General features: G+C 40.9%; 1 protein-coding gene across 2 annotated transcripts; it reads right to left on the bottom strand.

Annotated features, from left to right (window-relative positions):
• Positions 1-3,208: 3,208 nt before the first annotated feature.
• On the bottom strand, positions 3,209-135,532 carry SPTLC3 (serine palmitoyltransferase long chain base subunit 3). Of its 2 annotated transcripts, XM_081257868.1 has the most exons (13): positions 135,465-135,532; positions 135,162-135,335; positions 110,938-111,120; positions 100,860-101,014; positions 100,070-100,218; positions 80,617-80,741; positions 78,051-78,144; positions 54,920-55,025; positions 46,113-46,332; positions 37,667-37,793; positions 14,978-15,113; positions 9,702-9,831; positions 3,209-4,342 (listed from the first exon to the last, which is right to left on the bottom strand). In XM_081257868.1, the coding sequence occupies exons 2-13, from the start codon at positions 135,267-135,269 to the stop codon at positions 4,229-4,231; spliced, it is 1,647 nt and encodes a 548-aa protein (XP_081113994.1). In that variant the 5' UTR covers positions 135,270-135,335; positions 135,465-135,532; the 3' UTR covers positions 3,209-4,228. The 2 variants fall into 2 exon arrangements, with proteins under 2 accessions (XP_081113994.1, XP_081113995.1); XM_081257869.1 differs by lacking the exons at positions 135,162-135,335; positions 135,465-135,532 and adding an exon at positions 134,331-134,467.
• Positions 135,533-245,620: the final 110,088 nt, after the last annotated feature.

Raw genomic sequence — 245,620 nt, 5'->3', positions numbered from 1 at the left:
AACTGCTTTTGCTGCATCCCATAGGTTTTGGATCATTGTGTTTTCATTGTCATTTGTCTCTAGGTATTTTTTAATTTCCTCTTTGATTTCTCTTGGTTATTTAGTAACATATTGTTTAGTCTCCATGTGTTTGTGCTTTTACGTTTTCTTCCCCTGTAATTGATTTCTAATCTCATAGCATTTTGGTTGGAAAAGATGCTTGATATGATTTTAATTTTCTTAAATTTACTGAGGTTTGATTTGTGACCCATGATGTGATCTATCCTGGAGAATTTTCCATGTGCACTTGAGAAGAAGGTGTAATCTGCTGTTTTCAGATGGAATGTCCTATAAATATCAATTGAGTCTATCTTGCCTATTGTGTCATTTAAAGCTTGAGTTTCCTTATTAATTTTCTGTCTGGATGATCTGTCCTTTGGTGTAAGTAAGGTGTTAAAGTCCTCCACTATAATTGTGTTACTGTCGGTCTCCTCTTTTATAGCTGTTAACAGTTGCCTTATGTATTGAGGTGCTCCTATGTTGGGTGCATATATATTTATAAGTGTTTTATCATCTTCTTGGACTGATCCCTTGATCATTATGTAGTGTCCTTCCTTGTCTCTTGGAACATTCTTTATTTTAAAGTTTATTTTATCTGATATGAGTATTACTCCTCCAGCTTTCTTTTGATTTCCGTTTGCATGGAATAACTTTTTCCATCCCTTCACTTTCAGTCTGTATGTGTCTGTAGGTCTGAAGTGGGTCTTTAGTAGACAGCATATATATGGTCTTGTTTTTGTATCCGTTCAGTGAGTCTATGTCTTTTGGTTGGAGCATTTAATCCATTCACATTTAAGGTAATTATCGATATGTATGTTCCTATTACCATTTTCTTAACTGTTTTGGGTATGTTTTTGTAGGTCCTTTTCTTCTCTTGTGTTTGCCACTTAGAGAAGTTCCTTTAGCATTTGTTGTAGAGCTGGTTTGGTGGTGGTGAATTCTCTTAGCTTTTGCTTGTCTGTAAACCTTTTCATTTCTCCATCGAACCTGAATGAGATCCTTGCTGGGTAGAGTAATCTTGGTTGTAGCTTCTTCCCTTTTATCTTTTTAAATATATTGTGCCACTCCCTTCTGGCTTGTAGAGTTTCTGCTGTTAACCTTATGGGAGGTCCCTTGTATGTTACTTATCATTTTTCCCTTGTTGATTTTAATAATTTTTCTTTGTCTTTATTTTTGTCACATTGATTACTATGTGTCTCAGCATATTTCTCCTTGGGTTTATCCTGCCTGGGACTCTGTGCTTCCTGGACTTTGGTGGCTATTTCCTTTCCCATGTTAGGGAAGCTTTTGACTATAATCTCTTCAAATATTTTCTCGGTATCTTTCTCTCTCTCTTCTCCTTCTGGGACCCCTATAATGCAAATGTCAGTGTGTCTAATGTTGTCCCAGAGGTCTCTTAGGCCGTCTTCATTTCTTTTCATTCTTTTTTCTTTATTCTGATCTGTGGCAGTCAATTCCACCATTTTGTCTTCCAGGTCACTTATCTGTTCTTCTGCCTCAGTTATTCTGCTATTGATTCCTTCTAGTGTATTTTTCATTTCAATTACTGTATTGTTCATTTCTTTTTGTTTGTTCTTTAATTCTTCTAGGTGTTTTTTCTTTCATTCTTCTAGGTCTTTGTTAAACATTTCTTCCTTCTTCTTGATCTTTGCCTCCATTCTCTTTCTGGGGCTCTGGATCATCTTCACTATCATTATTCTAAATTCTTTTTCTGGAAGGTTCCCTATCTCCACTTCATTTAGTTGTTTTTCTGGGATTTTGTCTTGTTCCTTCATGTGGTACATAGTCCTCTGCCTTTTCATTTTGTCTTTCTTTCTGTGAATGTGGTTTTCGTTCCACAGCCTGCACAATTGTAGTTTTTCTTGCTTCTGCTGTCTGCCCTCTGGTGGATGAGGCTATCTAAGAGGCTTGTGCAAGCTTCCTGATGGGAGGGACTGGTGGTGGGTAGAGCTGGGTGTTGCTCTGGGTGTAGAGCTCAGTAAAACTTTAATCTGCTTCCCTGCTGATGGGTGGGGCTGAGTTCCATCCCTGTTGGTTGTTTGGCCTGAAGCGACCCAACACTGGAAGCTACAGGTTCTTTGGTGGGGCTATTGGTGGACTCTGGGAGGGCTCATGCCAAGGAGAACTTCCTAGAACTTCTGCTGCCAATGTCCTTGTCTTCACAGTGAGCCACAGCCACCCCCCCACACTTCTGCAGGAGACCTCCTACACTAGCAGGTAGGTCTGGTTTAGTCCCCTATAGAGTCACTGCTCCTTCCCCCTGGGTCCTGATGCATATACACTACTTTGTGTGTGCTCTCCAAGAGTGTAGTCTCTGTTTCCCCCAGTCCTGTCAAAGTCCTACAATCAAATCCCGCTAGCCTTCAAAGTCTGATTCTCTGGGAATTCCTCCTCCTGCTGCCGGACCCCCAGGTTGGGAAGCCTGACATGGGGCTCAGAACCTTCACTCCAGTGGGTTGACTTCTGTGGTATACGTGTTCTCCAGTTTGTGAGTCACCCACCCAACAGTTATGGGATTTGATTTTATTGTGATTGCTCCCCTCCTACCATCTCATTGCAGCTTCTCCTTTGTCTTTGGATGTGAGGTATCTTTTTATGGTGAGTTCCAGTGTCTTCCTGTTGATGATTGTTCAGGAGTTAGTTGTGATTCCAGTGCTCTCACAAGAGGCAGCGAGTGCACGTCCTTCTATTCCACCATCTTGAACCAATCTCCATGCTTCTTCATCCAACACAGGAGCTGTGGGTGGAGTTTCTATCCCAACTCACAGCATGAAAGCCTTGGTCCATCTGTGTCATGCAAAGTCAAACCTCTCTTGAAGTGATTTGTTTATAGTGTCATTTGATGGAGTGGAATGTTCTGTAACTCATTCGAACTATTACAGAAGCTTTGCTAAAAGGTCACCACTGCTTTTTAGCGTTTCCCAATCTGGGCACCATCTGGAAGCTTGATAAAGATAAGGTTTTCCCCTGGCTTCTTCCATACCAACTAGATCCAATTAGCAAAGTGCTACTTTTGCAGAGAAGTTTGTGTTCACATTTGGAGAGAGAGAGACAGACAGGCAGACATACAGAGACAGACAGAGAGATAAAGAGAGACAGAGACAACTCAAGTAAATTTCAGTTAGTTGCCCCATAGTGTGCAAGCCCACTTAGCACCAAATTGGAGTGCTTATGCGAGAGGAGAGTAGTATTTAATAGGCCTGAATGGGGAAGGGGGTCAGAATTGAAAAGTGGAATAGCATTTACTTTTAAATGTCATTTTTGAATCAATATGTTCTTCAAGTGTAGTCTTGAGAGGCAACTCTAAAGGAAATTGAATTTCCCCATGTACTCCAAATTTAATAGAAAAATGACCACTCAGTCATTAAAGTAGTAAAAGCGATGCTAAACATTCAGTCTGCATGGCACCAGCAACATTCAAGTTGTTATAACTTTACAGTTTTAGTCTAGGCCTACTATTGGCTTGCTTGCTTTCTGCCCTCTTCCTGATGAAACAAAAGTCTTGCATTTTCCAAACCTCAAAACTCAGCTGTAAAACTGCAGGAGACCAGCAAGCGGAAAAGGAAAATTTCCTTTAAAGATGTTTGGTCGCTGCTGGCCAGGCCTGCACTCTCCCTTGAAACATTAACTATGGCTTTTGACACTTGTCCTTGGAAAAAGTCCAAATGTGGCAAATGGTAAAGGCAACATTTCTTTACCCTCCTGCCTGGAACTCTCTGTGATACGGATGAGTTCTAGCTGGTGTTTCATGGGTAACAAGGAGTCCAGCTACTGCCCACCACCCTTGCCCCCATCTGCAGATGAAATTAGCAAACACGTAATAAGATCTACTGAACTGAAAAATCAAAACCCTCTTATTTGGTTGGAACTCCTGAAAGGGTCTGGACGAAAGAGGCTGCACAATAGCAACTAAAATACAGGCTCTTTGTTATTAAAAATATTCTAAGAAGTGCGTGTGTGTATCTGCAGCAGGATACTTAGGGGAAGAGAAAATTAAACTCTGGAACCATAGTTTTGTCTCTGCAGAGATATTAAAAGCACAACAATCGTGTCTCCCTTGGCTCAATGAAATTGGTTTGGAAACCAAAACTGTCCTTAGAAAGGAGAAGAAATCTATTCATATTTCTTTGGAGGCAAGGAGGGAAGTCTTTCTGGCAAAGTCTTTAGGCTCCATTCAGGTCCAGGAAACTCAATCCTCAAGTTCAAAGCTCGTCTCGTCGTAGAGTTCGGGGCGTGCTGACTTCCTGTTCCGGGAATATTTCACATGCAGGAGGTCACCCATCTCATCCAGGGCTTCCAAAACCTGCAAAGAGATTCCTTCCATCAGTCGTCTTTAAACCCCCAAGTGGCCTTGCTCTCTGGGGGGTTTACAGAGAACCACACTCTTCTTTTGCCAGCTTATTCGATTTTAAAGAAAAAGAGAAAGATCCAAATCATTAAGCTGTGGTACATAAGCCAGCCCTAGAGGAATGTTAGAGGCTAATGCATTTTATTTTCATATTCTTTAATAGTCTAACTCCACATTATGAATCTTTAGTTTATTTTGGGGGTGAGAGGAGAGGAATAAAATCATCTGATCCATGCTTACCCTTGAAGGATTTATTTTAAAGTTTAATGACATATATAAACTTGTGGAAGAAAAAGAAAACTTTGCAGATTACATTTGTGTTAATTCTTCATGACACAGCAAACCAACCTGGCCAGGAAGAAAATGGAACATTATGGGAGCTAATTAGGTTCCTCCTCTCTCTCCCATTCTTCTGCTGCCCCCCTCCTCCCACACCCAACTTTTAAATACTCATCTCTATGCTCCATAGAATAACAGAATTTAAAACCACAAGAGACCAAGAACTCATCTATTTCAATTCTCTCAATCCAGGCAGGTAAATGTATCCCCAATTTTACAAATGAAACAACTGAGATCCAGAATATACAAAATGTAAGTTTTTCCTTCCAGTCTATCACTAATCCTACTGAATTGGGTATGCCTTTTCAACCTTTTGGGCCTGTTTTTCTCAACAAGTCAAAAGAAAAGGGAAATGATATTAGAGTCCAATGTTTTGAAAAAGGTAAAGTGAGAATCGTTACCATCAGAATGAATGACTCATGGGGCATATGGATTTTCTCCATTGGGAAATCTTGCAAACTGACATTAGTTAAGATCCCTACCAAGATGTTAAGAATAGTTTATTTCTGGGTGGTAGGATTATGGGTAATTAAAATTTTCTTTTTACTTCAATTTATTTTCTTAATTTTTATACCAAATATAAGCCCTAGGAAAAAGTATCAGGCTTTACATTTTAAGTGGCATCAATCTGGGATAGTTTCTGTTGCTTTTCCTGAAGGTGGGGGATGGAGTAGCTCTGTGACTTTGAAAGTGAAGGACCCACACACCTGGGGGAGAAGTACCACAATTCATGAAGGATGTGGGAGGAAATCATAGGATTTTGATTCATTTTAATCTCAACTTTAAAAAAATTTTTTTATACAATTTTAAAGGTTACTTTCCATTTACAGTTATTACAATGTATCAACTATATTCCCTGTGTTGTATACAATACATCCTTGAGCCTATCTTATACCCAATAGTTTGTGTCTCTTGCTGCCCAACCCTTATGTTACCCCTCCCACTCTCCCCACTGGTAACAAGTAGTTTGCTCTCTATGTATGTGTCTGCTTCTTTTTTTATTATATTCACTAGTTTGTTGTATTTTTTATATTCTACACATAAGCAATGTCATACAGTACATGTCTTTCTCTGTCTGACTTATTTTACTTAGCATAATGCCCTCCAAGTCCATCCATGTTGCTGCAAATGGCAAAATTTCATTCTTTTTTATGGTTGAGTTACATTCCATTGCAAATACATACCACATCTTCTTTATCCATTCATCTATTGATGGACACTTAAGTTGCTTCCATATCTTGGCTATGGTAAGTAACACTACTATGAACATTGGGGTGCATGTATCTTTTTGAATTCGTGTTTTTGTTTTTTTCATATGTATACCCAGGAATGGAATTGCTGGATCATATGGCAGTTCTATTTTTAGTTTTTTGAGAAACCTCCATACTGTTTTCCACAGTGGCTGCACCAATATACATTCCCACCCACAGTGTACGAGGGTTCCCTTTTCTCCACATCCTTGCCAACATTTGTAATTTGTGTTCTTTTTGATGATAGCCATTCTGACAGGTGTGAGGTGGTATATCAACATTTTTAACTTCTTTTTTTGTGTCTGTTGTAAAATGTACATAATATATTGGTAATGCATGTATTATTTCTAAATGGATTTATGTTGAGGCCCACTAATCAACTACCTGAAACACACCAGTACTCAAACAAGGTCGGGTTTATTCAGCTTGCTGCAGCAGGGAATATGCACTCCAGAAGAGCCATCTTCGTAACAGGGAGTTGAGAAGGGCTACGTATCACATCTGGACTTATGCACGAGATGATTCTAAGGAAGCAGGGACCAGTTCTGGCTTGGATGCTGTCAAGAAGCTGGAGCAGTTCAGTGTTGTTTATATTTAGACTTCTTATCTGGAAGGCGGGAGGATTATAACAAAGCTAGAGCTGTCCTTGGTAACAGAGCAGCTGCCACTCATGTTAGAAGAGGGACCTTTTAAGTCATTTTGTGTTTGTAAAGTGTCCTCCTTTTTGACTTGTTCCAAACATGGTCACTGAATAGACTTCTCTAATATTGTATATTTTCTGCGACTGTCATTTATGTTCAGTTGCTACCGACTGTTCAAGGGGTCATTTTTCACTTCTCTTAGAGTAAGAAACTTGCTCAAATTTTTGTATTGATTTGATGATCTCAAAAGTTTAGAGGCATTTGTCTAGATGAGGTTTCCGTGCTCCTTCCAAACCAAGTAATCCACAGGAATTAACTCATGAAAACAATCACAAGGTATGATATCTATTGAACTGGGTATTCATGAGTGCCTCCATGCCCTTTGGATCAGAAAAAAGGTGCAAATCGACCCAAGCTGTCCATCCCCTCCTGCCGTCTCTGGAGCGTGTTTCTGGGCACATCCTCTTCTCCCCATGCCTGCAGTGTCCCTCTCTTCACTCCCTTTTCCCTTGATGTGTAAACATGCTCAAGTCTTCCCCCACTTTCAAGGGCTTTTTCTAAACTTAATTTTTGCCTTTACACACTTCTCAAAAGACTTGCCTACCATTTCTTACCACCCACTCATTATATTTAGAAGAAACAATTTGTTAAAATTAATATTCTCTAAAATATACTCATTTTAGAGAATCTGGACAATATATAGAACAAAAACAGCAAAGTTCTCCCATCATCTCAAAATCTAGAGTTAGCTCAGTTATTAACATGTTATCTAATAAATTGTTATTGGGTACCTACTATGTTCTATACATTGGTTTAAGTCCTAGAATATAATGGTGATGCAGAAAGATATGGACCCGTGTGTGTGTGTCTGTGTGTGTGTGTAATTTGAGCTCAAAGTATCCCTTTCATTTTTAAATTCTTTGTATTCTTATTTCTGTTCCCTGCACTTCCCTAAAACTCTCTCTTCTGAGCAACAGCAAGATCCTACTAACTAACTGCTAAGCCAATGGTTTCTTCTCATCTCTCACCCCACTTGGATGTTCTGCTGTTTTGTAGAGACATTTTTAAAAATTAATTTTTATCGGAGTATAGTTGATTTACAATGTTATGTTTGTTTCAGGTGTACAGCAAAGTGAATCAGTTATACATGTACATATATCCACTTTTTATTAGATTCTATTCTCATATAGGTCATTACAGAGTATTGAGTAAAGTTCCCTGTCCTATACAGTAGGTTATTATTAGTTATATATTTTATATATAGTAGTGTGTATATGTCAATCCCAATCTCCCAATTTATCTCTCCCCCCACTTTCCCCCTTGGTAACCATAACTTTGTTTTCTACATCTGTGACTCTATTTCTGTTTTGTAAATAGGTTCATCAATAGAATATTACTTAGCCATAAAAAAGAACAAAATAATGCCATCTGCAGTGACATGGATGGACCTAGAGATTGCCATACTGAGTGAAGTAAGTCAGACAAGAAAGACAAATATCATATGATATTGCTTACACGTGGAATCTAAAAAAATCGCAGGGACATTTGATCCTCCCCCTCCTTGAAGCTTTTTCCTTTTTACTCTGTTGAGCACTACACTAGCTTATGACTTTTCCAATTGATCTAGCTCCATCTAAGCCCAGTTCCTCATCTGTGATTCCTATATCCAACCAGGGATGTAAGGGGAGTCTGCGCTTGGCCCGTTCACTTATATTTGGACAATTATATCTTCTACCATTGACTTTAATGACCCCTTAGTTCCTCAGATTACAGCAGCTCCAGGCTTGCATACTCTCCTAAGCTCCAGAATTGGATTTTATTTTCTTTAAATTTTATCGAAGTATAAATGACTCAGTTACACACACACACATACACACACACACACATATTCTTTTTCATATTCTTTTCCATTATGGTTTGTCACAGGATATTGAATATAGTTCCCTGTGCTATACAGTAGGACCTTGATGTTTATCCATCCTATATATAATAGTTTGCTTTTTCACAGATGGCCCGTAGATTTGTAAACCCAACATGTCTAGAAGTGAGCTCGTTTTATTCCCCCAGTCCTGTTGATGTTATCTTCTTCCTTGCCATATACCTTATCTCATATACGTGCTTAGTTTTGCTGTTCTTTATTTGCTAGAGGGCTAGAGACCTCGGATTATTCTTGATTCCCTCACCCCATATGTGCTCTGCATCCAATATTTGCCAAGTCTTGGCAGCTTCATGCATGCATAACGTCTATTCCTAGATCCATTTCTTTTGTTTCTGTTGCCCTTGACCTTGTCATCTCTTGTTTTGTTCAAATAGCTCCATAATAACCCACTCCACCTTCATGCAGTTGTCTATATTTCTTTTTCGAGATGAATTTATTCTGTCTGATATTATTATGAAGTGCTTATTTATAGTATGTTCTCTTAGACTTTTTGCCCCAGGGTTTTGCATAGAGAAGACACCTGATAGTGTTTGCTAAACTGCATTGATTTTATAAGACAGTTTCATCAATGCTAAACTGACTGACCTGGCTTGGTTCTCTGATATTATTCATTCACACAGAGATCGAAATCCAAGGACAATGAAATGTGGTTTTGAAATCCTTTACACCTCACGTAGGATGAGCTTATATGATAGATCTGTCTTTGTTGTTGGTTTTCCAACATGTGGCTTATTTGGGCCATATTTTCTTATGAGGGACATGGTGGCTGTGAGCAGTGCCAGAATGCAGGCAGTTACTGCTGAAATAGCACGTGAGATCAGCGTCTGCATTTAAGAACAAGCAAAGAGCAGGATGTCTGGCTACTCAGTGGGTCTTTGCTATGAAACCAAAACACCGACTTGACTCAAGTCTTCACTGAGCTGATTTTCTTTTCTATCTGCTGAGTTGATCACATTGTTGGGCATTGTTAGGATACCCTTATTATTATTATTATTATTATTATTTTTAGCAGTGAGTGTTATTAGTGTTGTTTTCTCAAACCATCCAAGAGAAACCCAGGGAAACCCAAGCGAGCTCAGTAAAAGAACGTGCTCGGAATCCGAGGACCCCATCCTGTCGCTTCTGCTGGGCTGTGGAGTACTTACTGCGTCTAACATCTCCCGGGTATGTGCTGCTGAAACACAGAACCGAGCCCGGGCTTCTGCAAGGGGAGTAGCTGGAAATCCAACGACCACCACGCCGATTTTTCTCTTTAATAGATGCCTTGCAAAAGCCCTAAGGGAAATGTTAAAAAGGAGGTTAACTGAGAGATGACAAAATTACACTGCAAAAGAAAAAAGAAAAAAAAAGGAATGTGGCTAATTGACTTTTTTAAAAAATTTATATTTATTTTGGCTGCACTGGGTCTTAGTTGCGGCATGCGGGATCTTTAGTTGCAGCATGCAGCCTTCTTAATTGTGGCATGCGGGATCTATTGGGTTGGCCAAAAAGTTCTTTAGGGTTTTTCCATAAGATGTAATGGAGAAACGTGAACGAATTTTTTGGCCAACCCAATAATTCCCCGACCAGGGCTGAACCCTGGCCCCCTGCATTGGGAGCACAGAGCCTTACCCACTGGACCAACAGGGAAGTCCCTACTTTTTTTTTCTTTTGCGGTATGCGGGCTTCTCACTGTTGTGGCCTCTCGCGTTGCGGAGCACAGGCTCCGGACATGCAGGCTCAGCGACCGTGGCTCACAGGCCCAGCCGCTCCATGGCATGTGGGATCTTCCCGGACTGGGGCACGAACATGTGTCCCCTGATTCGGCAGGCGGACTCTCAACCACTGCACCACCAGGGAAGCCTGTCCCTACTTTTTTAAAGTAAGTAGAAGCTGACTGAAGTAATGAAACTTCCCTCAGATACAACCGATAAGGAAATGTGACAGCCAGTCACTTGATGGTACACATAACTGAGTGTGTATACTGTGGGGTATGGCGCACTCATTAGATAGTTACATGTACAGAGCCTTTGACATTGAGCAGAAAATCCTGGTGCATGTGACCCTGGTTTAACAAGTCTGCACATATGTAAAATCTTCTGTCTGCAGGGTTCCTAAGGAATAAAAACCATTACTCAATAAAATTACCTGAAGAAAGAATATGTTAGATGCATACTTATATGCTTTAAAAACTTAGTACTGATAATACAGTGTGGAAATTTTAAGAAGCCTCTACTTCGTGACTATAATTTCAGGATCCAGATCAGAGGGTCTGCAGGAGCCAGTCCCAAGCCATGTTATCTTTCCAGCGACAAAGATTTTATTTTCCATCAAGCCAAAGATAGGAAATAGCAAGGGTCTCCTCAGTTGTTATGTGTATGTTCAGGGATAATAAACCCATTGGCTGGATTAAGGGGGGATGGGGAAGGAGGGAGAGAGAGAAATGCACGCACACAGAGGTTGGTCGGTAGAAGCAGCCTGGAAGCTGTAGGTCATAGAATTACAAAGGTCTTTGATACTGAGTAAAACTTTTTAAAGCTATGATTCCTTCCCCTTAACTGTTTCTAGCCTCTTTTTATTTCAGAGCTAATTTCAGTAACGATTCTAGAATACCCAGCTCTCAAATTCTGTAAACTTCTTACTCTAAGATCCAATGTCAGACACAGGCATGTGCACCCCAAGTGAGCCTTTTCCCCTTTGTGCTCCGTCGCTCCCCGCAGGAATCCTTAATCACTAAGATGCTTTGCCCTCAAGTGGGGTAAACGTCTCAGATCTGTTCTTAGCATTAAGAGGTTGCTGGTGTCTTATTTTAGGCTGGAAGCTGACAGCACCACAGAAACCTTGAGTCGTAACTCAGGAAGAATCCGCGACGCAGGGGTCTTTCATTCTCTTCCCGTTTAGCTGTCTGCCTTTTGGTTTCCTCGTGCAGAATGCAGGTTATCAAAGAAAGCGGTGGAGATTGCAAGAACTACCAAACACACAGCCTCTCTGGCCCCCTGGCTTGGCCATGGCAAGATATAGCCTTTGATTTGGATTGGGAAGTTTACAAGGGGATGGAGCTTTCTAACTGAGGAAGCTTGAAAACAGCCATTCTTTCTTTTTCTTGATCACCCTATGGAAGGCTGCCCACGGAACTGCACAGGATGAGAGCTCGTAATTGTCTGAGAAACAAGTCAAGTGCTTTTATTGCTAGAGTACAAACCACCTGACCAAAATCGGGCTGGTTTTCGGGACTCCCCAAAGACCATTTTCACTGTCTGCACTCTTCTCTTTGTACCAGAGGAAGTAAGTTTTGCCAAAGAATGTAGAGCGAAATATATGACTGTTGATTCATTAGGCTAACCTGAGGCCTCCCCGGAGCAGTTCTAAGTTTAAAACTTACACTACTAAACCTAGCCTCTTTCAGCTAATGTATACGATTGCCTCTGGGTTTGTATTCCCCAAAGCAAATTAGAGCTGGCATAGGCTGAAAGAAACTAAACTATGGGAATAATAATAATAATAATAATACATTAGCATTGCATTGCATGCAGCATCACTGCATTTTCTGCACCACCATCCTCCAAGTGTATGATGAGGCCTGAGGATGGAAAATGTCAACCCTGTACCAAATAGTAAATACAACATATTCTTGATTATTTAAGTGAATGTTTTATGAGTGAAATCGCATTATACTAAACTCCATAGAAGATTCCAGTGGTAGAATTGCAACAGGACTTTATCCAAAAGGATACCTGGCTGGAGATAATGTCTCCATTCTGTGGTAGGTGGAAATGTGGAGAAATCACAGTTCTTTGAGAAAAATCAAAAGTTTTTAAATAAGCAAATGAAACAAGTGCTCATACACTGGCTTAGCCAATTAACTCCGTTTCAAAAGGTTCTCTGCCTTCAGCTTTCCATTGAAGAAATATCAGCACAGGAAGCAAGATTGGGCAGCAGTAACTCCTGCCAACATTAGATAATATTACCTTTTGTAACTAACCTGTTCTAAGTTTTCTTAACAACCCAAATAATTAGATTTTTTTCCCATTGTCATAATGGATGCCTTTTGATTCACCAATGATGACATTAAAGAGGGTTAAATTATACTCTGCATTGCTTTAAAGAGATGTGTATTTTTCCCCTATGGGCTGTCCTGTGCGTTGAAAAGAACACTGGTTTCGGAGGCAAATGCAACTGGTTTGAATTCTGGCCTCCAGTGCCTACAATGTGAGTGACTTTGTGGTGTCTAGGTGTCTTCATTTGTAAACCAGGGCTAAGCATCCCACCTTCAATGGGTGATCACTGGTTTTAAGAGCCTTCCTTAGCATATAAGTAACATCCAGCAATGTTAGCGCCTCCTTAGCCATGCAACCACGATGACTCAATCTTACACTCTGTTGAAACTAACACTTATCATCATTGTAGCTATAGTAAAAGTAGTAGTAATAATGATGTCTACCACTGAATGAGTGCTTCCTCAATTACTATATGAAGTGCTTTATATACATTATTAATACTATTAATGATAACAGCAACACTGAGTAGCTTCTATGTAAGACACGACATGCCAAATGCTGATAGACTTCATCTTGTTTAATCTTCAAATGATCTTAGGAAATAGGTCCTATTCTATCCCATTTTCAATATGAGAAAAGTGGGGCTTCAGAAGGTTGGTTAACTTGTCCTAGATCCCCCAGCTAGGACGAGGCAGAGTCCAGTTTCTTTTTCACTCCAAACATCTCATTATGCCTTAGAACATCACTTTTCCAGGAAACTCCCTCTCCGTTTAATTTTCCTTTTTCACATTAGCTTTGTCTAGTCGGGACTCCTGGCATATAAAGGAGGAGGGGAACTCCCTCTTTCATTCTGTCACCGTGCACTTGAATTCTTGCATTGAAATGCATTTGCTTTTATTCTTCATGGACTCTTCTCATTGGATGGATTCATGTTCCCAGCCTGTTGAGGTTCTAATTCTAGCTTCCATCATCAAAGTCAAAAGTATCCAGCACGCTCCCTACCGCCACCCTCTGGTGTTGACACTCTCTAAAATGAAACAAGTTTACTTTTGGCGTCTTCATTTGAGCTAATCATAAAATATTAGATAGGCATGGGCTACGTGTGGGGTCAGAATGTACGGTTTCCCCAACCACTCAGAGTAAACGTGGGTTTTCTTTCCTGTCATCTAAGATCAGATGGTAAAGGGTTTTGGGTTATCTGCCAGTTGGACTCACCATTGTCACTCCTTCCTGCCATTAGCACAGAGCAGTATCCTATGACATTTCTGAAGCACACTGTCTTCTTGGCTACTCCAGGAATTATTTCCTGATCCAGATCCATGAACAAAGGTTTGAGTGTTGGATGGCTGTGTTGCATGAGGCAATTCATGTGTGTGCTTTAACTGCTTATTATTTTGCTGTGGTGAAATGACACAAAAGTGTACTCCCCAAAATCCATCTTTTTGGAGCATATAACTCAGTCCTATCCATCATGAGTTTTCAACTAATAGCTCCAGAACTTCTTTTCTATACTACATCTAATACTCTGCCAATCTACTTCGACTGTTAAGAGAATCAAATGGAAAGTTCCAACAATGGGGTTGTGTTAAAGGAGTGTCAGGTTGTCTAGAATCTGATAAACATTTGTTGAGAATTACTTTCTACCATGTGCTTCATCAGATACACAGACATTTTATATTAAAAGGAGTTTAATTAACTTCCTTTTAACAACAGAGTTAATTATTCTCTAGCAGATTGGAGATGGCTCATGTATAAATTCATCTGTGCCATACTGAGAAAAAGTCATTTTTCCTCTTTATACAGTTTTTACTAACGCTCAACCTCAGAGTTGCAATCGAGGGAAAACAACCCCAAATAAGCTTACAGGAGTGGTGTTAACATTTTTTGTTAAGAGCAAGAGCTTTGGAGTAAGCCTAGGTTTGGGTTTGCCTCTTGGTTTTACTACTGCTTGACTGGTATGGCTTTGAGAAGCTATTTAACTGCTCTCAGCCTCAGTTTCCCCACACATGAGGGTGCCTTCTTTTGAGGATGGCCATGAGAGTGCAATGGGAGAAAGCACAGAGCCTGGTAATGTTGCTTTTGAATGTTGGGAGAGACGGTTTTTTGAGGTTCTCCCTGAGAAAGATCTTGGGGGAGGAGGAAGTGCAAGATCATCATCAATTTACAGCTGAGGCTTGAGATAAGTGACTCCACCCAATTCACAGAGCTTGGAAATGATGGGCCGCAGTACCTGGCTCCCTTCCCACAAGATCTGTGAAAAGGTCTTGCTGATGGGCAAGGCAGGTAGCTTCTGAGAAGCTGGACAAGTGAATTCTGAACTCGGCGTCCCGCTCAAAGTGCAAAGCAATACCTATGCTGAAAGAGCCCCCTGGTGTCAAAAGCACCATCTCTGTCCGATCACCTTGGAGCTTAGGTGTTATTCTGGGAGTCCGCTGGATACTCACGCTACTTTAGCAGGCATGTAAAGGAGCAGGGGAACAACGGGAGATTCCTCATTGCCATAGATAATGAATCCCATTTCACTCAGTCTCTGTCTGAAGTATCTTGTGTTTTCTGCAAGTTGCTGTACTCTCTGCAACCCTGAAAGGAAACAGGCATGAAATCCATCAATTTCCACATGGCAGAGGGAAGCAAAGGTCAGACTGTCTTGGCGAGTGTTCCTAAGTCTTTCTGCAGTCCTGCATTAAGAGTTGGAAGGGGGTCAAAGTAGGGTAGGGAAATATCTCCTGGTGAGCAGGTGTGAGCACTGATGCCTGGGATCTGCCCTGAGCGTAGAAGGCAGGATCCTGGGGAATGGTGCTGCTGGGTACTGCTGGCAACCAAAGCCAGGCTAGGCTGCAGGGCAGTAGGGGAGCAGGAAGGGTGTCTAGCAAGAAGGAAAGAGATGAACTATCATTTACTAGACACCTACTGGGTGTGGATTCTGCTAAATACTATAGGCACATTAGTTCAGGGGAAGAGAGTGTGACAGGAAGTCACACATACACACACACACACACTCCACCCCATACCAGTTGTTGGTTGTGGCATTTTAGCCAAGCTGAGCTGACCCATTAAGTAACCCTTCATCTAGGTCTCTAATCAAAGAACACTTCATCCAATCTGAATTAGAAGGGGTAGCATATCCTTGGACAGATAGATCCATTGGAGACGGGGACTATTTTGTGAGGCACCCAGTGGTGATAGAGTAACAGAGGAAAGGGAAGAGGGGGCCCTCTGCTTTCTCCAGACAGAAAAAATGACAGGGTTGGCCCCCAACAGAAGGTCAAGCAAGGTACACGTGCCCATTTCAAGGTTATTGGTACTTCAGCTCAAAAGCTTATCTTCTGTCTTAAGTGCGTATCCCAGTGGGAAGGTCACACACATTATGAGATGACCAAAGGGAACTGAAGAGTAGAAAGAGTTCTGGAGATATCTGTCTACTCACTTCTGCCTCTAATCAGGTAAGTGAGTAAACTAGCCAAAGCCAGAGAGTGTTTGCTCAATAAGGAAGATTGAATAGGATTGGACATTAAAGTCCCTGAGAAATCAGTCCAATGCTTGCATTTGATGCAGTGTTGCCATTCATCAGGAATTTGCTGATACAGCTGACCTCCATTCTGATTGGTCAGGCATCCATTCAAACTGATCAACTCTTACTTTACCAGTTATTCAATTTTTTTTTTTTTTTTTTTTTTTTTTGCGGTATGGGGGCCTCTCACTGTTGTGGCCTCTCCCGTTGTGGAGCACAGGCTCCGGACACGCAGGCTCAGTGGCCATGGCTCATGGGCCTAGCCGCTCCGCGGCATGTGGGATCTTACTGGACCGGGGCACGAACCCGTGTCCCCTGCATCGGCAGGCAGACTCTCAACCACTACGCCACCAGGGAAGCCCTTATTCAATATTTTGAACATCACTCCTGAGTGTGTTTGTAACTCTTTAGATGGAAAATGGATAAAAATGTCAATAAACATGTCATCACGGTCTTCTAGTTTCTTCTTGGAGACATGGCCCCAGACCGTACTTTGACAAAGGGTTGAGCAGTGGGTATATCCTGCTCAGCATCCTTCCTCCAGGGGACCATGATGTTCAGGTAGAGTTGGCTCCACCTTTCCTCTTGGCTACAGGGGTATTGTGTGACCCAGGCCTGGCCTATTGGAATACTCCACCCCCCTGATAATTGGGTCATTGATGGAACACAACCAGGGCCTACCAGTCTTTCAGATCTACTGAGGAAGAAGTGTAAAAACAAGGTCAACTTCAAGCTACATCCTTGCCACCATGGAGGAAACCTGCTTGAGAATGATGCTGATTCAGAAAAAAGCCAAGGCACAAGACAGCAAGAGTCTTGATGGGATCATTGGAACTCTTGGGTCTAGCAGTGCCTAAGTGAGTCCATCCTTTGGACTGTCCCTGTTGTGTGAACCATTACATTTCTTTTTCTTACTGAAGCTACTTTGAGCTGAATTTCTACTACCTACAACCTGATATGTCCTGATTAATACAGGTGGCCAATAATTGGATGAGTGGACTTCTTAAGGACAATAGTAATATCAACAGCAATAATTATTGTAGCTTACAGATATGTAATGTCAACTTTGTTATAAGCACTTGGCATTTAATGATTTATTTAGTCCTCACAACAACTCTATTGAGGTAGATGCTATAATCTCATGTCATACACGAGGAGGAGACAAGTAACTTACCCAAGTTCACATAGTTGGTAGGTAGCAGGGCCAGAATTTGAACCCAGGCAGTTCATCCCACCCCCCAACCTCCCATTTGCATAAATTTTGTTGCATAGACACAGCCTCTTTTGTGCTTAAAAAAAAAAGAACAGTTTTGTAACATGCTGAAGTGTCCCTTGGAAACTTGTATTTGTACAGAGAGCAACCTATTTGAAGGACAGAACTAACAATGAGGAAGGAAAATATTTGTCATTACTTAAAAATAAAAATATCATCCATACACTTTGAAACTGTGTGTGTTTAGGAAGATGAGAACATAAGGAGTAGGGAGAGATTGGGGACCAGAGAAGGAAAAGAAAAGAGGGGATGTGTGTAGGCATAAGGCTGATTCACTTCGCTGTGCAGCAGAAACTAACACAGCATTGCAAAGCAATTATACTCCAATTAAAAAAAACCCCCCAAAAACAGAAGAGGGGCTAGAGTATGACTTATTTTAAAGAAGGTGATTCAGATAAAAATGAACGAATTTACAAAACAGAAACAGACATACAGATATTGAAAACAGACTTAGGGTTACCAAAGAGGAAATGTGGGGAGGGGGGATAAGTCAGGAGCTTGGGATGAACATGCACACACCACGATATATAAGAAAAATAACCAACCAGGGCCTACTGGATAGCACGGGAAACTCTACTCAGTATTCTGTGATAACCTATACGAGAACAAAATCTAAAAAGAATGAATATATGTAGAACGGAATCACTTTGCTGTACACCTGAAACTAGCACAACACTGCAAATCAACTATACTCCAATAAAATTAAAAACAAACAAACAAAAGTAAAGAAGGTGATTCAAATGAAGGCACAGATATACATCCCAGCTACCAAAATGTATTCCATATGGCTTGTCCCCTTGTGTGTTCAGCTCTTCTGTTGATTGTTAGTTGCACAATGAATAGATGAGTTCATCAGGCTGAGTCTGATGATTCCTAAATGATCCCCCTCACAGACTAGAAGGATTTCCTGGCCTGGAAGTGCATGAGTGACTTAAATTGCTTTTCCCAATGGCATTATCTTTGCACTTGCCCATAATGACTCATCCATCATTGGGCTGTGCAGCTACTTAATTGGCCCCGTCTGTCCTCTCTGCCTTGATTAACCCAAGTAACTGGATCATGAACTAATGTCATCATTTTACTGCTTCTAGATCCCTTGGAGAGTTGACCAAACAGATCAGAATATCGATTGCAGGGGCAGCTGACTCTTGAGAACTGAATGTTTTATTCTTGCCCTGTCTTCTCCCTCTTTGAACCATTTAGCACAGCATGGCTGACAAGCCATTATGACACACTTCGTGGTCACCATGTTTTCTCACATAGGGTCACTATAAATGCCTTGAGGTCTTTTGAGTTGGCCAAGACACAGCTCCTTTCAATTACTCTATTGCTCACTCTGGAAAATTGGAAACATTCTCCTCCTCTTGGAGGGCCTGGGGGCAGAGAGAAATTTGTACATATAAAACGCTACTCACCTACAGGATGTGGGTGATTTTATTAATTATGTTGTGCTTTGAGATCCTTGTTTGAAGAGGGCTTTATAAAAGTAGAAGGAATTTTTAGCACTTGTTCTTTCGTACAGGGATGGCCATGCCAGGATGGCATGGGGACTGGGCATGGCAGTGACCTTCCCTTTGCAATACACAAAGTCCCTAATTAAATAGTTCCTGATTCTTCTTCCACTTATTATAATACGTAGAAGTCAGGGAAGGCTCCACACAGATAAATAAGTGAAGGATCAGATCTCTTATGTAGAGTGCTGGAGAGTTTATACGAGTGTCTTATTTTGCTGTATTCTGGGTTCTCTGGAAAAGGAATAACCTTTGGAGTTAAATGGACTAGGAACCAAACTCCACCTGGACAATGTAAGGCTTTGAAACCTCAGTTTCACCTAGCGATACATAAGCTTATCTCACAAGAAGATTGGGAGAAATAAAGGGTTAATGCAGGAACATGCTTAATACTGTGTCTGGGAAAAAGGTACTTGAAAGGTTAGTTACATTTTTCTGTTAGCAATAGTTCTGGGTAGCCTCAGTGGCACCTCGAAATCATTTGGAGAGCTTGGCAAAATCCCATGCCCGGACTGTACCCCAGACCAATGAAATCAGCATCTCTGGTAATGAGATCAAGCATGAGTTTCGGATTTCACCAGGTGCAGCCAAGGAGACTCAGATGTCTCAGAAACAATGGGCATTACCAGTTCACCCCCGAGGCCATGCATGGCTGTGTTAGGCGCCTGACTGTGTCTTGGCTGAGTCATGCTCCTTGGTTGGACATGGAAAGTAAAAGATGGGCGTATGTCTTAGCCTCTTGTTTGGCAAGATGACATCCCAGCATTTACTGAATGCTCGAGGTCTCTAATGGTATGTTTGTGGGATCACTTGCTCCCCTGACAGTTATTGGCTCCAAAGTGCTCACTCGACTTGAGACCAACCTCACTGTCAACCTTGCCCCTCTCATGAGGCTGGATAAAATCAGGGATGGACCCAGCTGGGCAGATGACCTGTAGGTTGCCATTCTACCCACTTGGATTTCTAGCTCTGCCAATTTGAGAGATGGACTAGGTTTAACCTTCTCTCCAATGTTATTAAAACAAAAACAGCTGGGGCAGGGGAAGGAAAACAAATAAAACCCAAAGTGTCACCACTACAAAGCCATGCCATCCCCAAATAAAAACAATCGTCTGTGGCATTTCCAAAAATATGCTCAGGTCAACTCAATCTCCAGAGGGCCAGAAGGAATTGTGGACAGTAGACACTCCCAGAATGACCTGTCAAAAGCTAAAGAAGGAAAATATCTTCTCTGTCGAACCATCGAACCATCATCTGCTGGCAAAAGAGGACAAAGGCATTTCCCCCTGTAAGACTGAGTGAAAGAGGCGGATTTGATGAGTTTGCAAGACAATACCAACGACACTATTTTCTGCAGACTTTGCAAGCTTGCTCTCTAACAGAGGAAACGTGCATAGACCCAGATGGCACGGGGGGACTTATTTTATTATTCCCCAGGCTGAAAAAGGCACATACAGAAATACACACCGCCCTCCTTTCACCAGTGCGGAATACAGGCTGGGCAACCTCGAACATGCTCCTAGGCAGTGACGCTTGGGAAATGCGGTTCTCTTCTTTAGAGATAGGAAGAATCTTTCCCTAAAACATGTCTCACAACTTAAGAAGTCGATCTTTCTGAACAACCAGTTTGATCCTCAAGAGTGCCCGCAGTGGTCTGAGAAGGGTTCCCTCCCCCCAACCCCTGCCGCCTTGCCTCCTTCCCCTTCTTTGTCTGATGCTCACACTAGGCTTCTGCTCTGGGCATGGGGAGGGGGCGGGAGCAGGGGTGCCGGGGAGAGACCTTGGAGTAGTTTCATTGTGGCAGCAGGAACCCAGCATCTGTTATTTTAAGCTCTGGACAGCAGACAGGACATTTTGTTTCCTACACACTCGGGGCAGAGAGATCTCAGGAAAGATCAAGAGGCTACCGAGCAGCAAGAATCATAAGAATCACATTAGCAGTGACAAGCTTCCCAGTGGGATGGAGAAGACAGCGTTTGGAGTGGTTTGCTGAGAGGAACACATATTTTTATCAGGCACTGAAGCTCTCCCTTTTGATGTCTGGATTCCAAGGTTACGGCATGCTTTATAGTCACATACTCGTGTGCCAAGGACGGTCCAGGCTGCTCAGTCCTGCCCCTATGGAATGCACACAGGAGCGGAGTGGGCAGGCTGGACATCAGGGTGGACGGCTGTCTACAGGACAGGATTTCATGCCCCTGTTTCCACCTCCCCACCCACTGCTCAGATACACCGTCAGGGGCTTAATCCACAAGGAGAGGTGACAATGGACATGTCTTGTGCACCTACTATGAGCCAGGAGCTGTGCTTTTGGGCCCCCTTCACAGATGAGGAAACCAAGGCTGGGAGACTGTTCATGCATTGCACAGCTGACCTGGAAATCGGCGGTGCCTAAGAGTCTATCAAAGTCTGCTCCTTGTAAGAAGCTCGTAAGCTCATTTCTGATGAGGTGTGAGTCCCATGATTCATGGATTCATACATTTCACAAATGAAAAGCACTCACTATGTACAAGAGCCAGCTGCTAAGATGGAGGAGAAGATGAAAAATTCTGGGGCTATTTGGCAAGAAATAACCTAACAGTAGAGAGAGCAGATATCAGATAATATACACATGAGACGAGCCATAAGACGGATATAGACAGAGTCAGCTGGCCTGTCACATAATAGTGCTTCTTGAATCCTTACAGAATGAGTGATAAGATTTCACATTAACTTGTATTTAAGTAGAGAGCAGTATCTTAGCAAGTCTCGAATGATGGAGTTTTACACATCCAATGGGGTAATTTGGGAGGCTGGGGCCTTTGGGAGCCTCGCGAATTGGTGATTCTTAAACAGGGGAACACACCAGAGTCTTCAGGGAATAATTTTTTTTCTGGAATACTCACAGGTAAGCCTCTTCTGCAGAGATTCTGCTCCAGAAGGACTGGTGTAGACCTTTTACAAAACCTCCCCCTGGGTAACTGTGGTGTGCACCCCAGTTCTGAACCCTCACTCGTAGTCATAAACTGTTGTGGTTGTTGATTCTATGCAGATAATAAGGCTGATTCTAACTGAAGCCTCCAGAGAGCAATTTGTCTCCAAGTATTTTTGCATTTTTCCCCTCCATCAACAGGTCCGTGTGTCAGCTCCCATCTGCCCTTTTCTTTTTTCTATGGAGATGAGGAAGACACTCGTATCTGAGCCTTAATTTACTGATCTGTTAAATGGGGATGATAACAATCTATTTCCCAGGACTTTGGGGAGAATGTTATTTCATACTTTTCTGTGTGAGTGGCTGTTGTGTTCAGGGGAGAATTAAAAGATGAATATGTCTATTATTTTCAAGGAGCTTATAGCCTAGAAAAGGTATGTAATAATCACAGACGGTAGAAAATTGAATGCCCCGTGGAAGAAATGCTCTGGGAGTTTGGAGCCAAGACCTAGAGGTGGTAAGTGAACACCTTGTGTGCCAGGAGGGATGGTTAGCTCACTTGCCTAGAACATTTGGTTTACAGTCATGAGAAACATCAGTGGAATCAGACCCAGACGGCTGCAGATGCCAACCTAAGAGGCGGTGGACACTAGGGAGCCAAGGCAGCATCACGAGCAGGATATGCCATGTCCTGAGGGGGTTTAGGAAGAGAGAGTTATAGTGTATAGTACGTGGAGTAGGATAAGGAGAAAACCAGAGGTGGCCAGACACGTAAGGAGGCCAGAGTGGCAGCAGAAGTGGGTGAGATGTGCTTCAGCAAAGATTGTGGCAAGAAGGCAAAGGAGAGTTCCTGGCTGAGGAATTGGGTTAATGGGGGTCCTCTGAAAGCGCTCTGAGAAACCGTGCAAATGAAAGTAGCCTCTAGGAAGCCCCATCGAGGCAGCGTGTGCATGATTCAAACCTCTGGTTTTCAAAGTGTCTGCTGGGCGGGGTGTGCACTGAGGAAGCCTCAGGGAGGGGGTGCGGGGAAAAACTGAGGGAGGGGCTCAGCGGCTAGGAGATCGGACCACTCCACCCTCCAAGCTGTCTCCATGACAACAGCATCTCTGCCAAGTGCTCAAGGACCGTGAGCCTAATTTTCCTGGGTTCAAAATCCTCTCTGCCATCTTGGGCAAGGCATTTCATCTTTCTGCAGCTCAAGTTTTTCACCTGTAAAATGTGAATAATGACAATGACAATAATAATAAGAAGGATTGGGGCTTCCCTGGTGGTGCAGTGGTTGAGAGTCCGCCTGCCAATGCAGGGGACACGGGTTTGTGCCCTGGTCCAGGAAGATCCCACGTGCCACGGAGCGGCTGGGCTCGTGAGCCATGGCCGCTGAGCCTGCGCGTCCGGAGCCTGTGCTCCGCAACGGGAGAGGCCACAACAGTGAGAGGCCCACGTACCACAAAAAAAAAGAAGGATGCCCATTTCATACTGTTATGAGGATTTGATTTTAAGCACTTTGGACAGTGTCTGGCACACAATAAGTCTTATAAGAGTGTTGTAAGATTTAAAAAATTTGTATAAAATGGACTTTCATGTACATTTCATTTGAAAAAAAAATTCTGTGGTTCAAAAAAATATTGAAAACTATTCATTTCCACTGTTCACCAAAGACTGAACTTACTTGCTTGGATTTGTCCTCTAAGGCTGGGCCTCTGTGATCAATGGAAGTGACCTGTGGTGTCTACAGCCAATCTGGTTGTTCCTGTACCCTCCTCAGTTTCTTTGGTTTTTTTGTTTTGGTGCCTAGGACATACCTTTTGATATTTTCTTAACCCCCAGAATTAAATATTCACCAGAATAATGTTCATTCTCAGTATTCAAGTTGAAGCATATGACCACTGGAAATCTAACTACATAAAGTCCTATTTACAAAAATGAAATACATTTTAGCGACATTAACCAGTACTTAAGACGTAATCACATGAGCTCTTAGAAAGGACTGGGCTCTTTCTGAAGAAAGAGATTCTCCACTGCTGGCTTTGAAGATGGAGGGGGTCACACGGTGAGAAATTCAAGTCTCCAGGAGCTGAGAGGGGCCCCAGCTGACAGCTGACAAGCAAACAGGGACTTCAGTCCTGCAACCCCCAGAAACTGAGTTCTGCCACCACCACATGGGAGCCTGGGAGAGGAGTGTGAACTGCAGAAAAAAGCTGCTGACACCTTGATTTCTGCCTTGCCAGGGCCTGAGCAGAGAAGAAACTTCCCAGACTCCCGACCCCAGGAGACTGTGAGATAATAAACGGATGTCATTTGAAGTCCGAAGTCTGTCGTCATCTGTGATGTAGAAATAGAGAACTAATACATTCTGTCTAGCCTAGAGCACACGCGGGCCTTCTCCAGCCACAAATCCACCTGCTTAATCCTCCCTGGCTGTGGCTGACCTGATTTTCTCCCCAAACTTCTCCAGACAAGAGCTGGGCTGGGGTACGGCCCTCTGCCGCTTTTGGGGTTTTTGCTGCTGAGCTGAAAATGAACCCGTGATGGAGAAAACAAAGATCAACGTGGAACAGGAACTCCCCTTCCCCCTCAAAGATCCTGCAGCTGGAATCACGTTCTTCTCCAGTTGGACTGAACCAGCAGAGAATTCCATGTGTGCTACATCACAACTCCCCCAGCTCCGACTCCATCCACCCAGAGGAAACAAGAGGGAAGAGGTAACTTCTGTAGGACTCAGGGTGTAAAAGGATATCTTGTTTGTAGGACGGGAGGAAGGAAGTGGCCATGTTATCCTTTTGCCCCAGTGCCATCTAAAAGACAAACAGATTCTCCTTACACTCTTGCTGGGGAAATCTTTTAAGGCCTCAAAGCAAGTGCAGAATTTACTGAACTGCGATAAAATTCTGCGCTTGGCTAAGTCTTAAGGCGAAGTATATGAAGGGATAGAACGTTGTGGAACATTTTTCAAGCCATTTCTGCACAACCAGACAAACATCCCCTCCTAGCTGGGGCTCCACAGGTTGGCTAATTCTGCGTTTATTGGATGCCCACCCCCTTCCCCGCAGCGTGGTCCTACAAGCACGTGAGCAGCAATAGGGCAGAGAGGCAACACCTGTCACTTTGCTTGCTGACCCCAACCTTAGGTCCCCCCCCCAAACAAAAACCAGGTAGAACTTTCTTACCCCCCAGCACAGGTGATTAATCATGGACAGAGGCAGCCCCTCAGTTGAAAGCCAGCCGAGCGTAGCACCGCCATCTGTTCTGCGTTAGCTCTTGTTGAAAGGCCAGTGGCTTGAAACCATTTAGAAAACGCAGCCCTCCGTGCCTTCTGTCTCTTTCTCTGCCTCTCTTTGCATCTCCAGCTGGTAACCAAGTGGCAAATATATTTAGGAAGCAGTGGCTGGGTCCCCCCTCAACAATGCCATGGGCCTTGGATGCCAGGGGCCTCAGACGGCCCATTATGGGTGGGATTCTCTATGGGCTCTTCTGCATTCATGGAGGGACTTCAGAGGGAGAGAACCAACGATGTGTGGCTGGGTTTAGGGGGAGAAAAGAACTTGGAGGAAGTCAATTTTGTATTCGCTGAACTCTATGCCAAGGTAGATGCTGAGATGACCTTTCAAAACGCCGTGTCTAATTATCACAGAATCACCTCCCTAATCACAGTCCTTTCTGGTTCTCACTGTCTCTTCCTCACAGAGATTCTGGGTGAAGAGTAAGTCAGTAAGAACAGCCACGAGATGAGCTTGATAGTTCGGATGGATAAGTGTCATTTGCAGCCCCCAAAGAGCTTGCCCTGCAGGGAAGCAACATCTTCCGAGAGATGTTTGTGAATGGATCTCGTGTCAAATATAAACAGTAGGAAAGTGAGGAAATTCCACTCTGGAGAGTGAGCTGCTACCACCCAGTGCACTCCCTTCCTTCCCCCTTCAAAGCGTTAAATCTTCCCAGTTAGTCACTCCCGTTTTTAAACCTATCAAACTCAAGTGTAAAAATATGTGTGCCCTGTTCCAGGGACCAGAGCAGAGGTCCAAGGTCACAGCTGGAAGGCGCGGGGGCCACTTTCTCCAAGTCCACGTCGGGTTAGAAGCAGGGTCAGTACCTCACCTGCCAATCTCATAATAAGATTTCACAAATGATCAGGATGAATGAAATAATCCAGACAAAATAATTTAAAAATGAGGCATGGTTGTATTTTCCAGTGCCAATGCATTATATTTTAAGTCTCACTCTTTTTTCTTTTATCTTCAGTTTCCTCTCCAGAGGGTAAAGAAAAGAAAAATGATTGAGGTTCATAAATTAATGAACTTATTTGAAAGACCTTGCCATTTTATTCAATTCCTTCTCCTAAGAACTGAATACAAAACAGAAATGTAAGCCTTTGGAAAACATTTTTATAAAATCCCAGATATGGTACAGAATGAATTATGTGGAGTGCATTTGCCCACATGTACATAACAGAAGCACACAGCTTTTAGTGCTTCCTAAAGTAGATGGAATGCTTAAGGCAATGTTGAGTAGAATCATATTTTCATATAAATTCAATCTCGATATGAAGTTGCTAGTTTTATTTTTCTACCTGGGCTTAGAATTCAGTTTTCCCTTGTGACTAGTTTACCTTGATTAGTCACATGCTGGGTGCTGATGTGATGAACATCAGAAGGTTGATACTTTTTAAAGCCTCTTAGCCTCCTTTTAGTCCATGGTCTTAAAAGAACCGAAGTGTGGCTGAATAAGAGAGTTGGGGTGGGGGCTTCCCTGGTGACGCAGTGGTTGAGAGTCCACCTGCCGATGCAGGGGACACGGGTTCATGCCCCGGTCCGGGAGGGTCCCGCATGTCGCGGAGCGGCTGGGCCCGTGAGCCATGGCCGCTGAGCCTGCGCGTCCGGAGCCTGTGCTCCGCAATGGGAGAGGCCACAGCAAAAGAGAGTTGGGGTGACTCAAAATAAACCCATCTGATTCAAATAATTAACCTAAATGTCCATGTGTTTAAATTGTATGTTTTCAATTGCAATTTATAATTTTCTGATAATGATGCAATTTATAATTTTCTGCCTCATCACATCCTCTCTTTCAGAAAAATGGCCTGATTTTCTGAGAGTGTGTTACTACTTCCAAAATATACATTCTCTCCTGTTCTGGCCTGACTTCCAGAGCTGTTCCAATTTCATGTCTTTTTAGCTTCTTTGGGGAAAGCACTATGCCCAGGGTCCATTTGCTGCCTCCAAAAAGTACACAGCATTGGGGAATTGAGCACCATCATAATGATAATGATCTCAATACCTGCCATGGCCTGGGACTCTGTTCTACGAGAAAGAAGCAGAAGTGGTTACGTAAAAGCCAGACTAGAAGCCCCGAGAGTCCCTATAAAAGGAAGAGATTTGTCTTCAGTCTTTTGGACTTTGTTTTTCTTTTTCCTTGAGCTACTTTTATTCCACTCCAGGTCAAGAGTTTATTTTTTAAGTCAATAGAGAAAGATTGGGAAACTGTCTAAAATATACAATGTCTTCCCACAGTATACGTCCATCAGAAAGACTGGGGAAAGAATGTCCTGGGCTGAGGTTAGGTCCTGTGGCAAAGACTGGCTGGCTATTCACCAATCCCATTTCCCCCTCCTAGGCAGGCGGTTAACTTCATTTCCCAGGATGCTTTGTGGTTAGGCAAGGTCCTGTGACTGAGTCCCAGCAATAGGATGTAGGCAGAAATGAAACATACCATTCCAGTTATGGCCCCTGAAAGCTTCACACACACAATCCTCTTGGCTCCTCACCCCTTTGATGGCAACCTTGGAAGCCCTAAGTTGGAGGAGCCACAAGATGGAAGGAGGCTGTGTTGACACCCATTTTGGGCTCTATATGAGCAACAAAAAAATGTCTATTGTATTATATGTTGGAGTTTGTTACAACAACTAATTAACCTTAACTAATACTGACCTTGTAAGAAAGATACCATGAAAAATTTTCAAGCATTCAAAATCCTAATGCTCTTTTACTTTTCATTGGCTAAATGGTGCCCTGGTAAAGGGAAACTCTAATTTTTCAGTGTTAATTTTATTTTTTTCAACCTCTCATTACTAGTCACCAAACAATGTCATGAAAACCTGAAGTCTCTTGATTGAAAAAGACCCTAAGTGCAAATCATCATTAAGATGGAGAAGAGGAGGGGAGGAGGTCCCTCCAACATACTCAGTGGAAACTGCCATTTTGGATGCTTAAGAACACCTGCGCGCCTCTGTTTTGGACATGTACTTCAACTCGGACAGAGAGGATTAGCTGGTGCCCAGTCTTTGCTGATGACTGTGTGAGTCAAATGCATTTATGAGATTGGGATGGTGTCTCCCTAGGAAACCTTAAGTGAGGGATTCAGCTAACTGCTTGGATAATTAAAGGAAAACCTCCATTTTTGCTTCTGCTATTTGGTAGTAATGGCTTGAATTATCTGACTTACCTCTATATTAGATGGTGTCTAGACAAAACCTTAGCATAGATAATCATGTAAAACCATTCAGTTCTCAAAAGAATAGGAAAGGAACTCTACATTTTGGCTTATGCATGTATCTACCAAGGAAGTGATTATAACTCCAGTATTTGAACCAAAATAATTCCATAAGTAACCTCTAAAGAAATGATATTGTAGTTGTTTATAGAGAGTGATTAGAATTCAAGCCTTGTCCAGGAAATCTGCTTAGCCCCAAATTCAGTCATTCCATTTTCATTCATTCACATATTTGATGCTTAAGGCACAATTAATTAATTAATCACTACCCATTTGGAGGACTAGGATTAGGGTATGTGTGACTAACATAAGAGCCAAAGATTTCAAGAGACAGAGGAAGGAAGGATTATTTCTTGACTGTGGCCACTGTGAGAGGACTTAGAAGGCTGAACAGAGATCCAGGAGATAAAGAATGGGTGTAATGGGCTTGTGGAGAGAGATGAGAATCTTCTAGATAGAGGGAATACCAATTGGTGGTACCAATGCCTTATGAATAGTTGCTGGGATACAGCCAAACCTTACATTGAATGGGATCATTCATTCAGCCAACATATACTGTTTGAAGTTGGGGACAGTGTCCCTGCCCTCATGTCACTTGTATTCTCCTGGGGAGACAGAAAATAACCAAGGAAACAAGTACATAATTCCAGGTGGTGGTAAGTGCTATGAAGGAAAATGGTCCAGAATAAGGGAGTAGATAGAGTCACCAGCAAGGGAGGGGGTGATATTTTAGAAAGGGTGGTTAGGGGTGGTCTCTCTGGGTTGGTGGCAGGTGCTAGAAGGGTCACTCCAGCAGGAACCCCCATTCCAAGCTGTCCTGAGTCCAGATTTCACCTGGTCTCCAAGTTTGGGTCTGAGCCTGTTCTGAGAGGTGAGCTGGAGTAGCAGAAAATACAAGGGCATCTGTGTCCGGGGTCGGGAACAAAGAAGGTCTGGATGGTGGTCAAGGGGTGAAAAATGCGGGAAGGTGGAAGCTGCAGGAAATCAGAGAGGACTCCAATTGTTTTCTTTGATTTTGACTTATCTGTGTTTTTGAACATGATCTGAATTTCATCCACTAACAGAATGCATCCCCCCCTTTCCACTGCTGTTCCTTTTTGCACAGAAACCACAGTGGTCTTTAACCCCTCAGATATTCTCAGGGACTAGAACCAGGGGTTTTGCAGTGAAGCGACAGAATACTCAGTTTTAACTTTAGAATGGGCAGAGTGTCGCCATAAAGTAGTGACACCGTAATATACCCAAATGCACACTTAAAAGACATCACCTCCCCAGTTCAGGAATGGAGAGCCTCGCTACCCCAGAGGACGGTACTCAGAAGAAGAAAGAACAATCCCATTAGCTGAGGGCCTTCACTCCTCAGTCTCGCCAAAGGCAGCATGAGATGTGCAAGCAGAATTCTAGGGCCAAAGTGACAGCTTCTTCACAGATGGAACGTTTTGAATACCTCTCAAGTCATGCAAGAAATAAAAAAACCTCACAAAGTTAGTGTGAGGAGGCCCTCTGTTGGGGAGCATGTCTATTTAATACTTCCCCCTCAGATCTTGGGCTCATCACAATTCTGATTTTCTAAAGGGCAAAGGAAGCTCAGCTTGAGGCAAAATGCCTGTACTGGCACAATGGCTGGGGTACTTAGCTCTAATTTTCGAGTCAGTTTCCCCATCCTTCTCTTATTAGCCTTCCTGCTATAGTTCACCAAAGCCTGTGTCTCCATACTGAAATATTGAAAGTGGAGAATTGAGGAAATTATTTGGATAATATCTAATATGACTGAGGAAGGATGATGGTAATACTATTTGTCTCATCTTTTTGTACCAATAACCCCAGAATACTATATTCAGAAAATATATTAAATTAAAAAGGAAAAACAGCCTATTGCATTCCATCCTGTCAACTTCCTACATTTTTTTGAGGATCCTGTATAGCTAATTCCTTTATTTTCAGGAAGAACACAATTCATTATTCCATCTTGATTTTACCTTTAGTTTTTCTCTACCTATACAACATCCAGACATGTCCCCCACGCTGCCACCCAGAAACTCCTTCTGTTTACAGGCAAAGAGGGACAAGTGTGACTTTGAAAAAAAATAGAAAATTCTATTTTTCTTAACTTTATTGTTTAAGCATAGGAGATTTTATTAACAATGATGAAGGTGTGTTCAACTGAAGTTGGATATTATATGTTAGGAATTGGAACTCTGTATTTGTTTTCACTTGTAAGTAAATTTCCACTACTCTTTTCCCCTCTAGGGAAACACTACTGACCACTCAATTATAAACAAATCAAATATTTCCATGTATATGATAGCAAAAAACGGTTCTGTGATTCACAGCATTGGTGATTATCCCATCAGCCTAGCACTGAAGTAACAGTAGGAAAAACTGATGAAATCACAGAGATTCTTTTTCCTAGAGCCATTTTGGTCAGATAAGGAATGCCTTAGCCAATGGAGTGATCTATTGTCTGTTCTGAAGTGGAGAAGTTTTCATCACCTTTTCATGAGACACTGATACAGGCTCAAGTTTGAGAAGCACGTTTCTACATCACAGAAAAGAAAAAGGGGGGCATACATGTGCAGAGGGGAATGTAAAGAGAGCAGAGGATGGAATTCTGGCAAATGCAAATGGGGAAGAAGAAGTAGCGGAGAAAGGGAGGAAGAACAGACAAATAAATAAAAGAGAACCAGAAAAGAACAGCATCTTCCACAACCAAGGGAAGACTGTTCTCAAGGAGAGAGGATGAGGTGGAAAGGTCAGTCAAGTTCAGCTGGAGAGGGACTAACAGGGTCGGTGGGCAGCGGCGGCCTCTGAGGGAACAGAGTCCATGGAAATGTGCAGAGGATGAGGGCTGATGGCTGAGGGGGATGAGTGGGGGGGCAGGCAGACGGCCATTCTTCTGAGAAGATCTGCAGCAATGGAAGGTGTGCGACTTGACAGCTATTGAAACAGAAGGGGTGAGGGGAGGCTTTTTACGATGAAGGAGATGAACAGGTTCCTGGTTGAGAAAAGGGGCGGGTGCCTTTAGAAGGTAGGAAGGGAAAGAATCAAGCACAGAGATATGGAAGAGATAAGGGTCGTTTATTTGCTGAGCTAAGAGGGAAAGAGAGAAGGATTCAACAAATATTTGTTGAGAACTTGTCATTGCCAGGCACTGTTCTCGGTGTCAGGAACAAGACAGCAAAATGCTTGTTCTCCTGGAGTTTACATCCTAGTGGGAAACCAGAAAATAAGCAGATACGTGTGTAATTTGTCAGGTGCTCATAAATGCTACTAAGAATGAAGCAAGGTGAGGAGAATTAGAGGGACAAGAAGGGGTGTGCAGGGCTTCCCTGGTGGTGCAGTGGTTGAGAGTCCACCTGCCAATGCAGGGGACACGGGTTCGTGCCCCAGTCCAGGAAGATCCTACATGCCGCAGAGCGTCTGGGCCCATGAGCCACGGCCGCTGAGCCTGCGCGTCCGGAGCCTGTGCTCCACAACGGGAGAGGCCACAAGAGTGAGAGGCCTGTGTACCACCAAAAAAAAAAAAAAAAAAAAGAAGGGGTGTGCAATTAAGGATACAGCTGCTCCTCTCATAAGGCTGATTTTGAGCAAAGATGTGAAGAAAGTGAGGGAACGGGCTATGCATGTGTTAGCTGGACATGATGTTCTAGAAAGGCCAGCAAGTGCAAAGACCCTTTGTGAGAGCTGTTCCCTGCGTTCTAGGAAAAACAAGTATGCCACCTACTTGGAGTGGACCAAGCAAGGGAAAGTGTGGTGGGAAATATGGAAGACCACATCAGGAGAAGCCCGGAAGGCCAAAGTTTGGACTTTACACTGAGAAAGATGGAAAACAATGAAAAGTTCTGAGGGAAGGGGTGATATGATCTGGGTTACATTTTTTTAAAAGATAATTTTGGCTTCTGTGTGGAGAACAAGTCATAAAAAGGCAAGAGTGGGGAGTGGAGATCATTCCAGTGATCCAGGTGAGAGGTGATGGAGGCGACGGTGGAGGGGGTGAGAAGGTACCTAATTCCTGGGATATGTCAAAGGAAGTGCTGCAGGATGTGCTGATGGAGTAGGTGTAAGGCCTGAGAGACAGGAAGATTCCAGGGTGCATAAAAACGATTGGAAAAATTAGAGAAGGAAAGGGAGAAAGCAGATGAGTTAAAAATAATAGTAACTTTCACCTTTATTGGGTGCTTACTATGCATCAAGTATCATGCTAAGTTCATTATCTACATTACATCCCTTAATCCTCCCTACAACCCCAGTTTACAATGAAGGAACTGAAGCTAAAAGAGGGTAAGCAACTTGCCATTCATGGAGCAAGTGGTGGGTCGAGGATCGGGCCCCATGCAGTCTGGCTGCAAAGCACGCACCCTAACCCCTCCACGCGATACAACTTCTATTTTCTCTGAGAAGTGAAAGGGTACCCAGAGTTGGGGGACAGAGAGCCCCAACTGGGGGTTCAAAAAGAATGTGGACTGATTAATTGAAAAATATATCAAAGATTTAAATAAATAATAAGACAATTGTTGACGATGCTTTCTTTAGGGGAGTGGTTGTTGTCTCTTGGGCCTCACCCTCCGGCCTGGGCCATGTCTTGATGAAGAATATGACAGAGTGCCATCTTTCTGGACCTCTTCAAAAGTGGTGTTCATCACTGAGGTATCCCCATCACTGAGTCATCCCTTCAGCTGCCACAACTGGTGTGGGACTGACTCCCAGCTCCCAGTCCTATGAGATAAACATTCCCTCCATCTTGGAGCCTTTCAAGGCTCCTTGCTTAGCATAAACGCTGACCTGAAATCGAGTGGGTCTGCAAGATGGAAATTGAGTCATGGCATATTTATTAAGCTGAGCACTGGGCTTGGCACTCAGAGGGACACCAAACTAATTCATGACACAGCTCTTGCCCTTGAAGGGCTTACAGCATTGGTTTGGCTGGGGGACCACCCAACATCCATTAGGATGGAGAAACCAAATCTCCACTTTGGGTTCATGGTGCTGCACGAGGTGACAGGACAGGAGACGAGAAGGGCCTCGGTGCCTGTGGAAGGCCTGGGTGGCTTGCAGCCCCTCAGCTTGTGGTGCATTAACTCCACGAGCAGCCTGGCTGCAGAGTCAAGGTGGCTGTTTGTTCATAAACATTGTCATTTCACTGGGACTCCTATTTCATCTTTGAACCTTGGCTTCAAAGAACACTGACCTTATCCCTGTAGTCTGCCTTTCTTTGAAGCGTATGGCTTTGCCTTGCAGATTAAAGTGAAGACATTCATCAAGCAACAGATCTGGCCAACCGCTCCCCAAACTCAACCCAAAACAAAGCCTTGAAAGGCTCCAATCACAGCGGCAGGGGAGCAGCCGAAGATCAAGGCTCGGAGCAGGGTGCTTTCTCAGATCCTGTAAGAGCTTTGGGCAACTTTACCCTGAGAGTTGGTCTATCTCTGCAGAAAGGGGTGAGTTACTGCAACATTCCCAACCAGACTTGTTTATCTTATTTAAAGCAGGCATTGTTGTCAATGAGGCCACCGTGATGATTCACTGTGTGCTTTTGAATTCTTCAAAAGCCATGTCAGGCTGAACCATCTGAAACTTGGCTGATGATTCAGTCAGTTTTCTTTTTTATCACTTTCTTTTGTTAGTTCCTTTGAAAAGAAACTGTCCGATCTTTCTCCCTGATTCCCCTTAACTTGACTCTGAGAACAGAGACTGAACACATATCCTTTTCTCGTTTCTTTCTTTTTTCCTCTTAAGATGGCAAAAAGAGTGAAGTGAGGTCCTTTAACTGGGAGGTTAAAAACAATGACCAGGCAATTCTTTAATTATAAGGCAAGAGAGAGAACCAAGGGAAATACCTCTCCCCTCAGAGGAAGAAAAACTGACAATAGATAGCTATCAAAGTTCTTATGATCATGTCTATAAGTGTAAATTTTCTGCAGATCTTTTTGGTCAGATAAACAGAGTGAGTTCTGTCTGTGATGAAGTGGTAAAGCCTTCCAGAGGTGGGAAGGAAAAGATTGTCAAGTTGGGGACATGTTAATCACCAGATGCTGATAATATATACACTACAGGGCTTAAGAAATTAGTGATCTTTATTAAGACGTAGGTTAATTTTCAGGGTAACTTTTTTCTAGTTATTCATCTTGAAAACATGACCAATGGATAATTCTGGTCATCATAGGACAAATCATTTAACTGGCATTTTAGCTTTAGTCTCAAATAATTGTTTTCCATTAAGAAATGCACATAGTCAAGAAGATCATTAAGATGACTTTGAGAGAGTTCCAGTGATTCTGGACCAGTTTTTTCACACAACCGGACAGCTCATGTGGGAATGGAGACAGGTCTATTTCGAGTTTCATCTTTAGAAGGTTTAAAGATATCTGCTTATTCATATCTATATCCATATCTCTTAGTTTACCACCACCATTTCCCTAAATTCAGGTGGGCGATGTGACTAGTTTTGGCCAATGCATGGTAAGCAAGGTGATGTGTCACTTCCAGGCTGATGTTCTTTCTCTCTACCATGGCGATTGTGGAGGCCAGTTGCTGAGATGGCCAAGCCTCAAGCTCGCAGAAGCCTGAGTCACTTCCTACGGAGACGAAGTGGGCAGGGAGGTGTCTGATTTGTATTAGATCTGGTATTAGATCTGTGAGCAAGAAATAAACCTTGATTCAGTTAAGTCACTGAGATTCTCAAGGTTTATTTGTTACACTGGCATAATTTAGCTTATCCTGACTAATCCAGGACTTTGAAGGAAATCTAGTCTTACCTCACTTGCATCACAAGAATCCTTCCTACAAGACATAGTCCAAATACTTCTTGAACACCTCAGGAATAATACCAAGTAATGTAGCAAGCAATTATACAATGCTTACTATAGATGGAATTGTTTTCAGTCATAATGAAGCATTTTATATGTCTTATTTTACCTAATTCTCACAAAAACCTTAGTTCATCAATATCCCTTTCCTTATTTTACAGCTGGAAGAACTGAAGCACAGACAAGTAACTTGCTCAGGGTTGAGCAGATCAGTGAAATCACTTGCCTAAGACCACACAGCATGTTAAGTAGTATCCCAGGAGTCAAGTCCAGGCAGCTGCTTTCAGTTTATGCCCTTAAGCATTGCACCATGGATGGACTGGATTCGCATTTCCTTTTTTTTTTTTCATAGATCTTTATTGGAGTATAATTGCTTCACAATACTGTGTTAGCTTCTGTTGTACAAAAGTGAATCAGCCATATGCATACATATATCCCCATATCCCCTCACTCTTGAGCCTCCCTCACACCCTCCCTATCCCACCCCTCTAGGTCGTAGCAAAGTAAAAAAGAAAAACAAATACCACATGCTAATGCATATATATGGAATCTAAAAAAAAAAAAAAGGTACTGGTGAACCTAGTGGCAGGGCAGGAATAAAGATGTAGACATAGAGAATGGACTTAAGGACACGGGGAAGGGGAGGGGGAAGTTGAGGCAAAGTGAGAGTAGCATCGACATATATATACTACCGAATGTAAAATAGTTAGCTAGTGGGAAGCAGCAGCATAGCACAGGGAGATCAGCTCAGTGTTTTGAGACGAATTTCTTTTTCACATGGACTATTCAATAAGACACAGAATCATAAAACCCAAAAGATATGGCTGGAAATGACCTGAGAGGTCAGTCAATCATTGCATTTTACATAGAGGAACAAAGTCACCCTCCAAGCCATTTTCTTGCTTTAGCGAAAAAGAAAAGTCTATCCTTTTCAACCCAGTGACTGAGGAGCATGGGGGCTCAGTGGAAGGGCTTCAGGGACCATTGGCTTGGAGGTACATAGAGACACTACATTATCTGCACCAGCCCAGTTTTAATCTGTTTTATATATAGTAGGCTTCTGGGTAAAATGTGTATATGAATAAAGTATTCTGCTGTTTTAATAAAATTGAAAAATGATGGATCTCTCCATATTTCTACTGAAAGAGTAGGCTTGGAACATTGCACTAGACAGTATAGGGTTTCACATCAGCTGAGAGGTGGGTCAGGGCACACGGATTGTATAGTCCAGTGAGCAGGTCTGAGGCCAGGGTAATTTGCTTCTTCTACAAACACACTCACTAGATTGCCTGACAGCAAGAACTGTCCTAGTCATCACTGTCCCCCATTGTGATAAATAGTAGAAGCTCTATAAACTGTATATGAAAGATGGAGAGTTCCAAGAGCCTCTGATGAAACCATTTTTCAAAAAAAAGGTTAAGCTCATTTGAGCTGAACAAAGTAGCACACCGTGGCTGTGGTGATCCAACACCAAAGAAATGGCTGGTAAGTTATCGTTGTGAGTGTTTTGTCCATATATTCTTAAATGGACAGTGGTGAATTTCTTCTCCCCAGCTCCTGGCTGGTAATGAATGAATGAATGAATGAATGATGAGATAGATGGGTGGGTGGATGAAAAAAAACGAATATTAAATTGACTAGTTTGTTCCCAGGGAAACACAAGTGACAGTTCCAAGAAAGCACAGGCAAACACACACCAAGTTTGGCTTCATAAAAAAAATTATCGACATTTGCTGATCACATTGAGAGGTGAATTAGAAAGTTTTCATTGCTTTAAAAGAGCATCCTCTGGGGCTTCCCTGGTGGCGCAGTGGTTGAGAATCTGCCTGCCAGTGCAGGGGACACGGGTTCGAGCCCTGGTCTGGGAAGATCCCACATGCCGCAGAGCGACTGGGCCCGTGAGCCACAATTACTGAGCCTGCGCGTCTGGAGCCTGTGCTCCGCAACAAGAGAGGCCGCGACAGTGAGAGGCCCGCGCACCGCGATGAAGAGTGGCCCCCGCTCGCCGCAACTAGAGAAAGCCCTCGCACAGAAATGAAGACCCAGCACAGCCATAAATAAATAAATAAAATAAAAGAGGATCCTCTGCTTTTTTGTGTGCTGATGGCAGTTCTAGTACATTTATGTACTGTGTACTCTTATGTATTATGTACTATTGATGTGCATATGGCTTGATTTACAAATTGGTTAAGACAAAGGTGTATAGGGACTTCCCTGGCGATCCAGTGGTTAAGGCTCTGCACTTCCACTGCAGGGGCAGTGGGTTCAGTCCCTGGTCTGGGAACTAAGATCCCACATGGCACGTGATGCGGCCAAAAAAAAAAAAAAGAAAAAAAAAGTATATTTGAAAAATATAAAAAAATATAAAAAAATAAATATAATTAAATATATAATATAATAAAAATAAATAATAATAATAAAAATAGTAAAAATAATATAATATAATAATAATATTTAAAATATTAAATAATAATAAAAATAAATAATATAATAAAAATATACATATAATTTTATAAAAAATATAAAAATATATTAAAAAATGTATATTTGAAAAGGGGGGAGGTTGATGGGGCAGAAGGGAGACAGGGAGAGGTCTAGGGAAGGAATTCCCGGGAGACGTGCTTGCTGCAGACCCTCTTACCTTGCGTGGTCCCATCTAGTCCCATGATGAGTTTCATTGCTCTGATGATTTGCTCTGCTATCGGGGGGCTCATGGAGGTGGCATAAGCAGCGCTATGTGAGTGAGCCCGTAAATAATCCACAAGGTCCTTTAATACAGGAGGGAAATCCAAAAAGAAGGCAAATAAATCTCAGTGTTAGTGGCCCCATCTCCACCCATCATAGCACAAGACATTTGATTCTCGAATGTGGTCTGATTTTCAATGGGCATCACCAAACTTATCCCTCCTTCTTAGTCTCTCCCTAAACAATCTAGAAGGTATACAAAAATGGGATGCTGCAAATGTGGAGTTGAGTTCTGTAAGGCAAAACCAGATATGTAAAGGAAAAGTGGTTTCCTAGACATTTGTTTGGGTACCTAGCCCACACGAGCACTGGTTTAGTATTCAGGAGGGTCCAAAGAAAAATCCGGGACGTGTTTTTTGCCCTTGAGCATATTACATTAGCTTGTGCCCATGGAGGAGTAATGGCAGGAAAAATAACAAGACATGCAGAGTAGTTTATGCAGCGGGGCTCCCAGATGGCCGAGGAAGGAGAGGGGATATTACCAGCGGGAGTAGATAAGGGAGGCTCCAGTGAGGAAGTAGAATTGTCTTGAAGAAAGAAGACAGACAAAGATAAAAAGAAAACTTTCAGGGGAAGGGAGCAGCAGAAAGGAGAGGAGAGAAATTAAACCAGTGTGGAGGTGAGGACCAGATAAACTCTAGTTGTGCCTTGAGCAGGAGACAACTATTGGGATTTTTGTGTAACCCTATTTGGAGCGCTGACCCACTGCAGGATGCTGGTCCATACAGTGGTAGGAATGATTCTCCACCTGCATGTCTGACCCTTGAGGCCAAACCTGAGGTCCCAGGTAAGCATGCTGAGAGCCTGAAGAAGCTCCAATCACCTCATTCTACAGTGATGGTGGGGGACTCAGAGCTGGTACCTGGAGGCACTCAGCCCTGGCCGGGCAGACCATCCATTGGCCCACCTGTCCTGACTCATAGTCCAGGACCCTCGGGGTTGTCCTGCAGAAAAGCTAGTGGGCCCATAGTAGCTCTGCATTAGCAGTGGGGTCTGTAAAGCATCAGCCACCTTCTCTTCCAGGATAACGAGACAGCTTAGGATCTCACTTAGGATCTACTCTGATCGTTCCCTGGAAGATGACCTGGGGAGAGCTCTGCTTTGGGCAGGCCCATCTCATCCTAACTCACCTTCACCGGCCACATCCACTCCCACCTCCACACCTGGGACTGTGCCCGCCTGTCACTTTTCTCCCTCGGGTTATGGGTGTCGTGTTTGCTCCCAACCATGGGTCGTTACCCAAGCATTTTAAATGTACATAGTTTATCTTCCTATGAACTAGTAACTAAAGTTAATAGGTAAGTAAGTAGAGAGTACTTAAAGTTACTATGAACTTTCCTAAACGTTCACAGTAAAGTGAGTGGCCTGCCTTACAGGTGGTTGGTGACGTGATGCCTCTACCTGGCCCACAGGGGGCACAGGTAACTCCATCCTGTCCTTCCTGCTTCCTTCAATATGTCCTTCATCCTAAATCCCCTCTTCCAAGCTCCTGCTTCCTTGACTTCCTTTCTCCTTCATTTCACACTCTTCATTCCTTTTTGTTGGTTTGTTTCTTCTTTTCCTTCCCCATCGCTTCTGCTCTGGTTCCCTCTCTCTCTCTCTCTTTTTAAACATCTTTATTGGAGTATAATTGCTTTACAATGGTGTGTTAGTTTCTGCTTTATAACAAAGTGAATCAGTTATACATATACATATGTTCCCATATCTCTTCCCTCTTGTGTCTCCCTCCCTCCCACCCTCCGTATCCCACCCCTCTAGGTGGTCACAAAGCACCGAGCTGATCTCCCTGTGCTATGTGGCTGCTTCCCACTAGCTATCTATTTTACATTTGGTAGTGTATATATGTCCATGCCACTCTCTCACTTTGTCACAGCTTACCCTTCCCCCTCCCCATATCCTCAAGTCCATTCTCTAGTAGGTCTTCATCTTTAGTTCCCTCTCTTTAGTTATTTTAATTTTAAATTCTCCATTCAAATCCTTTTTCTTTCCATTTCTAAGTATTTCTTTCCTTCCTTTCTCTCTCCTTTCTTCCCTCCCTCCCTTTCTCCCTCCCTTCCTTCCCTCCCTCCTTCCTTCCTTCCCTCCTTCCTTCTTTCCCTCCTTCCTTCCTTCCCTTCCCCTCCTTCTCTCCCTATCCCCCACCTCTTCCCTCCTTCCATCTTTCCATTCAGCAAGGTTGTACAAGGATGTGCTTGGGGTATGTTCTGAATGCCGGAGCCCAAGAAGGGGAGGAGGATAGAAAGCCTAGTCCCTGGCAGCCATTCTCCACTTACATTAAAATCAAAATTAAGTTTCTGTCCATTATTTTGTTTAGTGAATCTCATAAAAACAGTGTTTTCACTGTATCTGAAGAGGATGTGTGTGATGTTGGCCTGACTGAAGGCACTGGCCACATGGTATCCAGGAAGTTCACTTTGACAATGGAGGATGTGGCGGGAGGGTCAGACAGAGAGAGACGGTCATTTTCCAGAGTAGCTGCACCCAAGCTGCTCTTCACAATCCTCCGTGAGCAGAAGTAGGTGTTTTCTTTCTCTGCTGAGAGCTGGTGCCTTCCAGCAGGATGATGGGGAAGCCAGTGGAGAGGGAGCGGGTGGGATGCAGGAAATGGGATGATGGGGCTCATGTGGTCAGGAAAGGTCTGTTTTGAGGAGATGATCTGACCTTGAAGGATGGGTAGATTTGGATAGAGGAGGGGAGAGGCATGGACACGTGCTAAAATTAGTAATAAAGATAGCATCCTAATCAGCACAGGATGGAGGAGTCAAATGGGGGCAGAGGGAGAAGCTAGCGCCTCCAAGAAAAGGTGATGAGGGGTTGTTCCCTCAAGGGGAGTTCTGACCACAGAGTTACAAGACAGGCTGTGGAGACTAGATCACTTGGGTTCAAATCCTGGCTCTGCCACTTAGTGATACGTGACCATGGGCAAGTTACTAAGCCTCTCTGTGCCTTAGTCTTCTTCTCTGAAAAATGAGATAAGGGTAATACTTACCTCAGGGTCCTTGTGAGGATTCAATGAGTTAATACATACACAGTGCTTAAAAAGCATCTGGTACATAGTGAATACCTGATGCTGTTGGCAATTATTGTGAATGGATTGCCATCTCAGAGATTCTTAACACTGGGAGCATGGGTTGGGAGGAGGGGACCAAAATATAAAAACTTCTTACAGTGTCTTTATTCCAGCTCCCTTGTAATGCTATAAGGTTACATAACTGCGTGTTGGTAGACCCGGGCATCAAACCAAAGATTTTCAGCCCAGCACTTCCTCCATCCTTATTGGGTGGTTAACAGTAGGAGTGAAAAGAAAGGAAAAGAGAGGCATTCTAAAGAAAGGAGAACCCAGACTTGATGGCAGATTGCATGACTGCAAAGATGGTAGAGCTTACAGTTCATTGATAGATCCAGAGCTGATATTCACTGGCTGCTTGAAGCTCCATTTTAAGAATTTTACATGTATTTTACATGTATATTTGCAAGTATTAACTAAGCTTCACAATAATGTTATGAGATAGGTATTATTTTTATCTCCATTTTACAGGTGGGATCACTGAGTCATGGAACAGATCAGAAAATTATCCAACCGAAAAGTGCAAAAAGTGGCTGGATAATAAGGATTTGGACCCAAACAATCTGTCCCGAGATTACCGTCCCCCTGCACCCCCCTTAGCTCTGCACTGTATTACTTCTTCAGACTAGAGGAGCTGTCTTGGCACAGGGTGGGGGATGGCCCAAGGAGCACAGAGAAGACCACCTTCACTGCTGCTTATTATTTCCCTAATCCACAGAGATTGCACCTCTGGAGGAGGAGGGGAAGAGGAGAATTCCTAATATACTCAAGTGTTCATAGTTCTAAACCACAGATTGAATTGTATCAGTCTCAGAATGTTTCCTGTCTATTACATTTATTTCTCCAAAGAAACTGGAACCTCCTTGAGAGTAGGGAACTGAGTCATATACTTTATTATACACTCTCTTATAATCCATAGTGGTGGGTACTTAGTGGGGCTCTTGTAAATACTGATGATCTAATGGAAAGCAGAAGGGTTTAGGGGCTAAGAAAGGATGGTGAGGGTCCCTGAAGTATAGAGGGAGGTATTAAGCTGCATTCTTAGGAATAGGTATAGCAATATTCTCGTAGCCTTGGGACATCGCTGACAAAGATCAAAGAAACAAAACAAAGCTGGCTTTGATCCCTAAAGGGGTCTTTATGTCCCCAACCCCCAATTTTCCTATCAAATTGAGAAATTTAACAAAGCCAAGGTCACATGCATCCTTAGTTTGAATAGATGCCTCATCAGCACAGTATCACTTCCTTTTAACAGTAAGACTGTCTTGCCCATAATTTATTTCTTTCAGACTGAGTCCACTTTCTCTCAGAATCTGAGTGTGTGGATAGGAGGTAATTTACCTGTGTGGTTCAGAAAATGGGACTCTTGGAGTCCCCTCAGCAGAACATCAAGGAAGCCTTGGTTCCTGGTTTTCCTATTTCCTCCTATCGCTTGCCCACTGGATGCCATGAGCCATGAATTAAGAGCCACCTTTGGTCTTAAGGAGAGACCATGTTGTGTTTTCCTTCAGGCTGGGTTAGAGGTCTCTTCAGACTGAGGTTTCCAAGGCCATTAGTAAATGCAAGACCCTGAGCCTGGAGTTCAAGGACAAGGGTGGCTTTTCTGAGAAAGTTAGACAGGAGGCTCTTAGGGTAAACATCTTGGTGTTCATTCCATGACCCCCATTTACTTCAAAGGGCTGTTAACTACAGCCAGGGCTGAGCACGCAGGGCAGAGCTGGCTTCTGCCTTTGTCTGGCACCCAGGCTTCTGGGCTAACACTCACTCCCAGCTTGGCTGCCCAGTCCCCTCCTCCAGAATCTCAGCCCTGCAACTATCAGTCAGGAGTGTCACCTTGGCTTCATTCATTTGCAAACCTCTGGTCAGCCAGTGGAGGCTGTGAAAGCCAGTGCTCAACCCCAGGCATGCAAGAGGACTCAGGATCCTTGCCTGAGAAAAACCGGGATCCTAGAAGCTGGGGTCTGTAGTGTTGACCCCATCTCCTCAGCAACTGAATTAATGCAAATTAAAAAATAAAACTAAGGAAACTAGCCCCATCAGCTCAGGCTTTCTTCCAAGAAGCCATTCATGGCATGGAGCTCTGATAGGTGGAGAGAAGTAAGTACCTGATATTTCACCTGAAGGTCTTGAAAGGAGAGAAAGATTCACTGTGGGTTGTTCATGGATCAGCTACAGCAGCTCCGAACTCACAGTGGGCAAAACGGTAAAACCTTGCTGGCTCTTGAGAGACTGTTTTAGCAGTTTCCCTGAGGTTGGGAGAGTAGGTCAGGCCAAGGCAGTCAACTCCAAGAGTGGAGATGCATTTGTAGGACATTTTGTTACAGGAAGGCTGAAGTGAGGACCAAGACCTCTACTCTCTGTAGTTGCGTCTTAGCACCAAACCAATTTTTCTTTTGTGTGTTTCCAAATATTTTTTCTTACGTGACGCATCTGCCTTGACCTGCTCCATAAAGATTTCTAGAGCCTCCTAGAAACTATTATTAGGAATATAGTCCCTGTGCCACTAACACTGACCTTGACATTTAAAAAGAGAGTTAAGAGCTAGGCAGTTTTATAGTTTTCTAGATTTTGGGACTCAAGTATTTATTTTCAAATCTCAAGATTTACTAGGAAGTCCATGAGCAGAGTGAACTTGAAATTATTAAGATTTCAGAAAAATATAAAGTCCTACTGTGTGCACGTTAACGTTTTTTATGGTTAATTTTGTTGCTTTTGCAGTATTTCGTATCTAGGATGCTGGATATTTTGCAGTACTCCCCCAAATTGAGATATATACTTTAAAATATCCAGAAAAAATATGTACGATGAAACTCTGAAAACTGAACTCAAATTATTTAAACAGGTACTAGAAAGATTTTTTTTTCAAGCAAATCTGTAGCATTTGCCCAATCCTATGTCCTATCAATTAAAAAGCATAGTTAAAAAAAAAACTGAAAGTGAAAATTCTTCAAAGTCCAGGGGGATAAAAATTATGATTTAAATGGAAACTATACATAATATAAAATTAACTTAATTTAACAAATTAAATGCACAGAGGAGCAGATGCATAAGTTCCATTAACTCATGGGCTCATTAGGTTAGAAAGAAACCACAGTTTATCTGGGTGTATCACAGTCTCACCAAAACGATTCCAGACAGGTGTTTATCTGACTGATTTTTAAATCATCAGGGAACGGCTCATGCAGACACTTTCTCAAGTGACCTCCTATCTCCTGCTCACCCTCCACATCTTGAAAACTACCCTGTGTTTTCTAGGTTTTGCATCTTGCTGTTTCAGGACAGTAGGTCTCTGCATGGGTCAGCCAAACACTCTCTAATTCTTGCTGCCACCTAGTGGTAAAATCAGAGACTGCAGCGTATTTGTGGAGGGAGTGGGGGAAGGGGAGGGGGAGGGCGGGGAGGGGGAGAGGGGAAAGGGGGAAATGATGAAGCCCTCTGGGTCTAAGTATGAACAAAATGAGTTTTTTTAAAGAGCAAAAAAATGATCTACATACTTTTATCTTCCTCTTGATTAATGTAAATACTAAATAATTTTCACAATTCTTTAGTATCTAGCCCAAATCAATAGAAGTTACACAGACAAGAGCAAATACACTTTTAAAATAGTCCACCTGACTTCAGGATGGAGAGTATGTGAGAGAACCATACTGAGCTGGTCCTAAACGGGCCGTCAGGAGCCTTTATTTAAAGCAGGTATCACTTGAAGGAACTCTAAGGGCGACATGATGACAGCTACCAAATTTGACAACATTTCAAGGATCCACTTGCTTCAGTTTATTCAGGTGCCTTTGGTTCAGGAAACAGAGTTACGCTTGGTTAAAAATTTTGTAGCTCAGAACTTCTGCTAAAGTAATCACAAAGCCAAGTAGCCTGGGTCGGGGGCGTGCCTACTTGGAGACCCTCTGATCCCATTGCTTTGACAGTCGAGGAAGGGAAAGTTTAACCTCTCACCAGATTTAGCTGAGTTTTGTAAGATCCTGGGCATTCCCTATGTCTTTAGCATCACCCAGCGAATTCCCACAGACCAGTGGAAGGACGCTGAACAGCAATGCTTTGAGATCGGAAGAAAGTGATGCTTCCTGAAGGGTAAAGACCACTAAAAGCTCTGGACGTTTTAAGCATTTGCGCATTTCATGGCAGGGTCAGTGGCCGTAATAAAATCTGTTGTTTTAAATCATGGGCTTTCCACAACCAGACTGTTTTTGGCCGTACTCCCTGGTTTTGTCTAACTGGTTTACCAGGAGTCCGAACTCCTGTTCCTGCTGGGGACAGTGAGTGAGGAATCAGGAATTTTAGAGAAGCCATCGAGCCACCTGCATGCACTGCTTTTGGGCCTTCTTTGCCCTCCTGGGTGGAGCCAGCTACACTGTCACAGTCTCGCTGGGACAGGTGTAGGCCTGGGGGAGACAGCTATCAGGATTTGGATTAGACTGTCCTATAAAGGAGCAGATTAACTGGTTCTCTGAGCCCTGAAACCCAGGTTTTAATATTTCATTTTCTTTCTCTCCGCCCCTTCCCTCTTCTTTTAAAATCCTTGCAAGCATTTGTTTTATTTTAGCAAACCCCTTGGTGACATTGGCAGTAGAATGACAGGGATAACACTTAACAGTCTGATTCCTTCAGATCAGAATCTTAAGTCACCTAGATAAGGTATCAGAGGATGACAAGATTTGACCCATGGCTTACCCAAAATTGTGGAAGAGAATTATTTTGCAGAGACAATCTCTAAAAAAGACATTTCCGATCTTGCTACTAATTTGATTAAAACTCTGAAAACCCACAACTTGTAGCACAGGGTCAGTGTCTTTAACATCTGACCTCTGTTCACTGTTTCTACCACCCACCTTGCGTTTTTCACGCCACAAAACCCAAACGACTTACAGTTCTGCAGCATCACTTCTGTGGCTTGTTAGACATCATTCCCTCTTTCTGAAATATGAACCCCGCCGCCCCATCCTTTGTCTATAAGACTGACATTCATTCTAAGACTTCCTAGGTACTGCCCTTTCCTTTGTACTGTCTTTGCCTGTGTGCACAGCCGGTGTTGTCTTTTCATGATCATGTGATTACTCATCACATGCTCCTCTGCGTTATCAGAGGATGAGCTCCTTGACCTTCTGGGCCTGCCATGGCTGTGAACACACGGTGGCAAGGCTGCCCTCATCAGTTAAGTGTGCTGAACTGAACTGGAGCTCTCAGGGAAATCAGAAGACCCCGCAGACTACCTTCCGAGGACGTTCAGGTTTTAAACAGACACCAGGGATCTGTCTCTTACCTTCCTTCCAGCTATGTAACCTCCCGAGGCGCCAAAGCTTTTGGTGAATGTGCCCATAAATACATCAATATCTCTGGGGTCCATTGCAAAGAACTCCATCACACCCCGGCCGGTCGGGCCCACGGATCCAATACTGTGAGCTTCATCTACATAGAGGTAAGCCTTGTATTTCTTCTTTAGAGCCACGATCTGGGACAGACGCACGATGGAACCTTCCATGCTAGGGCATAAGAAGAAATGCTTGTCACCCATGTGTACCCTCTGGGGAAGCTCTGTGTCACTCTCCCTTTCAGTACTTCTCAGACAGCCTGTCCTGACACCAGACGGGGATGACAGGGACATGCCATTCCTTTCTTCTGAAGGCATATTTTATTTGGTGGAGACAACCCTCTCAATCTTGTAAGGCTCCTCTGGCATTATTTCACTTGGGGAAAAAAATAATTTACATTCAGTGGATTTAAGTGCTTTGAGTTGTTATAGCTAATTCCCAAGTAAACAGCTCACTGCATTGTTGATCAATTTATCAATATTAGTAAAGCCGACTAGCATAACTAGACTGACCATGTTGGATTCTAGGTATTTTGCTAGTTTTAATTAAATTGCTCTATGTTGATGTATCTTCATCCGCCTGCTACTGTCTACTTGGTCAGTTCTGTCTGACCTAAACTCAGTGCTTGAATTGCCAAAGATTAAAAGAAGGAATTAAAAACGCACAAAAGAACTTTAAGACATCATAAATTTATTAAAGCATGGGAGAAAGTCCTTAGGGTCTCCTGTCCAGTCCTCACTGAACTCAAAGGCTTATTCGAGGCTCCTGGTGGTGTCCCTTCTTGTCCTTTAGGGCAATGGTTCTCAATCTTGAGTGAGCATCAGAATCCCTTGAATGGTTTGTTACAACACAGGTTGCTGGGTCCCACCCACAGAGTTTCTGATTTAGTAGGTCTGGGATGGGCTTCGAATTTGTATTCCTACCAAGCTCCTGGGAGATTCCCCTACTGCTAGTTGGAGACAGCACTCTGAGAACCACTGCTATAGATCAACTTTTGTTTTAGCCCTAAGTGCTTAATTTTTCATGGTATTGTTGTAATTTGGTCAATTTACATGGTATTTTAAATTGCAAAAACACTTCTAGTCCTCCAGCAAAGGGAAAGACAGGAAGAAAATAAGCAAGTGAAATGAACATTGGTATTTACATGGCACCTCTTGGAACCCAATGGATTTAGAAGAACTCTTGCCTTTAATCAGTTCTCAGAACACTTCGTAAGCTGTGTCCACAGCTCACAGAGTTTTGACTGCACTGACAGGCGAGTTCTATGAAAACACACAGACTCACACCCTCACCCCCATGAAGGAGCTTGTCAAACAGTTCAAGCAACCCATCAATTTAGTTCAAGAACTAGTCAATTGACACAAACAGAGTTGAACTTCTCCCTTCTTCTTAATTAGTTTATGTATTTAGTTAATGTATTAAAAAATAATTTAAGTGTTAGGACGATTCAGTCAAAACAGTCCAGCTGTTATGTAGTTACCCAGACCAACAGGCGTTGGATGCTTTTTCTTTTTTTTAAAGGACTTTATTTTTCAGAGCAGTTTTAGGTTCACAGCAAAATTGAGTAGAGGGTACAGAGATTTCCCATATACCCCCGCCTGACATATGCATACCCTCCCCCATTATCAACATCACCCACCAAAGTGGTACATTTGTTTCAACTGATTAACCTACATTGGTGCATCAGCATCTAAAGCCCATAGTTTATATTAGGGTTCACTCTTGGCATTGTATGTGAAACCAAGCAGGACCCTGTGGGGCTCCTGGGCACAAAAGCCTTCTGGCCCCTGTTTCTTATTTGTAGGAAATAGGTTTCAGCTTTCATGACCTACCCTGAGTCCCAAAGGGCAGGTTCAAACAGCTACTATTCAGGGAAGAGAGGGGACGCAGAGACAAGGGAAGATCAGTCAAGAAACAATAGTGTGGCCTTGGGTCAGGGTCCTGGTTCTGCCTCAAGGGATACACAAAGCAATATTTTTGAGCTCTTCTCATATTTATCCATTTGCCAACTGAAGGACATTTTGGTTGCTTCCAAGTTTTGGCAGAACGAAACAAATGGAAGATGTTAACTACTTGATGAAACACTCTTCATTCCAGAGAGGTCAGTTTGATAACCTCCAGAACCACGGAAGCTCATCAAAAGACCACCAAAGGCCGGATTAAAGGAATGCAGGCCCTGCATACACCCTGATCCTTATCAGCAACTCCATCCTTGAACCATTGTTATAAAACTCCTCACCAAATCTCCCCAGGTTGGGACACACAGTTTTGAGGGCATTAGCCCCTGTGTCCCCCTTTGTCTGGCAAAGCAATAAAGTTATTCTTTTCTACTTCACCCAAAACACTGCCTCCAAGATTTGGTTTGGTATTGGTGCAGAGGCTGAGTTTTGGCATCATACATTCTATGGGTTTGGACGAATGCGTAATGACACGTATCCATCATTATAATATCACACAAACTACTTTCACTGCCCTAAAAATCCACTGTGCTTAGCTACTTATCCCTCTCCACACCCAACCCATGGTAACCTGGGATCTTTCTGCTGTTTCCATAGTAATGCCTTTCCCAGAACATTGTGTAGCTGTAATCATACACTATGTAACGTTTTCAGATTGGGTTCTTTCACTCAGTAATATGCATTTAAGTTTCCTCCACATCTTTTCATTGGCTCCGCAGATCATTTCTTTTTAGTGCTGAATAAAATTCCATTGTCTGGATGGACCACAGTTTATTTAGCCATTTGCCAACTGAAGGACATTTTGGTGGCTTCCAAGTTTGGGCAATTATAAATAAAGATGTTATAAACATCTGTGCAGGGTTTTGAGTAGACACAAGTTTTCAACTCCCTTGGGTAAATACCAAGGAGCATGATTACTGGATTGTATGGTAAGAGCATGCTTGTAAGAAACCACCAACCCGTCATCCAAAGTGGCTGGACCAGTTTGCATTCCCACCAGCACTGAATGAGAGCTCTTGGTTACTGCCCATTCTCGCCAGCATTTACTGTTGTCAGTGTCCCAGACTGAACTTCTAACAGGTGTGTAGTGGTATCTCATTGTTTTAATTTGTATTTTCCCTGATGACATATGATGCGGAGCATCTTTTCACATGCTTATTTCCATCTGTAAATCTTTGGTGAGATATCTGTTAAGGTCTTTGGCCCATTTTTTAACCCAGTTGATTGTTTTCTTATTGTTGAGTTCTAAGAGTTTTTTGTGTCTTTTAGATAATGATGCTTTATCAAATGTATCTTTTGCAAATATTTTCTCCCAGTCTGTGGCATGTCTTTCTAATGCTCTTGGCATTGTCTTGCAGAGCAAAAGTTCTTAATTTTAATGAAGTCCAGCTTATTACATTGTGCTTTTTACAAGGTCATTCTGAAAGGCTGTTTTCAGATTTTAATGACATGAAGACCAATAAGAGTCATCTTCTCTTATAGAAGTTTGCAAGTTAATTCCAGTATTTTCTTAGAGTAATTGCTTGTTAAAGTTGTTTCCATTGAAGGGAAGGAGGTCCAGCAGGCTGACTGCCTAAGCTGAGATGGTAGCCACACCACTTACTAACTGAGGACTTGGCAACTTATTTGATGCTCTCTGCCTCAGTTTCCTCGGATATAAAAATAAGCATGATGATGGCACACTGCTCATAAGGCCTTTATTAGAATGACTAGAAATAATACTTGTAAAGTGTCTGACGTATAACGAGCACCCATTGGGTTGTTCTTGTTCTCAGGTGGAGCTTAGGAGGAAATGGTAGCAAAGAGGCCTAATTTGAGAAATTGGGAACTCTTGACAATGCTCTGTGTTGAATTTTCCAGGAAGAAAGCATATGGGTGTCATACATAATAAATGGCTGTATGCCCTCAAAATTCTAGAATCTTCTCATCTTTTAAAATGTTCTAAATTGGTAACACAAACATGCTAAAAGCCTGACATGTCACAAATAGCCATTCTTTGTTCTGGAACTGAGTTTGACAAGAACCGGAGTTAATGTTGAACAGTTTGCAGACACTCTGGGCAGCTAATTAGCCATTTTTGCTTGGTCCGATCTAGCTGATGTTAGGAGACTGCTCACCTGGTTTATATTTCTTCTTCGAAGATTAATGACTCCACAATACTGCTGATTTCAGGAGTTAATGTAGGGCACACATGAGTCCTAGAGGGAATTCAGTTTTCATAAAGAGCTATATTTACCCACACTAAGTTTCAATTCTCTCAATGTGACCAAATTTGAATTGAACCTTTCCCTGTAGTGGGATATTGAGTTTGGTGTTTACATGAAAAGGCTATCTATGTTATTGCTGCAAATTGCTGTCAAAGAACACTGTGCCAGAAACTATTTTTAAAAAGCCCCAAACAAACCCAAGAACAGTGTTTTACTCTTTCTTCCTGAGTGGAAGGTTGTGTTTTCTTTTGACTTGAATAGAAAAAAAACCAACTAAAATACAACTGTAGGTAAAGATAATTCCACCAGTTAATTTGAAGTTCTGTGCAGGGACTTGAGTGATTCTTAAACCAGCAAGCCAGTGAATAATTTCTTTATATCTTTTCTATTACATAATGTATTAGCTAAGTGACAAGACTCGTTTTTGAAATCTCCCTCTCACCACCTTCTCCTCCACCTATAAACCATATTACCCACTGGCAGGATTGGGATTTAAACCACTGGTTTGCCAACTTACATGGTGGAAAAATCTCCTTGGTGGGCCCTGAGTACAATCCAAGGGGAGAAAGGAAGGTGGAAAGAAAGGGGAAAAAGGAACTAAGCTTAATTAAAAATAAAGTAACTACTGTTTTCTTTTTCTTTGTCTTTGTTTAAACCACAGAGATATAGGTGAGAGTTTACCACTGAAGATCTCAGTCCTTAAACTTACATTATTTTGGACAGGAGAATGGCTTACATTCTTAGAGAAAATCGCATTCTGAGATTTCAACATTTGTTTATATGTGTATTTTTGGAAAAGGTTGGATAGTATTTCCTGATTAAGTTTATTTTGAAAGTTTGGGCTCCAGCTATGCTAGTTTATATCCCCATTTATTTGGGACCTCTCTGCCCATCTCTAGTGTATTTTTGAATAATTTTGAGATTTTTCGACCACCATGAATCAACCACTAGGCTTCTCAGAGACACAAAACTAGAAGACTGTGACTTTAAAACAATACTTAAAAGAAAATGCAGGTGAGAACACTAAAATAATACAATTGTACTTCTAAACCCCAAATCATGGAATCATGGAACTCTATATTTCAAGTTTCAATCTCCCGATTTTACCGATGAAGAAACGGAGCTCTAGACAGGTTGATGGTGAAAGTCAAATGGATGACTTGCACTTTCCACATTTACTTCATTGGATGTGGACACATGGGCTGATTCTTCTGTTTACATTGGGTCTCTGTCCCAGCAGGGCCACCTGGTTTGAATCCCAGCTCTGATTTATCTCAGATATCTGCCCAGGGGCAGGTCTTGGAACCTGAGTGAATTCATCCTCACAATAAACTTAGGAGAACTGGAGGCACTTACTCAAGATAGCACATGTGAAATGTTTAGCAATAACACATGATAAATGTGAACCCTGTCCTCTGACACCCATCCTTCAGGAGTCAAACAGCTTCACCATGCAGATGGCTTATTGTTTTCTGAGTTGCAACTTCCTCAACTGAAAATAAATTGGATGATGAAGACAGCTACCCTTGGTTGTGGGTTTACTATGCGCTGGATTTCTCGAAGCACTAGCTTACGTGATCTCATTTAATTCTTACAAAAGAACCCTATGAAGGGCACATAGTTATAGGCAGCAACACAGGATCTACACCCATGTCCCAGGCCTTCCTCCAAATCCTGACTCCCCTATAGTCTATATATAAATATTAATACATACTTGATCTATGGATGATGATATTATTATTGCTACTATTATTATTATTATCATAACTGCTTTTGTGGAGTTTACTGACTTCTTGGATTTGGTATCTAGCCTTTTCTACCTTGATACCTACCTGAAACTGTCTGATTTGGCTGACTGCTCTTTTTTGGAGTTTTGAAGAAATTGATCTATGTGAGCTGTCTGTGGTAGGCAGACTTTGCCCATGGGGGCAAACCACAGCCAGAGATAAGAAAGATCTGGGAGTGAAACTCTAAGGAGGTTTTGTGTGGATTCTAACAAGGTATACATCCATAATACATCTCTGGAAAGTAAAAGTACATTTGTGAACTACTGGTTTCACATTCGTAACCCTGGCCCTTTGGAAAATCTTGTGGGAAATAATTTCATTTTCTGGTGAGAGCAGCAAATGAGAACATCCATATGTTCCAGAACTCTACTCTAGGCTAGTCTTATTTTACGGACGAGGAAACTGAGGTCCCAGGAGGTACTGAGGCCTGTTTAAGAAGGGTCCTGTTTCCTATCTATGAATGAGTGCCTTTAGGTCACAGTCTCATTTAAAGACAAGATTCCTGTGCAGGTGAGAGAAAAGGAACATGTCTGAGAAGGCACGTCCATGGACAGTGGAGACTTCTCCCCGTATACGTGTCGGGTTGATGGAGCTGCTGTGGTAGATTGCCTCCAAAGATGGTTTCCTGTAAGTCTTCCCCTCCCTGTATACACAAGCCAATCCTCCCATCAAGAGGTGGGGTCTGTTTCTCCTCCCCTTGAATCTGGACTAGACTCGTGTAATGCTTTGACCAATAGAATATGGCATAGTCATGTTGTACCAGTTCTGGGCCCAGCCCTTAAAAGGCTGGCAACTTCTGCTTTCATTCTCTTGGAAGCCAGCCACCATGTTGTAAGGAAGCTCTAGCTAGACTGCTGAACAAGAAAAACCTACATATAGAGAAAGCACCCCAGAGAAGAGGAGAGAATAAGGCACCTCAGTCAACAGCCAGTACCAAGAGCCCACAGGTGTGAGTGAGGTCATTTTGGATGTTCCAGCCTCAGCCAAACACCCCATTGAAAGCAGCTGCATGAATGACCCCAACGAATGTCACATGGAGCAGAACTGCCCAGTTGGTCCAGACAACCCACAGTAGTGTGGGAAATAATAACTCATTGCTGTGTAAGCCACTGTGCTTTGAGGTGGCTCGTTTCACAGCAGTAGGTCACTGGGTAGTCACCATTGCTAATGAACCCAAGGCTGTGGTTTGTTGCCACCCTGTTTTGGAGCCGAAGTCCACACCTGGCTCCCCTATCCTCCTGATATCATGGTAGGACCCAGGCCCAACACAGCCATTAGCAGAGGGGTTTCTTTGTGTAACTGATGGGAATATTTGACAGTGAAACGCTGGTGGTCGACTTAATTTCAGCCATGATCAAAGTACTTAGAACACAACTTCTCTTTAGTGAAGCCAAGTTCTGTTTATTTGCAGTTGGGTTCTGTTTACTCTGGTTAAAGGAGATGCCCGTCTGCTCTCCCTCTGCTGATCTGTGCTCCCACCAGTCCAGGCTTGATTGACAGGTGTTTAGATAAGGTCTCCCCTCCCAGGCTGGCATCTGGCACAAATCACACAGGGAGAAAGACCCGTGCTTGAGGCTATGACAGCCCAGAGTCAAGATGAGATTATTTCCTAAAAGTAGCAAGTTCAGGGCCAGTGAGTGGTTACATTATTCTACAGCAGGCTTTCCCAAACTCGGCACTGTTGACATTTTGAGCCGGATAATTCTCCGTTGTAGGGGACTATCCTGTGCATTGTAGGAGGTTTAGCAGCATCCCTGGCCTCTGCCCACCAGATGCCAGCAGTACTTTACTGCAGTTGTGACAACTGAAAATTGCCAGATGTGCTTGTGTGGTGCCCCCAGGGACGGATTCCATTAGCTGTGGAACAAAAGGCTGCTCCTTATCTCAAGCCTCCTTTGCAGCCACACTTCCCCTTGTTGGGAAGTTAAGCCCTCATTCCCTTCCTTTTAATCTTGTTCACTCTCCCATAATTAACCCACAGGAAACATTGCCCTTGCTTCTTCTAACATTAAGATTGAGAATTGATTTAGGAGTGAGTAACTCTGAAGTCATGTTTCCTTGACTCATGGACTAGGACATCCAACAGAAGACAAACTTGGGAGCAGTTTCTACCTTAGTAACAATCATCAATTCAGACATAGAATGAAGCAAATTCAATCACAACCAGCAATATAAAAGTGCAGCTCTGACTGGCTTAGTGGATGTTTTGTCTGCTCAGCCTAAAAGCTGTGGGAAGACTGACCATGCCTTCAGATGCTAAGACCATCTCCCCCTCTTCCCAGCTCTGCATCAAGAATTGTACTCCAGGTTAGTCTTACCTTGAAGAAAATGTGCCGGCTTTTTGTAGTCTGATGCTAACAATTGGCCAAGTTCAGCAAGCCTGGAGCTTGGGTGCACTATTGAGTTAGGGGCAGCTGGGTGCCCATCAGCAGTATCTACTTTCCTGCCTTCGTCATAAAGGCAAAGAGTATTCTGAGGTTGAATAACCCATCCCCTAAAAGCCTTTGAAACTGTGGGGCAGCCAAAGGTAGCGGAATCAATACAAGTGAGCAATGCTCTGTCAGGATGTTTCTGAAGACACCTTCTTAAGTCCGCCAGCCTCCAGGGTGCTCCGCCATATGTATCGTCATTGAAAAGACAGGTGACCCAAGAACTGATGGTTCACATTGATAGCTCTAACTCAGGTCCCTTAATAACATCTATATCTAACTCATTTTTCCATTTAACTAGGAGAGGTCAGCCTTGCCCCATCTGTCAGCTTGCTGTGGGTCTCAGTGTGTGAATAGGTCTCTGGTTATTTACATACCTGTAGATGCCCTCCACTAGGATTAGAATCTTTTTCCAAGCTCTGCGGGTTCGAGGCTGGCCGTAGATTACAGCATCTCTCAGGAGCTTCTCTAGGCTTTGCATGTCTTTAAATAATACACACAAAAAAATTGAGTCATGAGAGGGCTTTTCTTTTCCTCCTTCATTTTCTTTTTGGAGAAGGCAGCAGATATTTTAGGCTTAGGCTCGGACCCAAACTTTCAGAGAGCAAAGTCGAAGTCAGAGAACACCTTGGGGGAGAGACAAGTCTAGTTTTTAGTAGAAGTTAACTCTGACAAGCTGAGTAGTCAGGTTTGTAAAGCCAGCAGAATAAACCTCTAGTGGAAGCATATAGTTTCACAGGCTCTTCAAAGGCTGTCCTCACCTGCCTTAGCAGAGATTGCAGCTTTACATTAAATGCATTTCTTAAACTTAAGCTTTGTTGCCAGGTGAAAATTAGCCCTGAGGGATATCATTAACTAACACTCACCAATCGGTGGTTTAGCCACCAGCTTGGTAGAGTTTAGCTGGGTTTGCACAGAACGGCAGCATTTTGGGCTGGCAGGGGTCTCACTGCCTAAGTTTTGGGAGGTGGCTAAATGGATGTGGTGTGGAGGCCATGTTCTGGTACAAAACAGTCCTGGTTTCTTTCAAAACTTTAAGAAAGTTTTGAAAGAATCATCATTTGGGGAATCATCACTTGGGGAATTATCATTTGGGGAACCAGTAAAAATGTAGATTCCTTGTCTCACTCCTAGAGATTCTGTACCAGTTCATGTGGGATGGGGTCCACAGGGGTTCATGTTTGGGGTCTTGGCACTCCTGGGTCCATCACTCAAAGCCAGACCTATATTTTGAGCTACATAACTGTTTTCCAACCACATTTTAGACAAAACCACGGGTACCTAAAACTCAGCATTTCCAAGATAGAACTTGTGGCAGATGGCATCATTGGCCCCAATTCCTACACTCCCCCAATTTGAGTCCTTTGACATGTGACCTCAGAGCCCTCCCACTAAAGGAATGGAAGATGTTTCCCTGTCTCTGGCTTGGGTTCAGCCAAGTGACATGCTTTGGCTAATAGAATCCAGGGAAGAGAGAGCAGGTTAGTTCCGCACCTCGGCCTTAAGAGGCCTTACACGTTTTTGCTTTTCCTCTTGTGCTTCTACCAGTAACATGAAAGGAACACTCCCAGGCTAGTCCACAGGTCCTGGGAGGATCCCAGGAGAGGCTGAGAGACAAGTAGGGCACAGTTAGCCCAGCCCACTTGCAGTCATGAGTAAGAAATAAGTGATATTTGTTGGATGCTACTGGGGTTTTGAGGTTGTTTGTTACGGGACTAGCTAAAGAATGCAGTCTCCAGATGGAAACAACCTAAGTGTCCATCATCGGATGAATGGATAAAGAAGATGTGGCACATACATACAATGGAATATTACTCAGCCATAAAAAGAAACGAAATTGAACTATTTGTAATGAGATGGATGGACCTAGAGTCTGTCATACAGAGAGAAGTAAGTCAGAAAGAGAAAGACAAATACCGTATGCTAACACATATATATGGAATTTAAGAAAAAAATGTCATGAAGAACCTAGGGGTAAGACAGGAATAAAGACACAGACCTACTAGAGAATGGACTTGAGGATATGGGGAGGGGGAAGGGTAAGCTGTGACAAAGCGAGAGAGAGGCATGGACATATATACGCTACCAAACGTAAAATAGATGGCTAGTGGGAAGCAGCCGCATAGCACAGGGAGATCAGCTCGGTGGTTTGTGACCACCTAGAGGGGTGGGATAGGGAGAGTGGGAGGGAAGGAGACGCAAGAGGGAAGAGATATGGGAACATATGTATATGTATAACTGATTCACTTTGTTATAAAGCAGAAACTAACACACCATTGTAAAGCAATTATACTCCAATAAAGATGTAAAAAAAAGAAAAAAAAAAAGAATGCTGTCTCCAAAGGCCGTTCCTGATCTAGTCCCTGGCTATCTTCCTCATATGGTTTCTCAATATTCCCCAGCACACAGCCTCCCATCTCTCTTACATGCTTCCCCGCTCTTGTCTGTCTGGAGAACCTCCACCCACCACGCAAGCGTCCACTCAAACTCTTTTGGCCAATAGAACAGATTTTCTTTCTTCTTTGTGTCCTTGATGACTCATCTATCCTGGATTTAAGCACTCATCACACTGCTCATTATTTGAGTTCATGTCTCTCCTCCAGGGAAGGCAGGGACCTTATCTTATTCATCCTTTTAGCCCTAGTCCTAACGCAGAGTGCTAGAGCTAAAGTGATATATGATAGTTGAATCACTTGTCTTTTCATGGAAAAGATTGTAGACCAGGAAACGGGAAAGGGAATGACACTTTGGGATCGAAATAGGAATTATGAGAAAGGATAATTGCCTCATGCCTGCAGTAATATTTCTTTAATTAACTGTGTTTTTAGCTTTTTTAAAAAAACACCTTTATTGGGTATAATTGCTTTACAAAGGTGTGTTAGTTTCTGCTGTATAACAAAGTGAATCAGCTATACGTATACATATATCCCCATATCTCCTCCTTCTTGAGTCTTCCTCCCACACTCCCTATCCCATCCCTCTAGGTTAAAGACAGGCAGATATATCCTCTGAGTCTTCACGTAAGATGGAGTGTTGTTTTAGTGTCACTACATCACTGACCACTAGATGGCAGCCAAGGAAACAGAAAGCAGCTTTCTTATTTTGAGAATTTCAGGGATAACAAACGTTCATCTTTAGACATTTTGCTTTCCGCTGGGTTCCTAAAGTGTTGAAGTAACCCATGTGATTGGGGGAAGCAGCTCCCTTTTCTATACTCCACCACAGGCCTGTTAGTCTCTGAAAGGAATAAAGAGCTGATGAATATAAGTATACCCGCTTACAGAGTTTTTCCTTCTGGGACTTGGAATTTACAAGTTTTTATACAGAAATGACACATGGTGAGTGTGGCTCCGGTGTCATAGTAATAAAAGCAAACCCAGACTCCAGAGAGTGGGCACAGAGGGAGCCGACCTCCACATAACAAAGGCCGCATACGACAAAGCCACAGCAGCCAACATCGTTCTCAATGGTGAAAAACTGAAAACATTTCCTCTAAGATCAGGAACAAGACAAGGATGTCCGCACTCACCACTATTATGCAACATAGTTTTGGAAGTCCTAGCCGCGGCAATCAGAGAAGAAAAAGAAATAAAAGGAATACAAATTGGAAAAGAAGTAAAACTGTCACTGTTTGCAGATGACATGATACTATACATACAGAATCCTAAAGATGCCACCAGAAAACTACCAGAGCTAAGCAATGAATGTGGTAAAGTTGCAGGATACAAAATCAATGCACAGAAATCTCTTGCATTTCTATACACTAATGGTGAAAAATCTGAAAGAGAAATTAAGGAAACACTACCATTTACCATTGCAACAAAAAGAATACAATACCTAGGAATAAACCTACCTAAGGAGACAAAAGACCTGTATTCAGAAAACTATAAGACACTGATGAAAGAAATCAAAGATGACACAAACAGATGGAGAGATACACCATGTTCTTGGATTAGAAGAATCGTTATTGTGAAAATGACTATACTACCCAAAGCAATCTACAGATTCATGCAATCCCTATCAAATTACCAATGGCATTTTTTACAGAACTAGAACAAAAAATCTTAAATTTGTATGGAGACACAAAAGACCTCGAATAGCCAAAGCAGTCTTGAGGGAAAAAAACGGAGCTGGAGGGTTTCCCTGGTGGCGCAGTGGTTGAGAGTCCACCTGCCGATGCAGGGGACATGGGTTCGTGCCCCGGTCCAGGAAGATCCCACATGTCATGGAGCAGCTAGGCCCGTGAGCCATGGCCGCTGAGCCTGCGCGTCCGGAGCCTGTGCTCTGCAACGCGAGAGGCCACAACGGTGAGAGGCCCGCGTACCGCACAAACAAACAAACAAACAAACACCCAAAAAACAGAGCTGGAGGAATCAGCCTCCCTGACTTCAGGCTATACTACAAAGCTACAGTTATCAAGACAATATGGTACTGGCACAAAAACAGAAATATAGATCAGTGGAACAGGAAGCCCAGAGATAAACCCACGTACCTGTGGTCAACTAATCTATGACAAAGGAGGCAAGGATATACAATGGACAAAAGGCAGTCTCTTCAATAAGTGGTGTTGGGAAAACTGGACAGCTGCATGTAAAAGAATGAAATTAGAACACTCCCTAACACCATACACAAAAATAAACTCAAAAGCAAACCCAAGTGAACTAAATTAGCAGTCACTTAAAAGTGAATATTCTAAGATTTTCGAAAATGTATACACACAGAGATTACAGTACTGTTTATGCAATCAAGAGGGTCACATACATGTTAGAGCCTGAGTTTGGGAGTTTAAATGAACCCCACTAAAGAAGAGAAATTTCTCTCCATTCTTTTAATATCAGGCAGGACAGAAAACAAGCCTGCAAAAGACCTTGATGTGTTTTTTGCATTTCGCAGATGGCAGGGACTCATCGTGTTTGTCATGAATGGAGAGTTCGATGAGGAGAAGCTTTTAGCGGAGCTTCTGAAAACGCTGTGTCCACACACTGGGATCCTTGAGCAAAGGGAAGATCAATCAGCCACTGTTCTGCCATGGGGGACAAACTCACTAACCTCTTAGAATCACAGAAGCTAGACAGAGAAAGATATGACTTCACTCACTGTGGGATTCTGGACCCATGTTAACATCTGGTAGTTTCTGATTTTTAGGTCCTTGCTCTATAATTCTACAGTGTGTGGGTCACAGACCTATAGGATTCAGAGGATTGTGGTTTATGTTCTTGCAGGCCTTATGAGGTTCTACTGTTTCAGCAAATCACATGCTAACATCTGCAAGGGATTTTCAAATAATGATGCTTATTAAAGCACTTATACCCGCATTATGTTAATCCTCATGACACCTCTGAACGATTAGGTTTTGGGTTTTATTTTCAGATAAGCAAACTCATGCCAGAAGGTTTGTAAAACCAATAACAACCAAAAAAAAAAAAAGACCCTAAGCGCAAACACACCAGCTTCTTGTCAGAGTATAGAGAAAATCCTGAGCTTCAGAAATTAAAAGATTACAGTTGACGCCATCAAGGTTCACCCGCACAGTGGTACTGTACCATCATGTTACAAAGTTATAATGACACACTGTGGACTTGTAATCACCACAAATTTGAGTACCAACAACGCCTTAGGCATTATTCACCACCAAGTCTGGCTCATCAAGGTGGGGTCCTTTGGTTTGTGACGGGCTGAGAGGAGGGAGCAGGCATGGTGGGTGATGAGACGTGGCCTGGGGTCCATGTTGTGGTGCAAAGCAGCCCTGGTTTGTCACAGGTTAGGGAATTCCTAAATCCCAGGGAGAGCCCAGCTATGTGCCCAAAGCTCCAATCAGGCTTAGGTGACAATGATGCTCTGCGAGCCTGTTCCTGCACCTGTCCTTCAATTCAAAACCCTCATAATATCAGCGAGCCTCTGGGATCTGCGGAAACTACACATACAGTCCTGTGAGAAGAGAGCCCAAGTCAACAAAGAAGCCGTAACCTTCTCAGAAGGGAGGTTGGTGTAGTTCAAAAAGTGTCTTCCTAAAGATGAGAACTAGGTCTCTGGCTTCTTTCTTACTTTGCTGTACAGCAAAAACACGTTTCTCCTGCCTCTTTCCTCATCTCTTGTGCAACTGAGCTTTTGTTGAGACACGAGAACTTGGCCGTCTCTCCGTGCCCTGCCCTGCTCTCCATCTAGGGCCTGTGCTCAGGGCTGAAGGACAGCCTCCACTTTCCTTGTGCTGCCCAGTGTGTTTGCTGGTTCACCCTCATCACTTGAAGCCCCAGGAAACCTGCCTCCACCTGCATTTAGATATGTCCTCTTGTTCCCTGCTCCGTGGGCCTCTTGCCAAAAGCTTTTCATGCCTACACAGGATAGACACTTGACAGCTATTTCTTAAGTGAAAAGGTGGTTGGGTGATGAAGAAATACTACTTGTTACTCTAATTCCTTGCCCTCCCCTCATCTTTTTCCTGTTCCTCGTGTTCCTTCAGGGATAATTCGTTTCATCCTTCAGTGTTGAGCCCAAATGTGAACTCTTAAGCAGTAGGTACTTAAACAACTGTGAATGATGATAAACTATTCTTATTTTTAAGATGGTTTGTGGGGAACTGCCCCCTTGTGTAGTCTTTGGGGGAAAACATAATCATAATGTCCAGTTCTGGCCAGCAAAGCAAATATTTCTCTCAAAGTGACATTTATAGAGTCTCCTCCATGAGATCAATGAGGGCATTTCTGATGCCTTGAAAAATGGGTGCGGGACTTCCCTGGTGGTGCAGTGGATAAGACTCTGCACTCCCAATGCAGGGGGCATGGGTTCGATCCCTGCTCAGGGAACTAAATCCCACATGCATGTCACAACTAAGAGTTCGCATGCCACAACTAAGGAGCCCGCCTGATGCAACTAAGACCCGGCACAACCAAATAAATAAATAAATATAAAAAAAAGTTTTAAAAAAGAAAGAAAAATGGGTGCCTTCCGTTTTGCAAGGCAGTTTGGATACATACTTTGGTTCAGGTCTTCCGAATGGGTCTGCAAATCTGTTTGCAGGTGTCACGTGGCCTTTTGTAGGTCAAAGAAGCAAAGTGAGCTGCCTGGAAGTAGGCAAAGGCAGCTGGGATCAGAGGAGCTGGGCTGGGCAGAGGGTGAGGTAGGTGCTAGGGGCAGGGCCTACTTACCCAGGGGAGAGGGTCACCCCAGAAACTTCTGGCCTTGGGCACCTGAGGTGAAGAATGGGTAGAACCTAATGCACGGGGACAGAGTGTCCCACGCACTTGGGCTCTGGGCCTGATGAAGCATGGAGGGCTCTGATCCTTAGAGAAGGGCCTGTGGGACTAGACACAATGCTGAAGAGGATCCCTGGGGAGTGGGGTCAGTGCAGGAAGGTGAGCCTTGATTCAGGGAGCACTGTGGGAGCCCAGGGGTCAGCACCTGGATCCTGTGTCTCAGGTCAGGGTGCAGTCAAGGGCGCCCAGTGAATGCTGGCTGCGTCCGCCTAACCCAACTGCCCTGACCCGGGACAGTTGCATGGGAGATGGAGGCTATGGAGTATTTCATACATCGCTCTACCGTCTGGGGGAGGCAGGGAGTGGGAAGGAGGTCAAAGTTCATTGTGTTTCGAAATGGGAACTCTGAAGTCAGACCTCCTCAATGTAAATCCCAGCTCTGGGGGCTTCCCTGGTGGCGCAGTGGTTGAGAGTCCGCCTGCCGATGCAGGGGACACGGGTTCGTGTCCCGGTCCGGGAAGGTCCCACATGCCGCGGAGCGGCTGGACCCGTGAGCCATGGCCGCTGAGCCTGCGCGTCCGGAGCCTGTGCTCCGCAACGGGAGAGGCCACAACAGGGAGAGGCCCACGTACCACACACACACACACAAAAATCCCAGCTCTGCCTTTTTCCAGCTGTCTCTAAACAAGTCACCTCACCACTTTGTGCCTCTTTCTTCATCTGTAGAAAGGGGATAATCGGTAGGTGACTTGTTGTGAAGTTGGAGCTAAGAGGAGTGAGTGCATGTGAAAGTTTCATTACAACAAGGGTTGAATACTCTTACTGTTAAAAGATATAGGGGCCATTGCTTCATTTGTTAAACAACCTAGTTCAGGAGTCTTGAGTTTGAAAATGTCGTGGCTTGTAAAGTAATCTAAGTGATGTTTATAGGTTTGACCTTCCACTCAAATGACACTCATGAGCCCTCACTCCGCAGAAGAGGTAAGGCTCAGAGTTTTCCCACAAACACTGCATCCTTTGTTCTTCTTCCTCTTGGCCCTTAAATGCCTCTAGATAGAATCCTGGTTCTTCCTCTCCACTTTTTTTCCCCCTAAACCACTCCAAATTCTTGGCCTGCTCATTCCTCTGACCTCATGGCAACTCTCCTAGCTCAAAAGACTGCTTCTCCTCTTCAAGACCAGCTCAAGAAGCCCTTTGTGACTCACTTGAGTACAGAGATTACCTACAGCCTTGCTGCTCCAAGTACAGTCCTGCACCAGCAGCATCAGTATCGCCTGGGAGTTTCTCAGACATGCAGGTGCTCAGGCCCCCACCCAGAATTACCGAATCCAAGTCTGCATTTCAACAAGAACTCCCACGGTGACTCCTTGTACCTTAAAGACTGGGAAACATTGTTCTAGGATCTACATCCTATGCATTTACCAGTAAAGTGAGCAGATACAGGAAAAAAAATAACTCAGTTCTGATGTCCCCAAATTTCTGAAAGAAGTGGTTGACCTTTCCAGAGAGTTAAAATTCACCCAGGGTTTGAGGTCCTGGAATTCTCAGGGTGCTAATATACTCAGCCCAGAGGACATGTTTACCAAAGGCCTCCGGGTACCCCACGGTGCTTGGACCCGTTTCCTCAATGCACCAGAATCATGAAGGAGACCAAGCCTGTGGGTCCCTGGTTGGAGTTGATGCCTCGGCTTGTGCTGTAAAATGGCTGGAGAGTCTGTTTTGTGGTACCAATGAGTCACAAAGGCAAACTAAGGGTTGGCTATTTCCTGAAGCTGCCCAAAGTAGAAAGTGCAAGGAGATATTCTCAGCATGTAGCCAGAGGGATTCAGAGGCCAAACTTCAGCTTCTGAGTTAAGGTTCATGTTACTAACAGGATAAGGCATCACGCTAGATTGATTTTCACATAAGAACCCACCGCTCTCTGTGTTCTACATGTGGTCTGGAAGTAGCTGGACTTAGCGAGTGGGTAAGAATGCCATCTAGAGCTGTTCATGTACCTGCAGCCTCTCAGTCCAGCTCCTTATTGCAGACACAGGATATTCTTTGTCCAAGACATATTTTTCTGGCTGTGGGAGCATACTCAGCCTGAGTCAGGACCAACCACTAGCGGGGACTGGTGCATAAATATCCCATTTCCCACCCCTCAGGTGGGATAACACTGAGGCATGTCTATACTGGCACCCAGAGTTTCCTAGTAGGCTTGAGCTCCAGGTGTTTACTGTGCTAACATGCTTGACAACACGCCCTTTATTGGCCGCCTCCCCTGCTCTGTCTTCATCCCCTGCTTCTCTGCCTGCGTCCTGGGATCACTTCCTAAATAAAAGACTTGCCTTCACATCCATGTCTCAGGTCTGCTCCTAGGGGAAATGAACCAAGACAAGAGCAACAGACTTGGGTTTGAATTTTGACTCTCACCACCATATGTCATGCGTGTGTCCTTGGGCAGGTCATTCAATCACTTTGAGCGTTGTTTTCTCTTAATAAGTAGGAATAATGAAGAGAAACAGGAACCTGGATTTTTGTTAAATTTAAATGGGTGATTATATAAAGGGCTTAATGTAGTGCTTGGCAGCAGTGAATGCTGAATAAATGGGAGTTAGGATCTCAGTACAGTCGTCCCTTGGTATCCAGCGGGGATTGGTTTAAGGAGCCCCTGTGGACACACGAATCTGCAGATGCTCAAGTCCTTTTTATAAAATGGCATAGTGTTTGCATATAACTTGTGCACAACCTCCCATATACTTTAAATCATCTCTAGGTTATTTATATAATACCTAATACAATGTAAATGCTGTATAAATAGTTGCCAGCATGCAATAAAGTTTTGCTTTTTGTAACTTTCTGGAATTTTTTTCCCAAATATTTTCCATCTGTAGTTGGTTGAATCTGGTGGATGTGGAACATGCAGAAATGGAGGGCTGACTGTAATTGTAACATTTGCAATCCAGGAAGAAATAATCCCTGGTGATAAATTCTGCTAAAACTGCACTTCTGAGTTGTCTACTTTTCCTTAGAGAGTATAGCTTTTGTGTGTTCTGAATTTGTTCAGTTCCTCATTCTGATTTTGTGGGAAATAAAGAAATGATGAATAACTTGAAGTTATTGGTCAATCCAGGTCACATAGGATTCAAAGTTTATTACGATGGTCTTCAATGGTTTGACTACACTTCAGATATATTTTTCACATACAGAATGCAAAAATTCAAGGGCCCAGAATCCTGATTTATGTACTATGGCTCTAAATAACAAGTGGGTATCCTCCAGTATTGATCTACATAAAAATAGGACCTCTTCTCCCCCCAAAGTCAGGAGAGTATCCTTAAGATATAAGCAGAGGACACAGGTGGAGCAAAGTCCAGGAAAGCAGAGCAAGTGTAGTTGTATGAAATCCCATAATCCTGATGTTTAAGAACATTCCAGTTTAGGAGGCCATTCTTAAACTCCGTCTCATAAGTTATTAGCTCCTATCTGGGCTGGTTGCATGCCTCCTGCACACATAGGAAGGCAACTTTCATCTTCTGCAGATCCTTCAAAAAATCTCCACGTTATCATTTCAGTCTGCATGGATACGTATTAAGGATTAAGGCATCATTGTTCACTGAGGTGTTTAGTATTATCCTGGGAATAGTAAAGCAAGAAAGAGCACCAGCAGCAACTGATGCCTTACCTATTAGGACTCCATTTAATTATTTTCCCCTCCATATGCCATCTCACCTCCAGGACCTCTCAAGTGAGAAGTCGTTTCAAGGACCCTGGAGGTAGCCTTGCTCTCAAAGGTGGCTGTTTCTGTGGTGTGAATACAACAGCAGGGACAGTTGTTCATGGGTAAAAGTCCTGTTGAGCACATTAGTGAGTGAGAACAAGGGATCTGTGTACCTGAGAATGAAAGTGTATTAGTGTCTTACAGCTGCTGGAAAAAATTAACACAAACGTAGGGATTTATGAAACACAAATTATCTTACAGTTCTGGAGGCCAAAACTCTGAAATGGGTCTTACTGGGCTAAAACCAAGTCGAGGTGCTTTCCTTTCTGGAAGCTGGGTCGGGGGGGACCCATTTCCTTGCTTCTTGCTGCTTCTCGAGGCTTCTGGCATTCATTGGCTGTGGTTTCTTTGATCTCCAAAGCCAGCAATGGCTTGAAGTTTTTCTCACATGGCATCACTCTGACACTCACTCTTCTGTTTCCCTTTTCCACATTTAAGGACCCTGTGATTACCCTGGACCCCGTGCAATCTCTTTACTTTAAGATTATCTGAGTAGCAACCTGAATTCCATCTGGATCCTTCATTCTCCTTTATCACAAAATATAATATGGTCACAGGCTCTGGGGATTAAGACACAGGCATGTTGGGGGACCATTATTCTACCTCCCACAGAGAACTAAAGAGCCACAGCAGTTCATACATAACAGAATGTTATGGATTAAATGATGGACTCTGACCCTCACCGCATGCGATTCTTAATTGGGAAAAGCAGGATTTGTACAGACAGTGCTAGGCTTCACCACTGAGGGGCTCTATGATCTTGGACAGGTATTCAACAACCTATTTAGGCCTGAATCTCCTCACCTGTAAATGAGGACCATCCACAGGGTTAAATAAATACATAAGAGAATGTTATTAGCTCAGCATCTGACACAGAGTAAATTCTCAATAAGTGCTATTTGCTGGTATAAAATAACCACAGAGAACATGTATTATAAAGATATAGATAGGGCTTCCCTGGTGGCGCAGTGGTTGAGAGTCCGCCTGCCGATGCAGGGGACACGGGTTCGTGCCCTGGTCTGGGAAGATCCCACATGCCGCGGAGCGGCTGGGCCCGTGAGCCATGGCCGTTGAGCCTGCGCGTCCGGAGCCTGTGCTCCACAACGGGAGAGGCCACAACGGTGAGAGGCCCGTGTACCGCAGGAAAAAAAAAAAAAAAAAAAAGATATAGATAAAAACTGATCTATTATCTGGGGGTGTAAAGAGAGAGCGCGAGGATTAAGTTACTGAATGTTTTAAGAGCTGTGTAAAATTGGAAGATAAAATGAAATCCCTGAATTATAATTTTGGCAAAAGATTAAGGAATTACAATTTTGTCTGAAAATAATTTCAAACTTAACAAAAATATTTGCAAGAATAAGAATACTACAAAGAACACCTAGGTACATTTTATCCAGATTCATCTATTAACACTGAATCCCATTTACTTTATCATTCTATCATCTATCTATTATCTATCTATCTATCTATTTACCTATCTACCTATCTATCATCTATCTATCTATCTATCATCATCACCTCTATAGAATTTCCAAGGGAAGACTGGTGAATGATACAATTTGGGCTGAATTCCAAATGATAAATCCAGATAGAGAAGGTGAGATATTGCAATTTGTAATAAGAAATGATGTATTTGGTCTTCATCCACTACACTGTTCCTGGCACATAGCTCCTAAAACACTTAGAATTTCCTAAGTGCTAAAAGCTATATTGGTGTCTTTTGTTATGTTAATGAGATGACTTTTGGAAAGCACCTAAGGATGGAGGCTGGTTGCCAGGGGAACTGACCAATGATTAGAGGGTTGGAATTTTCAGTCTTTCCTTCTAAACTCTGGGGAGCGTTAGGGACTGGAGATTGAGTTCAATCACCATTGGCCAATGGCCAATGATTTAATCAATTTTGCCAATGAGACCTCCATAAACCCCCAGAAGGATGGGGTTCAGAGAGCTTCTGGGTTGCTGAAACAAACTTGGAGATTCAGGGAGAGGTTGTGGAAGCTCCTGCATGCTTTCCCACCCACCTTGCCCTGTGCATCTCTTCTATCTGGCTGTTACTGAGTTATAACCTTTTATAGTTAGATGATAATCTAGTAAGTAATCTGGCTTCCTGAGTTTTGTGAGCTGCTCTAGCAAATTAGTTGAACCTAAAGGAGAGGGTGATGGGAACTTCTGATTTTTAGCTGGTCACTCAGAAGTACAGGTGACAACCTGGAGGTGAGATTGGCATCTGAAATGGGGACAGACCTGTGGAGTCTGATGCTGTCACCAGGTAGAGAGTATCAGAATTAAGTTGAATTGTTGGATGCCCAGCTGGTGTTGCAGAATTTCTTGGTGGTGTAGAGAACTCCACACACATTGGAATTGGTTCCTGAATCATTAAAGGGATAAGAGAACTGCTTTGAGGAGAGCTGATATTTACAATCCATAAAGACAAATCTTTTCCATCTGATGCTGTTCAAAGTTTTAACTCAAAGTTGCTTGTATCTCTGTTTTCATCTCCCCTGGACACCTGGGAGGGCTATGAGCAAAGCTCATCCCTCCAAGGGACAGCATGGCACACAGCAGAACAGGCACATTTCCTTGCTTCTTGAAGTACATACATCTTGGCTTATATACATGTCTTTGTGGCTCTACATTAACGGCCAAGGCCTTAATTTTAAGGTTCTTCTCCAGTAGTTCAGCCCCACACTCAGGACACACTTGGGGGTCTTGCTGTCTTTGCACACTGCAGATTAGTCTTCTGTTTGAAACGTCCTTTCCCTCACCCCTGATTAGAATTCTCCTAATCCTTCAAAGTCTATGGCAAATGCTATGCATTTCATGCAATCCCTTTAATGAGATGACCTCTGCATTCTTCTGGGTCACCATAATGTTCTCCACTATCCCTTAGTGGCGCTGGTGATGACAATGACGAGGATAATAATAATCATAATAACACAGCAGGTACAAACAATTCAGTAGTTTCTATTACCAGGTATTGTGCTAAGCACTTTATATTCCTTCTCCAGCATACCATGAATCAAGCATCATAAAAGAGATTATTTTTGGAATTAGTAAATAGAGATCCAAGAAGGTTAAGTAATTTTCCTAGGACCATATGATAATAGGCTACAGAACAAGGACACTAATGTTTGGATCAAGGCCTATACATTTTTGAAAAAATACCAAATTGATGGTTTTAAATTTATATATGCTGTATGATAATTAACAATTTAGGAAAATTTATTTACAAGGAAATGTATAGATCTTAAGTACACAATGCAATGAATTTTAATAAGAACGTGAGCATCACCCCACTCAAAATAACAACATTTCTATCACCCCAGAAAGTTGTTCATGCCTCTTCTTACCAATTTTCCTCCCCTACAAGGAGAGGCAAGTATTGTTGTGATTTATATCACCATAGAGTTGCTTTATCTGGTTTGAGTTTTCTATAAACAAATTTATACTGTATGTACCCTTTTGTATGTGGTTTATTTAATTAAAAATTATGTTTCTTGAGAGTCATCTACTTTGTATCCGTAGTTTATTCCTTTTTCATTGTAGAATTGTCTTCTATTATATGAATAAGGTATTTTTTTTCTATTGTCCTATTGATAGATATTTGGGTTGTTTCCAGTTTTGAGCTATTATGAATAAAGTTCCTATGAACAGTCTTGCACAAACGTTTAGTGGACATATGCTTTCATTTTCCTGGGAATTCTGAGCTGTGGGATTTCTGGGTCATAGCATAGGGATGTGTTTAGCTTTACAAGATTTGCCGAAGGGTTTTCTAAACGAATTGTTCCACTTACACTTCAGTTATGGGATGGGTGAGTGTTCTAATTGCTCTATACCTCTGACAACACTTGATGTTGTCATCTTTTGAATTTTAACTATTCCAGTGGGTGTGAAAAGGTACATTTGTCAAAGTCTTTACTCTTAACCACTGCCCGATACCACGTGGCCCTTTTTCACTGCAACCCATGATAATTACTTTTGTATATATCTGCTCCTCCTAATAGATTGTAAGCTCTCATTAGCTAAGATATTACCTTATCGTTTTTATAGTTCTCCAAAGCCCTAACATAGTGCCTGAATCAGAAAAGTTGTTCGATAAATGCTTAGTGAGTTTTGGCTTAGAACACATTTTCTGCATTTTGTGTGACTCCCTTTACCAACTTTAGACCAGGAGTGTAAAACAGTGCTCATCACGGTGAGAGGAAGCCTGAGGATAGATAATGTGACAATGTGTGTCTGGTGATATATCTCCGGGTATACTGGCAAGATCCAGGGTCAGCTTAGAGTAAATGAGGTTAGAAAATAACATTGTATTAGGGCTTATATCCCTAACTGTGCATCAGAATCACGTGGGGAGCTCTGAAGAAATGCAACTGCCTTGGTCCCAACCTGAATATTTGGATTCACTTGGTCTGTAGGTAGACCGAGTCATTGACCTTTCATAGATATTCCTAGATGTTTCTATTGTGCAACTAAGACTGTGACATTCCATTGCCCTCAGTAGAATTGAGTGAAGAAATGAGAGGCTGCCATTGATAGATGGTTCTCTCCAAGAGTGAGATCATCACGTTTAATCATATCCATGGATGCAACTACAGTTGAATAATTATCCACTATTTCCTTTATCCTTCCTCAAGAAGACAGATTTTTTGATCACCAATTACCTGTCTTGCCAAAGAATCAAAAAGCCATAGCACATAGCTAATGTCAAAAGCATTTTCCTTCATCTCCTAATAAATTCATTTTTTGAACCCCTGAAAGATGTCTACTCCAAATATGAATTCCCAACACTGTGAAGATAACTTGAATCTGGATGTGACAATTGATGATAAATGAAGAAAAAGAAACAGAACTGGAGGAACTAAACTTGGCTTATCAGAGATGAAAGCAAAGACTGAGTGGTTGATGTAACATTAAGAAATGGAGTCAACATATTTTGAATTAGCATTGAGCTAATGGTCAGGGTTGAGCTGTAGGTCTGAGGGGCCTCAAGTCTGGTTCTTGCAGAGTTCCTGGCCCTGAACTTCACTCCAGAGTGTTCTTCTCACACAGCCGCTGAAGGGGGTTCAGTAAAGGCATAGCCAGAACTCACCCCACTCAGTGAGAGGAAATTTTTCATCAGAATAACTCTACAAGTTGGAAAAGGGGGGTCAATTTGGAATGCTCCCATGCATTGGCTTTCTTCTCCTGTGGGATAATTGTTTTACAGTTTGAGGTTTCTTTGAGGTGGGCACAACAGAACTGGAACAATTCTTCCTCACTTCTTTGCTTTCTTCTTCTCACTTCAATCTTTGTTACTTCCTTGGAGAATGAAGGGAGAGTGCCAAGGAAGAGGAACAGGGAAAAGTAGAGGGGGAGGGAAAGCAGGAGAGAATAGCAGTGAGAAAGAAGAGAGAGAAAACAAGTGTGTGTGTGTGTGTGTGTGTGTGTGTGTGTGGACACATGCATGCACACAGTAAGAAAGGAGAGTTCTGATGGCAGTAATAAAGAATTAGGATCAGGAACTTTGAACTAGGAGGATCCTTACACATCATATAGTTGAACACCTTCATTTTGCAGTTGGAAAACTGAGTACAAGAAAGAGGAAAGGATCTACACAAGGTGATGCAGAAAATCCAGGGCAGAACTGGACGAGAGAACTCAGGTGTCCACCACCACCTCCTTCTAAGTATTTCCTAATACTTCCCATGTTGCCTTGACCTCATCACAAAACCTCACACCCAGGAGCCTGAAAGGGCACTGCAATGACACTGACTAGATGGTTTATGTGTGTGTTTGTGGGGGGGGGGCGTTGGGATAGTGAAAGAAGGCATTTAGGCTAAGGAACAAGATCACTTTTTACCTGACAATAACATAAAACTTAAGTCTTCACATGGAAACAACCTAAATGTCCATTTACAGATGAATGGATAAAGAAGATATAGTGCGACTACCAGTGGCTTCTGCATAGAAAGAGTTCCCAAACGTGGCTGCCGTTGGTGCCTGGTCCCCAGGGAACTACGCCTCTTTGGGGGACTCTCTAACACCAGCAGCTGTGTAGATGACAGGCTCTTGGTGCTCCATCCAGGCTTCAGGGCTGTGCCTCTGAGGTGGGAGAGCCAAGTTCAGGACATTGGTCCACCAGAGACCTCCCAGCTCCATGTAATATCAAATGGCGAAAATCACCCAGAGATTTCCATCTCAGTGCCAAGACCCAACTCCACTCAAAGACCAGCTTGCTACAGTGCTGGACACCGTATGCCAAACAACTAGCAAGACAGGAACACAACCCCACCCATTAGCAGAGAGGCTGCTTAAAATCATAATAAGGTCACAGACACACCAAAACACACCACCAGACGTGGACCTGCCCACCAGAAAGACAAGATCCAGCCTCGTCCACCAGAACACAGGCACTAGTCCCCTCAACCAGGAAGCCTACACAACACACTGAACCAACCTCAGCCACTGGGGGCAGACACCAAAAACAACGGGAACTACGAATCTGCAGCCTGTGAAAAGGAAACCCCAAATACCATAAGTTAAGCAAAATGAGAGCAAAGAAACACACAGCAGATGAAGGAGCAAGGTAAAAACCCACCAGACCAACCAAATGAAGAGGAAATAGGCAGTCTACCTGAAAAAGAATTCAGAATAATGATAGTAAAGATGATCCAAAATCTTAGAAGTAGAATGGAGAAAATACAAGAAACGTTTAACAAGGACCTAGAAGAACTAAAGAGCAAACAAACAATCATGAAAAACAAAATAAATGGAATTAAAAATTCTCCAGAAGGAATCAATAGCAGAATAACTGAAGCAGAAGAATGGATAAGTAACTTGGAAGATAAAATAGTGGAAATAACTACTGCAGAGCAGAATAAAGATAAAAGAATGAAAAGAATTGAGGACAGTCTCAGAGACTTCTGGAACAACATTAATTGCACCAACATTTGAATTATAGGGGTCCCAGAAGAAGAAAAGAAGAAGAAAGGGACTGAGAAAATATTTGAAGAGATTATAGTTGAAAACTTCCCTAATATGGGTAAGGAAATAGTTAATCAAGTCCAGGAAGCACAGAGAGTCCCATATAGGGTAAATTCAAGGAGAAACATGCCAAGACACATGTAAATCAAACTATCAAAAATTAAATACAAAGAAAAAATATTAAAAGCAGCAAGGGGAAAACAATAAATAATATACAAGGGAATCCCCATAAAGTTAACAGCTGATTTTTCAGCAGAAACTCTGCAAGCCAGAAGGGAGAGGCAGGACATATTTAAAGTGATGAAAGGGAAAAACCTACAAGCAAGATTTCTCTATCCAGCAAGGACCTCATTCAGATTTGACGGAGAAATTAAAACCTTTACAGACAAACAAAAGCTAATAGAATTCAGCATCACCAAACCAGCTTTACAACAAATGCTAAAGGAACTTCTTTAGGCAGGAGACACAAGAGAAGGAAAAGACCTACAATAAGAAACCCAAAACAATTAAGAAAATGGTAATAGGAACATACATATCAATAATTACATTAAAAGTAAATGGAGTAAAGGCTCCAAACAAAAGACATAGACTGGCTGAATGGATACAAAAACAAGACCCATATATATGCTGTCTACAAGAGACCCACTTCAGACCTAGGGACACATACAGACTGAAAGTGAGGGGATGGAAAAAGATAGTCAATGCAAATGGAAATCAAAAGAAAGCTGGAGTAGCAATTTTCATATCAGACAAAATAGACTTTAAAACAAAGACTATTACAAGAGACAAAGAAGGACACTACATAAAGATCAAGGGATCAATCCAAGAAGAAGATATAACAATTGTAAATATTTATGCACCCAAAATAGGAGCACCTCAGTACATAAGGCAAATGCTAACAGCCATAAAAGGGGGAAATTGACAGTAACACAATCATAGTGGGGACTTTAACACCCCACTTTCACCAAAGGACAGATCATACAAAATGAAAATAAATAAGGAAACACAAGCTTTAAAAGATACATTAAACAAGATGGACTTAATTGAGATTTCTAGGACATTCCATCCAAAAACAACAGAATACACTTTCTTCTCAAGTGCTCATGGAACATTCTCCAGAATAGATCATGTCTTGGGTCACAAGTCAAGCCTTGGTAAATTTAAGAAAATTGAAATCATATCAAGTATCTTTTCTGACCACAACGCTATGAGACTAGATATCAATTACAGGGAAAAAATCTGTAAAAAATACAAACACATGGAGGCTAAACAATACACTACTTAATAACCAAGAGATGACTGAAGAAATCAAAGAGGAAATCAAAAAATACCTAGAAACAAATGACAATGTAAACATGACAGCTCAAAACCTATGGGATACAGCAAAAGCAGTTCTAAGAGATAAGTTTATAGCAATTCAATCCTACCTTAAGAAACAAGAAACATCTCAAATAAACAACCTAACCTTACACCTAGAGCAATTTAGAGAAATAAGAACAACGAAACCCCAAAGTTAGCAGAAGGAAAGAAATCATAAAGATCAGATCAGAAATAAATGAAAAAGAAATGAAGGAAACAATAGCAAAGATCAATAAAACTAAAAGCTAGTTCTTTGAGAAGATAAACAAAAGTGATAAACCATTACCAGACTCATCAAGAAAAAAAGGGAGAAGACTCAAATCAATAGAATTAGAAATGAAAAAGGAGAAGTAACAACTGACACTGCAGAAATACAAAGGATCATGAGAGATTACTAGAAGCAACTATATGCCAATAAAATGGACAGCCTGGAAGAAATGGACAAATTCTTAGAAATGCACAACATTCTGAGACTGAATGAGGAAGAAAGAGAAAATATGAACAGACCAGTCACAAGCACTGAAATTGAAACTGTGACTTAAAATCTTCCAACAAACAAAAGCCCAGGACCAGATGGCTTCACAGGTTAATTCTATCAAACATTTAGAGAAGAGCTAACACCTATCCTTCTCAAACTTTTCCAAAATATAGCAGAGGGAGGAACACTTCCAAACTCATTCTATGAGGCCACCATCACCCTGATACCAAAAGCAGACAAAGATTTCACAAACAAAGAAAACTACAGACCAATATCACTGATGAAAAATCAGTGATGCAAAAATAGATGCAAAAATCCTCAATAGATGCAAAAATCCTCAACAAAATACTAGCAAACAGAATCCAACAGCACATTAAAAGGATCATACACCATGACCAAGTGAGGCTTATCCCAGGAATGCAAGGATTCTTTGATATACACAAATCAATCAATGTGATACACCATATTGACAAATTGAGGGTGAAAACCATATGATCATCTCAATAGATACAGAGAAAGCTTTTGACAAAATTCAACACCCATTTATGATAAAAACTCTCCAGCAAGTAGGCATAGAGGGAACTTACCTCACCATAATAAAGGCCATATATGACAAACCCACCACCAACATTGTCCTCAATGGTGAAAAACTGAAACCTTTTCCATTAAGATCAGGAACAAGACAAAGTTGCCCACCCTCACCACTATTATTCAACATAGTTTTGGAAGTTTTAACCACAGCAATCGGAGAAGAAAAAGAAATAAAAGGAATCCAAACCAGCAAAGAAGAAGTAAAGCTGTCACTGTTTGCAGATGACATGATACTATACATAGAGAATCCTAAAGATGCTACCAGAAAACTACTAGAACTGATTAATGAATTTGGTAAAGTAGCTGGATACAAAATTAACGCACAGAAGTCTTTTGCATTCCTATACGCTAATAATGAAAAATCTGAAAGAGGAATTAAGGAAACACTCCCATTTACCATTGCAACAAAAAGAATAAAATACCTAGGAATAAACCTACCTAAGGAGATGAAAGACCTGTATGCAGAAAATTATAAGACACTGATGAAAGAAATTAAAGATGATACAAATAGATTGAGAGATATACCATGCTTTTTGGATAGGAAGAGTCAACATTGTGAAAATGACTATACTACCCAAGGCACTCTACAGATTCAATGCAATCCCTATCAAACTACCACTGGCATTTTTCACAGAACTAGAACAAAAAATTTCACAATATGTATGGAAACACAAAAGACCCCGAATAGCCAATGCAATCTTGAGAAAGAAAAAGGGAGCTGGAGGAGTCAGCCTCCCTGACTTCAGACTATACTACAAAGCTACAGTAATCAAGACAATATGGTACTGGCACAAAAACAGAAATATAGATCAATGGAACAGGATAGAAAGCCCAGAGATAAATCCACACACATATGGTCACCTTATCTTTGATAAAGGAGGCAAGAATATACAGTGGAGGAAAGACAGCCTCTTCAGTAAGTGGAGGTGGGAAAACTGGACAGCTGCATGTATAAGAATGAAATTAGAACACTCCCTAACACCATACACAAAAATAAACTTAAAATGGTTTAGAGACCTAAATATAAGGCCAGACACTATCAAACTCTTAGAGGAAAACATTGGCAGAACACTCTATGACATAAATCACAGCAAGATCCTTTTTGACCCACCTCCTAGAGAAATGGAAATAAAAACAAAAAGAAACAAATGGCACCTAATGAAACTTAAAAGCTTTTGCACAGCAAAGACGCCATAAACAAGATGAAAAGACAACCCTCAGAATGGGAGAAAATATTTGCAAATGAAGCAACTGATAAAGGATTAGTCTCCAAAATTTACAAGCAGCTCATGCAGCTCAATATCAAAAAAACAAAAAACCCAATCCAAAAAAAAGGGAGAAGACCTAAATATACACTTCTAAGAAGATATACAGATTTCCAACAAACACATGAAAGAATGTTTAACATCATTAATCACTGGAGAAATGCAATTCAAAACTACAATGAGATCTCATCTCACACTGGTCAGAATAGCCATCACAAAAAAATCTACAAACAATAAATGCTGGAGAGGGTGTGGAGAAAAGGGAACCCTCATACACTGTTGGTGGGAATGTAAATTGACATAGCCACTATGGACAACAGTATGGAGGTTCCTTAAAAAACTAAAAATAGAACTACCATACGACCCAGCAATCCCACTACTGGGCATATACCCTGAGAAAACCATAATTCAAAAAGAGTCATGTTCCACAATGTTCATTGCAGCTCTATTTACAGTAGCCAGGATATGGAAGCAACCTAAGTGTCCATTAACAGTTGAATGGATAAAGAAGATGTGGCACATATATACAATAGAATATATCTCAGCCATGAAAGGAAACGAAATTGAGTTATTTGTAGTGTGGTGGATGGACCTAGAGTCTGTCCTACAGAGTGAAGTAAGTCAGAAAGAGAAAAACTAATACTGTGTGCTAACACATATATATGGAATCTAAAAAAAAAAAAAGTCATGAAGAACCTAGGGGCAAGATGAGAATAAAGACACAGACCTACTAGAGAATGGACTTGAGGACACTGGGAGGGGGAAGGGTAAGCTGGGACAAAGTGAGAGAGAGTTAGTGTATATATGGACATATAAACACTACCAAATGTAAAATAGATAGGTAGTGGGAAGCAGTCGAATAGCACAGGGAGATAAGCTCCTTGCTTTGTGACCAGCTTGAAGGGTGGGATAGGGAGGGTGGGAGGGTGGGAGATGCAAGAGGGAAGAGATATGGGGATATATGTATATGTATAACTGATTCACTTTGTTATAAAGCAGAAACTAACACACCATTGTAAAGCAATTATACTCCAATAAAAACGTTAAAAAAAAAGAAGATATGGTGCATGTACACAATGGAATACAACTCAACCATAAAAAAGAATGAAATAATACCATTTGCAGCAATATGGATGCAACTAGAGATTATCATACTAAGTGAAGTAAGTCAAAAGAGAAAGACAAATACCGTATAATATCATTTATATGTGGAATCTAAAATATGACACAGATGAACCTATCTACAAAACAGAGACAGACTCACAGACAGAGAGAACAGACTTGTGGCCCTCCAAGGGGGAGGGGGAGGGGGGGAGAGGTGGACTGGGAGTTTGGGGTTAGTAGATGCAAACTATTATGTATAGAATGGATAAACAACAAGGTACTACTGTACAGCACAGAGAACTACATCCAACATCCCAAGATAAACCATAATGGAAAAGAATATTAAAAAGAATGCATATATAAGCGAGTCACTTTGCTCTACAGCAGAAATTATCACAACACTGTAAATCGACTGTGCTTCAATGAAAAAAAAAACTTAAGTCTTTAAACTTTCTCAAGGCAGAGTTACAAAAGAGGAGGCATTATCACACTTCTGATAGTTAACGTGCAGTCTAAGAGCTCAGTCATGGCTTCAGAGGCCGCACTGGAAGACCACTAATGACAGAGACACTAACATGTTTGGGTTACACTTAGCAATCTGTGTGTTTAATGCAGTTCAACCATTTGTTCCAGGTCACCGGAGGTTAACAAGCCAGTAGTGAGTATAAACATGACTGTGTTTCATTAGCTAAGCTCGCAGGTCGAAGAGCAAGGACTAAGCCCCATCAATAATCTTTACTTTTGTCTAGAAGCAAGAGGTATCTATTGGATAAAAACACAGATACTCACTGTTGTGTTTGAAAATCCTTATGGTTGCACCCGAGAGTCGGGCCCCAAGCACAAGAGATGCATGGTTTAACTCATCGCTTAAAATGAGGCATCCCTGGTAGAAAACAAGCACATGAAACATAGGCCAATAAATAAAATGAAGGGAAAACAACATGTGGGAACAGGAACTCACTTTAAGATCTATAACACAGATTCTCCAAAACCCTCTTTAATTTTAAAAGTCCAAGAGTTTAAACTGGTGTCTACGTGGATAAAATCCTCTAGAGCAATTTGCTGATGGGGTTGGGGATCTGTTAAGGGTTAACACTTTTTGAAACATCTGCATATAGTTTTCAGCAGAGGAGGTCATCCAAGATCTTAGTTAAGCACCGGGTAGAGTCTAAAGGATTGATGGTTGGGAGGAAAACTAATATGATTTTGGGTGGGTTGTGGATTTGCTGGGGCTTTTCAATCCCATGCTGGATTATTTGGAATGGTTTAGGGGCACTTTTACTGGAAGGCAGGGATAATTTCTGCAAAACATTTCAAGCTCTTGTTTTCTGATTCTCATTCCCTACTATATTAACATCCACGTAGACAGAGGCATCACTGCTTTACAGTTAAAAACTTTGCATCTGGAAAAGTATGGATGGCAATTCAGTCTGAGGCAAGGAGAGAAGGTCACTCTAATTTACTGCTTATATAAATTACTGTTTGTAAAATTATTTTTCTTTATTAATTTAAAGATTTCTAAATTATGAAATTGCTCAAGTAGACTCAAAATGCAGAGACATGCAAAAAAATTAAAAATAAAGACCTTTTTTTTATGGTCACCCAGAATCTTAGAGTTCTCCCTTATATTTTAGAAATCTCACACATGATACATTTTTAAGTTTTTGAGGCCAAAGCCAGCAAAATTCTCACATCTCCATACCCCAGACATTGTGTGTGTATTTATAATTTTTTTTGGTGGACATTTGAGTTACTTGTAAACCTCATGATACCTCACCCTGAAATTCTTTAGCACGTGTCTCCTAGGAAAAAGGACACTCTCCTACATGATCACAATGCAATTATCACACCTTTGAAATTAAACATTAATACAATGCTATCATCTAATATACAGTTCAAATTCAAATTTTTCCAACTGTCCTAAAAATGTCTTGATGCCTTTTACAGATGTTACCTTTCCTTCTATTTTTTTCAATGCAGAATCCAATCAAAGATCATATACTGCTTTATATTAGTTGTCATGAGTCAGATTTTTAAAAACATAAATCTGATTATGGCACTTGCTTACTTAAAATGAACAAACCAACTCTTCATTTTTCTCCAGGAGAATTCCCAACACTCTAGCATGATTTACACTATAAGGCTCTTTACAATTTGGTAACTGCCTTCACCTCTGGTCTCTTCTTCATCCACTCTCCTATGTTCTAATTCTTCCAAATCTCAGTGCTTCACACATGCTGCTCACTCTTCCTTGTCTTAAGAAAATAACTTACTTATCTAAACAGATAAGTAACAGATTCTGTTCTCATGTCACCTACTTTGCACAAGCATCTCAGCCTTTCTCGAGAAGAGTTAGGGGACAACTCTTTTGTCCTTCCCCATTTATGGACACTCCTTTTCTGGGGTATTTATCCTATGTTATTTGGTGTGTTATTACCCCCATTAGAAACTACATGAATTTACAGGGCAAAGGTCTTGTTCATCTCTGTATGCTCTGTAACTTGCCTCATATGAGAACACAGTAGATTCTCAATAAGCGACTTATTGAATGAATAAAGGGACAAATAACACAAGAAAAATGTTTTGTTAAAATAAATGCTTAATAAGCATTTGTTATGCTGAACATGGTGACTCGGGGACCTAAAAATTTAATTGATTTTGCAAAATGGTCACTGAAGAGGAAGTTTGACTCCCATCTAGGGCTGCAATTCTATAACCAGATATCATGATGAAGAGATTTGCTGGACTCAGCTGGTACTTAGACAGGCTGGGACCTGGAACCTGGGACTCTTTGCTGCAATGCTTGCACCTGGACAAACCTCTTCATCTCCTTGTGCAACAAAATACAAAGAAACTATATGGGACTAAAAATAACTGTGTGCTTGTGCAGCTGGGGCAAGTTATGGACAACAAGATACAAAAAGACCAAAAAACCCAGCTGCCACTTCGGAAGAGCCGGAAGCAAAAGCAGGGTACCACATATGCCTCTTGCACACAACACCACCAAAGCAGTGGGCAAACCTCCTAAGCCACCCCTCTGGCCTTACCCTGGGACCTGCCCCTATCCTCACCCCATATGAAGAACTAGCTCGACCCCTCCTTGGGGACGAGCTCCCCCGCTGCTGCAGCAGGGGCCCCAGTAAAGCCTTGCCTGAATCTCTTGTCTGGCCTCTTATCAATTTCTATTGATTAAGGAGGCCAGGCATCTTGGTCGGTAACAGTACATGTATTCAAAAAGCTGAACATCCAAGCCTAAGAAAAGAAACTTCTCAGCCATATGTCTAACAAAGGACCTGCTCAGAGTTATGTCTTAGGAATAACACAGCATAAGACAATTATGTTAACAAATTCTCACCTTTCCAACGAGTGCAGGGATATTCATTGAGTTCGTTGCAAATCCCATCCCAAAGACCATAGCAGCCTCTACATTCAGGAACTTAGCCACAAGGTCCTCCAACTCTTTATGTTTATCCAAGGTTCCTGCTCATGAAATGATAGGATGGGTGAATCTCCCGTTCTCAACAAGTCCAAGATTGAAAACTCAAATTCCAATGCTTACCCATTACCAAAAGACACATACAGGAGTGCACATAGCAGGTCTACTTGCCATAGGCCGAATCTAGAATCAACCCAAATAACCACACACTGTAGAATGGATCAATACATATACTGTAGAATTCAACACAGCAGTGAGAAAAAACAAACTAATGTCCCACACAACGACATGGAAAATCTCAGAAATACGTGGTCGAGAGAAAAATGTCAGACATGTATACACTCATATTGTATGAATCCATTTATAAGAAATTTACAAACAGACAAAACTAACCTGTAGTGTTAGAAGTCAGCAAAGTGGTTTCTTTTGTTGAGAGTGTGGAGAGAACTTTGAGATGCTCTGTTTTGTTTCTAGATCTGGGTGCTGGTTACGTGGGTATGTTTGTTTTGTGAAAATCCATTTTATACTTACGATTGGTGCACTTTTCTATATATATACTTTATAATGCAATAAAATTTATAAAAAATGCCACAGTTCCTCTTTCCACTTTACATCCCACGAATAATTAATTAAATTCTAATTCCCTCAGAGGGTTCCCGACACTCAAATGCAAACAGAGCTCATTCATGACTTCCATACATGCATTAAGCTATAATTTATTGAACCTTTGGAATGTGCTAGATTTCAAAGCCCACTATTTAGGTTATCTCATTTAAGTTTAAGGGCCCAATAATGCAGGTATTATTACTTTACAGATAAGAAAACTGGAGTGGGAAGAGGTCACAGATAAAAAGCAACAGAGATACTCAAGTCTAACTCCAAAGTTCATATTTTTAAGCCTCTGCTACCTTTAAATGCTTACTCTCTGACCCCTTCTTATAAATAATCCCTCGTGCCTTACTGAGAGTAAATACTAATGCTTCCCATAGTCTTGTTTGCCATCACTCTAACTTCTAGATCTATACTGTCCAATATGGTAGCCGCCAACTACATATGGTTAGTGCAATAGAGGAACTGAGTTTTAAATTTTATTTAATTTTAGTTATTTTTTTCCACTAAACACAACTTCACTGTTTTGGTAGGATTATTTCTCACTTATTTCACTTTAACCAGTGAAAATTTGGTGTCTGAATTGACATGTACTGTAAGGGTAAAATATCCACTACTTTTTGAAGAGAGAACAAAAACAATAAAAATAATATAGTATAGTTCATTAATCTTTTACTTATTGATTACATGTTTAAATGACAATACTTGGGATATATTGGATCAAATAAAATGTATTATGAAATTGTTTACCTAATTTTTAAAAACTTTAAAAAATGTGGCTATGAGAAAATTTTAAATTACACGTGTCTTGCATTATATTTTTATTGGTCTAGATGATACACTTAACAGAATAGAAAAAATGTACAAGTGGACAGGAATTTGCATCCATCCATATGCAGATTTCACTCAGATTTAAGTTAGAGGAATGTTGTTAGCATATTCAGGACTATTATAAACAAGCTTCTATTAATCTAAAGATTAACATACATTACTACAGAGTGTGATATCAGAATTTTATTTAAATTGGTAAATTAGCTTGCTTATTGAGCTAAAATGGCGAGGAGTTGAACTTTAGAAGGCATTGCATGGTGAGCTGAAGTTTTATTTTGCAGTTAACATAAAAGAGAACATGAGATGGCCCATCTTTGCCCTTCCCCTCTCCTCGCGCTTCTGGCTGGTGGCCTTTTTCTCAAATCAGAATTCATTTATGCTCCAAACTGTCAGAAAACATAGTAAAACAAACATTCTAGCAGAGTCAATGGGATTCAAGATTTGGGGGTGGGGAATAGTTAGAAATTTAAATTGTAATTTAAAACTTTATTATCCAAGATGCACTATAGTGTGAAAAGAGAAACTGAAATTTAAAGATAAAACGTGGGCACATAATCTTTTGTCAGATTTGTTTTTACCCAGCAGAGACTGCATTCCAAAGGGAACGGCTCCAAGAACAGGTAATGAAAAGTCCACTGACCTGGCCATGAGGAGAGCTGGTTCTGACCCCAGCTCTTCCATTAAACAGCTGGGTGGCCTCTGGCCGCCCCTCCTGGCAGTTTCTGGAGAGATTGGGAGAGGTGCTGTTTTAGGTATCTTTGATCTTGGGAGTGGTCTTTCCTCCACCTAGAATGGTCTTCTGGCAGCTCCTAGTCACTCTTTGAAATCCACCTAACATGGCCTCTTTTCTTGGATGCAGTCTCAGCTTCCCCAGGCAAACTTGGTCATTTTCTCCTCTGAGGTCATATGAGCCTCATCACATAATTATTACAGCACTTAGTAAGTTTTACTGGGGATGTTCATGGGGCCATCTTCTTTATTACAGAAAGAGCCCTTGGAGTGCAGATACTGGGTATGCAGATACTGGCACTCCTATTGCAGTACTGACACGTAGTAGGTGCTTGCTGAGTTGCATTCTGTCTTTTGATGGAGAAGGAGGCCAAGACTGAGGCTAGAGGAGGGGATGGCACAGGGAAAAACATCAAGAAGTCATGTGATTCCAGGGCAACAAGGTGACCAGGCAGTGAGCACCAGCTTGGAAACACCAATACCTGAAGTTCTCCAGCAAGGATGGAGGGTGCCCAAACTTTGTTAACTTGGTAACTTTCCCCATGAGCCTTTCCTGCTCAGATGTCAGGGGACAACTGTGTCCTGGTCCAGTCACCCAGAAGTGCATGAGTAGACGTTTACGATGAATCTGCGTAATGTCTTCCTCCACCTACATCTTCCCCAAATCTGCCATTCCAAGGCCTTATCTATAATAGTTACATCACTAAAAGTCCTTAGGATAATACAGGATGTCTTGTAAATGATTAAACAGCCAACCAACATGGGTGTGTCTAAGAACACCCTGAGAAATCCCCCCCCCACCGCTATGAGGTCTCTTTCATTATCTTGACTTAAAGAGAGAGAGAAGGGGTGGGGGGGGAGGGGGAAGCAGGTGACCAGATTAGGTCTCCAGAAACCAGCCTTCTTCTGGATTTCCAGTGGTCAGGTGGTTAGTAAAGTAATTTTCAAATATATCAGTTTCTACAAATGGATGTCTCACAGCTGGGTTACGAGTTGTGAGTGGTTTTGCATCTAGGGGCTTACCTTCAATTTGTAGAAAATAATAGTTCCCACTCCCAAACCCCACGATCATGGAGTTTTTCGTTTAGTGTTCATAGCTCAGATTTCATCAACAGATCTGAGAGATTCCCAGGATGGCTGGACATTTTCTACTCTAAGAAGCCATGCCTTGCAACGTTAGACTGGGCTGGTCTGGGATGGGGTGGATTTTTTAAGGAAAAATAGATAATATGTCTCTTTCATATTAATGGACTGCTGCTTTCTGCCTCCTGTTCCTCAAATTCAAGAAATAGAAATGTAGGAATTAACACAACATTGTAAATCAACTATACTTCAATAAAAAATATTAAAACTGAAGAAAAAAGAAATGAAAATGTAGGAGGACCTTGGGGAAACAAAACTGTCACTAGAAACTTAACTAGCTTGTTTCCACCAACATTCAAGCCATACCCTGATTGAATGGAGATGCCTGAGTCCTGTCAAGTTTGCCCTTGGTGGTCTGAGTACCTGAGGAATTCTAGAAATCATATTCAACATTTTGTTGCTGACATATAACTATGGGCCTTTTTTTTTAAATCTCAAGAAAGCAGAGCTATAGCCCTAACTGAAGGTACAGATATATCCACAATAACCTTTATTTGTCTATGACCTTTGTTTTTTTTCTTTAGTCTCTGAAAGTCACATATAGGCTGGTGAGAATGGATCTCCAAATTTCAGTGCTGTTCATATATTGACACTTGTTCTTATCCTGAAGGTTTATTTATCTAGTGGATACTGAAAATCTGCTTTGTGAATAAAAGAATAAATACAAGCTGGGTGTATCCTCTAGCCAGATCTCTCAGCAGTATTTTCACATGCCAAGCACAGGGTGTGCCACCATCAGTCAAATCAATAAAAATCAGACTCAGGAAAAAGTAGCAACATTATGTTTATGAGCTCTACATTTCAGCTGATTTTTTAATGATATCGGCCTTCATATTGACACTGATTATAGTAAAGAGTGTAGGTGTTATCAACAAGCCTGTTTCACAACCACCTCTTCTTCCTGCGCAGCACCTGTGAAGACTAATTTCCAAACCGTGACAGTAGTCTCTTTTCGTCTAGAATATCCTGTTTGTTGATTGTTCCTTAGATGTGACCTAGGAGTAGGTGGTCATTTATTGTGGCAACCTGCCAGCCATCTCATCTGGCTGTTCCTACTGTGCTATGGCTCTCAGCCCACTTCTGAGCCACTTTGCTTGAACTGGTGATTCCTGCATTAAAATCAGCATCAACCCTTCTGCCTGAAGGAGTCCACCTTTCAGCTCTTCACCCAAAAGCACTTAGAATACCCTGTTCTTCTTCTTATTCCACTTGTGTACAGTCTGGTAGCGGTTACACAGCTACTAAGCCTCTTGAGTACCTTTGTTTTCCTATGAAACATTCAGAGAAAAGTCTTGAAGCCAGATGGATTGTCTGAAATGGGTCTAGAACACACTGTCACACTGAGCAGAGGCCACCACTCCTGGGTCAAGAGACCACCCATCCTGATGAAGTTCAGTAAAACAGCAGAAACAATTTTTATCTGCCCAACTTTCCAGGCCTTTATTTTTAGCAAACCACTTGCCATCTCTTGGCAGGTTAAAACATTAATAGATAATTAGAATCTGATGCAAACAAAAACCTTGAGGCGTGGATATGTAATTATGATGAGGTTTCCTGTCACAAATCATCTTGATAAGAGAAGAATTTTTAAGTGGACCAAATGATGACCTCTACCTCACCTCTGACCACATACTCAATAGAGTCATGTTTCACCCTTCTCTTTTTTCTTTAACATTTAGTTTTGATGTAATTTTTGACCTACCGAAAAGTTGCAAGAATAGTACCAAGAATCTCCAAATACTTTTCACCCAGATTCCCCATATGTTATCATTTTAGTATGTTTCTTTAAATATCATTCTCTCTCTCTCTCTATGTGTGTATATATATATATATATATATATATATACACACACACACGTGTGTGTATATAATTATATGTAATATATACAATTATATGAATTTTTTTGCTGAACTATTTAAAAAATTGTGATCATGATGTCTCCTCTTAAATATTTCACTCTGTATTTCCTAAAAACAGGGCACTCTCTTATGTAACGCCAGTACTATTATCATTGATATAATACTATTATCTACTGTACAGAGCTAATTCACGTTTGATTCTCTCACTTTAAAAGCCCACCTCTGGGGCTTCCCTGGTGGCACAGTGGTTGAGAATCTGCCTGCTAATGCAGGGCACACGGGTTCGAGCCCTGGTCTGGTAAGATCCCACATGCCATGGAGCAACTAGGCCCGTGAGCCAGAACTACTGAGCCTGCGCATCTGGAGCCTGTGCTCCGCAGCAAGAGAGGCTGCGATAGTGAGAGGCCCGCGCACCGTGATGAAGAATGGCCCTGCTTGCCACAACTAGAGAAAGCCCTCGCACAGAAACGAAGACCCAATACAGCCATAAATAAATAAATAAATAAATAAATAAATAAAGTAACAAATATTCAAGTACATAAAACCCACCACTGAAAACAAAGATAGAAGAAGGAGGGGGAATGAAGCAACTTATAATGAGGGTCCATTATCGAACCCATGTCTCCTGAATTGGCAGGCAGGCAGCCCAGTAACTAAGGTCCATGCACCCCAGAGCCTGCACTCTGCAACAAGAGAAGCCACTACAATGAGAAGCCCGTGCACCGCAATGAAGAGGAGCCCTTGCTCGCCACAACTAGAGAAAGCCCGGACGCAGCAACGAAGACCCAACACAGCCAAAAATAAATAAATAAATAAATAAATAAATAAATAAATAAATTTATTTTTTAAAAATAAATGAAGTAAAGGAGACTATAGTTTGATGTACACTGATGTACACTGGATTTGGAAATGTGGACAATTGTTATTCAATCTAGGGGATTCTTCTTCCCAAGTTGCTGTGATGGCCGGTACTTACCTATATCAGCAAACTTTTTATAGAGAGGCAGAGAGAAAATATTTTGGCTTTGTGGATTGTGTGGTCTCTCTTGCAACTAGTCAACTCTGCCATTATAAAGTAAAAGCAGCCACAGACAATACACAAAATATTGGGTGTGGCTGTGTGTCAATGAAACTTTATGGGTACTGAAATTGGAATTCAATATATTTCATGTCACAATATATTATTTTTATTTTTTCAGTTAATTAAAACTGTAAAAATGACTTGTAACTTGCAGGCAGTACCAAAACAGGGGCAGCTGGATTAGTTTGGTAACGCCTGATGTAGCTGGTCTCTGGTTTAACTTTGAACAGTATGGGGCAGTGCAAAGAGCTCTTCAGTGGGACTCAGGAGAACTGGTATCTAGTCTTCTCAGCCTACTGACTGCATGAACATTGATTGGCAAGTCATTAAAAATCTCTAGTCTCGGGCTTCCCTGGTGGCGCACTGGTTGAGAATCTGCCTGCCGATGCAGGGGACACAGGTTCTTGCCTCGGTCTGGGAGGATCCCACATGCCACGGAGCGGCTGGGCCCGTGAGCCATGAGCCATGAGCCATGAGCCATGAGCCATGGCCGCTGAGACTGTGCATCCGGAGCCTGTGCTCTGCAACGGGATAGGCCACAACAGTGAGAGGTCCGCGTACCACACACACACACACAAAATCTCTAGTCTTCCTGTATCTTATGGTATTTTTCTAGGTGAAGGGAAATGGTAGATGATGTACGTATTCTGAAAGTCTGTGAGTTTCAATTTTTTTCGATCAACCCAGGTGTTACCCTTCTGGCAAGTATTATACTTATGTAAAATCACTGGCATATCTTGTTAAGCTGTTATGTTTGCTTGGCTTTGTTGAACTTACAGGGCCAAATTCTTCACTTGCAGAAATATCTCTGCTAGTTGAAATTTGGCTGTGCTGTAATTTCTATCACTCTCAAGAGAGGGGCAATTACCTTGTCAGAATTATAACAGGTATCAGGAAATTGCCAGAAGGCTTTCAGAAACCAAGATACACTTTCACTTTCCTCCTCCCGAACTATTCCCCTGAGGGTCCACCTTCCTTTACAAATATTCTTAAAGGAAAATAAAAAGGCTTGAGAGAAATGCAATGAAATCTCATTGATCAGAATTTACAACAATTTAGTCTGAAAGGAGCTGGCACTGTCTATGAATAAAGGTTTTGCTGTGTAAATTAAGAAGGTAATACTAATTGAGATGGAGGCCTTTATAGCCTATTTAACTGAATCCACTGCTTTAAAGCTTTTAAAGCATATTTAAAGCATATTTATAGCATTGATTTGCATAAAATCCTGTTAATTAAAGTTGCTTTTTTAAAGAAAGAAAGCAAGATCTCTACTTGGTAGCAATTTCTTAGAAACTGCGATTTCCGTAGGAATTTGAAGCTGATATTTATTTGAAATGTGCTTTAAGTTACACATTTTGCAAATTGAGGCTGGCCCCTTCTTCAATATTTAGGTCAGCAAGATTGCACATTCCTGGAATCTAGGTACAAAGGTTTGAGAAAGAAACCCAAGAAGAGCCTAAGTACTCTGAATGAAACAATAGCAGAGAACTTGTCAGGTAGAGAAAGAGGGAGACACACTGTCTAACGGCTAAGGCTAAGAACAATGTTCTCAAAGTGAGAAATAGAAATTTCAGGAAATTTGTACATAACTAACATGAAAATCATATCCAAAACCTGAGAATGGAAAATAATATCCTATTATATCCAGTTTCATTGATTCCTAAGTCAATGTGTTCTTTCTGATTTTTTTTTTTTTTTAAGAAGATGTTGGGGGTAGGAGTTTATTAATTAATTAATTTCTGGCTGTGTTGGGTCTTCGTTTCTGTGCGAGGGCTTTCTCTAGTTGTGGTGAGCGGGGGCCACTCTTCATCGCGGTGCGCGGGTCTCTCACTGTCGCGGCCTCTCTTGTTGCGGAGCACAGGCTCCAGACGCGCAGGCTCAGTCGTTGTGGCTCACGGGCCTAGTTGCTCCGCGGCATGTGGGATCCTCCCAGACCAGGGCGCGAACCCGTGTCCCCTGCATTAGCAGGCAGATTCCCAACCACTGCGCCACCAGGGAAGCCTGATGTTTTTAAGATGAAAATATTTCAAGCCTACTTCTTGAAATTGCAACTATAATTTGAAAGAAGGTTCTCAACTAGGCAGTTTTTAGGTAGACATACTAATCAGGTTTTCCTGATGTGACGAATCAAGCACAAGGCTTTCCTTCTCAAAGGAAAAAAGTTTCCACGTAGAAATGATCTTTCATTGGCACAGAATTAGTCTTCTGGCATTCCATGAGTTTGTTTTCTTAGAAGTGAACTTCTGACTAACAGTTGCTAGGTGAGACTCTGGCAGCACTTATAGAGCATATAGATTTAGATAATGTACTGTTACTACACATCTACTTTTAACCATCCAGTGCTTAGGGAAAGAAAGACCAAGAAGCTACACTTCCTTGTTGACCAAAAGCAGAGAAGAGGGGAGAAAGTGAAGGAAGAAATTTCTACATATTGAGGTATAGAGAAATCATTCTGGCTTATACATAATTTAACAAACTTTCTGCTAACTAGAACAATCGGTCTATGGCCTGTCAGACATGCATTGTACATCTAATTTAACCATTTAGAAAAAGAATGCATTAAAAAAAAATGGAGTAACTGTAGTTCAGGCATCTAAAATGGAGCCAGGCAGCTATTGTGGATGTGGTTTCAGACATTTTCCTGCATCACTGAGACTTAAATTTTCTGAACTTTATCAAATTCAAGGACACCACCAGCCATCCTCAAAACAATATCAGCTAAGAGCTGCCAGCTGCGAACTTATGGTCTCATGGTCTGCCCTTGTAACTATGCAACCACTTCAGACCTCAGTCAATCCTTACTTAAAAACACCCTTACCTCTTGCCAGTTCTAGTTATAATTCTTGATAAAAAACTCATGTAACTAACTGGAACCTTGCAGTTTTTGCCTTTATAAGCCTCCCACATTTCATAGTCTGGTGGGATACAATTCTAGTGCTTCTTGAATTTGTGTTTCCCAGGCTGGCTATAGTCCTCAGTTGGGCTGGAATAAAACTTTTTTCTATTCCTGCTATAGATTGTTTATGGATTCTTCTAACAACAAACAGAAACAAAAGCTTCTCTCTAGTTTGCCTGAGTTTATCCTTTCCTAAATTTGGAAATCTGGACCAGTAATGTGTGTCAGAATAGACTCAGAGATAAAAATCAAATTGCTTCACTGATTTCTGGGTGTGTCTTACCTACTTTCCAGTTTTTATTTATAGGCTCCATCCCCCACGTATATGTGATATTCATTCCACACAAGGTGAAAGACCATTGCATTTTGGAAAAGTTTTGAAAATTTGGTCAAGAAAGTCAGCCATGCTAGATAGTTTCCAGTGGTTCCCAAAGTGTGGTCCCCAGAGCAGCAGCATCAATATCACCTTGGAATTTGTTAGAAACGCAAAATCTCGGGTCCTATTCCAGACTGACTGCATCAGGAACTCTGTAGGTGGGACCAACAATCTGTGTTTTTCCAAGCCCTGCAGGTGATTCTAATGTGAGCTAAAGTTTGAAAATCACTGGTTGAAGGTAAAAAATCCACATAACCTGCAGCAGAAACCCTCCAGTACACTGAAAAAATCTGGTCAGTCTGATTCAGTGGTAAAGTCTTAGAAGTACTATAACTATTTTCATAAGACTGTGCCTTCACCTTAGGCTCCTGGTGACTTTTAAGGAAATAATTAAACCAAAAAATATGAGGTCATTGTGGAAAAAATAGAAAATACTACACAATAAAATATAACCATGTTTATCAATATAGATATTCATGTAAAATATATTTTAAAAAGTGGACTCATAATATACATACTGCTCTTGTTTTAGTCTCTTAACAATGTATTTTTTTTATTGAAGTATAGTTGATTTACAATGTTGTGTTAATTTCTGCTGTACAGCAAAATGATTCAGTTATACATATATATATATATACATTCTTTTTCATATTCTTTTCCATTATGGTTTATCACAGGCTATTGAATATAGTTCCCTGTGCTATACAGTAAGACCCTATTGTTTATCCATTCTATATATAATAGTTTGCATCTTCTAATCCCAAACTCCCGCTCCTTCCCTCCCCCACCTCCCGTCCCCCTTGGCAACCACAAGTCTGTTCTCTATGTCTGTGAGTCTGTTTTTGTTTCGTATATAAGTTCATTAACAATGTATTTTCCATTTTACAGAAGAGAAAATTGAAGACCAGGAAGGTGTATATAATAGTTTATCAGGCCCTAGCTAGTTAAAAGTAAGGACTAGGATTTGAATCCCAGCAGCCTCATCCCAGAGCCTTTGCTCTAAATCATGGTGCTGAGCAACTACATTATAACTTTGTATGGCTAAATAATATTATGTTAAACAGATCTACCAAGTATATTCAATCACTTTCCTTGCTGGAAATGCCTCATTTCCCCAATTTTTCTATTATCAAATACAATGCAATGATTATTCTCGATCATACATCATTGAATACTTACTCAAAATTTTCAAAGCAAAATTTCTCAAAATGGAATTGCTGAGTTAAATGGCTTGCAGTTGATACATTTTCAAATTGCCCTGCAATTTACTCTGTCAATAGTATATAAGGGTGCCCTTTTTCTCACTCCTTTGAAACTTTGGGATATTATTTTCCGTCTTTTGCCAATTAGGTGAAAATGGTAACTCTGTGTCTTAATAACTTTTTGATTATTTAAGGGGCAGACTATTTTCCACAAGCTCATTGCCCATTTATATTTATTTATTTTTCTTAATTGTCCATTAATGTACTGGATCTACTTTTAAAAGTAAAATTTTCATTTAAACTAGAACATACATAGAAAATGGGAAACAAATTGTACATATGGAGCTCTATGAAGTTTCATAAAGTGCACTCACATAACTGTATCAAGGTTAAAAAAAACCCAATATGAACAGCTTCCAGGAAGTCCCTTTTTACCCTCTTTGGTCACCATCCACCTCCCCCAAAGGTAACGTATGCATTCTAAACAGGGGTGATATTGCTCTCAAAGAGGTGAAAATTGGTTTTTGGAGGGGGAATATCTTACTCTATTTATGTGTAAAGCAGAGATATCCATGTACTACATAAACAAATATATAGTGTATCTGTGGTATTAAAGTATCATGAGAGGAAGTGATAATGAAAAAAAAAGGTTGAGGGACATCACACTATCCTACTCTGTAGCTTTGCCTGTTTTGAACTTTGTCAAAATCTTGGCCCACTTCTTAAACTGGGATGTTCTTTTCCTTTTGATTTGTAAGTGTCTTTACACGTTAAGAATATTAACAATTTGTTAAATATAAGTGAATAATTTTTTCTAATTTTGTTCTTTGACTTTTAACTTTGTTGACATTGTTGTTGGTTTTTGTTTGTTTGTTTTGTTTTGTACAGCAGTTTAAATTTTTCATTTTGTTGGATCTTTTCCCTCCATGTTTATGGGAGAGCTTTCTCTGGTTCCCTGGAGTGTGAATACACAGTAGACTACTGTCTGAGTTAGGCTTGTGAAATCTGAAGGGCAAACAGCTGTGGCTACTGGTTGGGTTGGGAGCAAGCTGTCTCTCCTAACAGGGAGAGTGCCTGTTTTCCATGGACATGAGTGGCCTGTGTTGCTAGGAGTGAGCCTGGGCATCATTTAAAATGCATCCCTGCTGTGTAAGAGGGCATCTTGCCAGGTGAGGTGAGTTTTGCTGGAGAGACTGGAGGTCATTATGGGTTGTAGAATGGAGGGGTGATCAGGAGTGACAAGTTAGAGAAGAGGCTGCTGTGGTCTGAATGTTTGTGTCCCCCCAAATTCATATATTGAAAACCTAATGTCCTAAACGATGGCATTTGGAGGTGGGGTTTTTGGGAGGTGATTAGGTCTTGAGGATGGAGCCCTCATAAATAGGATTAGCACCCTTACAAAAGAGGCCCAAAGAGCTAGCCCACCCCTTCTGCCATGTGAGGACACATACAAGGAGAAGTCTGTAACACAGAAGAGGCCCTGCTTGACCATGCTAGCTCCCTGATCTTGGACTTTCAGCCTCCAGAAAGGTGAGGAATACACTCTGTTGTTTATAAGTCACTCAGTCTGTGGTATTTTGTTATATCAGCCCAAATGGACTAAGACACAAGCATTGCTCACATCAAGGAAGCTGCAGTCTGACATTTCTAGCAGGGCCCTTACCAAGGAACACACACAAGTGAATCTTGTATTTGAATTGTCTGAGTAGTTTTATTCTGTTCATTTGTTCATTCATTCATCCATTTAGTCATTCACACAGTTTCAATTTTATTTATATAGTTATTTCTGGTGGTGATTGCTTTTGTTTTTGCATTGCAATTGCAAATGCATTTGCAATTTACCTAAGTGTAACTTACCTAGATACAATGTGTGAGATACGAATCTGGCTTATTTCCTTATATGATCAGCCAGTTATCACAAAAGTAATTGTGATATAATTGATCCTCTTCTAGCTGATTTGAAATGTTGCTCTTTTTATATACAGATGAGTGGACAAAACTGTGTTTGTCTCTAGACTTTCGGTTGAGACCTCCCACCACCTGTCTTGTCTATTAATGTCACTGGATTGTGTTCAATTTACATATTCATTTTAAGGAAAATTTGATCGAATTGTAATACTGAGCCATTCCCTTCTAGGATATTGGTGTCTCTCTCTGTTTCTTTCAAGTATTATTTTTGGTCTTTTATAAAAATCTTATAGTTTTCTTCAAATAGGTTCTAAACATTTTCAAAATAAGCTTATTCCCTAGGTCTGTGCCATTTTTCCTCATATTTACTAATAATATTATTTTCCCCAGTATATCCTCTTATTGATTGTTGATTATAGACTTCCTGAATTTTAAAAATTAGTGGTTTTTGAATGTAGCTCTTTATTGAATTCTTTATTAAATGTTTATTATTTCTAATAAATTCTTGATAGTTTAATATGTAAAATGGAAGAAAGTGGACTAAAACTCTGTCCCTCCTGTTCAGCAGCCCCTCATCTCTACAGTGGCCTCAAGAACAGCCCCTTCTGAGGATCATTTTACTACTCACAGATCATGTTTTAAAAAATAGAGAAGGGAACAACCAGATCGTCTGCAAATAATGGTGAGTTCACCTATTCTTTTATTGCACATATGTTTCTTATTTTGTCACATGGTAGTTATTCAATAAATATTGATGTAAGGAGTAAAAAATAAATGAATAATTATATTGCCTAGTACTTCCAAAGGATATTAAAATGGTGGTAAAAACACATCTTCATATTTTCCCTGACTCAAAGTGAAAGCTTCTAGTAACTAGAAGTTTCATCACAAAGTGTAGTACAAGTCTCATTGTTTGAAGTAGATATTTTTTACTCCATTCAAGAAGCTCCTATTTTTATTCTATTAAAAGTTTTATAAGGAATGGATACTGAATTTTATAAATGTTTTAGTGACATCTATCAAGATAATCATATGTTTTCCTTCTTGGATTTTTCAAGGTTACAAATTTTTTTATTGAACTCACTATCCTTATAGTCCCTGCATAGAACTACTTGATCATGGTATCATGTTGTTTGACTACACTGTTGAATTTGCAATGTCAATTTCTTGTATAATTTTTTTCCCAAGTAATATTGTCTTAGAATTTTCCTTTTATTAAATGCTCATTTGTCAACTTTTGGGATCAGGGTTATGCTAGCTTAGTGGTTGTCAACTCTGGCTGGTCATCAGAATCACCTCTAGTGACTTATTAAAATTTAGGTGACTCAGCCCAATAGAAATTACTCTTCTCTAATTTATAAGTTCCTGTTTATATCTTTAATAGTACAATATTTTTGCTTTCCTTTTATTCCTTACTCCATTCGTTGTTAGTTTACTAGTTTCAATCTTACTTCTTTAGTAAAGTAAGAATACACCTTTTCCTCTGAGTACACAACTAGTTGGATCCTATGGTGTTCTCATAATTGTTAGTTTCTAAACATGATGTAACTGTAACTTCATTTCCCTGTTGATTCAAGAGTTACTTATGAGAGAGCTTTAAAAGTTTCAAGTGATTTTTAAAAAGGGTTCATTTATAATTTTGGTATTAATTTTTAGCTTTATTTCACAGTGGTCCAAGAACGTGACCTATGTAGATTTCACTTTTTGGAATTCAGTGAGGTTTTCTTTGTGCATAATATATAGTAAATTTATATGAAAATTCAATAAATATTTAAAAACATATTGTCTACTGGTAATATGTTTTAAGGTTCAGCATTCAATATATAAATATTAAACTAAGCTCAACAATTACATTGTTAATGTCTTCTGTGTCTTTATTTGCTTATTTTTTTGTCTTCTTCATTTTTCAAGGCCTGGGAGGAACTTAGGGTTTCCTATCACTATTTCACTTTTTATTTTTCTCACTTTTGTTTTTAATCAAGTATGTTAAGTTGACCCATATAATTTTTAAAGCCTCCCATAATTCATTGTCCTACTAATTTCCAGTTTGTATAGAAAAATAAAGAGCCATATGTGTCTCTGCTGTGTTACTTAATGCACAGAGGCTATAAGAGTTGCATCAATCTTCATTATGGGCTCTCCACATAATTTTTATAAGGTGAATCTCTCCTTATGTTCAATAATTCATACATTAAGCTTAACTTCTGCTTTCTTTCTGTTTACATTTGCACCACACCTTTAGGTTGTTTGTTTATTTATGTTTAAATTTCAGTTTATTCTTCACTTGAAGCTAATTCATATGAAGGAAAAACAAGCAATTCTGCATTGACTTTGTGTTAGGGGTGGCTGCATGAATGTCTTCCATTGTTAAATCAATATATTCAAACAAACACCTTCCATATACAGCAAAATTAAATAGTTCTTTCAAGTAATGAAACTCAAAGATCATATATAGAAGTACCTTGCATAATGAAGTTTTACTGATTGTTTTTTTCATTTTATTTACTTATTTATCTAGGCCAGGCTAAGCAGCTTGTGGGATCTTAGTTCCCTGACCAGGGATCAGACTCGGGTCTTGGCAGTGAAAGTGCTGAGTCCTAACCACTGGACCACCAGGGAATTCCTGAAGATACTACTGATTGTTTGATGTTACTATTCAGACATTATGAACAATTTTTACACAATTCTCAATCCTAGTGCTAAAAATCTAAACATCCGTGTAGTTTTAGAATCTGTTTCTAAACAAATTACAGTAGTTATTCTAGCATTTTTCAGCTAAGACAGTTAACCTACAGACTTTGCAGCTAAAAATTTGAAGGCAAACCAGCTTAAAGAGTACCAGTTTCAACACTTGATAGGCTGTTCACTCCAGAGGTCCCTAATTCACAATGTAATGTCACACACACCTAAACTAAAAAATTTCTAATCTTTCACAACACAGTAACAACATTATTTAAAAAAAAAAAAAACTAAGTTGTAATTACCAAAGATGTCACATAAGGCATGCAGTTTCAGGGAGACAGCCTGGATCAAGGAGCATTCTAACAAAAACCCACACGAGTATAGAAGATAGGAATTTAAAATGTGTCAGATATTTAAAATGCTTGATGATGACTCCGATTTGCCATTTCACTCTGTCTCATATTTAGGATGTATGAAAAGGACAATCATCCCACCCATATCAGCATGTGAAATGTTAAATCCACCCACAAGAGGGTCAAAGCCTCCCCTAATTCCATATTCTGCTATCTTTTAGTTGTACAGGAAAATAAACAGCAGCACATCATTTTACATCTTAAAATATCACTTAAAGTTCTGTACATATCTGTCTGGAAATGTGTCATTTCCAGCTCTATTTTGGGCCTAGTTTTAACATTTGCAGGTGTAGATTTGGCAAACAACCTTACTCTAGGGCACTTTTTGCTGCTCCTTCCACTGAATTGACCTCCCTCTTGGGCACTGAGGGTACTTTGTTGTTGGTTACAATGGGGAGGTGGAACCAGGTGCCTGGCTTGGACCTATCTTTCTTCTTTTCATCCTTTGGAATAACTTTAATTTAGTTGTATTTATTTTTGATTAAAGCACATAACTGAGTTTAGTTTTTGGCCAAATCTCAGTCTTTTGCTTCTAGTAGGCAAATATGTTCTAGTTATATATTTTTGGTAAAAATAAAACATGATCTTTTATCTTTTTACTATATTTTATTTTTATTTATTTATTTTTTACTTGTTACTTTTTGTGTTGGGCCATGTTGTGCAGCATGTGGGACCTTAGTTCTCTGACCAGGGATCGAATGCTCGCCCACCCTGCATCGGAAGTGCAGAGTCTTAACCACTGGACTGCCAGGGAAGTCCCTTTTACTATATTTTATGTGTTTCTTCTTGATTTCTTTTTCACTGATTTTTCCTGTTTTGGAATATGATTTCTGTGTTCTTTTCCCCCTGGAACATTGGAAACTACTTTTAAAAGCTCTAGGAAGTATTTTAAGTGATTAAACGTCCCTAAACATTTACTTTGGGTTCCTCAAGAAGCTATTTTGGTTACTAAAAATTCTTAAGCCTCTATATTACCAAAGTTTCACTGTTAGTCCATTGACCCTGTTAAATATTTTCTTAAGACTATGTAGTATACATTTTCCAAAAGTTACTTGTATATCTTGAAGTAAATGGCATTCAAAACTATACAGCAGAAACTAACACACCATTGTAAAGCAATTATACTCCAATAAAGACGTTAAAATGAACAACAACTATATTACCAATTCTTGACTGCTATGTTCAGGTTACTATTTATCTTGCAGAAGACTTTCAGATGTACCCTGTTTATTCATTTATTTTTGGACTGCTTATATTCTTGTTTTCAGTTCTTCTATTTGCCTAAAATTACTGTGGGTGGTTTTTACCTTGCTGTCTCACTGTTTCCTTGGAAGCTGTTAAAATCTTCCTAGAGCTTGAGCTGGAGAGCTCACAATGAAGCAAGTAAATATTAAAAGCCCAGTGATTCAGAAGGATGAGTAGGTGGAGAAAGCATGTAGGCTGTAGGCAGTCCAAACAGGGATCTTCATCTCTGCCTGGTTTCTCTGGGTTTGTTGAGTCTGCAGAATCAGGGACCCTTATTCCGTATCTGTCTTTACTGGGAGCAAACCATCGCCTGTGTCAGGCTGCCTCTCTTTAGTTTCTGGTGCTGTGACTGGGGACTGTTCTGTCTCAGTGAGTTGGGGGTCCTCACCTTCAGGAGTGTGTTTCCTGATGAACAACGCTTGTATTTGGTGTCACCAGCACCAGAGGCAACATCCCCAAAGGTTGCTGCCTCTGTGTCTCTTTTGAGGGGTGTGTCCTTCCAGTCTCGGTCCCACCTCCAAGTGGGGTCCTGTGGGTGACCCAGCTCTTCTAAAGGAGTAGAAACTTTCTTTCACTCCCTTCTTATTTCTCCAGCCCTCATGCATCAAAATAAAGATACCGTGTCTTTCCTAAGAAATCTGGGCAACTACTTATACACTCTGGAGTTTTAATTAAGTATTTACTGGCTATGTGGATAAGAAGCTGATTTTGTTCAATCTGAATGGCTATTTATTGCACAGGTCTGAATAATTACATGTTTTTAAAGGCCTTCTGCCAAGGGGTTATCTGAGAGAGGCATGCGGCTCATTTTTCATGAATGGAAAATCCATTTTTAACAGATTTACCTCTGATTCTTAGGCCTGAAACTGACCTAGTGAGCTCTGCATACATTATCCTGGATGGGAAACTGCTTAGTAGGAAAGCTGAGCAACCCCGGGAGTTAGGATGGGTCACTGGCCACCATGGGCACATCACTGAGTCACTGTGGTCCTCAGTTTCCTCCTCTGGAAGATGGGAGTAACACCACCTGTGCTGCCCTGCACAGCACGGGGCTTTGTGAGGAACACATGAGATAATATAGGAGAAGACAGTGGGCCAGGAAGAGCGAAGCAGGCCACAGGAACAAGCTTGCTCCGCTCATCCTCCCGGAAGTGAGGTGAGCAGAAGTTTCCTTCCCAAAGATCTTACTCCTCTACGAGAAAAATGTTTCAGCTAAAAAAAGAAATAAATAGGCAGTCCTGGGCTTCCCTGGTGGCACAGTGGTTGAGAGTCCACCTGCCGATGCAGGGGACACGGGTTCGTGCCCTGGTCTGGGAAGATCCCACATGCCGCGGAGCGGCTAGGCCCATGAGCCATGGCTGCTGGGCCTGCGCGTCCAGAGCCTGTGCTCCGCAACGAGAGAGGCCACAACAGTGAGAGGCCCGCGTACCGCAAAAAAAAAAAAAAAAAAAAAAAAAAAGCAGTCAATTTCATCTTTCCCATTCATTAATTCATTCATCATTCATTCATTCAACACAAGACAATAAGACCCATTCCTCCCTTCATGGAGCTTATGTTGCAGGAGCAGAGATGGGCAATATACAAGTACAAAAGCAAGATCAGTGATAGGCATCATTAAGAAAAGTGGGAGAAAGAGCCAAATCCAAAGGAGAAGTTGTTGTTCAATGGGTACGAAGCTTCTGTGATACAGGACGAGTAAGTTCTAGAGACCTGCTCTATCACACAGTTCCTGGAACAATTCTGTACTGTGCCCTTGAACATTTGTTAAAAGGGTAGATCTCTAAATACAGAATTACTAGGGTTTCCCCTGAAACTAATATAATATTATAAGTCAACTTTACTTCAATAAGTAAAAATAAAATAAAATTTTATTTAGGGGAAAAAATAGAAAAAAGGATCGATCTCATTTAAGCATTCTTACCATTAAAAGGAGGGCGATATGACACTTTCTGAGGTAATGGATATGTTTATCACCTTGATTGTGGTGATGGTTTCACAGGTATATGCATATGTCCAAATTCATTAAATTATATATACTAAATAAGTACAATGGTTTTCTTTGAATAGCAATTATAACTCAAAAAAGCTGTTAAAAAGAAACGTGGAAGAAAAAAAGACCCAGAAAAGGACCAGATGGAAGAAGCATTATAGCTGCTTTTTTAGATAATGTGGTCAGGAAAGAACAATTTTTTTTTTTACTCTGGAGAATTAAAATCTTTAATAACTGCCTAGTAAGAGCATAATGTGTGAAATTTCCAAAAAGACCGTTATATACCTTTTCCTTTTTATAACAGCATTTTGAGGCACACAGTCTAGATATGATCTAGATTTGAGAAGTAGCCACAAGGAATCTGAGACCCAACTGGAAAAATATTTCAAAATAGTGAATGTACATACCCATTTCATGTCTGGTGCTGCCCACGCCCAGGCCATACGTCTCTAAAACATCCTTTACTGTTTTCATAGATTCATCGTACTTGGCTGCCAGGCCAAGGAAGTTATAGGAACCCATATTGATGACATCTTTGATGATCCTTCCAGTAAATCTGCAGAGAGAAGGGAAGGTGAACACAAAGGGCTTTCTCATTTAATATCATCCTAGCGCCCCAGAAAAGACTCTCACAAAGAGACCTTGAGTTTGGCCCAAGTCACATCTTTTCTTTTTGATTTGCCTTGTTGTCACCAGAAAATGATTTGTCCTTAGAGGAGAGTCACCTCATAATGAAGCTGGGCAGAGAATTAGGAAAAGGTTTCCAGGCCATGGAGTATTACTCAGCCCTGATTTGTCTTGGGTGCTTGCTTTCGTGACATCTGTGCTCTGGTTTAAATTTCAGCAAGGACTTTCTAAATCAGGAAGAGCCATGGTCATCACTGGCTCCCTCAGCAGGAAGTAGGAGGGTACACAATTTGTCAATAAAGCCAAAAAGGACTCTCCCCAGCTGGCTCTGTGTATCCTGAAACTTCTGCCACTGATTCCTCTTTAAGCGCAATACAGGTAAGCTGCGCTTGGCAACTTAATTGCTGTGACTTCTCCCGTTGGCATCATGAGGGCTTGCAAAGGGCTGAATGATGGAAGAGCAGCTGTTCTATTGCTTTGTGTTTTTTTCAGATTTGTAATCTGGTGCCCATGCTAGAATTTCCTTGAAAGGATTTCTTTTAACCAAGCCCCTCCAGGTGGCTGCCTCACCTAAACGTCCAGTTGTAGTCATCTGACACCCTCTCCATCACATCGAACAGAGGCCCCGGGGCACTGCAGATGGGCCGGTTCCAGTTGTCTCTGATTCTCATGTAAAGGTTCCGTGTATAAAAATTCTCAAAGCTTTGATACAGCGGCACAAAATCCTGTTATAACAGAGGCAGAAGTTTACCTTTGGTCTCTTGCTTTTTGTAGTTCTTTTGCAATTGACACTAAAAGACATGGAGGAGCCATGAAAATATTCCATCAAATATTCCATCAAATATTTTGAGCAAGGTTCTTGGGTAAGGGGTTGGGTGGGGTCCACAAATAACTCTGTGAGTCCTCCACCTCCAAAGAACTTACCTTTTAGGGGGGGAAGTAAAACCTGTGACAAATAAAAGTAACAAAAATGACAGCAAAATACAAGTCCCCAAATGAGTGTTGGAGACAACGAATCCCAGTGTTCCCGAGAGGGAGAATTGAACTTGGGAACCTTCTTAAAATTCAAGAATATGCCATTAGCCGCAACGGGGATGGACCTGGAGATGATCATACTAAGTGAAGTAAGGCAGACAGAGAAAGACAAATATCACATGATATTGCTTATATGCTGAATCTAAAGAAAAAAACCACACAAATGAACGTATTTACAAAACAGAAACAGACTCACAGACTTAGAGAACTAACGTACGGTTACCAGGGGGGAACGGTTGAGGGGAGGGATAGATTGGGAGTTTGGGATTGACATGTACTCTCTGCTATATTTAAAATAGATAACCAACAAGGACCCACTGTATTGCACAGGGAACTCTGCTCAATACTCTGTAATAAGCTAAGTGGAAAAAGAATTTGAAAAACAACAGATACATGTATATGTATAAAACTGAATCACTTTGCTGTATACCCAAAACTAACACTACATTGTTAATCAACCATACTCCAGTATGAAATAAAATAAAAAAAAGATCTGGTCCAGAGAAGAAGGCCTGCTTTGAGGGTACAGTTCTCCTATTCCTCTGCACCAGTGAGCTTCCTGCCTCTGTGTGGGTGTATTTTCACCCCAACCCATTCTTTTGAGCACCAGTGAGGTTTCTTCAGGAGCAGTCAATGCCTTCCAAAGGTCACTGTCTTCTAGTCTCAGGTAAGCCTCCCACAGTTTTGTTATTATACCAAAAAATGAAACTGGAGTAGATATTGAAAAAACAGAAGCACTGCAATGGGATGTATCCTTATCTAGCTGAAGATTTAACTCGTCACATGGCCTACTCACTATATTTTTCTTCCTGACGCAAAAGGCTAAATGTGAGAGTGAACCCCAGGCCACAAGGACATAGTCATTTTTGGGAGCAGGATATAGGAAGGTTGAACAAAACCTAATAAGGCAGCCACAAAAGTGCCTTTGTTTCTCCTACAATATGACATTCTTCCTTTTTCCACTGTTAAGCTTGTAGCGTACCTTATCATTTTCCAAGTGTTATAGATATATCAATCTTACTTTTATAGACAATTCAACAGAAAGTCAGAAAATCTGAGTGGACAGATTGGGATTTGTACCCAGTTCTATAACCAATGCTCTTTTGAATAAATCATGCTGCAGGGATAGGTATTTAAAAGGGATTGAAGAGAACATATCCATGGCACATTGTAAAAAATACTACAAATTTGGAAGCATATCCCTTCTTTTTTTGATTTAACTACTTGCCCATTCAGTAGCAAATAGAATCATGGATTTGTAGAGAGAGAAAGAATCATTATCAAACATAGTTTTTCATTTGTGCCTACATTGATGCTTCTGTTCTCACCTAATATTTCATTTTTTATCATTATTTCCTCTTGAGAAACAGCTGTTTCTCCTACCAGGGTTGAGCTCAGAATAATAATAAAATATGTTTGTGTTTTCCTTTTTGTTGGGAAGGGTAACTGTATTATAGACAGTTCTTTGAAGTATGAGAAACACAAAGTAAGGATGGCTAAATTTAATTTTTCTTATTAAGAAATTAGAGGAAGGTTGAATAAAGATGGCAGATTCAGTGCTTGTATGTATTCTACCAATCATCTAAAAGCTCTGTGAAATGACAAAAAGTAGATACTTAAAAACCAGAATAAATTTATAAATTTATAAATCATCAATGAATCAGAAATATTGAAGGACGGGCTTCCCCGGTGGTGCAGTGGTTGAGAGTCCGCCTGCCAATGCAGGGGATACGGGTTCATGCCCCGGTCTGGGAAGATCCCACATGCTGTGGAGCAGCTAGGCCCGTGAGCCATGGCCGGTGAGCCTGAGCATCCGGAGCCTGTGCTCCACAACGGGAGAGGCCACAACAGTGAGAGGCCCACGTACCGCAAAAAAAAAAAAAAAAAAAGTTAAAAAATAAAAAAAAGAAATATTGAAGGATCACAAAGGATAGAACATAAATAAGATCTGCTCAATGCAGAAATAAGACCACAGGAAACCATAGCTCTAAAATATTTACAGAGAAGACTGATATGGACATACACTAACTGTAGGGATCCTTAAAGCCAAGAGTCGATAACTACAAGAAGTTGATACCCTGGGTGATTTATGAAGCAATATCTCTTTGTTCTTCTTTTATTGGGTTAATAAGTAAGAAGCAGTTGCATTGTCCACAGCACAAAGCACTGTGATGGGCAGCAAGAACTGACTGGAAGAACAAGACCCCACTGTAGAGAGGTGGGGAGACCACATGGCAAGAACACAAGCCCCTGGTCCAGGCAGCACATTCCATTTTCTTTCTACAATCACTCAAGACAGGTGAATGTGTAAGCAAATAAGAATTCCTAAATTAAAAAATGAGTGTAAAACAAAATGTCATCAGTATTACAGGAAAACTAGCACAATAAGAGGCACCAAATTCAATAAACAGAGCTGACATTTAGTGAAAAGACTTCATAGAGCAAACAGAAAAAGAATTTAAAAATATGTAAGTAACGTGTTTAGAAAGACACAACAAAACAATGGATCTTTTTAAAAAATTAAATGTTCAAAAGTACAATGAACACAGCTGAGAAGTAAATTAATAAACTAGCATAGTAAGTTGACTGATCATTCCAGGACACAGAAAAGAAAATATGAAGGAAAAGTCAAGAGATATGAAGGACAGATTCAGAAGGTCCAATATCTTCCTAGAAGGATTTGCAAGATTGAAGGAAGGAGGAGATGAGGTGAAAGATGAGGAAAAGGAAGTTAAAAAAAAAGGAGGAGGAGGAGGGGCAAGTTCCAGAGAGGAAGGAAGTTTTGAATCCTACGACGTAAATAGTCTATCAGGTCCTGAATAGAGCAAATAAGGAAAACCCATGCCAAGCTACATCCTGGTTAAATTTCAGAAGTCAAAGGGAAGAATCTCAAAAGGCTTCAGAGAAGGGGGAAAGGCAGTTTATAGATAAGGGAATATGAATTAGACTGCTTTGGACTTTTCTTAGGTGACAATGGTGGAAGAGAGTATGAGGGAAAATTATTTTGAACTTAAGATCCTATAATCAGCCAAGCCAGCAAACAAATGTGAAAATCCAAGTAAAAACTTTCCAATATATGTAAGGAGTCTTGAGTTTAACTCTATTTTCTATAATAATTGAGCATGTACTTCAATAATACAATGAAATAACTATGTAGGAAGACAGATGCCAGAAAAAATAGTGAGTGAAGAAACTGATGGAATATGGTTTAGCCCAAGTAGTGTTATATTTGTAGTATAAAGAAACAGAAACTAAAAATTCACAAATAAATGACAACATGGAGAATGGGTATGTGGGAGAAAGAAAGTGAAACTTTATTAAATTCTTCTCCTGGTCAGGGGAAGACTCTAGTTACTAAATAATGGTAACTAAAATCTAAATATATGTGTTAAATATTCTAAGAGAACCATAAAAAACCAGTGAGGGATATATTATATATAACTTCCTAACAGGGACAAGGAGAAAAAAAATGCAGAACAAAGAAAACTCTATCAAATGTACCAAAAATATGAAAGGAGAAATATTAAAATTTTAAAATTAAAAATAAACAACAGAAAATGTGAATGTAAAATATAAAGATGGCAGGAATAATTTTAAGCAAATGAGTAATTAAAATATTAGGTTCAACCATATGGAATTGCTGAAGTTTGACTCTTTTTGACCTATAAAAATAGCAATTTCATATGGTTCAAGTAAGTAATTGCTCATAGGTTATATTATTAAAATACGGAAGCTTTCACATTTGTTTTAAAAATAAATCTATATGCTTCTCATAAGAGACATACATTTCTGAAATTGATGAAGACTGAAAATAGATGACTCTTGAAGAAAAAGCAGATATATACATATTAATATCAGGCAAAATAGAGTACAAGGTGAAAGCATGATAAAAGGAAAAAAATCCACCAAGAACTATAAGAGCCATGGTCTTTTGTGTACCTGACAGTTACGTTGAAACACATAAGAAAAAAAAAAAAGACTAAGAAATCCACAATCACAGTGAAAGGCATTAATATACATTTCTCTGAAATTATAAGTTTGAGTAGACAAAAAATAAATCTAGGGGATTCGAGTAACATAACAAGTTTATTGTAATAGACCAAAAGACAATGCACAGTTTTTCATGGCACATGTGGGAAATTACAAGAAATTCCAGTACGACTATCTGAGAAGCTGTGACAACTAAGGTGACAGCATTTGACTTAAAATATGAAAATATAAAGAGCTTTCCTATATGCCATCAATAACTAATTAGAATATGGGCTAGGGAAAAAAGATAGTATTCAAATATCACCATCATCAAAAAATTGTACCCAAATAATAATCATAAGAGGAAATGGTAAAGATCTCCAGCGTATAGTTAGGTGAAAAAAGAGGCAGTCACACAACATTATGTATGATATGAACCCATTTATGTTAAGGAAAGGACAGGGTAAGTGCAAGTGAGCATATGTGTAAATAAGTGCATGAAAAAGAAAGGAAGGATGAACAAAGAGATCGCTTTTGCTGGCTATTTCCACAATAAAAAGGAAAGGGAAAAAAAGACATGAGAAGGGGCTTGTCATAAACCGTTCATTTCACACATTGGATTAGCACTAGTTGATAGACATTAGCAAAGCTCTACCTTAACGAGATCTATTCTTGCTACAAATCTACTTTTGCAGATTCCTTCTTGCTAAGGGAAGCAGAGAGGTCTATATTGTAAAAAAAACTATAAAAATGATTTGACTAACGTTTTAATGACACATCAGAAATTGTGTGTGTGTGTTTGGATATTTGTATATTTATACATATCCAAAGAAATGTTGACCTGAGGACTCACTCCAGGAGGCTGTAATCTGATTTTACTGATGGTTTTATTTTAAAAAGTATTTCTCAAACTTTGCTTTTGGAGATTTTTCCTGACCTATGACACACACTCTAATGCTAGATGCACTCATGGAAAATATTCATTCCTTGTGAGGGTGCATTTGCTTTTTAGAAGCAGCCAGAAGGTATCTGGAACCAAGCCTGGTTGGGGAGATTGGGGATACCACTGCTAGTGATTCCTGCTGCATTTAAAGCTGTTGATTTCTTGGTGTACTTAATCAAGGAAGTGAGGGAGTGAGTCGTGCTGATACCTGAGGGAGGACCACTCCGGGCAGAGGGAAAGGCAAGTGAGAAATCCAAGAGGTAGGTGTGGGTGGGCTGTGTTTCAAAAAGAGCAAGGAGGCACTAGTGTTTGAAGAAGAGTGACAAGGCTCATAGAGGGGGCTTCATTCTATAACACCTTGGCTAGTTCTGGCTCTTACTCTGAGTGAGAAGGGAAGGCATTAAGGGGTTTTGGCCAGAGATACCATGGGAACCCACTTGGGTTTAAAAAGATTATGTTGGCTGTTAGTTGAGAAGAGACTGAAGGTATTGAAGTATTCCCATCCTACAAGCTGCTGGATAATGGGAAACCACAGAGAAACTCTTTCATTTTGGACCCACCCAGATCCAAACAGGAAGCCCAGTGCTTGGGCGGTCTGTTTTCTTTGGACAAAACCATATCTCATACCCAGTGACCTTCATGGACCCCATCCTTCAAAACACTCGGAAGAAAGTCCCTCTGGGTGAATCCTGCTGTTGTTTCAGAATGCCAAGTGTGGATGCAAAAGAGCAAGTTTTACTTCATGCAAACATTTGGAGATTTACAGTTTAATCTACAGTTACAACTTGCTGAACCCCCTTTGTTTCATGTGTGAGTAAAAATCTCTGGGAATGGGCCAGAAATGTCTGGGATTTACTTGTAGGGGTGCTGGGACTAACTGGATCTAATATGAATGTGAAATTGCAACTGATATGTTTTATACCAGCCGGGACTACATGGAGTGGGTCTTGCTGAACCTACTATCAAGCCATCAGGATTGAGACATGTGGCTGTGCTTGAAGTTTTTAACATCTCTGACGATGCTTGATATTCCTTTGATTATATTTGCTGACATCCTTTTCTGGATTTAGCAAAGGTGGGCCATGACATCATTGAGAAAGTAACGTATCTAGAGATCTTTAATAAATTGCAGTTCAACCCTAAAGTTGCCTTTGAAGGGTTAAAGGAAGAATTTAAGCAAAATGTTGAACCGTTGTATCTGTCTGGGTTGTCTTTTTCCTTGTTAGTGTCTTCTGATTATTAATGAAGTCTATTGAGGTAGCAGGTGCTCTGGGTCTGTGATTTTTTAGTGCTCTCTTGGAGGGAGATTTTTCTTTTTTTCTTCATTTCACTTAGTATTACTGATTCAGTAATCAAGTGACAGGTATGCCACTACCATTCTCATTTCTGACCAAAGTAGAAATTGGGATTATCCTGGTTTCCTCCTCTGTCTTATTTTCCATACACTCAACCACCAAGACTTGTTGATTCTACCTCCTAAATGTCTTTATAATTAGTTCCTTTTTCTACATTCCATCTGCCTCCTCCTCAACTCAAGCACAAATTATCTCTTCCCTAACTATTACAAGGCTTTTTATTGTCACATTGTTTCTAGTCTTGAATTGGAATTCCATCTCTAACGTCTATTATTTTCTCTAAAGTTCTCTGTCCTCTTCTCAGCCTTTCTTTTTTTTCTTCCATGGACTTTCCCTGGGAGATCACATCCACTCCACTTCTATGGCTTTGATTAATTTAATAACACTCCAGATATACCAAAGATGTCACAATATGCATCCAAAGCTTTTCTCTGGAGGTCTAGACCTCTATAGCTGCCAGTTCTTTAAACTCAACTTGTCAAAAAGTGAACTGACCACTTTCTCCCTCCAACTGGATCTTCCTTCTCTATTTTTCATCTCAATAAATGATACCTCCTTCTTTGTACCCAGTTGTCCAAGTCATAAACCTAGTGTGGGCTTTGATTTGTACATCTCCCTAATTTCCTAAGTCTAATCAATCATCCCTAACTCCATCTCTTTTCTTTTTTTATTGAAGTATAGTTGATTTATAAAGTTGTACTAGTTTCAGGCTTACAGCAAAGTGATTCAGTTATACATATATATATATATATATATATATATATATATATATATATATATATATATATTCTTTTCAGATTACAGGTTATTACAAGATATTGAATATAGTTCCCTGTGCTACACAATAGGTCATTATTGTTTATCTATTTTGTATATAGTAGTGTGTATCTGTTAATCCCAACCTCCTAATTTATCCCTCACCGGCTCTTTCCTCTTTGGTAACCATAAGTTTGTTTCTGTCTGTGAGTCTATTTCTATTTTGTAAATAAGTTCATTTGTATCATTTGTTTAGATGCCACATATAAGTGATATCGTATATTTGTTTTTCTCTGTCTGACTTACTTCACTTAGTATGATAATCTCTAGGCCCATCCATGCTGCTGCAAAGGGCATGGTTTCCTTCTTTCTTATAGCTGAGTAATCCTAACTCCATCTCTTAAACCTCTCTTGGCCTTGTCTATTATCACCATCCCTATTATCACTACCCTGGTCCCAGCCCAAGGGCTCATCTAGATATTTTTTTTGAAACTGGACTTCTGCCTCAGCCTCTTAACTGTTTTTTTTGGCCCCTATATTGTCGTTCTGTAAATCCATTTTTTATAAGGCAGCGAACATGATCTTTCTGATCTGCAAATCTGCATTCCTCTGCCTGAAATCCTTCAATGCCTCCCCATTGTTCTAATAAATGTCCATGGCTTATAAAAACCCATTATAGTATGGTGCCTGCTTGCCTCTCAAGCAATCTTTCTCCCCACATGCTCCCACTCTCACTCGCAACACTCTGGTCATTAGAATTCATTGGTTCCTTAAACGTACAATGCTTTCTCTGACCTCTGGGCCATTTTGCACCATATTTCCTCTCCCTGAAGACTCCTTCCAGCTCATCTTGCCTCACCCTTTGCCTTACTACTTACTCTTCAGCCCTTAGATGTCAATTTACCTTTCTCTTCCTCCCAAAAGTCTTCCCTGAACACCAAGTTCAGGTTAAATGTTTCTCTTCTTTGCTTCCTTGATGTCATCTACTTACCACTATGGTACCTCTTATCAAATTCCACTGCAACTGCTTTTTTTAATGGTTAGCTCTCTGAAGGCAAGAACCACTACCTGCCTTAGTTATTCCTATATTCCAAGACTGTAATACAGTGCCTGGCACAAGATACATGCTCCAAATGAACCTGACCTGATTAGTGAGTTAATGAATGCTTTGACACAAGCAGTGCCCTCTTCAGAGAGTGTCTTCCTTCTCACCCTTGCTCACTAGGCAAACTCCTGCTCCCCATGCAAGCCCCAATATCATGCCTTCCTGACTTCTTAAGAGAATCACAGGGCACAGATCCCTGTTTCCTTTGTCACCTTCCACCCCATCATCACTTTTTATCATTTGTTTTGCTGGTGAGTCTGTTTTGCACACCAGACTTCAAATTCTCTCATGGAAGGACCTATAGTTTCTTCTCTATTAGCCTCCATTACTTGGTAGAGAGCATATACTCAAATACTTGCTAAAGGTAGGAAAGAGTACAATAATAAAGCTGGGCCTGATTTTCTTCTGAAGGTGATAGGCTTGACTTAAGGTAATTGCAAAATAAGTGTTCTACATGATTTGTTCATGGTTATGTTACTGTAACAAGAGTTTAGCTTACCATGGGTACTAGTCACTAAGTTACAAGATTTGAAGTTCTCTCATTATATTGAAGTTCATGCCTTACCTATGTTCTTTGCTTTGATGTGTTCAAGGTTCCATCATGTGGAATAATCTATGGCCACAATCGTGTATTCCAAAGCAAGTTTTAGGAAAAAGAGATTCATGGCATCATAAATCATTTGAACCAATTTTGGAAAACATGTTAAAAGGAAGCAGGCTGCTCACAGGTCTCTTAATATTTTCCAGGTTGTCCTGTTAGCTCTATGTGAAAAGGGGATGATGTAGATTTTTATAGGTTAATTATTGAAAGTATCTAGATCAGTGGTTCTACACAGGGTGATTTTGCACTCTGTGAGGAATTTGGCAATGTCTGGAGGCATTTTTCATTGTCACAAGTATGTGGGGGAGTGCTAATTGCATCTAGTGGGTAAAGGTCAGGGATGCTGTTAAAAATTCTACAATGCACAGGGCAGCCTCCCATATCAAAGAATTATCCAGTCTGAAATGTCAGTAGTGCCAAAGTTGAGAAACTCTCACCTAGATGAAATAAAAGTCCCACATTTCACTCAAACACACTTTCCTCTTCCAGGATAGAATGTAAATAATACTCAACTGACAGCTAGAAGACCAGAGTACAGTTCCACTCCCGTGTCCTCACTCTTATATTTTGATTTTTCACCTTTAAAATGCTATTCTAATGTCTATATCATGGGATTGTTATAAAAATTAAATATGATAATGTATAAGAAAACCTTTAGTTCAGTCTGGCAAATAGTAGTTGCTCAATAAATGTTTGTAAAAAAACAAGTGCGTGAATACACAGGAAATGTTTTGGGGTTTATGGGGTGCAGGGGAACAGAATTTACCCTGGATAGTTCCTGAGTGTATCACTCTTTTTAGGATCTGTACACACATCACCACTCGTGAAAACACTTTACAGAAGAATTGGCATTGACATAGACCCAGGGAGGTGTTCATACGTACTTTTTGCTCTTCTCTCTCTATGGCTGCATTGCATTTTTCTATTCCCCAGTTTCTCAAAAAATCTCTGAGATAGCCAAACAGCGTTCCAATTCCATATCCCAAGTAAGTGAAAACCATAACATGTAGAGGTGCTTCCTCAAAGGATTCAACAATTGGCCTATAAAAATTTGAATTTCCATTTTGCTGAAAAGACAAAAGAAAGTGGAAAATTACTACTCTTCCATTACAATAAACTATGATATTAAAAATTTTGGACTTTTGACCTTTTACATTTCAAAGAACATATCTAAGATTGGAAAAACTGCTTGGAGAAAATTGGAAATTGATCATTGAAGAGGGTAATCAGCAATGTACATTTTATTTCACAAATCCTAATGAAATAATTAATTCAGGCAAAAATTCTCAACAGATTCTAAATCCATTAAGTGAAAAATTAATAAGCAATAGGGCTTTTGCAAGATGCCAAAGTATAACCCTATTAATTACTCCCCAAACACAAACTTGGGGTTACACCTTAGCCAGGTGATCAAATTACATCACAGATGTTAGAACAACTCACCACTCTATGCTTTTGTCATGATGTAATATTTAATACACTGATGACATATTTAACCTGAATTTAGTCAAGCTCTAATATCTGACTTCCATTTTACAAGAAATATCAGGTAAATGACTTCATGAGGAAAGAGATAATCCACAATGTGGGACGTTTTATATGACAACTGGCTTGGTCTTTAAAAGCAAAACATAAACAAGTGGGACTACATCAAACCAAAAAAGCTTTTGCACAGCAAAAGAAATAATCAATGAAATGAAAATGCAACCTACAGAATGAAAGAAAATATTTGAAAACCACATATCTGATAATAGGTTAACACCCAAAATATATAAGGAACTCATACAAGTAAAAACCAAACAAACAAATAATCCAATTAAAAATGGGCAGAGGACCTGAATAGACATTTTCCCAAAGAAGACATCCAAGTGGCTAACAGTTATATGAAAAGGTGCTCAACATCACTAATCATCAGGGAATGCAAATCAAAATCACAATTAGATATCACCTGACACCTGCTAGCCTGGCTGTTACCAAAAAAAAGAGAGATAACAAATGTTGGTGAGGATGTGGAGAATATGGAGCCCTTGTGGACTGCTAGTGGGAATGTAAATTGGTACAATCATTATGGAAAACAGTATGAAGTTTCCTCCAAAAATTAAAACAATTACCATATGACCCAGCAATCCCACTTCTGGACATATATTCATAGGAAATGAAATCAGTATCTTGAAGAGATATTTGCACTTCCATGTTCACTGCAGCATTACTCACAACAGCTAAGATACAGAAATGATCTAAGTGTGTATTGATGGATGAATGGATAAAGAAAATGTGGGTTTTGTACACACACACATGAATATTATTCAGCCACACACACAAAAGAAAATTCAGTCATTTGTAAAACATAGATGAACCTAGAGTACGTTATGCTAAGTGAAACAAGCCAGACTCAAGAAGCCAAATACTGCCTTATCTCACTTATATGTGAAATCTAAAAAAGCTGAACTCACAGAAACAGAGAGTAGACTGGTGATTACCAGACAGTGGGTGGGGAAAACAGGGAGGTGTTGGTCAAAGGGTACATGCCTTCAGTTATAAGATGAAGAAGTTCTGGGGAGCTAATGTACAGCATGGTACCTATAGGTAGTAATATTGTATAGTATACTTGAAATTTGCTAAAACAGTCGATCTAAAGTGTTCTCATCACACACAGACACACACACAGACACACACACACACAGGTAGTGAGGTGAAGTAATAGATGTGTTAATTAGCTTGATTGCAGTAATAGTTTCATAACGTATACATATATCAAGTCATGTACACCTCAAGTACATACAATTATTAGTTATTAACTATACCTCAATCAAGCTGGAAAAAAAAGAGTAAAGAGTGGGGGAGGGAACTTAACAGACACCCAAGTGCACTGTGTGTTCTTTCATTAGATACTCTTTTTTTGTTTTTTGTAAAAAAAAACTGGTAAAAAATACATATTTTGAACAACTGTGGAAACCCAAATGTGGACTCGAAATATATATTATTGAGGAGTTAATTTTGTTAGGAGTGAGAGTAGTAGTATAGTTATGTGGGAAGATGCTTTAATCTTTGTCAATACATGCTGAAGGATTAAGGAGGGTGAAGTGTTATAACAGCTCTAATTTTCTTTCAAATGGTTCATCAAAAATTAAACACATACATAAAGCAATTTTGGGAAAATGTTGAATCTAGATGGAGGTTATACGGGTGGGTGATTGTTATATTATTTTTTCATTTTTCTGCATGTTTTAAAATTTTCATAATAAAAAGTCAAAGTAAATATTTCTCTCATTTATTTTAGGTGTCACCATGTCGGTGGAAAGTAGAATTTTAATATCAAACCATTCTTATTCCTGCTTAATTGATTTTCACATGGTAGCTCAATGTTTGCTCAATGCATTAGTGAATAAATTATTCTTAACACTACTAATTAAGTTTTTGTCTTTAATAAATATTTATACATTTATTCATTTTTTAATTCAACAAATATAATACAATCCTTGGATTCCCCATTTCCCAATGAGATGATCCATAAGAAGTGTTTTGACCATTTTTAGTGATTTATAGGAAACTGTCAAATGTCTACTAATAATTTATTAATTTAGCTTACACATATATATTTAAAATGATGTATTATATAAAAATTATGTTAATTAGAAATAATGTTTTTGTTACTCATACTATAAGCACCATTAGATTCCACAAACACAGTTTTCTAGACTCTATTGCCTTTATTTCCTCTATTCTGTTTGAGATGCAGTATTTTTGGAATCTGTGTGACAGTCCCTGGAAGTTTTATCCCAAGCCACAAAATATGTGACAATCAAAAAAAAAATCTATCTGATAGATGAATATTTTTTATTTATATTACTTGTTTTTAAAGTAATTTTTAAAAAGCCCTTTTATAATGAGATTTTACACTTGAATTGCTCAGTCAAAAGCTCACAAAATATCATTAAATCTTATTAAAATTCCTTAACTCCTTATTATCCATTATATCAGTGTTGTAACTGAGCAGGGCCCTATGAGGCCTTCCCAGAATAGACCCACCCCATGTCATCCACCTGCTGTTTTTCTGTAGGAAAACTTTAGTCAAAGAATAAGTTTAATCAGAGAAGTGAGAAAATGCAGAAAGAAAGGAAAACAGTCAAGCAAGACAAAATAATAATACTTTAGCCATTAAACAAACTCAAGGACCTTTAGTTCTTCCTCAAGGACTATAGATAATATTCTGAGCCATGTCCTTTGAGCTGTTTTGCAGATACTGAAGCCCCCAGCAGGTGGGAGCTGTTAACTCTATGCTGCCCGCAAGCACGTAGACCCCAGACCAGTTGGAACCAGGAGGTCGATGATGCTGATTCCTCATTACCTCACCACCGACCAGTCAGAAGAACGCCCATGAGCTGACCATGCCCTGCTTTTTGAGCACTGTAAGACTCCTCACTACCCCTTCCAGGGTGGGACACACAGTTTGGCGGGCATTAGCCCGCTGTGACCCCCTTTGCCTGGCAAAGCAATAAAGCTATTCTTTTCTACTTCACCCAAAAGTCTGTCTCCACGTTTCTATTCAGCACCAGAGTACAGAGGCTGAGTTTTGGCAACAGTGTCTTCTCCAGACAAACCAAGTTAACATTAATGGACGTTGCTTTTGTCTAATATCTTCCCCAAATGCTACCGGCTGGTTTAAAATAATTAAAGTGAGAGAGCATTGCATAATATGAGGTCTTGAATGGAAGGTGGAGGAAAGAATATAACAAATACCTTGTATTTGGGAACATAGGGCACTAATTGGATGTCTTGCATGAACCGGCAACACGCTAGGTTCTGGGAATTCCAAGATGAATGAGACAGACCCCGTCCCTGCTCCTGAGTTCTTGACCTCTCTCTATGCCCTCACACCAGTCGTAGGTCTGATGGATGGCCAATCTTCCTAGTCTAGTGTGAACCTTTGGCTCCCTTCCTGGGTTCTGTTCTGTCTGTGACCTTTGAACTGCATCCATCTCTAGCATGCCTGGTGACTTCCTGGCCCAGTTAAGATCCACCTTTTGGTCCTTTCCACATCATGAGGATACCCAGGGGGCTTCCCTCTTTCCTGGAGTTGTCCAGACTCTAGCAAAAGGGGCTGAGAGCCTCATGAAAAAGGTTTGACGAACTTTTGTGACTGGTTTGGTATGAAGTCAAAGAAGAGGTCATGACAGTATCTGCGAGGAGTGTTATAGGAATGTGGATAAGAAGAAAGCAGAGATTAGAAGGAGGACTGCTTGTGGGGGAAGACAATGAGTATGCATGGGACCTGCTGAGTTGGGGTGGTGTCTGCTTGCATAAGTGGGGGTATTTGGGGGCAGTTAGAGATGCAGGAAAAGAGAAAAGCCTGGCTGAAGTATACGATCTAGGACTCAACTACTCTGAGGCTCAGCGTGAGCCACGGTTCAAGGCAAACGTAATAAAGCACCAAATAAAAAGAAGAGCAGGAAGCTTGGGACCAACATTTGGGACCCCCTGATTTTAAGGGCACCGTAGACAAAGAAGGGTGGGTGAAGGACATCCAGTGTGGGTGACTTCAGAACCTGGATTTAATGTGCTCACAGATGAATCCCTTGGGCTGACTTAGAGGATGACTAAGTCACATAGGCACATATAAAAAGAGAAACTTCCAGGACATTCAACGCCATCCTGTGAGGATCAGTGGGTTTTCCCCTTTTCCTTACCTGGCCCTGTAGCCATTTCTGAGCTCCATATATGGCCAAATCAATGGGAACTTTCTGCTTGAATTGGGTCTCAGGCAAAGCTGCACTGTATATAACAGACTGTCTACCTAGATGCAAATAGAACCCTCAGCTGGGTGCACAGACTGGGCTTGTGTAACTCTTTCTTTCTTTCTTTCTTTCTTTTTTTTTTTCCCCTGTGACTCGTTCTGGGAGATAGTTATATCACAAAGGAGAAGTTTCCAACAATGCCTGTCGGTGGCTGCTGCTACCTACTTTACTCTCTCACATATAAGTTTATTTATTTTTAATTTAATTTAATGTAATTTTGTTTGGCAGAGAGAAAAAGAGATACCTTCATGGAGAGCAACATTATTTGGAAATGTATAGGTCTTTCTTAACAGATGAAAATTGACGCATTTACCGAAATTCTTTATTTAAAATTGAAATAGGTCACACCTCTTGGAAAGGGTTTCTCAGTCTGGGATTGGATAGTTCTTTTGAAATATGAGAATCAGTCCCATCAAAGTAAACGAAGCCTAAAATCTTGCTTAATACATTTGCTAGCCAAGGTCAACATGGCATGGGAATCTGTAATGCACTCCCTTTGTTCTACCTGCTGGAAATACAGCTTTGATGTTCTACTTTTTCTTTCATAGTTTGAAAATAAATAGATCCTGAGCCACCTTTCCCAGAGCTCCCGGTCATCTGGGACTCTGTGACACCCTGGAGGTTGTTTACATTTTGTAATACTGTCACGTCTAGAAATAAACAGTGTTGGGATGTCCTGGAAGGATGATTACTTTTCCATTTAAATTAGCAGGTCTTTTACTGGCTGCCTGTTTAACACTGTCCTAGGCTAATATTAGAGGGGATAGGAAATCAATGAATATAGTCTCTTTCTCCCAGAATTGGCAGCATAATTGTGTATGTGGTGCGGGGAAGGGAGCGAGCATAATCATAACATAGAGCAAAAAGTAAACGTCATAAGAGTGACACAAATGGAGGGACCGTATCACATTGGGCAATCAGGAATGGCTTCCTGAAGGAGGGGGCATTTGAGCCCAGTGTTGGTGGGAGGCAGAGCATGATGGTGGAGAGAGCTTAGGCAGGAGGGAGACTGCCTGGGTTCAAATCCTGGCACTTTCACTTGCTGACTGTAAGATATTGTGCAAGTCAGCTAATTTCCCTCGGTCTCAAATGCCTCCAGTGGAAAATGGACTCGTAAAGTTTGTTTTGAAAATGGAATGAGATAATATATGCAAAGTACCTGCCCCAGGGTAAACACTTAGTAAATGTTCAGATTTTCGTCAACTCTTCTGAGTAGAGAAGTTAAAAGAAACTGTTAGAATGGATGATACTGTTTTTAGAGAAATATTTGGGAAAGAAGAGAAAGAATAGGTATAGAGCCTTGGCCAGTACCCACACACAGGGAGAAGCGGGAAAGTGAGGATCCACTGGAGGCAGTAAGTGTGAGGGGGAAGAAGGGGTGGGGATTAGAGGCGTGGGGGGCTGAGATACTGAACTTGAGAGAGACCATGATGCTTGGGTCATCTGGAATTGCAGCAACCATTTGTGGCCACAAGATGAAGATATTTAGTCACACACAAAAGATGGTATTGATAGAAAGAAGAGATGGAAAGCCCTGAGGTCCTTAGTGACATTGTTAAGGGACCAAAACAATTGACCCAGGGACCACCCAAATATAGACTCTTCCCAACTCTAGACTCTTCCCAACTCTAGACTCTTATTATGTGAGAATAACAAAATCTTATTTTTAATCTATTTATATTTGAGTCTTCCACTACTGGCAGCTGCAGGGATCCCGTCAGATCAGTTCTCATCCCCAGTCAAGGGAGCAACAAGATTGTAGACTAGAAGAGAGGCTGGTGGAGAGGGATGGGACTGATGCTCATCTTGTACACATGATATACTCATTTCAGTTGTTATACCAAGCATCCTTTCTGATTGGTTAATGAATGCCCTGTTCTGACTGGTAAGTATACATTCCTTACTCTGTGTGTGTGTGTGTGTGTGTGTGTGTGTGTGTGTGTGTATATGTATGTATATATATGCATGTATGTATGTGTGTATATATATATATATTTAATTTTCATCCCTAATGGCAGGTAAAATTCAAAGCAGCTCTTTCCTCAGTGGAATCCTCTACTTTTACTCTAAAACGTTTGAGAGTCTTATTGGTTTCAAAGTTACCATTTATTTCTCTTCTAAAATACTTTGGAATGTCAATTAGATCTGGCTGAAGTTATACAAAATGATGCAGCACCAAAACTCGTGAAAGTGGAATGATACATGAATGATGAGAATACACAGTTCTACCTTAGTAGGAAGGGTACCGAAGCTCATGAAAGTGCAATGACAAATGAATGATGAGAATACACAGCTCTACATTAGTAGAAAGGGTACATAATGTCTTCAAGTTGTCTGGAATTTTAAGAAATAAGTACTTTAACCACAGCATTCTGTCATGTATTTTGTAGATGTAAATGTTTAGAAATGCTTTATGAAGTTCATATGCCTCAGTCTAGTCTAACTCATATCATCTTGTCACAAATAGGTGAGTTTTGCTTTCATTCCAAACCTTGATTTTTATCCCCTCCAAATCCTTCTTTCGTGCTGCCACTTTCCTGTAATTTCTTCAGTTTCTACTCCTTTTCCTAACTGTCCTCTGCTGCCCCCCCTCCCTCACCTCCACTCCACACACATAGACACCTTAGCTTGCCTAATATCCACTGTTTAAGACCCAGTTCTGGCTTCACTTCTTAAAAAGATACAGGTTAGGTGTTCTCACTACATAATACCATTATAACACTCACCACATTGTATTACAATAATATTTTTAGGAAGACAAGTTATTTAATAAAAGGACAGAAAATAAAGGATCACTTGCAAAAAATAATAGCTTTTATTATCTCTCACTCAGGTCTTTTGAATATTTCAAATATTCTCACACTATTGTCCATTGTGGTGGAGACTGGCTGTGCATCAGACCATTTCCCTCTCCTCTTTCTCATGGCCAGGCTACATGCCCCACGTCCCTTGCAGACACGTGTGGCCGTACGACTGACCAATGTGAAGTTGGTAGAAGTGAAATGTGCCATTTCTGTGCCTGGCCCACAAGAGCTTCTCTCATGATCCATCTCTTTCTCTCTTTCCCCTATTGTCATCTGAATTCTGATGGCCAAGGTGACCTTGGAAGCCACACAGTGTCGTCTGCAGAGCTTTGTCAGCCTGGTGCCCTGGATTACCGTGTGGAACAGAGTCTTCACCTCCTCCTCCTCCAGCTTCCTGCCACTGCCCATAAGACTTAATATGAGTGAGAAATAAACTTCTATTGGATTATGTCACTAAGATGTGGTGGCTCATTTTTCATGTCATCTAGTCTTACCTTAATGAATAGATACTATAAGAATTGTGTTAATATTCTTTCATGTCTAAACCTTGTTTAGAAGTGTTTGGAAGAAGTCCGAGAACTGAGTTACCTCCCCAAGCAAAAGGGTGCATCAGGACCTGTCTGCACTGGCCAACATTCAAATTTAAATCTGGGGAATGTAAACTGGTGCAGCCACTATGGAAAACAGTATGGAGGTTCCTCAAAAAGCTAAAAATAGAACAACAATATGATCCAGCAGTCCCACTCCTGGGTAATTATCCAAAGAAAATGAAAACATTGATTTGAAAAGATATATGTACCCCAATGTATGAATGTTTATATATATATATTATATATATATTGTATATATAATATATAAATATATATATATATAATGGAATATTACTCAGCTATAAAAAAGAATGAAATTTTGCCATTTGCAACAACATGGGTAGACCTGGAGGATATTACACTTAGTGAAGTAAGTCAGACAGAGAAAGACAAATACTGTATATTCTCATGTATAAGTGGAATCTAAAAAAATAAAACAAATGAATATAACAAAACAGAAGTAGACTAATAGATACAGAGAACAAACTAGTGGTTACCAGTGCAGTGGGGAGGGGCAAGATAGGGGAAGGTGATTAAGATGTATAAACTACTATGTATGAAATGAATAAGATACAAGGATGTAATGTATAGCACAGGGAATATAACTGATATTTTATAATAACTTTAACTGGAGTATAATTTATAAAAATATCAAATCATTATGTTGTACACCTGAACCTAGTATAACATTGTAAACCAACTGTACTTTAATTTTAAAAAAAGATAGAATGAGATAATCAATCAGTCAATCAATAAATCTGGTGAAGTTGTCAAAGATTCAATTCTTGAGTTACTGAGCATCTCTGAGTGTTAGGTGGTGCATTACAGAAAGAAGTACATTATAAGACTTAGGCTTCAGGGACCACAGAAGTCAGCGAGAGACAGACAGACAGATTATAAACATGGAACTTTTTGAGGGGACAATTTCTTTATGTATTAACTACTCCAAACTTTCTTTGTAGTGATGCCCAAGTTCAGTCGTTGAGAGGCTCAGTTGCTTTCCCATCATCTTGATTTTTCCATCCACCACCAGAGAAGTTAGCGAAGAAGTCAGGGAAGCCCATGAAGAGTCCCACCTTCCGCACTTCCAGATTGGGAAGTCAGGGACTCACAGAAAAGGCAGGATGGCTTGGAGAGGACTAAATGGAGTCCCTAGCAGTGTGCCCCATGAACATCTGCTGTAGGATTGAGTGAATGAGAGAGAAAAAGAGAGCCAAGACTGGAAAATGTTGAGGAAGGAGGTGAGGGCCTTCCAGGACAGGAGAACCGGAATGGGCACTTGTTAGTGAGTAGAAACTAGAGGAACGGGACCTTGCAAGGACTTCTGGCTGGGCCTCATGTGTTGCCTGCTTGGAGATGTGGTGTGTAGTGCCTGCTGAAATTGAACAGGCTTTCTCTGCAGGGTAAGCCAGACTTTCTGTTTCAAAGAGCAGTGAAAAAGAAATGCAGGGAAGAAAGATTTGTAGCATCCCAGGATCCTACCTGGGATGACAGCTGGGGTGGAGGCCCTAAAGTCAGTTGGACATAATTGAACTTTGGAACAAAGTGGCTGTCCTTCACCACCCTGCAATGACTGCAATCTTCGAATTTTACTCACAACCAGCTGGATCACTTGAGAGGCACAGAGCTTTCCTGAAGTTATCCTGATAAACCAGAGAAAACAATGCATTGTTGTTTTGATATCATTGAAATTAACTACTACCTACTATCTTGTTCAGTTATGCTGTTCTCAGTCCAGGTGAGAACAGTGCTTATCTATGAGGTGCTCAAAACTTTTGTGGCCATGATTTTATTTACTTGCATGATATTCCTAAGAGGTAGGTTGTGGATAACTGTAATAGAATTAGAATTATCTTCACTTAATAAGACAATCACAGGGCATTAAGCAATTTCCCCAAGGTTATAAAGCAGGCAAAGTCAGGATGAAGTTGAATTTCTCAAGTCCACAGCACCAGGGTTGAATCAGAAAGAAGCTTTAAGTTAGACCTTTGAGATGTGATAGGTTGGAACATGTTTCAGAAACAGCCATGGGGCTGACTCTTTTTCCTTCCCAGGTGGGTACTGGCAGCTGTCAACACTCATGGGATGGCTGACTACCACGTGCATGTACCTGTGCTAGGCACTGGGTCATTCAGGTAGTTCCTCTTATGGCTTCCATCCCCATGGAACTCATGGACTAAGGCGGAGATAAAAAGTGTGTACAGAAATACAACACTTCAGGATTAGAGAGCAAGAAGTCTCCAGTGGCAACGTCCCAGAAGTCTAATGTCATTCCATATTTATACATTTGTTCATTTCTTTCCTTCCTTTATTTATTTACATTTTTAATTGCAGTATAGTTGATTTACAGTGTTGTGTTAGTTTCAGCAAAGTGCTTCAGTTATACACACACACACACACACACACACACACATATATATATATATTCTTTTTCACACTCTTTTCCATTTTAGGTTATTACAGATATTGAATATAGTTCCCTGTGCCATACAGTAGGTCCTTGTTGGTTATCTATTTTATATATAGTAGTGTATATCTGTTAATTCCAAACTCCTAATTTATCCCTCACCCCCACGTTTCCCCTTTGGTGACCAAGTTTGTCTTTTATATCTGTGAGTCTATTTCTGTTTTGTAAATGAGTTCATTTGTATCCTTTTTTGAGATTCCACATATAAGTGATATCATATGATATTTGTCTTTCTCTGTCTTACTTCACTTAGTATGATCATCTCTAGGCATATTTGTTCGTTCATTCAACCAACAAATACATATCGAGTACCTACTCTGTGCTAGCTGCTGTGCTCTGTCCAGGTGACACAGTAGTGACCAGGAAGGACAGAACCCCTGACTGACCTCATGACACTCATGGTCTGTATGTGAACCGTCCAATACAATAATCATTAGCCACATGTGGCTCCTTACATTCAAACTTAAATCATTCAAGTTAAATACATTTAGAGATTTAGGTTCTCAGTTGCATGAGCCACATTTCAAATGTTGGACAACCACACGTGGCTGGTGGCTACCTTACTGGGTGGGACAGTCACACAGTATTTCCATCATCACAGCAGGTTCTGTTGTTCTGAGGTCTGCAAATTATGGCCCACAAGCCAGATCTGGCCTACCCCTTGCTTTTGCTATTTTCTTTCAAAATAAAGTTTTATTGGAACACAGTGACACCCATTTGTTTATTGTTGTCCATGGCTGCTTTCACACTGCAAAGGCAGAGTTGAGTAACTGTGACAGGGACTTCGTGTCCCAAAGAACTGAAAATATTTACTGTCTGGCCCATTACAGAGAAAGTTTGCCAGCCCCTGGTCTAGATGGAAATACAGACCAGAGCAAATACTTACAAAAAGGGAAATGAAGAATAAGTCAGGGACCTATGGAGTGGATAGGATGGGGTGTGACCTAGTCCAGGAAAAGAGAAAGGCCTCCCTAAAGAAGATGATGCTTAAAATAAGATCTGAATAGTCAGTAGGAGTTGATGAGGTGCAGTGTTCCCAGCAGGAGGAAGACCCCGAAGAACTGTGGGGAGGGAAGGGGGTAGGGTGGTGGGCTGGCAGGGGTAGTGAGGGGGCAGGCATGGCTGTAGGTCAGTTCTAAAAGGGGAACTCCATCCACTTTGTCCATCATTAGTACTCCAGGGCTTAGAAGGGCATCTGATACAAAGTAGGTATCCAATAAATCTTTGATGAATCAATGGATGAATCAGCGGGGAGGTTGTGCCAAGCTCGTAAACTGAGCTTAGGACCACAGCCTTGATCCTGACAAGGGAAGCCATTGACGAGCTGTAAGCAAATGCCGGCCTAAAAACCTGATCTGATACGTGTTTTCAAAAGGCCCCCTGCAAAGCCATGCATGTGAATGGGTCTTCGGGGAGCCCCGACATACCAATGATTCACAGTGATTCATGGTTGTATGGTCGGTAATTTTGAGAAAGATAAATATCATATGATATCTCTTATATGAAGAATCTTAAGAAAGATTATACAAATGAACTTATTTGCAAAACAGAGACTCACAGACTTAGAGAATGAACTTATGGTTACCGGGGGAAAAGGATAGGAGGTAGAGGGATAGATTGGGAGTTTGGATTGACATATACACACTGCTATATTTAAAATAGATAACCAACAAGGACCTACTGTATAGCACAGGGAACTCTGCTCAGTATTCTGTAATAACCTAAGTGGGAATAGAATTTGAAAAAGAATAGATACAAGTATATGTATAACTGAATCACTTTGCTGTACACCTGAAACTAATACCATTTTAATCAACTATACTCCAATATAAAATAAAGTTTCTCTTGTATCCCTTGCAGAAGAATATTTGATGAAACATACTCATTCCATTGATCCTGAACTTTTGAACCTATGACCAAAAATGAAAAGGAAAGTGTTTCCTGAGCTGCATGAGAATGAACCAACACCAGAGACGTGCCATGGAAGTGAGGTGTGTACTGTAGCATTTCCTTCCCGTGCCAGGCAGCTGATGACTCATAGGTGAGTTAAAAAAAAGGGTGGGGCTCTGGAAGCACACAAAATGTGGTTGGCTGAGCTCAGGGGACTGAACTTGGATTAGAAACAATGGTTTTTCTCTTTGAATCAAATTGAAACAATTTCTTCTTGCACCTTGATGATGCTGAACTACCATCTCTGGACCCCAACCAAACTTCTCATTCCCTGAACATGGACCAAGGAGTGCCTGCCATTCAACAACCTGAAGAAGCAGAAAACCCCCCGACCCAGAAAGGGAGAAAGTTGCCGAAGATTCCATTTTTCTTCCTTCCCTGTGTGTTTATCAGGGTTTGGCTCATGGCTGTACAGACCTATTCTCCTTGCCTCCTTCTCTCCTCTGCCTGTCACCCAATAAAACCACTCACAACTTATGCACATCAAGAGCAGCCTAGGTTCATCTTCAACCTATAACCTGGCTCATCTTTTGCCTTTGAAGACAGAATGTCCTTAATGAGATGATGCTTAGCTGAATGTATACAGTTTTTTTGGCTGGAATCTTTGGTGTTCATGGAAGGCAGAGCATACTTGATTTTCCATGAAAACGTTTTGCTTCTTGGGAAAGTAAGCATAATGTCTCCAAACAACCAATTCCCCAAGAGTATGACAACATAACAATTTGCTTCCTTGCTTCCAAAAAATCTGATAACATCCATGGTCACAGCTATAATTATCTGATTAACTTTTCTTATGTGGCATATAATGTTGAAAAAAAAGTAACTTCTCCCAGAGCAGTGCTAGCCTTGACTAATTTTTACCTGTACTGCTGAATCAACCATTTAAAAATTCCAGGCATTATTTTTTAGCCATCATAATTTATGAGCCCTAAGTAATGGCTGGGTGCAAGGCATGAGTCATCTGATTGGTATAAAGATTGATATTACACTTAAAGAAGAAAACTGACATTCGTGACTTATTTATTTCAGCCATTGTATCATTTTCCCAGGTCACTATGTGGAGAACTTATGTATCTTAGTCTGTAGACACCTGATTCAGTGGTTTTGCAAAGAACTGACCGATGGGAGGCACAGCCTCATAGACAAAATGCCGGCCCCTTTTGCATAACCTTACAAACCAATCCGTTAAAACTTACGTCGGTTGTGAGATTTTCCCAAGTACCCCTAAGTTATTTTCATGGTTTGGCAAAAGCTGTTATTGCCAAGGGCTCCTTCGGGGTTTGTTTTGGATTCTGTAATATGAAAAGCAGTATTGTGTAGAGGCTCTAGAAACTGGCAGTGGACAGGTGTGAGTCTTGCCCTGGATTGGCCATTTTGAGATATGGGCAAGTGTGCCTCAGTTCTGTTCTCTATTCTATTAAGTGAGAAATGTGTCACTAAGATCTAGAAAATGAGATAACATGCTTCTCTGAGATCTGAGATCATTTCTGCCATGATTATTCCAGTGTTTGAGACGACCTGGAACCTAGTTTCTTTCAGACTATCAGAGTAGGTGACTGGGAAACATGCCATGTTGCAAGACCTAAGAATCCTTAACGCATCATCAATGTCATTGCCTCGGGGAGGCTCAGCAAAGGAACCAAGAAATTAATTGACATGTGCTCCCTTGCTGGGTCTGGAAGCAAACCTTCATGATGGCATGTGTTTGAAAATGAAGTTGAGGCTGTACAAAGGCTCAGAAGAAGGTAATTCTGGGGAGTACACATGCTACATGCCATAAGGATGTAAAGACAAGGTCAATGATTTTTAAAGAAAGATTTATAGGAAGTTGTGCTGTCCGGTGTGCCATGTAAAATCACTTTGCTGCCTGGCTATGGAAATCTAAGGTAGAAACGACCATTTTGCAAGACTTTTAGAATCTTATAGATTTTAAAAAATTACTAAAACTGACTCCCAAATCTGCTCTTCTGAGTAAGTGTAATAACCAAAATAGCACTTTTTCTCTTGCTGTGAGTTAATCTGCTGAAGAATAGAGGTGCTGATTTTTTTTTTACTTCCTACCTGTTCTTGTAAAGGAACAGTTGACAGAGTTGTATGCACTGAGTAAGGGCTTGAAAAATATCTGTGTCCAGTCCTTTGAGACATTCCTGAACTTAGAGTTAAAAATGTCTGGGATTCTTGTCCAGCTCTGTCTCCATCATCCATGTGTCTTTGGTCTCATTATTTTTCTTAGCTCTGTTTTTTTCATCCCTAAAATTGGTCAGTAGCACTCAAAACTTCACAGCATTGCTGTGAGAGTCCAACAAGACATTGGATATAAGGATCATTATAGTTGATGCTGAAGGTTAAAGGGGCAAAACATTGGTTGCTTTTTAAAGAAATCATTCTAAGCCGTGCATGCGCCACCATATTTACTTCTTACAGCGACTCTATTGGGCAGGCACTACTATTATCCTCATCGTCCAGATAAGGAAACTGAGGCACAGAGATTAAGCCGCTTGTCCAAGGTCATAGAGCGACCGATGTGAAGTTGAAATTCAAACCTAGGCAGTGCGAAAGGGATGTCCTGCTCCCAACCTCTATATGATGGTTCAGTTTACTAGGACAGAGCAGGAGGTGGCAACAATTTATGTGATATTAGGGGTCAGAAAATCCTCCTATTACTGGCCACCTGTGTGGGTGATTATCTAACCTCTTTGAACCTTGGGTCCCTATTCGTGAAATTTGAAAGCAATAGGTGAGAATTAACAATACTTCAAAAAGCGTAAATACGTGGTGGGCAGCAATCATTAACTGTAATTAATACTGATTTCTCTGACATGCTTTTCTAAGATAGGCAAAGAAGGAAGCTTTCTCCACATGGCTCTTATTTTGGGAAATAGGAGAGGTCTTTACATCTTCCATGAGACAAATGCAACTTTGCATCATCAATTTTGAAATTGAAGCTAAAGAATTTGCAATAGCAGATACCACTCTGAGCCATCAAATACTGTAGTCCTTGGCTGTTTGCCTTCATAGGTTGGAGGTTTCAGAAACAAATGCACCTTTCCAGAAAGGGCCTTGGTCTGGGTATCAAGAGACCAAAGTGGGGGAGGGTGCCTCACACTGGTGTGACCTCTGAGACAGTCACTTAGTTTTGTTGAGCCTCATTCCTCCATGTGTAAGAAGACAAGGCATGGTATGGAATTTTAAGAATTTCTACAGTGAGTTCCCTTCCTGTCAGTTGGATTATACTCCAGACAAAAAGGGAAAATGGCTCTTGAACCCGTCAGAATTATAGGTGTACAACAAGGGAGTTTCTCAAGTGAGGTAGCCTCCTACTGAGTCTTTCATCTAATAGATGAATTTACACTCGATTCAGCTCACGGTTTTATAAAATCTTTGCCCAGTCAAAACTATATAATGAAACCTTTTCCAGCAAGAAAAATCGAAGGGTAGTGTAGGTCAAAATTCACTGAGTGGAATTATCTGCACATTTTGTCTCAAAAGAAGAAAAAAGAAAGAAGGATGGACAAATATTGAAATCTGGTTAATAATTTGCATGTGGAAGAGTTTAGGGGTGAAGCCTATTGATTCTCCAACTTTCTTTGAAATGCACCAAACATATGGTTTGATGGATGGATAGAGGGACGGATAGACAGACAAACATGTGATGAAACAAATATAGTAAAATGTTAATTGCAGTTTCTAAGTGGTACGTATATGAGTATTCAGTGTAGAACTCTTTAATTTTTCTGTAAGTTTGCAAATATTCACAATAACATGTTTGAGGAAAAGGCTTTTTTTTTTTTTTCTAGTGATAAAGACAGACCCTGGGGTCAGTCTGCACTAACTAGAGGTTTAATCTTAGACAAACTTACTTAACTTTTCTATGACCAGTTGCCTCATATAAAAAATAGGGATAGTAATAGTATTAAAGTCATAAGGTTGTGGGAATCAAATAAGTTTGTATTTAGAAAGTTCCTAGCATATAGTGTGGTGGAAAAATTTGTTAAATGAAATTTAAAAAATCATTTCATATACAGGGTCATGAATGGGAAAGCAGATTATTCTGATTTTTCTTGGACATTCAACCCTGAGAATGCAGAATTTTATTAAAACCAGATGACAGGTCTATATACCTTGAGGTATTAGTCATTTTCCTTCTAATCCAGGCATATTTCATCTCTTATTAAGAGGTAGTAGAAGCATCAGGATAAATCAATAATATTTAATTTCTATTTTCATCTCCTTCAAAAAGTTCCACCTCCTTAAAGCATGTTCCCTGACCCCAAACTTAGAGTATACATAATATCTGGATATTGATATAAAAGCACGTAGCTACCTGGTCACACAAAAATCTAGTGATTTAGTGATTTTTAAAAAGAAGGCAGTGAATAGTAGTCATGTTCTCCAACAAAGGATGGGAAACCTTTAATTAATATTAGGTAAATTACTAATAAATTAGTAATTAATTAGTGTATTAATTATTAAGAGGTTATACACCTTGAAATCTGCAAGAAGCTTGTGTAACATATGAGTGGGGCCTTTTCAGTCTTTTAAAGAACCAGGCCTGTGGACAGCAAATGGCAATTGAAATAAACAAACTGAAATCCGAGTTCTTACAAACACTAGATTAGTAAAAACAGGTGGTCTAACCATTGCACAACTATTATTGAGTATCTATTGTGTACAGGCTCCGGTCTATGTTCTGGGGATTTGGCAGTGAGATAGAAATCTCTGCCTGGGTGGAGTTCCCATTCTAGAGCCAGAGGCAGACAATAGATAGGAAATAAATTCAAGTGTGTGTGTGTGTGTGTGTGTAGGTGGTGTTAAGCACTAAAGAACCAAGCAGGATCAGGAAAGGGAGTCAGGAAGAAAGCATGTTGCAATTTTAATAGGATTGTGAGTAACATTTGACTTGAAAGGAGGGAGGTGTGGGCACCTGGATTTCTGGGAAGCGCAAATGGGAGAGGATGTGGGAATGTCCTGAGGTGGGAGGGTGCAGGACTGCTGGAATACACTGAGCCCTGGGAAAAAGGGGATGAGTCAGTGAGGACCAAGCCATGGCTCCTTGTGGCCACTGTAAGAATTTCAGCTTTTACTCTGAGTGGAATGGGAGCCAGGGGAAGGATTTAGGCAGAAGAGTGAGATCTTGATATGATTTCAACAGGATCATTCTGGCTGCTGTGTTGAGAATAGTCTTGCTGGTGGCAGTGGATGGGATGGCAGGGGTGGAAGCAGCTTATGGCAATTTAAAAATATGACCATGAGTTCTTTAATAATCTTCCCATTAAGAGTTGGGAGGGTCCTATCCCCTTGAACCTGGTGGGCTTGTTTGTGACTGCTTCAACAGGGTGGATGTGAAGCTGACCTCTGAGGCTAGGGTACAAAAGGCCGTGAGACTTCTTCACTTACTAGAAAACTCTCTAGAGCCCTCCCTGCTGTAGAAGCTGTCTGAGGCAATCCTGCCCACAGTCCTTTTTTTCAGCCGACCCAGCTTGGATGTGGTAGTGAGGACACCATCTTGCAGGCAAATCCTCCTGGCTCAGCTGTTCTAGGTCCAGCCAATTGTGGTCCCAGATATCATGCAACAGGGAAGAGCTGTCTCCACTGAGTCTTTTCTGGATTCCTACCCAGTGGAATCCATGAGCATAACAAAATGTTTGTTGTTTAATATCATTCTGTTTTGGGATGGGTTGTCATTCTGTAATGAATAACTGGGACACAGGGAAAAGGCATGAGGCTCCTGTAACAATCAGGGTGAGAGATAGTGGTGGCTGAGACCAGAGTGGGTGCTGTGGGGAGGTGAGGAGTGGTCAGGTTCTGGATATCCTGTGAAGGTAGGATCATGAATTTGCTGACTCATTGAATACAGAAGGAAAAAGTCATGAACGATACCCAGGTTTTTGGTTTGAGCCACTGGAAGGATTGAGTTGTCATTTACTGAGATGGGAAAGACTATAAAGGAAACACGCTAGGGACAGAGGGAGGGAGTATCAGGGACTCAGTTTTGGACATGTTAAGTTGGAGAGGCCTTTGGTCATCCAAGCGAAAGATCAAGGAAGCAGTTGGAAATGACATATATATATATATATATATATATATATATATATATATACATACACACACACATACACACAGCTGCACATATATACATGTACATATAGTAATGAGACAAGGTCAGATCATCGGGAGAAATCTGCAGTTAGAAAAGAGAACAGGTACAAGGACTGAGCCTTGAGTCACTCTATTGTTCAAAGATCAAGGAGTTGAGGAAAACCAGGAATAGACACTGTAAAGGAACAGCTGGTGATATAGGAGGGTCATAACCTGGAAGCCAAGAGAGAAAAATGCTTGAAGGAGGAGGAGTAATTATTTGTGTCAAGTGCTGCTGACAGACCAAGTAAAATGAAGCCACCATTGGATGTGGGAATTCAAGGATTTACGACTATCATTTATTGAGCACCTATTACGTGCCAGGCATTGTACTGAACAATACAGTAGCAGTAGAGGGGTAAGAGATGCAGGCAGATTTTAATAGATAATAGTCACTATTTATCAAGTATCTACTACACATGTGATAGTTACTGGGAGCCTTACATACACTCTCTCATCTAATCTTCACCGTTGCCTTGTGAGGTATGGATCAGAGCCGTGACGCTACTTCCCCAATGTGGCACAGTTAGTAGGGAGCAAAGCTAGTACTCATACCCAATTCTGCTGATGTCAAAGCTTGTCTTCCTGCTATCATTCTTCCTTAAGTGGTTCCCTGGGAAATCCTGAGGGGTGCTGGGGTATGAAAAGCCACCAGGAAAGAAATATCTTCCTGGGGAGTTCATTTATACTCAAGGTTTTCAAGGAGGATATAAAAGTAGTTTTATAGTAAAATAAATATTATTAACATAGTATTATAAAGTGGGGTACAAAATTCTAATGTAAATTTTTAAATAAATTAATACCACATGTGGGCTTGTGGTCTGAGTCACTTTGGCTTATGTTTGGTTTTCTTTCCTTGGTAGATCAATTTATGAATCCCTTTACCCTGTCTTCTCTGGAAAGGCTGATTTGTTGGTTTTTCTGAGCAGGGTGTGAGAGCTGGGGTTCTTAACCTGGGGATCTGAGAAAGTCAGGGAACACATGAATCCTCTACATGGAAAATTCTGTAATACAGAAAGTATCTATCAGCTTCTCAAAGGATTTTTGACTTCCAAAAGGATTAGCTCCACATGGCAGAGAAAGAACAGTCAGGTATAAGTTGTAGTTGACAGGATAATCATAATTTACACATAGCCTTTTCCTGGGCAACTTCTGAAGACCCAGTTATACCACATCTAGAGAATAATAATGGTGACCAAGCTATATGAGCACATTGTCTAACAAAAGGTTTGTGGATCACTTCCTACAAAGTCTGAGAGATGAAGTTTGAGCAGTGAAATGGTATCAGTTCTATGACATTTTGTCATCTAATATTTGGAATCAGGGTTAGTCAGAGAAATCTAGTACAACTGGTTGGGTCATAATTGTTCCTAAAACTTGCATATTCCAGGATCAAGTATTAATATAACAACTCAGGAAAATTAAGATGTAAGACACATCTATTGCTTTTAAAAAATATAAAGTAAGCCTAAATTAAGAAGATCCAAGTTCCCTGAATCACTCTATTTATGACCTCTTATTTTTCTCATCCTATTTGCCTATAGTTCAGAGATTACAGATTTGTGGCTGGTAGCAATGTCTCATTGAACTCTACACTATTGGAAATTTGAAGGATTAGATGCCAATACTTAAAAATCAGATATTCTCTCTCCCTCCCACTCCATCTGGATTTCCAGTTTCTTTTGAAAATCATAAGATCTGTCAACATAGGACCTGCTTTCTCTCATGGTGACAATGAGCTTTGTTCAGGTAAACCCATGCTTACCACTTCCTGTTGTCCACACCAGGCCTTACCAGCCTGCTGGGCATTTGTAATCTTAACCTCTGCTGTAATCAAATGATCTTCAATGTGGCAAAACTTTTGGTTGGAGCAGGATTTAGAGGGGACTGTGATGGATGAAGTACACTGTGGAGAACAATTCTGCATACTTCTCTGAGCTATGTTCATAGTGTTTGTTTGTTTGTTTTCAAAGGTTTAATCTAAATTGTGAATTACTGGGCCAATGACTTTCTTTCTAATATGGTGGCAACAACGTCTTCTCACATGAATTTGCAGGTTGATATACTTTAGAATTCCAGTAAAACTACATTAGTTCAGGCCAATTGAGACAAGGTGACAATACTTAGTAGAAAGATTAAATCAAGTGTATTTCAAAATAAATGTAGTGGATTTCTTGAGAGTAATTAAGTTAATGTCAATCTACCTCTACTTGTGTTTCTAAAGAGAATCATTCTCTAGGAAGCTTTAACCAATGGATAAAATTAATTTATAATTAGCAGATATTAAATATACTTTAAAACATATTCATTTAATTAACAAAACATCTGAAGCAGAACACATACATGCTTCTTTGCCTGCTCTTTCTTCATAGATAAGGCAACAAGTTACAGACCTCCTCAGATTGAATAATTACACTTCAGATTTGGCAACATTCAAATGATTGTGCTTTTGTATAGTTGATATTTGAGTTCATTGTATTTGGTTTTACCAGCCAGACACTCATCTTAAGCATACAATCCTTATGCAAAACACAAAATAAAACACAACAAAAGTGTAAAGCTTAGGGAAAGTCATCTTTGCCAAAGATTGATGGCCAAGACAAACTCTTTCCTCAAAATGAAAGCACTGAAAATGGTTGCAATGAGACTGTACAATGATTTTTCTAGGCATTTTAAAGAAATAGAATATACATGTGTTTACATGTTTATTGTTGCTTAGCAAACCACCACCATACTTAAAACAACAATCATTTGTTTGCTTGGGACTTCCCTGGTGGCACAGTGGTTAAGAATCCACCTGCCAATGCAGGGGACACGGGTTCAAGCCCTGGTCTGGGAAGATCCCACATGTCACGGAGCAACAAAGCCCGTGCACCACAACTACTGAGCCTGCGCTCTAGAGCCCATGAGCCACAACTACTGAGCCTGCATGACACAACTACTGAAGCCCGCGTGCCTAGAACCCATGCTCTGCAACAAAGAGCAGCCACCTCAATGAGAGGCCTGTGCACCCCAGCGAAGTGTTGTTCCCACTTGCCGCAGCTCGGGAAAGCCCGTGCACCGCAATGAAGACCCAACGCAGCCATAAATAAATAAAGGTATTAAAAATAAAAAGTCTGATAACAAACCCAGCTTTAAAAAAAAAAACCAAATCATTTGTTTGCTTAAGAATCTGTAATTTGGGCAGAGCCCAGTGGGGACAAGTCATGTATACTCCATGAAGTATAACTGGAACAGATAGACTCCAGGGATGGAGGATCCACTTCTAAGATAGCAGACTCACACAGTTTACAAGCTGGTGCTGCATCTTGCCTAGGCTCACAGCAAGGATACTTGGTTTCTCTCTACTTGGGCTTCTCTTGAGCTGCTTGGGCTTCCTTCAAGTGTGGTGGCTGGGTTCCAAGAGTGAGTGTTCTACGAAGACTGGGTTCAAGCTTCAAGGTTTTTGGTAAAGATTCAGTTTGTTTAAAGTCCTCAAAGCAAAATGGACTAAAACCAGTGACTAAGGATCATGATAGTAAAGACAACTTCATCCATATCACAGAGGGGAAAACAGGCCTTTGTCTGCCCTACTGCACTAAGAACTCAGCAGGGTTTCTTCTTTCTGGAACATACTTTTTAAGCCATAATTGAGGCTCTCAGTGGGAGCCAATTTCAACTTAGTAACACCTAAATATATCTCAGCAAATAGGTTCTGGATGATCCTTCCTTCAGAAAGAGCTATTGGAAAAGGCAGTAGCCTCCCTGATATTTCCTGCCACTCTTAGGGAAGCTTCAGTGTCCAAAGATATTCACAGTCTTGTAGGAGCACTTAGTAATGAACCTTTAGGATCCTGGCTCTTGTCTTTAGGAATGGTTGTAACCATTTAGCTAAGTCTCTAACCTCAGACGCTAGAAGGTGGTTACAAAACCAAGATAAAGTAGAGGGAGAGAGAGAATGGCTTTGAGGGCATCTCTACCCAAATGAGAGCCTTCAGGGTCAGAATGGTCCAGAGGGTGAGAAGACCAGTGGCCAGTGTTACAGCCATTTTAGGGGCAAAGAGTGTCTTGAGTCGTAGTGGTCTGATTCGATACAGCGACGAATAGATGGTGGGTATTAGTATGATTGCCCTCGTGCAAAGAATGAGAGTTGAGTATTTTCTCTTCACATTATACTCATCTGGGAGAGGCCAGACATGAGGTTTTAGGTAGACAATTCCAAGGCTAGGGCAATGCCTTTTGTTAAGAGGGGAACCTATCTGGGGGACCACAGCCTATTCACACACAACCCGGGCTCCAGAGTTGCGCCCCCCCCCCCCCCGCCCCGCCACACACCTCTTTCATTCCACTGGACACACAAACTTCCTTCACTGAATGCTGGGCTGGCCCCCAGCCAGCCCCACCTGTCCTGTGATCTTAGAACAATCTCACTGCCCAACCTCCCCACCCCCGACCCCGCTTCTCCCGCACAGGGTCCTTGCCCAGCTTCTCATTTTGCAACAGTGAAGCTGCCTGTTCGGTTATGCTAATCTGCTCCCAAGCAGGTGAACTCACCCCTGCTGCTCAGAGCAGAGCGCCTGGGCATCCAATAGGAAGCTGGCGATGGCCTGCCTGTTCGTAAGCAGCTTGCAGACCCGGCTCCCTCTTTGAATGAGCTGACATTTCTTGGGTTCCTCCTCCTCCTCAGTACATTCCCCTCAAACATTCTGTCAGAGCAGGAGCCAAAAATTTTACAAAAAAGTATCGCATGGGAAAACAATTCAAAGTCTGTTTGGTTCCTGTGTGCAGCCTGTAACAATAAGCCGCACTTTCTGAAGCGTCTTAAAAAGGAATGCTTGTGATGTCAAGTTTCAAAGAAAGACTTTGGCCCCGAATCAAGCTGTAAGCTATGACAAGGCCCCACCAAACACCAAAAAGAAGTCCCCTTTTAATCAGAGAGGCATTCCTCACGTACCAGGGGAAAATGCCACCTACTCCACGTAATCTCAGCAGCGGTTACTTTCACTTCCTCTTTTTTTCCCCTATGAAGTATGATGCATGGAGTCTGTTGTGATTTCCTGATAGACTGAAATTTAGCTGGAGAGTTTTAGCCTTCACAACTGTTTTCTCCAAAGTGCTTGCGAGAAAACAAAAGTCTAGCAGGGATATTTTTTATGTTAAGGGTTTACGGCTCTTGTATCTACGTGTGTCCTCTCTTGTACAGAGAAGAAATTCCCTCCTTAACCCACATCCAAACTTTTCAGTAGCCAAGCATTTGAAATTAGCTGAAGTGAGAGTCAAAACACAGAAAACACTTCCTGCCAAGACCTTTCAGCTAGGACAGCTTTACAACAAATATTGAAATGCTCAGGTCATTCAGAGTAAGGGGGAGGGATCTCCTCTTACCTGGGCTTCTTTCACCATCCCGTTCCTTGTGCAGTTTTTTCTGTGACAGTGGTCACTCTGATTGTGAAGTGTTCCATTGCAAACAGCACCACCTCCAGGATCAACCATTTGTGTGAAATTGATGGAAGCGGCAGGTTTTCCTCCAGAGGCTCTTGGCAAGCTTGACTTTTGAAGCTGGTGAGGGAATGGGATAAAGCACTTCAGACTGAGTGCTTGAAGGAATCCTACCAATCAGGCTTTTCCAGAAGAAGAGCGACAGCCTATCTTTTGGGAAGATCTTTGAAACTAAAAACAAATGATTACCTTTACACTCTTCAAATCAGAATGTGGCCTCCATGGTAACGGAACTGCTCCTGAAACTACAAAGGAGATTGCCAGCTCCTTGCCTGGACTGAGGCAACCAGGAGGCTGCAAAGCCAGTGGCAAACTGCGAGGAGGCCAGCAGGGAGGTGGAGAATCTTTTAAAGACACACACACACACACACACACACACACGCCACTGTACACTCCCCACGTGTCTCCTACGGAGGACAGTCAGTGCCAAACTGACGTCTATCCCCTTCTCACCTCCCTCCTGCATCTAATTACATTTTTGTTTGTAAACCAAGGTCAAAGTCAACACTTCTTTTTGCGGGTTAAATAACATTCAGAAGTGGTTGCCAGGGGCCACAGGGAGGAGAGATAGGAAGCTACTGTTTAATGGGTAAAAGTTTCTGTTGGAGAAGATGGAAAAAGTTGGGGTGATGGATGGTGGTGATGATTGCCATGTGAATGCCACTGAACTATACAATTCAAAATGGTTAAAATTGTAAATTTTATGTAATGTATATTTTACCATAATACAGAAATGGCAAAAAAACAATTCAGAACCCACCTTATGTTAAAACCAGTGACATCGGGACTTCCCTGGTGGCTCAGTGGTTAGGAATCCACTTGCCAATGCAGGGGACATAGGTTTGAGCCTCGGTCTGGGAAGATCCCACATGCCGTGGAGCAACTAAGCCCGTGCACCACAACTACTGAGCCCGCGTGCCACAACTACTGAAGCCTGCGTGCCTAGAGCCCGTGCTCTGCAACAAGAAGCCACCGCAATAAGAAGCCCGTGTACTGCAACAAAGACCCAATGCAGCCAAAAATAAAATAAATTAATAAATAAATAAATTAAAAAATAAGTTCTTGGTGAAAATGAAAACAAACAAACAAAGAAAACCCCATGACATCAATGAGAGGTACTGACTCATCCAGAATTCCGGTAAGACAGACGTCTGGGAGACAGGATATTTGGTTTCTCATTATAGCTGCATCACCTTGATCATGTGACCTTGGGAAAGCGATTTTTCTCTTTTTGCCTCAGTTTCTCCAGCTGTAAGTTGAGATAAACTATTTTTTTGTGGGCTAACGTCTGATGAAGTAGTTTGTTACAGACACAGGTGTTCTGGGGCAGCATCCCAGTCCTGACGCCTCTGGTTTACTTATCAACTCTTATTCTTTCAATGCACCAGTCACAAGAGAGGTCTGTTTTCTCCTCTCACCATCTGAAGGCATTGTGGTGACATGGTTGGTTGGACAGTGTCAATCATTTACAGCCTGTTGAGTCCTCCCAAGCTCACCCGCATGGTTCTCCTGAATGGAGCCTTCTTTAACATCAGACACTCAGAAAAAAACCCCATTTATTGGGTCAGTAGGCACAAACAAACAAGAAACACAACAAAAAGACAGACATAGTCCTGTTGCCAGAGCCTCATTTCCTGGTTCTCGGTTCTCTTGGGCAGGGTTTGTTTCCCCTCTAGGAAGATGTAGCAAACAGAGGAAGTGATCATAATGCCTCTCCCAAGCATGATTAGCCTGTGAAGATGTCCTTTTCCTCCATCCCACAGAGACTTAGAGGAATCAAAGAAGGTCTTGGGCCAAATGATGGAATAAATACCAAGTGTGCCCTCCCTTTCATGTCTCAAGATGAGAGTTTTTATTGCATTTCTCCCAACCTTTGTCATCAGAGCAGAACTTGTCTCTTAAGTGGCTGTTACAGTAGGATTTGGGAGTGAACCTGTGTTGGCTTATTTCCTTCTGGACTTAACACAAAAAAGAGAAGAAAAGGGAAGAGGGGGCACTGATAACTGCCGGCGTGACTGCCTCAGTTTAGAAAGACACACTGAAGACATGGTGTTGTTTTGACTGAGCTCTACTGACCCGTACAAAGTTATTTTTTGAATAAGGATTTTGAGATAAAACTTATGAATCTTTTTTTTTTTTTTTTTTTTTTTTGCGGTACGCGGGCCTCTCACTGTTGTGGCCTCTCCCGTTGCGGAGCACAGGCTCCGGACGTGCAGGCTCAGCGGCCATGGCTCACGGGCCAAGCCGCTCCGTGGCATGTGGGATCTTCCCAGACCGGGGCACGAACCCGCGTCCCCTGCATCGGCAGGCGGACTCTCAACCACTGCGCCACCAGGGAAGCCCAAACTTATGAACCTTATACGCGTCCTCCCCTCCTCCTTTTTTCCCCCTCTTCTTCCCTCATCACTGTCCTCTTCTGAATTTCCTCTCAGCCTTCCTCCTCCTCTTCATCTTATTCTTCTCATTTTTCTTTATCTTTTTTTTTTTTTACAAGGGGGCAAAAACCAAAAATAAAGAAAACATGTCAAGGGGAAGGGAGAGGGATAAATTAGGAGTTTGGGATTAAAATATACACACTACTCTATGCAAAATAGTTAATCAACAAGGACCTACTCTATAGCACAGGGAACTATAGTCAATCTCTTGTAATGACCTATAATGGAAGATAATGTAAAAAAGAATATGTATATTTATATATACATGTATAACGGAATGATTTTGCTGTACACCTAAAACTAACACAACATTGTAAATCAACTGTATTTTGATAAATTTTTTTAAAGAGAGAAATGAAAACATGTCATAATGCTGAAATCTTCTTCTTTTTTTCCCCTTCCTAATCTCAATGGCCAAATTTAGGTAACCATACATTAACCTTCAGGGAGTATCTACTACATGTTCTCACTTTTGAAACTTGTCTACTTGCCATATTGGAATATGTGACTTTCTGTGTGCACAGAATCTTCCTAACACTCCAACCATCTGGCATCAGGTGCCGTGGATGTGTACAATCAGTGTGCCTATTGTTTCATATCACCTCCAGTCAAAATAAGTGTGGAGGTCTGTTTGAGTGAGTGGTGGCTTTCAGTTTTAAGATATCAATTGCTATTGGTCTGAATGTTTGTATCCCCCCAACATTCACATGTTGAAATCCTGACTCCCAAAGGTAAAGCTATTAGGTGGTGAGGCTTTTGGGCGGCCCCTTATAAGAGGCCCAAGAAGCTCCCTTGGTCCTTCAGCCATGTGGGGTTACCTCGGAAAGGTGGCTGCTTAGGATGCAAACCCTCACCAGACACCAAATTTTCTAGTGCCTTGATCTTGGACTTCTCAGCCTCCAGAACTGTGAGCAATAAATTTCTGTTTTTCAACAGCTGCTTAGTTTATGGTATTTTGTTACAGCAGCCCAAGTAGGCTAAGTACTCAATCAACACTAATACACAAACTAAATATCGAGTATGATTCTGTGTCTCTGAATAACTAAATGTATTTCAGATCAACCAGTAAACTCAACAGATGTTTGAATAGCTACTATATATTGGGCTATTTGCTCAGCCCTTTTACACAACAATGAAGAAGACTGTTGCAATCTCCACCCTCACAGGACCAAGAGCAGCGCCTGCATATCTTCTATTTGAGAGATATCTTAATTGAAGCAGCACTATTTACAATAGACAGGACATGGAAGCAACCTAAGTGTCCATCGACAGATGAATGGATAAAGAAGATGTGGCACATATATACAATGGAATATTACTCAGCCATAAAAAGAAATGAAATTGAGTTATTTATATAGAGGTGGATGGACCTAGAGTCTGTCATACAGAGTGAAGTAAGTCAGAAAGAGAAAAACAAATAACGTATGCTAACACATATATATGGAATCTAAAAAAAAAAAAGTTTCTGAAGAACCTAGGGGTAGGACAGGAATAAAGATGCAGATGTAGAGAATGGACTTGAGGGCACGGGAACGGGGAAGGGTAAGCTGGGACGAAGTGAGAGAGTAGCATGGACATATATACACTACCAAAGGTAAAATAGATATAGCTAGTGGGAAGCAGTTGCATTGCACAGGGAGATCAGCTTGGTGCTTTGTGACCACGTAGAAGGGTGGGATAGGGAGGGTGGGAGGGAAGCTCAAGAGGGAGGGGATATGGGGATATATGTATACATATAGCTGATTCACTTTGTTATACAGCAGAAACTAACACAACATTGTAAAGCAAGTATACGCCAATGAAGATGTAAAAAATACATAAACCTGCCCATTAGTGTATTAGAGGCAAAGATCTAATTAGTTAATGATGACCTTGTGGTATTTCCTGAAGGGATGTTTCTTCTTGCCTAGATACCAGCTTCTAGGGGTAGACAAGAAAGGGGTGCTCAGAGGCTTGAAAATGTGTTCTGAAAAAGTTCTGGGAACAACTTAGAGATGGAAAGTTAGCAGAAAATGGAGGAAACAAACAAAACAAATGGTCAGAATTATACAATGTATAGTAATCCATTAATTCTCAGTGATTCAATCTTTACTCATATAATAGAGGATGATGCTGATGAAAAAACTAAAGTTCCAACAAGTTAGGTGACTTTTCCAAAGCCACATGATTATGTGACAGAAGTATGTTTTGAATCTAGAATTTCTGGGTTCAGAGCAAGTCCCAGATATGATATCTCTCTTTCAACTGTTATCTTGAAAATCATCAACCACCAAGAAGAAAAAAAAAACAGAAACTGTTATGATTTGGGAAATTTCATTGAATTGGCCAAATAATAAAAAAATATTTTATTTTGCGTTCCTGATCCATTAAAATCCTGTGATTTATTAAAAAGGTGTAATGACATCACAATATCTACTGGAATTTGATACTCTGGGATTCCTCTACAAGGAAGTACATTTCTCAAAGAATTCAGTCTGGAAAAATTATCAGTGTAGAGACAATTCAGTTCCAAAGCTTTTCTCATCCATAGTTTGTAAACACCACAACAGAAGGAGGCTAGATACCAACATTACAGATGTCAGATATTAGTCTGTTTTTTTTTCTATCAAGACATTCACTAATAAGATGGCAAAGCTATTTTAAGTTAAAAAAAACAGTTATTGATTACTATCCCAATGTCTGCAACAGTGGGATAATTCTGCTTTTCTTCATGGAATAATTCTCCAGGGACAAGTGTCACCCAAGCCCTTATAGTGGCAATTACCTTCAGAATGTCCCTTACCAAAGAACAGGCAACTTCTCCTACCAGTGGATGTCTCAACTCCTTGCTTATGAAACCAAACATCTATCAAAGAAACCCGAAACCTTCAGGGCTCAGACTCTCAAAACATAGACTTGGTACTTCTAAGAAGTACTTGAAAGCCACTATTATAACTCTAGATACTTGGGGATGAGCTTCTCGAAGTCACTGCATTTTGGAGGCAGGGGACAGCTACCCAATTTTGTTAAACCCTCAAGCATTTTTATTTCTGTCAACATGACTTTCTTTTTTTCCGTAGGGGGTTCTTTTTATAAAGGCAATGAGGACTTACCTACTAGGATTTTATTTTTATTTTTTTGAATTTTATTTATTTTTTTTATACAGCAGGTTCTTATTAGTTACCTATTTTATACATATTAGTGTATATATGTCAATCCCAATCTACCAATTCATCCCATCACCCCCCACCCCCCTTTCCCTCTTTGGTGTCCATACATTTGTTTTTTCTACATCTGTGTCTCTATTTCTGCCTTTCAAACCCGATCATCTGTACCATTTTACTAGATTCCACATATATGCATTAATATTTGATATTTCTTTTTCTCTTTCTGACTTACTTCACTCTATATGACAGTCTATAGGCCCACCCACATCTCTATAAATGACCCAATTTCACACTTTTTATGGCTGAGTAATATTCCATTGTATATATGTACCACATCTTCTTTATCCATTTGTCTGTCAATGGGCATTTAGGTTGCTTCCATGACCTGGCTATTGTAAATAGTGCTGCAATGAACATTGGGGTTCATATGTCTTTTTTTTTTTTTTTTTTTTTTTTTTGCCGTACGTGGGCCTCTCACTGTTATGGCCTCTTCCATTGCAGATCACAGGCTCCGGACACACAGGCTAAGTGTCCATGGCTCACGGGCCCAGCCGCTCCGTGACATGTGGGATCTTCCTGGACCGGGACACGAACCCATGTCCCTGCATCGGCAGGCAGACTCTCAATAACTGCGCCACCAGGGAAGCCCCATATGTCTTTTTGAATTATGGTTTTCTCTGGGTATATGCCCAGTAGTGGGATTGCTGGGTCACATGGTAATTCTATTTTTAGTTTTTTAAGGAACCTCCATACTGTTCTCCATAGTGGTTGTATCAATTTACATTCCCACCAACAGTGCTAGAGGGTTCCCTTTTCTCCACACCATCTCCAGCATTTGTTGTTTGTAGATTTCCTGATGATGGCCATTCTAACTGGTGTGAGGTGATACCTCATTGTAGTTTTGATTTGCATTTCTCTAATAATTAGTGCTGTTGAGCAGATTTTCATGTGTTTCTTGGCCATCTGTATGTCTTCTTTGGAGAAATGTCTATTTAGGTCTTCTGCCCATTTTTTGATTGGGTTGTTTGTTTACTTAATATTTAGCTGCATGAACTGTTTATATATCTTGGAGATTAATCCTTTGTCCATTGATTCATTTGCAAATATTTTCTCCCATTCTGAGGGTTGCCTTTTCATCTTGTTTATAGCTTCCTTTGCTGTGCAAAACCTTTTAAGTTTCATTAGGTCTCATTTGTTTATTTTTGTTTTTATTTCCATTACTCTAGGAGATGGGTCAAAAAAGATCTTGCTGTGATTTATGTCAAAGAGTGTTCTTCCTATGTTTTCCTCTAAGAGTTTTATAGTGTCTGTTTTTACATTTAGGTCTTTAATCCATTTTGAGTTTATTTTTGTGTATGGTGTTAGGGAGTGTTCTAATTCCATTCTTTTACATGTAGCTGCTCAGTTTTCCCAGCACCACTTAGTGAAGAGAGTGTCTTTTCTCCAAGGTATATCCTTGCCTCCTGTGTCATAGATTAGTTGACCATAGGTGGATGGGTTTATCCAATCTGAATTGGATCCTTGCTGGGTAGAGTAATCTTGGTTGTAGATTCTTCCCTTTTATCACTTTAAATATATCATGCCACTCCCTTCTGGCTTACTGAGTTTCTGCTGAGAAATCTGCTGTTAATCTTATGGGAGTTTCCTTGTATGTTATTTGTCATTTTTCCCTTGTTGCTTTTAATAATTTTTCTTTGTGTTTAATTTTTGTCAATTTGATTACTATGTTTATTGGCGTGTTTCTCCTTGGGTTTATCCTACCTGGGACCTCTCTGCTTCCTGGACTTGGTGGCTATTTCCTTTCCCAAGTTAGGGAAATTTTTGACTATAATTTCTCCAAATAATTTCTCGGGTGTCTTCTCTCTCTCTACTCCTTCTGGGACCCCTATAGTGCGAATGTTGGTGTGTTTAATATTGTCTCAGAGGTCTCTTAGACTGTCTTCTTTTTCTTTTCGTTCTTTTTTCTTTATTCTGTTCCATGGCAGTCAGTTCCACCATTCTGTCTTCCAGGTCACTTACCCATTCTTCTGCCTCAGTTATGCTGCTATTGATTCCTTCTAGTGTATTTTTCATTTCAGTTATTGTATTGTTCATCTCTGTTTGTTCTTTAATTCTTCTAGGTGTTTGTTCTTTAATGCTTCTAGGTCTTTGTTAAACATTTCTTGCCTCTTCTCGATCTTTGCATCTATTCTTTTTCCGAGGTCCTGGATCATCTTCACTATCATCATTCTGAATTCTTTTTCTGAAAGGTTGCCTATCTCCACTTCAGTTAGTTGATTTTCTGGGGTTTTATCTTGTTTCTTCATGTGGTACATAGTCCTCTGCCCTTTCATTTTGTCTATCTTTTTGTGAGTGTGGTTTTCATTCCACAGGTTGCAGGATTGCAGTTCTTCTTGCTTCTGCTGTCTGCCCTCTGGTGGATGAGGCTATCTAAGAGGCCTGTGCAAGCTTCCTGATGGGAGGGACTGGTGATGGGTAGAGCTGGGTGCTGCTCTATTGGGCAGAACTCAGTAAAACTTTAATCCACTTGTCTGTTGATGGGTGGGGCTGAGTTCCTTCTCTGTTGGTTGTTTGGCCTGAGGTGACCCAGCACTGGATCCTACAGGTCTTTTTGTGGGGCTAATGGTGGACTCCAGGAGGGCTCACACAAAGGAGTACTTCCCAGAACTTCTCCTGCCAGTGTCTTTGTCCCTGTGGTGAGCCATAACCACCCACACCTCTGCAGGAGACCCCCCCCAACACTAGCAGGTAGGTCTGGTTCAGTCTCCTATGAGGTCACTGCTCCTTCCCACTGGATCCTGATGTGTACACTGCTTTGTGTATGCCCTCCAAGAGTGGAGTCTTTGTTTCACCCAGACCTGTCAAAGTCCTGCAATCAAATCTCGCTAGCCTTCAAAGTCTGATTCTCTTGGAATTCCTCCTCCTGTTCCTGGACCCCCAGGTTGGGAAGCCTGACATGGAGCTCAGAACCTTCACTCCAGTGGTGGACTTTTGTGGTATAATTGTTCTCCAGTTTGTGAGTTACCCACCCAGTGTTATGGGGTTTGACTTTATTGTGATTGCACCCCTCCTACCATCTCATTGCAGCTTCTCCTTTGTCTTTGGATGTGGGGTATCTTTTTTGGTGAGTTCCAGTGTCTTCCTTTGATGATTGTTTAGCAGTTATTTGTGATCCGGTCCTCTCACAAGAGGGAGTGAGTGCACATCCTTCTACTCCACCATCTTGAACCAATCTTTATCTCCTGGGATCGTCCTCCCAACCCAGAAGAGGTCAGGTGTGTGGGTGGGCTAATGCCCTTCTCCTCAAAAACCATCCTCACATATTCTTCATCCCAGATTTCCATAACTAGGTTTTAAATTAATATTTGGCATGTTAAATTACAAATTGAGACCCTAGTAAATTTCAATCTATAAACCTTATAACTTCTGTGTGAAATAAGAGCAATTACTCTTGTGATTGTTAATTGAATAATATGCGATTGACATATGTTGAGTAGGCTAAATTCTTAAAGGAACAGTGCCATTTATAAACTTAGTTAATGCACTGCCTTCAAACATTTAAAACTTAATTAAATGGCTTTAAAATTTAAAACATAAAAACACTTGAATGTATTTTATTTTCTTTTAAGTACTTCAAATGGCTATTGGGGAAACTTTTATCCTGAGCAAGCAAAACCTTGCCAAGTACAAACATGAATCATATAATTTTAATATATTTAAATAAATTTATTTGGTAATAAAATTCTCCTCAATGTTGGGATACTGTCTATAAACTAGTTAATAAACTAGTTAATATTATAAACTAGTTAATATTCTGTTACATATACTAACTTAAACATTATAGATTCTTTGGCTCATTCACACACATACCTTATTCCTAAACTTAATAAGCAAGTATTAATACTATGGGTTTAATTTTCTTTATCATGTCCCTATTCACATCCATATTCCCAAGATTGAAAATGCAGTCACCCGACTTTAAGGAACAAGTATACCCACTCAGCAAAGCTGAGGTTCCTGATATCGTTCCTAAGGGGAAAGAGAATTGACACAGGTGTGAGGGCTCCAAGGGCCTTGGAATTCAGGAAGGCTGACCCAGAGCCCCAGTGACTGGCTGGCCCCATATTTGCCATCATGTCAACTGGGAGCTCTGAGTTCACACTGCCCAGCAATCTGCTCCTGGCTCTTTATTTAGGAAGAACATATTCTGTAATCCTCCACCACTCATCTCTTTATTGTCACACTGTTTCTTGCAATGTTTTCACATTCTTCTCACTTAAAAAATCTAAAGTCATTTTACAGCATCTTCATGGATCCTGCTTCTTTTCACACAGTTGTTCCATTGTGTGTTCAGGCCTAGCTCTTTGGTTGTTCCCAAGATGATTTCAGTCATTCTGGTTTCATGTATTGCTGTACCACAGACATCAAGTTCCTTCATTAGCTCATACAATATAAGATCAGTGTATTTAATAAAGCAGAACTGTGATAATCAAGTCATCTATAAGTCCTTTAGATATTTTACAGCCTCAATGCTCATTATCAGGCTTATGTGGGCATAAGGAACTGGACTGAATAGATATCAAATTGATGTCAAAATATGGATTTTAAAAAATTAACCCCCTGAGATAAACTTATTTTAATTATATTTTCTTTTTAATTTAAAAGGAAAAAGCCATAACCAAATTACTGGACAGTGTTGACATGGTGTATTGATAAAGTTTTACTTTGTTATCTCTTCAATGGTTGAAATAAGATGGATAATATATATGTGAAACCATTTATCCTGTAAAGAAGCAGATTTCTAGTAATAAAGAAACTCTTTAGATGTGTCTACTAGATGCAGTTTAATCAGATTCCTCGCAAATTAATGATTGCCTAAATGGGCCAATCACTGCTCTTAGCTCTTAGGAAATAGAGATGAATCTGACACAGTCGGTACTTTCAAATAACTGTGGGCAAGAGAGACACATCAAGAGCTCTAGTCCAATGTGAGGGTGGTGAGAAAACCAGGGAGCATAAGTAAGGGAGCACCTAATTTTACCAAGTCATGGTAAACCACACATTGGAGGCAGTATTTGAATAAGGCTTGGAACATGAATAGACGAGGGTCAGAAGACAAGATGGGGAAAGAATGTTTCTGGTAGAGGGAGTGGCATGAATGCAAAATGTGAGGCATATATGAGAAAATATGTGAGAAAAGAGACCTTGTGAGAGTGAGGAGAGACAGATCAACTTTCTCCAAGTGAGGGGGTAAGTCTGGAGTCCTCTGTGAATGGCAGAGGGGATGTGGAGCTGGGAGAGCATGAGGAAGGGATGAAGGCAGGTGGTGGAAGGAAACCTCACAGCCCTCTTTTTTTAAAAAAAAATTTTTATTGAAGTACAGTTGATTTATAATGTGTTAATTTCTACTGAACAGCAAAATGATTCTGTTATACATATGTATATATTCTTTTTTATATTCTTTCCCATTATGGTTTATCACAGGGTGTTGACTATAGTTCCCTGTGCTCTATAGTAGCACCTTGTTGTTTATCCATCTTATATATAACAGTTTGCATCTGCTAATCCCAAACTCCCAATCCTTCCCTCCTCCACACTCCCACCCCCTTGACAACCACAAGTCTATCCTCTATGTCTGTGAGTCTGTTTCTGTTTCATAGATAAGTTCATTTGTGTCACATTTTAGATTCCACATGTAAGTGGTATCATGTGGTATTTGTCTTTCTCAAATCCCAGGTGTGTGGAAACCTGGCAGAGCAGAGATAAGATTGCTCACTTTCTACTCCCTCCAGAGTGGGCTTTTGTGTGAACAACCCCAGAATGGAGAAAGAGAGAGACAAGGGGAAAAACATGCTACATGTGACCAAACCAGAAGCCTGAATTGACCAAGAAGTAATTGAAATTCTTGGAGAAAATCCAGAAAGTGACCACATCAATCTGTCTGCTCTCAGATGGAAATTGTTACTTTTAACCAAGGTGAAGTTAAGTTTAGTTTTTACATCTCTGGGTTTTGTGCACTATTGTGATTGAGAAAGTCAGGAATAACACATCTTTACCACCACCTACCTTTGCTTGAACCAGGTCGTACCCACCATAGCAGATGCAGTCAGTGCCTCATTCACAACTTTGAACCCCGGGGTCCCTGAATGACAGTTCCCTGACTTGCCAGCTGCCTCCTGCATCTCCCTGTGCCTGTGCAGGTTCTCTGACCATGGGGTGTGCTCTCTGTGCAGTGAGGTCCGATGTGCTGGGGAGTCACGTCCCTAGGAGCAATCCTCAAACAACGAAGGAAAGGAGTTGGTGTATAAATGCCCCATACTTTTTCTTCTCTATGGGACAATTCTGAGTTGTGTCCACAGTCTCCCCAGAGTCCCCAGTGGGAATGCACCCTGTTCCCTCGGTAGTAACCGTCATGTGAAAGCATCTCTTGTTAGCTTTCCACCTTTCCTTGTTTTACTTCTCTTCTTGAAAACACCTCCAAATAAACTGCTTGCACCCAAACCCTTTTCTCAGAGTTTATTTGGGGGAAACCTAAACAAAGACAAACAAGTCCCAGTTAGTCTATCAGATCTACTGATTGGAGATCCAATTAGCTCTTTTGAATTATCAATAAGAGATGGTACATGAAACGAACTCAATACGTTCATTGAATAAAAAACATCAATAAATTTAGGAGAGAGACAGGAAAGCTGTGCTCTTGTGCCTCCCATAGGAAAGGTTTATGGGATATTTGTGAGAAGAGGGTCTCTTACACCCTAGTTAGGGAAAGGAAAGTCATGCATTTTGAGTTATAATATCATAAAAGCGCTAAACATCTGAATGAGGAACAGGCTCCACAAATTCTTTTAGCATGTGTTTTATCTGCAGAAAAAGTAAACTGAACTTATCCGTTCTTTAAAGATTTGATGGACAGAAATCCTGTTTTTAGCTAGAAAGGGATGATAAATGGAAATTATATGTTCAGTATTTATTAGTTTTCTATTGCTGTGGTAACAAATTATCATAAACTCAGCTGAAACAACATAGATTCATCATCTTACAGTTCTGTAAGTCAGGAGTCTGACATAGGTCTCACTGGGCTAAAATCAAGGTAACAGCAGGGTTGCATTCCTTTCTGGAGGCTCTATGGAAGAATCTGTTTCTTTGGCTTTTCCAGCTTCTAGAGGCCACCTGCATTCCTTGGATTATGGTCCCCTTCCTCCATCTTCAAAGTCAGCAATGTTGCATCTTTCCAACTTTTATTCAGTTGTACATCTTTGACTGACTACAGCTGGGAAGGTTCTCAGCTTTTAAGAAACCATGTGATTAGATTGTGATGATCTGGATAATCCAAAATAACATCAGAATAATGTCAATTGCATGCACAAAGTCCCTTTTGCCATGTACGATAACATAGTCACAAGTTCCAGGGATGAGGGTATGGACATCTTTGGGTGGGCCATTATGCTGCCTACCACAGTACCTATTACTACTAACTTAAAATATATAAAACAATCACAGATGGTTGCTTTCATTTATTGCTTTTATTTTTTAAAGAAGTATTGTAAATGCGTATTTTTAAAGGCTTTCATAGGTTCATTCTCAAATTGACCATCCTAAACCTTTTAAAAGCATTTTTTAATTGCAATCTAATATTCATAGACAAAAGAACACTAAGTGACAGCTCAATAAATTTTCAAAAAGTGAACTTACCTAGGAACTACAGTCAGATCAAGAAATAGGACACGTCTAGCATGCAGAACACTTCTCATGCTCTGACCCACTCACCGTTCCCTTCTCCCGCCAAAAAACTGGTATCTTGATTTATATCACCACAGATTAGTTCTGCCTCTTAATCTGATACAAAGAGAATTATACAGACTATATTCTTTTGTGTCTGGCTTCTTTCACTCAAATATTGTCCTGAGAGTTTTCTGTGTTGTACCAATAAGCTGTTCATTGTCACTGGTATAGAGTTTCCATTTTATGAACATATCATCATTTATTTATCCATTCTATGGTGGACATATGTGTTGTTTCTAGTTTTTAACTATTATAATTGTCGCTACTGTGAATTTTCCAGTATATATTTTGGTAACCATATACGTACATTAATGTTGGGTATGTACCTAACAAACCCAAAGTGTGCATGTGCTCATCTTTGGAAGACGTTGACAAGTGTTCCAGGTGTTTGTGCCATGAGCATTCCAGTGGTTCTACACCCTCACCAACACTTGTTATTTTCTGTCTTTTAAATATGTTAACCATTCGGGTGAGTGTATACGGTATCTCATTATGATTTGTTTGTTTGTTGTTGCTTTCTATTTTTTAAAGGTAGAATTTACAGATAGTGAAATGCACAGATCTTGAGGGTACAATTCAACGAATTTTATCAAACTCGAAGCTTGTTTGAACTTTAAGATTCTACTTTGTTTGTGCATTTTTCTATCAAGAGGGTTTTGGGAGAATTAAATCTCTTGTGGTTGAAGAGGGAAAACTGTGTTTACTTCATGATCTTAGCCCACTACTTCTAGAGCCAGGCATAATAAGGAGGCACAAGCGGGCATCCAATCGAGTCTGTGGACCACTGGACTGACTGAGTCAGTACAGGTTACTCATTTCATAGGTCATTTACCTACTGACCTGAGGGGACACATCCAAGGAAAGGAAAGGCAGAGCCTCAGAAACATTACATAGCAGCCTGGCATCATGAAAGTTTGCCTATTTGGGTCCAAGCTCTTGTTGATGGTGCCAAACCACAAGTATGTGATAAGAATGAACTCAAGAGCATTCAGACTTCAAAATAGTCGCTTTCTTTCTTATTTTGGCGCTTGTTGCATTCCTGTATGAGTCACATACCACCAGGTATTTATGTCATTGTTAAAATACGTTCTCCTCCCTGCCCCTGGCACACACAGTCTTGATGATTCACACTACAGCAAATGTGCCATGTATCTTTAATTAGCCTACAAGTAAAGAAGGTAGAAAAAGTAGTGGGCTTGTGAATAGACAGTAGCCTGGATGTTCTCTGTCCAATGAAACAGCCTCAACTTTTATTTCAGTAATACGCATCTTGTGGGGGCTGGGTGGTGTAGGTAACAGGCTTTGCTGGAGTTGAGCAAATTGATTTCTCTGAATCTTGTTTGTTTCCATCTATAAAAGACGATAACAACCTCGAGGGCTGTTACAAGGATTATGTGAGAGAACATTGGAAAGTATAAGGTACAAAAGTTTTGAGTCTCTCTTCCTCCTTTACCCACGGATACTGTTAGCGATGATATAATGACATTCATAGAGTTAAGAAGAAGAGGTTCAAAGACAACATGCTAAGTTTGACTGATGATATAAAGTCATCCATCAGGAAGGCTCCACAGAGTGACTGTGACTTCAAATAATACTCATCCTCTCATCACTTCTACCCAAGAAACCAGGAAGGGGCTGGACATTGACAGGGACCACATTACCCAGTTCAAGTGTGAGGTCCACACTGAAGTCACCCAGGCCATGTCAGACCGTGACCTCCAAGACTGACCATGGTCAGCTCCCTTTCCTTAGCCAAAGAAGAAAAGGCATAGAACAGTGTCCCTGGGAGTGTTTTATGGGCCAGTCCTGGAAGTGGCACATATCATGTTTTCCTAATTCCACTAGCTGAAACTCGGTCACCTGGCCACATGTAATGACAAGGGAGGCTGGGAAATGCCATCTAGCTGTGTGTCTGGGAAGAAGAGGAGAATATAAATTTTGATGACCATTAGCCATCTCACCTCAGATGGTCCATAGCCTGAACCAGGGTAACCATTCTCACCATCATGGCAATATAGTCATTGCCATATAGCTGTGGCAGCAAAAGCAGGTAAAGATGAGAAGCTCTCAAAAATGTTTATCTTGTTGCTTAAAACCTATTTCTAGATCTCTTGAATGCAAAGACTCAGTGGGAGACATTTACGTCGCCTGTCTCTCACTTTGCTAGGCAGTGTATTTGGACTCCTAAGTGTGACTGGATCATTTTACACCCTTATGGGGCATGATCTGGTCTAAAAAGCCCACCTGGTTCCAGACACTTGAAGGATAAATCTATCCTCGGGTTGCCTGACCCTGGAGGTATATCCCAAGGTGATTCTGTGCCTTGGGATGGAGACATTTTCTAAGCTTCCAAGGGGCTTGTGGCTGAGCTTTTCCCATGCTGGTAACAGGTTCAGGATCGTGGATCCTCGGAGATGACATGCATTGGGACTGTTGGGGGGTTAAACGTCTCTAGGCACAGCCATCGTATAGATAACACACGTAACTCACAGCGCATGACTCAGCTGTGCCCAAAATATAACTTTTTCTTACAACTTAATGTTAATTTTGAGGACCTTCCCTCATTCCATCAGGTGGTTGAGATAATCTCAGTCCATTGATGTAGTTATGAGGAGCTTTCCTCATAACATAATCAGGTTGGTATGGAGACAGCAGGCTTGGAGAGTGTCAATGTCCTTGGTCCTTGACAGATGCACCTGAGTATCTTCTCATTCTGCCCTCTGCCCCTTTCAGCTCTGGCAGATTTCTCTCTGCTTTCCCTGTGCCACCTGGGAAGGCAAAGGAGTCATTCTTCTCCTTCTCTGCCAGGTTGGGGACCAGGGATCCTTACAAGTTTGCCCAGGGTCCCATCCTCTTCATTTGTTCTCTCTCAAGGGAGTTTCTTCCTTTAAGGGGGCACTGCCTGGGGGGCAGGGCAAGTGCCTCTCACGGCCACCCACCTGTGCTTCCTCTCTCCTTACTTCCCTTTGTATCACCCTCTTCTCAACCTGGAAGCATCTTTCTTCTAGTCCCTCAGAACATCCCTCTCTCCTCAAACCTGCTACTGTCATTCATATGAGCCTTTTGTGTTCTCCCAAAGACTTCACTTTTGGAACACAGAATTCCCAAACAGGTTATTATTATCATTTTTTCATTCCTCTGCATTCTGTTCTGTAAGCTCTCTCTCCTAGTTCAATGAGAATAAAGCATCTTAACAGCTAGGATGAGGGATGAGGAGGAGAGTGATGATGATCATTAGTCAATACATTATTCTAATAATAATCCATATATATTAGAATAATATATATTAGAATAATACTCTACAACAATAATTCACCTACCTACCTTACCACATAGAGAAACACATACATACAAAGAAAGCAGGTGAACATAATTTGCCACTATAGTATCTGAAATAGATGTGTGTGAGCTTAGCCACTTCACATTGTTTGCATTCAGCTACATACATACATACACTGAGGTATACTGTAAATAAATTTGTAAGAAAAAAATGGTCATGACTTGGAAATGAATGAGAAAAATTATGCAGTGTCCTTTCAGTGGATTGTAAGATACAGTCTAGAGAACTCTGAGGAGATCATCTGATTCTGTAAGTCTTTTGATTGATTTTCTGTTGCCTATTTTACAATTCTGTAGGGATGGAAGTTAACGTGTAGAAAACTGATAGCAATGGTAATGATGATTCTTGTGGCTAGCACTGCAAATGAACATTGACTGGTAGAGATACATCAATTTCTGCCAATTTGAATAGATAACCCCAAACGTTATATTGCATTACCTTAGAGGACACTCTTCTGTTTTATATTTATTAGAACATTCATTTCTGTATGTATCTATCTATACCAATATTTGTTCTTCAAATTCTTCTTTGATCCAGTTAACATAATACTGTTGATTATTAATGAATAAGTTGAATAAAATCCTTGATGTGTTCGTTTTGTATTTGTTTGAAAGTTAAGTTTTTACTTTTGAAAATTATACAGTAGCTATTTGTGATATAAGCTGTTTCTTTGGCATCTAAATGGCCATTCTCATCCTCTCTTTGCTCCATCAGCAATATTCCAAACAGCTTCTCAAGGTTCTTCCACATTTCGTTTAGTCTTCAAAATAATCTTTGCAATAATAGGCAATAAAATTTCCATTTTACACATTAAAAACTGAGGCTCAGAGCATGATTTGTTTAATTGTAGGTCTCAGGTAGTTAAAAAGTCATCTGTAAGACAACTGTGTTTTCACTAATTATCGAGCATGCTTCAAACCTCTTTACCCTTCTTACATGAACCATTTTAAAGTAAAAAATGCTCAGGATTATGCAATCCTCCTGTAACGTTAAAAGTAATGGAAGACCTTATGGTCCTCATTTTAAGCCTTTTCAAGAAAAAGCAAACTGTTAACCTTGGAGGTTTAAATTCAAAGCGACATTTGGTAAGAAATCAAGACTGATGAGCCAATAACTTTTGCATCTCTACTTTATAGAGAGTGATCTGTAGGACGCTGGGTAATGTATGTCAGTTGCATCAAGAAATATATAATATTTAAGTGACTAGCAATCAAGAATCCAACTGTGAAGGTAAGGAATGTACATGTAAAATATCAATAGAATATGTCCCTTAAGATGAAAAGACCTAAGCAACATTTTTCAGAAAAGGAATAGTTGACTTCACAATTAATTAGTAATTGGTGATCAAATGAATTCTTCTTCTCCTCGGTGGAAAGAGAAAAGCACAAAAGATAATGATTTATATCAGCTTGGTGTTCAGATTCAAAATCGGTCAGTGAATCCTGATTATTTTCCTTTTTCTCACTACTCCAAACCACAAGGAAAGTGTAATTCAAAGTCGAATGGTACCAGTAATGATGTACTTCTTATAATATATGTAATAATTTTTGCTTTCTTCAGACTGGCTTGTCTTCATTGTTTTTTTTTTTCCTGCCCTGATCTCTTGGTTCCTGACATTTTGCAGAGCTGCACTTCTTCTTGAACTTCCAGATAGAGAAAATATGTGGAATGACTAGACCTAAGGACAATCCTTCAGCCCTGTGCCCCGTCCAGTCATAACTTTCCTAAGGGTAGTCATTATCCTGACTTGTACCAGCACAGATTAGCTTGCCTTCTTTTTGACTTCATATTAATGCAACCATGCAAAATGTACTCTTTTGTGTCTCCTTTCTTTAACTCAACATTATGATTGTGAGATTTTTCCATATAGTTGTGTGTAATGGTAATTTATTCATTCTTATTGCTGGATAACATTCATTTTATAGAATCTTAAAATTGTTACTGCTAGTATCATAGTAAGTTTCCTTTTCCACCAGATTTGTCCTCTGTCATGTATGCACATACACAGACACATTGTGATGAATTCACTCTACTTTGAACAGAAATGGGGAAGGTAGGGTTGTATATTAACTGGGTTTTGACCTTTGAATAGGGTGTTAGTTGCCCAGTAACCACAATTGGTTAAATATCCAGAAGATATTGGTTGCCACATTTAATCACATCATCTTCTCTTCCAAATGGCTACTTTTTTTTTTTTTTCTCTCCTGTGAGTGAGCTAGTGTAGGAAACTTAAGCTGGCAACATACCAAATCTATACTCAATCTGTTTTTCCAGGTCTGGGAACCTGACAACTTTCCCTCACTCCATTCCCAGCTAGTTAATATCTAGTGCTTACCATAGCAGTATGATGATGAGTATGAAGAAATCACGCATACATAATGAAATGTGAAAAAATTCACAGAAACATACCACAAGTAACATGGGCATCAATTATACCTCAGCTTCTTTTGAATGCAGAGGTAGGTCATCAGATATTTTCTTCTAAAGTTTTGAAATTGAATATCACACAATTCACTCATTTAAAGCATACAATTCAATGCTTTTCACTCCACTCAGAGTTGTGCAATCATCACCAAATCAATGTTAGAACATCTTCATTACTCTAAAAGGAAACTCCACACCCATTAGCAGTCACTCTTCATTTCTCCTCAGTTTCTCCCTCCGCCTACCTCCCCACCATTTCCCCCTAGCTAGACAACCATTCATCTACTTTTTGTCTCTATAGTTTTACCTTTTCTGGACAATTCATATCAATGGAATCACACATGTGTGTTCTTTTGAGAATGGCTTCTTTCATTACTTTATTCCTTTTTAAGGTTTAATAATATTCCACTGTATAGATATACCACATTTTGTTTATCCACTCACCAGTTGATGGATATTTGGATTGTTTCCACCTTTTGGTTATTATAAATAATGCTGCCATGAACATTTGTGTACAGGTTTTTATTTCTCTTGAGTATACACGTAGGAGTGGAATTTCTGGGCCATATGTTAACTCTATGTTTAACATTTGAGGAACTGCCAGACTGCTTTCCAATGTGGCTGCACCATTTTACATTGCACCCAGCAATGGATAAGGGTTCTAATTTCTCCACATCCACACTAACAGTTGTAATTATCTGTTTTTTTTTTATTACAGATATTCTAGCAAGTATGAAGTGGTATCTCACTAGTCATTTCCCTGATTGATAATGATTCTGAGCATCTCTTCATGAGCTTATTGATTATGTGCATATCTTCTTTGGAGGAAGGATTCTATTCAAATCCTCTGTCTACTTTTAAATTGGGTTATTTGTCTTTATTATTAAGTTGTAAGAATTCTTTATGTATTTTAGTTACATGTTCTGTCATATATATGATTTGCAAATATTTTCTCCCATTCTGTAGGTTGTCTTTTTTATTTTCTTGATGGTATTCTTTGAAGCACAAAAGTTTTAAATTTTGATGAAGTAAAATTTACCTGTTTTTCTTTTTCACTTGTGATTTTGGTGCCTTTGAACTTTATTCTTAAGATTTCAAAACATTTTTGAATTGATAATGCTTAAAAATTCATTGTATTTTTTTTCCTGAAACTTGATATGTTTACTATCATTTCAGGGAAGAATTTCTAATGGCAAATCAGTCAGTGATTTTCTATATGTTTTTGGGAGGTTGGAATTCCCACTTCTGCTTAGGGCTGGTTTGAATTAAAAATTTGTTTAAAAAATGCAATGGAATTTTTTTTTCTAATAAGAAAAATAAGAATGACCAGGAAATGAATGACCCTGGAATCAATCTTAGGAAAAGAATGTTTGGTTGCCTATTGGCATCCGGTTATCTTGGTGGCCAAGATGAGACGATCCTAGTATTATGTACTTACTTATTCCGGGCCCCAGGCTGGGCTAAGCACTGGGGGAGGCTGACAAGCAGGATGAGCTCTGTTCCACTTAGGATCTTACAAAGTAAGTGGAAGAGACTTAGTCTAACACACAGGAAGCAATTTATAAACAATCTTTCTAATTCCCAGAGTATCCAGTTTAATGCACTTTGAATAAGTACTAAGTAAATGTGTAGACAATTAACTAAAAGATGTTATAGAATCAGAGACTAAATTATATGGTATGGATTATAATCATAGTGTGACCTTGGGCAAGCCTGTTCACCTTTCTGAGCTTCAGTTTATTCATCTATAAGTGGGGGCAATAATAATGCTTAGTTCAGAGGTTTGTAAGGAAGGGCAAAGGAGACTTTGCCCATGCAAGTGTGCATGTAACTAACAAGACTCATAGTTGCTATGGGAACAGAGTGGGAACAGAGGCAGCAAGGGGGAGGGGTTCAGACATGGGGTCTAGAATTAAACAGAATTGGGTGAAAATTTAATATCTGTGTGCAGTGGGACAAGTTGTTATTTGTAAAAATTACTTTATTAGATTGCTGTATGGAGTTTTGTTTTTTTTTTTTTTTTCCTGTACGCGGGCCTCTCACTGTTGTGGCTTCTCCCGTTGCGGAGCACAGGCTCCGGACCTGCAGGCTCAGCGGCCATGGCTCACGGGCCTAGCCGCTCCGCGGCATGTGGGATTTACCTGGACCGGGGCACGAACTGTGTCCCCTGTATCGGCAGGCGGACTCTCAACCACTGCACCACCAGGGAAACCCTGTTTTTTTTTTTTTATTATTTAATTTAATTTTTTTTATACAGCAGGTTCTTATTAGTCATCAATTTTATACACATCAGTGTATACATGTCAATCCCAATCGCCCAATTCATCACACTACCACCCCCAATCCCCCTCCGTTTTCCCCGCTTGGTGTCCATACGTTTGTTCTCTACATCTGTGTCTCAATTTCTACCCTGCAAACCAGTTCATCTGTACCATTTTTCTAGGTTCCACATATATGTGTTAATATACGATATTTGTTTTTCTCTTTCTGACTTACTTCACTCTGTATGACAGTCTCTAGATCCATCCACGTCTCAACAAATGACCCAATTTCGTTCAATTTTATGGCTGAGTAATAGTCCATTGTATATATGTACCACATCTTCTTTATCCATTCGTCTGTTGATGGGTATTTAGGTTGCTTCCATGACCTGGCTATTTTAAATAGTGCTGCAATGCACATTGGGGTGCATGTGTCTTTTTCAATTATGGTTCTCTCTGGGTATATGCCCAGTAGTGGGATTGCTGGATCATATGGTAATTTTATTTTTGTTTTTTAAGGAACCTCCATATGGTTCTGCATAGCGGCTGCATCAATATACATTCCCACCAACAGTGCAAGAGGGTTCCCTTTTCTCCACACCCTCTCCAGCATTTGTTGATTGTAGATTTTCTGATGACGCCTATTCTAACCGGTGTGAGGTGGTACCTCATTGTAGTTTTGATTTGCATTTCTCTAATAATTAGTGATGTTGAGTAGCTTTTTATTTGCTTCTTGGCCATCTGTATGTCTTCTTTGGAGAAATGTCTATTTAGGTTTTCAGCCCATTGTGGGACTGGGTTGTTTGTTTTTTTTAAATTGAGCTGCATGAGCTCTTTATATATTTTGGAGATTAATCCTTTGTCCATTGATTCATTTGCAAATATTTTCTCCCATTCTGAGGATTGTCTTTATGTCTTGTTTACAGTTTCCTTTTCTGTGCAAAAGCTTTGAAGTTTCATTAGGTCCCATTTGTTTATTTTTGTTTTTATTTCCATTACTCCAGGAGGTGGATCAAAAAAGATCTTGCTGTGATTTATGTCAAAGAGTGTTCTTCCTATGTTTTTCTCTAAGAGTTTTATAGTGTCTGGTCTTACATTTAGGTCTCTAATCCATTTTGAGTTTATTTTTGTGTATGGTATTACGGAGTGTTCTAATTTCATTCTTTTACATGTAGCTGCTCAGTTTTCCCAGCACCACTTATTGAAGAGATTGTCTTTTCTCTGTTGTATATCCTTGCCTCTTTTGTTATAGATTAGTTGACCATAAGTGCATGGGTTTATCTCTGGGCTTTCTATCTTTTTCCATTCATCTATATTTCTGTTTTTGTGCCAGTATCATATTGTCTTGATTACTGTAGCTTTGTATTATACTCTGAAGTCAGGGAGTCTGATTCCTCCAGTTCTGTTTTTTTCCCACAAGACTGCTTTCGCTATTCGGGATCTTTTGTGTCTCCATACAAATTTTAAGATTTTTTGTTCTAGTTCTGTAAAAAACACCATTGGTAATTTAATAGGGGTTGCATTGAATCTGTAGATTGCTTTGGGTAGTATAGTCATTTTCACACTATTGATTCTTCCAATCCAAGAACATGGTATATTTCTCAATCTGTTTGTATCATCTTTAATTTGTTTCATCAGTGTCTTATAGTTTTCTGCATACAGGCCTTTTGTTTCCCTAGGTAAGTTTATTCCTAGGTACTTTATTCTTTTTGTTGCAGTGGTAAATGGGAGTGTTTCCTTAATTTCACTTTCAGATTTTTCATCATTAGTGTATAGGAATGCAAGAGATTTCTGCCCATTAATTTTGTATCCTTCAACTTTACCACATTCATTGCTTAGCCTTAGTAGTTTTCTGGTAGCATCTTTAGGATTCTCTATGTATAGTATCATGCCATCTGCAAACAGTAACAGTTTTACTTCTTCTTTTCCAATATGTATACATTTTATTTCTTTTTCTTCTCTGATTGCTGTGGCTAAAACTTCCAAAACTATGTTGAATGATAGTGGTGAGAGTGGACACCCTTGTCCTGTTCCTGATCTTAGAGGAAATGCTTTCAGTTCTTCACCACTGAGAATTATGTTTGCTATGGGTTTGTCATATATTGCCTTTATCATGTTGAGGTAGGTTTCCTCTATGCCCACTTTCTGGAGAGTTTTTATCATAATTGGGTGTTGAATTTTGTCAAAAGCTTTTTCTGCATATATTGAGATGGTCATATGGTTTTTCATCTTCAATTTGTTAATATGGTTTATCACATTGATTGACTTGTGTATATTGAAGAATCCTTGCATCCCTGGGATAAATCCCACTTGATCATGGTGCATGGTCCTTTTAATGTGTTGTTGGATTCTGTTTGCTAGTATTTTGTTGAGGATTTTTGCATCTATATTCATCAGTGATATTGGTCTCTAATTTTCTTTTATTGTAGTATCTTTGTCTGGTCTTGGTACCAGCATGATGGTGGCCTCATAGAATGAGTTTGGGAGTATTCCTTCCTCCACAATTTTTTGGAAGAGTTTGAGAAGGATGGGTGTTAGCTCTTCTCTAAATGTTTGATAGAATTCACCTCTGAAGCCATCTGGTCCTGGACTTTTGTTTGGTCAAAGATTTTTAATCACAGCTTCAATTTCATTACTTGTAATTGGTTTGTTCATATTTTCTATTTCTTCCTGGTTCAGTCTTGGAAGGTGATACCTCTCTAAGAATTTGTCCATTTCTTCCAGGTTGTCCATTTTATTGGCATAGAGTTGCTTGTAGTAGTCTCTTAGGATGCTTTGTATTTCTTAATTGTCTGTTGTAACTTCTCCTTTTTCATTTCTAATTTTATTGATTTGAGTCCTCTCCCTCTTTTTCTTGATGAGTTTGGCTAATGGACTATTAATTTTGTTTATCTTCTCAAAGAACCAGCTTTTAGTTTTATTGAACTTTGCTATTGTTTTCTTTGTTTCTATTTCATTTATTTCTGCTCTGATCTTTATGATTTCTTTCCTTCTGCTAACTTTGGGTTTTGTTTGTTCTTCTTTCCCTAGTTCCTTTAGGTGTAAGGTTAGATTGTTTAATTGAGGTTTTTCTTGTTTCTTTAGGTGGGCTTGTATAGCTATAAACTTCCCTCTTAGAACTGCTTTTTCTGCATCCCATAGGTTTTGGATCGTCATGTTTTCCTTTTCATTTGTCTCTAGATATTTTTTGATTTCCTGTTTGATTTCTTCAGTGATCTCTTGGTTATTTAGTAATGTATTGTTTAGCCTCTATGTGTTTGTGATTTTTACATTTTTTTCCCTGTAATTCTTTTCTAATCTCATAGCGTTGTGGTCAGAAAAGATACTTGATATGATTTCAATTTTCTTAAATTTACTGAGGCTTGATTTGTGACCCATGATGTGATCTATCCTGGAGAATGATCCATGCACACTGGAGAAGAAAGTGTAACCTGCTGTTTTGGGATGGAATGTCCTATAAATATCAATTAAATATATCTGGTCTATTGTGTCATTTGAAGCTTGTGTTTCCTTATTTTCATTTTGGATGATCTGTCCATTGGTGTCAGTGAGGTGTTAAAGTCCCCCACTATTATTGTTTTACTGTCATTTTCCTCTTTTATAGCTGTTAGCAGTTGCCTTATGTATTGATGTGCTCCTATGTTATGTGCATATGTATTTATAATTATGTCTTCTTCTTGGATTGATCCCTTGATCATTATGTAGTGTCCTTCCCTGTCTCTTATAACATTCTTTATTTTAAAGTCTGTTTTATCTGATATGAGTATTGCTCCTCCAGCTTTCTTTTGATTTCCATTTGCATGGAATACCTTTTTCCATCCCCTCACTTTCAGTCTGTATGTGTCCCTAGGTCTAAAGTGGGTTTCTTGTAGACAGCATATATACGGGTCTTGTTTTTGTATCCATTCAGCAGGCCTGTGTCTTTTAGTTGAAGCATTTAATCCATTCATGTTTAAGGTAATTATCGATATGTATGTTCCTATGAGCATTTTCGTAATTGTTTTGGGTTTGTTTTTGTAGGTCCTTTTCTAGCCCTCTGCCTTTTCATCTTGTCTATCTTTCTGTGAATGTGGTTTTTGTTCCACAGTCTGCAGGATTATAGTTCTTCTTGCTTCTGCTGTCTGCCCTCTGCTGGATGAGGCTAAGAGGCTTGTGCAAGTTTTCTGATCATAGGGACTGGTGGTGGGTAGAGCTGAATGTTGCTCTGGTGGGCAGAGTTCAGTAAAACTTTAATCCACTTGACTGCTGATGGGTGGGGTTGGGTTCCCTCCCTGTTAGTTGTTTGGCCCCAGGCAACCCAACACTGGAGTCTACCTGGGCACTTTGGTGGGGCTAATGGCAGACTCTGGGAGGGCTCACTCCAAGGAGTACTTCCTGGAACTTCTGCTGCCAGTTTCCTTGTCCCCACGGTGAGCCACAGACATCCCCCGCCTCTGCAGGAGACCCTACAACACTAGCAGGTAGGTCTGGTTCAGTCTCTATGGGGTCACTGCTCCTTCCCCTGGGTCCTGATGCACACACTACTTTGTGTGTGCCCTCCAAGAGTGGAGTCTCTGTTTTCCCCAGTCCTGTCGAAGTCCTGCAATCAAATCCCACTAGCCTTCAAAATCTGATTCTCTAGGAATTCCTCCTCCCATTGCCGGACCCCCAGCTTGTGAAGCCTGATGTGGGGCTCAGAACCCACCCCAGTGTGTATACTTCTGTGGTATAGTGTTCTCCAGTCTGTGAGTCACCCACCCAGTAGTTATGGGATTTGATTTTACTGTGATTGCACCCCTCCTACCATCTCATTGTGGCTTCTTGTTTGTCGTTGGATGTGGGGTATATTTTTTAGTGAGTTCCAGTGTCCTCCTGTCGATGATTGTCCAGCAGCTAGTTGTGATTCTGGTGTTCTCACAAGAGGGAGTGAGAGCACGTCATTCTAGTCTGCCATCTTGGTTTCAAGTATTTTAAATAAGGTAAGATATTCAAAGAACTGAACACAGGAGGATCTTCTAGGTGAAGGAGGCAACAGGTGCAAAGCATAAAAGTCCATGGGTCTCCTAGCAGGAGAGTATAGTTTTCAAATTAACAAAGAAGTAAGGTTGAGAATATCTTGGGGAAGGACTAAAAATACACCCAGAGAGCTTAAACCGGGGCCTGCTGGAGTTCACTGAAGGGCTTCAATCAACAACTTTTTGTCTGACACCGGCCTCAGGCTGGGGAGAAGGTTGGGAAAAAACCCCATTCTGGAAAACTGGAGGCCTGGGTTTAGTTATAGCTCTACCACTAGTTAGCTGCAGGTCTCAGAACAGTTATTTAACCTTCCTGGGCCTTGTCACCAGGTAACTTCCCCAAAGTTTAATTTGAGAAACGGTAAGCTCCAGATTGATAGATCTGGTTTTCCTAATGGTGCCTCCATCAGACTGTTGCCAAAGTTTAGGAAACAAAGAATGTTTGATCATCTGGGACTTGTGGCAATTTCCTAACACCTGCAGGACTTGGTGCTTTGGAACATCCTTGATGGTACGTAGCAAAACATATGACGTATATAGATAATTCAAATCCAATCCAAAGTGGTGCCTGGCAAAATGTTCTAGAGCGTTCATGTGTCTTTCTGCAATGTGACAAACATTCTCATGAAATTCCTGCAACATGTTTCTTGGACAGTTATTGATGTATGACGTGCATAGAGAAAAGTGCTCCAATCTGAAGGGTACTGCTCTCCTAGTCTTCACAAACTGAACACATCTGACTAATTGGTTTCCAAATCAAGAAATAGAACATAGGGCTTCCCTAGTGGAGCAGTGGTTGAGAGTCCGCCTGCCGATGCAGGGGGCACGGGTTTGTGTCCCGGTCCGGGAAGATCCCACATGCCGCGGAGTGGCTGGATCCGTGAGCCATGGCCGCTGAGCCTGCGCGTCCGGAGCCTGTGCTCCGCAACGGGAGAGGCCACAACAGTGAGGGGCCCGTGTACTGCAAAAAAAAAAAAAGAAAAGAAATAGAACATAAGCAGGGCCACAGAAACTTTCTTTCTTCCTATTCCAGTCATTTCCTCGCCCAAGGATAGCCACTGTTTCTAATGGCATAGAGTGGTTTTAAAATGTCAAAAAAAAAAAATCCCTGATGAAAAATAGAGATTGCCAGGTTCTAATTTAGAGATCTTGACATGTCATTCAGAAATTTAGATATATGTATATGTATAACTGGTTCACTTTGTTATAAAGCAGAAACTAACACACCATTGTAAAGCAATTATACTCCAATAAAGATGTTAAAAAAAAAAGAAAGAAATCTAATCCTTTGCTTATGCCTGGATGAATAGGTACTACCCTTTTGGAAAACAGTTTGGTACAGTGTCTCAAGATCTCTTAACACATTTATTCTATTCCATTCTTGGAAATTTATCCAAGGAAAATATGCTAAAAAAGGATGACTTCATATTTATGAATATTTTCACTTCACAGTTATCTGTAATTATTAAACCAGAAAAGTAGCTCAGACATTCAACAATGGGTGAATCATTAATGAGTTCACAGATACAAACCATGAAACATTAAGCAGCTGTTAAAAGGGAAGACAGAGAAAGTATTTATCTTGTAATGTATAGTAAAAAATTGAAAGTGCAAAATTACACTATGCTAGAACCATATCTTTGTAAAACTGAAATGCATATGGACAAGAACTGGACAATATTTATGGAGAGATGTTGGTTGCTTTCTATATCTGTTACGTTGTAAAATTGTTATTGTAATAAAAGTCTGATGGGGTAAATAAGAACATGTAAGCTTTTCTATTTAAAAGGAACATTTTATAATAGTACATCAGGACTTTTAAAGTATAAAGGAACAAGAAATTACAAATCTATCTTTTTAAGTCTAAAAGTCCACTGACAGCTATGAGAATGACAAAAATGCTAAAGTACAGCGACCTCCAACGTTGGCAATGATTCAAGCAAATAGGTACTTTCATACATTGATGCTGAGTGTAAAATTGCTGCTACCTTTGGAAAATAAACAAGCGTTAACTGGTAAAATAAAAATGCTTGTGCCACTTGATCCCAAATCTTGCTTGTAGAAATGTATCTTTTGTAAATAAAAGTACCAGGACTCAAAGACATATGTATCACATGTATCAAGTTGTTCACAGCATTGTTTGTAATAGAAGAACAAACAGCCACAAACAAACAAAAAACCGAGGACACAACCTGAATGTCCATTAGCTGTGCAATGATTGGGCAAATTGTGATACATCCATAGAATGAACAATTTTGCAGCTATGATAAGGAGGGACTTAGATCTCTAAGACTGACTTGGAGGAACAGTCATGAATGATTGCTAAGTGAGAAAAAGAGATTGAAGACTAATATGAATAATACTGGTTTTGTAAAAACATTACAAAATACCATACACACTTGTGGAGCATAGAGAAATATACAAAGTTATTCTCTGGTTTACCTGGGAAAATGGGATGAATATTAACTTTCCCTTAATGTATCATCAATGAGTAACTAGGTTACTGAGTAGGTGTTATTGGGTAATTTCTGAAAAGAAATTTGTTAGAAAACATTTTTAAATCAATGATTTTCCCAAAGCACTTATACTTGAATACTGATCAAGAACTTCTCTGACATAACAAACTGTTAAGTATACAATTATTACTAATGAGGCTATTTCATCTAATACCAAATGGCATATAAGAATCTACAAGTGATTCCTCTTGTGCAGTTTCAAGAAGAATCCAAACACTTCTAGAGCAAATGTAAAGCTAATTATGAATATTCATTTTATACAATGCTCATTTTTGGTGCTTATAAGGACTATTTTTTGTTTGATTTTTTAAAAATGAACTTATAGCATCCTTAACATTTTTATTAAATATTTTCCTAAATATTGTTCAAGAACAACAGCGTGGGATAAAGTGAGAGTGAAAAGCCTTTCTTGATTTCCGACATCTCCTGATATCTAAGCCTCACTTTCAGCTGGAAAATGCTGTCCCTCCCTCCTTTGTTTCCTTAGAATGGGGTGGGGCAGAAACTTGAACCAGGATCCAGATGTAGCCACTGGCATTCTCCAATTCTCAATCTTGTTCACATCCTCCAAACTGGCTTAACTGGAGAGGCAGGACTCCCTCCCACCAGCCTTGTCCCCAGCAACCACCTGCTTCATGGTAACAGGTGGGATAAAAGCTCTTCATTCTTCAGTAAGTACAGTGTTGGAGCCCTAAAGAGAACAGAGGAAACACTTCTTGGATGCATTACAACTGGGTGTCTGGCTCCCAGGGTCTATCACAGGCAATGTCCTAAGAGTCACATGTTCCTCTTGCCAAAAGACTGTCTGACCACGGGCCTCATGCCATTAGCCAAAGGCACTGACAGAGCATTGTTGATGCACCAGAGACATTGTTACCTATGGGCACAAACTTGGTTAATTTTTTCTTAACCTACATTTCTTTTCCAATGTTTACTATTCAGGTGAAAAACTGACGTGTGATTTCTGCCTCTTTCTCTTCCAAAGGATAGGGTACAAACTCAGTTGTACCTTGCACTGAGTTATGAAATGCCCTAATTACAGCAAAAGAGGAGTTATTGCCTTGAATCTCAGGGAACATTTGACCTAAACATCTTCCTCCTGTCCCACCATACAGACTTTGTTCCCAAATTTTGTCAACTACTTTGGAATTCAGCATTACAGTATTTTAGGCTGTGAGATGGAGTCACCCTAAAAGGGACCTTACTTAATTCTTTTTTTTTTTTAATTGTGGTAAGAAGCGATAACATGAGATCTACTCTTTTAACACTTTTTTTTCTTTTTTTTTGTGATACGTGGGCCTCTCACTGTTGTGGCCTCTCCCGTTGCGGAACACAGGTTCCAGATGCGCAGGCTCAGCGGCCATGGCTCAGGGGCCCAGCCGCTCCGCGACATGTGGAATCTTCCCGGACCGGGGCACGAACCCATGTGCCCTGCATCGGCAGGCAGACTCTCAACCACTGTGCCACCAGGGAAGCCGCTCCCTTTTTTAAAAAAAAATTTATTGGAGTATGGTTGATTTACAATGTTGTGTAAGTTTTGGGTGTACAGCAAAGTGAATCAGTTATACATATATCCACTTTTTTTTTAGCTTCTTTTCCCATATAGGCCATTACAGAGTATTGTGAAGTTCTCAGATCTTAATATTTAAAAATATTCCCCACACTTCCTTCCCTTCATACTCACTGAGTTTGTATCCATTGGGCCTCTTACCACTAGCACCTTCCTAAATAATGTCAGACATGTGCCAGCTCATTTCAGTCCTAAGTGTTCTGATTGCCATTGCCCCAACTGTCTTTATCCTAGGTGTGGCATGCAGCTGTGAGTGTTCTTGGGCAATCATTTGACTTCTCTGGGCTGATTCATCTTTTTCTGACCTACTGAACTGAAACCTAGGGAAGGCACACAACAGATATCCAACAAAATTTTGCTCACCGAATGAATGAGCCTCAGTTTATTCATCTGTGAAGTGAGGAGGTTGATGTAGACCTCTTATAGGTTCTTGTTTAGCCCAAACATTTGAAGATTCTTTAAGTCTTTATTATTGTAGCTGCCTAGGATACTGGGCCATATGTTGTATAAACAGGTTAGACATGACACACCCTGCAATTAGCTTTCTACTTTAAGCGGGAACATTGATACGTACATATAGTTAATGTCACAGAATGAAGACACATTCATTATACACCAAATGGGCTTCAGGATAAAAAGTTTTCTTTTTAAAAGTATACAAATATTTTCAGAACATTCTTTAAGTAAATTAATGAAAAGATAATGAATTTTTTAAAAGTCCTTTTTTTTTTTAGAGAAAATAAAGCAGTTCTTTATTTTAACTCAATATTTACTATTTTTTCCCATATGGTTAAACCCAAAAAGTGGTAGAGAGGACTGATGGAGATTTATTCAAGTATGTGGCATAAATATTGATATGTCCATTTTTTTTCTTATACAGCGGGTTCTCATTAGTTATCCATTTTATAGATGTTAGTGTATACATGTCAATCCCAAGCTCCCAATTCATCCCACCACCCCACTTGCCCCTCCATTTTCCACCCTTGGTGTCCATACGTTTGTTCTGTACATCTGTATCTCAATTTCTGCCCTGAAAACCAGTTCATCTGTACCCTTTTTCTAGGTTCCACATATATGCGTTAATATACAATATTTGTTTTTCTCTTTCTGACTTACTTCACTCCATATGACAGTCTCTAGATCCATCCACGTCTCTACAAATGACCCAATTTTTTAAAAGTCTTGAATCACTTTCAAGGTGAGTTGGTTGCTGTCTTGGTATTTATAAGCTTTCGATGAGAAAAAAATATACAGATGTGTTAGGAAGCTGGTTCTAATTTGAAATGCTTATACCTAATGTGGGACAAGATACATAGACGAATATGGGTTTCGATTCTGGATCTGATCTACTCCTTACCCAACTCTGAACTCTCAGCCGTTCAGAGACTCAATTTCCCCATCTGTATAATGTACAATAAATATACCCTATCTCCTATGCTTCCAGACTTTTGGACACTCCGTGGTATATTTATTATATTTGTTCCAACTAACTATTAGACACATTGTTTTAAATGCAATGCTTATTATTTGAAAAAGAAACTGGCATGCTGTTTTAAATATGTTTATTCTATGGTTTCTACCTTTTTTTTTTTTCCTGTACGCGGGCCTCTTGCTGCTGTGGGCTCTCCCATTGCGGAGCACAGGCTCCGGATGCACAGGCTCAGCGGCCATGGCTCACGGGTCCAGCCGCTCCGCGGCACGTGGTATCTTCCCGAACCAGGGCACGAACCCGTGGCACGAACCCGTGGCACGAACCCGTGTCCCCTGCATCGGCAGGCGGACTCTCAACCACTGCGCCACCAGGGAAGCCCTGGTTTCTACCTTTTTAAGTATCCTATAGTTGCAAGGGATTTCCGTTTATGGAAGTGAAATGCATATTAATGGGAAGTAAAATACTGTCCTTACAGAAAGGGCACAAACCCCCAAAATGACCCAGAAACACTCTCAGGAACTACAAGCATTTAATCTTCCGTAAAGTAGACAACAAGTTATTGAGGATAAAGTTAAAAGGACCAAAGGTAAATACGGTTAAAAATGATGGGTGTGGAAGCAAGATGCTTATAGTGACACTGAGAGCTCAAAACTGCCATCGACCACGCCCAGGCTGAGAAGCTCCTGATGTAGCGGGGATGGAGCTCTTTGCCTGTGGAATCCCCATGGGGCTGCCAGCCTTGTGCTGCCTTTGTTCACATGTGATTGAGGAGTCTCCTGATAGACAGTGAGAAATGGCATCATCTGGACACACAATTGTATCCTCAAAGTCCCTAACATCATCAAGGTACCAGTTAGCAGGTTGGTTTTCCTTTTACTGGGATGACCTATTATGAGCATCCAGCAGCACAGAAACAGAACCATCCACCTGTTCCATCTCCTACCTATTTACATGGGTCAGCTCTGGGTGAGGCAACCTTTTCAGTTAGACTGCAGTGAGGGATCCTAATGTTGATGTCGTAGAATTGCTCCCCCTTTTGCAGTTGGGGGAGCTGGGGCCTAGAGCAGTTGAGTGACCTGCACAGGAAGAACACAACTGGCTAATGGCAGAACTGGGGTTAAAGCCCGTTTCCTCTGACCTTAAGTCCAGAGCTCTTTTCACAAGATTACGCCTATCCTATGCAGAATATAAATCTAAAAGAGGAATGGTTTATATATCCATCCATATTCTTAAAAGGAAATATAAATTTTGTGTATCTAGTGACAATAACTTTGGGAGAAGTCACTCTGTGGATGGGTCTACTGCTGAATGGATGCTTCCCTGATGTTCAAAGAGGGGTCCAGTGCCACAAATAACAAAAACAAGAGGCTGCTCTGTGAGAGCTCAGCTGTGAATATGTGCTGGCTTTGGCAGGAATTCAAGAGCCAGCGAGAGTCAGACTCACTTGTTAGGGCTGGTGGTCAAGACCATTGCAGCTGAGATAAGATTTATCCTAATGAAACCTTCTGGGGAGTGCCTCATACCATTTACTGTACTGTTTATGTTTTTTGACTTGTGCAACCCTACAAACTATGCTACTTCCTTTGCTGTGATGTAGACAGGTGGACACCACACATCCAGCAAAAAAAAGAAAAGAGAGAGAGGAAAGAAAGAAAGAAAGAAAGAAAGAAAGAAAGAAAGAAAGAAAAGAAAGAAAAGAAAGAAAGAAAAGAAAAGAAAATGAGGTCAGAAGCTTAGTACTTTCAGGAAGAAGACTGGCTCTCTTTTAAACTTCTTTTATACTATTTTTTTCCTTTGGCTATGGCATTCTGAATCATGTAGCCAAGAATTCTATCTTCTGATTTATATATGATTCTAATAGTTATACCTCATAAAAGCATTTTGTATGGATGAATAAAGGTCTATTTCTCTTCTGTTCTGTTTCTCTTCTTGTAGACACTAGCCACAAGTGGCTATTTAAATTTGAAACAATGAAAAGGAAATGAAAATAAAAATTCACTCCTTTAATCACATGAATGGCATTTCATGTGCCCAAAAAACACATGTGGCAAGTGGCTTCCATATTGGCCAGTGGAGATATGGAATATTTCCATTATCACAGAGCATTCTGTTGGGACATGCTGGTCTATTTGGTAAAGATCTATTAAATAATAGTGAAAGTTGTGAATTAAGTAAAATACCTAGGATCATCTAGGAGATAAGTGAGAGTGCTAGAATTGCAACTCATTTCCACCAGGTCAATGGCTTCTTCTTCCACATCCATTCCTCAGCATGAATTCTAAGAAGCGTATTTCCCTCCTCACCTCCTTCTCAGTCATCAATAATCCTTAATATGTTCTCTATCGTCGAGGAATCTATGGATATCTTTTACCCTTTATCTATAATCTCACTCTCTTTCCTCTTCATTGTTTTAGGATAATACAATCACACACATACACACAAATTGACCCCCGGAGGATACAGAGATAATTTATGGCACAGAGGAGGACTTTGAGAAACATACAAATTTAAGAAGATATTGTATCTATAAAACAAGGACAGGATGCTGAAAAAAGGAAAAAAGTGTATAAAAGAATCCTTTTAATTTAAAAAAGGGAAAAAATGAAAAAAATATCAAAATGTGGAGCAAGAAGAAGAGAATATGGAATATTTTAGAGAAATAGTAAAAGAGGTTGAATGGCCAGCAAGTAGTAGTGCCAGAAAGATAGAACAGAGGGAATAGAGGGGTCTAGATGGTCTAAGAAGCAACATGAGGATTTTTTCTGAGCTGAAGGGGAACCAAATTCTTAAAACTGAAAAGACTCACATTTAGATCCTGATTATGAAATATCAGAATAAAGATAAAAAGAGCAAAATATATTTTGACAATAGAATTATCATCAGAAACATCAGATACTAGAACAATAATGGAACAAGGCCTTCATATTTCTGAAGAAAAATAATTTTCCTTCCTCCCTTTCTTTTCTTTTCTCCTCTCCGTTCTCCATCCACCAGTCCATCCACTCATCCATCCATCCATCCATGTTAACCCATCTTTCCTGAATTTTCCATTACAATCCACATATTTCCTAAGCCATCTCCTTATAGCAGTTGACATGTGCATTTTAAACAGATCTGTCAAGTTTTCCCTCTTAAACCTGAACAATATTAACTCTTCTAGTATGGTATTTGCTGGTATGTTTTCATACCATATGGGGAGTTTTTCCCTTTTGAATTGTTTTTACCAATATGAATACTCACAATACACATTGTTCTAAAATTTTCTTTTTCTCATTTAACATACAAATAGTACACAATGTCAAAATGGATCTAATTAACTCCACCTATTAGCGGTAATATTTCCTTGTAGATATTTACCATGATTTATTCAACCACTTTCCCATTGAGTCACTCCATTTATTTCCAGTAACCATGTGCTAGTCTCTTAGAGTAGTAGAAGCCAAGAGAATTAACAAGTATTCAGAGTGGGGAGCTGGGGAGACCCAAATTATCCTGGTATATTTCAAGAGTTTGCATTCTGTTTCACTCTCACACACTCTCACCTTTCTACATGGTATCTGCACAGAATTTTGGTATTCCTATACAGAAGTATTATCTGCTTACCACTGGAAAATACACTTCCAGGTATCAGCTTAACTTTCCTCCTAAAAATAGGTACGTGAGTTATGCACAGTAGAAGGCTATATTTTCCTTCTCAAACGGATTTTGTATTGCTCTTAACTCACTTTTACTCCCTAAGCAAGTCACAAGAATAACAGATTCTACAGATTTCTATCTTGCTTTTGAACAGTAAATATAAATTTTGACTTCCAAAACAGGTAACCTTAAGTATACACTTCTTAGAGCTTATCTGGGTGAAAGATAATGAACCGTAATTTAATTTTGCTTCCTAAGCTAATTACATAAAGCTATAACGACATCTTTTTTACATGAGCTCTATCTGCCCTACAGATAGAAGGACACATTTCTGTAAACACTATATTACTTCTCAGTGTGAGAACAAATCAGTTTTGTCCTAAAGCAACTTTTGTGAACCATGAACTTAATTGAAACAATATTCTTTTAAAAGAGTTTACAATGAATACTTTTGAAAATATGACATTTGAGCATAATACTGGCTTTTTCTACAACAGGACTTTAGTCTTTTTAATTAGAGATTTCTTTAAACAAACCACTGCCTTATCTTTTCCCACTGACTTCAGAATTTTGGGCCACAAGTTAGCATTTGATATATAGGCTATTACTAAAGTGTTAATTTTATAACATTCACTATCTCTTGCAAAAATAATTACATTAATTTAAAAAATCTGAGCATATTATTTTATCTTTACTGTAGGTTTTTATTGGTTTTATTGTCTACTCTTAGGTCTTTTTCAACCATTATTTCTGCCATTTTATTTTGATTCATTCCTCAGATAAAGTATTTGATTGTTTTGATTTGTTAGGTATTTTTCTCGGGGAGGTTGAGTGGGGGCTACATTATCAATGCCCTAATGTTTTTAACTGAGATGTAATTAACATAAAGTGCAGAGTTGTCACATATTCAGATGATGAGTTTTGGACAATTGTATAATATGTGTAGCCACCACCAAAAATAAGATGCAGAACATTTACACCATCCGAGAAGTTCCCTCATGTACATTTCCATCCCATTCTCCATCCCTCCCTTTCTTTTTCTCCCTTAGCATCCACTATTTTTTTATTTCTGTTTCCATAGATTAACTTTCCTTGAATTTGGATTTCACATAAATGGAATCACATGGCCCAGACTCTTATCTGGCTTCCTTAACATTAAACTTTTGCAATTCAACCATGTTATTGTGTATGTCGGTAGTTCATTCCTTTTAATTGTTAAATAGCACTCCATTATATGAATACACTGCAATTCGTTCACCTAATTTTTTGTTGATGGACAATATTTTGAGTAAGCCTGCTGGAAATATTCTTATATCAGTCTTTTAGTGGACATATGTTTTCATTTCTCTTGGGTAAGTACCTAAGAGTGAACTTGCTGGGCCATAACGTAGAATTAAACTTTATAAGAAATTTGCCAAACAACTCTGAAAAATGACTGTTCCACTTTATACTCTAACCAACAGTGTACCAAGATTCCAAGTGCTGCACATCCTTGTCAATACTTCCTCTTATAATGCATTCCATGATAATTGTAATGGTTTCCTGGTTGTTCTACTTTTTATTTTTACTTTTTCAGTTTCTCTCACTCTAATGGATCCTACATGCTTCTCCAAGGCTCACTCCCCTCAGGCTCAACTCCAGTGAAATAATACTCAGCTCAAATTCTTTGAATGGTATCCTAGTCACAACCTCAGCCTGACAAGTGAAGGTTCTCTGTGATCTGACCCTTACTTAAGTTTCTGATTTTATCTCCCAATCTTGAATACATAAATTCTACACAGCTTACATTCCAGCCAAACCAGCTGTCTCCAAACCTGCTGAAAGATTTCTTGCCTCTCTGCTTTTTTCATGCTGTCTGTTCTCCATGCTCAAGTTTTCCCTGACATCTCTTATCTCCACAGACTGTCCATTCCCTAGGACTCAACTCAGATCGTAACTTTCTAAGACATCCACTCCCCCAAACATGAAATTGAACTTCAGAATCCCATTAGAATTTGATGTTTACCTTTGTTCTAGGATCTTTCAACTTTTATTAAGTCATTTTCTCTATGTCTTTAGGTCCTTTACTAGTTGCAAGCTAGTTTGAAGGTGAGAACATATTACATTCCATTTCTTCTCACAGTAAGCCCTCAATTACTCTTTTAAAAACGTTTTGACATTTAACTTGAAATATAGTTGATATATAATATTATATAATTTACAGGTGTACCATATAGTGATTCTAGTTTTTAAAGGTTATACTCCATTTATAGTTATTATAAAATATTTACTATATTCCTTGTGCTGTACAATATATTCTTGTAGCTTATTTCATACCTAATAGTTTGTACTTCTTAATCCCCCACCCCTATATTGCCAATCCCTACTTCTCTCTCTCCCCACTGGTAACCATTAGTTTGTTCTGTAATGTCTTTGAGTCGGCTTCTTTTTGTTATATTCACTAGTTTATTGTATCTTTTTAGATTCCACATATAAGTGATATCATACATATTTGTCTTTCTCTGTCTTGCTTATTTCACTTAGCATAATGCCCTCCAAGTCCATCCTTGTTGCTGCAAATAGCAAAATTTCAGTCATTTTTTATGGCTGAACAGTATTCCATTATTTTTATACACATACCGCATCTTCTTTATCCATTCACCTTAAATGAAGGAATGAGTAAGCTGAGTGAGTTGTAATGAAAATGGTGAATGCTGTTTATGACCAGTGGTGAACATTCCCTTTTAATTTAATTTTATTTTGATGTCAACTTATTTAAAACTAGTTATTCAGAGAGGTTATCAGACCCACTTATCAGATACTATTTGTATAAAAAACAGCAGAAGTGACAAAAGTATGGGCTTTGGGATCAGAGAGACCTGTGTTTCTATCCCATTTACCTATCCCATAAGACTGTGAGAAAGTCACTGAATACTTAGAGCTTAAATTTTCCTCACTTAACAAGTGAGAATCATATTACTTTATTGTCTTCTTTGACAATTAGATGAAATGAAGTAAGTACTCAAAACATGTTAGAGTTATCATCTTTTCTTTAATACAACATACCTAAGGACTAAGTGAGGTATTACATATTCACCTTCTTAAAAACTGCTGGGACCAAGCCCTGCCCCAGGTTTCCCACGAGGAGACACATCATCCCTACTATCCATCAAAGTCAGCCAGTGCCCCTTCCTAGCCCACTAAAGAAGCACTGGGAGAAGTGGGGGATTCATAAGAAGTGTGGGTGTCAGTCTGGTGAAGCACTTGTTCATGACAGTGATGCTTTCCAATCTCCAAAGCCAAGTGATGGGATTTCTAAGAAAATTGTTCATAAGGAGGGCGGATGCCTGAAGAGGGGTAAGGCTGGATCTCTTCCCCAGATGGACATCTCCCCAGGCAAGCAGGCTTGCCCATCAGTCCCAGCCTAACTGAAGACGGAGAGAAGAGGCAAGGGGGCAGGAGAGAGAACAAGGACCAATGGTGGAGATGTTTGCACACCCACAGTTGGAACACAGAGTTTCCTATGGTGGCATCACAGAGAAGAGCCAGTTTTGTGTCATCTGATTAATTCTCCACTGAAGATGGCTGTTCATATGATATTGCTTATTAGTGGAATCTAAAAAAAAGGGATACAAATGAACTTACCTACAAAACAGAAATAGAGTTACAGATGTAGAAAACAAGCTTATGATTACCAGGGAGTAAGGAGAGGGGAGGGATAAATTGGAAGATTGGGATTGACATATACACAATACTATATATAAAATAGCTAACTAATAAGGGCCTACTGTATATCACAGGGAACTCTACTCAATACTCTGTAATGGCCTATATGGGAAAAATATCTAAAAAAGCGTGGATATATGTATAACTGATTCACTTTGCTATACACCCGAAACTAACACAACATTGTAAATCGACTATACTCCAATAAAATAAAATAAAATAAAATAAAGCAAAGTCTGCTTACAAGGAGCGAGTGTGCAGGATTTTCCACCAGGAAAGCAAGATAAGGGAAAGTGGAAAGGAGTTGAAGTGAGGTACACATCAGCAAATAGTGTAGTAAGGAGACTCCAATAAAGCGTTTGAAAAATGTCATGCATGAAATCTGTGAGAGGGCCAGCGTTTGAAAGTCCCTTTCTCTTGGAGTGTTTGGTGGCCAGTCGGTGGTAGCTCAGAAGCAGCAGCCACCACAGAGAAACAATGACAAATGTACCCGGGAAAAAGGCTTTTACTATTTTCCCTGATCCCTTCTTCCTCATCCAACACCAGAGTAGCTTGAGGTTAGAAGAGAACCAAGGGCGATCCCAGAGGTCAATGGTGTCTTCCCATTACCGACTCCAAGGTGCAGGAGTAGAAGAAAGGAAAGAGAGGACCACGGTCTCATTCATTCTGAAGTTGGGGCCTTTGCTTGGAGAAGGGGAGAGAAGGGTAGACATGGATATAGATACAGATATAGATATGTTATGTATACATTTATATATTTTAATTGAAGTATAGTTGACTTACAATGTGTTACTTTCTGGTGTACAGCAAAGTATATATATATGTATATTATATATATATGTATGTATGTATGTGTATATATATATATATATATATATATATATATATATATATATATATTTCAGATTCTTTTCCATGATAGGTTATTACAGGATATTGAATATAGTTCCCTGCACTGTATAGTAAATCCTTGCTGTTTATTTTATATATATAGTGGTGTGTATCTATTAATCCCATACTTCCAATTCATCTTCCCCCCCTTTCACTTTTGGTAACCATGAGTTTGTTTTCTATGTCTGAGTCTGTTTTGTAAATAAATTCATTTGTATTATTTTTTAGATTCCACATATAAGTGATACTTATATGTGATGATGTTTTCTTTCTCTGACTTACTTCACTCAGTAATCTCTAGTTCCATCCATGTTGCTGCAAATGGCATGATTTCATTCTTTTTATGGCTGAGTATCATTCCACTGTGGTATTATTCATACCACATAATTAGATATTTAGATAAAAATTTTAAATGAATATAATCTTGGTAATTGAAAGTGACTAGAAAGTCATGGGATCTGCCCAAGATGTACCTAAGGGACTAGGCAAAGAGATCCAGCAGAGTTCCAAGCAAAATAGTAGTGTGGGAAATAGAAAACACCTTTTCTTGTCCCCCCCCCCACCAAGTTGAGATTTAAGGAACTGGACAAAAAATGCATTCCAAATAATGAAATTCTCACAAATCAACCTTGCGAGTAGTCAATAGAGGTACACAGAATTTTAAAAATGTTTCACTATAAGTTACCCACACAGTATACACACTTTTAAATTATTTACTGAGAAGAGAGTGTATTCTCCTGTGAATTTTCGGTAGGTCTTTTTGTTTGTTTTGGATCAGTTTTTTACCTGGTGAAGCAGATTCTGCCAACTGCCTCCGCAACAGCCTTGGTTACAGAGCCCTGTTTGGGAGTCTGGGGCAGTGTCCTGCTCTGGGAAATGGGTCTAACCCATCTATACCCATCATGGTGTCCCAGCTCCTCTGACTGGTGACCTTTCCAGGGATAGGCTGACCCAGGAGCGAGTTGAAAGCCTATATCAGCTGGGACGTGTCTGGAAGAGGTTATTTCCACCCTCACAAAAATCCACAAGGGGGAAAAAACAAAAAAAAGCAGGCCCTCGCCCCTTTTTTTCCTTCTCTGTGATGTGGCAAGAACCTGATTCTAGGAGCTCCCGCAGGCATCTCGCACCCACAGGGAAAGTCCTGCGGGCACCTGTGGGAGGATGGGCTGCAAGAGGGAAAGCCATTTTCATCTGCGAGCGCATCGCGGAGATGCTGAGCCGCCCCCGCGCACCTGTTGGGAGGCAGGTGCGCGGCGTCCTCCCCGCGGGTCAGGACAGCGGGTCCCGTTCTTGCGCAGGAAGCGGGGGGATGCGCTCGCCCAGCCCAGTGGCCTCAGGGCTCGGGCCCCGGGGTTGGGGGTGGCGGGAAGGAAGGGCGGCTCCTCCGGAGGCTGCAAACTGCGGAGAGCGGAGGCCCTTTGAAGTGCTCAGAGTTCAAGGGAACGGTGGTGGTTTACTTAGTGCCCGGATCCAGAGATGCTTCATCTGCTCTGAGCCACGAAGGCCATGGGTCTCACCCAGGAAGAGCGTCCAGTGGCCTCTGTGGTCGCTGTACCTTACCCTGAGGGTCTTGAGGATCTCTAAGTTCCTCCTGGACAGAAAGAAAAAAAAAAAAAAAAAAAAAAAAAAAAGCAGCTTTATTCCGTGGGCCAGGAAAATGCCGAGAGGGCTGAGCTTGGACTGACACCTGGTGGTTGACCAGGAAACAGGCGCGTCACTAAGAAACGACTCCCGCAGACTGGCGAACGGGTGGGAACAGAAGTGCCCTGAGAATGGAAAATAATAAAGACCATTTAATTTTTTCGGATTGTGTGACGCTATTCTTTAATAGGATTTAAAGGATATCCAGGATAAAGCTAATATAATATTTAACTATAATTGATTTTTGGCTAATCCAAATGGCACAGGTTAAAGTTACCTCCAAATATGACTAATTCTGCATCCAATTTATTTCCAGTATATGAGAGGTCCTCCTTTACTGTTCAGTGGTCCCTGATCTGAGCCCCCCGTGGGTGCTGGAAGGTATTTCTGAGAACCCTAGAGGAATGCTAGAAAGTTCTTCAAGCCCACCTGTGCCCCTCACACCTCAGGCTCCAGGCTCAGTTCCCTCTGTCTCCTCCTGCGGGTCTCTGATCCCCTTTCCATGTTATAGTTATTCTCTCAAGTCTGTTCTTGCAAAGAATGTGGACCAGGATGATCCTTCCAAACATAAGTTAAAAAGGGCTGTGAATTAGACGGACTCTCCTGACACCTGAGGATAACATATAGGAACTACCATGCCCAAAGGGAAAATTTTAAATTCTGTATATTTTCCTAGAATTCATTAGCCGCAGTTTCCCTTTGATTGCTCTACTGGCCATATCTCCTGGCCTGATGCTATGTCCTTGTGCTTTGTGCCAAGAAAAGCACAAAGTTTTAGTGTCCTCCAGAACGGAAGAGCCCGAGCACTGCCTCTGGTCCTTGTCTGACCAAGCAAAGCATGAAACCACATCACACTAAGCTCTGCAATCATGTACCCACCCACAGCCATGCTGATCACATATTTCAACAGGGCACCTACCATCTCATTTTGAAGCACTTTGATTACATCACCAATGTTCAGTTTCCCAAAGAATAATGGGCCCCTATTTGTTACACATTTCATGACAAAAGTGGTTCAGGAAGATGGTTCTTCTCAAAGCCAAGTGAGTCTATCCTGGTCCCTAATTTAAACTGTTACCTTCAGAGCTACATGTATTTTAATATAGAAGTTTTTTTTTAATCTCACTATATCACTATATGCTGATGGCAGGGTTTTACTTCCCTAGGCCTCCAAATGAGGACAATAATGCATCCTTCACTGAGTAAGGATACAATGAGATAATTTATGTGAAAGCATCTCGTGAACAATAAAGGGTTATATAAACACAGATATGCATTACGTTTTGTTTTCAAGTCTCGTGAACTCAATACTTCTGGAGCTGATACATTAGAGGTCTTTAGCTACAGTGTATGATTCTGTGTTAGTGCAGGGCTACTGGGGGAAATGCTAAATTTGCTCTTCATGTATTTTACATTAATTTATTTCAGTATGTTAGAATTAACATTTTGAAATACATGAATGTGCTTTTCTATTTTATGATTCTGTATATATGGCCTTCTCTGTAGTCACCTGAAGTACCCTGTCACCTTGGGCAGATGGGTAAAGTGAGGGTTTGGGAGGATGGGGAGAGATGAGAATTGTTACAGCAGAAATTGAAAGAGAACAGAAGATAATCTGATACATAAAATGATTGTTGCTGTTGTTTTTAAATAGGAGTCTAGAGAATCAGTCTTTATTATGGAGAAAGAATCTTCTAAAACTCCTGTTAAGTCCCACTGAACAGATCAAGATTTGGACCTGGAGGCTTGGATCATAGAGTTTCTTCTGTACCCCTTCCATCTGTGACCACTAGGAAGGGGTGAATAGGTAGACAGTAGAGGAAAGAAAAGCCCAGTGGGAAGGTTACTGCCCTGGGTGGGATGTAATATCGAAGAAAGAAAAGTCTGAAGATTGCTGCTTTAAATACTCAAAGTTTGCTCTAAAGAGAGGGAGGAAAGGAGATGCAGGGAACATATCAGGTGTTGAAGTGCTCATTCCTAGTAATGTGGCTGGCTTTTTAAAGTTCAGGCCTATGGATAGGTCTGGGGTAGCCCAAGAAGGTTGCAGCTGTGGCCTGCTTCCCTGGGCACACTGGGTAGAATCTGCAGGCCTCTAAGAAAAGCACTGCATGTGGCCACTTCCAACCTGGCAGTGGGCAATGGTGCTCCTGCAGGGGCCAAAGACTGACACAGTGGGGAGACAGGGGATCAGACGTGTGTCTGATAGCGCTTTCAAGACCAAGTTCCCATTTATGACCCTGGGGAAGATAACTTCACCGTGTTGAAGGCAGTGAAATGCACTTATGCACTAGGAAAGGGCTTGAAACTGGGTACCCCTAAGCTGTTCTCAGTTCCTATGTAGTATGGATGGGACTGAGAAGCTCCGACAACCCCCTTCAGAGGAGAAATAGAGAAAACTGGGCTCAAGGTCAAGGCTCTTGCCTGAAGGTCACTGTGGTGGAGAAAGAAGCATGATGTTGGGACCATGTGGGCCAAGATCATAACCATATACCAGAAGGGATTCACAGTGCCATCCAGAGCTGATGTGCTGATGGGGACCCAGTTAGCAGGGACAGTAACCAGGCACTGCTCAGCTATGCATTACCTGAGTGACAGATGCCAGCAGCTGATGACAGCAGGGTGAGTATTGACTCTTGTCCCAGAACCAGTGTGGAATGCAGATCTGAGACCCTCCTGCCTTCAAATCACGAGGTCACTTCTGTCCCCCAACCTCCTTTAGATGCTCTCTTGCTGAGCACAGAGAAGGGAGAAAGGGGTGCAATGTGACAGATTGAGCATTTTACATAATGGACAATTTTATGCACAGCTTAAAATATTGAATTTTAGGAGATTGAATTGAATCTTAATTGAATTTTAACAGATTGGGGTTACCAGATTGAATTATATCAATTACACCGCCCACCCCCAGGTTTAATAACAAGGAGGTGGCAATGAGGCGGGTGGTGTCGGGGTCCTGGTAATGTTCTATTTCTTGATCTATGTTCACTCCATAAGTGTGTTTACTCTGTGAAAATCTATGCAGCTGCACGCTTAAAATATTTGCATATTTTTTGATGTACGTTATTCTTCAACAAAAAAGTTTGCTTGAAAATTCTAGTGCCTCTGAACCTCCATGCACAATCACAAGCGCACATATAGCCCAGCAGGTGGCACTTGTGAGAAACAGTAAGTCAGTTTTAGAGAAATAGAGATGCCACGTTTCCCCATACACCTGAATGCACTGCAAGTAAATGTGTGAATTCATTTCATGTGCTTTTGCTAATGAAAGTGGGTCAAAATCCACGAACCTGGAAGACTCCCCAAATAGTGGCTGTAAGGAAAAACTCAGGCTAGTTCTACATTTCATACTCTCCAGAGTAGTAAGTTCAATAGGATCAATTTCAGGTGACAAAAATTGAAAAAGAGATTTAGTCATCATTATATCTGCATACAAGCATACCTCAGAGATAATGCAGGTTCGATTCCAGACCACTGCAAGAAAGTGAGTCAAATCAGTTTTTTGGTTTCTCAGTGCATATGAAAGTTACGTTTACACTATACTGTCATCTATCAAGTGTGAAATAGCATAACGCCTAAAAAACAATGTACGTACCTTAATTAAAACTACTTTATGCTAAAAAATGCATAACCATCATCTGAGCCTTGAGCAAGTCTTTATCTCTGCAACAGGAACATCAAAGATCACTCATGGGCTTCCCTGGTGGCGCAGTGGTTGAGAGTCCGCCTGCCGATGCAGGGGACACGGGTTCGTGCCCCTATCCCGGAAGATCCCACGTGCCGCGCAGCGGCTGGGCCCGCGAGCCATGGCCGCGGAGCCTGCGCATCCGGAGCCTGTGCTCCGCAACGGGAGAGGCCACAGCAGTGAGAGGCCCGCGTACAGCAAAAAAAAAAAAAAAAAAAAGATCACTCATCATAGATCACTGAAGGAAATATAATAATTATAATGAAAAGAGTTTGAAATATTGCGAGAATTACCTACATGTGACCCCGAGACATGAAGTGAGCAAATGCTGTTGGAAAAATGGTGCTGACAGACTTGCTCGACGCAGGGTTGCAGTACACCTTCCCATCTGTGTCAAGTGCTGTATCTGTGAAGCCCACATATGATGGTGTTTTATCATATGTGCTAGTAGTTGAAACACAGTTCTTATATTTCATTTTGCTATTATAGTGTTGGAACTATCACATCCAATGTCCTTGGTGACCTTAAATGCACTTGAACTAAAATCTTCCCCAAACTGGCGTTAGTCTTACAGTCCAGCAAGGTCTCGTGGAAAAGAGAAAAGAGAAAGAAGAGAGTGGGTCAAGTCCGTAGCTTTTAGCAGTCGTAAGGTGAAGGACATGATCTCTCAGGCTGCTTCCTCACCAGGGAGATAATCCTTATTCTCAGAGCCTCATGAGACTAAAAGACATGGAATCTGCACTCACAGGACACCTCTGGGTGACTACAGATCTGTCTTGAGACAGAAAGACAGAACCTCCATGATAATCTCATATTTCTGGTGCTTTGGTACCTCGCTAGAAGGTCTAAAGGAAGCGGCACTGGCAACGGTAACACTCAGTTGGCCCCTGATTAATGATGCATAATAATCTGTCACTCAAAGCAATGTATCTGTAAAACAGCTTGTGTGATGTGGAAGTCAGCTGCTGGGTCTGATACAAAGTAGGAGTATGGTAAACAATCCTTTCTTTCCATTCAGCCCTGACACTGTTGGTGCCCATACAATTCCCTCTCTCCCACCACAGATTCCAACTCCCAGCTCTTGTGTCACTGTACAAGGGGGGCTTTCTCTGGTCAGTGAGGCTGGCTCTGCCTGCCCATGGAAGGTGCTGGAAGCAGCACTCAGTCGTCAGTGTCCCAGCTCCCTTGCCCTTGGAGAGAGAAGACATTGAAGCATATGTTCTACACTGCCTTCCAGAGCTCTGCAGTGGGACTGAACAGCAGTTACTCCAGCGATAACTGGCCTGATATCATTATGGGGTTACTTCCCTTCTCTGTCTCACTTCCCCACTGTCCTACCCATGTTTCCTTCACATCTCAGATGCACGAATTGCTTCAAATTCCTGTCTTACTGTCCACCTCTGGAAGATCCCAAACCAAGACAATGACAAATAATATTGGCTCCAATTTTTGTCTCTTGAATTATTGCCTCATTGTATTTTTTTTCCCCTACTGTGCAGACTCCAGACCAAGGATCAAAGGTTGTATGACTGAGCTGAGAATGAGGTGTTGCTTTATTTTTGTAGATACATGTATGTATTCACTAGCATACTTTCTAAAATTCATCATTATTGTTTAATACAATTTAGGTTGCTTCTCCTCCCCAAAATGCTGATTTTTTTTGGAGCTCACCATAACCCCAAAGAAATAACTAGAATGTGTAAAAGGTAACAAAGATGCATGTTTTGTTAAGGTAAATAGATTTCTGAATGTGCTGATCTATCAGGGAAGGATGAGATCATTTAACAGTGGGATTCATTCTACTGTGCGATTCTTCTGTCTCCTATTCAACCTTTCCCCCTTTCTTTCCCTTCCTTTTATTCCTCCACATTCTTTCCCTAATCTTTTGTTTTCCCTTGGACCCCAACTTCCCACCCCACTATAAAAGAAGTATCAGAGAGATGGACAAGAGGCACATGAAAAGATGCTCAACATCACTAATTATTAGAGAAATGCAAATCAAAACCATCATCATGTAAATTGTAATGTAAATTGAATGTAAACTGATACAGCCACTATGGAGAACCGTATGGAGGTTCCTTAAAAACACCAAAAATAGAGCTACCATATGATCCAGCATTCCCACTACTGGGCATATATCCAGAGAAAGCCGTAATTCAAAAATATACACGTACCCCAATGTTCATTGCCGCACTATTTACAATATCCAGGACATGGAAGCAACCAAAATGTCCATCGAGGGAGGAATGGATAAAGAAGATGTGGTACATATATACAATGGAATGTTACTCAGTCATAGAAAAGAATGAAATAATGCCATTTACAGTGACATGAATGGACCTAGAGATTGTCATACTGAGTGAAGTAAGTCAGATGGAGAAAGACAAATATCATATGATATCACTTATATGTGGAATCTAAAAAAATGGTACAAATGAACCTATTTATAAAATAGAAATAGAGTAACAGATGTAGAAAACAAATTTATGGTTACCAGGGGAAATGGGGCGGGGAGGGATAAATTGGGAGATTGGGATTGATATATATACACTACTATATATAAAATAGATAACTAATAAGAACCTACTATATAGCATAGGGAAGTCTACTCAATGTGCTGTAATGACCTACATGGGAATAGAATCTAAAAAAGAGTGGATATAGATAGATAGATAGATAGATAGATAGATAGATAGATATAGATAGATAGATGTATATGTATAACTGATTCAGTTTGCCGTACAGTAGAAACTAACACAACATTGTAAATCAACTATACTCCAATAAAAATGAATTTAAAAAATAAAACAAATATCAGATGACTCATCCATTCTGAAACCTGTCACAGAACAAACATACTCACTCTTGGATGACAACAAGTCTTGCAAAGTCTTTTTTTTTTAAGTACTAAGTTAAATTAAAAAACAAAACAAAACAAAAAACATTGGTTTCTAAGTACATCATGAGCTGAAGTCTTGCTAATTAGGATATTCTTTAGTGGGACGGGCTCTCCAGGAGTCACATGTTATAGTTTGACATCTCAGATACCTTAAGAGAGCTCAGACACAGATCTTATGGAGAGCAGCTTAATCAAGACAGAGATGAAGAGTAGTATTTTTAAAAAATGAACCATTTTTCTTTTAATCTTCAATTTGAATATCTGCTATCAAGTAGTTTTATGTGAGAATAAGGACTGGCTTATAATCACTACATCACTTGGAAACCGAACCCTCCATCACCAAGAGTCTACCATGAAATATTTTTTCTTTGTTCTAGGCAAGAGGAAAAGACATTCTATCCTTGAGGCCAGGGATTTGGTCAACAGCAGTGACACGAAACCTGGGCTTCTCTTTATAACTGAAATGCCAGGAAGAGAATTTTTTCTCTCATTTGTTTCTTCTAGATAATCCAGGTTGATGTTTGAAGAACTCAGAGACCTTTTCTGAAAGGGTGGAACTGAGAAAAAAAAGGAAGAAGCTTCTGTTGTTACTGTAAATGTTTTCTCTGGAACAGCTGAAACAGAAGGGGTGGTTCATGGCTCCATAAAACTACTTCTGTACAATTCAATAAAGAATCAGAATTCTCAGAGTTTTGAAATGCTCTCTGAGGATTAGGGGCTAAGGTTTTACAGAGGTGGTAGCACCTCTAATTTTTCTGTAGGGAAAGGAGTTGACCATAAAAACATAGGATATGTGACTAAAATATAGTGTGTTTTGCTGCTGTGAGCATCTCCTAAATTTTTGTGGCCTGAATTTTGTTCCTTTGCAAAACAAGTCTTACACTTTCCTCAGTCGGGTGTGTTTGCATAGGTCCCTGACAAAAATGCTAGGGTTTCTAAAATCTGCTGAGCACAGAGGGGCCCTTTGTTGAAGAGGGACTCGGCAGTCCCTGTGGTGAGAAGCCCACTTCCCACACTGTGGGAATTTTCCATTCGGTGGGACTTGAAGGTCCCTGGGTGCTTGAAGTGTTAATGTAAGTGTGTTTGTTGAAGACGGCATTTCCCACAACCTCCATGAACTGGAAAGTTTTATTTTTATCTACTTTGACCACAGTTTTAAAGCTCCTTAGTCTTCTTGTGTTCATAATTTGAGTAGAGCCCTCCATCAATCCAACATACATAACAAACATTCTTTTCTTTTGTAGGAGATGTAAGAAAAGTGAATCAATTCTGTAAAAAAGGAAACATTTTTGGTTTAAAAAAAGGTACTCATTTTCTTCATGGTTTTCCAAATCATTCACAACTAAAAAGAGAACGTTGAGGTGTTTAGGACTCATTACTCATCATAAAGTTGTAATGTCCAGGCTGAGAAAGAATTGAAAGTTAGAGACAAGGCTTTCTATGCTCTGATTTTTAGTTCAGACTTTCCCTTTAGTGTTCAACAGTCTTATGAGCTACCTCCTTCTGCTTTAATAACAAGCTGCCTTATGAGTTTGAGAATTACTTCCAGTTCTAGATTCTACTCTACAAGCGGACGTGAGTAATAACTGCAGGGGTCTCATACAATACCTCTGACTTTATCACCAGCAGGTACAAACAATTTCTCAAACAACCACTGAAGCAGTCACTGGGTGATCTGAGACCTGGATATCTGGTCCTTTGAAAAACCATCAGAGAAAAATGGCCCTTGACCCTCGAGGAGAAGAGGGTCCTGTACTGTAAATTACTGACAGAGTGAAAGTTCAAGGTGATGGTCTTTAGGCTTGTTTCCCAACTTAAAAGACATGTCACTTCCTCCTGTCTACTGGATGTCACTCCCTCAGGAGACCTGAAACTGAGGGTTCTTAGGAATTCTCCAGATGTTGCTGAGTGCAGAAGTGGATAGCTTTCACCCAAGGTGTCAGAATAGGATACATTTTCTGACCTTCAGCACCCTTTCCCTTTCTCTCCTCTCCTTCAAATCAAATCACGCCTGGGGTTGTCCTCTGACAATATCTTAATATGATCTTCCTCATCTTCATCCTGTCACTTAAAAAAATTGTATTGGAGTATAGTTGATTTACAGTGTTGTGTTAGTTTCTGCTGTACAGCAAAGTGAATCAGTTATACATATACATATATCCACTCTTTTTAGATTCTTTTCCCATATAGGTTATTACAGAGTATTGAGTAGAGTTCCCTGTGTATACAGTAGGTCCTTATTAGTCATCTATTTTATACATAGTAGTGTCTATATGTCAGTCCCAATCTCCCAATTCATCCTGTCACTTTTGACCACTCTTCCCCATGCCATGATCTTCTGCTACTTAAGAAAAAACAAACCACTGTGGTATATTTTTCTCTTCTGGACAAAAATTTAACAACTGTTCTTGTAAACAATTAAGGTAAATTTCCTTCTACAGATCTTTCTGGTACAGGTTTCTCTCACATAACTGATCCCAAATTCAGTCTTATAAGAATTGAACCTTGACCCATGTCAACACAATGTTTCTGCTAAAAGCTGTTACAACCCTCTCAAAAAAGCCTACCCCTGTGGGGACTAGTGTTAGACTCTGGTTCAGTAGTCAGATACACTCCAGGCTGCTTTACAGGAACTGCTTAATTCCTTGAGGGATAAAATATTGGGTCAATACTATTGCAAATTAATACTCAATACTCCCAGTACAGTTCATGCCCCATTAGTATCTGCTGCTTCCGCGGCCATCAGGATGATCCTGAATACGAGTATAGCTTAGTGTGTATTGTCTGCCTCATACTCATCCTGCTTATTCAGGATAATTGTTAAGAGACTTTCAGATATTTAAAATTACTACCCCTCCAGGAGACCATGTCTTCCTGAACAAAAAATATCCAGAAACCTCCAGAAAGAGGCCAAAAGAGACTATTTGGGAGAACTCCAAGAGGCATAACAGACACATACAATGGGGTAACACACATACATTGGGAATGGCGACTCCCATGGTAGGGATAATGCAACTGGAAAAGTTGCATTAAGTTCAAGACTTATTTCTGACCCTAGCAGATGTTGTGGATGACACCATTTCTTCTTTGGAAGCCCAGCAAACCAGTTTAAATTTATTGGCCAGAGTTGACATGAAGAATCACACTATGTGAACTTTCTCTTCAGTAGCACTATAGCAAACACTTCTTGCTGCACCAACATACTCCAGGCAAGGAAAATAGCCTGTGACTAGGCTGCATCTCTGTCCCTCCTCCCCATCTCATCGTGGTTCCTTCTTTATATCTTTAGTTGTAGAAGATATTTCCTGCTAGTCTTCAGATTGTTCTCATTGACAGGTGTTCTGTAAGTAGCTATATTTTTGGTGCACTCGTGGGAGGAAGTGGGCTCAAGCTCTTCCTACTCCACCATCTTAGCTACCTCTTAGGCTTCTGTTTTGAGCTGCATGGTTTTTATTTTATTCTCTCACTGTACAAGATTCAATGCCTTCCTGGCATTGAGTGGCAATAGCTCAAGGTGATAAGCAGTGAATCACACCAGATTTCATTGAGTGTCTTGTTACAGCCTGTGATTGCTCTCTTCAATAGCCTGCTGCTGGGTTCTGTTTGCTCACTTCACTCTACCAAAGGGGCAGAAAAGATTTCTCCAACACTTGGCACTGCTGACAATTTTTCAGAAGTCTTCTAAAATCTGTCCATGGCTGCGGCTCCTCTTCCCCACGTGATGGGGGACTCAATGGGCAGGAGCCCGGGCCGGCTTCTGCTGGCAGGTCTCTGTGGCTCCTCCCTGCCTGGCACCAACTCAACAGTAGAGCCTGGGGAAGAAAAGCCTTCCAAATTTTAAATAAGATTTCTTCAAGCCACGCAATCATAGAATCGACTCTACTTCCTGACAGCATCCACTGCAGAGCAAAGATTCAATTCCTTGAACCTCCCCCTAGACCACCCAACTCAAGCCCAGATCCTATAGTATAGAAACTTGCAAACTTATCTTGCTTTTAATGAGGACCTCAAACTTCTTCATGGTGTTTCCCTTGTTTTAATGAGCAATAAATCAACTTGTTCAACTATAGTCTGTTCCTGGTGCTCACTGGCTGGAGAGCACTGACAATGTAGAATGAAGAACACTTCTAGGGGTACGTCCCTGGAAATCTGGTTAGAGACACACTTCCAAGGACTGTGGCTTAAACAAAAATGGAAATTACCACCAAAGAAGATAACTTCAAGTCACAAGGTCAAGTTGTGACCTCCCACTGATTGAACTGCTTATTTTAGTTTACAGTCAGCCCTCTGTAGTCATGGGTTTCATATCTGTGGATTCAACCAACCGTGGGTTAAAGATATTTGAAAAAAAATTCCAGGAAATTTTAAAAAGCAAAACTTGAATTTGCTGCATACTGACAACTATTTACATAGCATTTACATTGTATTTAAATACCCTTGAACAGCACAGTTTTGATAAATACCTACAGGGATTCACAGATATGTAGAGCCAACTGTAAGAATTATACTCAGATTTTCTACTGTGGGGGGGGGGGTAGGAATTGGTGCCCCTAACCTCTGCGTTTTTCAGGGGTCAAATATACAAGCATTTACATTGCATTAGGTATTATAAATAATCTAGAGAGAACTTAAAGTATATAGGAGGATATATGAAGGTTATATGCGAGTACTACACCATATTATACAAGGGACTTGAGCATCTGAAGATTTTGGTATCAAGGGGACCACTTTTTCACCCAGCCCCTGGCAGACAGGCCAGTGTCCTAAGTTCAGATTCATCACCCCAGGTCCTAGAATTCAGCCCAAATTATTGACCTCTGCCACAAGCATTGTGTTCAAGGAAGGTAGACACTCCTCATACCCAGGGCAAAGAAACGCTTCTTTTTTGTTTGCTTGTTTTTGCCTTCTCTGTAGTGTGGCAAGAAAGCGATTCTACGAGCTCCCGCAGCCATCTTGCACGCACAGGGAAGGTTCTGCTGACACTTTGGGGAAGATGGGCTACAAGAGGGAAAGCCTTTTTCATCTGCGAGCGCATCGCCGAGATGCTGAGCCCGGCCGGGAGTCGCCTCCGCGCACATGCTGGGAGGCAGGTGCGCGGCGTCCTCCCCGCGGGTCAGGACAGCGGGTCCCGTTCCTGCGCAGGAAGCGGGGCGGATGCGCTCGCCCAGCCCAGTGGCCTCCGGGCTCGGGGCGCCGGGGGCGGGAAGGAAGGGCTGCTCCTCCGGAGGCTGCAAACTGCGGAGAGCGGAGGCCCTTTGAAGTGCGCAGAGTTCAAGGGAACGGTGGTGGTTTACTTGGTGCCCGTGAACCAGAGATGCTTCATCTGCTCTGGGTCGAGGAAAACGAAGAGGAAGGGAAAAGAAGGAAGAAGTCGGTTCAGGCTCCGAAAAATGCAGACAATGGCTAAGCTTAGGCTGACACCTTGTGGCTGCGCTGGAAACAGGCGTTTCACCAAGAAATTAGTGGAGTAGTTGGGGCATCTGTGCGGGGCGGAGGGAAGGCGTGAGGTCGGAGAACAAGAAGCTTGAAGCTTTAAAATTTCACCCACACTTTTTCCCTATTTCCCTTTTTTATTAGATGTCATATTTCTTCAAGAGTCTTTTTCAGTATAGCTATAAGAAAGGTACTATTTAAACTATAATGACTAGAGACAAACTTATTTCTGGCTAATAATTATTATGACTAATTCTGCTTCAGATGAATAAACCATTCACCTAATATCAATTGATGACTCTTTCATTTAAATGGTCAACACAATGCAGTCAGCTTGAGTGATTCGTGTTGTTTTCTAACTAGAAGTTAAAAAAATATGCCTCATACATAACCTTCTTTATGGGTAGGATGTGTCCACATTTTACCTTGATGGACGTCAAGCAATGCCTGAGGTCACACAGCCAGCAAGTGGCAGAGGAGGCCTTGAACCCAGATCCCACAGACTCCAGAGCCCAGAGTGGAGCTTATGGCTCGACTTCCTTCTAATGGGTAGGGTGATAAGCAAGGTCCCCACTCGTCTCATTTAATATTTGAGATCACCCTATAAGATACACATTGTCACACTCTTTTTCAAATGAGGAAGCAGAAACTGAGGGCCATGGACGTGGGTTTTGTGGGGATCTGAACCTTGTCCTATGTGTTCCCAGAGCCTGTCCTTCTCAGGCCTCCCCATTTAGAGATAACCCTTCTCCCCAGGCCTTCCTCCTTAACTTCTGTACGCCTCTCCTACATCCCTGGGCTGCAAGAAATTGCTCTTAGCCTTTGATGCTCTGGTCCTCCTTGAAATATGGGTTGATAAAGAATTATTTTTTTCCCAGAGACATTTGCATTATAATAGATAAGGAGCTTCTGAACACAGAAAGCCTTTGGGATTTAAAGGGAGCATGTCAGACTGCAAGAAATATATGAGGTGAGGACGTTTGGGGGCATGTAACAAAGATCTCCTTTAAAAATAACCTTGCAAAGACAGTTTTGTCTTTGGCAGCGTAGGGCCCCCAGACATCAGATGACATATCTGGTATAATTGAAAATCCAACTGGAGGCAATCTCTTGTTTACTCAGCATCCTGGACGGATTTACCACCAGACCAATGCAAATGCCACCTGTGAGGAGCTGGAAGCTGACCTTAAAGCAAGCAGAAGGTTTTTTTTTTTTTTTTTCCCCATCATTTTGAAAAACAATGTCTTTATAGTGCCAAAATACAAGGGGCCAGAACATTTTATTTCCCATTAACTTGTAGTTTTCATTTTTCCTAAAATAAATTAGAAAACCAGTGGCCAGTTAGCTGGTATATATACAATATTTGTCTTCAGCATAGAATGACATTCATGGCACATTTATTAAGGGCCAGTAAGATTCTGAACCCAATTCCAATGTGGTGGGTTTTCTTCCACACTAAGCAATTTTCTGACACCACCTCAGTGTCTTACAACTCAGTTCTGACACTATCTACCTGGAAACAGCATCAGATTCCCAAGATGAAGGGCTCAGTCCCACAAGATTGCCCCCCCACTTCAGATGCCAATTGTAAGTTCAGGTTGTCACCTGTTCTTCTGATCAACAGAGTCCCACAACCCCCTCCCTTCCTTGGGTTCAATTAATTTGCTAGAGCAGCTCACAGAACTCAGGCAAGCAACGTACTCACTAGATGACCAGTTTATTACAAATTAAAAGATATAAATCAACAGCCAGAGAAAGAGATGCATTAGGGCAAAATATGGGGAGAAAGTCACAGAGCTTCTGTGCCTGACACTCCTCAAATTATTACATGTTCACTTACCTGGAGGCTCTCTGAACCCTGTCTTTTGGATTTTTATGGAGATCTCATTACAAAGGCACTGTTGATTAAATCATTGGCCATTGGTGATTAAACTCAATCTCTAGCCCTTCTCCCCTCCCTGGAAATCAGGGGGTGGGACTGAAAGTTCCAACCCTCTAATCATGACTGGTCCTCCTGTCAACCATTCCCCATCTTTAGGCACAACGATGACTGTACCTTTTTCCAATCACCTTTCCCTGTGCTACTCAAGCCTCAGACCACTGTGCTTCTTTATTCTTTATCCCATAAATACCTGAGTCCCTCGCCTTTAGAGAGGCGGATCTGAGATTGGTTCTCCCATCTTCTCTCTGGATGCTTTGCAAATAAACCCTCTCTTTGCTGCAAACCTCAGTATTTGGGTTTGCTGCACATCTGGGTAGCATTTGTACCCAGGTGTCCTGTGCTATGGGAGGCCCTCTTTCTTTTATCATCCAGTGGTCCCAAGTTGGAACCCCCTTTGGGTGTGAGCAGGTATTTCTGAGAACACTAGAGAGCAAGAGAATGTTTCACGGGTCCACTTGTGCCCTCAGCAGCTCATATTCCATACGAATGCTCATCCCCACACCCCTTTCTGTTCTTCCAGGTCTGTGGCCCCCTTTTCCTCTTTGTATGTAGTTATCCTCTGTGAAAGGGAAATTAAGATGGAGTCAGTATTGCTCTAAAATAGAGCCCTGAGACCATGAAGGATGCAAGTCTCAGCCTGGATGGGTTTGACCTGAAGACATGATCCAGACATCTGACAGCCTATCTACTTATCAGACCTTTTCCCTAAAGTAACTCATGATTCCTTAAGGACAAATACTTTCTGACTGGAATCAGAGTCAATCACGATTCTCATCAGGCAAATTTACAACCTTGTTGCTTTTTGTCTTTATAAGCCTCGACTCTCTCACTTCCTTGGAATACTCCTTTGGTTTTACCTGAATCTGGGTCTCCCAAATTACAATTCTTAAGACACCCAAATAAACTCTTTTCTTACTTGCAGCCTCCTGCATCATTATCATTGTTATTATTTGGGGTTGACATCTCTCTTGTCCATTTTGACCAAGAATGTGGACAAGGATGATTCCTCAAAGAACAATTCACATGTGCTTGTTAAGTTCAACAAACCTTACTGATGCTTGAAGATAATATAAGGAAATCACAGTGCAGAAAAGGGAAACTTACAATACCAGATACCCCTTGCCTAGAATTCATCAATTTACTTCTGCTCTGGGACCCTCCCTGCCTCCCATTTCAAGAGTTCAGGTTTTCAGGATCCTCCAGAGTGCAGACCTACAGCCTCCACCTCTGATCCCTGCCCAGGAAACAACATATCAATTCACATCATAATAATGTCCAAGGGGAGCTCTGTTCTGGGAGGATGGTGGCTTCTTATTTCTAAACAGGACACTTCTCTCCCAGAAGAGCATCTCATTTCCGTTTCTTCACTTGTTGAGTGTTTCTCCAGGGCCCTGGACTGTTTGGTTACCATCTAAACGACTTGCCTAAAATGTCTCCTCCAAAAAGCAGTCGTCTGCCCCCAATACGCATTCCATTTCTACCTTTAAATCCACAAGAAAGACACACTTAAAATGTGTTTTGTTTTTGTTTTCAAATTCTAGCTCTATATTGGTTGGTGGCAAATAGATGAACTGCTCTCAGCCTCCAAGTGAAGACAGCAAAACATAGCCCACAAAAGTGCTATAAGGTTAAAATAAGGTAAGTATTCAAAAGCATCTTGCAAACTATAAAACACTAAGTAAATGCAAGCTACTAATGTCTCTTTTTTGTCTTCAGAATTACTTGACCCAATGCTTCTGAAGTTGATGAATTAGAGTTCGTTAGTTACCAAGTGTGGTTCTGTTACATGCAGACATATTGGAAAATGTGCCGAAATTGCTTTATGTGTATTTTGTATTAATGCACTTTGTGTCTCTTGAGATTAGTATTTTGAAATATTTGAGCATGCTTTTTGAGTCTATGTTTCTGTGTGTATGACTCCTTCCTCCTCTAAAGGAGATTTGCTTTTTGTGTTTTGCTTTTTTTTTTTTTTTTTTTTTTTGCTTCTAAGCAGGGGAATGAATAGAGTCCGGGGAGGAGGGAATAAGGAAAACAGAATAGGATTAGGTAATTATAGCCAGTATTTAAAGAGAAAAAACATCCTCAGCTCTTGACATGAAATACAGGGTCCCCCTCACCCTTCCCACAAGGCAAGAATCTTGAAAATCAGGATTTTGAAGGCCAGAAAGTATTTTCTAACTTTGAAGGACCCTGCTTTTCTTCCATGGTGGAGAGGATACCCCTTTTGTTATAACCACTGGGATAGGATGTAGATAATCCACAGTGAAGGAAAGAAAAGATCAGCTAGAAGAGTTAATGCCCTAGAGGAGAAGGATATGATGAGGAAGAAAGGAAAATTTGAAGGGAGATGGAGGGGCAGTAATAGGTTAGGTGCTGGAGGTTGCTTCCTAAGCTGAAGTTGGATCTATGTGGGACAAGTTTTCATTAACCTCATTCAGCTGGGTGTGCAGCATCCCAGGAACACTGGGGCTGGGCAAGCCTGCGAGGGAACCCCTATTTCTGCATATGGCCACTGCCAATGTTGTTACTGAAAGTGGGGTCCAGCTGCTTATGCTGAAGAGCCAATAAAGAGCAAGCTTGCTGGAAAGGAAAGTTTGCTTTATTTCGGATAACAGCAATTGGGGGAGGGTAGGGTGGACACCTGTCCAAAGGCTGACTCCCCACAACTGACAACCAGTGGGCAAGAGCTTTTGTAGACAGAGGGAGGGGGCTACATGCAGAGACAGCACAGTCAGCTCTGACAGTCATCTTGAAATTGGTCATGCCATGGTCTGATCAGCGTCACCTTGATTGTTTTCAGTACAATTACTCTTCAGTTCCGGGGTCAGTTTGTTCCCATCTCCTTGAGGCCAGTTCTTGGAATTGTGGCAGCTTCTGTCATGGCTACACTCTGGCCATCAGGTAGTCAACTTCTTCCACCTGGCGGGGTTTTCAATATGTACAAGACAGCTCACAGAATATGGCTCAGAATATTATCTATAGCCCTTGAGGAGGAAGTAAAGGTCCTTAACGATGCTTAGAGACTAAACTATTATTATTTAGTTTTGTTGGACTGTTTTCCTTTGTTTCTGCATTTTCTCACTTCTCTGATTACACTTACTCTTTGGCTAAGGTTTCTCCACAGACAAAAGGCAAGCAGAGGACATGGGGGCAAGGACCGTAGGGTCCTGCTCTGTTTCAATGTGACATTAGACCATGGAGTTGACAGCAGGAGCAGAAGAGGGAGTTGGTGTAGACACATGTATCAGACCTTCCTTCTTAGACTAGCAGCTGCTTCTCAGGATGCCCTTACCCCAGCCTGGCGCAGTCCCATCTATGACATTTTCCTGGTGCAGTCTTTTTAGGCAGACAGAGGGAGAGTTTGAGTTGGGGATGGCATGGATGGGACCTGAATGCTCCCACCCCCCTTACTCTCCTCCCCAAAGAGGGGAAAGAAAAATAGTTGGCAGAATGGGAGAAGGTCCCACCAGAGAATGCCACTACGGTGGGGCAAAGAGGTTCTGTCCTTGAGGGCTGCAAAGTGACCACATGATCCAGAATCACGTTAAGAGTCACTGCAGGGTGCTGGGCATGTTCTGTTTCTGGATCTGGGTTCAGCTTATGGAGAATTTTGAGAAAGTTCACCCAGCTGTGCACTTATGATTTGTACATATTTCTGTATGTACATTATACTTCAGAAGAAAATGACTTTAAAAATCTGTACAGATCATCTGCACTCTACCCCACAAAATGAAATCACACACAACACACACACACACACACACACACACACACACACACAAGCAGGTTGTAAGAAGCATAAAGTCCATTACAGAGAAATTTTAAAATGCATGATTTTTTCCTGCACAGTTAATATTAGTGTGAACAAAAGTGTGCTTTTACTAAAGAGGAACACAAATCAGTGAACTTGGAAAACTCCCCAAATACAGTGGCTGTGATACCATAAGGAAAAAAAATCAAACTGCCTGGATATTTAATTTTAGAGCAGTATCAGCCAAAGTTCTCTAGATTAAATTCCAGGCTACAACAATTTAAGGACAGATTTAGGCATTGTTGCATCTAGATGCCTTTTTAGATAGATTGCTTGTTGAAACAAATTTCATATATATTTTTAGTTATTTTTCTATATCTTGGGAAGCATCACATACTTTATAATATGCTTAGAGGTCTTAAGCCAGCTTTAACTAGAATCTTCCCTAATCCTAAACTGAACCTTCCCCAGCATGGGCTAAAATTCAGGAGGGTGTAGTGGAAAGCCCTGTAATTAGAACAAGCAGGGTCTGTACTGGAGTTCAAAGGACCTTAGGTGGATTGCATAACTTCTTGGGCTGTGCTATGTAATTCTGACTCTAAGTCCCTGAAATTAGGTCAGATTTTGCAGGTTAAGGGCAAAATTCCCTATAAGACTGCCCTCATTTCAGACACCAGACACAGGCTCAGGGCTTCCTAGGCCATCTGTACTTCCAACCAACTGGATACAAATTTAGGGGTTCCCAGTGTCCCCTAAGGTTCTATAATTTGCTAGAATTCCCTCAGGACTCAGGAAGGGGCTATACTTATGATTAATTATAGTTTTTATCAAAAAGGTTACACATGAGGAACAACTAAATGAACAGATGCACAAAGTGATGTCTGGGAGGATCCCAAATGTGGAACTTGCATGCCCTCAGGACTGGTTACCTTCCTGACACATTGATATATGATCACCATCCAGGAAAGCTCGCTTGAGATTCGGGTGTCCAGATTTTTTACAGGGATTTCATGATGTTGGCCTGATTGATTGAATCATTGGCCACATGATTGAATTCAATCAAGCTCCCCTCCTTCCGAAGAGGTTATGCTGATATCATGTGACCTTCAAATAACATGGTTGGTCTTTCCAGCACAGAGGACCCCCATCCTGAAACTAGGGTTCTACTGTGAGTTACCTCAATAGCATAAACTAAGGTGTGGCCCAAGGCTCCCCACCATAAAGAGCAAAGGCATTCTTATTACTTGGGAACTTCCAGGGGTTTAGCGGCTCCTTCCCAGAAACCAGGGGCAAAAACCAGGCAAATTCTTGATCAAATAACAGGCTGTTTGTCCCCACGGTGTTGATGTGAAGATATCTATGAGATGAGGAATTGTAAAACAGAGAACACCTTTTCCTGATTATAGATCCATCTAGAGGAACGAAAAGGCACAACTCTGTAACCTGAGTGCAGCTTCCTCATATTCTGTTTGGGCATCTAGTTAGAATGTCAAAAGGAAGCTGAGTTGGCCACATACAGCTGAAATGTCCCCCGACTGTGGTCCCTCAATAGCCTGCCTTTGAAGGAGAGGATCTTAGTGTCTCAGTGGGCTGCTCTGTGGAATGCGAGGGCCAGATAATCCTTTTTTCAGACTCAGCACTGTTGAGGTCCTGCCTGATGGTAAGCAGATGGTGTTGGTGTCCATTGTATCTTCTTGTCCTGACAGCCTCAGTTCACTGGCCTTCACCTGCTGGTGCCCGCATTTCTTTGTCTAAGGGCTTTCTGTGGCCACTGAAGCCTGTTTTGCTCCCAGGAGGTGCTGGGAACTAACACCACACTCCTCACCCCAGCAGCCTCAACCAATGACTTACAAGACTTGGTGTGTACATTTCCCAGCTCCCTCACCCGCTCAGGTGGTTTATTTCAGAGGTGCTATGTTCAGTACTGGTCCCAGACTTCCTGGAGTCACCCCGGTGACACCTGGCTTGACAATAAATTCCTTACTGGTGACAAACTTCCTCCCTGTCCACTGTCCCCATTCCTTCCTGGTGTTTATCACCCAAATAAATGCCCATAAATTCTTGACTCAGGGTCTGTTTCTGGGAAAACCTGCACTAAAACAATGACCAATAATGTTAGTTTCCATTACTGGCTCTAGATAAGGTGCTCTTGATAAATGACTCTCATTTCTGTTGTCCCTGAGATCTAGCCTCCGTCTTCACAAGCGGCCACACAAGAAAGCTGAGGAGGAAGTGGGGTCTTGGTTTATTTTGGTGTGTGTGTGTTTATTTTTCAAAATTAAATATTTCTTCAGCATTTGAGGGACAGCTTTTTCCTTACTGATATTCTGTATATTGATATATCCATACTGATATCCTGGAGTTTAGTGTAGCCCCAAAGACATAAAACTAAAGTAGGTTAAAGAAAGAAAAACTGTCGGTTCCTTAAGGAAAATGATCAGATTTCTTACCATCTTCATTTATCAGGGAGAACTGTGATTTTATAAGAGATGAAATACAGCAAGTGTTTGTTCAGCTCTCTCCATTGCTCCTTCCCCTCCTTTATCACTTTCCATTCCTTCCCCGCAGGTGGTCTTTTCTGGACCTCTCCCACCCACTGCAGACACCTTAAAATACTAAGAGAAGTAAGTCACACAGAGAAAGACAAATATCATATGATATCGCTTACATGTGGAATCTAAAAAAAAAAAAAGATACAAATGAACGTATTTACAAAACAGAAAGAGACTCACAAACAGACTTATGGTTACATTGTGGGGAGGGCTAAATTAGGAGTTTGGGATTAACAGATTCACACTACTATATATAAAATAGGTAACCAAGAAGGACCTACTGTATAGCACAGGGATCTATACTCAATATCTTGTAATAACCTATACTGGAAAAGAATCTGAAAAAGAATAGATTCATATATATATATATATATATACATATATATATATATATAACTGAACAACTTTGCTGTACACCTGAAACTAACACAACATTGTAAATTAAATACACTCAAAAAAACCCAAATGAATAAATAAATAAATAAGGAAGCCAAGCTTTAGATAACACCTCCAGACACTGCCTCAGGGCTAACACATTTCTACATAACAACATACCTCCTATATTTTTACCTTTTGCTGAATTATTTGGAAAAAAGAGTTCAAGTATTGGTAGCTAGAATATTATTTAGAAACTGTTGGGTGTACTTAGAGTCATGAGTTATAGCTGTAAGTCTTGAGTAACTTAAGTGGCTTCAGGCATAAATTTCCTAATGGGGAATAGATACAACTGGACTTGATCAAGAGTTGGATGAAGAGAAATATCTTTTAAAATGTACAAGAACTCTTTTGTTTATTTGTTTGTAAATCATGGCAGATGCCATCTACCTTTAAGAGGTTTCATGCAAGAATAAAGCCTAGCTTATAACAGTTAAATGGCTTGAAAATCTTTTCAATAACCAACAATCTACTGTGAAATATGTACTTTGCTTCAGGGAAAAGGGGGGGGCAGGGATAAGGCATTCTTTCTGTCACCGAGCCTAAGTGGTTTTGTCAGTGACACCAAGCCTGGGTTTCTTTTTGAAACTGAAATGCCAGGGAGAGGTATTGATTTCTCTCAGTATTTCCCATTGGATAATTCAGGTTGGTATTTTGACAACTCAGGTTGTTTCAAAATGGATGGGACTGAGAGACAAAAAAGGGAGATATTTCGGTTACTGTTGATGTGTTTACTGGAGCTGCAAGATCAGAGGAGATGGTTCATAGCCAGTAAAAATTCTTAAATTAAATTTAATAGGGTTTTGGGATTTTCAGCGTTCTGCAATTCTCCCTTTGAGAATTAGAGTGTGGTGTTTTATGGCAGTGATCGTGCCTTGAAGTTTTTCTGTGGAAAAAGGAGTTTGCCATAAAAACATAGGATGTGTAACTAAACTATAATTTATTTTGTTGTTAGAGCCTGTCTTCACTTTTTATGGCCTGCATTTGTTTTTTAGTAAAACAAGGCAAATCCTTTTATCCAGTCAAGCATGTTTTCATAGCTCTCTTGCAAAAATGCTCAAATTTCTGCAATATGCACAACACAGAGGGCCCTTTTATGAGGAAGACATTTGTAATAGCTGTAGTGAAAAGCCCACTTTCCACACTATGGAAATTTTCCAGTTGGTACCACTTTCATGTCCCTGTGGACTTAAAGAGTTAATGCTAATGAACTAGTGAAAATTGGTGTCTCCTGTGGTCTAGTAAAGTGTTTTTTTGGGAAGAGGGGTTTGTGGGTAGAGGGATGGTCTGATTTGCACTAAAGACTTTTAATCTTCTTGTGTTCATAGTTTGGGTGTGTTTTCCCATCGATCAAGCACACATAATAAACATTTCTTCCTCCTAGAGGAGACAAAAGAAAATGAATGAATGCTGAAAAGTGATAACTTCAGGTTAAAAAGGGTGTTATTGATCTGCTCTGTGCTGTATAAAGTATTCATAGCAAGAAGGAGAAAGCATAGGTGCTTAGGGATACAACATTTATTAAAAAGTCATAATGTTAAAAGTGGGGAAGACTTGGGCTTCCCTGGTGGCGCAGTGGTTGAGAATCTGCCTGCTAATGCAGGGGACACGGGTTCGAGCCCTGGTCTGGGAAGATCCCACATGCCGCGGAGCAACTAGGCCTGTGAGCCACAACTACTGAGCCTGCACGTCTGGAGCCTGTGCTCCGCAACAAGAGAGGCCACAATAGTGAGAAGCCTGTGCACCGCGATGAAGAGTGGACCCCGCTTGCCACAACTAGAGAAAGCCCTCACACAGAAATGAAGACCCAACACAGCCCAAAATAAATAAATAAAGAAAGAAAGAAAGAAAGAAAGAAAGAAAGTAGGGAAGACTTGAGAGTTAGAGATAAAGGAATTTTCCATTCTCTGATCTCTAATTCAGATCTCCCCCTGTAGTCTTTTACAGCCAAATGAGTACTGGGTAAAAGAAGAATTAGCACATGACGACTCTATTGCTTGGAAGGGTGTGTGCAAGGCTATCAATTAGGCTTAATGCTTCAGTTAGGGTGTTTTTACTGAGTTTTCAACCTCTAACTTATTTGACTGCTTTTCCTGGTTCCTTAACTAGATTCATCTTTACTCTGATTTCTCTCTCTCTGTCTCTATCTCTCAATCTTTCTTGATCTATATTTCAACCAGTCTATATTTCAACGAGTATAGTCTTTACTTACCAATGTTTATATACATATTTGAAGACAAATTTTAAATCTGACAGTGCCAAGTTTTGATGACAATGTGGAGGAACAGGAACTTTTATATATGCCTAATAGCAATATAAATTTGTATAATTTGGTAAAATTTTTTTTACAATTTGGTAATATTTTATAAGGTAGAAAATTTGCATTCTATAACTCATTGATTCCCCTCCAATGTCTTCTTAATTGGTGAATGGAGTTAATAATGTATCTCCTTCACAGAATTCTTAGCAGTTAATGAATTAGTAACTATAAAAACAAACTAATAAAATTTAGCTCTTAATATCATTAATAGTAGTAGTTACAGTAATGATAATAGTATCTCTATTATTCAAGTTAACTCTGCCTAATAGAAAACTTGTGTATATCCCCAAAGAGACCCAGAACATCATTGTTTACAATAGCAAAAACTTTTGAAACAACCTATTCATCAAAAAAGTAATGGATACGTTAATTGTGGTGTATTCGCACAATGGGATACTATATAGACAGTACTTGTATCAACAGGGATGAATCTCAGAAATACATTGTCAGAGGAGGAATTTCCCCTTCTACTCCTCTTGTGTTCTTGTAGGTAGACTAATAATAAAATTGATACAAAACAGATTAGCAGGAGAAAAAGAAATTTAATTCCTGCACACAGAGATCTCATATGAATTGGACATAGGAAGTGGCCAAAGCAGGCAGCTTTCATATATTTTAGACAAAGAATAAATTTGAGAGGAAGTGACAGGACAAAGAAACTTAGACTTGAGTGTTTAATTAGTAAGGAACTTAAAAGTTTGGGCTTAGGTAGTAAATTAGTAAAGAAGTAACAAAGTGTGTTCCTATAGGCTTCTCAGCCCTAAATTCCCCATCTCTGGGGCTAAGGATGTCTTTCTACCTCCTGGCACAGAAAGGGCACCTTTCACATGGGAGATTTATTCCCTGTTTTCAGGGAAACAGGAGATTCAAAGCGTCCCTTTTGCATTGGCCATTTCTTAACTAACTTTAGGGGTGGCCTGCCCTGTGCCACAACAATATCATCGATTATTTAAAACTTCAGAAAAATAAAGTATGATACCAGTTATATTCAGGCTACAATATGCAAGCAATACTGTATATCCTTTGTCAGGGATAATTGCAAATCTTTAAGATGCTTAAGGAAGATTTGGAAATAAAAATCACCAAGTTCAGGATTGTTGATTCCTCTGATGGGGAGAGAGGGGTCTGTAATCAGAGATGAAATTTCGATTGGATGGTTGTTTTATTTCTTACACTGGGTGTTCCCTGTATTGTTCTTTATGTCTTTTGATGTATCCTAAATATTACCCCCTCCCCAAATAAATTAACAAATAGCAACAGAAAAGAACAAATAATATAATTAATGAACCAAGCATTTATCTATTTTTTTGTGAATAATAGTTGTTTCTTAACTTAGTAAGACGTTGTGAATTGAATAGCAGCTGTGTTCATACGAAGAAGTCTGGATAGAGCTTGAGTCTCTGCTGAGGTTGGAAGGAAACCATACACTGGAAGTTCTTGTCTCCAGAGGACACAGTGAACACTCATAGACTTAAAGAAAGCAGATGAACTTTGACAATCAGCGAGCTGAATTGCTCTGTCTATCCTGAACTTTACAAACTTTTTTGTTCCTGTGGCCCTAGGGCAGGCTTTGTCTATTTATGCCTGAACTATTTTTACGCTACTGTCTGTATGCCCTTTATCATGTTCATGTCAGCATTTTCTCTCCTGTTTACATTTCTAGAGGGTTGTATTCTGTCTGAAGCTCACATCAGAGCCCATGTGTTTTTATTCAACAGATATTTGTTGAGAGTCTATTACGTGCCAAACGTTGCTAGATACTGACTCAGCTCTTTCAAATTCAGTGTTTGATGGAGGTCTTTTGAATCTATTTCTATGAATATTAATTACTCAAATGAGAGATGGTGCCTAGGTGAGCCAAAAGGTGGAGATGCTCTCAGGACCTCTTTCTGATACTTGACATTCTTTATCCTCAATAGGTCCTACTTGAACCTCAAATTGGTGCCTGGCATGTTTCAAAAAGATCCCCTCAAACCTTTCACATTATGCCAGGATTACCATGATTATTATTAAAAATATAAGCATTTTACATTTTTAGTAGGAAAAAGTGAGCAATATTTCCAAGATCAACTTACTTTTCCACTTAGCATCAGTCATAGGGCTGATTTCAAAACAATTTTAAAGTCTTAACATGTTAAAACTTAATTGTCCTAACTCATAGTCCCAGAGAAGTAAACTTGGGGCCAGGCTGAATGTTGAAGAAGTATTTCAGATGATTGAACAGATTCTGCCAGCACCAAGGGTGCTGCCACATGACAGCAAGTGAGGTTTCTGAAGTGGAAATTTGCCTTTGGAAAATCCCTGCAGTCACAGAGATTTCTGCAGACACAGTGTATGGTGATTTGTTTGTTTTTTTTCCAATCAGCTTCTTCACAGCTTCTATCTTTGGCACTGCATCGTTGCCCTTTTATTTGCATTTACCCACAGAGTTTATGATATAATAATAATCATGATTATTATTTTTGTTATTACAGACAAGATTAAATCAAGTATTGTCATGTGCCAGGCTCTCTTTTAAGCACTTTATGCTCTTCTAGCCCAATCAGTCGAAAACCACCTGGGATGAGCCTCTAGTTCTATTTAAGTCAGAGTATCATTTCATTGCAGCAAGAAGGAACACACGCTGGAAGAAGTGTGGTGTGAAAGGAAGGAAAACGTGCAGATATTATAGGATTTTGGAAAAGAGCGGAGTTTAGGCATAACTGAAGCCGCATCTTGATGGACTCAAAGCAAAGCAGGCTGTGTGTGAGGGGTCAGCATTAGGTTTGCACACCAAACAGACCCAGTGTCCTTTCACTTTGAAACAGTAAAGTTAAGGCAGGTGTGATGGCCAGAAGCCCCTTTATTTGAAGACCCACACATGAAATCTAAGTCCAGGCTGTTTTCCTGTATCAAAGTGATGAAGATTCTGTAGGTAAGAGGTAGAATGCTTTTGTGGGAAGCCTCCAGAGCAGAGACCAGACTGACTGACTGCCAGCAAGGAAACCTTAGTCCTGCAAACTCAAGGAGCCAAATTCAGCTAGTAACCTGGATGAGCTCGGAGACACTCTTCCCCAGAGCCTTGGTAGGGGGCTCAGCCCTGCCAATACTTTGATTTCAGCACTGTAAGACCCTTAGCAAAGGAACCAGGTGAGCCTATCTGGGCTTCTGACCTTCAGAAATGTTTTTTTTTTTTTTAAAAGCACCAAAACCAAACCAAACAAACACAGAAAATAAGATGTTTAATTCATACCGTCTGATTCAAACAGCAGTGTTTCTAGTAGTCTATGATTTTAGAGAACAAAATTTCTCAGTAAGTGAGAAAGCAGTTGTCACCCAACGAGGAGTATTTTATGACACTTTACTACTGTAGTGTGTCCTTGGGAGGGAGATTGTTTGCTCTGAACTTTGCAGCTCGTTTTCTCTTGTCTGTTTTTTAAGCCTGATGAAAGACCAGGCAGATTTTTTTTTTCTTTCTTAGTCCAAGCTAATTATTACTTTCTCAAAATGTTAACTTATTTAATCCTCACAACATCCCTATGAAGTAGGTAGTATATTAGCCCATTTTATAGAGGAAGGAACTGAGGCGCTGGGAGTGATAAGGTGCACAAGAGGAGGAAAAAAGATCATAAGATACAATATTTGTTTTTCTCTTTCTGACTTACTTCACTGTGTATGACAATCTCTAGGTCTATCCACATCTCTACAAATGATCCAGTTTCATTCTTGTTATGGCTGAGTAATAGCCTATTGTATATATATACCACATCTTCTCTATCCATTCTTCTGTTGATGGACATTTAGGTTGCTTCCATGTCCTGGCTACGGTAAGTAGTGCTGCAATGAATATTGGGGTGCATAAGTCTTTTTGAATTATGGTTTTCTCTGGGTATATGCCCAATAGTGGGATTGCTGGGTCATATGCCAGTTTTATTTTTAGTTTTTTAAGGAACGTCCATACTGTTCTCCATAGTGGCTGTATCAGTTTACATTCCCACCAACAGTGTAGGAGGGTTCCGTTTTCTCCACACCGTCTCCACCATTTATTGTTTGTAGATTTTTTGATGATGGCCATTCTGACTGGTGTGAGGTGATACCTCATTGTAGTTTTGATTTGCATTTCTCTAATGATTAGTGACGTTGAGCATCTTATATTAACGCAAATATGTGGATCTAGAAAAGTGGTATAGATGATCTTATTTGCAAAACAGAAGTAGAGACACAGATGTAGAGAACAAATGTATCGACCAAGGGTGTGGGGTGGGATGAATTGGGAGATTGGGATTGACATATATACACTATTGATACTGTGTATAAAATAGATAACTAATGAGAAACCACTGTATAGCTCAGGGAACTCTATACTAAGTGCTCTGTGGTGACCTAAATGAGAAGTAAATCCAAAAAAGAGAGGATGTATGTATACGTGCAGCTGATTCACTTTGCTGTACAGTAGAAACTAACAACATTGTAAAGCAATTATACTCCAATAAAAATTAATTAATTATAAATAAATAAATAAATCTTCTCTTAAAAGATTATAAGAAGTGGTACCAGCTTCCATCCAGACCATCTGTCTTCAAAACCAGGTGCTTAATTAACCATCATGCTGTATTGCTAAGTCAACCTTTACTCTCAGGCCAGTGACAAATATTATCTTAACAAATGGAAATAGAATTCCTCATAGGGAAGAAAAATTTGTTTCAAACATTCCTCAGGCCAGAATATGAGACATGGGTTAGTCCATGTGATGGGACAAATAGAAAGGGTAATTGCACTGCTCTGTATAATAACACCTGTACACATTCATTACATGCTAGGGGCTACCTATGTATATTAACTCATTAACTCTTACAACAATGTTGCGAACTGGGTGATCCTCGTTTTATGGATGAGTAAACTGTGGTCCACAGAGGTGAAGTAACTTGGCCAAGATCACATGGACTGTAAAGTGTTGGGCTGGGTCCACACACCAGAGGCCCAGCTCCAAAGCTGCATTTCTTAACTATTTTGTTATATATACAAAGGAATACACATGAATTAGGGGATGCAGAGACAAAAAGAACAGGTATAGAAGTAGAGATGATGCGTTGGCTGAGCCACACTGAAAGGGAGCAGAAGGACTTCTGAGCTCAGATGGTAAATATTCATTTTGAAGTTGTTTGCATTGCTGTGATATTAACATCTGTCCCTCCAAGTCTGCTATACACATAAAGGTCTGGTGTAAATGGGATTCTTTGGTAGTAGAGTTGGGGATAAGGGAAAGAAAATGAATTTATACTTGGTTTTTTAAAAAAAGTCACAAGGTGTATAACAGATGGTATCTAATTCATGGGAGGCTAGAAGTAGTGGCCAGAAGGAACTAGAAAAACATAACCTCGGACATCTACAGATTTTTAGGAGGAGGGGATTTGGTACTTTCCAGAGCATGCAAAGAACTTTCCAGAGCATGCAAAACTCCATACTTTTTTTTTGGTAGAAAAGAATATTTTACTGAAACAGCTTTTCAATTAACAATGGAGCCAAGTACAACTTGACTCAAAGCTGTCCAACCAGCTTCAACTGCTAGTGAAACAGCTCAAACATACAGAACAGGGTAGGACAAAAAAAGAAAAGAAAAAAGAGGAAAAAAACACAAGAGACAGACACAAGTGGGCTCTCCCTTGCCCTGGGAGTTGGGGTGGCTCCCTGCCTCCTGTTTGAGTCAATGTTATTGAGATCTTAAGGAGCTAGAAAGTTTTAGTTGATGTCCATTAAGCAGTTTCGGAGAGAACATTTGAAGAGTTATATTTAATCAAACCAATGGGAAATGATATACTATTAACTGTCAATCATTTCTGGCACTTAGCATAGTATCAGGTACATGGTTGTCCCTGAATAAAAATAGTGGATAAATGAATGAATGGTTGTTTTTAAACAACAGTAATTAACAGACAACAGTCAATTAATTATTTTGTTCTCTTGTGCTTATAGAAAATGCAAAAGTCTTTCCACCCCCTACCCCCCACACACAATTATTTTGTGAATTAGACTGAGGCTACAGATGGTTGCTGATGCCTTCCAATTTAGGAAGGTGGCACCTAATGTATGTGTCATGACTGAGATCAATGATTCGGTGGTACTTGATTCATAAAATTCCACGTACTGAAGTCAGTTTGATGAGATAACATACATTAAATGCAAAGCACCAAGTCTGTCATGACTGGCATTTATTCTTTTTCTTCCTAAAATTTTACATTAGCCATTTTCTAAAATGGAAAACTTTTTATAATGTGTCATAAATTTTAAGCCCCAATTTTCTGAACACATGGAACTCTTTTTCTGTTGTTGATTTATTTTCATGAGCATTCTTTTACCTCACAAGTATTTACTGAGTGCACATTTTCGGTCTGTGATGCCATGTTGGTCTTGAGGGCAAACAATATGGCAGTATTCTTGGTTGCAAATAACAGAATCCACTCTCCTAGTTAAGTAATAAGATAAACTTCTTCCAATTTATTAGATAGCTCATAGAATGATAGAGGGCAAGAGAATTAGGTATGGAGACTATGCAGCAGAAATGACGCCTAAATGGTACCACTGAACACTCTAGGGGAGACCCAGGTGCTGCCACCATCAGGCACCAGATCTGTAGGTTTCACTACAGGTGCTCTGGGCCAGGTGCTATTCCCATGACCTCAGGCACTGCTCCATCTGAAAAAGGAGTTCTCTCTGCTATACTCAGTCACCCTCAACAGAAAATGGATTCCACATGTCACCTACTTTCTCTTCCAAATCCAAGTTGGGAATATGTGATTGGTGGAGTTGAGGTCACGTGTCTGTGTCTTAGTTATAAGAGAGTCTGGAAGAGTAAATACATGAATTCTGGCTTCTACCTGAGGGAGGCAGACTTATAGTGTGGGAAATTCTCCAAACACAGAAAGTCTACTCAAAATGTTCTGTGTAGCTACACACATGGCTTACATCCACCATGGCCATGGAATCATGTAGGGCCATATTTTGAGGGATATCTTGGATGAGGAGGAATCTCCTCTAAAGGATCTCAGCCTTCTGCCCTGTTTTACTTGGCCTGTCTTGGTCCTGTCTCTCACTCTTAGTGATTTCTTCCCACAGCTGGTTACAAGAAAAAAATGTTATTCTTATTATTCATGATAGGTACACATTTTTTTTTTTTTTTTTTTTTTGCGGTAGGCGGGCCTCTCACTGTTGTGGCCTCTCCCCTTGCAGAGCACAGGCTCCGGATGCGCAGGCTCAGCAGCCATGGCTCACGGGCCCAGCCGCTCTGCGGCATGTGGGATCTTCCCAGACCGGGGCACGAACCCATGTCCCCTGCATCGGCAGGCGGACTCTCAACCACTGCGCCACCAGGGAAGCCCGGTACACATTTTTGAACTCCTAATATGTTCTGGGCTCTCTGCAAGAGTTATATGTATGTTTAATTTTGTTCTTCATAAAATCTTCATAAACCAATGAGGTAGATAATCTCTCAGCCTTAAATTCTACAGGTGAGGAAACAGACTCAGAGCCATTTAGGTGTCTTGCTGGGGTCTATGGTGGGACACAGAGTGAATGACAGAGCTGAAATTTGAGCCCAGCTCCCCAGGACTCTGACACTAGTGCTCCCCTTACCAAGTATGTTAAATCTTTCCTTTAAATTCACACATGATAGTTGGTCAGTAGACTAAGAATTGTCCTCCAGGTTGATGAATTATTTACAGATAACAAGATTGATACCTCTTTCTTCTACCAAAAGTGAAGCATTCTGCATTCATATAATTCATCAAAAATATGAACAAAGTGATTGCCACACTGTCACACTAGGCAGCTTCAGCTGCCTAGTGTCAGGGTCATTCTCATGTGAGTTCTGAATGAAGAAAGTTAGGAATGCTGATCTCACAAGAAATGCATCCACCGTGTACCAATTCCTAGGGATTCAAGAATGAGCATGGCTCAGTCTCCACGCTGGGGGCTCAGAGTCAAGAGGGGTCTGAATTAGTTAGGGTCTCATTTGATCAGTGTCTTCTAGTAACTCTAACTAGTGTCTATCTTTGACTCATCCCTGATCTCCTTCACTTTCATCTTCTTTTTTTTTTTTTTTTTTTTTTGCGATACGCGGGCCTCTCACCATTGTGGCCTCTCCCGTTGTGGAGCACAGGCTCCGGATGCACAGGCTCAGTGGCCATGGCTCACGGGCCCAGCCGCTCCGCGGCATGTGGGATCTTCCCGGACCGGGACACAAACCCGTGTCCCCTGCATCGGCAGGCGGACTCTCAACCACTGCGCCACCAGGGAAGCCCACTTTCATCTTCTTAACCTAATGCAAAAGTGAAGTTGCAGCTTTAAGACTTCTCTTTCAAACTTCAATGACTACAGATTTGCCCACCAACTCACTTACCTAATGGCTAAAGGCTTAACACAGGTTAGTGTCCACAATAGAGAGGATGATTACTACATCTGTCTTGAAAGGTCATTATGGATATGCAAATATACTTATCAGCATGGGTTTTGCTTTGACCAAAGATGTTGGTTTTTGAGGATATTAGCAAAGTCTGATTCCCTGTAAAATTCACATATATTTTTAAAATTCAAAGACTCTTTTTCTTCCTATCAGCCACTAACGTTTTTTATCTTGGGAAAGATGTATTGCTATTTTTACAAAAATAGGTTTGAGAAAAGAAGTGTAAAGCAAACTCCTTAATATATTTCTCTCCACACAGCCTACATTTGTGTGTTTGTGCAGACACTCAAACTGTCCCACGACACACACAGGACACATCTGAGGGACTCCCAGGGGCGTCATAGCAGGGGAAGAGTTGGAGGTACCTGCAGGCTCATCCATCCTTACCTATTTCCCAAGGGCCACCCTGCTTGAGACTTTTTGGTATTTGGAGCTCCATGTCAACTTTTATTTGAAAAAAGGATTGCACTGCTTGCGTGAGTTTGGAAGCCACTCAAGTAGAGAAGTGCTGAGAAAAAGCAATTTGTTTCTAGTCATGGATGAGTTGAAGGGTGTAGGGCAGCCTGCACCTCATGACCTTTTCACAGTTGAATTTCAATTATTTTTCCCCCAGGTATGAATTCTCAGCATCCAACATATTCATATTGATTTGTCAATTCAAAAATGTGCCCCAATCAAATATCTATTACTTGAACATATCTACCATTTTGGACGACCCCTAAGTGATTTTGTCCATGAAAACAAATCCTAAAAAAGAGCAGTTTCCCCAAATAATTTGGGTGTGTGATCTTTGCCATAAATTAGGGAGGATTAATAGCAATAATAATCAATGATTATTTTTGTTTTGATTTGGGGCAGAAAGTTATGTAACAATCAATACCCAATATAGAAAGTTTCACTGTCAATAAACATGGTCTTTACCATTATTTTACAACCCATTTTGGTTGAGTATATAAAAAATTTTGTGATAATAATATTATCTAACTTTTATCATGAACTTGGTATGTTTCAGGCACTGTCTTAATTCATGCATTGCATGAATAATCTTATTTAATTGTCAAAGCAACACTATAAACTCAAGGTTAAAATATGCGTAAAAGGAAGCAGAGAGAGATGAGGTAACTTGCTTGATGTCACACAGCTAGTAAGTGATATATGAGGAGTTAAAAAATCAAGTACATGCATTAATCCATCAAGTCTAAAATCACACACAGTCATACAGACTCATCTTTGGAACCATGCCGGGACTTCATAAGAAAAGTGGGATTTGTAAACAACAATGTCTGCTTACAAGTACTATCACTTGGAGAGGAGAAATTGACATCAGTATTCCTCATTTGGGGACACTTTAAATAAAGTAAAAATAAAGTTACCCAGGAACTTAGACTAGCATCTGTTTTACAAAGGGATGTTTACATATTTTGAATAAATAAATCTGGCTCCATATTCAACATGCTTGTGTAAAGAACAACCCCATGCAATACAGACATTGTTGCTCAACACATTTAATAACTACAAAGATTTGTCTTTGGGACCAAGAAGTTATTCATTACGAGAGATCAAAAGAAAATTTTAAAGAATTGTAGTATTTATTGATTAATTAGTAGTGTTTTTATAGTCATTTTCTCATTTAATTTTCCCAGCAATTTTGGGAGAATTTTCTTTTTTAATTTTATTGTATTTATTTTTTTATACAGCAGTTTCTTATTAGTTATCCATTTTATACATATTAGTGTATATATGTCAATCCCAATCTCCCAATTCATCACGAGAATTTTCTTATTTACCTCACTTTACAGATGAGTTTAAGTAGTTGGCCCAAAGTCCTGGAACTAGAAAGTAGCTGAGCTGAGTTTAAACCCAGACCCCAGAGAGTCCAAAGTCCCAAAGTATAGTTCTTGCCTCCTTCTTAGTGTAGAAGAGAGCTGACCACCCAACATTTCATGCTTGCAAATTGAGTTTTGTCATCCCCTTGGGGGCTGTTTGAATGTTTTTTACCTCCACAAGAGAAAGGAAAGTGAGACACTTTAGGCAGACAGAGTCTTCCTTTTTTCATGTTTCTGACAAATTTGGTCTTTGTAAACCTTAACAAGGAAACAGATTTCCTTTTCACATTCCTTACCTAGAATTCTCCTCACCAATCTTCCACCAATCAGCTCCCCATCTGTCTGGTTCCTTTGTTGAAGATTCAGCACCTCTGGGGTCTTTCCTGACCCCTCCTGACATCAACCACTCCTTATGGTCAATTCCCTCCATACGTAAATATATCTCTGCACAGTATCAGAGTAGCCCATTTTTTTTTTTTTTTTTTTTGCGGTACGCGGGCCTCTCACTGCTGTGGCCTCTCCCGTTGCGGAGCACAGGCTCCGGACGCACAGGCTCAGCGGCCATGGCTCACGGGCCCAGCCGCTCCGCGGCACGTGGGATCCTCCCAGACCGGGGCACGAACCCGTGTCCCCTGCATCGGCAGGCGGACTCTCAACCACTGCGCCACCAGGGAAGCCCCCAGAGTAGCCCATTTTTGTTGACCTTCTCCACAACTGGCCTGGGGGCTGCATGAAAGCTGAGACTGTCTGGTTCACTCTTGTTTCTCCAGTGATGGTTTCTAGCACAGAATAGGTGCCCAGAACAGTTGTGGACTAAATGAATAAAGGTGAGTTTTTACATAAAAGGGAATAAGTGTTATATGGCTTTGTACTTCCATTGCTGAACTGTGTCTGGTGTATAACAAGTGCTCAAAATGTTTGCTACATGAATCAGTTCAACAGATTAGCGGTTTTAGCTAGAGTTCTTAGAAGTAGCAGTTTTATGGAAAACTGTAAGCCTAAGTATCCCCAAAATGAACATATTTCTTTTAAAGCAGCTTTAAGGAATTAAATGCCCCAGCATTCTGAAGGGAACAGAGATATTTTTATTTTGTGCCTTAAGAGGAATTAGATGTTCTTTTGACTTTTTTCCCTTTTAAAGCCGATGCATTCACCTACAACACCGGTCTACCTGTTACTTGGACATGAAATTAAGCTTAGAGCCGTATCCTTATTCTTCTGGCCTCTATTTTATGTTAAAAGGAAACAATCTGGATTCCCACGTTCAAACTCCTAGGTTGCTGGAGGCTGTCTATGATGAGACAGCCATGTGGGCCAGGGGGAAATACATGTACTCAACTTCATGGTCATGACAGTTGGCCATGATAAGTTGGCTGGTACCAGATCATCCGAGAATGATGCTCCTTTATAGCTATGAGGCCAGAGTGTGATCACATTGTCCAATTCTCTCATTTAATAATTGAAGGAAATGCAGACCCAAGGAAGTGAAATTTCTTGCCCACGTTTACACAGTTAGTAGCAGAGTTAGAACTAGTCACCGATTTATGGAATCTAAGTGTCATTCTCACTATATCAACATACTCTATTGTCCTTAAACCACTGAACGAGTTGACTACAAACTTCTTGGCTGTGCTTCTCTCTCTTACTATTTTTCTGATGTCAAGGATCAAGCTCTCTGTATCCTGGACTCAGCTCATCATGTGTCTACCCAGAACAACAGCAGTGGGGTCCCTGGCACTTCCAAGCATTACCTCCAAGTGCAGGTCTCCTGGTCTCCTGATTTTCTGCTCATGAAAGAATTCTCCCAGGTTCAAAATGGCCAAATTCCAGTTTAGTTAACCCTCTTAGCATAATCCTATGGCCACACATAGAAGCTGCCTGTCCTGAGGGAGGGTCTGAAACTGGAAGAGAAAGAAGGAAATGGATGCCCTGGAGTCTTCTATTTGAAAACCATGGAAAGTCCATGTTTAACTAAGGCTCCCAGGTGTCAAGTCTGCTTCTTTGCTGTTTTACTTTCAGGGAATCGTTCCTTCCTGTTTTTCAAAGAATGCACCTACTCCCTTCACCCCTCTCTGACTCTCTATCTGTCAAGTTTCTTTGATATAACCAACTTTGGCTAACGTAAGAGGATGTGATTCTTTGGAAGGCTCTCAGGGGCTCACGGAACCCAAGGCAGGTGGAGCCTGTGAGATGCTGGCAGGAGCAGTGGGGTCACCAGGCTGCCCAGAATCAAGTACTACTTGGTTTAAGGCCCTTTGTCTCTCTGTTTAAGGTTCATGCTCCAGGCTGCAACTGCCTGGTAGATCTGGCTTGAGTCACCTGACCCAAGGGAGGGATTCTAGCTCAGAAAAGCAGGGCTGTCATCACACTTCATCTTGGTTTGAATTCCTTGGAAAGCAGACCATGAGGCAAGGATTCAAGTACAAGTAGTATATTTGGGAGGTGATCCCAGGAGGCACCTAAGGGGCAGTAGGAAAGTGGGACAGGGAAGGGAAGGCAGCCAGGTGCCTGAATAAGCCCGCTAACATACCGGGCACTTGGGGCTTCATCCCACAGGGGAACTCGGGAACATATGTGGAACCCGTACCGCAGAGCATCCCACCTAAGGGCAAGGGGGCTGGGATTGATGTCCACCGGCTCTCTTCAGTGATGGCTTGATAGCTGTGGAGGGAGGTGGTGAGAGTCCATCCCTAGGCGCTTCTGGAATGCCACAGGGAGGAGTGGAGTGGTCTCGGGAAATGAAAGCAGAATCTGACAGCTGCAAGCCAAGCAGTCTTGCGCTAACATAGTGTATTAATTTCCTATGAATTTCCGGATTACTACAAACTTAGTGGCCAAAAATACAAATCTATATACTGGAGATTAGAAGTCTAAAATCAAGGTGATGATGGGCTGCATTTCTTTTGGAGGCTTCAGGGGAGAATCTATGTGCGTGCCTTCTCCAGCTTCTAGGGGATGCTTACATTCCTTGACTTGAGGCCCCTTTCTCCACCTTCAAAGCCAGCAGAATAACATCATCTCCCTCTGACTCTGCATCCCTCTACTTCCGTTGTCATATGGTCTTCTGTTACTCTGACCCTGACACTCTTGCTTCCCTCGTATAAGGACCCTAGTGATTACGTTTGATAAATGGAATATTTATAAATGGAATATTTCCTGCCATATCAATAAACAAGAGATGTCACAGTCATCAACGTCGCAGCCCTCCAACAGGAGCCGGTGAGCGCTGAGGAAACTCAGGGCTGAAAAGAATACCTGCCATCTAGCAGCTGTCAGACTGCAGCCACTCCCTGCTGTGAGCCCTGAAGAAACACAGGATGTGAAAATACAGGATACAGGCCCCAGATAGCTGAGGTGCACATCAAAGGAATGATTTCAGTGAGCCCAGACTCTTGCATCTTCCCATGCGCTAAATCCTTAACTGGACATGTCTGGTTTTCTTTAATTAACAATAATCTTGTGACGTTCCCGACTACCTGCCCTTTGTTGCAAAACTCCTGTATATCCTGGCTCTTCCTCTCGCCTCTTCCGAGCAGTTTTTCAGAGTTATCTGAAACGCTGTCTCCCGGGCTGCAGTCCTCATTTTGTCCCCAATGAAACTTAACTCGCGGGCTTCCCTGGTGGCACAGTGGTTGAGAGTCCGCCTGCCGATGCAGGGAACACGGGCTCGTGCCCCGGTCCGGGAAGATCCCACATGCCGCGGAGCGGCTGGGCCCGTGAGCCATGGCCGTTGAGCCTGCGCGTCCGGAGCCTGTGCTCCGCAACGGGAGAGGCCACAACAGTGAGAGGCCCACATACCGCAAAAAAAAAAACAAAAAACAAAAAACAAAAAACTTAACTCGCAGCTCTCACGCTGTGCATGTTTTTTGTCAACATGTTGGTTCCACCAGGATAATTCAGGAGAATCTTCCATCTCAAGGTCCTTACCTTCATCACATCTGCAGAGTCTCTATCCACCTATGGAAGGTAACGTATTCACAGGTTCAAGGAATTAGGATGCAGGCATCTTTGAGGGACCATTATCTTACCGCACAGGATAAGATTCAGATCAGCCAGCCTTTTTCCGAGGGCAGGGAGGGACTGTTAGGGAAGGGAAGGTAGACGATGACCAGCCATGAAAGGACAAATATCTTCTACAGAAAACATTTTCTCCTTTTTAAATAGAATAAGTTGTCCTCCCAGCGCTCTCTACTTGGTTTAAAAATAAAGTCAGAAGAGGGAAAATAAAAGGCTCTGAGTCTTTGATCCCAGAGCTTTGGAATGATGAGACCTAGTAAAGAGCCCATAAGATTCTCCCACTGGTTCCCACATGGGTCCAAGTCGCTTCCCACTGAGAGCCTGTCTGCACCCACTTCAACCACCAGCTCAAAATTAACAACTTGACTCTCAGATCAAGTGCCTGGCATGCAAGAGGAGTTCCCCAAATATTTGCTGGAAGAGAGAAGGGAGGAGGAGGAGAATGTAGTTAATGGTGGAAACTTGTGTGTGTGCACGTGTGTGGATGTGTGTGTGTGTGTGTGTGTAGCCCTGTGTGTGCGCTCACACTTACCTTCTCTGACATCAGAGTGAACCCTAATATAAACCAAGAGGTGAGGCTGACCTGAAATCTGAGTCCAAGCGAAAGGGACTGTGATTAATTTTGAGTCAACCCTTGGCAGACATCATCTCCTCTTACGCTTCTTCCACGCTGCTGACCTGCAGAGTGCTGAGGGCAGGCGGGGGAGTCGGGGACCCCCAGCCCCTGACCTGTCTGTCCTGCACTTTGGTGCAGCTTCCGCCTCTAGCCTGAGGAAAATTCTGACACCGTCTTGGTGATATGATGGGCCTCCCCAAGGCCTGGTGTTTCCAGAGTGGCTGAGTTTCAGCTGCAGGGCAACACTCTCATGCTGGGATACTTTGGGAACCAATTATAAGAATGCCCTCTCTTGTGGGAGTTCCCACACAGTCAGAAGAAATGAAAGGAAATGAATGGAAGGGATGAAACGAAATGAAATGAAAGGAAATTCATTCCATTCGTGTCTGTGTCAGGCTCCTAAACCCCTTGGAGCCTCCCATACCACATGTCCCATCCCTCTCCTTCTGCACATGGCACCACACACCACTCTCCAGACCTGGTTGGGACAATTTTATTTGTATTTAGGGAGCTAAAAACATACCTAAGCTGTGTGTTTGTTTATCAACAGAAAGCTGTGCTGCCCAAATGTCAAATTTTTGCTAATGACAGTTTCTTCTAAATATAACATTCTGGGTGGGAGAAAAAAACCCATCTCCCCCTCCAAAATAAAAATAATAACAAACAACTCTGCTGACCTTTTTTGAGGTCCTGGCTCTAAGCTATTACATGGAAAATGCTTCTGAGGAATAAATGATTGAAACTAGAAGGCATTTTTCCAGTTACATTTTCTATAGGAATTACATTTTAATTTTATTTTTCTCATTGCTTGGGCCCCCATGATACCTTATGAACGTCAGCTAGACCTGGACTTTTAGGTTTGCTTTATTCATTCGACTGATGTAAAACGAAAAAGGAGATGAGGGTTTGAGTCCCTTTTCTAACTCCACGCAGCAGCTGGGTGCAGAGCCTGAGTGTTACCCTGGAGTCCCCAGGCCATGTCCCCTGGTGGTTTTCAGAAAAGCCTTGGAAATGCATGGCTAATGAATGGCCGTGCAGAAGAGGTGCTTTATCACAATGCAAGGACTTTCCCTCCCCAGTCTTTCTTCTTTTATAAACTTATTTGTTTTAATTGAAATATAGTTAGTTTATAATGTTGTGTTAGTTTCAGGTGAACAGCAAAATGATTCAGTTATATATATATATATGTATATACACACACACATATATATTATTTTTCAGATCCTTTTTTCAGAACCATATGAATATGGTTCCCTGTGTTATACAGTAGGTCCTTGTTATTTATCTATTTTATATATAGTAATGTGTGTATGTTAATCCCAAACTCCTAATTTATCTCCGCCCCTTTCCCCTTTGGTAACCATAAGTTTGTTTTCTGTCTGTGAGTCTATTTTTGTTTTGTAAATAAGTTCATTTGTATCATTTTCCAGGATTCCAAATATAAGTGATATCATATGATATTTGTCTTTCTTTGTCCAACTTACTTCACTTAGTATGATAATCCCTAGGTCCAGCCATGTTGCTGCAAATGGCATTATTTCATTCTTTTTTATGGCTGAGTAGTATTCCATTGTATATATATATATACCACATCTTCTTAATTTATTTATCTGTTGATGGACACTTAGGTTGCTTCCATGTCCTGGCTATTGTTAATAGTGCTGTTGTGAACACTGGGGTGCATGTATCTTTTCAAATTAGAGAATTAGAGTTTTCTCTGTATATATGCCCACAAGTGGGATTGCAGGATTGTATGGTAACTCTATTTTTAATTTTTTAAGGAACTTCCATACTGTTCTCCATAGTGGCTGCACCAATTTACATTTCCCCCTATAGTATTCCTTTTTCTCCACATCCTCTCCAGCATTTATTATTTATAGACTTTTTGATGATGGTCATTCTGACTGGTTTGAGGTGATCCCTCGTTGTAGTCTTGATTTCTCTAATAATTAATGATATTGAGCATCTGGACAAGGATATATTTCCAAAATATACAAACAGCTCATGCAGTTTAATATCAAAAAAACAACATCCCGCTCTGTCTTGAAAGAAGTGGGAGTGTAAGAGGGGCCTGCACGTGGTCTCTGGGGTCATTGTTGCCTCAGCCACGTGCCCCTAAGATCCCCAAAGCTGTTTCTGTTCTGCATGGGGTGTGGCCAGAGATAAACTTTCCCACTTAGGTTTGTAAAAATGTAAGTGCATTCAAATGCTCTTCAGCTTGAAACCCTACAGAGCAGGAGGGAGCTCGCAGAAGGATGTGGAATTTGAAGCATTCAGGAAAAGCACTGCAGCTAAAGGAGAAACACTGCAGCCGAAACACATGGTCCTGCAATGCTGCCCCTTTAATGGATCCGACCACGCTTGGAATAACATGGGAGTCCTTCCTGCAGTTCTTGAGGCTCTAAAGAGCAATTCTGCTTCTTACCTCTCATCACACTTAACGCGCTTCATCAATGTCTATCGTGTCTATTGTTTATAAGCTCTGAGCAGGAAGGGACCATGCTTTTCTCATTCACAGCTTTATCCCCAGGGCTGAGCAGAGTTCCTGACACATAGCAGGTGAGCGGTCATTGTTGGCTGGATGAGTGGACGGGATCGAATGACTTCTTCGTTGACTGGAGTGTGGACAAATGGCTGCATTCAGGAGGCTGTGGGGAAGCTCTGATCACTGGCCTGGGTCAGACTGCAGTTTTGTGGAAAGGGACTCAACTGAGAGGCTCTTGCTGTGCTGACTCTTGAGTCCACAGCTGCTCAGGGAGAACATGGTTTAACTTGCTTGGAAAGAACAAGGAGGCTGAAGTTTCTTTCCAGTTGGGTTTATCTAAATACATGCGGCAGAAATGGCCACCCCAGGCCTGATCTCCACCAGATGTAGGTGGGTGAAAATTGGCCTAGTTTCCTTCCTTTTCCTGAAACAGAGTTTTGTCTAATCTCCTCTGTGAATCTTTATGCTGGGGTGGGCTCAAGTCAGGTAATACTGCTCCCCAAAGAGTCAAAGAGCAGCTGCTGCTCCAGTGACAGCTCCTATACCCTTGCCACCTCCACCTCTGCAGGTGCCCATCTGCCTGCCGACACTTCTGCTCAAACTTTGTGTCATCATCCACTTCAGATGGTCCCAGGGAAGCAGAAGCTGGCCAGTAACAGTCAGGATCCATTAGATGGCTGTATTGCATTTCTTTCCTTTTACAGAGGTTTCTTCTCCTGGTGCAGATGGAGAGCTCTGTGGCTCCCTGCGGGGAGGCACATTCCCAAATACCAGGGAAACCAGACTGGAGCTTTCTATCAGATCTGCGTGCAGCACTGTGGTTCCGGTTTCATCCCTCTTTGCTGGCAGTCAGTGTGAAGATGTGCTGGAACTTTCCTCTGGAACACAGCTGTGGTCTCTTGGCTTCCAGACCACGCGGAGACAGTGTGGGCTGATGCAGAAGTGCTGGGCTAGTTGTTGGGAGACCTGGCTTTTGTCACCCCTCTTATACTACCTGGAGACAGTAAGATTGTACTATGTGCCCACCCTTCTCTCCTCCCCTCTCCACCCTTGTCATGGGTCTTGGCGGTGGAGTATCCTTCCTGTCCTATTGGCTTTGGACTTGGCCAGGTGACTGGCTTTGGCCAATGGAAGATGGACATGACAGGATGCTAGTTATATGCTGAGGGTCCAAGGGCTTTCACTGCCCACTGCCCTTCTGCTTTTGTCAGCAATGAGAAGAACTTGCCCTGGGTGGCTGGTAGAACCTCCAGATAAGACAGGTCCCACAGGATGACCAGCCAGCCTGCATGCTTGTGAGCAAGAAACAAGTGTTGGTTGTTTTAAGCCACTGAGCCTTGGTGTTGTTTGGTACGGGGCGTTATTGCAGCAACATCTGGTTAATGTAAAGGCCTTAATTTTGCTTGGATTTAGGGTTTTTTTTGGGGGTGGTGGTGTCTGAGGTATGATTTGTGCACAATATAATGAACAGATTTTACTATTCTTATTGTATTTAATGAACTCTGACACTCATGTATCAGGGACATCGTGAACTAATGTCATTTCCACCCCAAATAAGCTATTGAGCATTTTCTAGCCCTCCAGCAAGTCCCCTCATGTCCCTTTCCAGAAATTCTACCTCCCCAGTCAAAAGGCAACCATTTTCTGAGTTCTAGCCCTACAGTTTAGTTTTGTTTGTTCTTGGGCTCCATATAGTATAGTCTCTTTGTGTCTGGATTCTTTTGATCTACATAATGTCTTAAAGATTCATCCATGTTGTAAGCATACGTAGTTTGTTCTTTTTACTACTGACTAGTATCTCATTGTATGAATATACTGCGATGTACTACAATTTGTTTCTCCATTTGTCTGGTGATGGACAATTGGGTTGATTCCAGATTTGGGCTATTGTGAATAACGCTACATTGTGTGAACATCGGTTTTCATTTCTCCTAGTAAATAGTTGGCAGTGGAATTCCTGGGTTATAGGGCAAATTGTTTTCCAAATTGGTTAAAACTTCTTACATTTGGTTAACAATGTATTGTGTTGCAGTTGCAGTGCCTTCATGTGCTTGGTGACATGGCATTTCCAATCTTTTTAGCTTTAGGTCTTGCAGTGGATGTGAAATGGTCTCATCACGGTTTTAATTTTCATTTCCCTGGTGAGTAATGGGAGTGAACGTCTTTTCTTGTTCTCATTGTCCATTACTGTATCTTCTTTCATGTGTCTGCTTAAGTCTTTTGACCCTTTTATACACTGGATTTTTTTTTTTTTTTGGTCTTATTGAGTTGTAAGAGTTCTTTATATCTTCTGGATACAAGTCCTTTATCAGTTACGTGCATTGCAAATATTTGCCCCTAGATGGTTCTATCAATAACTGAGCTAGCATTGACCTCTCTATTACTGTTGTTTTGTCTATTTCTTCCTTATGTTATGTTAGTTTTTGCTTCATGTGTTTTGAAGTTCTGTAATTCAATGTTTCCCTTATTTAGGATTGTTTCTGTGTTCTAGATAAATTTCTCCTTTTATGATTATAAAATATCCCTCTTTATCTCTTAGAATAGTTTCTGTCTTGACGTTTACCTTGTCTGATATTAATACAGCCACTCCAGCTTTTGTTTGCTTATTGTTTGTATGTTAGATCCTTTTCTCTCCTCCTCCTTTCAACCAATTTGTGTTTTTATTTTTAAAGGCATCTCTTTAGACAGTAAATAGTTGGGTCTTCCTTTTTGTTCTCTCAGGTACTGTCTGTCTTTCAATTCCTGTTTCATTGTTGTTGCATATTTCAATTAAATGTAATTATTGTTGTGGTGGGTTTATGTCTATCGTTTGATATTTTTATTTTCTGTGGCCACATCTCTCCATCTGTCCTTGTAAGAATGAATTAAATGTACTCCCCTCCTGCCCTCTATGCTCTAGTCATTTATTCTTACCATGATATGCTTATAAGCCCTACAGAATACTTTTATTTTGTCTTAATCAATATACTTTTAAAGAAACTTAATATAATATGATAATTTAAAAAAATGTTTTATGTTTACCTTTCTGGTATTCGTCCTTCCTTACCAGTGATCTGAGTTTCCACCTGATATTTTCCTTTGTCTATACAACTTCTCTGAGCTTTTCTTGCAGTGCATGTCCTGTGCTAAATAAAGAGGACCCTCCTCCTCCGCCCTCTGCTGGGGATGAACAGCCTTGACTCTCTCCTCTCCCAGGAAGATGGTTACTTTCGACATCTTAGCTCATTTAAGCTTCTTTGTGGCCTCAGCTCTCCAATGAGTTTGACAAAAATGATTTTAGAGCTTTTTATTTTTGCCTTCTTAGATAGGGTGGGAGCGACAGTGTCTTGCAATTTTTTAAATCTGAAACAGAAGTCCAAGATTTAGTTCGTTCATTTTAAAATGAGAAGTTTAAACTCCATCCATTTATTTGACCAATAAACCTTTCTGAGTAGCCCTTCCAGAAGCTCGGCACACAAATGATAAAGTGGCAAAAAACTTTCCTTTTACTCACTCCTTAGGATAAAGTTTTACGTCTTTAATATGACATCTCATTTTTACATGCTATTTGTACTTTGCACTTCTCTATCTGGATGTTTGATAATTCTTGAGACGTTTTATTATTTGTATTTCTGACTCACTTTCAGCTGCGTAAAGGAATGCTCCGTTAATTTTGAAATGGTCGATCTGTGCTTTCGTATGCATTATTTCTTCCCACCCTCCCTCTCACCTGGAAATGCCTTTTCCTTCCATGTGTGTATTCAATGACCAATCTCCTTTTTCCTCTCTTGAAGGCACCCTAAGACATTTGTTTCCTCCATACTCCACTCCCCGAATCCCAAAAAGGCCCTCATTTGGATATGGGTGTAAATATTTTTGGTTTATGCCTCATTATTCAATTGGTTCCAAGTTTGAAAGAAAGTGAATTCTAGGATAACTCAACTGCTTGTGAAGGGTTGGGGTTCAATTTGGTTGGTCAGTACCTGTGCATGACTAGTTATTATTTTGTCAGTCGCTTCAACAGGATTATCAGTATTTTGCAGGGTGCCTACCTCTTCGTATATGCTCAGTACATATTTGTTAAATAAATTAAGGGTCTCCAGAATGATTGCATCATTTGGCACAGGTTTTCCAGCTGCTAGGCCCTGTTCTACACACTAGGATTCAAAGATAAATGATGCACTGCCCCTCGCCTTAATTGGGATCCAATTAATGTATGTTGGACAGCTACCTCCTCCCATCCCATCATTTTGTTTGGCCACTGCTGTGGACACCTGTTGCATACCAGTGTTACCCAGGGGTGCTTGCTATGCCCCATATCTCTTCCTTTTTGCATCATTGCCAATACTCTCTGAATTCACCCTTGATCATTGTGGGGAGAGGACTTGGAGTGTAACTACTCTTCTTTTTTTTTTTTTTAAGCAAACTATTCTTTACACAGTCCCTCAGAGGTTCCTGACACAGGCTGGGACCCGGTACCTGAGACCCTTTGCTGCAAAGCTTGCACCTGGACAAATGTCTCCTCCAGTGATAGAATACAAAGAAACTATAAGGGACTAAAAATAACTGCATGCATGCACAGTTGGGGGAAATTATGAACAATAAGATACAATAAGATCAAAAACCCAGCTTCTGAGGAGTCAGGAGCACAAGCAGGGTACCGTGCATGATCCCGGAACACAGCACCCCCAAGGGGGTGGGCACACCACCTAAGCCACCCCTCTGGCCCGAACCCACCCTCAACCCATTTAAGGGACCAGCTCTCAGGGAGCAAGCAAGGGAACATGTTACTTGTTTTCACTCCCTCGTGCTGCAGCTTGAGTCCCAGTAAAGCCTTGCCTGAATTTCTCATTTGGCCTCTGTAAATTTCTATTGATGAAAGAGTTCAAGAACCCAGGTCTGTAACAGTCCCAGTGGATGGAACCCAGCTGCCTACAGTGTTGATCAGCTCAACGGATTACCTTGTGGATTGCCTTTGCCTCCTCTCATTCTTCCAGTCCCCACTCCTGTTCCTTGGGATCACTTCCCAAATTAAATTCCCTGAGGGCAAGCCTGGTCTCTGCATTTTGGGAGATCCCAAAGATACCCTGTAAACAAGTATTCACAGTATAATGTGGTCAGTGTGTTCATAATCGTCAGAATGATGAAAACCAGGGGATTCTTTACAGAAAAAATTACATTTTAATCAATCTTTAAGGATGAGTAGAAGTAAGGTAGGCTGACAAGATGGATAAGGACATTCTGTGCTGAGAGAACAGTGGAGAAAGGCAAGGATGGTAGACAGCTTCCAAGATGGCCCCCAGGGATCCCCACGTCCTTATACTCACACTTTTGTGTAGTCCCTCCTCCCACATTGTACCAGGACTGATCGGTGTGACCCAGAGGATACGACAGAGTTGATGGTATGTTTCTCCTGAGATTTGGCTATAAAAGATTTGAGCTTCCATCATGGGTCATGTGCAGCTGCCATATCATGAGGACACTCAAGCTACTCATGGAGGGGCCATGTGGTGAGGAACTGAGGTCTCTGGCCATCACTTAACAACCACATGAATGAGCTTAGAAGCAAGTTCCCTAGCCTTAGCCAGCCTTCAGTCTATTACTGACCAAGGTTCTTGGCCTTCCCCAATCAACAGAAATTGATAAGAGGCCAGAGAAGAAATTCAGGCAAGGCTTTCCTGGGGCCCCTGCTGCATCAGGAGGGAGCAAAAATAAGTAACAGGTTCCCTTGCTTGCTCACTCCGCAAAGAGGGGGTGAGCTTGTTCCTTATATGGTGGTGAGGGTAGGGGTGTGTCCAGGGGTCAGGCCGGAGGAGTGGCTTAGGTGGTCTGCCCACCCCTTAGGTGGTGCTGTGTGCAGGGGGCATGCGCAGTACCCTGCTTTGCTCCCAGCTCTTCAGAAGTGGCAGTTGGGTTTTTGGTCCTTTTGTACCTTGTGGTCCATAATTTGCCCCAGCTGCGCATACATGCCGTTATTTTTAGTCCCATATAATTCCTTTGTGTTTTGCTGCTTTGTGTTTTGTCCAGGTGCGAACACTGCAGCAAAGGGTCCCAGGTCCCAGGTCCCAGCCTATCTCAAGAGCCAGCCACCAGCTTGACCAGAACCTTATGGAGGGCCCAGAGCCAGACCGCCCAGCTTAGCTGCTCCTGGGTTGAGATAATGAATGTTTGGGATAATTTGTTATTCATTAATAAACAACCAGTGCAGAAAAGAATCATGAGAAAAAAATGATGCATTCTGGAATTGCAAGTGGACTTTTTATGTCCTTTCAACTCCAAAAATAATGATTGCACTGTGATGCAGTTAGATCAGCATTTTTGGGGTTAAATGCATTGTCTTTGGGGACAGATCCTCCACATTAAGTCCCCCCTCTGGTGTGTACTAACTTTGTGACCCTGAGCAATTTGCCTGACTTCTAAGCTTTAATTTTCTTGTCTTTAATATGGGATTGGAATTCAAATCTATCTCGTAGAATTGTGAGAGTTAAATAAGATGGTACATGTAAAGCTGTTTTAGATTTCTTGCACATGAAAAGCACACAGTAAATCTTAGCTGTTATTGTACTTACAAAATGACCTCAACTCCCAAAACTCAATTACAAATATAGGTTAGAGAATAAGGTCACAGCTTGCCTATTTCTGGCTTTATTTATAGTCTCTCTTAGCCATTTTCAAGGATAAATTCAACAGAAACTTCCCCCTTTTCTTCTTAATCAACTTAGTTCCAGAAGTCTAAGAATGTGAAGAAGTGTAAAGGTATATTCAATACCTTTAATTAGTAACCACTAATACATTTCCCGAATGTGTCAACAAAGAGGTTGAAAGTAATCAGCGGATAAAAGGTTAATTAATCAATCTTTTATAGTTCAGAATAGGCTGGGCTGAGCTTCAGAACACTTCATTTTGGGTGAGAGAGAGACTTATGCCCAAAAAGAAAAGAGAAAATAAAACTCATTCCAAACTAAGCTGAGAACAAAAAAACAGACAAACGATGCCAAGAAGATTGACTGACAGCTCAGTTTCTTTCCCTGTTTTCTCAAGACCTTCCCACTGCGGAAGTGGGCTTGGTGCCAGGAGTGCTGCTGGGATAATAGAATCTGAGGAAATGGTTAAGGCAGTCTCTCCCAGGGCAGGACTCTGGGTAGCCAAGCAGAGGGGAGAACTAGTCAGTGCTCTGAGGCCAGTTGATGGTCCGGTCACATTAGCCATTAGATGAAGTGTCTCTGAATGGTCCTGGCCTCTCCTTCTTCCTCACTTCCCATCTCTACCGCATTCTCTGATCCCCCTAGAAATTCTGTGTCTGCAGGGATCTTTTCTTCTGTCATTCCTACCTTATGAATTGTAGCCATTGGACTTTGCTCCTGGGGGCATTTGTGCATAAAGTTCCTCCATCTTTTTGATAGAAGGATTTCAAGCACCGGGGAACAGTTGGGCCAGATTTTTGTCTGGATGTCAGTGAACTTCTCAGAACCCAGGAAATCATCCCAGGGGTGAGCTGTTACCAAGAGCATCCTGAGGGGTCTTACAGCCCAGAAGGGCAAGGCAAGACCAGCAGTGATGTGAGCCCAAGAGAAGAGTACAGCCTGTAGGAGGGAGACTGACATCTGCAGTTAGCATGAATTTCAGTTAGTCTCACTGACACTAGTGAAGTCAATTTAAGGAAAGCATTTCCCCTTTTCTCATTTTTAAGCATAAGACTTATAGCCTGGGCTTCTACATGTCAGAATGTTACAGTTACATCAGATCAGCCTGACAAGGAAAATCTTCAGAGCTGCTTTTCCTTGTCTCCCGACCCAGCTGTGACAATGTCTTGGGCTTCTCTGGTTACCCATAATGCCCACTGCAGAGCCAGGATGGTGCAAGCAAGGCACATAGTGGCCTGATGATCACACAGTGCTGGGATGCAGGGAATGGCTTGTGGCTTCCAGTTTGGCTAAGACGAAATTCAAGATGGTGAGGGCAACTTGAAGAAATGGTACGTAGCCTGTGTCCAGGACTTAGGGTTTGGAAAAACAAACAAACAAACAAACAAATGAAAAGAAGGCTCTTCCATTTTGCTTTCCTTCTCGTTTTTATATCTCATTGGAAAATCTTTGTTAGGGAGAGGAGAAGAGTCATGGAAAGAGTGAGGAAAACTTGAGGAGAGGGTAAAGGGGAGAGTTCACAGACTGACAGGTGCTCTGAAGGGATTTGCATCCACTGGAGAAGCAGCACTGCAGCTGACAGAGGACACGTGGACGCTCTCTACCGACCCCTCCCGACAGGGTTATTCCCAGATGGGAGTCACCTCACAGCACGTGGAGACAGAACCGCCCCCTCACAGGTTTCCTCCTGTACTCCTGGGGGCTGTGCCTGCGTTTTGCGAGGCCGGGGTAGAAGTGGCCTGCTCCTTTGCCACTCTGTATCTGAGTAATCTTGGAAAGGATGATCTTGGAGGTCAAGGATGTCTGTTTTCACTGATGTCATCTGGTCCACCACCTAATGCCATGAAACTTGTACTTTCTGACTGCTGACTTCAGTCAGACAGTGTGTGATTCCTAAATGTGCTTTAGGGTGACCATCAGCACCACTGGGACACTGGTGGAGTGGAACTAGCTCTGTCTGGAAAGGGATGTCCAGACTTGGCTATGACACACTGGACTCTTCTGAGCCGCCAGGCCACTCATGTCAAATGAGGACAGAGATTAGATGAGCTCATTCTCCCCTTGCTCCTTCCTCAGTGTTGAGATTTACTTTACATCAGCTCTTTGTAGACCTAAATTATGTGGGGAGGACAAACGCATTTCTGTGTTAGACTTCAACCTTTGGAATACACCGGCTTCCTGGGTATTACTTTTTCAAACATGCGTCATGATCTGAAATCTTCTAACCAGCGTGTCTTGCTCAAATCATACCCAGAGCATCTTAATTTATGATTTCTATACTGTTGGAAAAAATATGAGTGATGTCTATAGAAACTTGAAACACCATCAAACACTTGCTCTCATGTATATATAGCTATGGGCCCATACTATTCACCTCCACAAGCAGATTAGGGAAATGAATCATTATCCAAGCAACATAACATCAATTAGCTTCCACTCATGTAAGGCTTTCAATATGCCAGGCACACATGCCATGTGCTGAATATATATTAACTCTTTTATTTCTCACAATGACCCTATAGAGTAAGCTTCATCTTTTTCGGGTGAGGAAACATGCTGCACATGGGCAGTCAGGCTGTGTTGGATAGTGCCTTTGGTTTCCTCCGGACACACCCTCCCATCTCCACAATGCCTGGAATTCAGTTTCACTGCATCCTTCTTTAGCCAAGCAGAGGATCAAAGACTTTGGGGCCATCTAGTCCTGTGTGTGAATTCTGACTCCACTTTTAGCTGTGTGATCTCTGGTATGTTTCTGAACCTCTCTGAACTTCAGTTCCTTTCTCTGTAGAATGAAGGTCATTCCATTTCCATGTCAAGTTGCAATGGGGGCTAAATGGATTAATGAGAATGTCTGACACAACGAAGTTTCTCAAATAAAGCTGCTTTCTTCCCTGCCTTCCACCTTAGTTCTCTACCATTCCCTCTCCCCCCTTCCACCTGGTTCCCTTTGCTTGCTAAGTTGTGCATTGTTCTTTTCTTGTGCTTCCCCAGAAAAAGGATTATATTAGCTTCTTCTCTGTAAGCCCCTTTTGTGATTTGTTCTCTCTTTTCTACCCACAAGTATTTCCTTTTTGGATTCACCAACTTCCTTAGGCTGGGAAGCCCCAACCTTCACATTCTTTGCAGTGCCTCCCATGGGGACCCATCCTGGGGCTTTGAACATTGTCCCTCCCTGCTCAGGACAATCACATCCCATTATCCAAGAACAGCCATGTAACAGCAGCAGAGACAGGAATCAGAGGAGGTCATTGGATTCTAATTATAACTAAAACAAGCAGGAGTTGTATAATGAGGTTGGAAGGAACAGAGTTACAGCTGTTTTAAGGGTTGTGACCCAAACTGACAAAAGATGGGAAACTCAGGGAGGCGAATGCCTCATCAAACTTGCCTTTGAATAGCCTGGTGTGGGAGCTGATATACTGTTCCCCTTCAAGGTATTTTGAGCTTCTAATTTCTGAATGTTCATTTTTAAGGCATTCACAGAACGTTATACCTAGGAGACTGATGAACATCTTTGAAACTTAAATAACGCAAAGGAACCATCCAAATCTGTGGATGGAATACGTATTCATGTATTTTTAAAAAGGCATATTATATACCTCAGAGACTTGGATGGCTCATTAGGAAGTGTTTGGTGGAGTATGTAATTCAGGATTTAATGTGCTGTCCATGGACTAAGCTTACTGGGGCTGTGCTAAAGCTGTTTTATTTTCCTTTATTTCCCACAGTAACATCTAAAGTCTAAAGCTTTACACAAAATGACTGATTAATCATTTGCATAGTTTCATTTTTGAAATCTAAGCCTTTTTCAAGTTAGATGAAAATCAGACGTACCTGAAGCCAACCTTGGTAAAACATTCTCCCTTTTCTTCTTTTGATTTACAACTAAGCTGAGAGTGAGGAATTTTAACTTTTGTCTTTGGGGGATTTTCTGTGCTTGGATCCCTGCAATACAAGTTTTGGGATTCCTCATAGGAAACACTTTTGAGTTGAACTACGCTCTACAAACATTTATTAATATTTTATTCTTTAGCATATTGACTAGCCTTTATATATTTCAGGATTAAGAAAAAAGGGAAAGGTGATGAGCAGGATTTAGAGGGAAGCCAGTGTGATGCCCAAGATTTGGGGAATTACATATTTAAGATATAAGAGAAGTAATCATCAGATCAAGAGGGGTGAAACTCAACTCTCTGCACCTTTTGTGGATTCCAGGATCTGTACTTTCCCCAGTCTCTGCACATTACACCTCTTTTCTTCATTTTTGTCTGCCAAAATTTATAGACATAAAGCATATTTCTCATGTTGTTGCTGTTCCAACTGGCCACGTAGAAATATCCAAACAACTAGGGCGTCCATATGGCTACCAAGCATCTCTGAAATTCATTTTATTCTGGACACTGGGGAGCTGCACAAAGAAGTGAATTCAGTTCTCATCTGGAGAGAAGCAATCTCTCCCCTCTTAGTTTGTGAAGAATGGGTTGTATTGAGGATGCTGTTGAGAGCCTTAGGGCCACAAGCTCTTGCCCAGGGCCTCCTAACCAAGCTAAGTGTATCACAGCTATGAGCAAAGGTGCAGGGAAAGGTGGGTTTTTAAAGCAGTATTTAAGAAGCAACATAAAGTTATTTAACACTCCAAACTATTTAACACTCTGTGGATGGAACGTAGAGAAACATGCTTCATTTGAAATAGGAAGCAGAGGTGTGTGAAAATTCCCTTTCCTAGATATCCTTAAAAGTGGAAAAGGGTTTGGGTTTTCTTTAATCTATTGTTTCCGACAGCATTAGGTACAGCATCATGTTGTGGGTAGCAAGAAAGGGTGAATGGGAAGAGGATAATTTACTGAACATGTGCCCTGTGCCAATCATGCCAATCACTGTGTCAGGCATTTTACACACATCCATGATTTTGTGCCCACATACACCCACCAAGGTGACCATGATCATCCCTACTTACAGATAAACAAATTGAGACAAAGATGAGAAACTTCATCCATGACCTCATGTTGGGTTTGCAGTTGTTGTCTTGGTTCTGCAACTAACTAGCTGTGTGAACTGTTCCAACTCACCAGGTATCTCTGGCTCATTTTTCTCCTTTGTCCAGTGAGTGAATTGGACTAAGGTTCTTGTGGATTCTGGGAGGAAGTTTCTGGACTCTAATATTCCAAGTATTTTCTGTGGATTCTCTTGTGGTCTCTCTCTTGTGGTCTCTTCCCAGAAGAATAGGTGAGATGACTTTCAGAGTTCCACGAAGTCTGTCAACCCACCTGGTAGAGCAAGTCCACAAGGTCCCCAGCACATGGGGGAGCCCAAAGTGCCATCTGGAACCTTCACTGTTAGGAGCTGGGGGAACAACAGTAAAGGAAGTTTGTCTTGTTCTGCCTGGAGAAAGTGAGGAGTCAGGTTATGGGCTTTTGAAAAGCGAGGGGTGAAGGGACTGCACGTTACTTTGCTCAGAAAACACGAGGTGTGAGACTTGTGGTCAGCAGCTGAAGCCGCATCTTGGTCACTTCTCAGGTGTCCCTAACTCCCTTCCCTAGTTGCACAGGGTGTCACATCCTTCTACTTGATTGGAGACTTAAGATAGCTTTGCCTTTGTTGGCTCATCTCCACCTTTTCTTGGTCTTGTCCAGCCTTCTCTCTAATACTTCCTCTTACCTCTGGTCTCATTTATTTTACATAAACCTCTCCTATACATCTCAAGACTACTTTGCCACTCTTAAGCATAAACTGGTATGCTCAGAATGAAAGGCCCTGGTTAGTTACTCTGTGTGAGACATAAAAGCAACATCATCTAGAGACAGCCCTCTCTCAATCTCCAGATCCTTGTGTTGTGAGAAAGCATTACCAGTTACAGCCCTGGGGTAAATTATTTTAAAGTACATTTTCTACAGACACTGTGGGTTCTGGTTCATGGCCTGCTCCACTTACACTCTTAAGTTCGGAAGAAATACTGAGCTTGGCTTTGAGCTTTTCTCTTACCCAACTACTAATATATTATCAGACAGCCCTGTCTCTTGTGTAATTAACCCCTTTTATTTTTTAGGCTGTGTGAGGATCTTCCCTTAAATTAGAAAAGTAATATGTTTATAGATTAATTCATTTGTGATGTTACTAATTTGTGGGCCAGGTTCTTCCAAATTTTATAATATGCTGATAATGCTAAGAACTTTTCAGAAGTATTTTTTAAAAAAATCTTTGACCACAATTGAAAAGCACAAATTAAGGACTTACTCTGAGCTAGATACTGTGTTGGACGCTGCACAGAATACAGAGTTGAATAAGGCATTGTTTATCCCCCAAAGGAATTTACATTCTTTTAGACAAATCCACAAATTGCTGCTCTGAGAAGCATGCTGCTGTAGTGTCACTAGGGTTCAGAGCTAAGGGGACTGCAGGTGTTTGAAGTGTGGGCAGGTGAGATCATTAACTGCTTCCCAGCTCAGAGACCCACTGCCCATGGGGGTGCTATTCTTTGTGGACACTTGGGAATCTCTATCTGGCGTATATATATATCTCTTTTTGCTGTGCTATGAAAGACCCAGTCCTACCCTCAAAGTTCAACATTCAATCTCCTCGTGCCTTCAAAAGGATTAAAAATATTTAACAGATTGATGGAGGTAAAATTGACTGTTTTTCCGGTGTTATTTGGTTGTTCAGTAACACTGGACACAGTTAGCACTCTTCCTGGGAGCGACAGTCTCCCATTCTCTTAGCAGCAGTGACATTTCCCCTCCTGAACGCTCCTTCCTCTAAGGGCTGCCTTTCCTCCCTCCCCATTGGAGGGTCCCTTTCTTTCACTCAATCCAATTTTGAGATTCCTAGAGACTAAGAACAGGGCATGCTGCCTCTCTTCTCTCCTTTTCCCTAGATGACCCAATCCATTTTCATAATATAAATGCCGTCTTATAATGACAGCGCCCAGTTAACCTCTCTCTAAGCCAGATCTTTCCTTTGGGCTTTAGTCTTACTTTTCCACTTTTGTCTATGTGCTATTTCCATTTGGATATCTCTCAGGCATCTGAGACATACTGGTCTAAAATGGAATGTTGGATTTCTACTCCAACTCACCCCTGTTGTTGCTGTTCTCAGTATTGGTTCTAACGACGAGCCACCCAGACACTCAAGCCAGAAGTCTAGGGGTTCACCCATGAATTGTCTCCTCCCTGCATATGATCATCAGTGACACTAGTGGACTTTTTAAATAAATGTCTTGAAGCTGACCATTTCTTGCCATCTCCCTCAGCATGCCTTTGGTCATGACCTTCATCTGGATTAATGCAGCTGCCTCCCTGCTCCCCCCCAGCAGTGAATAGCTTGAAAATATCACAGTGTTATTTTCACCCTACACAAGTCCCTCCAATGGCACTCTTTTTCTTACATCCCCCCGCCTCCATATCAGGCAAAAAAGAAAACAAAATACCTCTGTGTTTAAACTTTTTATTTTTTTGCATGCAGAGACACAACCATTTTTCTCTGTTGCTTGGGTTTCTACTTTTGATCTTGTTTCTGACCCATGAGGTTACCAAGGGGTTTTCCAAAACAAAGACAGCTTCCTGCTTCAGAGAAATTCTGGTGAATTTCTCAGAATAATAAAGTGTGCATATCATCAAAAATGGGAAGAAATGGAAGAGGTCCTTTGAAAGGTCCCAGCCCTCTGTTCACCAATATTTCATAAGTCAATCTGGCTAATAACAGGTGTCAAAAGAGGAGCATTTATTTTCACCGCAATAATGATATCAATGTCAGGAATTCAAATGGAAAATATTTCAAGGGCAGCAGATTCTGTAATATAAGAGTGAGAATTTACTGTTTTTATCTAGATTCTCCCTGTGACTGGCCTTCTCTTTCATTTAAATTTCACTATTTCTGGAGGAGGATGGGGTGTTAGTTTGGTTCCTATATGGAAATTAATTTAAGTTTTTCCCCACACTGGGTTGGATAACTGAAAACTTAATACACTGTGCAGACAACAGTGCCTAAAGGTTGTAGAGGCTGACTGGTGAGCTGCAGGCATTTGAGTCTGCCAAGCAGAATAAGAAATAGATAAAGCTAAATTACAGACCTATTAAAAATAAATTAGTGGTGTCAAAAAAGCAAATTAAGATGCAGATAATCAATCTAATTTCAGGGTCTCTGGTGAGTGTTAATGCTTAATTCTTCTCATGTTTGATGAAGCAGCTATTAATTAAAAATATTTATATAAAAACGAGCCTGCACAAGGTCTTAATTTCAAGAGGGACCAACTTCAACTGATATGACTCTCAGAAGATGGACTTGTATTTATAGCAAAAGGCAAGACCTGCCTTCACACCATCTAACGTAGAACCCACTTTCCTAAAATACCTTTGCCAACTGGAGAGAGCATTTGCCTCACTTCCCTCTGCTTTTCTTTTCCTCCATTTTCTCATCTGGCTTCTTGTGACCAATCCTGAACCATCCACCAGCTTCCTTTGACTCCATGCTTGTTCTTAATGTGGGGGTTGCAGTTGAACATCCAGGGAGAGAAAGGAATTGGATTCATGACTGCTTTGGGGGAGGAAAGTGAACAGAGAGATTGTGAACTAGGAACAGGGAAGGTGCACTTAGACACCTGAGGGGACATAGCCAGATGCCGAATCAGTGAGCAAACATATGGGAAGGAATTGTGGAAGAATGTGAAGTCCTGTGACTGTTAGCAGAGGTGAAACTTCTGGATCAGATGAAAGAATGGGTCACCATTACATAATTTACTATCTGATAGCATTTGGCTTCTTTCTACTCAACGTATCGGGAAAGAGGTTTATGACACAGGTGCGAGTAGCATAGGCCAAAATGAAGTTTAGCTTTTCATATCTGTCCCTCTTAGCCAACCTCTGACAGAGGATCAGAGAATCGCTCAGCAGGGAGGCCACACGGAGCTGTGTCCTGCACACTGGTCCTTCTCCAGTTCAAGGAGCTCACAGTTTTGCAGCACTGGAACAAACCGAGCAAAGGAGACCAATCTTGCTGCTGTACCTCACTGCCCTACTTGCAGCAGAAAAAGGGGATGGAGTCGGAGGCTGGGATCAGAGCGGATCTTCCTCTCCTGCTGTCAGTCTTGCTCTTGCAAAGCTAGTGCCTGCTAATAATGGCAGGAAGATGGTGGCAGGCAGCATGCAGATTTTTGGTCTTTTTAACTTATTTTTTAATTGAAAGGTCACAAAACACACAGGAAAAAGTGGGAAAAAAATCCCTTAAGAAAAGTAGTAAGTATAGAATGAAAAGTCAAGTCTTCCCTTATTCTCTCAATCCGGGTCTGATTTTCACAGAAAAAAAGGGGTTTGCCTGGCAGACAGAAAAAATAAATGAGTAAGGAAAGTGACATGCAGCTCTGACGAAACATTGAGCGTCCAGAGTTCAGAGTGATCAGTGTCGAGGATGCAGTCAAATTGGCAAACCCTTTAGTATTCTTGTGGGAACAGAGATGGGACATTTTAGCAGGACAGAGCCCTGATCTTGTGGCATGGGCCATGCACCTGTCCAGCCCTCTCACCTGGCGACGTTGTCAGGGGCAAGCCACCCATTTGTTTCTGTGATTGTCTCTGGGGACATGCTGGCCATACTTACCAGGCCACCCCCATCTGGATCTCCTCCCAATGATCGCAGGCAATGGTCTCTTCCCCCTCAGTGACTCCGACACCTGAGCATTTTGAGTTTAGTATTTATTTTATACTTAGTTTATGTGACAACAACGATGGACAAGTCAGAAATTATTTATTGAAAGTCTGTTATGTTCCATCCCCTATATATACATATGCCTCCAAGGGGGAGTTAGGGGTCCCTAGGACCCTGTGCTCCCACATTTCTTAGCATTTATCATGCTGCATGTTAATTCTCTGTGTGTGTGTATATATATATGAAATAAGGAAAATATATCATATAAGAATATATATCATATATATACTTATATATCTCTCTTTATGTATATATCCTTATAATATATATTTTCCTTATTTCATAGATATATAAAAGAATAATATATATAATTCTTTTATTAGCACCTACGTGTTTTTCTGTATTTTTCTCTCTTATCCCTATTTGCCTTCATAGGTCTATAAGCATCATTTTCTCTCTCACAGCACATAATTTACATGGAGGAAGTGGCTTATTCCCTGGGCAGGTCCCAGCTCTTGTGTCAAGGCTGAAGATCTCAGGCTGCTCTGCCCAGCCTTGTTTCGAGATGTTCTGGCTGAAGGCCACCAACGCAGGTATGGGTGGCCTAGCCCTGCAGATGAGCTGCATTGCTAGTCGACTACAGAACTATTTTTATGTTTCTGTATTTTTATGCCTGTCTATCTATATGAGGATAAAAATAATACTACCGCTTTGTGGCAACCTAGAAATGCAAAGGTATCTGCCAGGAGATTGACAAGTGACTCAAGAGCCTAAAACTTTTCTTATTCTGCAATTTCCCCAAGGGCTTCTATAGCTTTAGAGCAAAAGAAAAATCAAGTTGATATCAGTGTGCAGGGAACACTGATCCTGAATTGCTGTTTAAACTTTAGAGAAGGGCTGGCCTCTGTTTTCAGCATTGTAAGGTGTATTTCATAACTGCTGGGAGGGGAATTATGTCACATGGTCCCCTGTCCTGATATCCTGCTCTGTGCTGCTGTGACCTGACTGCCTCAGGTATCTCTGTGGTTCTGCTGCTTCGGCCACCATGTACCCTCGGTCATCGAAGTCTGATGATTCTTAAAAAGAAGTAACAATTGAGAAGCCAGTGGGTTCCGTTTGTCCCCCCGGATCCCTTCCCTCTCCTGCCCTTTGCTCCAGGAAGCTGACTTCCACAGATTACTTTCCCTGGACAACCTCGCTCTCTGGTTTCCTGCTGGGTCCACTAGAGAGAGGCACTGGCAGGAGATCACTGGATGGGAAAGGAGAGCCTGGAGCCTCAACTCCAGCGAGGATGTGGTGGCCTCTCTTCCCAGATGCAGCTCTGCTCAGTGTTCTGGTTGTGCTCCTTCTCACGGCAGTCTCTTTACATGGTCTCAGCTTCTAATCTTCGGTGTTTCACCAATCACGACTGGCTTCCTGAAACCCACTGCCACCTCCGTAAGTAGTCCTTCTATTAAACCTCCTCTGTTCCTACCTTAAGGATCCACCTGTGTCCTGCCAGTTGATGTAGCCGTCATAGCCACTCGGAAATTGGCTGAACTGTGGCTTCCAAGTGGCAGCAAACTTAAGAACAGGTTGAGGGCTTATAAACCAGTAGAAGATCCTGGTCTCGCATGGTCTCGCATGGGGAGTCCAGAGGCCAGGACTTCTGGGGCGCTCATGAGACTGGATTTACAGTCTTTTTTTTTTTTTAATCACCCATTGGTGATTCTTACTGGGATTGAAGCAGGAAGAAGATATCAAAGGGCAGGTGACAGTATAGATACAATCTTGACTATGGAATGAGAGAGATGTGTAGTTTTGTTAGCTATTATAGACGCTCGCACCCTTGGAGACTGTTACTTTATAGACATATGTGTGTAATCCTACCCCACGCATATACGATTCTGGGGAAGTGTAGAGGCGATGGCTGTAAAATACCCCATTTCACGGCACACTTCCCTGCCATAGCCCTATCTGTGTACACAAGCACACACACATGCATGTACACACACGTGCACACACACACTTAGCGTTTTCTTTCCAAATCTACCTTGGCTTTAGCCCCAGTGAGAGCATTCTTGTATCCAGGGAATGCAGACTGAGGGGACCGGTACTCTAGTGGTTTAGCAGTGTCTCAACTAGACCAGGCTGAACTACATCCCAGAATTCCTTTTCCCGTGTGGTTCTGGGGAGGATAAGCCACACCAGAGACTCCCAGGTGAGAAGTGGGCTGTGGAGGGAGGTGGCAGACATGTTGTGGTCCACACCCCCATCTCTGAGATGCTCGCTCAGCTCACAGGTAGAGGCGGAGGCCAGGCCCGCAGCTGCTCCCCTGACTCAGGGGCCCGGCGTGTGTGTTTAGCAAGAGGACAAAGGGCTTTGGCTTCTGTGGGACACCAGACTTCCAAGGTCAGAGGCAACAAGAAGATTTCAGTCCGTGCTCATGGCCTCCAGCTCACGCCCGTGGGTTCCATCTTGTTCCTGCTCTTCCCCAGCTCATAGCCATCTTCCCTTCACCGCACCTGATGTCCTATGGACTTCAACCTCCAGCGTCAGACTCAGACCTGTAAAACACACACACACCCCCGCCCGGAGAGGGGAGGTGTCTCAGCAGGAAATGAAGAACAAGACCTTCAGTTCACTTGAGCTCCATGTCATCACCTAAGCAAGGAATGATGTCTTGACTTGTAGTATTTCTACCCAAGTTAGAGGCACTCCAACCTGCCTGACATCCAGTCAATAGCTGGTGTCACTGCCCCTCCTTGTTTTCTGGTGGTGACAGGAGGGAATGAGTGTCATGGGCCACTTTGGGAAACTAGACCCCAGTTCTGCAGAAACCCAGCATTGGCATCTGCCAGGGCTGGAAACCAGGGGCTTTCCTCCCCTCCGCACCAGTCTCTGCTTTCCCTGCCTGGAGCCCCACCAGGGCCCAATGCTGGGGGCAGGATGAAAACCCAGCTATGTAGGGCAGGAGGGTGGTGTCTCCAGTTGTCAGGAGCAAACAAGCAGTGGGAACCTGGCCTTCTGCTGTTGAGTTCCTGACATTCTCAATTGCGTGTTAAGAACAGTCCTCTTGTTTAGGTAGGACAGCCTGATATATGGAGATATTCACCTTTAAAAAAATTTTTTTCTTCTTTCACTGGGTTTCCCCCTTCCCCTCCAGTCATGCAAGTGATTGTTGCCTCAGAGGAGAGATGTCTAAGGTGAGGCCAGGAAACCAGAAATCACCTACAGATCTCCCAGGTTTTGTGTTTTAAAACCCTATCCTCTTAGGGAAGTTGAAGATTTGCAAGTAACGTAAAGAAAGAGGACTAGAGCTTTGTTCCCATCTTCAGAGTAGAAAGTAATTTCCTTGGTTCTGGAGTGAGAGAGAGGAAAAATAGTGGGTAGAGTCTGCAATAGCCTTCCAAGGATACTTTTGGAAGGTGGCAAAGCCCTAGATAGAAAGTGACCTCGTATACATTTAGGAGACAGGCTCAGGGTTCATGGCTCCCTGGTGTGGCTTGTAGACAGTGGGCCCTTGACCTGAAGAGCCTCATTGACCAAGGGGAAGACCTTCTCTGCATTAACCTGAATGCAAAGACCTCATCTCTTCCCTACCCTTCGCCATGTCAGGGCTCGACATAGATGTAGTCAGCCAATATTTTTGGAATAATGATAACCATGTCATTATACATATATCATATATATGATATATATATATCAAATAAAGCTAGCTCTTAGAGTCTTAGATTGCAGGTACTGTGTGCTAGCCACTGTTCTAATTACTTTACAAATATTAACTCATTTAATCGTCACAAAAACCCTATGAGGTGACAATTTACAGCCCATTTTACAGAGGAGGAAACTGAGGCCACACAACCAGGATTCAAACCTAGACACTTTAGCTCTAGGATCCATGCTTGAGTTGTGGTTGTCAAAGAAAGTGATATTTCCTGTATGGATACCTGAGTTTGCAGGTGTAAATTTATACCGACTAAATAAGTAACCATGATTGCAATTAAGGACGACCCTTGAACAACTCAGGGGTTAATCGGCATAAAATTTATTGTCAGTCCTCTGTATCTGTGATTCCTCCACAGACCGTGTAACACCATAGTATTTACTATTGAAAATATCTCTATGTAAGTGGACCCGTGCAGTTCAAACCCACATTGTTCAAGGGTCACCTGTAAGATATTTTATTTTGGCAATTCCACAGGGGGAGATTCAGTCATTCGTCTAGAGGTAAAAGCAAGAGATATATACTAAGATCTATTCATGATACTTTGGCAGCCTGGCAGGGGTCAGGAGTGAAGGTTTAAGATTCTCAAAGGAACCTGTCTGTGGCCTCCACAGTATCATGCTTTCAGCTAAATGTCTGGAACATAAGTCTCCAATAAATATCAGCTGCTTTAATGATTATGATGACGATTATGGTTATTATCATCCCGGCAAAGGCTGCACAGAGCCACTTTGCCTGCACAGAATGGCTGCGCTCCCAGATTCTCATCCCCCTGCACAGGGCTGGATTCATCTGAGGGCACCACGGTGATTACTTCACTGCTGCCTTGGATGCTCAGTCCTACTTCATCTCTCCCTCCTGTAGAGGAGAAACACAATCTGATCCTCTAAATCAGGAATTTGTTGTACTAATCCTTTCAAAGGTATTTGTGTTTAAAAGGAGAGGTAGCACTTACCAAAAATAAAGGTGTATTTAATGATCTAATCACAAGATTTCATAGACTATTTAATGATGGAATTCAGTAACTGTGACATATTGGGATGGTCAGGCTTATCACGGCCCCTCGGGTCTTCCCTGTGACCATGTGTCCTCCTTCTTGTCTGCCTTATAGGTAGGACACAGCAGGATGGCCCCAGAACTGAAACGTGGCTGCATAAATCGGGGCAACCAGGAGTGCTGAAGACAAAAGATTACTTTGGTGATAATATAATCTAAAACATCACGGCCTCATAAAGCCTGCTGGAAACTAGCACTGTTTCCAAAGAGGAAAAAGGAACTGGTCTGGTGTGCTTTTGAGTATAGGAGGTGCCAGTAGAGATAGTTTGCCAAGAGCACTATACCAGAAAATGCAGATGTGTGTTATGGAAAAGATGCTCAGAAGTGTCATTTTTGAAGAGGAAGGACATGAATAAGCAGACGATTCTCAGGGATGTTAAATTCCTGGTGGATAACCAAGTGTTTGGTAAAGACTAGTTGATTTATTTGATCAAAATGAGGACAAATGTTGTTAACTTATCCCCTTGGAAGCTAGAAGAATACCTTCATCACACATAACAGTAGATATTTATGGGGTCCGTGAATATAAGGCATGAGGCGAAGGTAGAAGAAAGATGGACACACGGGGATGCAAGAGACCCCAAGGTCTGTTCACAGCACAGTCCCTTAACAGCTGTGTGACCCTGGCTCACTTTCTCAGTCTCTCAATCCTCAGATGCTTTCTTTGTAAAACGAAGGGACAAGCCTCAAAAATAGTTAGGGTCTTTTCCAGCTAGATAGTGATACAGGACTGCATTCTGTGCTTGGGAACCTCTGAGTGAAAGTTGATGGTTATTCTTTGGAATGTCATGCTTCACCTAGTTTTTCCTATTCTAGAACTTATTTAAACAGAATCATGCAGTACATAGAATTTTTTGTCTGATTTCTTGTGTCTCATATTCTTCTCAATAATATGCCTGTGATATTTTTCTGTGCCTTTGTGTATAGCTGTAGTTATTTTATCATCATTACAGTGTAGTATACTGTTGTATGAATAGACCACTATTTATACATATATTGATTTTACTGCTGATAGGCGTTTGTGTTGTTTCTGGGTTTTGGTTATTGCAAGTAATGCTGCTATGAACATTTCTGTTCCTGTCTTTTGGGTAAATAAGCACTCATTTCTCTTGGGTACTGGACTGGGAGTTATACAGTAGGTGTATGTTTGGCCTTAATAGATACTTCCAGAATATTTTTAAAATTATCTTAACCAATTTTCTCTCTCTATCAGTGTGTGTAGGTTGCCCATAATTGCCCAGAATAGACATTGCCAGTGGTTAGCTATTCTGGTGGTTGTATAGTTGTATCTTATTGTTGTTAGAATTTTCTTTTGGTACTTCATAGGTTTAATTTTTCATGTAGGTGTCCTCTTCTGTGAACTTTAGTTGAAGTCTCTTGCTCATTTATGAGTGTCTTTCTTATTCTTATTGATTTGTAGAAGTGGCTTGTCAGTTACACGTGGTAAAAGTATCTTTTCCCACCATGTGACTCATCTTCTCACCTTTTAATTTTGTCCTCTGATGAACGGAAGTAATTTTTAATGTCATCCAATGTATTAGTTGTTTCCCCCTATGGTCACTGTTTTTTTTGCTCTGTTTAAGAAGATTTTCTGTGCCCTGAAGTAGAGAAGGTGGTCTTGGATGTTTTCTTCTAGAATTTTTCTTGTTTTCCCTTTCATATTTAGATCAACAATCTACATGGGATTGTTTTTTATGTATAATATCACACTGTATTTTAATTATCCATTTAGTTGTCTGTCTCCCCAGCGAGTCTGTGAAGAGCTAGGAAAAAGGATGTCATTTACACCTTCCTAACCCTCAATGGGGGAACCATCTGTGTCATGTTTAGCATCTACCACTCTCAAACAGTAGAAATTTTTCTTACTTTTAGTTAAATGTCCTCTCTGGATTTTAAACATTTCTTTAGGTTTAACTAAAATTGAATCCTATTGTGTTCTTTGAGAGGATCTATGCACCACTCTTTTGTCATCATGATGTTATTTTACTTTTGGGATATTTTCTCTGTTGTACATGATGTGCTTTCATTTTTGTGGCTGACGATGTCTCTTTCAAGTCCATGTAAAAAAAATTTGGAGCAGAGAGGGAAGCTATGTGGCATTAATTTAATGTATTTATTTCTATATTTATTCATTTCCCAGCAATTATTGATTTAACCTTTTCTCCTTTTAATTGTGAGTTTTTAAAAAATATAGGTAATACATCTATTGTGTTCAAACATCAAATACGTACATTGAGAAGTCTCTCTTCTACGCCTGTCCATATCTAGCCAATATTCTTAATCTCTCTTGGTTTAACCACTTTTATTTATTTCTTATGTACATTTCCATGGTTTATTAATAAACCTAGGGAAGCTGCTTAGCAAACAAGGGCTAATGACCAGAGAGCATGCAAAGCAGGCCATCTAGAAAAGCATTTATTGGGAAAGAAACTCAGCAAAGAGACATAGCATTTAGCAGACATGTGGTCCTTCATTATTTATCACTCTTTGAGGTGGCAGATAGGGGTCTAGAAAGGCTGGTGGTCAGACGTGGGGAGAGGTCTCCAGCCCTTGGGTGTAGGCTGTATGACTCCCCTCCCTGGCATGATTAGAGGGCTGAGGTTTAATTTTGTGGCTGCAGCTATGTGACAATCCTTCAGTGGCCTCAGGACCAAATACTCTACGTCAGTCTTCTCCAGAATCAATTGCCTTAAGCTAACAGTTTTTGTGCTGCCTTAAAGGAGACCATCACCTTTTCCTAGGGACCAGCCTACAGGGAATCAAAAAAGCTAAGCTTCACTTTTCAGCTCACCCACTACATTATCCCAAGGGTTGGATGCTGTGTGTCATTGCACACTCAGTCAGGAAACCATACCATTTCAATCTATAAACTCAAGAGATTAGTCTCTGGTATTGCCATTGGAGACACTGGAGGATGATGATGACTTGAATAGGAAAATTAAAGCCATAAATAATATTTGAAGCTTTCCCCTAACGCAGATGCTCAGGGAGCCCAGATCCAGTCCAGAGGATAGTGTTCAGGTTGCTTAGAGCTCTAGACAACTCTTCTTTCTCTTCCATATATGGGACACTGACTCCCCATTAAAGTTGGTTCATATAGGGGTGGTGTATTGGTCCAGGCTAAGATGCTCCCTAACTGGCCAACAAATAATTTAGTGATTCTGTGGCCTAAGATGACATTAAAATGTAAGCTCATTTGCTGGTCTTTGAATCGTGAGGAATCTTGTTGTTTACTTAACCTAGATGTTTGATGGAGTTATTTCATCATTGTTACAGGGTAATATACTGTTGTATGAACAGACCACTATGTATACATATATTGATTTTACTGTTGATAGGCATCTGTATCATTTCCAGTTTTGGGTTATTGTAAGTAATGGTGCTACGAACATTTTTATTCCTGTCTTTTGGGGAAATAAGCACTCATTTCTTTTGGGTACCGGTCTAGGGGTTATAGAGTAGGTGTATGTTTGGCCTTAATAAATACTTCCAAAAAATTTCCAAAATGATCGTAATCAATTTTGCCTATATTTTTGTCATCAGCATAGTTATCCCCTACCCAGGAACAATCAAGGTTGTAGTGTGCTATGACTCCTCTTGGGGTAACCATGGATCCGTATAGCTCAGATCTCTCTTCAAGAAAGAAGCTGCAGTAAGAAATGCAGATCATCTGCGGCCAGTGGCCAGCTGAGATCTGCTGTGGCATCTGAGTTGAGCCACACTGTTCCTGGGCTGCTCCCAGTCAGTGCCTGACCATCTTGGAGTATTATTAGGGCCTGAGCTTTTCTGATCAATGTTGGACTCTGCAATGGCCATTCTTTGCACTGGAACTCCCCCTTGGATAGCTGAGGCTTTCTCAGAGTTGCACTATAGTCTCTGCAACTTCCTGCATAATCTTTCTTTCTTTACCCCATTCACTGATGTCAGATCTGCATCATGGTCTGAAGGCTTTTCTCCACACCTTCACATTTTACAGATGTAACCCCCAATAAATCTCTTGTACTTCTAACTCTATCTTGGTGTCTGCTTCCTTGTGGTCCTGAACTGACAAACATACGCTGGGAATATTGTTTCTTCACACTTGGGCCAGAAGGCTGGATGACCACCTGCATACTAGACTCAGATTATGTTTGACTGAGGCAGTAAGGGGAAGTCTGTTGATCCACTCAGGAATAACAGCCCAGCGGAGTGAATTACCCAGTGAGGAAAGTGTCATATACAGTCATTGGGGTCAAACAGTCAGTAGCCCTTCTTCCCATTGGTGGATACAAGCAGTGTGTGGAATTGGCCAAAATTGGCCTCTGTGGCTGCAGTTCATGGGCCAAGAATATCTAATCCAGGCCTGCAGAATGGATCTCAAGCCTCTTGTACTAACTACGGAGATGATATTATCTTAGAATAGGGGAAGATTCTACTAGTGTAGCATGCTTGGCCTTAGGACCTAGGATTCATATTAGACAATTAGCTTCACTGGTAAGTACTGGGTGATGGTATTCAGTAGAATATGCCAGGATACTGGGGGTACAGAAAGCAGTATTTTAGGGGACATAGTAATGGCTACCAGCTCTTCCAAAGGCCCAGCACAGTATGGCAGCTATGACAGCGTAAAAGATTAGAGGCCTCCAACTGTTGGAAATGCAATCAAGAATGCAGGGTGGTCTGGATGAAAATCCTACCAGAGGGATTTAGGTATAAGAAGCAGGGGGCACCAGTCTTTTCACCACCAGCATCACGACAACTACCTGAGGTTGCAGGTATTCTCACCCTACCGGGCAATGAGTTTCTTCTTTCAGGTATGTGAGACATTATGTCTCACAATAAGATGATAATACAAACATATTCTTATTTTTAGATGATAAACCAAATTTCCTCTGTTTTCATTTAACAATATGTCCATGTAATTTAGATGAATAAACGGTCCTTGTGTTTTCTCCATCCCTGTGGCAATTTCTGATAAAAATACTTGACAGGCATGCAGGGAATCTAAGGATGGCTGCCTTTGCCCCTTCCCAGTCTTAATTTTCAGTTTCCACATGAAAAATAGCTATGGGACAGGCAATAAACTCTCAGTCGTTTCAAGTATGAGGAAACTGCTTTTAACATCAGAAAGGCTTACAGACATCTGCCTGATTAAAGTTGACTTTTTAGAACGAATGGATTGACAAAATACCCAATGACCAATAGTTTCTATGAGTTCATGTGAATTTAGTTCTCTCTGATAACCATTCTTTTATGAAACACAGTGAAATACATATATATAATATATATGTACATATACATATATATGTATGCTTGTATATATATGTATATGAAAAATGTTAGCATATGTAAGGATGAGATATATTTACTTAGGTGGCAATATTTGGTGTCCATGTGGAATAATAGAGCCTCTCATAGCTTTAGAAACAATAGATGTATCATCTTAACATCTGGCATCAGACATTCTTTTAGAGAGAAGAAGCTTTGTTTAGGACAATGCCTTTAAGAGCTTTGGAGGATAGAAGGAGAGGACCCTAAAGCATGAAGCCAGAAAGATGAAAAGCAAGAAGGGAGACGACTGAATTGTTCTGTGTGAAATGAAGAGAGGAGTTTGTTTTCACTCTGGAGAGTGTGGCGTGAGGGAGCGATGGAGCAGGGTGGGGACAGGGAGGTTAGTGTGGGGTTAGGAAAACTTATAAGGTAGCGCGTTTATGAAAAACCCCTGTGGGACAGTGACTGAAGTCTTTTTAAGAAGAATGTTTAATGTGCACTTCAAAGTTTTTCCTTACAAAGTCTCTGTAAAAACCTTGCCTTTTCCTGTCCATAAAACTTCAGTAAAGTTTACCAAACACCCAAGTTGGCTTATGTGAGAAGGCTTTTCGTGGGGCAAAGATGGCACACATAAGATGGCAAGATGATTCACAAACTGAGAAAGCAAGCAGTCAAAACTAGAAGTGCCCTGAAAACAAAAGGCTTTAGAAATTCTCAGAAGTCTTGGGGAGAGTTCTGCAATTTATAGAATCTGTGTATGTTGTGCTGTGGTTGTAGTGGTACTTAACAAAACCTTACCTAAATCTCAAAAGACTTTGAGTCCCCCATTAATCCTTAGGTTTCCTTCATTCATTTACTCACCATATATTTATTGAAGACCTACAATAAACTCTTTTAGATCCTGGAACTAGAGTAATGAACATACCATAGTCCCTGCCTGTGTAGAGCTTACAATTTAGTGGGAAAGGCAGTTAATAAACAAAAGAGCAGAAAACAGGTGCAATGTTATGTCAGTTATTAAGAGGTGTTACATAAAATAAAGCAAGGGGAATAAGTCAAGACTTAGGAGATACTTTTTCACATAGGATGGTCAGGAAAGTCTCCTCAGAGGGAGTAGCATTTGAGCAGAGCCTGAAAAAAGATCTGAGGAAGAGCATTCTAGGGGAATAGCCAGTAAAATAGCTAGAACTAAGGTCCTGTGTAGGGAGTTTGCTTGATGTGTCTGAAGAACAGCAGGTAGACCAGGGTGGCTCCTGGGCACTGAGTCAGGGGAGGGGGAAGCTGTGAGAGCAGAGATGTGTCTCTGAGCCAGTGTAACTCTCAGAAAGGACTCTGAGTTTTATCCTAAATGTGGTGGGAATCTGTTGGAAGGCTCTAAGTAGGAGTGTGATGAATATTTACTGATTAGCATTTTCAAAGGCTCACTTTGACTGCTATGTAGAGAATAGTCTGTAGGGCGCAAAGGTGGAGAAGGAGATCCATTAGGTCTATTGTCGTTGTCTAGGAGACAGAAGACTGTATCCTGACTCAAGACCGTGGTGGTGGAAGCAATAAGAAGTTGTCTGACCAAGGCTCTGCTGGGATGGGTGATTCAGTAGGACTCAGTAGAGAAATCAGGCAAAGCTCTGCAGCTCTCCAAGGGCCATATTCCAAACAATAAGAATCATTCAGATGGGAGTTTTGATTTGAGATGGTTTCTGTAAATTAACTGAAAAAGGTAAATTGACACTATTTTCACTTGAAAATCATGCTTTTGATGATGGTGGTGGTTAAGGATGTAGTTTACAAGATCAAAAGTACTTTTTATATGAAATAGGTAACCAACAAGGACCTACTGTATAGCACAGGGAACTATACTTAGTATTGTGTAATAAGCTATAATGGAAAATAATCTGAAAAAAAAGAT

Source organism: Mesoplodon bidens, assembly GCF_964165515.1.
Source record: "Mesoplodon bidens genome assembly, chromosome: 15".
Taxonomy (NCBI): Eukaryota; Metazoa; Chordata; class Mammalia; order Artiodactyla; family Ziphiidae; genus Mesoplodon; species Mesoplodon bidens.
The sequence above is the reverse complement of the archived record's forward strand: the minus strand, read 5'-3'. Positions and strand labels throughout refer to the sequence as shown.

What these genes read in the sequence shown, in the direction of transcription:
- SPTLC3 (XM_081257868.1), bottom strand. Translation starts at nt 135,269, where the DNA reads ATGGTTGATCCTGGAGGTGGTGCTGTTTGCAATGGAACACTTCACAAT. An exon ending in CTAGTGGAGGGCATCTACAG is followed by an intron (nt 46,333 to 54,919) that starts GTATGTAAATAA and finishes CTTATGCCCTAG; the next exon opens with CATGGAAGGTTCCATCGTGC. An exon ending in TACATGCCTGCTAAAGTAGC is followed by an intron (nt 9,832 to 14,977) that starts GTGAGTATCCAG and finishes CATTTCCCTTAG; the next exon opens with GGCTTTTGCAAGGCATCTAT.